Genomic DNA, 288,358 nt, shown 5'->3' with positions numbered 1-288,358 from the left:
AATCTTTTTGCTTGAATCCAGGAGCGATCACTGAAGCTCCTGAACCAACAGGGCGGTGAAACTGCAAGATCTCTGCATAACAGAGCTACAGAGCCGTTACTGGAATAATGAGTGCCTTTTCTGCTGTTTGACAGGAGAAAAGTCTGAAGTCCTTTCTGCTTCCTTGTAATATTTCTATCACTGTATGGAGCGATGGAAGCTTTGCTTCTGCTTCGTGGAAACGCCTGAAGTCAGTTGTCAGATGAGAGCTTTTCATAGATAAGGTGGTGAATTGAGCTAAATATATTTTACGCAATGATCTGAACTCCACCAGGAAATGTGAACAACATAGGTTGCGAAAGATTTTGAACACGACATTTGTCTCTGAAGCTATGGTTGTACTACAGTACACTGGATCAGTAGCTGTAATGTGAGGTATTAAAGGGAAGGATCAAGTTTCATACTTTCACACCCTGAATCAGTCCGTTCATCAAGAATGTATGTTGAGGAAAAGTTTCATGTAAAACCTGCAGGTAGAGAGAAACAACTTGGTTCAAAACTACACAAGACAGTTTCAACACAAATGTCTAGTCTAACAGGGAGGATGGCATCACAGTGTGCAACAAGGAATTCACAAATAACCAAATCGGTTCAAGTCGTCGTTTCACTTTAATGCTAACAATATAGCCACAAGCTAAGGTCAAGGTTATTCTTATTCCTACTTTTACATTTAACTACATAAGACTGAACTGTAGTAGAGAAAGAATGACAATGTGATTCATCGCAAATAATTACAGCACTCCTAAATTAATCAGATTAACTTCTTAAATCGAGTCCCACAACTATTATACATCTGGATTGTATCTTTCTTCTACAAATGTAGATTGAGTTCAGTTCACAAAACCCTTCTTCTCTGGAGTGAACGGATGAAGATCGATGGTTAAACCTTGGTTTACAGTGATGGTGTGTAAAGTCTGTCCCGTTCTCACCGTGAGCATTGGCGTGGTGAGCAAACCCCAGGCGAAGAACTCCAGGAAGATCACCACCACTGCGTGGTACACACTGGGCCTGCCAATGCCCTGCTGCTGGGGAAAACACACACACACACCACACACACACACACACACAACCACACACCACACACCACACACACAGAGTCTTACTTTACCATCACAATGTACCTTCTGTGACTGACCACATCTTAACTACAACTCAACATTAGTGATGTTTCCTTCCCTTGATCCCACAATAGGTGGCTTCAGGCTGGGTTTTGTTTGAAGTGATTTAGACGGGCTCCTCTCTTGTTTCTTGACTGTAGTTCCTGACCTTCAGACTGGTTTCAGCCGGCGATCAAGCTGATTTCACACTGGGGGGGGGGGGGCTTCTGACCATGCATTGATTTCTAATTGTTTGTAAACTGGCTGACGACTGTTGGCAGGATTAATTTGCTTTAATTCAAAGCTGATAACTCCTCACACCCAGTTTCCAACTCTTACTGCTTACTCAGCGATTCCAATCTAAGCTCTAGGATGGCTTGAAACATTTGCTGTGCTGGTTTCCAGGGATACTTTTCATTGCTAGTCTCTGACCCTCTTTCGTTCTGGTTTCCAACCCTTATTTGTGCAGATTTCTTGAACTCTGCTCCGGTTCCTGAACCCACATTCTGCTTTCTGAACCTTTGTTCTGGTTTCCAGCCCTTTTCGTTCTGCTTCTGGCCTTTTATGTAGGCTGGTTTCCGACCCTTGCACTGGATTCAGACTGTTGGAGGGAGGTGAGGAAGGGCTGATCGCCTCTGGCAGAGGAAGCAACGAGAAAGCTGAACACACACGGACCTGAAAGAGGCAGGTGTGTATGCGTGAGTTTAATTAATAAAACAATGGTGTTTGGCAGGACTGGCTGCGAGCCTCTGTGTCCGGAGGGCCCCCTGCTGCTGTGGCTCCCCGGACGGGACACAGGTTGGCGGAGCAACCAACACTGCTGCAGTGTGACGGTGGTCTGCCCCCGGGAGGAGGTGGAGCTTGGGGTGGCCGATCTCTACCCGGAGGAGTAAGACGGGGCAGGCGGGGGCTCAGAGAGACGTTGTAGCCCCCCCGACACACCAGCACCAGCTAGGAAGATGCTCTATGTGTGGGCGACAGACTTTATTGTGACTCTTCATGCTGATTTCAAACTGGGTTGTCTTGAACTGGTTTAGGGCTTTACTGGTTACTGACTGGTTGTTGAGTGACTCCAGGCTGGTTTTCCATTGGATTTTTAGATTGTTTCTGCTCTGTAACCGGTTTCCAAGTAGCTTTTTTTTTTTTAGCTTTTCAGTCCGATCACTATGTATTGTTTGGAATTGAGTTTTCTTTCTTTCTTTGGCCGTACTCATTCAGCGCTCTATCCAGTTTCCATCTGGTTTTTGGATTCCGACTGTTGCGACAATAGAAATGTTAAGAATGACATAATTCAACATCATCATTTTGACATCATCAAAAAAATGGGTGTCAGGAACCCGGGCTTGGCCATTTCTTGATTTTATTGATGTCGCACGATCAGAGGGAACTACTGCTGGATCTCACATCAGTGTGAGGGGAATATCAGACTTTGTGCGTCGATGAGTGAAATTTTTCAAGGAAGAATATTGAGTAGAAATGGAACCTGGCATGGGTATAACTTTGCTCTGTATGGGTGAGGTTTTAGCACAAGTATATAGTTAGTTATGCTCGTTATCTGTCAAATTATCCACTTGATTCATAAAGCGCCAGAAGGGATCATTAAAAGGCGGACAGGCAATATAAACGATCATGTCGCTGTTACAGGTAAGAGGACTATGAAATCAACCCTTTGTTGAACAATGTGGCACTCTGGTTGATTAACCTGCACTAGAATCAAAACTAGAGCATCCAACACGTAATGAGCACCCGCCTCCTGACACAGACGCTCAGGATTTAGGTGATGAAATGGACCACTTTCTATCTTTAGGCTGAGTAAATGCAGATTCAAAGCACTTAGAGTGCGTTAATCTTTGCAGCTGGTTCGGACTACTGATTTCATGTCAGCAGATAAGATTCACAAAATCATAGAAGTATTTTCTTTTTAAATTATATTCCAATTAAAGCAGCGGAATCACATATTTGGCATATGCTTCAGCTGGGACACCAGAATTTGGAAATGTCATTTGTATGAACTAATTTATGTAAAACTATTAAAATGAAAAATATCAAAGCTGAAGTTTGTGACGCCACGTTAAAAACAGGATTTTGGGGGACAGGGGGCGCTAGTGAGCAGCGGCATGTGAGGCGTTTGTCTGAGCGAGCTGGAGTCCAGCGTGAGCGCGGACTCGGACACGATGGCCACGACGGACAACACGGTCGCCATGCTGAAAGCGGAAATCGCTCCACTCCGCCCGAGTGGAAGAAATTGACGGGGGACGAGGTGGATTTAGTGTGCGTCTGCTGGGGATGAAAGGTTTTGAATCGTGTGAGGGACGGCGGCCGACTGTCGACGAGGGAGGCCCTCCCAGAGTCGTCGTGATCAGATTCCACTACCTACAAGAACGGGATGAGGTCTTCTGTACAGTGGCTCATTCGACCCTGCAAGAGAGCAGTGAGCATTTTCCCGGACTAAATTGTGGCGAAGAAGAAAACGACCTTCGCCGAAGCCAAGCGTCTACTTCGGAGCTGCCAGAATATCAGGTTTGGTGTCTGGTTCCACGAGGGGCTCCGCATCACCGACTGGAGGCGGTGGAATATATCAAATAATAGGGACGCGCGATAACGACGGTACAGATGATTATCGGCTCAATGTTGGGGGGGGGATGACGTTGCGCAGATACGTCTGATAGTGTTTACAGGATCCAATTACAAATAGCCACCATTGCTTTGTTTTCGCTCATTTTCAGTTTGGCTGTTTCCTCCGTGACGCTCCCTGCTGTCGTCGCCATTACGTTATATTGATGTGCCGACTCAAACACCGACCATGTGGACATCTTTCACTGTTTTCATTGCACTATGCTTGAATTTCACTGCCGGACTGTGCACATTTTCGCCTGTATCTGCGCCATTTTGAATGACTGCTTCTCCAAAACGCCACCTAAAAATAGTCTTTCTGTCTTCCTGCCCTTGTCGAACAAAACTGTGGTATTGTAGCATCATGCGCCGCTTCATGTGGACTTTAGTGACACAGACGTCTTGTTTCTGAGCGTCGTGGCACGGAGGCTGTGTTTAAATCTATAACCACATGTCAGATCTGAAACCAATCCGCCACTAAATGTGGAGTTATGGACGATTGTGAGCACGTGGGGAGGACACTTGTGCAGCAGGTGGACTCACTACTAGACACCACTCCTTTTTCTCCCCAGCTCATCATTCCTTCTCCAGGAGGAGAAGTATAATTGCATCGTCATGTCTGGATGTATATTTTCTCAGAGTGCAGCAGGTCACACGGCGGTTCCATCCTCTGTCCCTGATGTTTCCCTGTCATTGTGCTCAGCTCTGCCCCAGAAAACACTTTGGATGATCAGTGAGACACGTGAACGCACACGGGAGGATATTTAACCCGGGGCGTGCTTTATACATTAATAACAGGAGTGAATTAATACGCCGCAATCTATAATCTCACACTGGCTTCTCACTGAATAAAGTTTAATCTGACTTAGTGAGTCCCCGACCGTTAGGTGCAGTGGTTCTGTCAGGTCATGTCATGTATGGTTGTGGGCCAAAACCGGACCCCCAGAGGGTCCAGTCTGGGAGGGGAGTGCAAACTCAGTTGAGTCAGTGCTACATTTTTAGTTGCATCAGTATAAAAAGAGACATTTCTCTGTATTTTCCACCAGGATAGTGTTTAAAATTGGCATGATGTTGAAATTGTACTTATTTTAAATGATTATATTTCCATGTATTGTATTTATTTGCACTAAAACATTTGGGTTTGTGCATTACTGTGCTGTCACTCCTTGGTTTGATCCCCTCCAGCGTGTCCCTGAACTAATACAAGTTTGGCACCAGTGGCTTTAACCCTATACCATCGATTGTTTTTTTTTAAATACATTTTTAAGTCTATATGACTTAAGTTATAGACTTTGCATGATTATATTTCCCAGACGTTTACTGCCTTTTTGCACATCTTATTTCATGTTTGAATTGTTCGTATGCTGCTTCTTTCTGAAAAAGTATCTGAAAATAGTCAAATGTTTTACTTTCAATTTACATCTTCCTAACAAGCAGCTATTTCGTCTTTTGTTTTAATTGAAAAATGTCCCAAAAAATTTAATAAATTGCCCAATATATCGGTTATCAGAAATTTTTATTCCCCAATATTGGAATCTGAATCGGCCCCAAACATTCCCTATCAGCCGCGCCTTAATTACCACCAACTGGTGCAGCCACGTGTTAGTTTAGTTCTTATTTACTATGAGTACATATACAAACATGATGCATGACCAAACCCAGTCAGTACAACAAGTCGGTACATCAATGAGTTCACTTCAGCAGCAACACCTTCAATCAGCCGGTGATCAAACTGCTTCACCGTGGGCGCTGTGTTGGCACGGCAATGGCTGAGGAGTATGAGAAGTAGGTGGTTGGACTCATGAATTCATGAATAGAAAACGGGACTATTCGTGGTTGAATCATCTGTTGGCAATGACGCAGGTTTGTTTGGCCAATCAGTATCGCCTTACTATCACACAGCCATTGGGGAGCGATTAGGTAACGATTTTCCGATTCGATGACATGAGGCCACTTTTTTTCGCCTCCCTAGAATGAGTATTTTCACACATGGAAAGAAAATCTACTTGATTATTGTGTTTATCTGGAGGTATACTTCCTGGTTTACTCCACTGGACACTTCTGTAGAAAAAAAGTCAGATTTACAACACTGCCACCTAGTGGCCAAATGGCAATTTTTTATTTTTTCTTCCTGGTTTCCTCTGTACGATTCATCGCAAACAGGAAGACAAATAAGTCAAATAAAAAGGAAAGTAATCATACGGTAATGGCTTTCTCATTATAAGATTAGCTTCCAAAAACTTCTCAAATTCTGCCGAGTCGTAACTACAAGATATGTCGAATCAGCAGATTCCTGTGAATAAATGTCATTAAATTTAAAGTGCTGTGCCGGTAGAGTACGTCCCTCAGTGTCATCACTCTGCCCTTTGTGGAACATTTCACTTGAACTCACATTTATCGTCCACTTGTGGAATTTGAAGTAAAATAAGTGAGACCTGACATGAAACCTAAACACCCATTTCCAAATAAAATACAATTGGTGAGAAAAGTGTTTCTGAAACGAGAAACAAAACAAACAGAATGAGACTTTAACCGTCAGTCTTTTTACATCGCCGGGCCGTAAACAGGTATTTAATCCAGAAGTGGGGAATTAAAACTCAAACTGATACTTGTTTGATGATAATCACATGACAAATGATGGAAATGTTATGATAAACATGGAGGCTGGGACTGTTGGTGGTACGTCTGGACTCTTCATCCTTCCAGTCAGTTAACCTTGAATATACAATAAACTATGAAAAACTGACATAAATATTATATAGTACAAGTATGGTGATCAATAGCATGGAGGCAATATTTCATAGCAATCTAGTTAGAATTTTTTGTAATTCAGAGATTAAATATGAAGTATGTGTGAGTTTGGTCAGTATGATGCTCTTCAACATATTCCATCATGTTTAAATGGTACTTAAAGAGTTTTATTTTTATTTTTTTTACACTTTAAAGTACTGGCGTTCCAATTGATCGGCCGTCGATCATGATCAGCCAATTTCCATGAAAAAGTATGTGATCGGCGTATGCCAATCAATGCCCGTCACTGCCGAGCATAAAACCGATCAGCTGTCGCACATACTTTGAACCGTGTGTGTAGAGTGTGTTTCTATACGTTCTGTGAGATCGATGTAAAGTTTGTAAACTCTTGCAACACATGCAGCAGAAAAATACCATGCGGGGAAAGCGCGTTAAAAGGCTTCCACAGCAAATTTAATATGACATTTAAAGAACAAACACCTGGTGGAATATGGCGAGTTTGAGGGTCACGGCAGAGAGGCTACGACAGACGGGTCACCAGGCCTGGGGTGTGTGGAACACGGCCTGCAAGATGTGTGGAACACGGCCTGCAGCAGGCCAGCCTTCATGCAGTGCCGTCACAGCACAGTCACTTCAGAGTAACGGACAGAAAATGATGAAGATCAAGGAAATGTTGGATATTTATAAGTGGATCTAGTTATCAGCAAACAATTTAATAAGCGAACGTCTCTGTGAGACGTCAGGTTTTCTGATATCGGGCAGATGGTCATTGGTATTGATAGTTGTGGTGCATCCCTAATCAACTTTAAAGTCAGAAATTATTCTCAATAGTCTTCAGATAATTATTTTCAAATAAAAAAAAGGTTAGTAATCTGATCTTCAGTAAATTCAGTTTTATTCTTGAAGTTAGTTTCTCATTGGAAGGTCTACCACCCAGTCACCTTAAATGCCAACTTGTGAGTGAGAAACAGACTTCAATAAAACACCTAAATACCCAAGTTCCACATGAACAGCCCGCTGTGGTAACGGGGGAATAGCATCACGGGGTAGTTTGATTTCTATCTTTACTTCAGTTCTAGACGATACCAATGAATTAGTTTTGATGGAAATTCATGTTCGTCTCACATTTTCATCAGATCGCTGACGTGAGGGGCTTCGACAGTGTTCTAGTGGACGGTGGCGACATGAAAGTAAAGAGCACGTTAGATCTGCTGCCTTCTTTAAGTCTCTGCCTGCTCAGGCCTGTTTTGGCTTCTGGTCGTTCGTCACCACTGCTCTCCTCCTGATTCTCCTCCCCAAGTCTCTCCAAGTCTGTCGTCAGAGCTCAAGGTGACGCCGTTATGTTCCAGTATCAGTCCTGAAGGAGGAAAACTCAGCCATGAAGGAGAGAATGAAAAACAGGCATGATGATGATGATGGTGCTGATGATAGTGATGATGATGGTGGTGGAGGGAAGGAAAGAAGGTTTCTGTTGGCTGCTGTGTTAAAATGGACGCTGAGTGTTTGGATCAGAGAGGGAGGGGAGGTGATTTCAGTCGGAGGATGTTATGTAACAGATAATGGATCTTCATCCTCAGCAGCCACATTAAAGCTGCTCGGCTCCATTACAAACACACACTCACCTCCAGCCATTTTAAAGCCTCTTCCTCCACCTGCACCATCACAACATCACGAAGAGTTGGGAGGAAAAAAACCTCCACATATACCTGAAGAATCCGGAATAACCCTGAAGGATCCGGAATAAACCAAAAAATAATCCGGAATAAACCTGAATAATCCGGAATAAACCCAATAGTCTGGGTTATCTTGAGGGATCGTTGACTAAATATTTAAAACACATTGCTAGGTCGTTGAATAAAATATATTAAGTGCGACTGCGGTGAGTTAATGAGCAGGTTGTTGATTCTGATCTGAGGGATTGAAGCGGGATCAACAATAAGAGACGCGAGGAGATGAACAAACTCCTCGATCTGGGTTTAATCTGTGTAAAATGTGTAAAATGGCGGGTCGCCACCCACCGCGGCTCCGTCCTTCATGATGATCTTCTTGACCAGCACCACCCGGCCGGTGGTCGCCGGCGGCTCCCCCGCCATCTCCTCGCACCTGCCGCGGGTCACTAAGCATCCATGACGCGTGGATATCTGCGCGTCTCCGGGAGCTTCCAGCGTTGCTCCGTGCGGGGCTCCGGAAAGCCGAACCGAACCGAGCCGAGCCGAACGGACAGCAGATAATTCCTCAGAGTCTCCCGGTCCAGGTCCGCTGCGGTCCGATATTGATCCGTCCGACAGCCCGCTGAACGCCCTCTGGACTGTGGAGCACCGGACAGTCAAGCTGGAGCTGAGCGGGGGGCACTTCCGCTTCTCTTCACAATAAAGGCACCATTTAATAGAACAGAATAGGAAAAACAAGAGTAGAGTACAATAGAATAGAATACATCTACTTTATTAATCCAAGAAGGAAATTCTTTCAGGATTACTGTTGCAACAACACATCAGCAGCAGGGTAAAACCAAATTGTGTCACAGTGGTCTAATCCCAGCTCGCGCTCCCCATTAGTGGGTGAACAACGCAACGCGTGATGAATTCTGCTACACAATGATAGGAAGAGTCGACATCGAAGGATCAGCCTCGGCGTACCTGTCCGGGTGTATCTGCCCTCAATTCATGGTTTGCTGGGATCGCTTCCATCGACACGCGACTCTGCACAGGTTTAGATGGTTCCCAGTGATTCTCAACCAGAGAGCACATTGCAGAGGGCACAGGGAAACATATAATGATCTATTTTCAAGATGATAGGTAAATATTCTCAATCAGTAGCCCATCTATAAAATTGTACATGTGCGCTATATCTAGTTTTCCATGGGACACAATAGCCTGTGGCACAGCCGCGTCCCTGCAGGCAAATATGAGTAAATGGCTGAAACGTCTGGTCGCCGAACCTAAACCAAGGCAGTACAGTGAAAAAAATACTTTATAGATTAAGTTCTATGTCTTTGGCTCTGCCGCAGCACCGTGTTTCATTTGCAGTGAAGTTCTGGCAAATAAGTTAATGAAGCCAGCCCATTTACAGCGACACCAGAGCACCAAACACTCGGGAAATGTCCATTAAACATGAAGAATTTTACAAACAAAAGCTGAATTTAAGTCAGGTCAGACTGATGAAAGCCACACATGTGTCAGGAAAATCTCTGGAGGCGTCTTACAACGTATCTCTGCTTGTGGCTGAATCAAGAAAGCCTCACTCGGCTGTTGAAGAGCTCATTCTCCCTCCATCGTCTAATGGCTGAAATTATAAGCGATAGGGAAGCAGCCGACGCACTCGAGAGAGAGTTCCCCTGTTGAACACCTTGCCCCATTGGATCAATGGTTTGTCGGTTAATATTTTTGGACAAGTGGTGAACAAAATAAAACCAGCTGGTCAGTTTGCTTTGCAGCTGGATGAAATGACAGATGTGAGTGGAGATGCGCAGCTCCTCGCCTTTGCTCATTACAATGACATGCTGGAGAACATGGAGAACATGGAGAACATGCAAACTCCACACAGGATTCATCTTCTAGAGTAGAATAATAATTATTTAAGTAAATTGACGTTTTCCTTTTTTTCCTCCAATGATCTACCTGTGCATCGGTCTGTTTCTCAGCTGAGTTCCTGTCACATTTATTGTGAAACAAACACAGATGGACTTCCTGAACTTTCTGTCTGATGAACTGAACTTGACCTCTTCCAGGCTCAGAGGCGGTCCGGTTCAGTCAGTTCAGGACTGGATCAGGTTTAAACCCCGCGACCGTGTTTCAGGACAAACTTTATGCTCATGAGATGCGTTTGGTTTTAAAATGAAAGAAGAGACGAAAAGAAGAAGAAATTAAGTCGGTCTCGTGTTCATCCGCAGCACGTCACGACTTTGCGTCAAGTTCCATACAGGCAACAAACAGCAGACCGGAAACAACACACATTCACCTCAATAATTAAAGTTCTCATCAGGTAAACGATACTCTGGACGAGAAAACATTTTCTTCCATTCCAAATGAAAAAAAAGAATCGGTAGTACATTGTTTGCGGTCAACATGTTTGTGAAATCACCTTCAATGATGATCAAAGTGTGTGTTGTATTTTGAAAATTAAAATGGTTTCCGGTTGGTTTGACAGTGACTTAGGTAAAAAAAATATATAATGTGGAGCTCACGTGTCGGTAGCTGTGGTGTGTGTGTGTGTGTGTGTGTGTGTGTGTGTGTGTGTGTGTGTGTGTGTGTGTGTGTGTGTGTGTGTGTGTGTGTGTGTGTGTGTGTGTGTGTGTGTGTGTGTGTGTGAGTGAGGGGGAGAGAGGGATAGATGAGGGGAGCGCGCAGAAAAGCATGATATCATTTTTCTTCAGACTCGTTTCAGGTTATTATCTTCATGTTTTTATTCCATTGCTGTAGAATTTTAAACAAATCTCATTAATCACTTTTCTTTTCCCACTTTAACCTCTTTGAGACACACGAGATGCCGACATCTGGACAGAACTCACATGTCTCTGACCTGATCTCAGACCTGTAACATTTTTAAAACTCAGGGTGATATTGATCGATATAATGACAGATGGAAGAATATTCACTCAATCATCTTCTACATCTTTAAAACTTTACAATCACATTTATTGGAAATTCCCATAACTGACAACAATCACGTGTATTTCACTGTTTCTCACTTAAAAACCTCTTTGCAAAAGATAATCCCCCTGCTATTGAGTCCCATTGTAATACTTTAAAATGATATTATTGGCAATAGAAGAGTCCTTTAAACAACACTTTATAACAGCATTTGGCACACAGTATGTTTGAAAACTAGCACAGATGTTAATGACTGTTTTTGAAGTTTCAAGATAAATACGTCAATCGGGTGAACTGACATGAAGGTAAAGATGCTCGAGAGGAGAAACATATCAGCAGCAGCACCAATCTCATTATGATATATGAACACCTTTAATTCAGCACTGATCTGATTTCTTACACCATCGAGGGTTAAAATAAAGCCCTACAAAGCCTTAAGAACAATATGTGACTTGTGCCGTCACACCAAAGAACTCTGTGGTTCTGTGGGAGGTTCTTAAAAATCTCTCCCCATATATTCTTCCGGTGCATCTCACCGCAACAGTGTGTTTCTTGTGTCTGTGTCTAAACCTGCGTTCAAATGCATAAATCCAGAGGAGGGAATGGTGAAGTGCCGGTCCCGAGGACAGTATCCTCACTCTTCTGGGCTGCTTCCAGTGTTCAGACTGGGAAGGTATTTATGATGCTGAAGACAGAAATGAACTGACAGATTCAATCCCATCATATATTACAGTGTGGTCTTATATCCCAAACAAGAAGGTGGTTAAATTGCCGAATAATAAGCTGTGAGTAACAAAGGAACTTGAATCAATCATTAACAAAAAGAAACGGGCCTGCTTTATAGGGGATGCTCAGGAGAAGACAACTGCATCGAGAAGTGCAAATTGAAATATGGAAGGCTAGAGTGAAATACGGAGGTAAAATATCGATGCAGTACAGCAGTGGCAACGTCCAAGCAGCCTGGCAAGGCATTAGAACTATCAGTCAATATGCTGATGAGGGGAAGCAGCCCATCGTGAGTAAACGGGATTAATAACTTAGAATTGCCAGACGCTTTTACTCATTCTTTTCTTGCTTTGAAAAGAACTTCTCTGAAAAATATCACCTTGCTGAAATGAAAAGGAAATTTGATGCCTCAGGAATGTGTCACAAGTCTGTTAAAGAAGGTTAACATCAGGAAAGCAGCAGGTCCTGATCTCTTCAGTGACACACACTGTGCTGCTGTGCTGAATGGCTGAATGGATTTTCGTCAATCATTCCAGATGTGTGCTGATTGTGGCCAAATCCCCACAGTTTGGAAAACATCCACTATCATATCTATTCCTACATGTAAAAAACAAAAAAAAACAAACATAAAACAAGGAGCTAAGTGACTTTACATCCCTAGTCATGAACATTTTTGAAAAGGCCATAAAAGGTATGGTGGTCCCCGTTATGGATGGTAAACTCGACCTCTTACAGTTTGATTATCAGACTGGATTTTTATTTTTATGTACAGAGTTTATCAGCACCTGGAGAAACCAAGGTCCCATGTAAGGATTTTATCCACTGACTTCTCTTCTGCGTTTAATAAACGAGACATATCACATTTTAATTGACCACCTTGCATCTTATTTTAAAGTACCTGCTCAGTTTCAGGGTTGTATCCTCTCACATGTACACAGACAGCTGCAGAACAGTAAATGGACTTCACTTACTTTTCAACTGTGCGAGCAGTCTCCCAAAGCATCATTAATCACATTCACATGGGAATCGAACCTGCAACCTTCTCACTGGGAGACGACTGCTCTGCCAACTGACCCAGAACATCACAGGAAGGCAAATATATTGTAAAATGTTTTGGTGAGACTGTCCTCCGGAGTCTTCTTCAAAGCCTCAGATCATGGTCAGGCCTCCTGCTTTAGTGAAATGGTCCAAAGACAACGTTCTAAAAACCAATGAGCTCATCGGGGATTTTAGGCAGAACAATGATATGCCAGAAGAAAGCATAATTCTCAACCTAAAGGTTCAAATTGTTGACTCCTATCAATACCTTGGCGCTGTGTTTGAACGCAGCTTAAACTTGAGACTAAAAAACTGATTGTCAAACAAAGGTCAGCAAAGAGTTAATTTAATGAGGAAGCTAAATTCTTTTTGTCTCTGTGACACAGTTGTACGGACTGTTTCCCGTTCTTTTATTGAATATTTATCTTTGTCTTCGTCCTGCTGGGTGACAGAGACTCGTCCAGCCCTAACCCTAAACGTCTGTCCTCTGTGTTGGGAGGCGTTGCTAGGCGACGGCGTACCTGCGGAGAGGAGTGTAGTTTACCTGTAAGCTGAGCTGCAGACGGAGAGCCGATGGGCTGCAGGACCACAAGATCTACAGGTGGGTGTCATCCTGCTCATACTGCTTTTTAAAATATAACTTCTGCATCTCGTCTCAAACTGAGACAGCACCACCTGCAGGTCAGGTCTCCTCTCATTTCACAGATTCACTGGGTGGGCTCATTGATTATTCACACTGGCAATGTGATAGGTTGCAGTTTTTATGTGATGTTTCTGGTTTTGAGGGCATTTGGCGTGAAGTTTGCTTGTTCTTCGTGTGTGTGTGTCTGTGTGTGTGTGTGTGTGTGTGTGTGTGTGCGTGTGGACAGAGTCCATACATGCCAGGATGGCGTTGGCCAGCGGTCACTGGGTAGAGAAAGACATGAAGGGAGAAGCGCCGAGTCCCAGGTGAGCTGCACACGACATGAGCTGGGGGGAAAGTGACCCATGAAAAGGCTTCAGGCCCACAGGAGGGCAAATAGGATCGTTTCAATAAAAGTAATCGCTCTTCCTGATTTGTGATCCTGCATGTTTTAAGTTTCTTCCAGTTGCAACACACCTGAATGCAATAAGGGCCTCATCGTTTGGCTTTCTTACAAGCTTGACGATGACGTCAACACCAGATTGAGGTGCGCTGAAACTGGGAGGAGCTACAACGTGCAGGACACCGGCCCTCGAGGCCTGGAACTGGGAACCCTGGTGTAGTCCGACTTCTTTGCAATAACTGTTCTAAACAGCACAAAGTAGGCTGCACTGTTTTATCTGTTGTGTTTGAATGTGTTTCTGCCTCTTTATTTTAAGATTTATTTTATTTGTGATCAACCATGTCAAAGACAAATGTCTGTTTTTTCTAAGGAACAAAAGTTTCTATCTTTGATGATTATTTAAATGTTTTTGTGCTGTCTTTTTGCCGATCTGGCCAAATGTATACTAAACTTGCATGTATGTGGCCCCTGAACCAATACACACACCGATATGATGTGAACCTTTAAATCCACAGACATGGCCATGCATCAGCTGTCGCAGGAAACGTTGCATTTATCTTTGGAGGAGCTTTCAGCCTCAACCAGGAGGTACCTGCCTCTTTGGTTTTCCTCTTTTGAACAATTTTTGATGACTGTCTGTGTAATCGATCTCTTGTGTTTTGCTCAGGAGGACGGCTCCATTTACGTTAATGACTTCTACATGCTGACAGGTAAAGTACTCTGTGTCCTCTGGAGCTCTCTTTCAACCAGTACGTTCTTTTTTCATTTGTCATGCGAACAATATACAATTTCCTGGGGAAATTAAAATTAAAATGCCTTTACCCCTTCAAATATGGGCCCTTCCAGCTTTTTCATGTTTTTATCTTTTTTTAAACTCACCACCGTTATAATTTGATAACGTGTACAGAACACGCAATTCATTTAGGTCAGTTTTAGGCTAAAAGGTAAATGTAAAGATGTGCCCAGTGGAGGTGCGCTGCAGGGACTTTGTAGCCAGTTCCACCACAAGGCTACTGAAGGAGGTGGGAATCACATGGCAGGCCCAACAGGGGACCATCAAAGAGGTCGCCAGTGTAGCTGAAATAAGGCCCCGTTTACACGACAACGTTTCATGTGACAACACCTAAGCCGTTACAAAAAGGGAGTGCGTTTGTGCTGCAGCAGCGGACACGCTGACAATGATGTAGTTAGTATGCCGGGCCACAGGGGGGCGCTATTGCTTGATTTTGTAATGAAAACCACACAGACATGTGCAGAGAACAAAACACTATAAACCTGAAGAAAATGGAGAGAACCCGACATCTGTATGAACTGCTGAGGAATCGGATGCTATCAGGGGTGAGTCTCAACAATGAAACTACTGATCTGGACGATAAAACTAGAATACAGACTGCAAGTAATACCACTACCGGTCCGCCATGTTTGTTTACAAGTGGATGAGCAGGAAGGAGGGGAGGGAGAGAGAAAGATGCACATGCGCAGTAAGAGCATCCGTAGCCTCAAGCAGTCTCTGCATGAGAGAATAGCGACCGTGAAAGAATCTTTCCACCTTGGGAGCCGGTAGAAAAACTTTGCAAATAAAGTGGGTCCGCACACTGGTGTCCCCCAAAAGTGAAGAAAGTTTTGCGGATACACTCATATTCGTTGTCGTGTAAACAGGGCCTAAATCACTGGCTGTGGCTGAAAAAGAAGGAGACTGTCTGGACTGCCAAATGACCACATGGACCACGTGAGGTCAAATGACCACCAGGACCACCAGCCTGTGGTTGGCAAACCTTGTGTGAGGGTGTATTGTGATAAAGGTCGATGCGGTGCACAACTGATGATGTGTCGTGTTGCTGGTGCGAGGTGATCACCAGCCAACTCAACCCCACCCAAGATGACATCTCCAATTTTTTCAATTGAAGTGGGAATTTTAACAACCAGCCCTTTCAAGTATTCCTGTGTGTGTGTGTGTGTGTGTGGGTGTGTCGGTGTGTCGGTGTGTCGGTGTGTCGGTGTGTGCGTGTGTGCGTGTGTGCGTGTGTGCGTGTGTGTGTGTGTGTGTGTGTGTGTGTGTGTGTGTGTGTGTGTGTGTGTAATGATATGATGCAGAAAAACTAAAATAAAAAAAAAACAACTAATGTTCAGGTGTATGATATATGAAGTGATTTATTACATCACTTACTTGAATAAAATTTAAATTTAGAACTTTCACCAATCAGTTTTGTTTTATTTTTTATGGGTCAACTAATGATGTCTTTTAACTTGAAAGAACAGCATGTCCTGCATTCCAGCTGAAACCCAGTGTGAGGTGTATGAGTTTAGTACGGAAGAGTTTTAGGGCCACTGAAGAAAAAAAAAAATTCGGAGGCTAAAAAAAAAACCTTTGTGGCCCCAGAAAAAGTCGCAAATCAATGTCGAGATTTTTTTTTTCACGGTGGAAAAAAAAGTCCGTCCATCCAGCGCATGTGACTGCTTCCTCAAAATGCATATCAGGCGGTTTAATGAAGTGATGAAAAGATGCTTCAGAACAGACTCTAGCTCATAAACACGGTGCAGTTATCATCAGTATCAGGACTAGAAGAGACAGAGCAGCCTGCTGCGTTGTTCCGTGGAAGTTCGTCGAGTACGAAGGACGAAGACACGGATCCCGGGCTGCTTATTTAAATGTTCTTATTAATCAAGGAAATCCTGTGTAAAATCACATGTCCATAAGCAGTAAGCAACCCGATATAGTCAGAATTAAGTGATTTAATGTGATTTCACATCTACGGGCAAATGATGAGGGATGGATAGACGTGTCTCTGTGGGGAAAAAAAAAAATCTCGACTTTGATTTTCGACTTTTTCTGGGGCTGCGAAGATTTTTTTTTTTTTAGCCTCCGAATTTTTTTTTTTCTTCAGTGGCCCTAAAACTCTTCCGTAGTTTAGAGGTAATCGAGATGTGAGGTGTTTAAGTTTAGAGTTCACTGAGCCTTATTTATACTTTCCAAATTTTTTTTTGTTTTTTCCACAACATTCTACTGATAATGAGAATGGGTTTTACTGCTCACACATGCCCACATATGCCCATCTTGGGAAGAGGAGGAAGTACTTCCTCTCTTGGTGCCATGTGCCAGAACAGAGATGCCTAATTGTGGGAGGAGTGAAAGGGTTGGGTCTACCTTGATTGGGATTGGCTAAACCCCCGATGACACTATATAGGGTTTGATTTCTGATTGGCTGGTTGGAGCAACACACTTTAAAAAAAATTAAACAAGCCAGGGAGAGAGAGGACAGACTTTCTTCACTTCTGGGTCATCGTTCCAGGTATTGGGGTGATTAATACTGTTGGAAAGAAAAGGAATTTTGCATAATATGACAATTTTTTGACCATCGCATTTGACAGGGTAGCGATCTGCATGTATTTGAGGAATTGTATTATTATTGTCTTTACCATATGAAAGAGAGACTTTCTTTTTGCGCAGTCCATTTTCTTTGTTTTGCATTGATTGCACAAATCTCATGCTGCAGACGAAATGAACTAATCCCTCTGTTACTTGTACTGTTACCGTAGTTAATCCTGAAAATGTGACATGGGAGGAGATTCCTCAGAGTGGAGATGTTCCCTCCCCCAGAGAAGGACACACTCTCTGGTAAACCACAGCACCACGTCATAATAGTTATTTGATGTATATCTATATAAATAAAACAAAGGGACTCAGAGTGCTTTACATCATATTGGATAAAGACTATATTTACAACACTGTAGCCAAACACATTAAAGTACCTTCATATGAAGCATTACGACAGTTTCTTAACAAACCCACATTTCTTTCAGACTATCTATAGTGAAGTGCAACAGAATATTCACACAAAATGAGCAAAAGTGATGAAGCAAGAAGCAAAGAAGAGTTCCTTGTCATGTTTATCATTTCAATATTATCAATTCTCCTGCTGAAGGTCATCAAGGTAGTTAAAAAGCACTCAAGGTCCTCAATGTGGTGCTGTCAGGGTTGGCATGTCTTTGGACCTCTTGTCCAGTTCTGTTAAGATGGTAGATCAAGGTGGTTGACTCTGTTTTATAAGAGGAAACTGGACTCTGTCAGGGATTCGTATGTGTTTTGTGTATTGAGGTTAACTGAGAACTTTTACAGTTTTTAAGAATTTCGTTTTTAGGGACCTTTATAAGTCCCCGCTGCAGAGAAGACAATCCGTGATACTGAAGTCAGAGTTGCTGCTGAGGTCCAGCACCAACCCCTGTTTTTTTTGTTTTTGAGGAGTTGAGTGCCAGGTTGGTGAGGGAGCACCAGGCAGTGAGGTTCAGAATTCCCTCTCGTTAGGCCAATTTATTATTGTTGTGAATCAGCCCCACCACAGAAGTGTCATCCTCATATTTAACAAGGATGTTATGGATCGGTGCACAGTCGTAGGCGTCCAGGTTGTATAGCATTGGGCCGAGTACACAGCCCTGAGGGGCTCCAGTCAGGACTGAGGAATGATGAGGCCTCAGCCTAACTGACTGCAGACGTTTGGTGAAGAAGTCCCTGATCCATCTGCAGGAGAGTTCACTGAGACCCAAGCAGCACATTTTGGATATCAGTCTGCTTGGGATCTAAAGTCCACAAACAACATCCTTGCATAACTGCCAGATTGTGCAACAGGTTTACACACTGTGTGGAGGGCTGTGTTGATGGCATCACCAGTGGACCTGCTCTGGTCCGCGGCTCTGTATGCCACTTGGTGCTGATCAACGCTAGGAGGCAGTGAGGTTTTCATGTGCGTCAGCACCAGTCTTTCAAAGCACATTGTCACAGTTTTTCTTTTAACAATATTTGTATTGAACTTTTTTTAAGACTATTTTATACAAACAAGTCTTTAAACAAAAATAAAAATGCTCAACACACAGCAACACATCTTAAAACACCTTATTGCTCAAGAAAATCCAATAATTGTTTCCACGTACATTCAGATTCCTCTGCTCTACCTCTGATGATGTGAGTTTCTCCCACGCAATACAGGATGCCATCTCTTTCACCTATATTTATTGGAGGTATACAGTAAAACCTCGGATGTAGGGACGCCCTAAAATCCAAGGGCAAGTGTCCCCTATAGGCAGGTGTCCTCCTTTCGGAGGGACGGGTCTCATGGAAAAATTGATAGGACCAGTTGATATTAAATGAACCAAACACCAAATATGTTATGGTTATTTAAAAGCAAATAACTGAACCAATACAAAGATGTATACTATATATATATGTGTGTGTGTGTGTGTATGTATGTATGTATGTATGTATGTATGTATGTATGTATGTATGTATGTATACAAAATAATTATTAAATAAGATTTAATTTACTCCAGGGACCACATACAGTCCAGTTTCATCTTGAGTGGACCAGACTGGTAAAATATTGCTATAATAACCTTTAAATTTACACTTCAAAGTTTGTCTTTGTTGTGGTCACAGTGTATGTAATGAAATTATCAAACAGTTAGTACTGAAAATTATTACAATCGCAACATAAAATATCAATTTTTTTGAAACATCCATGTGCAAAATACAATGAAATGTCAAAAAAACATCTTGTATAAATCCTATATAACCACTTAGTTTAATGGGTTTGTGGGACCGGATTGGAGCCTCTTGTGGGTCGGCTTTGGTCCACGGGCCTTATGTTCTCTGCTGTAAAGGGAACGTGAAACTTCCATGCTTTCCGTGTCTGCGCAGAGTATGCGTGACGTCAAAATCGTCATCTGCCCCTGTGCGCTAGGATCCGACCCCTCTCCAGCTCAACTTTTGCGACAGCGCCACCTGTGCGCGCAGACTGTGCATCTGCCAGAGTCTACTGGGCGCTTGTATGAGGAGATCCTCTGTTTCCCCGTCTGAACAATCACGATTTAAAAGGAAATACATAGCCAGACGGCTCAGAACTCCAGACGTGAAACATAAACTACTTTAGGAAAGGTGGAGAACACCGGGCAGCAGTTGTGGAGATATTTTGTTCCGTTCCGTTACATTACGTTATGGAACATTAAGGAAGTGAGCTCAGAGTGTAGTATGGATGCCATCAAACAACATCTGAATATTCAAATAATCAGGTCCAGCCCAAGTATTTTGGCCGATTTAGTGTCGCTCAGCTAGAAATTTGCCAAGAAAACCTGTCCGTTGTTTGCGTCAGGCTGGTTGTCCTCATTAAGGTGTGTTAACAGTTAAATATGTGTCAGTGCACAGTGGCGTGTCCGCCCAGTACAGGCAGTCGCTCTTACTGGGTCTGCTCCTCAGAGGTTCTACCGCATACATTTTTCTCCTAGAGAAAGTGATCATCCTCCTGGTCTGCAGGAGTCCGAATATTAATTATAGTCCATTGTTTTGAATTGACCTTCGAGTTTTCTGGGTATAAACCTAAAACACAGTTTTGGCTTCGAGAGGCACTTTCACCTTAACAATTTCAGAAATGGTGTGAAGACTGCTTTCCAACATCCTTGTACATTTGGACACTCCCAAACACAGTAAAGCAGAGTAACTTTTTCCTGGAGGCACTTAATGCAGGTATCTGTAATATCAGGGTACCAGCGTTTCAGTCTTACCGGTGTGATATAAGTTCTCATGAACCATTTATGTTGTAATAGCTTCATTCTAGTATTAATGGTTTGTTTCTGGGCTCTTCCACATGCCGTTTCCCATTCAGAGTTTGATATTTTCTATTCAATGGGCACTAGAGAGGTGATTCAGTGTGTTTTGGTCCATAGTGGATCGCAGTTTAATTTTCAAAAGTCCAATTTTTGAGTATAAGCAATCCCCTCTGATTACAGGTTAAGTCAAGAAGTTTCAGTGTCAACATTTGGAAACACTGACTGACGTCTCCTTGCTCTTAAATTATTCAGCATTACCTTGCTGAACTGTTCTCCTTAATGGATTCTCTGAATTGTCCAATTTAATTCACAAAATCTTACTTATGGTCAGTGATTCCCAACCCACATTTTTACCATTGTAAACACAGGCGACCTCCACCAGCCTGTACAATTACAAAAATGTTGAAGGAACTTTGAAACAACCTGTGAACTGTCTGTGAAATACAGTTTCCTTGTTATTGCTTTCTGTGGATGAACTCTTTGGGTTTACACTATTTACTGGGTGTTTGAAACTTCAAGCTGAAGCAAGACCAGATCACCAAAGTCTGATTTGACAGTTTTTCGCTCCAGAAGATGAATTCAGCTCTACTTTTGGCCATTGCGTTTATCAAACTACATTCTATATAAAACTGTTTTCTTTGAATTTTTTTACAATTTACTTGGTGGTTATGTCGAATTGGAGCCTTTTTAGAGCCAGTTTGGGTCCACGGGCTTTATGTTTGAAACCCCTGCCTTAAAATATAATCAGGGCCCCTGGTTGGGAATCACTGTTCTGGTTCACCTGGATGTTTCCCTCTGGAGAAGGATGGAGAAGCATGTGATGTAAAAAAAACCCATGTGTATAAAGGGATGGAGGCTGGTTCATCATGACTGACTCCTGGTTCACTGGGAGCAACATCCCGGTGTGTGGTTCAGCTCGATCCATCAGACTTCACTTCAGAGACCAGGTGAGGCTTGGTGGTCGCCATCAGCCTCACCAGTAACATCATCGGGGCCGGAGCTAACCGGCTAGGCTGCTACACCGATATTAGCTTGCGCATAGTTTTCCTCCAGGGCAGAACGTACTTTCACGTCAGCTGACTGCTCAAACCTGTGCGCGGACTGCGGATGCGCAAAGCATTCCATTCATACTACATCTCCCGGTTCACGCCGGTGTGCGTTCCATAATGGAGTCAGCCTAGGCGTTAATCTGCACCTGTGAGTGCAGATTAACGCCCGGCCCACCAAGATGGTGCCCAATATACCAGATGGCCAGTCCACCCCTGGTGATGATCATGATGCAGCTGTCCCGCACAGTTTTCTGAGCCTCGTTGGTGGCCGACAGTTCATTCAGCTTGTTAACGTCCAGCATCCTGAAGAGGCGGTCATCCTGCAGGGCGGACGTTGCTCCTTGTACCATGATCACATCCAGGCTGGCAGCCCAGCCCAGTGAAGAGTGATGGCTGTAACAAATGCTTATTTGAACATATTGTTCTTGTAAAGAAATTCAGAAATGTGCTTTAGAGGCATTGTGCAAGTCAGTTACCTTTAATGAAAATGGTTGGAGCGTGAGCAGTCCCAATGCGCTTTACATAAGGTATGGATTTTCAATGTGATCAGCAAAATTATCAATGATGGTAAATGTTAGGGAAATCTTGTCTTGTCTCATAATGAATGATGTGTAATTTGCAGTCTGGGTTCAAGGATGACCTGTGTTAGCACTTTTGGAAAACTCTGTGCCACTTTTGGTGACCTTCAATGCAGGAAGCAAGTGGATCTTTTATCGAAACAATTCAGCCTTTAAGAAGGCACCGTCTGACTTCATAGTTCGACAAATTCCTGGACAATCATGCAAAAGTTGTACTGTGACATTGTCTCTTCTTGCAAGAATAGTGTAATGAAATTGTCTTTCATGACAGTAAACTTCACCTTGCTTTGCTATCTTCCCTTCTGAGTGTGGTGAAAGGCAAACTGTATCTGTTCGGAGGGGCTTCCAGCCCGGACGCCTCTGAATGTCTTCCAGGGGTCTACAGCTTTGATATAGGTGAGGATGGTGTGAGAACAATGTCTGTCCCCAGGTTTTTGAATGTTATATTATGCTTTCGCTGATATTGTTTTTCCTTTCCCAACAGTGTCTTTGACCTGGGAATGCTTGGCCACAGGAGGTGTGGCTCTGAGAGCCCTCAGACACAGCTCTGCTGCAGTTGGAGACAGCATCTTTGTTTATGGAGGGTCCGTGGGTGGGGAGCCAGCTGATGATCTCTTGGTCTTCAACACAGGTTCAAAAAAATGCAAATAACATTTTACCTTTAAAAATACAAATCTGTTAATGAACAAAAATGTTTGAACGTGAAAAGTCACACAGAGATTCTGCTCCGTCTCAGTGTCTCTGACCTGGACACCAGTCAAGACAAGTGGATCACTTCCTCCTGCCCTGTGAGACACACTTTCACCACCGAGTCAATACAACTGAAGAGTTCATGTTTTTTACGGTGCTACTGACAAAAAGCATCGTATCGTATTAACAATTACCTTCAATAGTGAGGAGCCAAGTATTGATGATCCTTTTCAAAATGTCACACGCGCTATTGAAAACGATCGACTTCTTGTGTATTTTCTGCATGTGTGGACAGATGGGGTCAGAGTTTTGCTCTGGTTGGAGATCAGGTGTTCATGTTCGGAGGTTATGGAACTGGAGGAACCTCCTGCAAAGATCTCTTTGTTCTCAATACAGGTAAAAGCTCATTGAGCTCATCTTGAGCGCCCGAGCAGGCAAGGCCCTATTGTTTTTTTGGTGTGCCATTTCTTTCTTTGTTTCTTATTATACTTGTGCATAAATGAACCAAAATTTAACCCCTAAACATGCTGGAAAACCTCACCAAAATCATGCACATGAATCATGACTGGCAAAAAAATTAATAACGTTTCAAAATGAACCGCTGTGTCAAAATCTGCTCTCCGCGGCCCGTAGAATCACGAGAGACATCAAACCAAAATTCAGTTGTTTGTTGTTTCAAGACCTAAAAATCACATGCTGACACCCTGATATAAATCTAACAGGTTTCATGCAACAAACGCTATTTCCTCTGTGGGTGATTGACTTATCAGCTTCCAAACACTAAGAAATGACAGAAGAGTCCTTCATGGTGAAAAGTTCTGTACGACTGTAACAACTACAATGGTTTGGATTTTATTATCCATTCGAATTTGAATCCCAACTTCCTCCGTCTGCCTGCTCTCATTGAAATACTTTGGAAAAAATTGTCTGGGGCAAGATAAAACACCCTGATGGAACACTTCGAACAAGTGGCCATTGTAGCTTTACCATGACTCCTACTGGCAAAGAGAGCAGATCACAAACGCAACAATGACCTGCCAAATGAGACGATATAACACGCGTGGGGCTAATTCCATAAAACACGGCTGTTTTGGCAAGACACAAAAAAGGTGGCATCTGCTCTCTTCCAGAGATTTTAAGCATGAGTTATAATGGGCTCTAATGGGAGAAAATAGTTGCATTTGCATGAAACTGAGCCCCCTAGTGTCTAAAGTATAAGTCTCACTGCTTTGAAACCTACATTAATGAGAAAATAACAAATTTTCCTCTCGGAATATGACATTTATATCAAATTTGGCAAACTTTTTAGGATACTTCAGGAGCTTTATTCCTCCGTAGTTCTGTGGTTTTCCCTCTGCTGCCTCGCTCCAGGTCATGTGACTCAGCTGTCAGTCAAAGCCTGGCCACTTCACCTGCATGTCCTGACTTTCTAAATAAAAGCCCGAAACTCCTTCAAAACAAAAGTCCTTGTTTATTACAAATGACAGTTAATACCTTCAAAATGGATATTTATGGATTAGCTAGGATACGAGTTAGCTGACTTTCAAAAGAAAAGTCTAAAACTCCTATAAAATAATAAATTAAAATAACAATCAAACTGGATGTCAAACAAGCTTTAACCAATTCAACCTGCATATGTTGGATTTCAAAATAAAAGCTCAAAACTTCCTAAAAGTTATTCATTCAAACTTTCAAAAAATTATTATTATTATTTTTAATCTAAATGGGCCAGAGGCCATGATTGGGCCAGAGTGCAAGGTTCTGACCAAGGCTGCTTGCACCTTTAATGAACACCTTTTATGAACACACTTGCGAAAATAGTTCTTTATAGAAAATTAATGTGTTTTGGGCCTGGTGCACTCCTTTTTAGTAACGGATTAAGCGTTGTCACGTGAAACGTTGTCGTGTAAACGGGGCCTCAGACAGGAGTTTCTTTGACCTTGTAGAAAACCTGCTGTGGCAGAAATGGGAGGTGAAAGGAGAATCACCTGCGGCCTGCAGCGGACAAACATTGACTGCTCACCATGATAAGGTACACAGGTTCATCATTTAGATTGTTCTGAATTCTGCACCGTCTGAGAATATTCTATGGTGACCATAGCATTGTTGCTAATGATAACTGAATTATCAAAACTGAAGATAAAGAGGATAAATGTAAATCAATGAATGGCATTGCATTCATCTGTATGAGCTGAAGGGTATTTGGAGCCGCCATGAAAGAGACTTTCATATGTAATATTTGCTAGTTAGCTGGTACTTAGCATACATAGCTTGAGGCTTAAGTATCAGCTGTGTGGTTTTTCAACTCAGTCTTATGGCAGTTTGTCAAATGGTCCCGAAATTTAATCTATTTTTCACGTTCTGTGACACATTTTGCCACTTTTCTTAATGTTCCACATAACAAATTTCCAAATAATACATTTTAATTGGACTTATCTTTCATGTCTGGGTCACACTTTTTTCCCTATTAGACAGCACACATGCTGTGATGTTTTTATCTTTGTTATAAATTCGTTATGTGTAACACGATTAAAAGGGGCAAATGTGTCACAGAGCACGAAAAATAGATTACATTTCGTGAACATTTCATGACCGTTTGACAAACTGCCGTGAGACTGGATTTGTTTTTTTGCATACTCTAATGCTGTATTGAAAAAGCTCTTCGCGTTTATTTGATAGTGCTTTACCGCCTCTTGTCCAGTCTGGCTCCGACTGGTCAAACGTGGCTGCATGAGTTTGTTGGTAGTGCTGCTCCTCAGTAAGGAAAAGAGCCATTGGCTGTCCTAAAAGTCTTCAGACTGCACTAATGACGTCATGTTTGAATGTGAATGTAAAGAATCTGTCATTTAGACCATAAGGGGGTTAAAAGAACATAAACATGTTCTGATATACAAATGAAGTTTCTTCAGTTGATTTTTTGTTAGTTTTTCTCTTTTTTCTTTTTATTTCTCTAATAGGCCATCATGTCTCAAAATAAATTCATGTCTTCATGCTTTGTCTTGTAAGGACATCTACTTCTTTGGCGGCAAAAGCACAAATGAAGACGGCCTGGTGACGTCTTCCAATGAAATCCATAAGCTCAGCATTGGTGGGTGAGCTTCATTGATAGACGTTTACTTAGAAGAAGAGTGAAATAATGAAATGACTCCCGTTCTTTTCTGTCCAGCTAAGATGAAGTGGAAGCTCCCGCTCTACGTTGGGCTTCCTCCAGGCCGTCGACATGGACACACAGCCTTCATCCTCCACAGCCATGTCAGCAAGCAACAACCTTTACTGTAATATCGGTCATTATTGTCATGCTTTGTTATACATAGATACCTATTTGTGTGTGTTTTGTTGGCAGCTGTATGTGTTTGGGGGGAAAAACGAAGAGCAGGATTTCAATGATCTGAAGGCGATGAAACTCATAAACCCCTCAGAGAGACAACCAGGTATGTCTTTAAATATGTAAAATCATACTTTTGGTGCTATGGTGGCTTTACTCTGGGTAACTGTTGTTTTCAATGACCATGCTCAACTGTCTGGATGATGTTGGAAGAGGGCTGGTTTGTAGGGTTGAAGAAGCTTTTGTCTGATTAAGTAAAAACTCCCTCACGCTCTGTTAAGGCCCCTCCACGCTTTCCGCGTCCGCGTGAGTGCAGAGTACGTGTGACGTCTAAACTGTCATCTGCCCCCGTGCGCTAAGGACCAGTCTGACCTCTCTGCGGCCGACCGACCGACCGACAGCCCAAATTCTGTGACCGTGCGACCTGTGCGTGCACCAAACCAACACAGCACTCCGACTGACAGGGGTGCGGGGACACAATCGTGTGCACACCTACGGCCTGCGTACGGTCTGCAGACGCGCAATGCGGAAAGCATGGAGGGGTGTTTAGCGATCCGTTCTTTGGGTCCAAACACACCGATAGGCTAACTGAAGAGTCTCAGTGGTCACAGTGTTTTATCACCTAAAGTGTGTGTGTGTGTGTGTGTGTGTGTGTGTGTGTGTGTGTGTGTGTGTGTGTGTGTGTGTGTGTGTGTGTGTGTGTGTGTGTGTGTGTGTGTGTGTGTGTGTGTGTGTGTGTGTGTGTGTGTGTGTATGTGCGTGCTGGACAGCTACAAAGGTAGCCCTTCTCCTGTGTGTCCTGCACGCAGGGCAGTGAAGTCAGGCACCAGGACGGAGCCACTCAAATGCAGAAAAGAGAGCATGTGAGGGATCCTTGACGACCTGGTTTGCCAGCCGACGTGTTAAATGTTTATACACTGGAGTTTCTGAGATAGATCAGGCAGGAACAGTCCTCTGCAGGTGGTTTCTGTTCAGGAGGCTGACAGAGTGGAACCAGCAGGTGGTGCTACGCTATAAAGGAGGAATAGAATGTCTGGAGAAGGTTCTTACTTACTCTAAAAGAGCTGAGTTTCCTTAGGAGATACTGCTTGTGGTGGCATTTTCTGATGAGCTCCTCAGTGTGAGAGGAACATTTCAGCTGACTGTCAAGGAGATGGTACAAGGATTGTATATTTCTACTAATCCACAAGCTCAACAGGCATTCCATGGCTTGTGGTGAGAGCTGTAGACTGCGCCATCTGCTGGTTGGAAATGCTCAGTCGTTACACCAGTCCACCAACTCCTAGAGAACTGAGCCGTGGGATCGAGAAGCCCCTGACTGTAGAGACAGGAGGATTGGGTCGTCGCCATATTTGACCAGGTGGGGTTGGGATCTGAAGATGAAGAGTAGCGGAGAGACGGCACAGTCCTGAGGAGAGCCAGTGGAGGTGTGTCGTAGATCAGAGAAAGTGTTGTTGACCTGCACTATCTGTGATCTGTGGGTTAGAAATCAAGTAACCGGGTGGAAGCGAGAGGAGAGTCTGAGAGTCAGTATGTTCGGCCGGAGTGTGATGAATGCTGAGAAGTCAGAAAACGAGTCGAGCTGAAGTGTTTGGATGTTTCAGATGACTGTGTAAAGTGTCAATGAATAAGTTGGCATCGTCAATGCCTCAGCTCAAATGATATAGAAGTTAGAGACGGTCAACCTGTGAGTCAGACGCTCTGATGATGTGTTGTTGGAGAATTCTCTCCATCAGCAGGGAGGTGAGAGCCACATGTCTGAAGTCTTTCAGGAAATCCAGATTCTCTCTGAGCAGTTTCTCCACCAAAGAGATCACTGACCCTGTGTGTCCCTCTTCCTCTGTCCACTTTGACTGGAGCTGCTCTTGTATTTCTAGCATTTCGGATATTGTCTCTTGAACATTCTACAGCCCCTCTTCATTCATCACAATTCTTATTTCAGCTTCGTTCAACGTCAAGTTGATCTCGAAGTCCAACTGTTTTTGTTGTCTCACCTGAACCACGTTTAAGGTGGTTTTCTTTCACTGTGGTTGAAAGACCTTTTTCTTTAGGCCAAAACTTTCAGGGTGTGCGCAGAGTCTGATTTGGTCAATGTGATGTCAAAATCATCATCCGCCCCTCTGCGGTCGACCCAATATTTGGGACCGCGTTGACTGTGCGCCACAGCGCTCGGACTGCGCATGGGCCAGAGCCTACTGGGCGGAGGAGATCCTCCATCTCCCCGTCTGTACATTCACAGTTTCAAAGAAAATAAAGAGCCGGACGGCTCAGAACTCCTCGAGTGAAATATAAACAACTTTAGCAAAGGAGGAAAGCGCTGTCAAGAGAAGTGGAGATATTTTTGTGACGCGATGTGACGTGACGTGACGCGACGCGACGTGACGTTATGGAACGCACATGGATGTGAACCCAGAAGGGTATCATGGATACAATCGTGAGCACATCCTCGGTCCGCGCACAAGTCAAAGTGGTCTGCAGACGCCCAAAGTGGAAAGTATGGAGGGGCCTTAAGCTGCCGACCCTCTGGGACCTGGAAGCTGTTGTTGATTCTTATTTCAGAGATTACTTTTATCTCCCAAAGGTTTTTTAAATTTTTTTTATTGTGTTTCTCTTTTTTTTATTTATCCAGATCTTATTTATTTTATCTTTCTTACTTATCCTTGCTCAAAATATTGGTGAATGGCGGAACACTGAGCACTTGTTTTGGTTTTCTTTTGTCATTTGATCAAGTCCCGCCTGTCTGATTCAACGTGTGCTTTATTTGTTATGACATGCCAAATACAACCTCTTCCTGCTAGACAAATCGAGTACCCTTGAACCTCGAAGCAAGCTGATGGTGCCATGCAGCTCCTTTTAGTGCTTCCTTAGCGGGACCTCCTGGTGCGACGTAAACGATGATGTATGGTGCCGCGAACGGGGCAAATAGTGTGAACGGCATCGAACAGTCATGTACTATATTGCCTCGGAGCAGTGGCTTTTTACCAGGTTAGTTTGTACGCCAACCTTTGTTAACAAACGCACAGAGTCCACCTCCACAAGAATCTGGAAGACTGAGTCCTGCATGCTGTTGAGCCAGGTGGGATGAAGCGCTGACCTAACAGGTCCATCTTGTTGTTCCGGCAGCAGACGTTCGCCAGGAAGAGTGATGTACCGGTGGTCTTGTAGTATTTTGCTGGTGAGGGTTTGCTGCACCGTTTCTTTTTGCCTCCGGGCCTCCGCACGCTGCTCCTCCATTCCTGAGTCCTCAGGAGCCTAACGTGGCTTCAAGCCCCCGGCTCCTTGAGTTTCAAGGAAACTCTAAATAAAACACTTTGCAGATAGTACAACAGAAATATGCAACCACTGAAACTAGCAGATTTAACATTTTTAACACAAAATTAATTTTTTGCCATTTTTAGCCGTTATAACCTTTAAAGCTATTTCACTTTTAAAGCCATTTAAGCAACTCCACATTCCTTAAACTGTTTTAGCAGTCATATAATTTCAATCCGTTATTGGTTTGTTTTTCTTTTCTACTTTGGGGGGGATCTGCTTCGACGGTTTTTGCACTTGATGCTGCTTTAATGCTTTCAACATAGATTATCAGGTATCAGTTTCAGCTGTCTAACTTTTCATTGCATCATTTCGGCAGTCTTACTTTATCAATTTTACATCCTCTAACAGTTTTGTAGCGATTTTCAGCCATTTTTAGTAGGTTTCTCCATTTGCACCGTTTTGGTGCTTTAAGTTGTTTTAGCCATTTTGCCATGGAGCTTACTCAGTTTCCGTGTTGAATAGGATTTTTTTATTCTTCTTCCAGTGAATCCAGAGATGTGGGTTAGAAATGCCTGTATTAGATCCTTCCATGGAGACGGAGTATCGGAGGTATTTGGAAAGTTTCCCTATCTGCATTTTGTTGAAAGCTGGTTTGTCTGCCAGCGTTAGGCTTCACTGTAATGTTTTGAGGAGGAGAGAATCTGAGAGGACGGACCTCTGGGAAAATACCAACGTAATCACTGGACTCCACAACACACACACACACACACACACACACACACACACACACACACACACACACACACACACACACACACACACACACACACACACACACACACACACACACACACACACACACACACACACACACACAGACTTTTGAATGTGGCCGTACTGTGAACTCTGCATTCTTGCACTCTGTATCTATTTCGCTGCCAATTTGTACCTGTATATTACGTGTATATTGTTCTTCGGATTTGCACTAATGTGTTTTTAAGTTTGGTTTCAATTAATCCACATTTAGTTTATTTATTTCGGGATTTATCTGCTTTTTGATTTCTATGTCATTGTTGCACTGCCTGCTCCACGTGCTTTTTTACTTGCGCTCTGGGGACAGTTTAAAAAAAAAAAAATCTGAATCAGAATTTTTTCATGAGACAAGAAAAGGTTTGAGAGAGTGAAGGAAGCAACGGCGGATTTGGCAGTTGATTGCCGATGAAATTAATCACACTACCAAAGTCAAGAAGAAATGAACCGGTCGCCCAGTTCGGGCACTAAAGGGTGTCAATGTGTAGCACCCGTATACAGAGTGTCACGTTTAGCCAAAACATTGCACAGACGCCTTTATTAGAGACTTTAACAAAACATACTTCCTAACCAGTGACAGCTGGCCAGTAGAGGACGCCATCTCCCCCCCCAAAAAAAGAAGCTGAATTTTTTTTTATAGAATATATTGATAAACAAAAGATGTTTATGCAAACAAACTAACATTTGGCCCTGAACTATTTATATCTTCTGCGTTTTCTACAGATAATCTTCAGTAAAAGAGAGGAATTCTTGATTTCTCTCTCGTAGTTTGTGTGTGTGTGTGTGTGTGTGTGTGTGTGTGTGTGTGTGTGTGTGTGTGTGTGTGTGTGTGTGTGTGTGTGTGTGTGTGTGTGTGTGTGTGCGCGCGCGCGTGCGTGCGTGCGTGCGTGCGTGCAGCCTGGGGCGTTGCAGGAAGTCGCCCCGAGGAGGCGGCGTTTAGTCGTGGTCTCACCAATTACTGATCAGCACTATGAGTGACTGACATGAAATTATACTAATCAGCGTCATTTGATGTCTGAGAATTGGGGCAACTTTTTAATCGGCCCTGGCTCTGTGATTGGCTTAAAGTCAACTCTGGTTTGTTCTGGTGTTTCTACAAGATGTTGAGATGAAGACAAGCAGTGAGTCTCTGATTATAAACTCTGTCACATCTCTTCTAATTCTCCCTTTGAAAGGAGAAATTTGGCTGAAAAACTGCAGGTCAGGTTCAACTTTCTCCATTATAGTTATTTTTAAAGTTTATTTTGCTAATCTTTTTTTGAGGTTTCTTTCAAAGCATTACTCTTATAGGATTAGTCAGAGGACGCAGGGGTTGATTGAAAACAATCCTGATATACCTTTTGTTTTCCCTAAACTCAGACTAATTGTCATTTCCAGTAAACCAGCCCCAAAACACATACATTTTCTAAAAGGGACTAATGAAGCATCTGCTTGTATTTGTTGACCAGCATGTTAATAAAAGAGTCTTCTTATTAAGTGCTCTCTAGTCACGAGTTGTTAACAATGCAAGTTCTGACCGGGCCTCAGGAACAGAATTTCATACCAGGACATGTAACAACATGTAAAACCTTGAATCCTTTTATTAGTATGCACATTGTGACCCAGCTGGTCCTGTAAAGACCTTATTTCTTTCCCCTTAGTGATGAAGGAGATTTTGTCAGAGTTTGGTCTCCAGGGCTCTCGGCACAGGTCAGCAGCTTCTGCACACACACACACCTGTGTTTCAGTTTCATGTGTGAGTCATTCCAGCTTCCTGCCATGCTCTGCTGAGTCTCATCTCTTAGTTCTGAGTTCTGACCTTTTGGTTTCATTCTGGTTTTCACTCTCAACAGTTTCACGCCCACCAAAGTGCCCAACGTCCGGTACGAGCTGAGCGAGTCGCCTCCGTCCATCCAGTCCAGGAACGCGGCGCCTAATGGGCAGGTCGCAAACCCAAACAGCTCAAAAGTTTTCCCCTTTTTGTTTCAGTGAAACTCAACGTGCCACTATGAACTACCGTTAGCTTTCACTGCTGCATCACTGATGTGTGCGATCAGTCTCAGTCTCATGTTGTGTCCTGCTACTTTTACTAAAACAGCAATTTGCTGCCATGTCATTCCATTTGCTGGTTTTGGCCCACGGACCATATGTATTTGATACCACGTGGTATCTATACTATTATATTACTAAACTAAAGTTATAAATATCAATTTCATGGATTTTGCTTGTGTTTCTTTACATGAGCTTCCATTGTATAAATCTGTGCAGTTGAAGTTACTTGCCACAGTTTTGTCCTGACAGTGCACAAAGCGCTTCACACTGTTTATACTATTAATCACATTCCCCACACCAATGGGGTTCAGTGTCCTGCTCAAGGACACGCCGACGTGTGGAGATGGGAATCGAACCAGCAACCTTGCCGCAGCCGCCAGCGATCCATGTTGCTCATCAGTGGGCCGAGTGGTTTCAATGATGCCTCGGGAAAGTTCTTTCACAAAATGAGATAATCTTGTATTTACTGCTGCAGGCATTTCCACACAGAGACTTCGGTGCAGTTCGGGATCAGGCCATGAAAATGATCCAGGCAGCTTTTTCTCTACTGGACCAGGAGTTCCAGAAACTGGATCGGTATGTTTTTGTTCCTCATGTGCACTTGGGCAAATACGAACATGTCAAGAGGAGTAACTTCAGTAAAACTGATGCAATCGCTCTGAAAAACCACAGGGCTGAGACTGAACTTACTAAATATTTCAATCTGCATATTTAAAATCCACATACTAATCAAAAAAGTGAGCTTTATGGCTGATTTCTTTCTTCCAGTGAGAAGTCTGAGTTGTGTAAAGGTGCTGCTGCTCTGCAAAGAGAAAAAGAAGCTCATGAATCGCACGTACAACAACAGCAACAGGTTGGTCTAAAGGAGAGATTACTAGAAATATTAAACCACACTGGATACTAGATTTCATCATCTTTAGATATTAAAATTAGCAGCTGTCAAGATCCATATTCAAATCAAACCAGAAGTCTTGGGTGAGTTAAAGGCTTTTAACTTAAATGACCTTTTTTATATATAACCCGCTGCTGTTGGTTTTTGAAGCATATTTTATGATTTTACTTCACCACTTCTGTTTGCTGTCTCCGTGTGAACATATTTGAACTTTTCTGAAATATGTAAAGATGCCCATAGTTTCTCTGCACACCTGCTACAAGACAGACAACAGTGAGTAAAACTCTTTAGAATCAAACAGCTCTTCTCCCACTAGTAACAGCACAACATCGTCTGCGTAGAGGGAGAATACTTCTTACATTAAGGCTGGTACACACTACAGGATTGTTCAAACCTTCACAGATTCAGAGCCACACACTTGGTTATGACAAAAGACAGATCACACAAGATCTTCCTCTTCTGATCTGATAGTGTGACTGCAGAGTTCACCACACACTAACCCATTCTTCAGCAGAGTATCAGGCTCTTCATGCTCAATATTCCAAGTCTTGCATAGTCAAACGTGACTTCAGTGTAAAACACGGCACATAGCTGTAAACAAACACGTTGCCACAAATCAACCTCGGGCCTATATTATGACTCAGGATTTAGCTTCATCTAGGTAACTTTGTTATTACCCCTGGGTTTTCCGTACTGTGAAGCAGATTCACTTCCTACTGGGATAAATCAGCCCGGTACTCTGAATGTCTAAACTGCTCCGGAGCAGAGCATAAAAGCACCGTCTCCTGACCAATCAGATCTCTTGGAAAATGACCTGCCTATTTTGAGATTATCCTGATTGGTGTGCGGATTGTACCGCCCACTTGGAATACTCAGCAGAGCGGAGCGGAGACTAAGTTTAGAGCGATCTTTTTGACGTAATAGAATAAATCCCGGTCGCTGAGGCTTTGAAGGATGTTCTTGTTCTTGACTTGTTCCAAGTCTGTTTCGCTCCATGAAGGTTGATCTGTAATAATGAAGTTAGTAATAATGGTCACGTCTGATATAACTGCAGAAACATGAATTTATAGAACGCACGTCTACTCTGCTGTCAACGTGAAGAAATAATATTCCAACATAAAAACACACTCACAAGATGGAAACCTCCTCAAAACAACTTGATGGAAAATATAATGTTTAAGAATTGCAGTGAGGAGTAATAAAGTGTAACTGAGTGACCACAGCGCTGTGCAGGTCCGCTTATATTGTCTAATGAATTAATTTCATATAATCTCATGAAGTGCCGCATTAACAAGTGGGAAACTTTCTGGCTTTGGCTGCAGCAGCAGTGTTGCTTTTAGCCTGGTTGGTTTTCATAATAGTACACATGATTCTGGCGGATTATCTTGTAGCGTGTGCCGGGCTTCAGACAGATACTGAGAGGACATGAACAATGAAAAAAAAACTGCTTAAAAGATCTCCAATGTTTACATCGTTCTGTTCTCTATCTGTTAGCATGCATGCTTAGTTGTATTAATAAAATAATGAAATTGTTTTCTGATATAATCTTTTAATGTCATAACCACAGCAAAATTCAAATAATCGAATATATATATATATATATATAAATATCGAATTCAGTTTTTTATTAGTGCCAACATGATGACAAAGTCCTAGCATGTGAGGATAACCTTTAGCTGTTCATGCAATGAATATAGAAAACGTAATAGTATTGGACATAGGGGTGCAGTGGTTCGCTCTGTTGTCTCACAGCAAGAATACCTGGAGTTCTGGTTCAGACTCATTGAGACATGCTGTTCCGATGTGTTGTGTCTCTCGTTGTTGGCGTGAGAGTGAGTGATGTTGTGTTTGTGTCAGATTAGCTGAGGAGTCAGAGTAGCTGAGGAGTCAGAGTAGCTGAGGAGTCAGAGTAGCTGAGGTGTCAGAGTAGCTGAGGTGTCAGAGTAGCTGAGGAGTCAGAGTAGCTGAGGAGTCAGAGTAGCTGAGGAGTCAGAGTAGCTGAGGTGTCAGAGTAGCTGAGGACTCAGAGTAGCTGAGGAGTCAGAGTAGCTGAGGAGTCAGAGCGACCCGGCCGGCCTGTTCGCCGCCGTCAGCCTCTTGTGTGTCTGCAGGACTTCCAGGAGATGCTCGACAGGCATCGCTCTCAGAACGAGGCCTGGCTCCGGGCGAGAGCCGAGGAGAACGACATGGAGAGGAGGGAGCTCTGCAGACTGAGGGTCAGTAACAGCACTCATGATCTTTAAGTCTCAGGAGACATTTTTGCGTCCAGCATCTCACTTTCACTCTCAAACCGAGGTTATCCTGCTCGTCGAGCCGACTGGTTTTCTTAGAAAATCATGAAATATTTGATACAAACTTTGTAACATCAGAAGAACTACTGCTTTAGAGTGCCAAAACAGAAGTAAAACTATTCCCCCTGTCCCAGCGGTCCGCAGCCTTCATGGCCAAGAGAGACCTTTGTACCACTTTTTCACTATATAAAATTTCTTTAACCTTTCAAATGACGATCATAGAGCTCAGAAAATTGCAAAAAAAAAACGTATCTTATGTTGGATATGTTGATGTTCTAAAACTACAATTTGAAAATGTAATTATTTGCCATTTTTTTCTTTTTGGGACGATTTAGGGGAATTTGAGATTTTCCCATTTCAGCTATCTGAGTTGTTTTCACTCGTTTAAATATTTCATGTAATCATTTTTGTGTGTTTTAAACAGTTGTAGGTATTTTAGAAATGTTGCACTGTTTAGCCATTATTGGCTGTTTTGACCTGTTTTGAGTACTTTTTTAGTTTATAGATAACAGTTATATAGTTTCAGCTTTTTTTAAAACCACTTTAGCTTTTTGAATTTTTAATTGTAGTTTTGAAAGTAGTAATTTTAGCTTTTTTTTTCTTATCTTAGCCCTTTCCAGCCAGGATATAAAAGCCCTTTTGAGAAAAAATATTCCTGTGAAAAAGTAAAATAAATATAGGATAGAAATGTTTATTTAAAAATAACCTTATATCTGCAAGGAGCCACTAGAGATGCGACAGTGGCTACTAAAGGCTACTAAAGGTCATTGCCATTGAATTCCAGACATGTCAATGGAAATGACTCCAGAATTAAAATGATTAAGGTAAAATGTAAGTACTATAGCCATAGTATTTTCCGACATACTTTCAACCAGAGTTGTGACCAAATCACTGCTTTCGAAGTTTCATGTTTCGTCTTTGCGTTCAAGCCAAGTCCTGAGTCAAGTCACAAGTCAAGTGTCCAGTGAAGACAGTCACATCCTGAGTCAAGCCCCCAGCAAGTCATTCAGTACTGTCTCATTAAAATGAATGCAGTCTTAATTGTCTTTAATAAAATTAATGCACATAAATCATCACATCAAGATATGATATGATAAGATGTGATATGCAAAGATAAGATGAGATAAGATATGATACAATACGATGAGTGGGGGGATGAGATGAGATGAGATGAGATGAGATGAGATGAGATGAGATTACAAGACAGCAATCAGCCGGTAGATCAAGTGCAACTGAAAATTCATAACAAAGAAGAGGTGATATTTTGAGTTTAGATTTCAGCACTATAAACCAGAACCACCATTTTCATACTTTTGGAAGCATAACACATTCACAGCATATATAAACACACACCATATCATCTCAACCCCATGAGAAACACTCAACCGACACTTTGCTAGTTACACTGGTATAATATCATGTTATCCAATTGATTGATTTTGTCCCAAATTTTGCTTTTACAAAGATAATAATGTTTAATTTGACTCAAGGTCAGCAAAGACTTTAACACCATTTCTGTTTGCTGGTTGTACTTTCAGAGTCGAAGGTGTTTCTATAGATTCACTTTCTCGTACATCTTAAAAGGAAAATCAAAAACAAAAACTTGAACCAACAAATTGTAAACGTTGCTTGAGTCTCTCTGTTGACTTCAGTGAAATTTGAAGTTTATTCTGAAATATATGATACTGGAGTAGGGTACCTAATGAAGTGGCTCATGAGCGCATGTGTGATGGTTTCTCCTCAGGAGGAGGCGCAGCAGGAGCAGGACAGGCTGAAGGAGGAGCAGAGCAACATCCAGAAACGCAGCGAACATCTTCTGTCCATCATGCAGCAGTTCAAAGGGATGTGAGAGGGAGGGAGGGAGAGAGGGAGGGGGGAGGGAGAGGGAGGGAGGGAGGGAGGGAGGGAGAGGGAGAGGGAGAGGGAGAGGGAGGAGAGAGAGAGAGAGAGAGAGAGAGAGAGAGAGAGAGAGAGAGAGAGAGAGAGAGAGAAGGAGGGCGAGAGAGAGAGAGGAGGGAGAGAGAGGAGGGCGAGAGAGAGAAAGAAGGATGAGGGGGGAGAGAGAGGTGGGAGAGAGAGAGAGAGAGAGAGAGAGAGAAGGAGGGCGAGAGAGAGAAACAAGGATGAGGGGAGAGAGAGAGAGAGAGAGGAGGGCGAGAGAGAGAAAGAAGGATGAGGGGAGAGAGAGAGGGGAAGAGAGCGAGAGAGAGAGAAGGAGGGCGAGAGAGAAAGAAGGATGAGGGGAGAGAGAGAGGAGGGAGAGGGAGAGAATGAAGGATGAGGGGAGAGAGAGAGGAGGGAGAGAGAGAATGAAGGATGAGGGGAGAGAGAGAAGGAGGGAGAGAGAGAGGGATGAGGGGAGAGACAGAAGGAGGGAGAGAGAGAGAGAGGAGGGGGAGAGGGAGGAGAAGAAAGAGAGAGAAAGAGATGGCTGTATCATCAGAGAAGTTCTGGAGGTGGCAGCTGTTCCTGTTGTGATGAAGTCAGAGGCGTAGAGGGAGAAGAGGAAGGGAGCCAGCACCGTGCCCTGAGGAACTCCTGTACTGCACACTATCACAGTCATGAAGTCCCACCGTGTTGTTTGTGCCGGGATGGAACGAGGCGGTACGGCTGACACAAGTTGTGGATGGTTCCGAAAAAAACTTTAACCACCGGTTACAATTTCCATCACTCCTCTGCTGAGGCACCGAGGAACGGGTCTCATTAGGAGGACCGACAACTCAGCCGTCTGCTGATTGGTCAATGATGCCGGTAATGTGTTAATTAGTAACACTTTTTACAGTGACAGCCAATCACAGGCCAACTCGCTCTCACGGTTCAGATGACACAAAAGAATCGGAACTAACAAACATGATCACTAAACTGTATCGGTGCAACAAGAACACAACTGCAGAGATGTTTAAAATCTTTTATAATTTTCCTGAGTAAAAAGATATATTGGCAGGAAACTATTATATTAATATTACGAGAAACAAAACACAGCATAAACATTGATATGATTATTTGCTCAGACCTTCCATTAGTAGATTACAATAAATAACAATAGATGAATAATTTAAAAAAAACAATCCATGACAATAAATGCAAATAGAAAATACTTGTTTTATTATGTTTATCTAATCTATATTAAATAGGGGGAAGCTTAAAACATGATATATTGTTCATGTTGAAGCGGTGGGATTCATTAAGTATACTTCTATATATATTAATAAACTTCTTCCTGCTCCTTTTCGGGCATCTAACCTGATTATATTGTTCCGCTGTACTTATTCACTGTTTGTTTGGTGAAATATCGTTTGATGGTGTGGTTTGATTTTGAACATGTTTGAAATATAAAAAAAGAAAAAAAAAACATCTTAAAAAGGTTTTACTTATTTATCCTTCTTTTCTTGCTTAATTTTACTTGTTTTTTTATGTGTTTCCTGGATTTCCTTGATTGTCTGAATGGTGCTCCGCCTTACCTTTCCTTAACCTGAACAGAACCGGAGCTGATTGAAATCTTGTCTATGTATTTCTGGCTCGGTGTCTGACGTTCTGGGAGCAATTATGGATTCGGACCTGAAATTCAACAACCACATTAGGACAATAACAAAATCAGCAAATTAATGTCTGAAAAATATTGTAAGAATTAAAAGATTTCTGATCGAAAAAGAGTCAGAGGAAGTTGTTCATGCTGGGTGGGGGGGGGGGGGGGGGGCATCTATCTCCATGTGTAGGTTCAATTTGCATGAATCCAGGTCCACTGCAGTACGTGGCTGGACGGGGACGGCAAGGCAAAGCACACCCAGACTAAACTCTGTCGTAAGGTCCCACCAGAGAGTGCGGTTAAAATGTTGGCGGGTTGTGAACGATGCGTGACGATGCAGATAATGTCATTACGCAACAGCAGCCACGAGACCAGTGCTGAAGTTGCGTCCACAGCTCTGCGGCCGTCGGAGTAAAGCCTCGAGCCTCCGTTCTCTGTGACACAGCTTAAACTTTTTCATTGTCCATCTCCTCTCCTCTTACTGAGAGGAGCGTCTGAACCTCGCTGGAAGATCGTGGTGCAGTGGAGCACCGACGTTTCAATAAACCAAGTTAACAAAACAAGCAGTGAGCTCAGAGTGGAGTACTTAAACAATTACTGGAGGGTTTACGGCCGATGAGATCTTTTAATATTGCTGCTTGCGGCTCCCAGTGTGTTTCTGTTCGGTGGGAAACGGGTCCAAATGGCTCTTTGAGTGTTGAAGGTTGCCGACCCCTGACCTAACGGCTCCAACGGCCCAACATATCGGCTTTATTATTCATCATACAGTCACTATGGTTTGACTTGGCAGACTACACACTTAAAAAAACTGGTAAAAAGCTTAAAATCGGGCTTCTGCAGGGTTTGGGGAGTGTCACTTATTTCTTAATATATTGAGCTTATTTTTAGTACCTTTATGTTAATACTTGTATGGCACTGTGAATCCCCACCGTTTGAATTGGTTGTCCATTTGGTTCTGTTAGAGAAACTGTTTTCCATTGAGTGGCGTACTGTTCCAGATTAACGCCACTGTTCAGAGCATTCAGCACTTTAGTGAGTCTTTTCAAAGACAACAAATATTTATTAATTAATTACCTGAGTAGGAAGGAAAAGATTAAGGGGGAAGAAGAATTGATATCGTACTACAGTTTAGGAGTCTTATGAGAGCTCATATACTCACCTCATAAAGTTAATATTCTGAAATGGAGGACCTGGACACTTTTAAGAACGTCTGGGACTATGATGGTGTACTTTATTCTTTTAGAGAGTCAAAAATTGTATTTGTTGATGTGTTGGTGTAACTCACTCACTATAGTAGATGTTTATATATATATTTGAACTTGATTCTCTCTCTCTCTCCTACTGTCGCATTCAACACAGGAGCGGATCACTATTCAGCAAGAAAAAACAGCGTAATGCGCCAATCGGTGTCCTTGTATTTCCTCTCGGTTGCACTATCTGGCAGAGGACGGCAGGGGCGGGGCTAGAGGGGGAGGGCCGTCAAGGTGGCAGCATTCATACCGGAAATACTGCGTTACACTCAAATAAAAGTTGTAATCTGACCCAGATAGTCACACTGCGTCTGATCTCTTTCAAATCTGATCTCAGGACTAAACAGCAACCCTAAAATCTTGTGGTACATAACCTCTTATTATAAATAAGGTGAACTGCTCTAGTAAAATTGATTATTAATCGGGGAAAATGTCAGTTGAGTTGAGATCGGCCCAAACAGGCAAGTTGTTGGTTTAGATGATGCCACGATTGAGGATAACTCAGTGAGCTCTATAGGGTGGGAGCTGAATAACTGAAAATCAGGTTCTACTGACAAACCTGAAGGTGTGGTTGATCAGTCTGTGACAGCTTTGGGCAGTGAGTCATTAATTGTATGCTGAACCCTAACTAATGGTTAGAATTTTGTCCTGAAAGAAGTTTATAAAGTCTTTACTGCTCAAAGTTAAAGGAATGTGAGGTTGGACAGGGTTAGCCTGGCTATAGTGCTGAAGAGAAATCTAGGGTTGTTCTTGTTTTCTTCTATTAAGTACGAATAGTAAGTAGTTCGTGTTTTGCAGCGGCTCCAGGTTGTTCGAAATACTTCTGATTGCGTTAAATGGCATCTGCGCTCCAGTTTTTGGGCTGATTTCTTTAATGTTGGCAATTGTTCATTCTACCATGGAGCTAAAGTCGTCTGAGTTGTTGCTTTAATCTTCAGAGGATTAACAGAATCAAGTGTGGAGCAAAGTGAGGCTGCTGCTCCATCAACCTGAGTGGGACTAATGCCAATGCTATGACAACTGTTTTCCACTGAATCCAGAGATGGAACTGAAGTAAATAATGGTGGGATTATGTCTTTGAATTTGGCTATAGATGTCTCCTGCAATACATTTTTTTTCACAGATGCTGTTGAGCCATTTAGTGTAAATTCAATTTATATCCGACAACAGAGGATTGTGGAGGAAAAGTGTTAATTGTTCAATGTCAATACCATAAGTGAGGACAAGATCAAGGGTGTCATTAAGATAATGAGTGGGTTCTTTCACGTTCTGCGAAAATCCAATGGTGTCCAGTAATGAGCTAAATATAATGTCGAAGCTGTCATTGTCAACATGAACGTTAAGTCACTCATTATAATGACTTTATCAGGGCTTAGTACTAAATTGGAGAGAACGTCTGAGAATTCAGATAAAACATTCGGAGTATGGGCCTGGAGGACGGTACACTACGACAAATAGAACTGGCCACTGCTTTTTCCAGTGGGAGTGCATCAAGTTCAGTGGGAGACTTTTAAAGGATTTCTGGTTTAATTTTGGTTTTGGGAATAATAAGAAGACGAGAGTTTTGGATAGATGCTACTCCTTCTCCCCGTCCAGTTTCTCGGGCGATGTGATGATTCACTTTGTGTGGTGGGAGTTGCTTCATTTAGGCTGAGATATTCTTCTCCCTTTACCAAGTTTCAGCGACAAATCAAAGCCGTTGTCAGTTATCAATTCTCTCACAAGCAAAGATTTGGACGAGAGCGATCGAATATTTAAAAATCCACACTTGATTGGTGTCGGCTTTTGTTCAGCTACAGAGAAAGTTTTGATTTTTATTAAAATTTTTAGTATTGTAGCCTGGATTTTGTTTAGTCTTAAAACAAATATTCGGGGAACAGACACACACATTGTGTGTGTGTGTGTGTGTGTGTGTGTGCGTGTGTGTATGTGTTTCACTGCTGGCCTGGCCAGGATGCAAGCCTGAATTACATAGAACAATGCAGAAGAGGTCAATTGAACTAAATCTTCAGGTATTTTCTCTACTCGTGCTTTATCTTTAACATCTGAATGATCCAGTTGTTGGAGGTTTCTCCTTTTTGATTCTTCTTTCTTTCCCCTGGCCACTCCGAATCGATGCTGTTATTGTGAAGGGCCGCACCGGAAGCGGGCTGCTCGCTGCTCCGTGTCGCCCCCCCGCGCTGAGATGGCTGTTGAGTCTCGGTGGTTCCTGTGAAGTCAGAACGGTTTCTATGGACGTACCGCAGGAGGCAACGAGCCCTTCGCAGTCCGCTTCGTTTGATAAAAACTAAAATCAACGGTAAGACAGAACAGACTCTGCTCTGTTAGCTTAACCATTCAGCTCACAGGAGGAAACAAACAAACAAGCAAAAGAAAAAAAAAAAAAACAACGATCCCACTCATTGAGCGTTCGTTTTGTTGGTTGCGTTCTCCCGCCGAGGGGGAGGGGCGGGGAGGCTGAAGCAGACAGCCGGAGACCGAACCCAGTCTGCTGCCGCTGTCGTTCTGTCTGGGCCTCTGCAGAGTTTTCCGCAGAAATGCCCGGCGCCTCCCCGGGCTGTGAGCTCCTGCACGGCTCTGTCCGCCCCTCTGCCCCCCGGTCCGGCCCGTCAGCTGCACTCAGCAAACAGGAGAGAATAAATGCGAGCAACATGGCTGACGCTGGCCCTGCAAAACCTGCTCACTCTTATTGTTGTTGTTGTTGTCAGAGCAGATGATGTCTGCATGTGTGCTTTTCTCTTGTTTCGCCTGTCGACAGGCAGGCCGCTGCTTTCTGAGACTGGCGGGGAGTGATGGAGAGACGTGGGGGAGGCGGTGGGTGGGGGTGGGGGGTCAGCTGTCACAGTGGAGGAAAAGGCAGAGAAAAGCTGTTTTCAGCTGTGGGGAGGGGGAGCTGCTTTGGCACAGTCTTTCAAGGATGCATTTGCTGCATTGTGTCATTTTAACGCAGCAAGCAAAGTGAAAGAAGCCTCTTGTTGTTTTGAGGAGCAGAGAAACTGCTCTGGATGCTCCTTTTACAACAATCCTTTGTTAACTTGTTACCAAATAATCCAGGCGAAGGTCATCGTCAGTCTGGATCCTGCAGGTCTGCTGACATCCACCTGCTGATGCTTACACTCCTTCCCGACAAAGAACGAGCAGATTAGAGAGCTGGAGTGCTGATGACGTTCCCCCCTAATTTTCAACCCCGAAAACGGAGCATTTCACAACATCTGCAGCACATCTGTCTTCCCACACTGTGACAGCGACAGCCCGCAAGCCCGCGATCTTCTTCTGAAGCCCGGCTCAGTCGCAGCGGAATCACAATCGGTGACACGAGCCCACGGGTCGTCTTGCCGGCAGCTCAATCGGTCTGCACCAAACCTTCCTCGCCGATTGAAACGGGAGCATCGTGCCAGCCGATGAAAAGACGAGTAGCAGACACTGTCGGGGAGCGACGTGCGAACATCTCAAGTCTGGTGTTGTGCACGACGCGGCCGGGAATGTAGTCGCACCCAAGAATTCAGATTTGTAACGGTCTTGCCGAGGACACAGTCTTGCATCTCTCGTAGCACCTTAAAGCAGTTTCCCAGAGGCTGCCGATCGGTTCACCGGGAAATCTGGGACGGTTCAGAGAGACTCAGGATGTCTCCTGTGAACGTCTCGGGGCTCGACTCGTGCAGACTCGTGACTGTAGCTACAAACGGAGGATCCTCTTTATTTGGAGCGGTTCTGTAGTAGATTTACCTCTTCATTCAAGATCATTCATCTTGTACACCGCCTCCTTTTTATAATGGCAAAGCAGCCCCAGATCATGATGATCCCTCCTCCATGCATCCCCGTGGGGATTATGGCTGAGTGATGATGGAGATGAACAATGATTAAAAAAAATAAGACACATTTAAAACAGTATCATAGCAGATAAAATGTGCAGTACAAGGACTAAACTGACTTATTTAAAAAAAAAAAAAAAAAAAAAAAAGATGGTACGAGAATATGATAAAAACGGTCGAGCAAAACAATGCAGATTACTCGAAATGAAATTAATCACAAAAATGCTCTAAGCTGCATTAAATAATCACAGTTAAAGGAAGTTCATGTAATACAATATAAATAAGTGAAAGATTAATTGGCGGTAGTGAACAGAGGATATGACGCATATGTGCTTTGTAATTTCTTATAAAAGTGATCTTCCTCCCAACTCGTACAAACCGTCTGTGATTGGACGGTTGTTCCACCCAATCGTGTACGTCTCCACCAGCAGCGTTTCAATAGCGGTTTGTAGATTTTCATTGACATCGATCCGCCTTCAACTCAGCGCGTCTTAGTCTGAAAATGACTGGACTGAAAAAGCAACTTCCTGTCTGGCTCCGTCCTCACTAACTATAGTTCTGTGTTCTTTGGGCCTGGAGACCCGCCTGCGGCGAGCTTAGCAGTTAGCCTCCAGTCTTTGTTGGTCCACATTTCATTTCTTCATCTTCCAGCGTTACGATACTCGCCAACCTCGCCAGCAGCGCGCGCTATCGCCATGACTTTGTGAAATGTTGTGCAGGCGTAGCCGGGATGGTTTTTTTTGTTGCAGCATTTGCACCGTCGCTATCTGCATTTAGCCGTAGTTTCAGTCATCCGTGAAACATTGCTCGACTTCTCTGGACTTGATTGGAAGAAAAGCATTGCTGGACCTCTGAACAGATGTTACCGTGGTCACGCGAGTCCTGCTCTCACCTTCAGAGTAGAGCATCTGCATTATGTGCGGCAGGAAAGAAAGACCTGACGGAGACGATGGTAAACCCCTGGAGATAACCGGCTCTCCTCCTCCCTGAACGTGACGGAGGACGACTCCTCCTTCGGGAAGGTTTGAGGATCTTCTTGTGTCAAAGTGGGAAGTGACGGGCCTGTGCGGAAAAGCCTGACCGGGATGTAGAGGAAAGTACGTTTGTTTGAATTCAATGCCAAAGTATTGCGTTACAAAGCCTCAGCTTTTATTTTACTCACTGACTCATGACATGGAGGCCAGTTTGGGCAACGCTGTGACTTGATGGAATCCAGATGTTTTGGGTCGGGACGGAGAAAAAGCTTCAATGTTTGGTACGTTTTCTTTTTCCGGCGGGGGGGGGGGGGGTCATAAATCTGCTCACAGTTACATTGTGGGGATTTTCCCCCCATGAAGGGACAGAAATGTGTCCTCGTGAGGTAAGTTATTCAGTTTGAAGGTCAAAGCTGCGTTGAAAGTGGTAATATATATAATATCATTGGTTTTAGGTGATCGGTTCATGTTCAGCACGTTTAGTACGTTCCAACAGTTTGAAGATCTGCTCCTCCACCAGTTGACCCCAGAAGTATTACCGTATTTTCCGGACTATAAGTCACACTTTATTTTTCATGGTTTGACTGGTCCTGTGACTAGTCAGGAGCGACTGATATATCAAAGTATATAATACAGCTGCTACTATGGCTGTCCTGTTCTGTCCGGGACGCACAGCTTTAATCTCTTTTCCACCGAGATGCTAAAGTATGAAATCAGGACGAAGTGTTGCAGAGAAAGAGCAGAAAGTGAATCGAGTGACGACTGGTCAGGAGAAATCAACCTTCACTGTGGAGCTGGCAGGTTGTGGAGACGAACCAAACCTGCCACCGATGGTCATTTTACACTGAAAACCATGAGACTGAATAACTTGTCTTTCCAGATTAAATGTCTGTTCTTGGTCCAGGATTTTGTGAAATAAGTTTCCAAATTAATGCGACTTATAGTCCAGTGTGACTTTTCTGTGTGTTTTTCCTCTTCGTGACGCGTTTTTTGATTGTTGAGACATAAACACCGGCGTGACTTATAGTCCAGAAAATATGGTAGTAGTTTCTTGTTTTACTCGTATGAGGTGCTGCTTAACTGTAACACAGTTGTTACTAGTCGGAGCTAAAGAGCCGTCTGAACGTAGACAGCGATTTTAAAACCCCGTTTCAGAAATTAAGAGATGTCGTTTTGCTCAATGAGCACAATTTGTGGGGGGTGGGGGTGGCACATATTCACTCGACCTGCACCACCCACATGAAGCAACTTTAACCTGCAACAACCACATGACAGAAACTTTAACCTGCACCACCCACATGAAGCAACTTTAACCTGCAACAACCACATGAAGCAAATTTAACCTGCAACACCCACATGAAGCAACTTTGAACTGCACCACCCTCATGAAGCAACTTAAACCTGCACCACACACTTGAAGCAAATTTAACCTGCAACACCCACATGAAGCAACTTTGAACTGCACCACCCTCATGAAGCAACTTAAACCTGCACCACACACTTGAAGCAACTTTAAACTGCAACAAGAACATGATGGCAACTTAAACCTGCACCACCCACTTGAAGCAACTTTAACCCGGACCACCCACCTGAAGCAACTTAAACCTGCACCACCCACTTGAAGCAAATTTAACCTGCAACACCCACATGAAGCAACTTTGAACTGCACCACCCTCATGAAGCAACTTAAACCTGCACCACACACTTGAAGCAACTTTAAACTGCAACAAGAACATGATGGCAACTTAAACCTGCACCACCCACTTGAAGCAACTTTAACCCGGACCACCCACCTGAAGCAACTTAAACCTGCACCACCCACTTGAAGCAACTTTAACCCGGACCACCCACCTGAAGCAACTTTAACCCGGACCACCCACCTGAAGCAACTTAAACCTGCACCACCCACTTGAAGCAACTTTAACCCGGACCACCCACCTGAAGCAACTTTAACCTGCACCACCCACCTGAAGCAACTTTAACCCGGACCACCCACCTGAAGCAACTTTAACCTGCACCACCCACCTGAAGCAACTCTAATCTGCACCACCCACGTGAAGCCAACACTCAGGCTAGTTTGACACGTTAAAGCTCTGAGACGATCACGCAACTCAAGACAATTAATGCACACGATCTGCTTCTACTTAACTTTTTGATGTTTTATAGACTTCAGGAAATAATTGGAATATTATTAACCTCAAGCTAAGATGCTAAATGCTAACCTAGCGAGAATTGCCCGGAGCAAAGAGCCTCGTACTTCAACAACATCCAATATCTGAGATTGTGAATTAAGGTTCCAAATAGCTCTGATTACACTCAGTACAGTCTAAGAACAATGTTTAAAATCCTTGACTATACATAGTGACTTTTTTTAAATTTTAAGTAGTTGTGTTTCTGGACTGGTTGACTCTTTTTAATACAATTTTTTGTGTAATTGACTTAGGACTGAGTTGCCAGTTGCCTGTATTGAGAGCTGTTTTCACTTTTGAAATGAGCAGTATCGAAATTAGGATTAAATTGATAACAGAAATCTGATTGGTGCATTAGGTCCCTTTTTATTGAAGTTTACACAGTGCACCCCGTTGACTGGGTGTCGTCGTTGCCCAGGGCAACAGGAACTTTGCCTCCAGCTGCAGTCAAACGCTGTAAAATGTCTCATGTTTCTGGTGGTTGGTTTCCTCTGCAGCTGAGCAGGAATGTGTTTGAAGTCGGAAACGCAGCTCAGCTGATGAAACCGTTTCACCCTGCGGAGTGCAGCGGGAGGTTCAGGAAACCATCAACTCGCTGCAAACTGGTTGCTTCAGTCTTGTTTGCTTGGCCTCTTGAGGTGATGATCAGCAACGTTAAAAATACGCAAAATACACGTGAACAACCTTTGAAACTTTCCAGTCGATGGTAAATTGTCTCGTTTAGACGAAACGGCGTGATGATGCAGGATGTCAGCTGACCTTCCTGTGGGCTGTTTATGAGGAGAACGCTGGGGAGACGTGTGTCTTGATGTGGAGGTAAAACGTTTTGAACCAAATATGACACAAACATCTCTAATAATTAATGTCCTACTTGAACAGAGACATTAAACATTCATGCTTCTGTTGGAAACAGGAAGTAAACCCAAAGGTTTACCAATAAGAAGTAATTAGTATGAAGAAGTTGAGCCTTCTTTCAGCCAACGTGACCTCAACAAGCTCTTCTAGAAGCTGCTGATCAGACCTGCAGCCTCTCCAGGAGGAACCTTCCAGATCTGACAGATTGTCAGGACTGGTGCTTTGACCGACACTGAGCTCGTTCAAGTCTGGTTCTGACTCCAGAAAGTAGATTCTCCTTCTTCACAGCCTTTCTGGTTTGTTTACTTCTTTGTCTGGCTCGTTAACTTGGCGCTCGCTTCGGCTGGCGCACACACGTCTCGACGTCGTCCTGTGGAACACTGATAACGGCAGCCCCAAATCATGATGCTACCTCCACCCTACTCTCACTGTGGGATGGTGTTCTCGTGTTACTGTGCAGTTCCCCCCTCACCTGAGCCGTCGGCCGTCGTCTCGGGTTTAGTTTTCACCTGGCCGATCGTCGCTGAATGCTCTCCGCCGTGGACACTTTGTGTCATTGTGGATTCGGCAGTACTCGGAAGTATTTGAGATTACTTTGTGACTCTTTCCAATCTGGTTCATGATGGGACATCTTCACATATCTTTTCGTGAGGTCCGGCTCACAGCAGCCGAGTTGGAGGAGTACTGTATGTTTTGAGTCATTTAGAACAGTTTTCTCCGTCAGGCTTGACTCCAGGTCAGATTTGTCACCGAGGCCTTGTGGAGTTTTTTCTCTCCATCGACTGAAGTTGACTCCAGATAAATAATACACCGCTGACCCGTCTTACAGGCTCTACTAATCAATAATTGAAGTCTCGTGTTCTGGCTCTGTGCCCTCGGTCAGCCGGTGGCAACAAGTCACTCGCAGTTTGTCAAGTTTGGGGTAGAAGGCAGGATGTTTTCAGGCGGGTGTTTGGGCCGGACTTATTGGTGAAAAAGGTTTGAGCACTTGTAAAAATGCAATTTGTAGTTGTATACGATGAACTTGGAGTTTTGTACTGTGTGTTGTGTACCTGTAGAATTGTTTTTCTCTAAAAAATACAACACCACATTCACACATTCTTAATTACAGGAGTACAAATCCTTTTTTACAAGTCACAGATTAAAGAACTGTGACTTTAGCGTTTTGAAAAGAAAATTTGAGAGTCTCTGTACGACCAGCTGATGAGGAAGAAAAGCAATCCTGTATAAGTAAAATAAAGCTGAAAAATATATTGTAACTGTACCGTCATCGCGGCGTTGAAATATTGAAATTTTGTCCAAAAAGAGAGAGAGCACTGTTATTTGGATATACAAATAATAATGATTAAAAAAAAAAAAATCATACTTAAGTATCACAATGTGTTATTATCGTGACATCAGCTGGCACAATATACATCCGTAATGTTTCCATGCACTGCACATTGACAATAACACAATTTTAAAATAACAATGAAATATTGGTGACATTCACCAAAGTTAATTTATTGCGGCTCAAATCACAATACTAGTTAGTTTGATTTCAGCTTTAATGGAAGGTCATATTGACGTCGCATTCCTCCGTAGTTTGCCTTCTTTAAACCAGTATGACTATATAATCTTGTAATATTATATTTTTTTATTGTTTTATGTAACTTTTTTAAAACATGTTTTAGGCACTCGTAATTAAATAATTTATTTTTAGATAAGTCAATAAAAACATTTATTTTTTTAAATTCCATTTTAGTTAAATTTTCTGTTTCTACATTTTCAGAATTTTCTGTGGTTTTCTGGTATTTTATTCAACGACGCCAAATATCCGTTTGTAGCGTTTATCCGGCCACTCAAACGTGGTCGAAGCCGTGTGTCCTTGTTTTAAATGTCATCTTATCAGCTGCTTTGTTTTTGAATGTGTCCATTCAGTGTTTTGAAAGGATTATTGAAAATCTTTAGTCCTGGAATTGGTTGCGATTGATTGATGCTCTATGACACGATTGCATTTTTAACCTACTCTGCAAAATTGATGTCATTAAACAGTCGTGTGTGTGCTGTGTATGTCACTGCAGGCAGTCTGTCGCCCTCTGCTGTTCAGTCCTCAGAAAGCACCCAGAGGCTTTCACACACTGCGAGGGTTCATGCTGTGATTTCTCCCGCAGGTTGGACGCCACTTTGAAGGAAGTGAAGCGGTGAACGTCCCCGGCGTGGTGGAGACTGGGTAACTGCTGCTTAAACATCTGCTATTGCTTTAGTTTGAAGGCTATTTTTCCAGGTTTTTCTGTCCAAGCCTCGTTGTTGGAGTGGACTCCAGAAAGATTTATCATCCAACCTGCATACCAAAACGGCTCACTTTATACAGCTGGATGGTCTCTGCAGCGGCTGATGGAAAGGAAGCATCAGGACTATTTAATGATTCTCAGTCATGCACTGACATGCTGAACACATCCTCACCCCATCACTGTTACTCATGACATTTTCTAAAATATCCATAGTATGAAATATTATTACAGTCTGGATTTATTCCTCTAAAACCATACAACATATATATATATATATATATATATATATATTATTCACTGTTGTTTCTCTCTGCTGTAGGTGCGTGTTGTTAGCTGCGTGGCCGGGCAGCCTGGCTGCCCCCCTGCCTCCAGATGAATGAAGAACACTCCAGGACACAGAGACGCAGCTGATACAGGTCAGAGGTCACGGCCCACGCCGCCGCCACACTTCACCAAGCTGCCGATGGTTTGTCACTTTGTGCCCCGAGATGCTCCAGCGTATGGAAGAAAGATCATTTTGTAGAAGGGCGGCGCATTGAAAGACGAGTAGTCCCCACAGGAGACGTCCCAACCTCAAACCAGCTTCTGCTGTACTGCCGTTTACACTCTGGCACTGCAAATATTTCAACTTCCTGTCATTTCGTCTTCCAGTTTGGACTTTTATCTTGCAAAAAAAAATAACGTTTCTTCTGTTAATTGACCGCAGGGCCCAGAGTGAGTCTGGTTCATACCATGTTGTGTTTTAATGTCCTTCATTGTGGTCGGAGTCGCTGTGACTCATGATAGCATACACCAGGGCCCCTGAGCAAAGACCCTCGCCCCTCCCCCGACTCTCCAGGACACACTTGTAAAAGAGATTATTAATCTCAGTGTGGTTCTACCGGCTAAATAAAGGCTAGATATATAAATCAAACATCAGTTCCACTCCATCCAGAAGGCGTTGATCCAGTTCATCCAGGTCCACCATCAGTCTCTTCTGGGTCTTGCGTCCATTCATCGCTTCAAATAAACAAAAATAACCGTGTGATCTCAAATCAAGGATTCTGTAGCAACATTGCTTGATTTGATCCTGAAAACTGTTACGCGGCAGATTTTCCAAAGAGTTTAGTCATTAGGTCTTATTTAGTGGCACAAACTTCTGCCCTGTGGCCTTCAGGTCATATATTTCTAATAATCACATAATTAATTGCTTTATTTATGTGACTTAACCTCATTTGATTGCACTTTTCTTATATAATATTTAATGTATTTAAAACAACGTTTTATCTTTTATGTTTGATTCAATCTGAATCAGCAGAGCACGTTGAATGGAGACCCGATGTACTACTCAGTTGAATTCCGTTATGTGTACATTGAATTTCTACACAAACCGGGTGATTCTAGCTTTTCTTTGGACGATGATGGTCTGAACGGTGACGGATGCAGCTTCCTGTCAGGAGTGTAAACGGCCCTGATGAGGAGGCGTCTGTGTGCACGTTGTGATGCGTTTGTCTCCTCAGGGCATGCGGGTGTTTCTGCAAATATGATGAAGAAAAAGAATCCGCACAAGTGAGTTGGCCGCGGTCCCTCGTCCCCACGGTGTTCAGGGAACCGGTGCACAAATCTGACTCTTGTTTGATGTCTTCCTAAAGAAAACATAAGAGCAATCTGGGCCCCACCACCAAAGTCCTGTCACCGCCTCGACGCAACATCGTGGGCTGCCGGATTCAACACATCTGGAAGGAGGGTGGAGGAGGACATGTGGTCTGGAAGGGGACGGTGCTGGACCAGGTAACGGGGCTCTAGATCAAACACCGTACACCGCCTCATTGTGCGCTACTGTCGTCCTGAAGAGGTAAAGATCGTCTTGTGTTGCAGGTGCCGGTGAACCCGTCTCTCTATTTGATCAAGTATGACGGATTCGACTGCGTCTACGGTCTGGAGCTCCATAAAGACGAGCGGGTTCAGGGCCTGGAGGTTCTCCCTGACAGACTGGGTAGGAATCTGCTTCCCACCGTTGGTCACTAGTTAGTAACCGGACCATGTTAGAACCGCTTCTAACAGAGAAGAAATCAGAGACAGTTAGAGGAATTGGTGTTGCGACATTTGCCAACGTGCAGCCAGGAGACATTGAAGCGTAGAGACGACCTGATAACGTTTGGTCGTCTGTCAAAAAACCACATGAATGAATATCGTTCATCTACAGCAGAGAAGTGACATGATCAACTCTGCTACGTGTTGTGTTCGTTCCCTTCAATTTTCAAAACGGAGTCTCCACCAGACCTCCACCTGACCTCCACCAGACCTCCACCAGACCTCCACCAGACCTCCACCAGCCTCCACCTGACCTCCACCAGTCCTCCACCAGTCCTCCACCAGACCTCCACCTGACCTCCACCAGACCTCCACCTGACCTCCACCAGTCTCCACCTGACCTCCACCAGTCCTCCACCAGACCTCCACCTGACCTCCACCTGACCTCCACCAGTCTCCACCTGACCTCCACCTGACCTCCACCTGACCTCCACCAGTCCTCCACCAGACCTCCACCAGTCTCCACCAGACCTCCACCATTCTCCACCAGACCTCCCAACAGACCTCCACCAGTCTCCACCAGACCTCCACTGGACCTCCACAAGACCTCTACCAGTCCTCCACCATTCTCCACCAGACCTCCACTGGACTCTGTCAGACCTCCACGAGACCTCCACCTGACCTCTACAATTCTCCACCAGTCTCCACCAGACGTCCAGCAGACTTCCACCAGTCTCCATCAGACCTCCACCAGTCTCCACCAGTCTCCACCTGACCTCCACAATTCTCCACCAGTCTTCACCAGACTTCCACCAGACCTCCACCACACCTCTACCGGACTCCACCAGACATCTAAAGGTGTGCTGTGGTATCTGGTACCAAGATGTTACCAGTAGATCCTTTCAGTCTTGGAATTTATTGTTTGGATTTATGGCCTCCTCTGGCGGCCATTACAGTCTCAGGAATGCTGCAGCCCACCTAGAAATCCAAACATCTTTCGAGGTCCACCACATCTCAAGCTCAGTCTAATCCTTAGATTTTTTTATTTTTCTGAGTCTTACACACCGTCTTCGAAAGCGAAGCGTGGATTTGCTGCATAATATGTCCGAGCCGGTCCAGTGAGGTGAATGTAGTAGTGGCCCCTGACGGGGGTCATAATGTTACGGCTGACCGATGTTTCAGCGGACTTGTTTTTTTCCTCAAACAGCTAAATCCCGCCTGACAGACGTCAACCTGGCCGATACCATGATCGGCAAAGCAGTGGAGCACATGTTTGAGACGGAGGAGGGTCCGAAGGAGGAGTGGAGGGGGATGGTTCTGGCCCGGGCCCCCATCATGACCACCTGGTTCTACATCACCTACGAGAAAGACCCGGTCCTCTACATGTACCAGCTGCTGGACGACTACAAAGAAGGGGACCTCCGTATCATGCCCGACTCCAGTGAGTCAACTTACCTCACTTCGTTTTCACTTCAATGCTTTTTTTGTGGGGTTTTGTATTTTCTTTTTACTCCATAAGGCCGGAGGGTTAAACTACTTTTCACTGAGGGCCACTTCAGCATAACGGCTGCCCTCAAAGGGCCACATGCAACTGTAAGACAGTATGAATGTAACTAAATGTAACCAGATCTAGTGTAAAATACATGTAACCACTCCTCAATTTTAAATAACTGACTTTATTACTTATTCATATTACAAATATTACATATGCATTTGCATAGATATAAGAAAATATACTTTACTAGTTGCTCTGTTAAGTCTAACTTAGGCAGACTTACCTCCGTGCTTGGTGTCAAAACTTTGGGGGGTGTTGGAGCGCCGTCGTTTGGAACACGAGTCGGCGCAGGGAACGTCGTTTTCTGGATATGCACAAGTGCAGAACTACTTCCGTATCAACGGAGGCAGGAGTAATTACCGTATTTTATGGAATGTTTGAACCTGCGTTCACATGTTCCCAATAGACGCGCACCCCAAGGCTGGCGCTCGTGCACTGCGCGTCTATTGGAAACAATACGGTAATTATTTTAAGACAATCTGGGCCCGGTTTGTTCAAAACTGGGTTATTTTAACCACTGGTTAAGCCCTAACCGCCGGTTTAATTCTTAACCCGCACTCTGCTAAGCAACCGTTAAATAGGCGTTGTTCAAAACATGGTTAGTCATCCAGTTAGTTAACGTCGGCGTCAAAGTTAACAGTGAGGTTAACAACACTGGTTAGCGTCCCTGATGCCGCTCCGCCCAAGGCTCCGCCCAAGGCTCCGCCCAAGGCTCCGCCCACTTTCAAATCTCCGTGCTTCCGCGTTTTGTGTTGAGCGTTACCGGTCACTGAAAAATACATTGTGGTGGACGACAGCGCAGTGTTTTTATCTCGTCTGTAAAACGACCATAAAACATGACAAACAACGCTGCTGCCAGGATATTAAAGTGGGACATGAAAACTGAGCTGGATGATCAGACGATTCCTCATGTTGTCGATCAGCGTGTGTTTACATAGGTTGCTATTGGAAACGGCTGTAGAGCTGCGTTCTATCATTCTACACCTCCATTCCTCCATGATGAAGCATTTGATTCAGACACGTCCAGAAATAAAGTGAAAGGAGCAGAAAGTCACGATGTAATGCCCAAATGTTAAAAAATAATCCCTAAGCTCATTTATTTATGGTAAAGAGGTGAGACGTGATCCGGAGCTGCTGAGATTTAGATCCTCTCTTTCTGGATCAAGGTGAATTTAACACGTCTGGATTTCACATGTTTTAGTTAGAAAACACTAATATCTAATGTGGTCCACAACATTTAATCTCAAAGCTCCAGAACAGCAAATATGAAGTGATGGAAGCGTCATTGATAAAAAAATATAATACGAGTGAACGAGATAGGAACTCAGTGTCTCGAGTTATTAGTTTGAGATTACTAATTATTATCTAATTTCCATGCGTTATATATATATATATATATATCAGTGGAAGCCACACTCCCACGCCAGAACAGGGCCAAAAGTTTGAACCTGAAAAAATACGATCTTAAAGTCAAAGAAAGTTTGAAACTTGAAAACAGGATTTGAATGTGAAAAAAATAAGATCCTGAAAACATTAAACCTGCAACTGAAAAAACAACACCTACATTTAAAAAATATATATTCAAGAGTAAAAAATGAAAATAAAGGATTTTATCAAAAGGATTCCAGAGCTGAACCAAAATTATATGTAAAGTGAAAAAACTTTTTAACTTTTATAGTGTTTTTATTTTTTCAAAATTGAAGATCAAACCTTGAACATTCCGTTTCCAAATATTTTTTGTCAAATGAACAAACCTTTTGATCTGGATCCAGCTGGTCAAGTCTGTTCTACACGGGCTGATAAACGAAATCCAGCCGTTCCAACGTTTATCAAACGTTTGTTTTGAGTCTCGGAGCAAAATGTTAGTTTCTCCAGAACAAAACCAGTCTTCTATGGACGGCGATTCCTGCCATAACCTTCTTTGTAAAGGTAATGCTGCAAACCAATACATTTCTAAATAGTATTTCTTGGGGACTCTTACCAAAGTACAAGGCTCTGAGTTATTGCTGTTTATTCAGAGGAAAGGGAAGAAGGTTAGTTTGACCCTACGCATGATGTGTTGTTGCTTTAGTGAACTTCCTGATAGCCTCAGGTCAACTTAACGTACCTAATCCTCATGTAAGATACATGAGGCGAGTGTTTTGTCCAATGGAGAGAGAGCTGTAGATCCTGGTTCCTGTCATGGTTCTGCTGGGAGGTTCCCACAGTGGGAAGGTGACCACGATGCGGTCAACCACGACCCTACGAGATGAACCGAGTCGTCGTTACTCGATCAGCACGACGACTCTGAACGTCGAAGTGACTCGTCACTCGTTAAGTGACTTGTTTATGGCAGCGTTTGCTGAAAGGCTGAGTCCAATTCTGGAAATGTCGTTCTGGAAAAGGTTTCGGCTGAAATAGTTTGGGGGAGAAACTCTTGTCACTTGATGAAATGTGACCTTTCGATGGTTTGCCTACTTGAAGTTGTGTTTTCTGTCCAATAACGGTGATATGTAGTTGATCCTGCGTAGAAAAGTCCCTTTTTCATGTCATAAGATCAAGAAGTTGTGAGCCGCAGGCGATGCTAACGTGTGTCTCCTGCAGACGACAGCGTCCCGGCGGAGCGCGAACCCGGCGAGGTGGTGGACAGCCTGGTGGGCAAGCAGGTGGAGTACGCCAAGGAGGACGGCGGCAAGCGGACGGGCATGGTCATCCACCAGGTGGAGGCCAAACCGTCCGTCTACTTCATCAAGTTCGACGACGACTTCCTCATCTACGTCTACGACCTGGTGAAAACGTCCTAAGACTCTGCGGAGGCCCCGAGCTCCGCCCACCGCCCCGTGAAACATCTGAAGCATTTACCCAGCACTCGTTCCTCCAAACCATCACAGACTGAACTGGCTTTTCACAGCTTCAAGAGAGAAAGAGAACCCCGTCCCCCCTTCCCCTTGAGAATCCGCTTGATTTATTTGATTTGTTCTTCGGAGGAAAATGTCTTTTAAATCCTAAAATAGCAGGAAAACTCCCGCGTTCCCTTTTTACAGGTCCCGGGAAACCCTTCCAGCTTTCTGAATCAAGGAAGAGATTTTGAAAAGCTTCTGTCGTCAGAACAAAAAAAGGCTTTAGGATCCAGTTTTCTAAACAAGTGGATACGCGAGATCCTGCTTATTGATCGATGAATTGATTCATGCGAGACGACTGTGCTGCGCTTGGGAAAACTGAGGAACCGCGTCCGCCAATAGTTCTCGTCCTCGTTGCCGTCGTCCAGAGGAGGCGAGTGCAGCGAAGTGGAACTGGAGCTCCGGCGTACCCGAGCCCTTCATCCCACACAGCGATCATGGAAAATCAGTATTACATCATAATAAGTAAAATATTACTTTAAAATTAAGATATTAGACGGTAAAAATTTGATTGACGTTGTCAGCTTACTAAATGATGTTTTAATGTTTCAGTAGAAGAAGAAATGTCACAGTATCCACTGAAACGCAGCACTTTTCAAATGTTTCAGGACAATTTTGGCCTAATAAAAGGTCGTGACTTGGGAGTTCTGGGTTGGCAGTCCGAAGACCTGCTGGATTTGTACTCCACCCGTGTCCGTTTGGACTTGAAACCTTGAAGACTCGTTCAGGAAGTCGCTCCCCGTCTATTTCACGCCCCTCTGTTGGAATGGAAGTGAGCTGAAGTGAGATTTCACTTCCCGTTTGTTGTACAGAGCAAAAGGACTTTTTCCCATCACCACCGTGCGCTATTTGCACCTCCAGCATCCCCGTGAAGGTGGAGGAATCCCCATCCACACATCCACAGTTAAAAACTGATTTTAAAAAAGAAAGAAAAAAGAGGAATGATTTTTTTTTTTTTTTCTTCTCTCTGCGCTTTTGCTTTTATCATTGCCAAAAACGTTTTCCTGTTGTGAAAGTTGTTTGACGTTAAATATGATCGGACGGCTGCTTCTTGTGATTTCACCGTCGCCTTTTGGGTTCGGCTGTTGTTCGTCTTTTCTACGTCGCCGTTGAAGGCGGAGCCCCGGGGGAGGGGGGGGGAGACTCCGTGTTGAACACAAGAGTCACGGACAAACGCCAGATCTGTGCTTTGTTGGATCCTGAGCAGAAACACTCCCCGCTCCGGTTCCACCTGTTGCTTGTTGAAATTAGAACTGGAACACACACACAAAAAAAAAAGAAAAAGAAAAGTCCGTTTGTTTTTACGCGCGAGCCAAAAGATGAACCGACTCGTCGGGAAAGAAACTTTTCTTTGTCCGGGACTTTGGAAGAAAGGTGGAGCGTTGGGTTCTGAGGCAGGTATGCAATAAAAAAAAAAGAAAAAAAAAAAAGGACACAGTCGCTTGTGTTTGGTAAATGAAGAGATTAACAACCAGTCGAGGTTAAAAAAAATAAATAAATAAAAAAGTTCCTTTTTCACTAATGTAACTTTTGTTTGGATCTACTTCAGACTGGAGGCTTTTCATAAACCTCTGTTCTGGTTTGAACTTTTTTTTGGGGGGGGGAAGTGAGTGTTTTTGTCATCCAGCTCAAAGTCTTTAAAAGACTCGGTGAAAAGGGATTGTCCAAGACGAGACCTCTGCTGAATGACAAATTCAATGGGATTATGAAGAGCCTGGTTGCAGAACAGTTTAGCGTGTGTGTGTGGAGCCTCCAGTCTGTAAGTCCTGTGATGTAGTTAGTTCTTGAGGCGGGTTAAATCTCATTGTTTACTGCTCTAAAAGACAGAAAAGAAAAAAAAACAAAAAAAAAAAAGAGTCTGCATTGTGTATCTGTTTTGTTTTTCCATTACGAAGCAGAACGATTGTGATCATCTCTCCTGGTCGAGGCTGCAGCTTCACTTTGCTGTTCTGTTGATGCCAGATTATTGTTGTTGTTGTTGGAATGACCTGGGCCTTCTATCATCCTTCTGCCTTCAACTTGTTTTTGTATGTTGGAAAATGTATGTTAATTTTTATCGTCATTGGAAAAAACCGACACGGCGTGCTGCGTCTTCTTTCTCACCCCGGTCTGCTCGTCACTTCAGGACATTGGTCAAATCCACTCGCTCGGTTAATGACGGGGACATCTGTGGCCCGTTTAAAAAAACTAAACAAAACTGAAATCTTACATCCCTCATTAAGGAACATTTGTGGTTTTAAATTTGTCTTGAAATGTGCCTGCATGTGGGATTAAACCCTGTACAGCAGCTTTACTCAGGACATGCAAATGATTCCTCCTCCTACCAGAGGTTCTAGATTGTGAGCGAGAACATCAACTGCAAGGACGGACGCCAATTTCATGAAAAGGACTCGAATCAGTGAGTTCACATTGTCCATCTTATTACAAAGTCATCAGTTTGGTGTCGATTCAATACCTGTTTGAAATAAAACACACACACACACACACACACACACACACACACACACACACACTTCAGAAAGAACCTGGAGGACAAAGAAATGCCGACTGAGCAGTAAAAGCAAGTTTCCCTGAAAAATCACAGAACTTGCGTCCGTTGATCGTACATGTGGATGTGACGCTTCATCTCTGCAGCTTTGATGTCAACCCTTTGAACTTTTGCATGTTTCCGACTCGAGGCAAGAAAGGTGATTAGGTTTGTGGATTCAGAGTCGAGAACAAACTTTCATGGACGCGACGTTTCAGTCACCGTTTGCCTTTAATGCCACCAAAGCAGGACAATAAATAGTAAGTAGACGAGCCAGCCGGTTGAAGATGCAGCGCGGGTTCCTGAAGAGGCTCAGCAGAGAACCAGGAGAACGTCCACAAACTTTTCTCAGCAGTGATTTTTGGCTTCTAGTTGCACAGCGAGACGTCAGAAATGTTCTCGTCTATTGTTCTGCTGCTGAAACGAAACAAGCAGATCCGCGCAGGAGAGGCAAAGGAAGGGTTAAAATGAGCGGCCTTACGTTGAGACTCGCTGCCGACCAAAGACTCGGCACTGATCTGGAAACCGACCAAAAAAACCCCCCCAAAGCTCGTGTGTTTTTACCGTTAAGAGAAAAGAACAAAAAATAAGAGACTTTGCACGACGGAGTCGGCGTGACGGGCTTCCATTTCAAAATTAGAAAAATGACGTGACGTAAGAAAAGTACTGGAAAACCTGAAGCTCGCAGTTCTCTCCAAGACCTGATCATTATGAAAATATCTCTCACTATATATATATATATATATATATATATTTATTAACAGGCAGAGCGGGTCCTTCTGTACAGGGTGGTGCCCACACGGGGTGGGGGGGGAGGGGGAGGGGCTGTTGGCACTGAGGTCAAAGCGCTGGGTCCGGCCGTCACTCGTCGATGAAGGTGAGCCGGCCCGGACCCTCGTTCTTCATCCAGCGGCGGTACCTCTTCATCCGAGGGTCCATCGCCATCTTCACCTTCATCTCCTCCTCCTGGTCTTTTCTATACACCTGCAACGACACATCAGCGTCTACGTCACCATGTTCTGGAGCCTCCAGCCTGGATTCGCCGGCACACAGGGAGACCATGCAAACTGCAACACAACTTTTTCTTGGTAAAAATCGCTTTTGGTAAAATAGTCAGACTGATCGGGTGAATAAACCTGGAGTCAGAAGGTGCAATCGTCACATTAATTTGTCTAATAGTGGTAGAAAGCTTTTCACAAAGAAAAAAGTTATTTTTTTGATAGAAAGTGGAGACGTCTGTCCATCCCTCATCTTTTTCCCGTGGATGTGAAATCACATTAAATCACTTAATTCAGACTATCTAGGGTCGCTGACTGTGTATGGACATGTGATTCTACACAGGATTTCCTTGTTTAATAACAACATATTTTCTAAGCACCCCGGGAGCAGCAGTATTGGGACTGTGCAGAGACGCTGCAGCGTCTCTGCACAGTCCTAATACTGCTGACACCTGCATTTTGTTTAATTTAAACCATAAACACAGTCAATGGTTTAAAGGAGAAACGGGACAATGCGGTGACTCTGGAACAAACCTCATAGTTCTCTCTCTTCCAGAGTTGTTTTTCCAGGAAGGATTGTCGGAGGTTGTCCTCCAGGCTGTCAAACTGCGACTGGGACATTTTCATGTTCCTCCTGAAAATGAGAAGAAGAAAAAAAATTAAATAAACCTGCTGCTGTGAGAGAAGGTCACACGGGAAGCCAGGGATTGATCCAGGAGGCGGAGCTTACCGGATGATGTAGAGCTTCTCCTCCTCTCCGTACTCCTCCCTGCAGAGGGTGAAGCGATACACCCAGGACGCGTACCAGGCCACGTAGTTGGTCAGGTAGTAGGGGAACAGGAGGATCTGGCAGACCAGGATGTCGGACAAGTTGGGCTTCTGGTAGCCGCCCTTGATGTCAATCTTGTTTTTGATGATGTCCCGTATCACCTCCTCCTCCTGCTCCCGGATCTCCTCCTTGGAGCGCCGGTTCTTGCCCTTCTCCTTGGTGCGGTTCAGGAGGCCCTGCTCCTTGGCGATCTGCGTGGCCTGGATTCGGTACTTGGGGACCGTCACCAGGTAGCTGATGGCTTCGTTGTAGCTGCTGTGCCAGCTGTAGTACTGGAGAGGGGGCGGACGTAGACCGGAGGACAAAAATTGACTCTAAACATTTATTGTGCTGGGATTGTTTTGTTACAGTCGCATCTGAAATCCTCCTCGTCTCGCCCGAGCTTTCAGCCCTTCGCTCGGCCGGACCCTACCTGGAAGATGGAGATGGCACAGATGGTGACCAGGATGACGACCCTGACGTCCACTTTGGGCGTGAGCTGACGGCGGTAGTAGGCGTAGTAGTGCTGGTAGTACTCCTCAGGGTTGTCCAGCATGTAGTCATAGTCCCGCCGCGTGTCTTCATCCTGCACCCACACACACCCATGTTTAACACACCCTCCGTGTTGACCGAACCTCCTGTCCTCCGGTACATAAAGACTACGTCTCTTCACTTAGTCAATTGGCTGATAATTACAATGTGTTTCGGGTATTTCAGGTTGTGAAGCAGAAGTTTTAGCACACGTGTGACTCAGAACCATCAACTGTCATGAAGCCGGTTGAAATACTGTCAAGTCATCATGTTTTTAGTCACAGACCCACTCAATTTGCTCTCCCTGACAACCTTCGGTCAGATTTCAGGTTTTTAAGAGTCGTCCATCAAAGACTTCAGTCGTCCATCATGACGAAACCACATAAACACTTCAATCACGTGTACACAACTTTACACGCATAAAAAACACCAGGGGCCTCATCTATAAACGCTGCTGACGCACAGAACGGGTCCTGAAAGATGCGTACGCCACGCAAAGTTTGTGATCGAAGAATCGAGAATGTGGTACCAGTACGACAAATCTGGACCTTGTGCACGCACATTTTGCCACAACAACTGAGCTGCAGCGTTCTCGGTGTGTTTCTCTAGTGAAGCAGCAGCAGCACGATGTTCACGTGTCAGACTTTCATCTTCAACTTTAAAATAATATCATTCTCCGGGCCTTCACCTCCTCATGACAGTTTCGCCTAATTGTCCTAACTGTAAAGTATGGTGGAGGGAGCATCATGATCTGGGAGTGCTTTCCCATCAAAGCAGAAAGATTCACTACAGAATTCATCAGAGCATTCCAGGATGAGGTCAGGGTCAGTCTGCAGATTGCCTTTAAACTAAGAAAATCCACTTTTTGGAGTGACCCAGTCAGATATACATGTTGAGAATCTGTCCAATCAGAGCAGATCAGGAAGAAATAAAAAATGGTTCCAAGTTCCTTCTACACATTACTGTTCTGGTCATCTGTCCACAGCTCAGGTTCCTGCTTTTATACACCCGGGTTGCAATTCTTTTCATGACAGGATGAATGCCTGAATAAAGACATGATAGTTTCTGTAGTTTTAAGTTGCACTCGGTGGTTTTGTGACCTGGATGAAGAATCAAGCAGGAAACTGAGACCTGACATCCTCCTTCATATAGCAGCTGCTCAGCTCAGTCACCATATGGTACCTTCTGATATAGAAACTCGAGTTTAGGAGAAAAGCAGCGATATTGTGAGAGAAAACTAGTCTGGAGCAACGCAGATAAATGAGAGGAGGATGAAGTTTGAGGATGAAGAAGAGCAGAGCTGGACTCACAGCAACATTTCACTGATTCTGTCTGATAACCTGAGAAAGTGAGTAAGAAGACTTCAGCGACCTTTAACGTCTCGTAGGCGGTCGCGATGAGCAGGAACTTCTGGTGAGCGAACTCCTGGGAGTCTCCCTCCGAGCCGGGCTCCCCGGGCCTGAAGCGGTCCGGGTGGTACCGGCGAGCCAGCTGCCGGTACGCCCGGGCGATCTCCGCCTTGGAGGCCTCCCGGGTGACACCGAGCACGTCGTAGCACACCTCGGTGCCGCAGTACAGTCCCTCCAGCAGCGCCGCGGCGCCCGGCAGGGAGGCCGCGGCGAGCAGGAGCACCGCGAGGCGCCACCGTGACGCCCCGGGAGCCCCCCTTCGGCCGCCGCCGCCTTTCGCCTCCGCGGCCAACTCCATCGCTTCAGTCCGTCTGCCAGCAACCGACTCCGGAGCAGGTCGGCCGACGCAGACTGATGACGTGTGATGCCACCACCGTGCTGCGTTCAGGGGCTGCTCGGATTCACCACAACCTGTGACCAATGAAACGCTCATTCATTCTAGTACCTTGCATGGAAGCAAAAAAGATAAAAAAAGAATAAAAAAAATAAAACAACAGTACAGCCAGAAGAAAAACATTTCTTATATTTAGCTGTCCTTCACATGAGAATAATGGAAATTTATAGATAGATAGATAGATAGATAGATAGATAGATAGATAGATAGACTACAGCTTCCACACAGTGATTGCTAAACACAAAACAAACAAAAGCCTATGCAGTATGAATTTACAGTGATAGTTTAAATTTTCAGTCTATAACAAAGTTTTCCACACATGTTCATTTTTCTTAACTGACGAATATTAGTGCAACCTTTTAAATCCTGTATTTCGGAATTCCAGATGTGTACACCAACAACGGATACACACATTTGTAAACCTCCTGCTAAGATTTTCACTTTCTGAAGTGAACACAAATAACTTTTGCAGGTTTGCTGGTAACTCAACATTTTTCAGCAATCTGTGTTTGGGTTCCCAGCAAACTTATATTTCAGTGAAAAGAAAAGCTTTATTTTGACACAACTTTGTATACAGCATTAAATGTATCACAGATTGATTAAAATTGTAGGGGTGTCCAGTCCAGGTCCGGAAGGGGGTCTCCATCCTGTGTGTTTCAGAGGTCTCCCTGCTTCAACACATTTCACTCTAATGTCATCAAGATTTTGAGAGAACTGAAGCCTGAAACATGCAAGATGGAGACGCTCCAGGAGCAGAACTGGTCCATAGTCATAAAAGACATAAAAAATAAAGCTGCACAATGGTGCAGTGGTTAGCACTCTTGTTTCAAAGCAAGACATTGTATTGTTCAAATACCGTTTCCACAGTCAAGAAACAGGTTAATTGTCCGTCTCTATGTGTTTTCCCTGTCCATAGTGTATACCTGTCCTTACCAGGGTGTACCTGTCCATAGGGTGCACCTGTCCCTTACCAGGGTGTACCTGTCCCTACCAGGGTGTACCTATCCATAGGGTGTACCTGTCCCTACCCGTGTGTACCTGTACCTGTCCATTACCAGGGTGTACTTGTCCATAGGGTGTACCTGTCCCTTACCAGGGTGTACCTGTCCATAGGGTGTACCTGTCACTTGCCAGGGTGTACCTGTCCATCGAGTGTACCTGTCCACAGGGTGTACTTGTCCCTAAGAAGGTGTACCTGTCCATAGGGTGTAACTGTCCCTTACCAGGGCGTACCTGTCCTTACTAGGGTGTACTTGTCCATAGGGTGTACCTGTCCCTACCAAGGTGTACCTGTCCATAGGGTGTACCTGTCCCTACCAAGGTGTACCTGTCCATAGGGTGGAGGGTACACCCTGGTAAGGGACAGGTACATATAGGGTGTACAGGGTGTACCTGTCACTTGCCAGGGTGTACCTGTCCATCGAGTGTACCTGTCCACAGGGTGTACTTGTCCCTAAGAAGGTGTACCTGTCCATAGGGTGTACCTGTCCCTTACCAGGGTGTACCTGTCCTTACCAGGGTGTACTTGTCCATAGGGTGTACCTGTCCCTACCAAGGTGTACCTGTCCATAGGGTGTAACTGTCCCTTACCAGGGTGTACCTGTCCATAGGGTATACCTGTCCATAGGGCGTACTTGTCCCTACCAAGGTGTACCTGTCCATAGGGCGTACCTGTCCCTACCAGGGTGTACCTGTCCATAGGGTGTACCTGTCCCTTACCAGGGTGTACCTGTCCATAGGGCGTACCTGTCCTGTCCCAAAGTTAGCTGGGATTGACTCCGGCTCCGTGACCCTGAACAGGATATAATCTATATATTCAGTAAGAAAACAAAGGAGGCCTCCTGTACTCACTCCTCCAGCTGAAATTCCTACAGAACAGGTTTGATCATCTGATCCAAATGTGTGATCAGATGTGAGATTCAGAACTCAGCAAGGCAGAAAAGACTAGTTCTCAGAAGTAGTCCCAATAATACGACCAACCTGGGGGCCAGTAGAAACATAAAAGATGCGACGAGCTCCTTCTGGAAACCAGCCGGACTCTTCTGATTGGACCCTGAATAGACACATGGGTGGAATGTTTTCAATCTTTGTTGCAAATAAAATATTATATTGGTAAATATTATGACTGAATGAGACGTTTCAGAAATGCTTTATAGCATCTTAAATAAATTTCACACAAAAAAAATCATCGTCTCTTTACCATCATTCTTAAGCTGTAAACTTTGATATATGAGTAGTTTTACTGTTTCACACTTTTTGCTAGTAATATAAATGAACATTATTGTTTTACTCCTGAATTACCTTTTAAAAGTCCTCAGAGTGGAAAAGTTCCATAACGACCTTTCTTTTAATGATTAAGTGAAGTATGGTGTACGCGTTTAGCAGATCAGTCATTCAAGTCATTTTTCTTCACGTCCTTCAAATAATCCAAAAAAACAAACGTATTATCTGCTTTGTCCGAAACTGACTGAAATAAGACGCAGTCTATAATTTCATTATATCAAATAAAAAGGATTTTAACAAGAATCTCTTAAAGATGATTTCATATGTTTCTTCAGACACCGACTGCATGGAATTTCTTTTTTCCTCCAAATTCTGTTTGTAAACATGTTTTATATTCACTGCAAAGCTCTTGAAAAAACATATAATAGCAAACAATAAAGGTAATTATTTACACCAGATTTTTCTATTTCTAATCACAAGAGTCCTCTGATATTAGGTTTGTAAATTTTGAGGAATAAGACTCAGCAGGAGAAAAGAAAATAATTTAAAGTGAGATTTAAGAGGCCAGAGGTGGAGAAGTTGTGTCTGCGTTTTATTCACTCATTAGTTGTGTAACCTGCAGTGAAACTAAAAATAAATAAATAAATAAATCAACCAGGCAAGGCACCATTTTGAACCACTCCTTTATTGCTTATTCATATTTTTTTACACTATTGTCCTGGACCTATTCTGATAAAGAGAAAGTGGAACTCCATACAGCCTGAATCCAAAGTCCACCACTCGTCTTCTCAGGGATATCAGCGGTTACAAAAGAAAACAGAGTGTAAACAGGCTGGGAAGGAAATTAGCAGGTGCAATCGGAGAACCCCAGAAAGCAGTTTTCCTGGAGCAGTGTTACTTCCCAGTGAAAACCACAATCCGTCTCAGAACCGAAATCATGGGGCAGAGCAGGAGACAGAACGTCCAGCTGATCCTCCTCCGTCTGTCCGCAGGACTTTTAATAAACACGGTGCAATTTCCAAAAAATAAAACACTCACAAAAACAAAAACTACTGGAGCTTTGATCATGTGTAGAAACCTCTTCAGATTAGTGAAGAGTCTCATGCAGCCTGTCGCCTCACGCCGGAACTCGACTTCACCGTGAGAAGAAACATGAGATCCACCAAGGTGCACTGAGAAACAGTGAACATGAGAACTATGGCGCCCCGAGGAGGAGGAGGAGGAGGAGTTCAAAACACGTGGAAGGGCTCCCATCTGGAGCTCTGCGAGGAGGAGCAGGGGAAGAGGAACAGGAGGATGAAGAAGAACAGCAGGAAGAGGAGGAGCAAGAGGAAGAGGAGGAGGAAGAGCATCCATTTCCTATTGGTCTGACGTGATTCCTAGTATTTATGTAATGAAATCCGAGCATTCGAGACGTTTTTCACTCTGAATCCCCGAATATTCGCGGGTCGTTTCCAGAAGCCAGATCACAGCAGGAGAAACAAAACAAGAAGAAAACAGCTTTTAAAAGTGCAGAACGTAAAACGAGGCAATGTCACGTCTGTACACCAGGTGGCAGAAGGGAGTCACGTGTGCATTGTTCTCTCAACGTTCCAATCCGATGTTTCTGTGATTGAACGGACAAGAAACTAAAAGCTGGACTGATCCAAGTGGAGCCGCAGCAGCAGCGATTGCTCACTCACTCACCCACTGGGTCTCACTCACTCACTGGGTCTCACTCACTCACTCACTGGGTCTCACCCACTGGGTCTCACTCACCCACTGGGTCTCACTCACTCACCCACTGGGTCTCACTCACTCACTCACTGGGTCTCACCCACTGGGTCTCACTCACTCACTCGCTCACTGGGTCTCACCCACTGGGTCTCACTCACTCGCTCACCCACCCACTCACTCACTGGGTCTCACTCACTCACTCACTCACTCACTGGGTCTCACTCACTCACTGGGTTTCACTCACTCACTCACTCACTGGGTCTCACTCACCCACTCACTGTGCCTCACTCACTCACTCACTGGGTCTCACTCACTCACTGGGTTTCACTCACTCACCCACTCACTGTGCCTCACTCACTCGCTCACTCTCGCCCTGGGTCTCATTCACTCAGTCACTGGGTCTCACTCACTCACTCTTTGGGTCTCAGTCCCCTCAGCTTTCTAAATACAAATAAAACAAACTGTACCTTTACAGACTAAAAGAAACTGATCGGAGGCTCAAGACAAATAATTCATTTTTAGGATCAACCCCAAACTCTTTTCACACTTTATACATTTTCTACCATGAAAGAGGAAATAAACTGCCGTTCAGGTCAGAAGCCACTTCTAGAAATATCTCTTGTTTTAATGGTTACACCTTCACACATTTTCAAACAAAAATACAAAAAAAGTGACTTTTAACACCATGAAGCCAAAACCTGACTGATATTTTAACAAACCTGATTGTAAAAAGTTTCATTCATTTTTTCCTTTTGTTTAAATCATCAAACTACTTGTGTAATTTGACATTTTAAGCCGTTTCAAAAAACGTAACCTTGAATAAATGAAATGGTTTTTAAAATCAACTCATCGTTGGATCATGTTTCATGTCTTTGGGTCAACAGATGATGCACATTTGATATTTAAATGATAAAAACTAAAAGGTTTTTTCAAAAAAGAGGGAAATTATGTATATTTGCATGCTTTGTGGATGAATCATAATAGTTAACTAAATACAAATGATCCTAACTGGACTTGCGCTACTTCGCTTTTTCTCCAATAAACTTAAATCCTTATGCTGAAAAAGTAATCCGACTGAACTGGGAGCGACTTGGTGAAACTGACGACTTGTTTCAGATCCAGTCGGAAACACAAAGCTCTGCTTCCACCCGACAGCTCAGAGAAATCAAACGTTCACTCGAGTGTCTGTCAGCGTGCAAGAGAAAACTCAAAAGAGGAGAAAATGACTGTTTGCTGGTGCAAGTGAGTTTGAGTACAGCTACTTTGTGCGAGGATTACTTCCACCTGGTGGTGCAGTCGCACAACCGCAACCACCCCGGAGCCTGAAATACAAATTCCCCCTTCAGAGTGAACCTGCGGCGGCCATCAAAATCCAAACAAGCCTCTTCTGGAGACCCAGCGGGTCGACGACTTTAAGACCTGAGAGAATCTGTGAATATACTCCGTTTTACACACTGCACCTTTAAATGATGTCATCAACCAGTTGACCCCCCCCCCCCCCCCCCCCAACACACACACACACCCAAACTTTGCCACTGATATTATCAGACGTCCAAACTCTGGCAGCACTTCAATCAAAGCAGTCAAATCTTGCGACGCCGTCTCCGTCTTACTGAAACGCGCCATGTTAATATTCTGAGCATATCAAAAGGCACGGAGCTCAAACTTCTAGTTTAATTATTCGTCTCATCAGGATGAATCTTTATTCTACCCGGCGGCAGCGGCGGCGTTGGGGTGAGTGAATCGCAACTTCTCCACAGATATGAAGTTTAGTTTTTGATATCTGGAGAAAAGCTGTGAAACCCCCCAAGCACACGTTGTTGTTTTGTAAGAGCTGAAGGTTGATTCTTGAAGTGAAGGTGGAAAAGCTAGAAAAACACATGCAAATGTGCAATGTACTGGAGCAAGCGGCACCGGGGGACGGGTCACTCGAAAACGGAGCTTTTTCCTCCAAAATGTGTCCTAAAAATCTCCCGTCGGTGTTCATGGAGCTTTTAGTCTAAGTGCTTGTGACGGTGACGTTCCAAAGCTCACCACTGTTTCCAGGCGTCACGATGAAAACAGAAGGGATGGAAATGAACCTCTAAAGAACAGAGGATCCACAGAAGCGAGACGACACCGGGACCCCCTGTGTGTTCTCCCGAAACAAATTTAAATAGAGTAACGTCATGAACATTATTAGAATAATTATCACACAGTAAAAAGGATGAGACACACAGAGTATTTACATATGTAACACCAGAGTCCAGCACGGCTGCCAGCTGCGGAGGTTTCCTCCCGTCAGCTGCAGCTTGTGTGCTCGTGATGGTGAATATTCACTGTACATGTTTCTGCAGCTCATGAATGCGTGAGCTGTGATGGGGGGGGGGGGGGGTTGGGGGGTTGGGGGTGGGGTCCCTTTCAGGTTCCTTCCATCCAGAACCGAGAGCCACCCCATCTGCTTCGTCCTTAAATCCTCTCAAAAGACACAAACACACACATGAAGAGAAAACACGACACCCAGACCTGCACGGCGCCCCCGACAGACCAGGTGCTGCGCTGCAGCAGAGTAAACGCATCCTCACAAACGAAAAACCCCAAAACACCGCATCCTAAACTCCGGGTTTCTTCAAGCTGCTGTGAGGAGGCTCAGAGAAACGCTTCTGCTCTATGACGTTACAAGAAGGACCAAAAAGAAGAAGAATTCACACAATCCAGCCTGGTGGAGACGACAGTAGGAGGGGCCGTGGGTTGGTCAGCTCCGTGTTCACTGGCACCGGGGGGCGTCCTGCCGTCAACCTCTCTGGCCGTAGTTCACGTCCTGTCCGTGATTGGTTTCCATGGGGTCTTCTTTGAAGTTCTCACACTGCTCGATTACTTTCCTGAAACGTGACATTTACAGAAGAACGTCAACAAAGACCTTCCATGAACAAGCAAACACTTTCTCCCGCTTCTTAATACACATTTGAGGGGAAACTTGGAGTGCAGATGTTATTGGCTCACGGCCAAAACCTTCTAATGCAGTTTTCAACTTATTTCAGGAGAAAACTATGGAGGTATTATTGGTGAAAAAGGTTTGTGTACTTGTAAAAGTGAATTTGTAGTTGTGTACTGCGAGTTGTGTACCTGTAGAATTGTTTTCTCTCCACAAATACAACACCACACTGACAAACTCACAACTTCTTAATTACAGGAGCACAAATCCTGTTTTACAAGGCACAGATTAAAAAAAACTGTCATGTTGATATTTTTCCTCCAATTATTGCAGTAAAACTGGTGAAAAACATATTTGTGCTCCTGTATCGATGTGAAGTTCTTCCACTCAAGTCACAGAATGTTTTATTCATCTACTAATCACACATCTCCGCTGAGATATCTGGTGAAAAAGACCTGTGCGTTCAGTCAGTGGAGAAAAAGGCGTTGCTTATCTGAGATTGACGGATTTCAGAGAGGGGGAGGAGAGGGATTTCTGTACCATAGCCAATCAGAGTTTGTCTGAGAAGCAAAGTTCCCGCTGCTCCGGATTGAAATCATAAGTCATAATTCATTGAATCAACAGCAGCAGAGAGGTGTTGTCTTTTGAGTCACATTAATACATTAACTTCGATGCAAAGCTGAAAAAATGTCACATTCTGTCACTTCTTGATGCATCAAAACAGAAAAGCTCCTCTCTTCTGATTGGCTGTGGGACAAAATCCTCTCTCCTGATTGGCTGTGAAATCCGTCAATCTCAGATAAGCGCCATCTTTTTCTCCATTGATTGAACACACAGGTCATTTTCACCAGATATCTCAGCTGAGAGCCGTGATGTGTGATTAGTAGATGAATAAAACATTCTGTGACTTGAATGGAAGAACTTCACATCGATACAGAAGCACAAATATGTTTCTCACCAGTTTTACTGCAACAATTGGAGGAAAAATATCAACATGACAGTTTTTTTTAATCTGTGGCTTGTAAAACAGGATTTGTGCTCCTGTAATGAAGAAGTTGTGACTTTGTCAGTGTGGTGTTGTATTTGTGGAGAGAAAACAATTCTACAGGTACACAACTCACGGTACACAACTGCAAATTCACTTTTACAAGTACACAAACCTTTTTCACCAATAATACCTCCATAGAAAACCTCTGCAGGCCGCTCCAGCAGTTGTTCCTGATGGAGCCCCTCCTCCGTCTCACCTGGCCATGTCCTTGGTCTCCGGCTGCGAGCTGTCCAGCTCCAGAACGTTCTCCAGAAGACTCAGTCCTCCCTCCTTTATCAGCAGGGGGCAGTACTTGCTCGCTGCAGACCAGAGAAAGTAGAGATAGAAAGTCAGAGAGATTATGAAGACAAAGGGAGAGAACCTCTCCTGAAAACGTTCAGGACACCATGTGCATCTAGATTGGAGGTGAGCAGCTACTTCGTGAGCATCTCAGAGGCAGGTGCTGCAGACTGCTCTGCCAGGCCTGAGGAGCTGAAACAGCCAACGAAAGCAAGGGGAGGTTTCACAGGTTTCCTGTGACTCAGTTACAAGAGACTCAACAATGAGAGCGGATAAGAAGAGGAAGAGGAAGAGTAAAGGACGAGTAGCGCTGCAGGTGGAGCTTGTGGAGCAACATTAGCTTCAAAGCTCTGTGACGCAGAAATGTTGGGAGGAACACTGCAGCACGTCTACTCGATATATTCAAGAGTTTTCACCTTCAGGATACATCTAGTATAAAGTGCAATTAATGTGAATAAATACTAATTTATTTATTCTAATTTTGACCACGAGAGGGTCCCGGGCCTCAGGTAATCCCAGTAATCCACGCTGCCTGTTAAGAGAGAATCCTCCGCTGTGGTTGGAAGCCTGCAGGTACTCACGGTAAACTGACACCAGGTTGTAGAGCGCCCACGTGGCCCAGTGCTGGCTGACAGGGGAGATGCTCTGTGGCAGCAGCCGCAGGATCGGCTCAAAGGACCTGCGAGGGAACATGCGATCAGAGACATGGCGGTGAGTGTGAGCGTTCAGTCGTGGTCTGGCTGTGTTCCAGTTCTGCCTCAGGGCAAAGTGAAAGAAGGATCATCTGAGATTACGTTTACTTCACTCAGGCCCTGATCAGAGAAATTCTTTTTGTTCTGAGGAATCCTGACGATTGGAGATATTAGCATGTGGATAAATCATTAACGCAATCTTATTGTAATTGATAAAATACTTTATAATGCAGTAATATACGTTCTTTTTGACCTAAGGCGGACCTCTGCTGATCTCAGTCCACACGCTTCTGAGGAAGAAGAGAGTTCGACCTACGTCCAGAGAATAAAGCACGTGTTCATTAAAAAAGACCTTGGTGGAGCTGGACGAGTACAGACTGCACTGTGACGCTCTGCTGCTCCGCTGACTCTCTGAAAAGCCCGCTGTTCTCCAGAGGAGCTACGTTTCTTCATCTGAGTTCAGATGTTCCTCCTGAGAACAGTAAAAACCGATCTGGTTTTGGCAGTGGCGTGCCATGCATTTCAGAACTCGTCAATCCACCGCTCATTAACGTTTTATGGCCATAAAAACCATGTTATGATGCAGAAATGCAGTACAAAAGAGCTGTTGCATCACAGATCGATACTCATGTAACCAGAATAAACGCCTTTACTTTGGAAATAAAGTCGAAGTGTACAATTCTACTACTGAAGCTCAGCTGCGTAACAAACAGCATCAATAATAACCTTATAAAATTATATTATTATTTAGGAAAATAACACCATTTTACACACCAAGCATCCTGATTATTTAAATACAAAATCCATCCTTCTTTCTCTCTTCAGCCACAGTTCAGTTACCCTGTTGTACTGATTTTCTGTGTTTCTGTTCCATCAAGAAGTCCTTTTCTACCACCATTCAAGCTGCCTCTTGCTCTCACTCAGAATCTTCTACTGAAGGTCAAAGAGCTCAGTGGGAGATGTTCAGTCAGTTCTGTTCTTAAATGGGACAGATCCAAAGTGCTCCGTGTCTGAGATGAGCTGAAAGAGGCTGCATGCAGGACATTTTCCTGGTATTCCTGAAACTTCCGGGGGTGGAGGAGGGAGACAAACATGAAACCGTGTTCTTGGTGTTGAAATCTTGTGTCCGGTAGATAATATAATCCAGAATCCTGCCGTGCTCTGCGTTGCGGTGCGTTCAGTGACCTTTTGAAAAGTTTGTCTTGAAAATGGTTTTAACAAATAAATCTACACCCAAATCCCTCTCTCACCTCCTTCAGCCATTGTAGGTTGACCAACCCGCTCAGACAGATTTTTTTTACCCTGTCAACAGATGATGGCTGAAATGTGATTGGTTAAAAGCTTTAAAATGAAACTACATGTCTGGAAGTAACGTCTGATTCCGATATTTTTCTTAGCCCTGCAGAGAAGGCCTTGCAGGCCAAACCAGCCTCATTCACTCGCCGGAGACCGGAGCGACCGGACCATGCTCCGCTCCATACTCTGAAGTATCTATTATACTACTATATACTCCTAATAACCAAATATAAACTCTAACATAATGAAGTGTGTTAAAGCCTGTGAAGCTGTTTGATACCAGCTTTCTTACAATAACTGCTTAATTAATCCAGAATTGATTAATTGATGATTCAAAAGACACATTTACAGCCTTGCCGAGCAAAGTCAATTGTCTTTTGTGAAGCAGCATAGAGTGCTGTTACTGCACCGTTTTCTTCCATTTTATGCTTGTAATTGTTCTGTTACACGCTACTGGTTGGCATTATATAACATGTTTGTTAGACGTTTACTATAGATATGGATGAAAGGACGATAAAAGGACCATCCGCTCCACTCACCTGTAGTTGATGTTGCGTCGGGAGCTCACGTCCCAGCTCTGGATGGCTTCCCACATCTTGTCCATCAAGGAGTCTCTCCGCGGCTCCTCCATTGACCAAACCTCCGGCCCATCAAACATGATGTGAGACAGCACGCCGCACGCGTTGTATGACACCTCGATCCCGTCAGCCTTACTGTCCAGCAGGTTACTGGGGGAGAGAAGATTAATAAAACTTTTACTCACACCACAGAATAATAAACTAAATGCCTTTAGCCAACAAGTAAACGCAGTAATGTGCACATAACCCATCCTGAATGGTTTCTATCTCACTGTGTATACTTCTTCATTAATGAAGTACTTCTGGTATTATCCCACAACTGTAAAGCATTTTGTGTCGCCTCTGTTCTTGTAACGCGCTTCATGAATAAACTTTCATTTAGGGAGCATTTTGCGGTTTAAGGAACTTTAAATTCATTTTATCAGGCAGTCGTCTCATTCTATATATGTTCTTTTTTGGGTCAATCAACAGCAGAAAAAAATAAACATGACTATACACTATTGAGCTATGATTAAAATCACTAAATGATTTTCCTTTTAGGATTAATAAAATATCTCTATGTTTTCTAAATGGAGTGGGGAATTCTCTTTGTAACAAGTTCTACATTCCTTTTTTTTTTCACATTTGATACACTAGTGCTCTTTAACAGTATAAAGTTGAGTAAATAAGACATATTTGGAGCATTTGGTGAATAACTGAAGACACACATTGTAAGTGCATGAGGTCTGCAGTTTGGTTTTCTTTGCTCCAGCGATTAGGAGTAAGCCGCCATTGCAATTCTGTGTGTTTTGTCATTAATCACTTCTCTGTCTAAGTTTGACAACCTGAACTTTAGTTGCCTGCAACAGTCAGTATTTTGTATTGAGCTGGGGCAGAAAACAAGGGGAACAGCACGCAATGTACATCCATCCATCATGAGGTAAATTATCAACCTGCTCCGCTGGTCTGATACCCTTGTGTTGTTGTATTTTTTAAATGTTTTTCCTTTACCTGAACACAGAGATGAACTGTGGTGTGAGCAGCTGTGGCCGCAGGGCTTTGACCTCAGCAACGTTTCCTAAAAGACCCAACATGTTCCTGTGGAGCTCCTGCTTGTCTGGAAACTCCTACAGTAAACACACAAAAGAAATTGTATTCAACTTCCATTTTGAAATGCATCAATATCAGAAAATCCAGTTTAGTTCAATATCCAGTCACTTGCTCAAATACACTTTCTAAAGTGACCCAGTATCACAGCCCTGCCATAACTTCAGCTTTTATCAAGGTATCAAAGTCCAGGATGTCTAAGATAATCAGGGAGAATGAAACTTCTGATTGGAACAAGTCGTGGAAGATGGTATGGGACTGGAATCATTCAGCACTGAAGAAGCTATCTAAATCTGTTGTAAAGAAACCAGAGAGTTGAGACAACAGGAAGAAGACTGACTCCATGGATGTGTGTTGTGCTAATTCAACAGGTGATTACAGGGTAAAACACGTGTTGTAGAGCACATTTGTTCACTGAGAAAAAATGCAAAAGATAAAAGTTGAGAGAGAAGCTTGTTTCAGGTCTTCAATGTGTAGCAGAAACGGCGAGATCCAAAGTCACTGTGGAGCTCAAAGTTATGCAACCTGTGTAAAAGACACAGTCGAGGGCAATTTATTTACTGTAGGCCACAAAAGTGGTACTTTTGGATATATCATCTTGTTGCGGATTCACCTGTAGACATTCCAGAAAGAGATTCATGCCGCGACAGTTCAGGAACATTTGGCAGTTGTCGGGCGTCTCGTCCGTGATGTTCCACAAAGCGCTCCAGGAGAACTCCATCACCTGGTCACACTGAGCACAGACAGAGTGGGGCTGTTAACTCATCAGTTCAGGAGCCACATGCAGTCTAACTTGGTCCTGAGTGGACCGGACCAGAGAAATGACAGCATGATAATCTATGAACAACCACAACTCCGAATGTTTCATCTTCAGGGCCAGTGACGGCCCGGAGGTCAGAGAAGTGGACTTGGGATCAGGAGTTCACGCCGAATGCGGCTGCACCTCTGCATCCCAGCAATAGGACTTTCAATATGGAAAAAAGAAATATTCCCAAGGGGATTAATATAATGAGGACGATAAAGTTAGGATACGAAGTATGGGCATATTATGACAATTCAAATATATTTTAACAAAAGATGAACATTTTTTGCACAGAATTCTAAACACAAATTAAAATGATGCTTCCAGGTGCAAGACGAGGTGAAATTCATCCCTCTATTTGCAGCCAATTTCTTTATTTGTTTGACACCCTCAGATCAGGCTGTGGAATTTCTTATTTGAGTAGCTTTGAGTTTGAAGTAGCTTCAAGACTTTACGTTACCCAGCAATCTTGAAGCAAAACAAAGGACTCTGAATGCATTTGCCTCAAACTGCAGCTAAACCTGTTGATTTACTGCTACTTTGCATCTTTTTTTGCTCTGCGTGTTCACACTCGCTCCCTCGTGACTGACAATCTCTTTTCAAACCAGAGGCACTGCACAACAGGTCTTTACTGCTCCTCATATCTGAAGAACAGCTCTGAATCTCTCTCCTTTTTGCCTTATTGATGTAAGACTTTGGCTGAACGTTCACCTGGAGAGAAGCTGCATTATATTGTTATAAACACTTAATATTGTTAATCTGGATTTAACAATGCTTCATATAATATATATTTAATTGCTGCTAATACGCAGCCAAACTGAATTTCATTGTTTTTCTAACAGAGACAATAAAAACCTTCAATCTGTCAATAACAACATAATTTAGTATAATAGGCATAACATACCATCTGAACACCCACAAGTCCATTTAGTGTGGGCTACTTTTGAAGGATGAGTGGATGTTCTTATGAATTATACATTGTGACATTACTGAGAGCATTATTTGCTATAATATGTCCTAACAAATCAAAACAGTTAAAGATTCATATTTATAAAGCATTGAAAACTAAAAGGAACAAATTCCAAAGACTGAGACTCACCGTTTTGTCCAGGAGTTTCTTCTGAATCAAATTCAACATTGTCTGTGAAATAGAGAACAAAAATCAATCCAAGCAGCTGGTATCAACCAGAACTACTCAAAAGACTGGTGCGTGAAATAGTGTGAAGTGAGGAAAAGTGGATAAAAAAAAATAAGAAGATGATGCTAATGATCACAACCTAAAAGAGTAAGATTTGATTGGAGAGACAATGGTAGAATTATGACAGTGCAGCTAAAAGGCAGCGTCCTATTGCACAGTGTCTGGCATTTCTTTCAAGGTCTGTGAATATATCGTATGTCAGAGCTCCAATGTTTTTCTGACTCAAAAATTCTCTGTAAGACGCGTGTCGTTTTCCAAATATCAATATCAGCAGAAATCTGGTGGTGAAATAACTATATTGTGATCACATGGTCTACCTGTGTCCACACGGGTCAAAAATAAGCTTGGTAAGCATCAGCAAGACTCCTGCCATTGGCCTCGACTCAGTAAGGCTGAAAACAGATTCTCTGAGCTCTGCACTGAGACTGTCTGCAGCCCACTATAACCATGAGCCTGAAGCAGCAGCGCCTCACTGAGGTTTAGTCAATCTGTGAGTCGAAATGAAAGTCAAAATCAAATTAACACCAGTTCAAGTGAAAGTGCCGCTGCCATTACCTTGACGAAGCCCATCTTTCCCACAGCCTCTTTGTGATGGTTGTCCACCTGGCAGACCAGAGCGTTGCACAGGTGAACAGCGATTCTCTGGATGGACTCGTCCTGCCGGGCTGGCTCCAGGATCTTCAGCAGCAGCTGGTTGACCCGACTGTACTGGAACTCCAGCTCCTCTGGTATACTGAAGTTACACAGTGTCAAGCAGCAGTTCCTCTGGACCTGGGTGGTAACATTTAGAGAGACATGTCAGTCGGATAGTGTGTGTGCAGAGGAAGTTATCCACCTCACCGCATCATCTTCTTGGCCCAGGGAATCTATATTTTTAGCTGGAATCTCTATATTTTTGTTATGTCTTCTAATTCTTTATGTAATCCAGATCTTTCAACATTTTTCACTCTTTTGTCATGTTTGCTGAGAGCAAGTGGAGGGTTTTGTATGTGGACTTTATTTGCAGTTCATTGCACTTCTCTGCGTGCAAGCCTTTCCTGCTGTGGACTCCAGTTCACTGCAGGTGGTCATTTCGTGACTGAATTACTTTCATGTTTTCCTTTCTTGGCAGCACACAACCAAGAAAGTTGTTCCATCTGACGCCCTTGCAGAGCTGTTGGCTCCTCATCTAGAACGCAGAGCCCCATGTTGGCAGCTGCAGTTTATGAGAATTTCTATCAAATCATTTTAACGTGTGTACATATGTCTCGTGTGTTCCAGTGAAGCAGATTGAGTGAAACTACAGGAAGTAACCATCAGAGAAACAGAAACTGTCATAAACCTGTTAGATGAGTTCCCTCACAGCTATTTAAAGCTGTCAAGAGACGTCATAGGGTGTAACTCACCCATTCATTATTTCCAAAGTCTCAAGTTAATTAGATTCATGTTTTAGAAGCATAGTGTGAATGTAGGAGTTTGTGCGTTGGTTGGACTTGGCGTCCCAGAGATGACTTACGGTGACCTCCTGATATTGTTCCATCCCGTTCAGAACCACTTGAATGACTTCTCGCCGCAGCCGGACGCTCTGGTCACTGCGGTACTCGGTGTTGGTCAGGTAGAAGAGAGCGGCGCTGCCCGTCACCTGGATGCTCTTATCGTATTTGTGGCACTTCAGTGCGGCTATGACGAGCTGAGAGGAGGACAGGATGGAGTTTACAGGAGGGGACTGGAAGAGACATGCAGGACTTCTACAGGACCTGGAAGCAAACGTCCTACTTGTAAAGCTCGCAGCAGCTGGCTGCAGTGTTGTATCCTGGCGATGTCAAACAGCTGGTTGATGGCTCTGTGCGCCAGCTCAGGACGAAACTCTGTGTATGCCTCAATGGCATTCAGAACCTGGTCCTCATTCTTTGATCCCGTCACCTGAAAGGTTGGAGAAACACACACACACATTTTTCCTTTTAAAAGATCCTGCTTCATTGTTGGGTTTATTTTAATCAGAAAAAATTTGATACTTGAAATATCTTAGTTTTTTTTTTACACAAACACAAGAAAATGCAGAACAAAGAGAAACATGAACAGTAGAATTGTGTCACAGTCAGTGATGAAGGCAACACGTTACTTAGTAATGTGTTACTCTCACTCTCATTTGACCACTTTTTTCGTCACGAGTAATCTAACGCGTTATAAGTTCTAAACCAATAATCAGATTAAAGTTACTTCTCCAAGTCACCGTGCGTTACTATTGTAGCGTCCAGCAGGAAGAGTTTTTTTTCTCTATAATGCCGCTTTATTATTAAACAGAACCCGGCCGCTGTTTTTTTCTCCTCCAAACGGACACGCGCACACAAACAGGCAGTTTTCACACCATTCTCCGCAGCACACCTGCAATTAAATGGTAGCTTGGAGCAGGCAGTACAAATAAATAAATAGATAAATAATGCAACAACTGGGGCTGGAGAGAGACATACCTCCTCCCTCCTTACTAATAATTAAGGTACTGTATTTTATTATTGGCTCCCCCCCCCATTCCAAATGAATCGTGAAATTTGCCTGTGCCACTCCTGAAATTGTTTAATTGGGATTCAAACTGGAAGTGACATAAACAGATCCAGGAGCCTGGGTAAAATAGAAATTTCTTTGATTTCTATTCTTGCACTGAACTTCAACAAGGGTGTTGACAATTGATTGTGGAGTTTCCATGTTCTCCCCGTGTGTGCGTGGGTTTCCTCCGGGTACTCCGGTTTCCCCCACAGTCCAAAAAACATGCACTGGGGGGTCCCCGAGCAAGACCCTCGCCTCCCCCCGCTCTCAAGGACACACTTGTAAAAGAGTTTATTAATCAAAATGTGGTTTCTCCTGGCTAAATAAAGGCTAAAAAAAATTTAAATAACAAAAAAGATTAACTTATCTTTAATAACAGGCTACGTAACACAAGCCTCAACGGTTGCTGTAATTAAACCTTTTCGTAAAAAAATTCCCACCCGATTCAGGTGTTTTAGCAAGTTACAGGCCAATATCCAACCTTCTCTTTATTTCTAAAATCCTCAAAAAAGTAGTAGCAAGTCAGCTATGTGACCATTTATGCAAAAAACAACCTATTTAAGTATTTCCAATCAGGTTTGAGAGCTCATCATAGCACAGAGACTCTCTGGTCAAAGTTACTAATGATCTTCTCATGGTCCTGTTAGATCTCAGTGCTGCATTGATACTATTGATCCTAACATCCTATTACAGAGACGAGAACATATCATCTGGCTTAAAAGTACAGCAGTAAATTGATTTTGATCATATTTATAGGACAGGTTCCACTTCGTTTATGTTCACGATAACTTTTCAGCTCAGACTGAAGTTAAACATGGAGTTCCACAGGGTTCAGTCTTAGGACCTATACTTTTCACAGTATACATGCTTCCTGTAAGAAATATTATCAGAAAACACTCCATCAACTCCATGCAGATGACACTCAAATCTTTTTATCAATGAAACCAGATGATACTGATCAACTTGTTAAACTAGAAGCTTGTCTTAAAGACATAAAGGCTTGGATGAGCTGTAACTTTCTGAATCTGAACGTGGATAAAACAGAAATTATATTTGGCCCAAAACATCTGAGAGAAATGATCTAAAGATATAGGAACAATGGATGGTAGGTGAAGAACCTGGGATTTAATTTTTACCAGGACTTATTGTTCAACTCCAACAATACGCAAGTTTCAAGACAGTCTTTTTTCACCAACGTAATATTTCTATAATCAGGAACATGTTGACTTAGAGTGACACTGAAAAACTAATCCATGCATTTGTTCCTTCCAGAGTAGACTATTGGAACTCCTTATTATGGGGGTGAAACAATAACTGCTTAAAAAGTCTTCAACTGAATCAAAATGCTGCAGCGAGAGTCCTGACAAGAACCAGCAGGAGAGATCGCATCACTCCAATGTCACTTTGACTTTACTGGCTTCCTGTTCCATCTCCAATAAAATTTTAAATCCTTCTTTTAACCTGTAAAACTCTTAACAAACAGGCTCCATTGTATCTTAAAGAATTGTTAATCCCATATCACCCAAACGCAACACTTGGTTCTCAGAGTGCTGCCCCCTGGAGGTTCCCTAGGATTTCTACAAGTAGAACGGTAGGCAGAGCTTTCCGCTATCAGGCTCCTCTCATGTGGAACCAGTTTCAGTTAAGGAGGCTAACACGGTCTTTTCTTTAAAGGCTAGGCTCAAGACTTTATTTGAAAAAAACTAAGTGAGAGCTGCTTCAGGACACCCTGGACAATCAGTCAAAACTTTCTCTCTGCAGGATCTCAGACAGTGGAAAGGGAGGTACTTGGCCAAAGGTAAAAATGGCGCATGCCCAAAAGAATTTGGATTAGTAAATCTGTGCGTACGCACATCTGCACGCACTTTCCTTTTATAGATCTCAGTTTACCTGGAAGGTTGCCCAGTTCATATCCCTCCTCAACATGCCTACTTTCTATTATAAATTGTCAATGCAAAGTCAATATTTTTGCATCTCATGCAGCCTGTTGATCGCCGGAATTTGACGCTAAATTTGAAAATTTGTTTAACGGAGAGAGAAACAGTCATGGAGGTCAGTAGAGGATATTATTTGGTGTCTAATCACAAATAAAAGAAAAAACAAGTGATCAGCAGCACGTCGTCACCGCTGTAAATAGTGTGAGAGCCACAGAGAGATCAGTGACTGTAGAGGTGGAGAAGAAGTCTTATCTGAAGTTGGAGGTCAGAGGAGAGTGACATCATGGGGCAGCACACCACTGGACACTAAAACAGCCTCCATGGTTGTGACGGTCAGCGTGTAGCAGAGCGTCAGAGAGGGAAGGAGACATTTTGGTGGAGACAGATAAAGTTCAGTTTGATCTGTTTATTAAATGTTTGAATTAAATATTTAAACAGGGACTGTAAAAAGGCTCAGTGGACTTTGTGTTTTATCCTCAGTCACTCCAGAGTTGGAGGGTGACGAGGAGGTCGACTGTCTGCAGCACCAGAGCGTCTAGAGCGCATGGCAGTGCAGCACATCCACACTGCAGCTCTACGCACGACTGTCACTGCGCTACTTATATGCTGAGTCAGCAATGGGACTGATTGTTACACACCTTGTCACAATTAATAATCAATCAGTTCTATCCACCGCTCTGTATCATTTGAAGGTGAAAGTTTGACATATGAACATCGTGCTGCTGATTCAGTAGTAATGTTCCACTAAAGAAAAACATCTATACCACTGCAGCTTGACTGTTTACGATTCCGTGGATCTAAGTCTGATATATGAACTGCATGTTGCATGTTCATTTCTCCACCATAAGGTGCCTCCAAAGGCATTGCAGAGAATTTGGCAGTACATCCTTCCGGCCTCATAACTTCAGACATGTTTGAACCACACCAGCCTAGGACCTCCCCATCCAGCATCTTCACCTTCAAGATGGTCCGAGTGCAGCCAACTGAACTAGCTGCTGCAACAAGGTGTCTGTTGTGGACAGAAAACACAGGTACACTTTTTATGATGGCATTTTGAATGCACAGAGACACCGTGACGAGATTCTGAGGCCCATTGTCGTGCAATTTATCCACGACCATCACCTCATGTAGCAGCACGATAATCCCAAGCCTCATCTGTACACAATCCCTGGAAGCTGAAAACATTCCAGTTCTTGCATGGCCAGCATACTAACCCGGAATTTCACCCATTGAGCATGTTTGGGATGCTCTGTATACGACAGCATGTTGTAGTTTCTTCCAATATCCAGTAACTTCACACAGCCATTCAAAAGGAGCGGACCAACATTCCATAGGTCACAATCAACGACCTGATCAACTCTTATGTGAAGGAGATGTGTTGCACTGTGTGAGGCAGTGACTGGCTTTCTGACCCCCCCGGACACCCACAATGCAGTCAAACTGTACATTTCAGAGTGGCCTTTTATTGTGGTCAGCATAAGACACAATAGTGCAATAATTCTGCCGTCCTACAACATCTTGATATGCCACTCCTATGAGGTAGATAGAATATCTCGGCAAAGGAGAAGTGCTCACTAGCACAGATTTAGAAAAATTTGTGAACAATTTTTGAGAGAAGGCCTTTTGTGTACATGGAAAACGTCTTGGATCTTTGAGTTGAGCTGTGAGAGTTCTTCCTGAAAGTTAAAAGGCGTACCTTATAAGCAGGGATGTGCGTCACGTTGCAGAGTGTAGTGTCGTACAAGCCCAAAAACTGCAGGGGCCTCTTCAGCTCCTGGAAGGGGTAGATGCTGCTCTTACATGGTTCAATGCTGAAAGACAGAAACACAGGGTGTTTTATATGAAGATCTAACACGAAGAGGATGTGTTCACGGCACATGTTGGAGGAGGATCAGCACCTTGGACGTCCCATAGCTTCTTCAAAGTGTGGGACTGTGCAGTTGTCCAGCATGGTGTGACCCGAGATGTCCAGAGACACCAGGTTGAGCAGGCGCTGCACAATGGCTGTCAGGGTTTTCCTGGTCATCTTAAACTTTGAAGTCCGCCTGCTCTCCCGGGAGATGTCGAGATGCCTAAAGAAGCAGGAAGCTGGGTTAGGAAATAGAAAAGTGGGCCACAAACAAGCAGAAACACTAACATGATTTTTGCATGTTTGTGTGTGTGTGTGAGTGGGTTTTCTCCGGGTATTCCATTTTCCTCTCACAGGCCAAAAACATGCATGTGAGGTTAGTGTGAGTATGTGTGTGTGTGTGTTTGTCCCTTTCCAAGTGTAACCTGTCTTTAGCTGCAGCCCCAAGGACCCTTAGTTGAATAAAGCAGCATAGACGATAGTTGACTGATCTCCCATACTGAGTGTTTTTAATAAGCATCAGCACTTTAGAGGTATTCTGCCTGCAAACTGCTATTTTTCGCCATGCTTCATTCCTTATGGAGGGTCAGTGTGACATTAAAGGCCTTTTTAACACTAATACAAGGTGAAAAATATTTGCATTGCTGCAACATATGAAACTTAAAAAAAGTTTAGCATGGGATAAACTGCAATAAATTTGTACTGGTAATAAATAAATCAAAAATAAATTAAAGCACAAACTGAAAAACTGCCTCCAGTATTTAACTGGAGGCATTTTTAATACACAATTGTTTTGACATACAAATAGATGTAGTCCAATATTATGAAAGTACATTTAAAAAAAATAAATAAATATACAAGTCGAGACAATCTACATTGATCATTTATTCTGCTTTACATCCATCATATCGGCTGGTTTTTGGAATATTATCGGACAGGTTTTCAAATGATTGAAGGTTCTTTAAAAGACTTGGACGGGGTTTAACTTGCCTTTTAACTAACTTTTTGTTTAGGCTGAATACCAAACTGCTTAAGACTATGTTTAATTTGTGGTTTGATATTTTAGGAGAGAGAGTGAAATTAGGATGATTTTACGGACCTGCAGTTGGTGTGGAGCAGGAACCGTGAGGTTAATGGTACTCCCATGTCAGTACAAAGCACAGTGATGGTTTATGTGTAAAGCTGAGAGTGTGTTGAAGCCCCTCCCTCCTCACCTGAGATTTACCAGCTCCACCACTGTACTGACCAGCTCCTCCGACAGGTCCACGTTGTACAGAACCAAAGAAGCCAGCCTGTCCTTCCACTGGGTGAGAAACGCCGTGCCCAGCAGCTGTACGTTAGACAGATCCAGCGAAGTGAGAGACTTGAGCGGTTTGAGCAGTGTCTCTGCATCCACCTCGTCAGGCAGCCCGCCCAGGTTCAGCAGCCTGAGGCGGTTGAAGCTGTGGAAGTTAAAGTCCGTCTCTAAGGCCTGTCTGGAGGCGGGGCTCTCCTCCTCCTCTTCCTCTGTGTCCTCATTGCAGGCGAGCGGAGCGCCGCCCTTCCTATAGAAGATGTGGCTGCAGCCAAAGAGGCAGAGGGAGACCAGCGTCTCCCTGAAGCAGGTGAGAGTTTTTAGGCTGCGTGATGATAAGCTGTTGCAGTAGGTGAGGTGGAGTTCAATCAGGTCCTACAACACACAAAACACAGAAAAGTCTGCTTCCCATTCATATGCAAGGTGTAGTTTAAAGTCATTGATAGGCACACCCCTCAATGGGAAACCAACTTCAATCAGAAACTAACTATGATGGGTCAGAAAAGAAACTATCAATTCTTATAACTTTTGGATAGAGATATTGTATGTATGTACACACTTTTGTAATTCATCTGAATTCAATTACAAAACTGAATAATGAAAACTTTGACTGTATTGTACCTCTCACAGCCCATTTCAGGACCTCCACAGCTAAACAAGGGCAGCGCACCATGCATTGGGAGTTACCTCTATAACAATGTGGTTTACACAAATATTGCTTAAAACAAGAAAACCAAATCAAATTTGGACTATGTGGATCCTTTTGTTGAGCAGGTACTTTCATGTGCAGGTTTTCTGGTTGAAGAGTTGTAGAAAGGCGAAATCTGAGAATGAGGATTCTCTGTTTAAGATGTCAGCAGTTTGCTATGCGTGTTTGTCTAACCTGCTTTCTGATGGCCTCCAGGTCTCTGTCACGCACAAAGTCTTCCCTCAGCTGGACCCTGGTCAGTCTGGTGCTGCGAGGGTCTGAGAAGAGTTGGAAGAAGCTCTCCTCTGGTTCAAAGTTACTGTCTGTGTGGATCAACTCCATATACCTGTCCAAAAAGCAACACAGCACCTGTTACACAGAAGAGTTCAACCCACTGGGAAGTCAGTAATCAGTGCGTCGTCACGTACGTGTTGACCAACTTGTCGCAGATTTCGCTGGGGAGGAAGATGTCGGAGCGCAGGCACAGCTTGTTCCTGAGTCCCTGGTAGCACATGGTCTTCCTCAGATTCCTCAGGCAGTAAACGGTGGCCAAGGTCATGAGGCTTTCGGGGTCATCTCCCGCCTTCGCTGCCATGTTAGCCTCTGGTTCTCAGGCAGGGATCAAACACAGGGCAGAACAGGGAACCCAAGAAGGCGTGCAGGCTGCAGGCTGGAGAGCTGCGAGCATTCCCCTTTACACAACAAGCAGCTTGTACTAGGAAAAAAAAAAAAAAAAAGGTCAATTCAATATCTGAATGATCATGTTCATTACATTGTAATACTGAAGGAAGCTGCTGATTGGAATAATTAATATGAATGAGACACATTTAACAGCAACATTTCAGCCTGATATAAGCTGGATATTTCTAATATTACCTATTTTTTGTCACAGATCAGCTGAGGGTGTTTTTTGCCTGTGCTGAAATTCAAAGTGTGAAATGTCTATTCATTTGAAAGTAGTTCTACCTTTTACCTTAACTCATAGTTTCCCAAACTCATCATCACAGTGAATCAACATACTAAATTGTCAAAAAGGTAATTAACATGAGAGATTTGTGAATAGTCTGTTCATTTCTGCACTCAGTACTTGATTACTTCTCATGCGTGGGGGAGATCTGGTTGTAGGTCTGTTCAAGGTTTTTCAAGTTACTTTGAGAGCAGTGATGGAATAAGGAGGAGTTTTGGCACTGTTGAAAAATGGAAAGTCCTGCTGGAAAAGGACATTATGGAGCTTGTCAGAAGCTGGACGTTATCTAAAACCTGCGAGTAGACGCTGCAGTCACTTTGGCCTTTATTGAAAAAAACCCCCAAACAAACAAAAAACTGGAACAGCATGAATGCTCATTGATTTTCACTCTGAACCAGCTCGTATTGGCAATCTCTTCATTTCCTTTGACTGTCAGGTGAAATAAAAAAGGCGTGCGGTCCAATTCTTCTGGTCAGGCTCAGATAGTTGTGATCCTGCCTCTGGTTCAGTGGGACAACGCAGTTAATGTGGGACCTGTGGATCATTTTCCTGATGCTCTGACTCCAGCCTCGTTTTGCTCCTTGTGAGTCTCCTGCAGCCTCTTCAATGCTCTTTGCTTGATAATCTCCTTCAGACATTTACCTCAAATTCTTCCAGTCTGCTTTCATCAGAAATCTGTGAACAGCAGCTCTTTCAAGAACCAAGAAATTTGAAATCCTTTTTTATTCAAACTACATTACAAAGTCTAACAATTTTTGATATTTGTTTTTTTAACAATCATAATCAACTTTTAAGTAAAAAAAAAAAAAAAAAAGACCTGGCACATTTGAGTTCACATGTACTGACATTAGACTCAGGTTTTAACCTTTGATTGATTTAACTCCTGTAACTGAACACAGTGAGGGTTAAAAACCTACACACTCCACTATCAAACACCAGAGTAAACAAAAAGGTGTATCTCGAGCGGTGAAGACAAGTCATTAATTAAACTAAAATCTTCTGGAGTGTTTGTCACGCCAGCTAACTGCCATCAGATGCTAAAGCTCCATTATAAAGTAAGCAAACCTTAAAGTCGAGCTGTCAGGCCACCGACGCGAGCTACTTTAGAAACGTTTTTCAGCAGGGGAAATGGGGTTATTTGTTAAAGTGTGAAGTTTAATCCCTCCTCCTGCTCGCTGAGGCAAACACAGCTGACTGTTACCAAGTTAGCAAGCCGAGCTAACGAGATGCGGTGAACAATTATTCACTCCAACGTCTCTAACGGGAGACGAAGTGGGGATAAGTGGCAGCCCGCTGAGTTGGACCAAGCGTCAGTATCGGAGGACAACACTTGTTACTGTGAGTTGAGTGTCCGACGGGGAGCCACCGCTCCGGTTCAGGCTGGGAATTTAGCTCCCGGCTAACGATGACTTTCCCTGCGTTAGCCAGCGGAGCTAGCGGGGCTCGGCTAGCTGGAGCCGGACTAACCCGGGCCAACCCGGACTAACCGGACCACCGGCAGCGGGCTCCGAGGGGGCGACTCACCGGCCACTGCTCCACCGGAGCTCTCCCCGCGGCTGGCTGCGCTGATGACGGCCACAAATGGAGCTTTTAGCAGCAGGCTGCAGTCATCTGATTGAGGTTTTCGTCCGATGTCAACAAACAGACTCCTCCTACTACTTCTACTATACTCCTCCTCCTCCTCCGCCTCCTCCTCTTCTTCTTCTTTGAATTAGGCAGACTCAAAGCATCACGGGCGTATTGCTGCCATCTATTAGGTGTTATTTAAATTCCATCGAGAGTCCTCTATATCTTATTTAGAGTTCATGGTTCTGAGAAAATCCTAAGTTTATTTACATTTGTCCACTCCTCCATGTTAACACTGTAAATCCAGCCTCTCTCATCTCGTCTCGAGCCATCGATACTTTCCCCACTTCACTTTCAAGGCCAATTATTCAAATTCAATGCCATTCATCAATACCTTTTATTAAAGCCCAGGAAAAAAGATAACATGATCCTCTGTGTCAACTTTAGCATTTATGACACAATTTATGACCCTAAAGGGGGCGTGGCTAAGAGAGGGAGGGGGGGGGGGGGGGGGTATTGTTTTATCATCATTTAGATATCATAGCTTATGACCTATTTATAATCAGTTTATGACCCTTTCAGACCTTGCTGTTTTATGAGGCTTTTATAACCTCGTCTGTTGATTTATTCACTGATGTCTAGTTTTGAGGCTGGTGAGGTCAACAGGTGGAGGCCAGGTGGTGAACAGCTGTTGGAGAGGTCCTGCAGAGGTCAGGAGGAGGTTGTGCGAGGTCAATTGGTTCAAGTCACCAAAGAGAGGCGAGCGGTGTTGCAGTTTGGATTTAGAATTTCTGCTAAAACCCAAGACTTTAAAAAAAAAAAGAAGTCATTTTTTAAGGAAAATAAGCAACAAAATAGAAAACGGCTGACTCATCATGGCCCAAATAGGTCCTACAGTAGGGTCAATGTCACTCATTGAGCTCGGGCTCCAAAGAGGAGCAAGGTTTTTTTCTGTCGCACCCAGATACCTCCGCCCGAGTCTCCGCAGCAGGAATGATCTTTCTCACCCCACTAACTTCCATGGTGACGATGACATCCGACTGGGGCTTGCTGAAGCTGCTGATGTTACAACATCATGGATGGAGTGAGGAGGATCTGAAAAAAGAGGAGGACAACCCTACACTGGTTAAACATTGAGGTTCACATTTTTCCTCACAGATAATGAACTGGCTCAGAGAAAAAAAAGAAGTTCTGTGCTGTGCACCAGTCCAAAACCGTAGCTTCTTGGTGATGATTTTTTTTTGGGCCACCCTCCGATCATCCAACGAGATAGAACCAGCAGACATCTTTGTCCTGGAGACCTTCTTACTCTGTGGGATATTCTGGACAGTTGTGGTCTTACAGTATGCTGCTTGGGTGGAGACGATGAACAGCTGTTGCGATTGGAAGGACATTTTAGTTGTGAACAAATTCTAGACCACGCACTCTGCACATGCTTCTACCCAGCAGCGGAGCTCTCGCAGCCCTCAAGTTTCATCATTTGGCTCGTCCTCTTTCCGTGATGACGACCCGGTATGTGACTGTCCACATTCTGCGTTACAGACTTCTGCTGCTCCTCCGGCTCTGCAGACTTCCCCCGCTCCTCCGAGTCAACCTGCAAACTCTGAGGATGAGGTCGATAGCTGGGTGGTGTCTTTGACAATAATCAGTACCGTCAAACTTGCCTTGCTTCACCTGCTCAATCGGACTCTCTGTGACTACCAAACTGAGACGGGTGTAAGGTGACTCATCCAAGCTGGAGGGGGCACCCATTGCCTCGAGTCCTAGGAGGACGAGTTCCATCCAGAAGCTGCTGAACATCAGGAACATTCAGTCACCTGACATCAGAATCCATGCGGTGACTGACACTCGCTGTATCAGCTGAGATCAGTGAGGAGGAGCTACAATTCCACCTGCAATATATACCAGATCAGGCAGGCTGTGGCTGCACAACAACTCTCACTCCTGGGTGCCTGCAGGAAGAGAGCTTTAGATAGATAGATAGATAGATAGATAGATAGATAGATAGATAGATAGATAGATAGATAGATAGATAGATAGATAGATAGATAGATAGATAGATAGATAGATAGATAGATAGATAGATAGATAGATAGATAGATAGATAGCCGTCTTTTGAATCAGGTTATTAAAAGCAGAGCTTTGGTTTACAGAGACTTTACCATTTTTGACAGAGGTGCAGAAATTAGACAACTAGAAATAATTCTGGATACAGTGCGTTCCCACTCTGGACATACGTACGCCATGGGAAGTGTTGGTACAAGCCACTGTTGTGAGTACTCCTGAATCGAGTGTGTCACGTAACTTTGAAATAAATGTACAAGACTAGGCGAAAGATTCTCTCTGTACATCCCCCATCATGTGTTCAGTCTGTACGTGTTGTTTGTCAATGTTGCAAGTCACTATCTGCAAAACATTGTGCCTGTGAATCTTATGGATGAGTTGAGAAGTTTACACTACGCTATACACAGAAACGGGTTCCTATTTTTTTAACCTCTTGTCTCCTCAGTGATACAACCCTGTACCATTTAGTTATTCCTTGTTTGTATTATTTGATTCTGGAGCCATTAGTTATTTATATTTAAGATATTTAAGAACTAATGTGATACTGAAAAAGAATATATATATATATATATATATATATATATATATATATATATATATATATATATATATATATATATATATATATATATATATATATATATATATATATATATATATATATATATATATATATATTCACCACTTTTACCACTCTTCTATTTTATATACCACTTTTATATTCGCCACTTTTATAAGAAAATGTGGTGCTATATATATTTTTAGAGATCACTCTCACGGCTGAATTCAACACAGAACCTTGTGAGATTACGTTTAAATATGAAGCTATGGATAAGTAAGAATACACTTTATCATACTAAACACAAACTACTTTTGTCATTAAAGCCAGAGGAGTCTGACGACTTCTACCTGACACAAGCTGACTGAGGCAAAGTATCCCGCAATACAGCATCATCATAAATAATCCATCCATCCATCTTCTCCTGCTTATCCGTTTCCGGGTCACGGGGGTGGCAGTCTGAGCACTGTCACCCAGATCACATTGCACCGATTACGAACCTTTCCTGCAGGTTGGTGAGCCCACGAGAAGATCATAAATAATCAGGAACAACCATTCAAATGTTTCAAGAATTTATTTTGTACTTCCAGATCTCCTGGAAAGAACTGAATGGTCCACTCAAAATTCGAACCGTCCTGCTGCTGCTCCCCTTCTGGTGTTGGTTTTTCCAGGGCGTGTGCACACACCAGGCCCTACCTCTCAGCTCTGGGGTTTATCCCAGGATATATTCCAGATCCAGTCTCGTCCCTCATACGGTGAGAGTGAAGTAGCTGAAGTGGACACTTTGGCCTGCTGGGGCTGGTTGGTGGCTGGTGAGAAATTCTTGAACGGTGTTCGGGTGGTAAACCGTTTTAAATCTAAGACTGAAATTGTCCAACTATTGTGCCAGTCTGTCTGATTCCCTGTGAAGTCTGTGTCTGTTTCCTGTGTGTCTTTGTGAGTGTTCGTTCTGGTTGTCTTGGTGTGTATGTGTGCTTGTGCCATGTGTTTGTGTGTCTCCACTCCTGTTTCTACTTAACCAAGTGTCTTCTCCTGCATGTGCCCATTAATCTCATGGGTTTCACTAGTGTCTTCCCCAATTTTACACCCTTCTCCCCTTTGTCCCAGTGCTTGGTTGTTGTACCTCTGTGTCAGTGGTCGCCTGCTCCCTCCTGCTCCGTCCTGCTTCACTCCTTGTGTTTTTCTGGTTTTTGGATTTTGCAGTGGGTTGGCCGGTTCCCGGGGGTGCGGCGGGCTTTGCTGCCGGGATTGGGGGGGCTCTCGGCCCGCTTGGCCCGGGGGCCCTGCTCCGGCCTTTCTCGGCTTGGCTTATCCTTCTCCTGTGGGCTCCTCTTGCCTGGGGGGGATTCCTCTCTGCATTCTCTATCTGGTGCTTTCTGGGCGGGGGCGCGGCTCTCTGGGGTGGTTCGCTGGGGCCTCCCCGGGTCTGGGGGTCTGCCGTCCGCCGGGGTGGCGATGTCCGGGCCCGATGGCCTCGGGCCCTGGGGTGTCGCTACAGGTCCCCCCACAACAGTTCCGGCCACACCCAGTGGACAAACCACACACACACACACACACACACACACACACACACACACACACACACACACACACACACACACACACACACACACACACACATTTTATTATTTATTCTCAAGAATGTTTTGCAAAAATGCAGGTGATCTTTCTTTTGCCTGGAAAAAAAGAGAACTTCTGTAAAAAATACAAAACAACAAGAACAAAACAGGCAGAACTTATGTCATTAAGATTATTACTCATCTCCATCTGGCACCTGATGTATTGATGTGTTGATAGTATTGATCACCAAGTGCTCGCAGTACTTTGAGAAATGTTTTGTTTCCTTGTAAATGTAGTTTGAAAAGGTTTTCCATTAGTACAGGTAGACTGTAGATATAAACATTGACCTTGTTTGGAAAGTAGGAGACCTAATCCTCTGTGGTGTTTAGCCTTTTCTTTTTTTCTTCTCTGGAGTTTGGGTTGGAGTACTTCTACTGAGCCAAACTGTAGTGGTTCTCCGCTCCCCTCATTCATCATTAAATACATTTGTTATTGATTCTTCTGCCTCATTATTTGTGTCTCTGATGTGATGATTTCTACATGTGGTGACTGTGGCTCTGATGAGGATTGTTCTTTGTTTGGAGGTTCTGCTTGTGAGTGAAATGGGTTTTCTGGGCTGATTGTTCAAGTGAGACAAGGTTTGTGTTGTGTGGAAATGATTACAAATACATGATTGTAATCAAGTAATATTTTTGGGTGCTTTTAATCCTCTTTTTCCCAAAGAAAGTCATTTTGATAAACAAACATTTTTGTTACAAATCATAACTCCTTATGACCACAATTAATTTTATAGCCAGAGGTTGTTTTTGTTTCCCACAGAAATCTTCAGCATTTTATCTAAATTTGTTTAAACTCCAATTACCATTGAGTCATTCTATATACTTTGAGAAATTAGATTTGAATACATCCTTTTAATATTTTTCATTGGATGCAGTTAAAAGCTTGATAATCTGGAGTAGTGAAGTAGTTGTTAAAGCTGTAACAGTTGTTTTACTTGGTTATATATATTTTTAGTTGAGACTGCGGAAATGCTAAAAATGCACTTAAAAAGAAAGTCAATTTTCCACAATACTGTCTTTAAAAATGAATTAAAACGGGCAAAGTGCAGGTTGTAATGACCTTCTGTGACGACTGCAGTTAAAAGGAGCTGCTGAAGAGAAACTACATCGGTATGCAGGTCATTTCTGAACTTTTCTGGATCTGGCTTTGCACGTCGGTGCAGCACGGTGATGTGGAAGTCACTTCACAGCAGGATAATCCACTTTCTGTGCAGAGTTTGCATGTTCTCTTTGTGCTAATGTGGGTTTCCTCCACAGTCCAGTGACATTCATTTCAGATTTATGGTGACTCCAAATGACCTGGAAGGATGAATGAGAGTGTGATGGATGTTCAGGCTGTGTCACCTTAAATCAGCTGAGATGAACTCCCAGCCTCAAGCAACCCTGAAGGAGATGACGCATTATGGAATAATCCAGTGTTTTCTCAACACCATTAATGTAAGTATCAAAACCGACATGAGACCTTTTGACCTTTTGGTCCAAAGTTTCCTGACTGATGGCCACATACAGAAAACTATAGAATGGACAGAATAACTGAATCGAGGTGAATCATTTTTTGAACTTGCTTCCTTTGATCAGCCTTGTTTTGTTGAGAACTTCACTCAGCCATCAGAGCAGCTTCTGACAAAAGTCACCAGTGTCAACAATGTGATCTGAAACTCTATTATTCATCAAGTTTGTACTCAAGTAGTTCTTCACTTTACTTTGTAACCTCTGTAACCTCGAATAACTCCCCTTTTTTAAAGATTGATGACGTCAGAGCGACCTTGCTGAAACTTGTTAAAATTCAGTGCTATAGTTGAGTCAACAGCAAGTTTTCATATATTTCATATTTTTAAAACTTCAGTCGGGCCGTTTTAAGATGAACTTGGGGCCACAGTTTAGACATTTCTTGATTTAGTTTTTAATAGAAGTCAGGATACATTCTTTAAGTTCCAAATCATGTGCAATGCTTGGCCTCTCTCTGACACTGTTGTGAGATTTTCTGTGAAGGTCTAGTTTCTTACCACTGATATGCTGAACTGAGAAAAGCCTTTTCCAGCAGGTAGATGGTGCTGCAGCTCTGTTTTAGCCTCTTCTCCATAAACCTCCACTGTCTTTCACCTTGCTCTGTTTGAACCAGGCAGATATTTTGCCTGCAACCACAGAAGTGAGGAATGCAGTAAATTGCTATTAATGGAAACAAATAAGGACATGCTCTCTTGTGTCGACTGTCAGGCTGAATGATAAATTGGTTGAGTTTGTGGTTTTGGGGTATGTCTAACAGTTACTCTTGGTGTGTTAATGCACATACATGAAGATGCTTTTGAGAGAAGCTGGCACTTTTTTTTTTCCCTTTCTGAAGGGAGATTATGCAAGACCCCCATAAGCAGCCACTGTCTCATTAACATGACGGCACTTTAACTCTCAGACTGGGGTCACCAGCTGTCGGCGCCACTGCTCATTCAAGTAAATGCATGCGGTCGACCAATCAGGTTGCTCGTTACTGCGCGTAACACAAACCGGAACTCATTCGCAAGTTGTCTATTCGAGCTGATAATTCGCTATAATTTGGCGATAGTAGTGATGGACATTATACACATGTTTCAGACGGCTTTGAGCAACCCGTCCACTATATTTTCAGTCGTCTTTTCCGGAAAACGACCGTCCAAATGACGGCTGGACGGCTCGCTGTTTAAAACTGTGAGGAGAAGTGAGCCAAAGACACACACAGAAAACTGGAAAGTAATTGTGCGATTTATTTCAGCATTCAAACAATTCTGTGTAAAATGTCTGTAAAGAGCCTGAAAAGGAGGCGACAATAATATGATGTTCTTGCTGGGTCTAGTTTCTGCAAAGGTTTTTTCCTGTTCGCGGGAGTTTTCCCTTTCCACAGTCACAAATAAATGTGCTTGCTTATGTGGATTTGTTGGGTTTTTCTCTTTTTTCTGTTAAAAGCACCTAGAAATGACTGTGTTGTATTTGGTGCTATATAAATAAAGTTGAATTGAATTGAATTGGGGGCGTGGTGTAATTTGCATATGACATCACAAAGGTGCCCAATTTTATATGACATACCAAAGGCTGAAATCCTTAGTTGAAAGGCTGATGACATCACAAAGAGAAGTTTTGTCTTTGATGGAAAATTGTATGTCCTCAGCCGTTTCTCACATTAGTCACTCCTGGTGTTTTTCTTCGTTCTTGTTTCGTGCATTGAACCCAAGTAAAACAACCATGTCTTTCTACTACCCACAGTCAGGCTTGAACTCGCAGGACTTTGTCCAGCAGCTTCACCACTGGGGGAATGAGTATTGGGGTCCTCAAGTATGTGTCCCACACTACTACTGGGCACCCCACCCTACTCCGGACTGGGGCACCCACTACTGGGCACCCCACCCTACTCCGGCCTGGGGCACCCACTACTGGGCACCCCACCCTACTCCGGACTGGGGCACCCACTACTGGGCACCACAGCATCAAGACTCTAACCAACAACCAGCTCAGCACTGGGTAAGTGGCGTTTAGAATTTGAATAATTACCTGGAAATACAACTTATGACAAGTACGTTAGGTCTAGGCAGAATTTAGACCAGTATTATTGATGCTTAAATGAACATTTCATACCACCTAGCGCTGTATCCTTCTGTGGACATTAACAGTGTCTTTCCTCTCTTTCTCTGTCTCTTTGTGCCATCGACGGCAGGCCGAGCAACACCTGGAGCAGCAGGCCGAGTCGCCTGGAGTGTCCAATCATCTGGATGTTCTGGGCAAGTCGACTCTCTCTGCGACAGCTCCAGAGTTTGTCCCCTCTGGAAAGAGTCTGAATGATGTAAGAATATATGTATAATATATATATATATATATATATATATATATATATATACGTACTGTTTTTATATATTTTCTTTTCTTTTACACGTGCTCACTGGGCCTCTTGTTTCTGCTTAATCCAGCATTTTGTCCTTGTTTATTTGTTGATGTGCATCAGGCTGAGCAGCAGCCAGAGCAACAGGCTGAGCCACAGTCCGAGCCGGCCGTGCCGCCGCCGTCCGAGCAGCCGGCCGAGGAGCAGCAGGCCGAGCAGCCGGCCGTGCAGCCGCCGTCCGATGAGCAGCCGGCAGAGCAGCAGCCGCCGTCCGAGGAGCAGCCGGCAGAGCAGCAGCCGCCGTCCGAGGAGCGGCCGCCGTCCGAGCAGCCGGTCGTGCAGCCGCCGTCCGAGGAGGAGCCGCCGTCCGAGCAGCCAGCCGAGCAGCAGCCGCCATCCGAGGAGCAGCCGCCGTCCGTGCAGCCGGCCGAGCAGCAGCCGCCGTCCGAGGGGCAGCCGCCGTCCGAGCAGCCGGTCGTGCAGCCGCCGTCCGAGGTGCAGCCGCCGTCCGAGCAGCTGGCCGAGCAGCAGCCGCCGTCCGAGGAGCAGCCGCCGTCCGAGCGGCCGTCCGAGGAACAGCCGCCGTCCGAGGAACAGCCGCCGTCCGAGGTGCAGCCGACGTCCGCGGAGCAGCCGACGTCCGAGCAGCTGGCCGTGCAGCCGCTGTCCGAGCAGTCGGCCGAGGAGCAGCTGGCCGAGCAGCCGACGTCCGCGGAGCAGCCGACGTCCGAGCAGCCGGCCGTGCAGCCGCCGTACGAGCGGCCGGCCGAGCAGCAGCCGCCGTCCGAGGAGCAGCCGACGGCCGAGGACCAGCCGGCCGAGGAGCAGCCAGAGCTTGTCCCCTCAGGAGAGAGTCTGAATAATGTAAGAATATATATTAGGGATGTTGGTGATTTGTGAGTGATCGGGATCAGCAAATCCAGCCGATCAGCCCCGCCGATCAAAAAAAACAAACAAAAAAAAAAAAACGAGCTGCAGAAGCTAGAAGCAGGCGGAGCGGGGCCATAGACCTATAAAAGTAGAGTTATATATGTGGTTTATGTGGTTCTGTCTAGAAGTCGACTTCTACATTTCTATGTGGTCTCTCTTCTTCTGGTTTTATGTTGTTTGGTGAGTCACAGCGCCCCTAAAGGCGAGGCATATGTACTACATGACCTGAAGCCTCGTGTTGAGCCGTGTTCATAGTGAGGTGTGGACGGGAGTTTTTTGGGAGAAGGCCAGGGAGAAAAAAGATCATATTCTGATTAAGTTTTTGAGAGAACTATGATCAGACAACTTTTTTCAAACAGGTTTTACCACTTTGAAGCGAAATTAAGTGTTTATAATTCACATTGAAATGTAAATGTTTTGTGACAATTCAGGTCAAACGTCTCATACTGCTTTAAGGGAAACTGAAATGTAATACACAAAGAAGTTACATTAGAGCCTAAGAGCATTTATGTTTAAGATTTATTTATTTATTTTTGTTATTGTATTTGCACTTTTTTTTTGTTTTTTTTATAGTTTCTATGTTAGTCAAACTGATTTACTGGGTTTCATTGTTAATTTTTTTTTTTTGCCACAAAATCCAGGTGAAGTTGTTTAAGTTAACACAAATAAGAGATACAAGAGTGCAGAGTGTAATTGTTTTTTTGTTTTTGTAATGACTGAATATAGTTTAAATAAGTTCTTAAGTCATTCTGAGAAGACTTTTGATTCAATAAGTGAGTTTTACAATAAGTTCTAGCTAAACGAAGCTTCTGCCATTAGTGCGTTTAGCTTCAGACATCTTAGTTGCTCCAAAAATAGACTATTGAGTATATTTGCAATAGCAATGTAAGTATCGGATCGGGAAAGTATCGGGCGATACTCATTTCTGAAAAATCAGATCGGTATCGGGGGCCAAAATGTGTGATCGGGACATCCCTAATATTTATATATATATACTGTTTTTATATATTTTTTTCTTTTACACTTGCACAGAAGGCATTTCTGTTGTTAATGCCGTATTTTTATTTTTATTTTTAATTTGTATGTTGTTGTTCTTGTGTGTTAGGAATCGTCTCATCATGTCGAAGAAGACTATGATAAGACAACACTCGCTGGGCTGGTCAAACACTCCCTGAGGGAGCTGAGCTCCTCAACAGACACCTTTGACTCAGCAGTTGAGTGCATGACATCTGTGCTCAACTGCTGGGTCACCACGGAGGAGCTGTTGCAGGAGCTGGTGGAGCAACTCTACACACAGGTTGGGAGACACTTGCTCCTCGTTTAAAACAATTTTTGACCACTATACAGAAACACGTAACTATATGAGGTGCCATAGTTGTTTATTAAAGTTGTTTTTTTTGTAATTGCAGTCAATTGCCAATTCCAAGTTCACCACCACTGGAGCCAGGGTGAGTAATCACCTGTCCCATCACCTGGACATCAGGCCATCCAGCGGCTCATTCCGCCAGCTGCTCCTGAAAAGGTACGTTCAATTTAATGATTTGATCTGTGCTTATCTTGAATTCAGAGAAAAGCTTTTGACTGATGACACCCCTCATCAGCATGATATGTTTAAACTTAGATCGCCATCTTTTTATTGTTTTGATATAGGTGCCAAAAGGAGTATGAACACAGGGATGCGGCCGTCCGAGGAGACGCAGACACCCGGAATTCGTTCCACTCTTTTGTGCAGTTCCTTGGAAAACTGTACCTGCACCTGGAGGTAATAATACACCTGTGTTGCCCCGTGTCTGTGAGGTTCTCTTTTGAAATGCTCTCAGGATTTTTGTCATCATCTTTCACCTCTACAAGAGGTGTGGCTGCATTAGAGCATTGCTTGAAATACAAAACACATGTTTCTACAAATGTTTCATGATAATATTTGAGATTGTGTAAAATCTTATGAGTGTCTAAAACGTTTTTCCACCACTGTAAATACATAGCCGTTCCTATTACATTTATTCATATTAGAGGAAAAAGTCACAAAAAGATTGGGGTTTTTTCAATATAATAAACACATGTATTGATGTTATTTTAAGGTTAAGAGCGCCAAAGGGACTGTGACCCGAGCAAATATTCTGCTCGGCGCTCTTAAGGATCTCGTGGAGAGCCTTTTATCGAACCCAGAGAGATCTAATGTCAGCTGTGCTGCAGAACTGCTCCAGGTGCGAAAACTGATTCAAATATGTCTTTAAAATGTTTGTATGACTGTTGAAGTTTGGGCTGGAATTCATGCAGTAAAACACAATGTGTTTGAAACTTATAGTTGACAGGAGCAGTTCTTGAAGATGCCTGGACGGCGGCCGGAAAACCACACATGGACCAGCTCGTCCAGCGCATTGAAAACATCCTCCTGGATGCCGATTGCAGCAGGTGTGTATGACACTATGGTCATCTGTGTGGATTGTATGCCGAAGCTCATCATTAATCTTTTATATTGTCTTCACAATAAGTCAATTTGAGACATGAACATAAAAACATCTTTAGATGATCGTTTATCATCAAAAAACACCATAACATATTTCAAAGAGTTTAAATAGAAATGAGGATTCTATTTAATATATCCACTGAAAGTGGTCATAAAAACCAGCAGGTTGGTCACAAATTGAATGTCTGTTTTTTGTTTTTCTCCTCAGTGACGTGAAACGGATCCTTCTTGAGGTGGTGAAGTTAAGAGCCAAAGACTGGGGCAGAGTCTGTGCTGCTGCCAGCAACACCACGCCAGACAAGGACTCCAACTGCTCCAGGGTCAGTGTCAACTTTGGTTCACTGCGTCTTTTTCTGCCTTCTTCTTCTGCCCAGCTCACATGCATTTCAGAAACTTTTTGTGTGCGTCCAAAGGGACTTGTTGAATGACAAATGAGAAACAGTCTAGACAAGAGAACAGTATGAACTGATGAAGCCACCTGAATAAGAGGGAAAACATCTTCCAGAACCAATGACCATGTCCAGTTAACCTGATTAAATGAGCTTGGAGACGCCTCCTGCCTGGACCAATGACAATATGTATAGACTTCATAGTCTTCTGAACTCAGTGACACGCCACAGATATGTTTTCAGTGATGTTTTCCGCTCAGCACTGAGTAAGTGGCATTTAGAATTTGAATAATTACCTGGAAATACAACTTATGACAAGTACGTTAGGTCTAGGCAGAATTTAGACCAGTATTATTAATGCTTAAATTAACATTTCATACCACCTAAAATAAATGATGGGGTATTTCTGAACTCCTGCTGGAACAGTGCCATCCACTATAGCCCTGTCTTTTACAGTAGGTTGCATATGTACATTGTACATACCTCTACTCCTTCTACAGTATCCTGAATTCATCCTCTGATTTGGCTTAACAAAATAAATAAGATTAATTTGGTGCGCTTCTGATAATAAGTATGGAAATGTGGCCTGAGACTTTAGTCCAGAAATAGTAATACTGGGATTGTGTCTATAAAGTAAAGTGCCTTGATTTTGTGAAAGAAATTGAAGCCAAAATCTGCTGCATTAATTCGAACTTTACAAAAAAAATGAAACAAAAGAAGTCTAAAGTAGAAGTTTTCTTGATTTTGAAGAAGAGCGCTGTGACTTCTTCCTCCCTGTGTCCTTCTGTGGACATTAACAGTGTCTTTCCTCTCTTTCTCTGTCTCTTTGTTCCATATTGTATTAATTTCTTGATTTATTTACTCTCCCTTTCTCTGACCTTTCACTGCATCGTCCTGAGCCTTTCCATTCCTCTTCCTTCATTTACTTTCACATTGATCCTCCATCCTCTGCTTGTTTCCTCCAGTCGTCTCCTCCATTGCTGTCCTCTCTATCTGACCACACCTCACTGGGCTCCTTGTTTCTGCTTAATCCAGCATTTTGTCCTTGTTTATTTGTTGATGTGCAGCAGGCCAATTTATTTTTATCTTTAATTTGTATGATCTTGTCCTTCTTGTGTGTTAGAAATCGCCTCATGTGGATGAGGAACACAGCAAGGCGATGCTCGCAAACATTCTGCTCCACTTCCTGGGGAAGCTGAACGCCTCCCCAAGGTCGTTTGACTCCGAGGTGAAGCGCTTAACCACCGCGCTCAACACCTGGGTCACCACGGAGGAGCTGCTAGAGGAGCTGGTGGACCAGCTCTTCACACAGGTTGGGAGACACTTTCTCCTCATTTAAAACAATTTTTGACCACTATCACCTCCGACAGAAACACGTAACTATATGAGGTGCCATAGTTATTTATTAAAGTTTTTTTTTGTAATTGCAGTCAATCGAAATCCCCAAATTCTCCACCACTGCAGCCAGGGTGTGCGATCACCTGGCCCATCACCTGGACATCAGGCCCTCCAGCGGCTCATTCCGCCAGCTGCTCCTGAAAAGGTACGTTCAGTTTAATGATTTGATCTGTGCTTATCTTGAATTCAGAGAAAAGCTTTTGACTGATGACACCCCTCATCAGCGTGACATGTTTAAATTTAGATCGCCATCTTTTTATTGTTTTGATATAGATGCCGTCTGGAGTATGATAAAAGGGATGCGGCGGTCCGAGGAGACGCAGACACCCGGAATTCGTTCCACTCTTTTGTGCAGTTCTTTGCCCAACTGTACCTGCACCTGGAGGTAATAATACACCTGTGTTGCCCCGTGTCTGTGAGGTTCTCTTTTGAAATGCTCTCAGGATTTTTGTCATCATCTTTCACCTCTACAAGAGGTGTGGCTGCATTAGAGCATTGCTTGAAACACAAAACACACGTTTCTACAAATGTTTCATGATAATATTTGAGATTGGGTAAAATCTTAAGAGTGTCTAAAAACTTTTTCCACCACTCTAAATACATAGCCGTTCCCATTACATTTATTCATATTAGAGGAAAAAGTCACAAAAAGATTGTTTTTTTTCTTCACCATAATAAACACATGTTTTGATGTTATTTCAAGGTTATGAGTGCCAAAGGACCGGTAACCAAAGCCAACATCTTTTGGAAAGGTTTTAAAAACATTGTGATCAGCCTATTGTCCCACCCGGTGCGATCCAATGTCAGCTGTGCTGCAGAACTGCTCCAGGTGCGAAAACTGATTCAAATGTGTCTTTAAAATGTTTGTATGACTGTTGAAGTTTTGGCTGGAATTCATGCAGTAAAACACAATGTGTTTGAAACTTATAGTTGACAGGAGCAGTTCTTGAAGATGCCTGGACGGCGGCCAGAAAGCCGCACATGGATGAGCTTTTCCAAAACATGGAAGATCTCCTCGTGGAGGCTGATTGCAGAAGGTGTGTATGACACTATGGTCATCTGTGTGGATTGTTTGCCGAAGCTCATCATTAATCTTTTATATTGTCTTCACAATAAGTCAATTTGAGACATGAACATAAAAACATCTTTAGATGATCGTTTATCATCAAAAAACACCATAACATATTTCAAAGAGTTTAAATAGAAATGAGGATTCTATTTAATATATCCACTGAAAGTGGTCATAAAAACCAGCAGGTTGGTCACAAATTGAATGTCTGTTTTTTGTTTTTCTCCTCAGTGACGTGAAACGGATCCTTCTGGAGCTGGTAATGTTGAGGACCAAGAACTGGGGCAGAGTGCGCGCTCCAGCACCTGCCTTCACCGAGGTCCTCTAATGCCACCATGAGCGTGATGCTTTGGAATAAAGCCTTTAAACAAAGTCTTTCTGTCAGGAGTATTTTATTTGAGGCCTCAAGACACACCAACAACACAGTCACAGCTGAGTCTGCCTTAGAGTGTGTCCTGTGCAGCGTTTGCTCTGAGCATTTTAAGGAAAACAGAAGGGAGCATAGATAATAGACTGTAGATAAGGTTTGTACAAGGACAGCACAGGTACAAGAAACATTTCAGGATCCTGAGAAAAAGCTGAATTCTTCAGTGTCAGATAATAATTTTCCATAACAATTGTTCAGAGCACCCAAAATACCACCATTCCTCTTTAACAGACCAAGTACAGATCATATAGTATGTACCGTGAGTATTTATGGAGGACTGACAAGGTAGAAGAACAGTTTGTCTTATAATTGCAAGGTTGCAGGTTCACTCCCATCTCCCCCTCTTTATATGTCAAAGTGCCCTTGAGCAAGACATTTTACCCCAAACTTCTCCAGATAGTTGGATTGAGTGTGCATGTTGACCATAGCATGAAACAAAACCCATGTCCTATTTCTTTGTACAACATGGGCCAATGGACCTCGGTGTTGCAGAAGAAAAGGTTGTGATGGAAATCACAGCTCAGGATCGATCACAGCCTCTATTGAACCATTGGACCTTAAATGAAAAGCAAAACACAATATCATCTGCTGTCAGATATTCACCCATCACTCTCTCATGTTGGTGATAAAATAACTGGATTACTGTGTGTAAATACACATCCTCTCTCTAAAAACACAACTGAACATCTGGTTTGAGGTATTTACAGGAAGGCCTTATGGGAAGGTCACTGCAGAGCATCAGTGAAACGCCATGCAACCCTCTGGGCTCCCTGAGCTGACCAGTAAGATGAATAATCTCTGGGAGGCTAAAAGGGCGAAGGTCCAACACACAATAAATTAAAATGTGTTTTATCTAGTTGTGGCACCAAATTAAGATCAGTAAGTTTCATTGAAAGTTAGAATTTAAAGAGCCGTGAAGCTCAAAGCTTAACAAAGAACTTCATAAAGGATGTAATTGATAGTTTGACATTCCAGTCACTCTACAATTTGAACTTATTCCAACCTGTGATTAGATACTAATGAGATGTGTTCATACTTGTTTAAAAACAATAAAAGTTTAACTGCAAATCAATTCAAACAAATGTTTTGTTACAATTCAATGCAGGTGAAAAATACAAAGTTTATGACCCTCTACACATTGTAGAACAGTTTTACTTTGTTTTCCTATTCACACAACAAAAACAGATCATTTTCCAACCAAGAGGCGCCTTTCTGAGCATCGCATGTTATGAATTACATCATTTCTACGGTTTCAAAAGAAAACAGCAAGAGCGCACATGCATTTCAGAAACGTTTTGTGTGCGTCTAAAGAGACTTGTTGAATGACAAATGAGAAACAGTCTAGACCAGAGAACAGTATGAGGTGATGAAGCCACCTGAATAAGAGGGAAAACATCTTCCAGAACCAATGACCATGTCCAGTTAACCTGATTAAATGAGCTTGGAGACGCCTCCTGCCTGGACCAATGACAATATGTACAGACTTCATAGTCTTCTGAACTCAGTGACACGCCACAGATATGTTTTCAGTGATGTTTGGTAACTCTCAGCATCGTCATGCTCGTGAGATTGTTGAGATTTATATTTTTCCTCTGCGCTCACTCCACATGTCTCAGCGGTACCAGCATTTGAGTGACAAATACATGCCGACTATTGAAGAGTGGCACACACTCCCATTCACATCTCCAGGCACTTGAAAGTAATCAATTATTGAATCCAAATGTTATTGGATCCAACCTGCATGTTTGCAGAATGAGAGGAAACTCTTACACACAGGGAGAACATGTTGAACACAAAGGCTCCAAGGCCGACCCGGAGCTCGTTCGGTGTCAACAAACTCAGCATACACAGTAAAATCACCTCATCAGTGACATGCTTACATGTAATCTCTTTTGAAATAGCCTGCAATTACATGGACTGATCATTTGTACTGAATAGGCTTTAACAGAAGACAAAGCATTATTGAGGTGGTCTAAAGCTTTTTAATGACTGACAGCTTCCCTTCTTGGTTGCTTGACAGCGGCCTACACCTCCACAGTGGCTCATTGATGGTGTGACCACTACCTCCACTCAAGGGAAAACAGAAGAGGTGATCGTTTGACACCTCCATGGAGACGGCCCATGTAGAGAGTAGAATAATAGTCAGCACGGCGAGGACCTCTCGCTGGCTGAGCAAACAGTCGGTGATTGTTTCTTCAAGTGGCCCATTATGAAAGCAGCATGTGGATGGGAGAGTTTTGTTATAACTCCAAGCTTGTGTCTCACTTTTAAGCAGAGCTGCAAGGACTGAATTATAAACTTGATCTGTTTCAAATTTTGGGGTACAGGAGGGTTCCATGTGACTGAATCTATATGAAGTCTGCCTCCTGTGTGAGCAAATCACTGCTAAAGGATGGGTGGGAATGTTTTCACATTCCAAAATGTAGATTTAATTTATTTTTTTAATCAAAATTACTAAATCAAATACTGATATTGCTCTCATCAGTTGTGCATATATGTGAGAGAAATGCCCCATTAGTCTGTGAAGGAGGAGCACTTGCTGTCAGAAACGTACACCGACCTACTGCTGTTGGTATTTTCATCTTTTTTGGAAGTTCACTTAGTTCCTGCTTCGCACACTCAGCTTTCTTTTCTTCTCTTGACTTGTTATATCACTCTCTCTCATCAAAATAGAAGTTTGCATGAAAACGTGGTCCCTTGTTTTCCATAATTTCTTGGAAATGCATGACATTCCACCAATGAAGAGTTGGTGTGACACTATTCTAAATCTCAATATGTAAACATGTTTGTTTCTGACAATGCAGCTGCTTTTTTAAATGTTTCTCTGTTGCATGAACTCAGTAACCTTGAAGATCCTTCACACTTCTGCTCCAGTGAGATTTTTTTGAAGATCTGCAATTGATGTAACAGTGTGTTTACTTGTCAAACTACTGCTGGTTTCAATCAGGTATAATTCAACCATATTTAAAGATGTGTGAATAATGTGCTATTTTATTCATTATACAGTCAATTTGAGATTTCTTCCCACTGTCCCAAAACGTCCCTGTGAGGTTAGTTGGTAACCCTAAACTACCGGACTGGAGACCTGGGTGTACTCTGCCCTCATTCATAGATCGCCCTGTGCGCCTCCACAGACAAAAGCAGCATAGAGGATGAATGGATGGCTGGATGTTTCTATATATGTTATTATGTTTTGTTTTTAGTGGTCTGGCACATTTCAATTCAATGTGGGGCTGAATGTGACCCCAGAATTGGAATGATGCTACACCCATGCTTTATTTCAGATTGACAATGTATTATGTTGTTGTTGTTGTTGTTTGGGGTAATAAGCAGCTCATTACTGGCTTACCTGACGTTTGTACAGTTTTATAATCGGCGCTCTGAGGCCGGACGCCACGGGTTGGTTCGAGAGATGGCAGAGGGACGTGACGAACGAGGAAGTGAGATGGAGGAAGGGGGAAGGATGTTTGAATGTGAGGGGAAGGATTGGAGGACGGTAGGTGGAAAGAGATTAAATCAGAAAAAATGTAAAAAGAAGAGGCGACCAAAGATGGAAGAAGTGAAGATAATTACTGGAATTCAAATAGTGAAATGGAAGAAGACAGAACAAAGCAAAAAGATGAATACAAAGTAATTATAAAGCGAAATCAGCAAGAAGCGTCATTCTGAGATTGGAATCCAATCAAACTGACAAAAGTAATAAAAAATACAATCGGAGAAGTTAAAGATGTAAAAGTGTTAAGAAATGGATCACTGCTGATCTTTTGTAAAGACGGAGCGCAGCAAGGCAAAGCATTACCAATAAATAAGATGGAAGGGAAAGGAGTGACTTGTTCTCCTCCTGAAGATAACAGAGCAGCTTTAGGAGTCATCACGGGTCCAGTATTCCTACAGGAGTGACAAATGATGAGATTAAACAAAACATAGGAGGTGCAAAGATTCTGGATGTAAACAGACTGAAGATGAACAGAAATGGTGAAAAACTCCACAGTTTATCAATAATGATGAGATTTAAAGAACAGGTGCTGCCAGACAGAATATACATCGGGTTCATGAGCCATGGAGTGAGACGGTATATTCCACCACCACTGAGGTGTTTTAAATGCCAGAAATAGGGACACATAGCGGCAGTATGCAAAGGTAGGCAGAGATGTGGACGGTGTGCAGGTCTACATGAATACAAGATGTGTGAAGAAGGAGCAAAACTAAAGTGTTGCAACTGTGGAGGGGCGCATCCGTGGGCCTATCGAGGCTGTGAGGCAGGAAGAGAGCTGAGGAAGTGCAGAGAATCAAAAGTAGCACAGGGAATATCATACGCAGAAGCAGTGAAGACGGTGGGGACGATCAGACCAGATCCAGCAACTAATGTAAACATTGAAAAGAATAACGGACCGTGTAAAGGACAGTATACAGTATTACATTCTGAAAAGAACCGGAGAACTATATTCTGTACAAAACAACACGTGAAGTTAATATTGAAGAGAAAAACTTTATTACCTATTTTGAATTCAATGACAAGAAACTCTGCACTATTGTTAATCTCTATATTTTATTGGGGAAATTCCCACTTTCATCCACAATAAACACTTGGAGGACAGGCTTCAAGACCTGAGTTACATTACACTGTCCTTTTAGGTGAAAAATCTACTTTGCTTAATGAATCTGAAGACATACATACATAATGCAAAATTCATCAGGATTCTGAATCTGAAGTCAAAATACTAAATCTCTAATCACTTACCAGATACATGCATTTGAATATGACAACCTCAGATGGACCACAAATCTGCTTGTGCAAATATTAAAAATGTTAGCTCAGTTGAAAACTTTCAAAGTTTCACTAAGGTACTTAGATTACGTCTCTGTGGTTTATCTTACATGATATTTTGTGCTTCAAGGAGGATAAAGCAAAGCAAAGCTCAGCCACACTGGGCCTGGACTTCTACATGGAGGTCAGAGTGATCGGCTGGAATCACTGCTTTCAATTCATTGTGCATCGTCCAATCAGCTCCCAGACAAAACCAAACTGGGGCCTCTCATGCTGGACTGGACACTGAAGTTGATTCCAATAAAATATATCAACACATCTCCACGTTTCTGTAACGGGGGAAAAATGTTTTTTTTAAATGCTGGTGTGAATCTCTCTGTAGAATTTATTATTTTTTTTAAGAACAGAAATATGGCTGAATCAAGGTGACTTTGCTGTAGCCAATAATAATAGGTATATTAAAGTAATATTTTCACTGCTTATTGGGAAAAACACTTATTTTTTTCACACTGCCAGGAATGTCCTGCCCCGCTTTACTTTTGCCTTAACTATGCTGACGGTTTTTAAATGTTGATGTTTTAAATGTTGTTAGATTTTTTCCCACAGTTGGAAATGAAATGGAACTCAGATAAGCCAATGTGTGGATCGCCCTGAGAACGCCCTGCACTCTGCCTGTGGCCTCAGCAGAGAGGAACTTCTCAAAGCTGAAGCTCATCACGACCAACCTGAGGTCAGAGGTCACCCAGGGACAGGATCGCCTCACTGGTCTAACAATAATCAGCATCAAACACAAGATGACAAGCAGCTGTTTGATGAGGACATCATTGATGACTTGGAGAGTTAAAAAAACAAGCCAGGAAGCAGACATTGTGAAGGCAATATACTGTAACCCTACATATGTGTTATTTATAATGAGACTAGAAACATTAAGTGTCAGACAGATTTTTAGTGTTGATTGGTTTTCATTGTTGCACTGTTGGGCCTGGCCTCCATGCTCACCCCCTCCGGCCAATGGGGCGTGGGGGGGGGGGTGACAAAGTTTTTTGGAGAATAAAGAAACATGTGTTCACCACTAGAAAAATTTGCCATTGGTCACGTGACCCCCACCAGGGGGTCCCCGGCAACTGCTCCCTGGAAGCTGCATTCCTTCCACCGTCACAGTACGAACTTGGGTTCCCCACCGCAGGAACCAGAGAATCAAGTGAGCTTCCAGAAGCTACTTCAATCTCTGTGTGGAGGAACCGGGGTTCAGAACCGAACCTCGCCAGAACTCTGTCCTTCTCTTCTCTCCCCCTCTCCCTCGCTCCCTCCTTCACTAACCCGACTTCCGACTCCCTCTGGTGGACGTTTAAGGTCATTACAACCATTCACCCTCATCACTCCAGACCCCCTACAAAGTGTCGACCGTAAAGTACATGTGCCACCTCTCACATGCTCAGACACTGGCCAGCTCCTCTTTTCCCCCCACAGAATACTTCTGCTCAGTTGGAGTAAGCGCCACGGGCACTCAGTCCCTTGATGGAGTTCAGACAGTACTGTGCCAACTGCAGTGTTGGAGGCATCACAGGTCACAAATGCAGGGCTCTTCAGGTCAAAGTGGGCGAGTACAGATTGGGAGGTTAGTTGAGATTTGAGCCGGCGGACTGCAGCAGAGCATACGGGAGACCAGCCCAAGGGTGCATCTTACTTCAGGAGGGCATGCAGCGGTGCAGTAGTGTCGGAGTAAAGGGGAAGGAAGCACAAGTAATACGCGGTCATTCCCAGAAACGATGGTAGCTGCGCTGGGCAGGATGGTTTGGGCAGGCGCAGGATGGCATCGATGTTTGAATGTGGCGGACACAGGCCTTCAGCGGTCAGGCAGAACCCCACAATCTCGATAACAGGAGCTGCAAACATACACTTCTCCCCATTCAGCGTGAGGTTGTGACCGGCGAGCACATCCAGCACCCTGGAGAGGCGGTCGTCATGCAAGGCAGATGTTGCTCTGTGTACCACAATGTCATCCAGGCACACAACCACCCCAGGAATCCCGTGAAGATGGTGGCCATAATTTTCTGGAAGCAGCTGGGAACGAAGCTGAGTCCAAAGGGCATGCGGCTGTAGCGAAAGACCCCCGTGTGCGTCACAAAGGCGGTGAGGGTATGGCTGTCAGTGTGTAGGGCAGGAGTCGGCAACGCGTGGCTCCGGAGCCGAATGTGGCTCTTTCATCCTTCTGCTGCGGCTCCTTGAGCTTTGAGCCCCCTGCCCCCTGAAGTGATGCTTCAGGAGCTGCTTCATGTTTTCTTCTGCCTTCTTCTAAATAAGTAAATTTGTTTAGCTGATAAAGCATTATAACTGACAGTAATCATACCAAATATTAAAAATATCCATTCTTACATTTGAAAGCCCACCTTACCGTCACATGTATTCATTACAACCATGGAGTTTGTTAACTGTGAGTCACCCTGTCTTGAAGAGTTTATTTTTGGATCAGGATGTGTGTGAAACCACAGTGGGGCAGCGGTTCGCACTCTTGTTCCACAGCGGCAGCATCTCAAGTTCAGGTCCGGACTTCACAATTCTGTCTGGAATATGACCCGGTGCACACACAGGCTTTGTCTGGATAAACTGGTGTCTGAAATGTCACATAGGTGTGAATGTGATGGACTGATGCCTTCACCCATCAGTTGGGACAGGATCCAGCCCCCGGGATTGAATAAAGTGTTTTAGAAGACGAGTAGATGTGACAAAATGTTTGCATACAAATTTTTTTCATTTTTCTATTGTGGTGGATGATTTGAAAAATGTGTATAATATTCGCTAGAGGAAGTTAGCCAACCTGGTTGAAACAGTCCAACATACCAGGTCAGTATTTAAAAAAAAAATAAAAAATAAAAAATAAATAAATAAATAAATAAATAAATAAATATATATATATATATATACAGTGGGGCAAAAAAGTATTTAGTCAGCCACCGATTGTGCAAGTTCTCCCACTTAAAATGATGACAGAGGTCTGTAATTTTCATCATAGGTACACTTCAACTGTGAGAGACAGAATGTGAAAAAAAAATCCAGGAATTCACATTGTAGGATTTTTAAGGAATTTATTTGTAAATTATGGTGGAAAATAAGTATTTGGTCAATAACAAAAATTCAACTCAATACTTTGTTATTGCCAACAAAGGTTATATTCCAGAGGTCAAACAATTCCTATAGGTCTTTACCAGGTTTGCACACACAGTAGCTGGTATTTTGGCCCATTCCTCCAGGCAGATCTTCTCGAGAGCAGTGATGTTTTGGGGCTGTCGCCGAGCAACACAGACTTTCAACTCCCTCCACAGATTTTCTATGGGGTTGAGGTCTGGAGACTGGCTAGGCCACTCCAGGACTTTCAAATGCTTCTTACGGAGCCACTCCTTCGTTGCCCGGGCGGTGTATTTGGGATCATTGTCATGCTGGAAGACCCAGCCACGTTTCATCTTCAAAGCTCTCACTGATGGAAGGAGGTTTTGGCTCAAAATCTCACGATACATGGCCCCATTCATTCTTTCCTTAACACGGATCAGTCGTCCTGTCCCCTTAGCAGAAAAACAGCCCCAAAGCATGATGTTTCCACCCCCATGCTTCACAGTAGGTATGGTGTTCTTGGGATGCAACTCAGTATTCTTCTTCCTCCAAACACGACGAGTTGTGTTTATACCAAAAAGTTCTATTTTGGTTTCATCTGACCACATGACATTCTCCCAATCCTCTGCTGGATCATCCATGTGCTCTCTGGCAAACTTCAGACGGGCCTGGACATGCACTGGCTTAAGCAGGGGGACACGTCTGGCACTGCAGGATTTGATTCCCTGTCGGCGTAGTGTGTTACTGATGGTAACCTTTGTTACTTTGGTCCCAGCTCTCTGCAGGTCATTCACCAGGTCCCCCCGTGTGGTTCTGGGATTTTTGCTCACCGTTCTCATGATCATTTTGACCCCACGGGATGAGATCTTGCGTGGAGCCCCAGATCGAGGGAGATTATCAGTGGTCTTGTATGTCTTCCATTTTCTGATAATTGCTCCCACAGTTGATTTTTTCACACCAAGCTGCTTGCCTATTGTAGATTCACTCTTCCCAGTCTGGTGCAGGTCTACAATTCTTTTCCTGGTGTCCTTCGACAGCTCTTTGGTCGTGGCCATAGTGGAGTTTGGAGTCTGACTGTTTGAGGTTGTGGACAGGTGTCTTTTATACAGATAACCAGTTCAAACAGGTACCATTAATACAGGTAACGAGTGGAGGACAGAAGAGCTTCTTAAAGAAGAAGTTACAGGTCTGTGAGAGCCAGAGATCTTTCTTGTTTGAAGTGACCAAATACTTATTTTCCACCATAATTTACAAATAAATTCCTTAAAAATCCTACAATGTGAATTCCTGGATTTTTTTTTCACATTCTGTCTCTCACAGTTGAAGTGTACCTATGATGAAAATTACAGACCTCTGTCATCATTTTAAGTGGGAGAACTTGCACAATCGGTGGCTGACTAAATACTTTTTTGCCCCACTGTATATATATATATATATATATATTTAATATACTGAGAAAAATAATGTGAAATTACCTTAATTAAGTAAAATCAACAATAAAAGTTTTTACTTACTATCTTTACACAAAGATATCTAGTATTGAAGTCCAAAATATTTATTTACAATACAAGACACTGTGGGGGTTTTCCCTCGGAACGGAGGTTGAAGGATGAAGATTAACATCACAGTACACCACAGAAGCATCATAGCATCATGTGGACAATCTGTGTTTCCAGTTTGGATGCTGTTAAAGCAGTGATTGTTTTTACGTTTTTGTGCAAAGAAAAGAAGGAGTGCTCTGAGGCCAACTTTTCCTCCCACCAAGACCAACGTTGTTGGATCCAACCTGAGTGAAATGAAGTTCTCCCAGAGGGAAACAAAACGCAGTGGCAGGCCGTACATTTCAGACCGAGGCGTTCACTAGTGCTGGTCTCAGTCAATCCACCCCTCAACAACTTTTTTATGGCTACAAAAATCAAGTTATCATGCAGAAATACAGAATAAAGAGCCGTTGCATCACAGACAGATACTCGTGTAGTCAGAATAAATACCTTTACGCTATTGACAAAACTTCTGGGGGTCGAGGAGGGTGACAAACGTCAGCTTTTCATGGTCTTCAAAATATTATAATGGCAAAAAACATAATCGTAAGTCCTGCCATGGACGTTGTAGTGAGCGTAAATTGGACCTCCTTGCACCTGGAGTGCTGCGGTGCGTTCAATGACCTCTTGAGAATGTTTTTTACAATAAATCTGCAACCAAATCTCTTTATCTCCATCAGCCATTGTCGGATGACAAAACCGCCTATTAAATCAACACAACTATATTTTTGTTTGTGCAGTTTGTTAGCGATGGAGTCAGCGAGCGCTAGAGAGTAAACTGACGATCCAATCAGAGGGCATGAAAACGCTGAGGTTACCTGCTGGCAGGCCCTGAGTCGCCAACTCAAAATCTGATTGGTTGAAGCAGCAGCGTGACCGACGCTTATTTTACGCTGCAGACGCCTCCAGGATTGAATGTGAAGGCCTCAGGCAGATTTCTTTACCCTGGCAACTTCCTCTCACAGCTTCTCCCCCGGCTGTGCTGCTTCCAGACGTGTATTTCCATTTTAAAGCTTTTAACCAATCACATTTCAGCCATCATACACATGACATTTACATTTATAAGTACCGTACTCATATCTCATATAGTACTCATTTTGGAAAAAGGGCGGAAACGTCCCTGAGATAGTTTCAAAAAGAGTCATGGCCAACAGTACATTTTAATAGTTTTTTTATTTATATGTATCTGTATAAGTATAAGTATAAGTATATGTATAAGCATATGTACATGTATATCCAGACAATCAATCCTGTCTGGATATGAAGTCTGGATTCTTGCTGATGAGTGATGAGACTCTATCACTGGTCCTGGCAGGTCGTCGGGATGTTCAGTTACATCTGGAGGATTTAAAGCAGAGGGTACAACATAAATATAAATGCATATACGTGTGTGAAGCAGCATGTGGTACCTTATTTAGGTTGAATTAGAATAATACAAGTTATTTACAAGTAGTTGAATCATCTGAAACAACTCGAACCTTAAACTGAATATCTCAGAGAAAACACTATGTTGTCACAACATTTTCCCTTCTTTAGAAATGTGATGTATTTTTAGGTGTCAAACATAAAGCCTGTGGGCCAAAACCAGCCTGCAGGAGGCTCCAATCCGGCCAAACCACCAAGCAAATTATAAACAATTCAAAGAAAACACAGCTTAGCTTTTTTTTTAAACAAATGTCTTCAGAGTAGTGGACACAAGACAAGACTGAGACCTGAGATCAGGATGAACACTCGCTGCCTTGCTGCTCGCTGCCTTGCTGTCAGGGTGAGTTTGTAAAAACATGACTGATGAAGCTCTATATACACTTCACTGTACTTTGCAGCAGAAAGTTTCATTAAAATTGGTTTTATGTTGAAATTGTAGTTATGATCCAGATTATAAATAGACTTCACTTATCTAGCGCCTTACAGCTGCGTGTAACATCGTTCATCACATTCACCCGTTCACACACAAGGAGGCTGCAGCCATGCAAGGCACTGTCCCTCTAATGGAAACAATTTGGGGTTCAGTGACTCCGGCATTCAGAGATGAGAATTGAACCAGCAACCTCCCCACTGAGAGACGACCGCTCTACCAACCAAACCCTGTCACCCAATCTAATGGAAGTGACACTCAGCAATCATACCTTACCTTAGCTGTGGCAGGAGCTCTGATCCTCTTTCTCCTCTTTCCCTGTAAATTAAAGACATATTCAATATTGACTGATTCTTTCATGAGTTTTCATAACGATATGTTGTAGAAACAGAGCTCACTTACATAGTTCTGACTGGTGGACCACTCTGGGAATCTCTCAGCATGCAGCTGAGCTTCTCTTCTTGCCAGATCAAAATATTTGTCCTTCTGGTCTCCTGACAACGACTTCCACTGTCGACCAAGGACAACACACTGTCAGCACACACACTGATGCTCAGCTGAAAGCCAGCTTGTTCATACAATGCTCATCAGATTATCATTGTCACTGACTGCTGAGTGGTGACATTGGAGATGAGACACTCACTTTCTCTCCCAGGACTTTATTGACCGCCGCACTTCGTCCGCTGTTGAGACGAGCCGTTCCGATGGACCTCTGCTCCTTCAGGAACATCATGAAAGCGTTTGGTGGCTTCCTGATGTACGGCTTCTCTTTGCCTTGCTGGTCCTCATGCTTTCTCGTTCTAGAAGAACACATGAGAAAATCAAAGTGTGAGGGCACGTGAACAGTCTCTCTATTCCTGCACAGACAAAAAGACACAGGAACTAAAGAGCTGCGTCTACATGGGTCGATTTACTCACAGTGCTTTAGCAGGCTGTGTTTTGACGGGGATACGTGTGAGTCGAATCATTGGTATTTTGCCCCACTGGAAACAAACAACAGAGAGTAAGTCCACATGTAATAGTATGATAAGTATCAACCTGGTTGTACAGTCTGAGTGGTTGACTATGATCTTACTGGGTCTACAGCAGGGGGAGTCCTCATCCCTGCAGATGAGGGGCAGTTATAGCCAGGCCACTCATACTGTGTGTTCTGCTGAGGGAGAAGTGAGTGTTACTAACTATAATAAACAAACTGTCAATGAGCAACATGGAGAGTTCAGTTTCTTACTGGGATGGCAGGAGCTGCAGGGAGGATGAGGTCTGCAGGTGAGGAGCCGTTATAAACCGGCCACTCATACTGTGTGTTCTGCTGAGGGAGACGGGAGTGTCAGTAAGCAGGAGGCACATCAGTCCATCAATACAAAGACAAACAGCACTCTAACATCAACGTTTGATATTTAAATGAAATCATCAGAAAATGACCAGGAATAAAAGACTAATGAGGAAATAAAGTCCAGTGATGTTTACATCTTAAACTCAAAGATGGAGTTCCTCATATGTGTGAACGACAACTAGAATGTTTATCACTAAATATTTAAGTGTGTTTTTGTTTTCCTGTCAGCTGACTAACAAAATCCTTCAGTAGTGGATGTTCATGCTGATATATTTGAAGTAAGCCTGTGTCATTATAGAAGTGACTGTCAGTAATTTGTTAGTTTATCATCAGATTTTTCCAGGACTCTCTAAATGTGTTGAAGTCAAAGGGTGAGGACGTCTGTCCCTGCCTCTTTGCTGGGTATCTTACCTGTCCCTGCCTCATTGTCCCTGCCTCATTGTCCCGAGCAGCCTGCCAGTTGTTTGAAGCAGCCGTCATGGGACTTAACATCTGCAGTAGCGGAGGAGCTGCTCCTGGGCTCATCCGCCCACCATCATGTTGTGCCTGACTGTGGTCGGACAGAACCACTGGCACAGCTCTGGATAGAGCTGGGGGGTCTTCTGCTTCCAACAGTCGGTTCACCAGAGCCGCCAGTGAAAATTCAAAGTGGACGTCTGGATCCATCACTGCAGCCTGCTTGGTTTGTCGTAAAATGCTGACTGTGTGGAGATGGAAGATGTGTTGACCCCTGTCACACAGAGAAACAACAAGCTGAGCTTCTTCCAGCGGGACCAGTGTCTTATCTTCTGAGTCATGTAAAACTGAAGACATATTTAATATCTGAGCCATGAAGCTTTCTTCATGCTGGCTCATACATAAGCTGGAGAAGATTCTAGATAAACGTTTCATAAGTTTTAGCTTTATGGCTAATTCCTCAGTTGTATTCATGCTATCACAGATATATCAGCTAATAATGATCATATATGTGTAAAAAGAGCCACGTGTGTCATTTGGGTGTACTGAATGTATATCCTGCTCAGTGTAAACCACTTCTATCAGTACTTACTGAATGCGTTGTGGTTGAACTCTCCCGAAAATCCTTCGTTCAGCTGGAGCAACTCTCAAAAACACGTGTTGACCGTCTGAAGTCTGTAGAAGAAGTGAGAAACTTCTAGTTGTTTCTGGCATCGTGACATCAGATCGCCAGCTGTTACCATGGCAATGCCTCATTTTAACGACGCCTATCATCTAACTGTCCTCCGTCCGAGAGTGGAGGCAAAAGTCTGGATAGCTGAAACCAGCAGATGGCTGTAATGCAGCTTCATGGATGCTAACTGCCATTAAACCCAAAAGAAGAAGAAGAACTGTCCTCCATCCAATACATCCTTCATGTAAACAACACCTCTCTCCCTGGGGGAAATAAACTGTAGCACAGGGGTGGGGAAACTACGGTCCACGGATTAGTACAGATAATAATACCTGGCGTTCCACCAGGGGGCGCATTAGCTGACAATACCTTCTGGATACCGGACGGAGGCTGCAACAAGAATGTAAACAAACAAGAGGTCCGCTGAGGTGTTTTGTTACAGCGAGGCCAACACACATCCAGCATTAGAGAAAAATCTCCTTCTGCTGCACACAGATATAGATATAGATATAGATATAGATATAGATATAGATATAGATACAGATATACATCTAGATATACATCTAGCTCTAGATATATAGATATAGACAGAGTAATGTCGATAAACTGTAGTATTAATATTCAGCACTGTTTTGTATATGATGGTGCTGAGGACTGGATCCCTGTAGTCTGGACCATTTCTTTTCTAATTCTGATGGCCATGCGTGTTTGGTGTCAATTATTGGTTTGTTGATGCGTGTTAACATATTTCAGAGGTTATTTTATGCATGTTAATGTGGATTACCGGTACGGTGGTACTTTTTAAAAAAATTTTTTTTACTGACGTTCATATGACTTCCAGACAAGATATCCATGCAATGTCCAGGAAATTCATACAAAAAACTTTAATTGTGGCTTCTTGTGTCCAGTTGTGGCCCTGAAGCCACAATTGGACACAAGTTTTGGCTCAGTGGAGTAGACAAGTATGCTTGTATAACGAAAGTTATACGTCACACTGTTGGGACACACGCACATACACTGATTACTGTGGTATGCACCACCAGCCTGTACATCTGGTCCAGGGAGACAACTAGCCGGGGTCTCCACCCATATGTCTGGAGGGTCCAAGATCAGCTGCAGTTTTCTGGACTGACACAGGAGGTGGCCTCACCCGTTGGAGGCGGCTGACATGCCAGCGTGAACCATCGGTCAAACGGAAGGTGGCTGGCCCGAGTTGTGCTGTGATCTGCGTTGGTGCAGACAAGAAAGAGAGCAGCTTGTAAGAACAAGTCGGTCGCCAGACTCGGACCCAGTCTGATTCAGTGAGTACAGGCAGTTTCACGTTGTGTTTCCTGTCAAACTGCTGCTGCTTCATGCTGTGTTGTTGCTGTGCTACTCTGTTGCCTATGGAGGATATCGTTGCTGGACTGTCTCTCACTGGAGGGTGTAGATGGTCCAGGTAAAGTTCTAGCTCACGCCCGTGCATCTGTAGGGCTGGAGAACTGCCAGTGGTAGTGTGCGGTGTTGCTCTGTAGTGCAGTAAGGTGCTCTGCAGTGATGTTGAAAACGACAGGCCATCTCTGCATTTTCCGTCGGGTGCTTTTTGGGCGGGGACGTGGCTCTCTGGGGTGGTTCGCTGGGGTCTCCCCGGGCCTGGGGGGCTTCCGTCTGCCGGGGTGGCGGTGTCCGGGCCCGATGGCCTCGGACCCCGGGGTCTCGCCACGGGTCCCCCCACAGCAGTTCCGGTCCCACCCAGTGGACAAACCACACGCACACACACACACACGCGCGCGCGCACACACACACACACACAAAAAAGAAGAAGGAAAAAAAAAGAAAGAAAAAAAGAAAAAAAAGAAGAAAAAAAGAAAAGAGAGAAGAAAAAAAAAAAAAAAAAAAAAAGAGAAAAAAAGAAAAAAGGAAAAAAAAAAGAAAAGAAAAAAAGAGAGAGAGAAAAAAAAAAAAAAAAGAAAACGACAGGCCATCTACCATGTGCGCTCTGAGCCCACTCTTTCGGGTCTGATTAAATCTCTCTAGACCTCTGTTGGCCTGCAGGTGGTATAGGGCCGTCTTAATGTGTTTTATCCCCATCCCCTCTGTAAAAGCCGAAAAGTCAGCTGAGATGAACTGGGACAGGTTATCGGCGGTAATGGCGTCAGGCACACCCCAGCGGGCCAACAAGGAGGAGAGGAAGTCGATGACCACCGCAGTTCAGACAGAACCGGTGGGAAGCACCGCTGGCCATTTGGAATGGAGATCGTAGGCCACCAGGAGGAAGCGCTGATGCTGTGGAAAGCCATGAAGTTCACCACAGATGTCCAACTGTATGTGGGTCCATGGTGTCTGAGGCCATGGCGTGGGTTGTTAGGGTGGAGGTGGGCGAGGGCCGGTTCTACCACTGTTGAGGCAGGCCACACAGATTTCTGACCAAATCCAAATGCATGGAGAGGTTGTACTCCTGTAGCCTCTGAGACCACCGATAAAGGCGCAGTGGTTTGTGGCCTGATCCAGTTGTGACCAGGAGGGCTGTGAGGGCCTGGTGATCAGTCCACAGTGTAAAGCACATGTGTCAAACTCAAGGCCCGCGGGCCAAATGTGGCCCGCCCCGTTATTTTATGTGGCCCGCGAGGGCTTCAAGGTCTGATTGTCTTTAAGAAAATACCGTAGTGTTTTCAATAGACGCGCAGAGGATGCCTTGGGGTGCGCGTCTATTGGCAAAGAGGTGGATATCTGGAGTAGTGGGGTCATTCTCTATGCCTTGTTGTGCGGGACGCTCCCTTTCGACGACGACCACGTGCCAACGCTCTTCAAGAAGATCTGCGACGGGATATTTTTCACCCCTCAGTATCTGAACCCTTCAGTAATAAGCCTCCGCGTTGAGGCACTGACACGGGGTCACGAGGGCCGAACGACGTGCGCGGTGCGGCATGTTGGAAGAGGGACGGGGCGACTGCTCCCCCCAGACGCAGCTCAAGCCCCGGGCGGAGCGGTGTTAAGAGTAAAAAAAAAAAAAACGCCTACAAAAATTTGATTTACTGTTGTTTATGCACTTTTGCACCAACTGCAAAATATAATTTCATCAAGTAGTGAGGTTTGTTTCTTTGAGCTCACGATATCTTTGTAAAACTGCATTGACCATAAACTACATTTCCCACAATGCATGCCAATTCTATTCATTTTAAAATACTAAAGATTTAATCTTGCAGTTTTGTTACAATCTGGCACATTTACAATTTGTGTACAATTTATATATGATTGTTTTATTATATTACACGTGAAGATTGCAGTGTATAAACATCAGTACAATTTTCAACAAGTAGAATTGAGAAATATAAATGATCCCAAAATGTCCAGGAAGAGAAAACCTGATGCAGATGAAAGGCTGTTTCATGAACGATGGGGAGGAGAAGACATGTTTGTGCTTCGAGGAGAAAAAACAGTTTGTCTTTAGTGTTCTGAGGCGTGTCGGTGGTCAAAGAGTAAAATATAAGTCCACATCTTGACACCAAGTACGGTGGTAAGTATGACAAAGTTAAACTTAACAGAGCAACTAGCAGATATAGATTTTTATATCGATGCAAATGCATATGTAATATTTGTAATATGAGTAAGTAATAAAGTCAGAGTTATTTAAAATTGAGGAGTAGTTACATTTATTTTACATCATATCTATTTACATTTAGTTACATTTATACTGTCTTACAGTTACATTTGGCCCTTTGAGGGCAGCCATGATGCTGACGTGGCCCTCGGTGGAAATGAGTTTAACCCTCCTGCCCTACACACACACACACACACACACACACACACACACACACACACACACACACACACACACACACACACACACACACACACACACACACACACACACACACACACACACACACACACTCCACAACTACGTGTTCTTCTAATCAAGGGTGTAGGAATGACTTTAACATTGGGGGGGACACATATTGGAAACCTGACAGATCCGTAAATAGTTTGAGCAGAAATATGTCATGAATGAACGACACTGGAATTTTTTATATATCTCTTTTTTCTGGGAGACTCAAAGACGCTTTACTTTGCTTTACTCACTCAGTCCATACTGGAGGTTGAAGCCTCAGCTGCCCAGAGAGTGATGGCCAAATGAAGCTTCATGAAACGCTGTCTTTATTTTCTGAAGCCACTAGATGGCGCTGTCTGTTCCACTTCATCGCCAGTCTTTCAGACTCTATCTTCAAACCAACAGTGCCATCTAGTGGCAATCTGCTCCATCAGCAACAACCACCAACCACTCTCTCTCACGCTGCATTCACCCAGGCAGTTTGGGGGTTCAGTGTTTTGCCCAAGGACACTTCGGCATGTTGGCAGGCAGAGGTGGGAATTGAAGTTGCTACTTTCCAATTGGGAGACGAGCGCTCTGCCAACCGAGCCGTGCCGCCCTGCCCACATTGTTTAAAGACATTTCAGTGACGATGACAAAGGAAGTAAAGGCAGAATAATCCCAGGAGGGGATTTCAACTGTGATTTGAGTAAAGAAAAAAAAAATAATCAATTCCCCTTGGATCCTGGACCCCCCAGCAGGAAATCCAAAGCAGTTAAATGTGTGTCAGAAGAATTATACTTATTATACAAGTATAAGTTTAAAAAACAAAGTTTCTGTGATACTTGATTCACTTATATATTTATGATAACATTTTAGAAAAGTCTTGAAGAATTATTACCATGAAATGGGAATTCAGACCATGAAACTTTGCACATTTGTGGAAAAACGCTTCTTCAACTAATGTCACATATGAACCATGGAGAACTTTGCCACACAAACACACACATCGCTGTAACAGCATTGTTTGTTATTTACAGTGTTTACAGCGGCACGGTTTCATTCTTCTTTCAACAATAGATGCTTTTTTCACTTTACAGTACACGTTGTTTTAATTGACCTCATAGGCTTTTATTTCTACTGTTTTTACAGGATGTTTCATGGTTCCTCTCCATCACTGTCAGAAATATCATCTCATGTCACTATATCTTCTGTTTCCTTCAGAACCTCCACAGTGCTGGCACCCTATCAATCAGTCTTGTTGACATACAGGAACGTCTGTCTGGATCACATTTGACTTGCTGGCAGGTGCAGTGGACGAACTGCAACACACCTTGAGGAGCGGGACTTGTAGTCCTCCAGGTCCCTGTTAACTCCCCATCCTCCATGTGCCATCCACTACTAATGGGTGAGGGTGAACACAGGATACTTTTCAGACAACGGTTCATGATTGCTGCGTGGTAGTTACCCAGACAAATACCCAGACCTAATCCCTGCTCATGGGTCTGAGCTCACCTGAAGAAAAGGAGCAGGAAAAGTTAGTGGAGGACTCGGAGGAGATTATAGAGTGGACAGTAACACGAGCTCTCACTCTGACGCAGTTTTCACGAACCAAGAAGCAGAACTCAGAGCTGAGCTCTCACTCCAACACCGTTTCCCAGAACCAACAGTACAGAGCTCTCACTTTAAACTTTTTCAATTGATAACTAATTTCACTTAAGAAAAACCGTCTCAGCTGTGTTTGCCTCAGTTTCTATCATCAACATGGGGGTTCTTTGCATGCCGACTCAATGAAAAGACATATTCATAACAAATTTTTTGGTTAAAGCCAATCTTTCCTAACCTCTGACCTTGAATAAAACTCAGATGCAGACATGTAATTAGTTTGAGAGCCCTGGTATAGAACACAAGAGAATATATACATTGCTGTAGTTTATTACAAAGGGCTCATTTGTACAGCAGACTTTGTAAGATTGGTAACACAGAGAACATTTGTAGTACAAAATGACAAGGTATTGAATTAAACTGTCTTCAATACAATCAGTGACAGGCTTTACTGAACTCAGAACATAACCTCAGACGCTGATTTAAAATACCTCCTAGAACAGTGTAACAGAACAGTCCAGCTTGAGAACAAGTATTTTACATGTGAACATTACAACAACAAACAGTGAGGAGTTGACAGCAGCATTTGGTTGGTTTCCTCAGTCACCAGTGATGAGTGCCTGTACAAAAAATAAATAAAATAAAATAAATATAATTAGCAAAACAACGTATGGAAAAATATAGAAATATGAAGGATTAAAGAAAGGAGAGAAAGAAACATAAAAATGAGTTTAAATGTGCAGACTTGCTGATATGATGAAGCAAAGTTAAGGAAGCAGATTTTTTTCCTTCTTCATTTTCACAGATTGAGAAAGACAGACATGACTACAATGGAGGACATAATAAAATGTGTTTGATATGTTTTTAATGTTACAAATGGCAGGAACACACTAACACACCTTGCTTCTCCACCTGGTGAGAGACTGGCCATCGGAGGTCCTCATCCTCACTCACTCCCTGTGGAAAATCCTCCAGGTCCTTCCTGTTTGTGGTTGCACAGTCAACTAACCACAAGTTAACACAGGTTAGTTAAGTCTTCACAAAATTGGTGATTAACTGTAATAACAGAACAATCCCTAAGATGTTTATTTAAAGAACTGCTTGTTATCTATGGCCTAATGGGGTAACACCATAGTGAAAGCCCAGACATTTGCAGTGATTGTTCTGTCAAACTGCCTGTGAGCTGCTTCTGCCTCTCTCTCCACCGTCAACAAGGATCAGGTGAAACAAATGAACTGGCGGCTCAACTCTCTGAAAGGCCGGGTAGAAGATGTGTGCCTGTCAGGTGTGCAGGAACTCAATGGCAGAGCTCACCTCGCAGCAGAACACTTGTTCTTCTCCTGATTGTGACGGTACTGAGGCTCGCAAACCTGGATGAACAGCTGGTTTTTACCTAAAGAACTTTCACCTGCTGTTTCAATAAAGAAAAAAGGAGTTTGAGGGTCTGGTTCTTGGAGTAAAGTCCAGTTTAAATCATCCGGTGAAGATAAACTCTTTTCAAGTCAAGAGCAGCACAACAATTAAAGGGACTTGATGGTGATACAGTGATTATTATTACAAACTGGATGTCAGCTGGGACTTTCCTGGGACTTTGTCAAAGAGCTCCCCCAGGAGACGTTGGTCCATCAAAGAGGGAAGACAAATATTATTGCTGCAGACCGACATGTGAAGGTCGCTTGGGGTGAAGCCACTTGTCGTGTCCCCTACCGTCTCATTCTGCTCTAATTCTGTTTAGCCAACTGCTGAGCCACCGTAACACCACAGCTCTCACCACAGAGAGAGAAACGGACATATTTGAGATTATCTTCTTTACTGCCTTTTGTTGCTGACTTCAAATGAGTAGAAAGGAAGCCCTACCTTATTTACTAAAGTATTTACTGAAAGGCTGGGAAACTAGTGTGCAATGAAATTAAATGAATACACGATGAGATAATGACACATACATTTTCCAATTAAAAAAACCTCATGAAGGTCAGCAACACCTGAGACTAGTTGAGCTCAAGCTGGCGACATAGCTCGATTCACTTCTCCCTGGTTAGTAACCTGAACTAGTGAAACAGTCCTCATGAAACATCTGAAATGTTCAACAGTTCAATAATCATGCAGACAAAAGAAGCCTGGACACGACCAGATTCAGGAGACGAGCATAACTTTACTTTACCTGCTCTGTTGAAGTCCACATGGTTCTTTCTGGATGGATTGATATGATGGAGCTGTGGTTTCCTAAGTCAAGTTCAGGATTAGTTCAGTTACATATTGTCACTAAAAAATAAGTAGTTTGAGGAGTTTGATCACTAAAGAAGAGCTGTCATAAAAATAGAAATATAAGCATGCAATAATCTGTAAGATGCTGATAGATCATGTCCTGAACTGGAGAAGGGATGTCTCACATGTCTCCACCGCCCACTGAGCAAGCAACGTCCATACACGTCCAGGACACGTCCGTCTGTCCAGGCCGTAATCTAGACGTCTATTTCACAGCCAGAATTAATTAAGAAATGACACATAAAAATAAAATGATGGACATTATAAAAACTGATGGACATCTAAGACACCCAGAGTCAGTAGAAAGAGACGGTCAGAAGCCGTCTGTTGAGTCTAACTGCCTGTATAATTATTGATTTGTCATTAAGATAGTGAGGGAAGAAGCTCATGACAGGCAGGAGGAGACAGCATGTGAAGTTTAATGTACAATGTCTGCGTTATGACCATTTATTGTTTTGGTCCCATGGCATTGACCTTTTTAAGCCTCCAAAGAGAAACTCACCACTTTGAGAACCTTTATTCTTGTGACTACAACTATGTACATGAGTAAATGTTTTACTGTGAACTTCCATTGGCTGTTGTCTCATTGGCGATCTGGTCAGCGCTCTTGCTGTACAGACAGAAGATCGTAGGTTCAAACTCAGTTGGTGGTGTTAGTGGAATTTAATTGTGTTACATGGGTTCTCTGGTTTCCTCCCACAGTCCAAAACAAATGGCAATGCTAAATTGCCTGTCTGTGTTTGTCCTGTGTGAGACTGATGGCCTGTCCTTTTTCTTTCGAAATGTATTTTCATTGACGTCCAGACGACGTCCAGACAAGACGTCCAGACAACGTCCAAGAAAGACGTCTAATAAACTTTCATTCAGGCCCCTCTGAGGACGTCTTCTGGATGTATCGAGACGATGTCTTCCAGATGTGCTTTGGACCTCCTTCTGCTCAGTGGGTGGTTGAGAGAAAATACTCTTTCGTGCTGTTAAATTACAGTTATTTACTGTTAGTGTGAAATGACTGATTTAACTGTTAATTTACATGTGATGGATGAATATTTATCTGTATTTTACAATTATTATAACATACTGAAGGATACTGTTGTAAATCTCCCGTAAATTTACAGCAATTTGTTCCAGTGTGGGTATGGAGCCCCCCACATGGAGTCGTGGATCATCCATGGGCCAATCAGTCAAGCTCAGTTCAATGACACACCAAAACCAGCACTAGAAACTCCGCTTGCCCTCGGGTGTTCCATCAATAATGATACTGTCAGTCAACATGTTAACCCAGTAGCAGCGTCCAGCTTTGATCAGAGGTCAGCAATGCAGTTCCTGCTGGCCCCAGCAGAGGACAGGAGCTGTGATGTGTTTACAGGATATAGGAGATTTGACCTCCGCAAAATATAACCATTCGTTTTCTGGATAAAGTTGCTTACTGAACAAGCATCCTAATTGATTCCAGACACAGATTTCAAAATCACTTTTTAACTATTAAATAAAAAAGAAAAATCCCTTTTGACAGGGCCGGCAGTGCTGGCCTTTGCTGCCCCTCACTGCACACACACTCAATCTACCGAATATTGCCTTTTGCTCTTATTGTTATAAAGATCTGCATTACTGTCAAGTGACCGCTGGGTGGCAGTGCAGTACCACTGAGCTGAAACACCAGCAGCCTCAGGCCGGACAGGATGTGATGAAATAATTACAAACTTAAAATAATCTGTGGTCGAAATGGGTGAGAAATGTCAAGTAAAATAGAAAATATGTTATGCAGGATTAATGTGCTGATTCCTGGGGGATTGGACCAAAACATCAAATAGTAAGATCACTGCAGAGACTGGTGAAAGGAGAACTTGGGGAGGTCCAGAGTTGATCTGATCATCATGTTTGTAAAGGAAGTGTTAATCAGCTCAGCCTTCAACAGACACTGCTGTTATTGTGCTAAGAGACGTTTCCCCAATTGGCCTCTAATAATTTTTATTTTTGAACTTCATTCAGAGATATTTCCTGTTTGTAGCCCTTCTCAGCTCTCGCAACCTTTTGTCAATCACTTCTGTTCTTCTCCTCTTTTCCCCACAACTCCGACTGTATTTATTTGCTGTATGTCTCCAACAGGTCGAACTCCACAACATTACATTTCATTTTGTGCTGTTAGAGCTTCAAACAAACACCGGATGGAGAACTCAAGTAAAGTCACACAGAAACCAGATTGTTCTTGTGTAAAAAGGCAAAATCTCCATTTGAAAATACACGACGTCGACGTTAGGTAGTCTGACATTTAACACGCTTTCAATTAAGGAAATACCCACTGAATGAAGGGTTCTGTGAAGATTATGTTTTATTTTACAATTGCAGAAAAGATGTGATGCATCACAATCCAGATACACTTTAATAAGAGTCATAAAAGAATAATAAGAATCATAAAAAGTTAATACAAATTGGTTCTGACAAGAAAGGCTGTAACGAGGAAGTGTCTTAAACCTCCACCTTTTGAAGAACATTCAGACGTCATATATGAAAGATAACAGAAGGATATCACTCTGAGTCCAAACGAGGAGTTTAAAAAATGTTTTTAAACAAAATGGGGGGAGGATGTTAAACCTATAAATACTGGTTTTATTCAATTTGAAAGTAAAGAGATGTTTAAATATGATCTTATTCCTTCATTGTGCTGCGTTTTTATATAATTTTCCTCCTTCTACATTGTTTTCTTGGACGTGAGCAAAAGAAAAAGAAACTACAAATCACATCTCCAATGCTTTATAACGTGTTCAAATGGACTGGAGATGATAAAAAAAAGAGGATTGCAGTATTGTGATTTCAGATGTCTTACTCCAGATAAATTATATCAAATAATAAAAATGTGTTTTAATACAGGATGTGAGTAAATCAGTACCTAAACATCTACTATCTCTAAACCATATAAACCCAGCCCCAGTAAAGACACGCTGCAGCTTCTTTATGAAGCTTTTTTTTTTTTTATTGGCTCCATCTGGCAACACACAGGAAAAAAAAAACATCTGATACAATAATTGATGTCAATCATTGCTGAGATGAGAGTGAGAACACACCAGTCTTTGGCACTTCCTATTCTAAACGAACATGCTGCTTACAGACAGAACAATCTGCCCTTTTTTTTTCTCCACATTAACTCTTAAAAATACATCTGACAGTTCAACACAGAATCACAACAAGCAAACAACACATGTTGCTATAAAGGAGGGCTGCACCTGTCTTATGGAATTTTTTTTTTTTTTACAGTAGAAAAAAGTAGAAAGGCCCCGCTGTGTGGGGGCGCGGGGTCGATCAGGGCAGTTATCTCTGTGGAAGGTGCGTGGCCTGCCAGCTCTGTGGAAGGGGCTTCTTTTGATGGACTTGTGCTTGTGCATCCATGTGAATAACTTGTGCTAATACTGGCAAATGATCCCCTCCTATGGCTGGATTTCAGTTTGTTTTTTTCACTGCCTGAATTTAAGAAAAGTAACACTGATTCTATGAAACGATGGTATAAACACGGTGATTTCTTATGTGGGTGGAATATTTTCTGTGAGTTGTTAACGGAGAGCACGGCGTAAAAGGGAACGGCAGCAAAGGAAAGCACTGTTGTTTGAGAGGGGTTGACCTTAGATCTGTTACAGCGTCCTTCCTCAGTTTATAATCTCATCTACATGCACAGAGACACATGCACCTTTTTGTTATTACAAGTCACAAAACACAAGTCGGGCCTACGTGGTTCTCACATCACCGGCTTTTTCTTTTTTCTTTTTTTTTTAACACAAATTCAGTTTTGTTCCTACAAGTCACAACTTTTACATATTTTGTTAAATTTTCAAGGTAAACTCTTTCTGCAGTTCGTACAAGCTGCGATAGTTTACACAAGTTAATGGCGGTAATAGATGAACTGTAACTCCATACAAGCGATCTTATTAGCAGAAGCTGGGTTTTTTTCAAGACGAGATCAAGTTTGTTCAAAGAAACTATTGAATTCTCAGAAGCTACAAGCTTATTTAGCACAAGCGACCATTATTCACACAATGTTCCTCTTTTCTCACAAACGCTACCGTTTGTACAAGCTGCTACCTTCTTAGCATAAGTGTGTACAAGTTATTTTCTTGTTCATACAAGCTTATATTTGTTGGTCGAGGCTGTCGTGCTCACACCGCCTCCTTGCTCCTCCACATAACTGCTTGTAGAGTCGGCGAGTACAAGCACCATTCAGCACAATCATATTCACACTTCTTTTATTATGTAAGTTCTCGTTTGATGTTCAAGATAAAGTCTTTTCAGTCGAACTGAAGTGGGTACTTTCTCATATACAACCTACCTTTTGTTTACGTGGGTTCTAGTTTTTCATACAGGCTACTATCATGTTAGCAAAGGAAAGTGTATAAGTTACTTTCATATCAGCATAAGTTCCTTCTGAGAAAAGCTACCTTCTTGTTAAAGATCAATTTTGTTAATAAAACTGCCTTGTTTGCTAAAGATACCATCTTATTTGCACAAGTAAAAGTTATCTCATTCACGCGTTACTTTTTGTTCATGCTAGTTATCGCGTATGTCCAAGCTATGACTTTTCTTCTTTTTCTTTTTTCTAAACAAAAGTTCATGAGTGTTTGTTTGTAAAAGCTACAACTTTGTTTGCACAAGTTTCTTCTTAGTAAAAGACCATTTTGCACTTATTAGCACAAGTAGCTGTAGCGGAGTACTTGTGCTATCACGTTAGCATGAGTACCGACTTGAGCACAAGCTCACACAAGGTACTTTTGTTCACTAAAGTTACATTTGATTAAAATGAGCTACCTTGTCCGCTGAAGATACTATCACGAGAGCACGAGTTTTCTTGTTTGCACAAGCTACTACCTCGCTTATACAAGTTCACGTGTGATCGCACAGAATACAGTTGTGTTGGCACAAATAGGTTGTTGGTACAAAGACGGTTTCTACCTTCTGAGCACGAGCAGCTGTTTGTATGATCTAAATCGTGTTAGCGCAAGTCTCTGTTCATAAAAGCTGCTCTCCGGTTCACTGAGGTTCATTTTTGTTGTTAGAAGCTATTTATCTTTATTTAAGTGTTTTTCTTTACACATTCATTTTTGTTCGTAAAAGCTGTAACGTCACCACAAATAAAATCTCTTTAGTTTTCACAAGCTATCGCGGTGCTGGATAATCTGTAGGAATTGAAACCGTTTTGAATCTTTTATGACTTGGCTCACGTACGTCTTACAAGTTTCTTGGTTCAAACGGTCAATCCTAATCGTGCGAGGCGAAACCTTCGCGACACAAATCCGTGTCTCCTTCACGACAGGTGTTTCCTGCCATTTAGAGGATAAGATCACACTTGCTGGTGGTAGTATGGTGTCACTGTTTTATCACCAGCGTCTTTCGGGGCTCTGCAACAATCTATAGTTGATCGACCCATCAAACGTGAAAATTCACACTATTGCACTGTGCTCTGTTTGCTGCCCACGTAAAAAGTGAAAAAAAAAAAATACCAACACGTACTCATCCAGAGCGTGATGAGAAGATGCGGATGAATTCAGAGTTTGTGTGAATGACCACGTGTGCTACATGATCGGTGGTCGTATTCGAGAAACGAAGCGCAGAAAAGGTCACCACAGCAAAGCAGAAGCTCAAAGTTACTTAGTTTTCTTATATTAAGAGAAAACAGTGAAAAGTCACTGTTATTTTCACTGGATAGTCCCTTTTTTTTATCTTTTCATGTTGAGTTCTGGGAACACACTTAAAACGATAACATGTCAAAAACACAGAAATATACGATTCTGAGAGGTCATGAAATCTCTTTCTACATGCGTTTTGGTAGTTTGCCTTCAGTTCAAGTTTTTTTGTTTTGTTTTGTTTATTTTTTTAAGCAGACTGTATAAAAGAAATGAGTGAAGCTGCTGTCCTCGGGGACAGCGTCATTTTTAGAGCACCATCAGCTGTAAAACACGAGGACTTCTGCCTCCGGACCCCCCCTCTGGACCCCACCCCCACCCCCACCCCCAAACACAACAAACAAGATCATAAGAATAATAAAACTTGATAAAGTTCAAGCCGATAAAACACAAGAAAGTGTGGAAAGAGATGAACCCACAGCTTCACGCTCATGACGGCATTGCGATCGTGGGGTGTTTAAGTGGTGGACAGGAGGAGGACAGGAAACTGATCCAGGACTTCGTCACATGGTGCAACTCCAACCACCTGCACCTTAACACCACCAAGACCAAAGAGATGGTGGTGGACCTCAGCACCTATCTATCTATCATTCTATCTATCTATCTATCTATAGAGAAGGGTTCAAAACGGTGCTCGTCCTCCCCTGCTTCTCTTCAAGTCCTTGCAAATTTGGAATGTGATGTTAGAAAAGCAGCCAGTGTACAAACTGTCCTCGTTCACGCTTTGACTTTCTCACACGTTCGTTTAGGCCGTCTACGTATAAACCAAACGTACAAAACCTCCTGCGTGTCAACAAAACACGGAAATAATCTGCTGATCAGTTCTGAACTTGTCATGTGACACCGCTGATCTCCTTTAAAACTCGATGTTTGGGACGACCAGAGCTGGTATCGTCATGCGGTGCTGGTATGAAACCACTTTGACACCAACATACCGATATGACGCTGATACAAAACTGACCTCAAGGCATACAATGCCCACAGGATACAGATAGACCAATAAGAAACCCAAAGGATGTCGATACAATACCGATATCATGGTAGGATCCTGATATGATAAAGATGTACTAAAACCATGAGTGAGGGTTCCTCTCACTGATCAGACTTTTGATCGGTATCGGTGATACCAGCTGTGGTCTCTCTTGGTATCAGAAAGAGATCAGTGGTTTCGTCACATGCCCACGTTGAGACTGAGAACATTTTTTTGCTACACTCCAATGATGCACAGCATTAACAAACCGAACCCCTGTGAGAAGGCGACTTTGCACATCTGACGTTGGAGCAAGAACATGTACTCACTGAAATGCACTGGTTCCATCCTGAGGATTTTTTGGACGTATTGTTTGAAGATTTGAGAGCAGAGATGAGAGGGGGATGAATGAAACACTCTAAGAATTAAGGCTGGAGTTGGTCATCAAAGCTCCAACATATAAATCGCAAACGTCTTCTTTTTTTTTTTAAAACCTGTTGACTTTCTTTTGATCGTTTTCAGAAAAGTTGTATTTCCACACACTGAGTAACGCTACCTGCTGTAGCTGCTAATGATAACCTTGTGGGATGAATAAAGTCTTCTTATGGATTATCTGCTGAGGAGCTAAACAGACTGGTTAAGCCCCGTCTCCACTGGTCAGTATGGCACGGCAAAGCGTACCCAGATCCAAATCTGGATCTGGGTACAGGTATGTGACATCATGACGCGACAGTAAACGCGGGACCAGCACGAATCGTAGCACAACGTAGGACGTACTTGGCATTGTGATCTTTCTTTTCGCTTGGGTTGCTGCTTCAACAGGGACGAGCTGGAGAGAGAACGCTTCAGGCGGCGAGGAGAAATGCTGCCAAGGGAGGCGCTGCTCACGTCCGAGCAAAGCTGTGAGCCTCCTTTCTCTGCGACACAGCTTGGAAATCGTTCTAATTCTGAACTCCTGCTGAGCCACCTCCTCTCCTGTTATGGAGAGGAAGGTCTTGCACCTCGTTGGAACACCAGGGGGCAGCGTAGTGCCGACATTTCAATAGACAAGTTAACAAAACAACCAGTAAGTAAGTAACCACAAAGCGACGTATGTGCACCACCAGCCGATGAGACGTTTAAATAATGCTGCTTGTGGAGTGACAATCGTAGATACTGCGCAGTGGAAACGAGGCTTTAGTGTGTCAGCGAGAACCAGAACGTTCTGCATTATCAGGATGTCTCCACCAATCACTGCAAACAGTTTCAACTGCAGAATGCTAACCGCTAACTGACAAAAATCTATATAAGGAGTATATAAAATAACATCTTACAGATGACGTGAGCGATTTATAAAAAGTGTGACTTATAGTCTGGAAAATATGGCAGGTCACATGCTCTCCAGTGCTTTCTTCTGCTCCTTCATCCCTCCTCATCTTCATCTGAGCTCCTTCTAAATTGAACTTGTGAGGATTTGAAGAGGCTGAAGTAACTGATGTCATCGTATGTGTAAAGGTTTATTTTATACAGGGAATGTCAAACTCTTTATTTGGGAGGGCAAAAACAGCACGAATTGATCCCACATGGTCTGGACCAGAGGAAAAAATAGCATAATAAATAATATAAATAAATAAAGGCATTTCCACAAGAAGGATTAGCCTACATTGCAAAACTATGTACAGTTAAAGAATAATTTTTCAATTTCTAACAAATATATTAGGATGTCGGTTTTTCAGATTGCATGCGCTCACACAGTCTAGCATCGATGCTACTGCTACTTTGCTGGCAGCAAAGTCACTGAGGTGTGAGCTCAGTGTTTCTCTTCATTAAACAGTGATCCCGGTAAAAGACAAAACAACAAAACACGATGTGTAGTAATAAACCAGAAGTTTTTGTCTTCTCCGGACTGGATCCCCTGGTGGGCCGGGTTTTGGTCCCCGTGCATTCTGTTTGACACCCCGGGTATAAAAATCTGACGTAGGACGATGGGAATGTCGTCTTCGCTGGCAGTGTCTGACAACTGCTTGTCAGGAAGCTGAAGTGGGCGTGGCTTAATGTATGAAAGTGACAAAACTTATTTTTAAGGACTTACTTTGTTCTTTCTACAATGATAAAATTGCCCGCAGGAGTTCTCACGCCAGTTTGTTGTTGTTGTTGTTTAGTATCAATAGAAATTGTGCATTATCAGTGAGAACACGTTGCATACATGTCAATCTCCCCTCTGTCTCGGCGTGTCCTCATTTACTGGGCTGCTTCATGCACATGCACCGACTCCTCTCGCTTTTTAAAATCTTCTGAGATGGTGTGATGGTGAATTAATCTATTTAAACAATGTAAAAAAAAAAAGCTTCTTTTTTTGCATGCAAACCTCGCACAGTGATGAGGAAAAAGAACGTGTACCGTAAACATATGAGGCTTAAAATGGTTGATTAAAGGCTTTCGACTCATAAAGTAAGGAGGACTTACAACACGGAGCAGAACAGAACCTCATGCATCTCAGCCTGCTACAAGTTAAAGGCAGACAAAACAAGCACATTTTGGCAAATACGGAACTACAAACCAGTGGAAACTGCTGACTTTGCGTTTTTTTCCCCTTTACATAACTGGATGCAGTGAGGTGTCCTGGTGTTGGACTTTCTCTTCCTCCATTGATTTTTCTTCAAATAAATGGATTAAGAAGGAAAATCCTACCTGGAAGATGTTGAGGATTTTTTTTTCTTTCTGCAATCAGCATCCTTTGTCTTCACACAAGTTTTACGCAAATAAACAAAGACAAATTATTGAAACTAAACAAAACACACAATCAGGACCCCCCAACATCTTTACATTTGAGATGGTGGAGAAAGTCCGAGGCTGCAGGATGAGCTGAAATGTGTGTATCACATGATGCATATAATCAATTTACACTGCATCACATAGGCCGGCTCGTCTATGCGGATGTTTGAATACTGCACTACGTTTGTTTCCACGAGTCAGTTAGGATGCGGGACGTGTGTGTGTGTGTGTGTGTGTGTGTGTGTGTGTGTGTGCGTGTGTGATTTGTTATTGGATTACCTGTTAGAAAAAAAGAAAGAACAGTGAGGGCTCTGGCAGTGGAGTCTGTATTTACACGTTTGCCATGGGCCCTGTGTGGAGACGTTAGTAAGCTTCCAGTGAATCATCCCAGAATAAACTCTGCACATCCAACATGGCCGCCAGCTCGAGGACGTGCTTCTGCAGGAGGTTACTCTCCACCGTGTCCTGTTTAGGGAGCTCAGGGTAGGACTCTGGGAAGCTCCGAGACTCCTGCAACACACACACACACACACACACACACACACACACACACACACACACACACACACACACACACACACACACACACACACACACACACACCACACACACACACACACACACACACACACACACACACACACACACACACACACACACACACACACACACACACACACACACACACACACACACACACACACACACACACACTTTTAAAAAAAAGGAGTGTGTTTACACTGCAGCAGCGGACACAGAGACAACTATGTAGTTAGTATGCCGGGCCACTGGAGGGCGCTGTTGCTTGATTTTGTAATGAAACTACACAGACGTGTGTGCAGAGAACAAAACACTATAAATGTGAAGAAAATGGAGAACCCGACATCCACATGGACTGATGATGCATCAGATGCTATCAGGGAGAGTCTCAACTATTAAACTACTGATATGAACGATAAAACTAGAATATGGACCGCGGGTCGTACCACTACGCTGCCGCCATGTTTGTTTACAACTGAATGAGCAGGAGAGAGGGGGAGATGTGCATGTGCAGTGGGAGGCTCTGTAGCCTCCATCAGACTCTGCAGGAGGGATTTGCACCGTGAAAGAATCTTTCCACCTTGGGAGCCGGATTAAAAACTTTGCGGATACAGTGGATCCACACACTGGTGTCGTGTAAACGGACCCCCCAAAAGTGAAGAAAGTTTTGCAGATACACTCGAATTCGTTGTCGTGTAAACGGGGCCTTAGTTTGTCTTTAACTACAAGAATCGGAGGTGCCCATTTACATTTGTGCCCGTGGGTGCCCAAATAATATTGTAGCTGGACACACACACACACACACACACACACACCTTTTCTTTTCCTCCAATGGAGGAACTGGGACTGAAAGTTTTATCAGAAAGATTAAACTGAGTGAGGCAGGAATCCTTGCCATTCATCACTGTAGCTCAGGGGTAGAACGAACACTTCCATGCAGAAGGCCGAGGTTCGAATCCCGGCTTATACAATAGATTTTTTAAAATATGTTAAGTTCATTCTAAAGACGTTTTTTTGGGGGGGTGCGCTATCCCCCAGTCTGTGCTCAACCTTTTCACAGGATCGGTGCCTATGACAAGGACCAATTCTTCAAGTCAAACTCAAGCTTACATCCTGAACAGCTGTCAGCCAATCACAGGGCTCGTTCAGTGAGAAGAACTGTTGTTGACATCATACAAGCACAGGCGGAACTTGCAAACTGCACACAGACAGGCCAGTTACTGTAAATGGATCAGTCCTGTTCTCTGCACATGGTTATGCCTGTGCTCCATCTGGAGACTGTGGTGTGAAGTAGGTCAGAGAGGCAGCCTGCAGATGCCTGAGCAGCTGGTGGAAGCATTCAGCTGTGTGTGTGTGTGTGTGTGTGTGTGTGTGTGTGTGTGTGTGTGTGTGTGTGTGTGTGTGTGTGTGTGTGTGTGTGTGTGTGTGTGTACTGGAGCGTGAACAAAGCTTTTAAGTGCCTGGTTACTGGGACCGACGCTGCTCTTGAGGATGCATTATTTCTGTCGTCCAAGCAAACGCATCAGCTCGCTCAGGAAGACGAGATTTACCCGAAAGAGTTTGTGCAGTCGCAGAGTAGCCGAGCAGAAGACGAAGCGGATCAGCAACAGTCGCAGAAACTCGTCGCCGAAAAACTGCAGGAAGGCTTGATCTGTGGGCGGAGCATCAGGAAATAACCACCACGTTTGTTTATGTCAACTTTATCCTCATTCTCAGAGTTTTTATGCATGAAAGAGACATCTTGCTATCTGAGAAACATTCCAGATGCAATCTGTGATGAAACCAGCACATGAAGTGTGTTTTCCCATCATGCCATGTTTCTTGTACTGTTTCAGATGAATTCACAATTATCAAAGAAACTAAAGGAAATTAAGATAAATTCCTATTCCTATAAAAACACTGCTTCTCTGCCATAAACATCATATTCTAACATGAAATACATGCTTGCAGCATTTCATAACACTAATCAGAATTAATGAGATTATAGCAACACATTACCGATGGTCCGTGATCGAGTTATCATCTGTCCAATGTCTCGGTAGACCTTGCGAAGAAACTCTTGAGCCCTTTCCCACAATCCCTTGCGCACAGTGTTTAAGCCACAAACAGAGGAGAAGGCGAGGAGCGGACTGTAGAGGAACAGAGTGAAGAGGCTCCCACGCTGGGACTGATCTACAGGCCGGAGGACAAACAGGACAGCGGGTCAAACAGCTCACACTGTTGAAATAACACGCTTAAAGGTTAAAACTGAGAAAAATGGCTGAAACAACTCAAATAGCCAACTAACATTGCTACAGAGGCTAAAACAGTGACAATTACTAAAACGGCCTGAAAGGCTGAAACAACCAAAAGTGCTCAATGTCTTAACATGGATGAAACTGCTCCAGTGGCTCAAACTAACAAAACATTATTATATCAGTGTGCATCACTATGTTCTCTACACTTTGAAAGTTGAACATGCGCTGCTGCTCCAGGTAAGATTCTGTGGTAGACAGTGGACTCCAAAGACTCTTTCAGCGATACGTTTACAGACATCCGTCCTGTGTAATCAAGACTCTCACATGTCAGAGAAACTCCTAAACTTCGGCCACTAATGGCCCATTTCTTTCCTTTTAAGGCTTTTTGTGTTTGCTAATGTTTGGCTTCTGTGTTTTAGTGAGGAGGGATCCGCCTCTTAGTAATAATGTGAATCTCTTATTGTGGATTGTTGCGTCACTTTGAATGAGTTGTGATGCTGGAGTTACACACCTTGAACGCTCTTGGGATATACAGTGGGCGATAGCAGGCACACCAGAGGCTGGCCGAACAGATTAGTGAAATTCTGTCAGGGCAAACAAAAAGCACAAAGGTCAACAAAACTCAAGAGATCTGTGACTCAACACTCCCAGGATGTGTTTGGTCAACACATCCACTGGTTTACAGTACGTTCACTGGATCTAAACAGTGTGGGCTCACGTTCAACTGATGTAACTTCAGATGAACTTAGTGAGGAATCAGTCGTGAGACTGACGGTTCAGCTAATGTCTCGCAGCCACATTACAACAATAAAGACATGTGAACATTATTAATGAAGGCTGAACATTGAAAAATGTTACGAGAGGAATGAAAGTGTTTTCCGTCCTTTGTTGATACAAGTTAAATAAACTAAAAAAGACCCCCAGAGTTGTTCGCTGTAACTCCCATTGGTTTGAATGTTTAGTGATACCTTGTGTATTTTAATTAACACAGGTTGAAGTCATATTAAGATATTTTTGTATTTAGAGGTTATTGTTCATCCTTCTTCGGGACATGTCTTTAAAAATAGTCCACTTTTCTGTATAACAGTGTGTAGAGCAGTATAGAGATTATTAGGGTCCGAGCACTCTAAAGGTTATTAATATTAGAGTCCGAGCACTGTTAATATTATTATTATTAGGGTCAGAGCACTGTAAAGGTTAATATTATTAGGGTACATTTCTGTGTACACCCAAGATTAAGGAAAATTAGGAGTTGATCAGACGTCAGTTTAGCTGGCAGTGAAAAAGAAAAATAACCTATCTCCATCCAGTATAAAATCTAATTAAATCTGAGAGATAACTTTGCAAGACTAAAACCCGATTGATACTCCATAAGAACAAGAAGAAAGTTCGGCACTCTGGGGTCTTGCCGAACAAAATTACATCATGTAACCTCGCTACTGTATGAGTCCCGCAGCTCGTTAACATGTCGGCGGGCGAGTTTAAGTGATGCACCTGAACGCATCACTCAAAGCTGTCAGCTCCTGAAGTTAAAACCAGACCAACATCGCGGCTCAGACAAAAAATCTCTCTTTTATGACTGAAACAGTTCAGAGAAATGTCTTTCTGAAAACATTGGAAGCGAGAAATAAGCTGTGCCGTTGAAAAGTTGAAAAGAAAAACGCCGCTTCGCAGATGTGTGCCTGCCGTGAGGGGGCGTGGCCTACGACTTCGAAATGCTGAAAAAGCATTTTCTTCGGCAGCTGGCTGACGTCACAACCTAACTTTTCTTCTTGTTCTTATGGGAGCATGCAGGGGCCTTTACTAGTTCAGCCTTGATAGCCCCTACTGTAGCTCTGACCGGGAAACAGTGAGGTTTAAAGTGGCCAATCAGAAAGGGGGGGGGGGGGGGGGGGTTATGAGGCCGTCTATGCAATGCCCATCCCCAAAGTGCCAAAACTCAACATCACCACGCGCAGAGATCACAGGTGTCACAGCGAGCGCACAAACAGGCACCGCATGCGCTCGTGTTTTTGGCACTAAATTGACGCCATATGAGTCCTGCAAGTGGTGAGGACCCGTTCAAGGCTACTTGCAGCTTTTATTTTGTATGTTACTTTTGCATTTCAAACCCTGAAGCCATTTTTTTTTGTTGAAATCACTGCAGAGGTTGGTTTTACTTGTTGTCGGGAAGGAGTGGAATCACTTGTGGGAACAGCACAGTAAAAAAAAATAAAAAATCTTGATAATGTCATTTCACAACATCAGTGTGTGCAGGATACTCCTGTGGTGTTCGTACCTTGTAGGCTGTGCTGTTTGAAGAATCCACAATGACAAAAAGTGGCTTCCGGGTAAAAGGGAACAAGTCCCCGGGATGAAGGCTAGGACATCAAAAACACACACACACACACACTTGTTATTAATAGTGTGTGAGCGGCAGTCAGACATCAGACTGAGTCACACACATGGAAATTGAGTTTGATTAGTCACAACAAGAAGACGTAAAACATCGATTTCCTTCTTGGATCATATCTAACAACTCGCTGCCCACTCTGCTGATGAGCATCATTTATTTCACACAGAGACAACAACTTTCTTTTCACATTTTTACACATGTATACACAATTATATCCACACTACATGTACACACGTACCCACATCCCCCACCACTGTAGTGTATATAAACCCACACATATCACACGTTGACACACACACACACAGAGATAGTGTCTCAAAATAAAAGCACAAAGCTTATTTAACCCACTGCTTCCTCTAGATCTCAACTTACTATATAATATGTTCCTGAATCCTCTACAGCAGGGGTGCTCACACTTTTTCAGCATGCGAGCTGCTTATATAATGACCAAGTCAAAAAGATCTACCTCCTTCAAAAATGCAGAACTTATATTTATTAATAAACATATTGAGAATTCTTTATACGTACAATGTATGTTGATGTCTCTTGCATAACCGCATGAGCCCATACTGCACAACACGACACAATTTTACAATGACTTGCACTGAATGGAATCAGCCAGGGACGCTTAGTCCGGACAGTAGCTGCTGACAGCCAGCCTCAAGCACCATCGTCAGTCATGGTGGAACGGTACTTTGACTTAATGATCTTCATGTGGGAAAAGGTTGACTCACATAAATAAGTGGAGCGGCATAATGCGGTCGAAGAGGAGGCACACTTCCTCATGTCGGGGTACCTTTCCTCTGTGAGTAAATTCCAGAACTGTCCAGGAGCTCTGGACTTCAGCTCAAGGTCGGCTCATAGTGTCAAAATCTCATCTTCCACTCCAGAAGGTGAAACGGTTTTGCAATTTGTGATGCGAGTGAATTAACCTCAGCATCTTCCCAAAAAGGAAAGCACATGAATGTAGCGACTGGCTCCAGCAAAGAAAAGTCTTGAAAGCGTTTGTCAAACTCTGACAGACGATTGTCAATCTGCTCTGTGTAGCGTCCACTGTCAGGTTGCACAGGCCTTCTCTTGCATCTCCAGCTCTGACGCCAGGTTCTGGAAGTCGGCCAAATCATGGTGCTCATGGTGTTCATGGAGATCATTGAGATGTTTGAAAGCGTTTGAAAGTTGTCTTTTCCTTGCAGCTCTAGGTTAAGGTCATTCAACATGTTTGTTAGATCGTTTGAAAATGCCAAGTCTAACAGCCACTGACCGTCATGTAGTTGCTTGTATTCTGCATGTCCAGCTACACGGAAAAACTCCTTAATCTCCGGACAGAACTCTCGAAATCTTTGCGGGAATTTCCCTCGACTAAGCCACCTCCCGTCAGTGTGCAGCAACAACTCGGAGTCAGTTTTCTCCAGATGCGCACGAATAATATTCTCTTCAAAGAGATCTGACGCGAATAGAACAAGCGGTCTTTGCTGCCACATCCATGATCTCCTTCATGTTGAGCATTTTAGCGCATAGCACTTGTTGATGGATTATGCAGTGGTAATTCAGGAAGTCCGGGAAAAGCATCGTCCTCCCTTCGCAATAAATCCATTCTATCGGCCAACCATTGCGGGTGCTCCAGCTGTGGTGATGGACACTGGGAGCTGGGTTTTCTCCTTAAAGTTTTTGAATGACTGAAATATGTCCTGTCCTGGCGTCTGTTCTTTCATGGGCAGCACTGGTATGAGCTCCTCTTCAGCAGTCATATCAGTAAACACCATCCGAATGAAAATGCACATCTGGGCTGTGTCACTCACGTCTGTAGACTCGTCCAACTGCAGTGACAAACACTGGCAATCTGCGATGTCCTTCCAAAGTTACTGGGTCTAATCCTCCGCCATGGCTTCAGTGCGCCCTGGAACTGTACTTCTTGACAGCTGGAGAGCTTTGTTTGAAGATAATATTCCTGCCTTGTTTTTAAAGACGAGTCAGCTTCTTCAACGAAGGCCTCTTTTACCATCTCTTCGTCTTGGAAGGACTTCTCGTCCTTAATGATGACGTGACTCACCCGGAACGATGCTTCGGTGACGGCTTTCGGATTTGAAGTTGGCTGGGAGAAAAATGACTGCTGTCCGGACAACTGGCCTTCACCTTTCACTTTCTCAGCTCGCTTTTGAGTCCTATGAGCAGTCCGATAAGGCCGCTCCACATTTCCCTTCTTCGGCATTGCGATAGTAGATTGGCAGACGAGGCAGACGCACTCCGAAAATTCACTTGGTGAAGAAAAAGTCCTCCTCCCAGTTCCGTATGAAAGTGATGGTTTTGTCTTCTTACTTGGTCCAGCTTCCCCACTTTTATTTTAGAATTTTAAGTTGAAGAGAATATACCGAGGGCTAACAATTGGAGGGAATTCACCGGTGTTTGCGCATGCGCAGTGACCTAAGTGTGAGATGTCATCTGACTGGCTGCACTGTATATCAGTGACGGGATGGATGATAGGCTGACGTCTGTTTTTTTTAATGCCATGTCATCTACCCACAATACCCTGGTGATCGATTGGTAGATTGCGATCGACGTAATGAGCACCTCTGCTCTACAGCCTGTTTACTGCCTACATTATTCATTCCATTATTTATTATAATAACACCCAACTTCGATTATTCTACACTTACAGGATACAGTATATACTAGACATACAGCATATGTATATATGACCTGTAGCATTCGTATGTAAACATTCATACACTGAAACAACACCAGTCACCCGGATCCCCCAATCACACCACAGAGTGTACGATGGCTGCAGAGTGTATCACAGACTAGTCTCATATCAACAGACCATATCGTCTCTGGATGTTCGGTGGTAGTGTCTCTAAAATACTGACTGAACGGACTGAACCAAGTCTCACCAGTGCATTTCTTTCTGGGCCTGATTCCTCTTCTGCACCGTCTCTCCGTTCATCACGTCTCGATTCGTGTTCGTGAGAACTCCTCCAAAATCGTACGGTCCTGCTGGAAAGGATGGGGAAGAGACGCCCCAGCGGTTCAGCAGACGAGGACGTAGACGGGGAACATCACTGATGCTTTATGTTTGAGTCACACATACTTTATTTTTGACATTGGGTGAGCCAGCAAAGACAGAACTTATAGCTTACTGATTGTATTATAGCAACATAACCTATCATAACCTGATGATTTATACCAGAAGAACATTGTTGGTCTGGCTACGTATTTGGTACTTTACCCTCATAATCTGTGTGTCCAGTGGGGAAGACTCCAGTTGCTGATAAGTAGACAAGCAGGACACTGTTGGCAGGTAATTCCTGAAAAGACACAAACACAATGAAAATAACCCAGATTCAAACACTCCTCAATTGCTAAATGTACTTCAAATGCACATGTTTGGTGTCAAACATATGGCCTGAGGGGCAAAATTTTAACTATTTTCCTTGTAAGTTGGAAGTTTTTCAGATTTTGTAAAAATTCTATTGAATTCTATTGTCATGCACTTGTTTTTAAACAAAGTGAAACCTGTGGAGCATCTTTATTCATAATACACTGAACAAAATATAAATGCAACACTTGTTTTTGCACCGATTTTTAATGAGATGAACTCAAAGGTTGACTACTTTTTCTATGTACACTAAAGGCTTATTTCTCTCAAATATTGTTTACAAATCTGTCTAAATCTGTGTTAGTGAGCCCTTCTCCTGATGCTGATTTGACAGCAGGATTATGGCACAGGTGTGTCTTAGTTTCTCCACAATAAAACAAAAAACAAAAACAACGGCTTTGCGTTCATATTTTTTGTTCAGTGTATATTGTGCTCTCATTTCACTGATCCAGCCCACTCCAGCTCAAATGGGAAATAGAGTAACATTTTCAAGTAAAGCTATATGTTTTCAATACTAAGCAATTTTTCACTAAAGGATTTGAGCTGCAATATTTTCAATTCAAGTCAGGACGGCTCTGACATGATGTTTCCTACAATGTCGCCAAAGGGAACGTTAACTCAGAAGCTGTGCAGAAATGTGTTGGACAGCATATAATGAACTTGCGCTGCCTTACATTGCTTTCTCCCAACTTTTGCACAATCACACATTATGCAAGAATTGATCATTAAGTGTGTGCATCCAAATCCCTGAATTAGCTTCACCTTCTTCAGAATGACAAGTAATCGACATCTGATACATTCTGACAACCTGGTATACCCGGGCATAAATAATGGAGTGACACTGGCTCACTGTGAGCGCTGACCTTAAAAGAAGCAGACAGGAAAGTAAAAAGCTGGCTGAAGGTGGGCTTGTACAGCAGGTACTTGTGGGGGTTTTCTCTCTTGGCCGGCTTTTCATTGGGCTCCTGCAGAGAAACATTGTGCACAGGTCACATTTCACTTCACCTACAGCAGCCTTCTGATTGTGTAGAACAATCAAAATCAGAGCCTGTGGGGAAAAAAAGCATCTCTCTCCAATTACAGGAAGCATCACAGGGCTGCGGCTGCAGGCCGGAGCGCTGAGGGACATTCTCAGGTCTGACAAACTGTCCGTCTTCTCGGAATATACAGGTGACTGCCACGTCCAGGAGAGTTTGGGGCTTTTATATAACCCCAACGTTACAGTTAGAAGGGGCACATGTTCCCCAAAGCTGAAACCCAGCAGGGTTGTTTTACTGGAGTCAGTTTCAGTCCACACACACAATTAACTCTAAGCCACAAGATCAAATATAAACTCACAAGATGAACTCTACTTGTGCCTCACATCAAGTCATCCTATTTGGTTGAAAGGCTGAATTACTATACTGTCACAAAAAAAAGATATTCTAATAAATGGCAGTGGGTAACCTGGGCAAGTTAGAGGCTTTTACATTGAAATGTAAACATCCCAAATCAAAACAAAACAAAAAAAAAACGTAAATAAGTACAAGTACTCAATATACAGGTCGCAACTGTGACAACAATATATTTTTGAGAAATTTTTTTGAACCTGTCAGCATTACAAATTACAATTAATTTAATTTCTATTAAATCCTTTTTAGAAAATGAACATTTTAGTGCAGTATTTGCTGCTTTTTTTGGCCATTCCCTCTCAGAAAATTTCCACCTCGTTTAGACTTCTGTCATTTAAAAATAGGCTTTAAATGCTTTGAACATTCGCATCTTTTGTTTAGTTGTCAAATTTCTTAAAGTCAACAGTACAGATTTCAAACTACAAGTCACACACTGAAACAAAGTTACTGCCCTAAGAGATCTTTGTTATGATGACCCAGTGGATTCCACGCAATTCTCTCTTTCACGGACATTAAACACAGGATTGTCAGACCTGCTGGCGTCTGAGACACTCACCAGCGTTCCCTGTTTGGACGTCTGTGTTGCCAAGTTCACTGGTTCTCTCTCCAGAGCCTGAAGCATCCGGAACATGTCTATAGTTAACTCGCTGAACTTCACCTAAAGAAACAGAAAAAAAATGAATTTAAAGCATTTCTGTTTGACACAGGACACAAAGACTGATTCATGCTGGTAAGTTACGACCTCCTGACCACTGTCAGATGACTTAAATACCACCGATTATCAATAATTGCATATTTTCTCCCCCAAAGATGATTAGAAGCAAACAATGGAGACATGTGAGGTTTTGAGACAGTTTGGATGAGAGCATCTCCAAATGTCTGCAGAAGTCATGTTGGGAGCGAAAGCTGATCAGGTCTAACAGAATAGCTGCTGGAGCTCAAACTGCTACTGAAGCTAATGCTCAGTCTTAGAAAGCAGTCAGAATAAACAGTGTAAACATTTAATGAGTAAGGGGGATAAAGCAGCGTTCACACAGTTTCAGGCAGGTGAACATATTGTTATGGCTGATCAGTGCCATACAGGAGATTGTTTAAAGGTTTGAAAGTTTTTAATTCATGGTGGAATAATGAGAATGTAATGATGGGAAATTTTATATATATTTGATGTGGATTTTTTTGTTTTCGTTTCTAACGGACAGAAGATGAAGCTTTGAAATTCAGAACTGAAGAACATGAGTTAAAAGCAGAATTAGTCACATCAAGAACAATGAGAACTGTTTCCACACTTTTTTGCATTTGGTAAATGCAGAAAACACATGTTCACGCGACAGGCATGAATGAGTTAAATACAGAAACGCTGAACCCTCAAATATTACTGAATAGATCATATCCTCAGTTCCAGCTTCAGCGTCCTACTCTAAATATGTGATGTAGTATTACAACATGAAATATCATCACAAGACAAGAAAGAAATTCTCCTTATGAACATATTCTAGATCAGTGATTGTCAATAGGAGGGTCATGGGCCTTTGTCTGGGCCAGAAAATAACCTTAATATTAGTGCTGCCTAAATTGATGCGTTAACATGGATTAATCCATCATCATGACAAATCTGATTAAAGATCTTAATGCAATTAACACATTTCCAGGGCAGAATGGCATGCAAAATGCTAAATGGCAGGTTGACCCTCTCGATGGCAAATTCCAGTCTAAAAATAAAAACTAGACATAACAGTCGACCGTCAAAGTATCATGCACATTCGGTGGGAAGGAGTTTTCTTTTCACCAAAGTTAATGCGAAGCCAACGTTAGTCGGGATTCCGCTGACCTTTCTCAGCTGCAGCAACATTGTCAATAAGAAGCGCTCAGCTCTCCTCTCGGACAATGTCAACAAGTTAGTTTGTCGCTGCTGAAAAAGGAGGAACATTACTGTGGATATATATGTTTGTTTTGAAAAAGAGAGAAGTTCTTTGTCAACATCAACTGTTGAAGGTGTTCAATAAACATTTTAAGTGCAGATATATTCCCTTCTTTCTTGAGTCTGTTTGCTCATGCAAAATGAAACGGGATTAATATAGATTAAAAATGCTATTTAATCATGATTATTGAAATTAATCCACAGCAACTCTGTGATTAATCTGATTAAAAAATCTCATTGTTTAACAGCACTAATGTCAATGTAGCGTCAACTGTTCAACTCACACTTCTAGTCAACATGAAATAACATTCATGTTAACCCTTCTAACCACCGATAACAAAATAATAAAATGTTGTTGTTGTTGTTTTTTCTACAAAGTTTTGCATAGTTTGTGTCCTCAATAAATGATTATGATGACTATCTCATTCATAATACCTACTTTTGGTCAGCAAACTGAACCAATGGCTTTTATTTTAAAGAAATTCAGTTTTACTCATGTATACGTATACATTTTGAACGTTTTTTTTTTTTTAAATGTTACTTTGATCCTTTAATAAATTTTTACATTATTAGCAGGGCATTAGAAGGGCTTGCATGGTCTAGGGACCTTAAGAGCTATGCTGTCCGGAGCACATGCTCCTGGTAGGGTCACCCAAGGCGGACAGGTCTGGAGTGAAGGCCCATATAAACACATCCATACCTCATCCAAGAAAAATGAACACAAAAGATTGTGTAACCTGCCCAGACGAGGGTCACCAGGACACCCCTCTGGAGCCAGGCCCAGGGATTCTGTTTGGCGGCGAGCCCCTGGTGACCGGCTAGCCCATGTGTCCCAGTCGGGCACAGCCTGAACAAGTGACGTGGGGAGGCTACATGGGCCCACCACAAGCGAAATCCAACATGGGGGAGTGGTGCATTGCTCACGGAGTGCAAGAGAGCGGGGAGCAACGTGGCATCGTAGGCCCCTTCAACAGAAACGGCCTCTTGGAACATGGAATGTCACCTCACTTGAGGTGAAGAAGCCAGAGCTGGTGCCGGAGGTTGAGAGGTACCGACTAGATATAGTCGGGCTCACTATCTCAATCCTCTGACCTCGAATGAGGAGATCCTCCGGAGGTGGAAGGAACACTTTGAGGATCTCCTGAACCCGGGGGACATGCCTCCGTTACAGGAGGCCGGGTCTGAGGCTTCTGGTGTGGCACCATCCATTTCCTTGGTAGAGGTCACCAGGGTGGTTAAAAAACTCCTTGGTGGTCTGATGGAAAAATTATTATATGCAATTATATGCTACTGAAGGATTATGTTCTTCTCTGTAACCTGCTGAAATGTTTAGATTTTTGTCTGTGTTTCTCCAGCCTTATAACCCTATCTATGGTCAGCAGACATGTTTTCCTTTTGCTTTAGTTCAGCAGCCACCAAGACGGTGGGAGCGAGAAAGGTTTCTCACCCACAGGTGTAGGAACAGCATGAAGGCTCTCACCCCCGTGTTTTCAACCTCTCCGCCCTGGTGTAATCCGTATACACACCCCCTCCTCTCCCCATCCCTTAAAAGGTTAACTCGAAGATTGCACGTGGCACATGGCCGAGCAGATTGACTGGAGATGTTTGCATTGTGTATGTGTTTGTTGAAGCTTCAATAAACATTCCTGACAGAAGAACTCTGTTTCACAATTTTATACTATGAGCAGCAATAGAAGAAATCCACAACAAGATTGGTGTCAGAAGTGGGATGCGAATTTGCCCACCGAACCGGGACCGGATGGAGAAAGGCCACTGATTTCTGTGTAGACGAAATCTCCTCATACCTGTGAGACTTTGACGGAAGGAGGACCCTCCGGGACCGGAGCCTCGGTTGTCAGTTCCGCATCCTGCACGAAAGGACCCATTGACGTCTTCCACTAAACAAAATTGACTGGGTAAGGCTGCCATTTTTTTCCTTGGAATAATATAACCGAGTTTTTCACTGACTTAAAATGCCATACCAGACTAAATAGAATTCAAAGGTCACAAGTGTCGAAGAGTCCAGTGCTACAGACAATTCTGTAGACTTACAGTTTTGGCCAAAAAAGACAATTCTATAAAAATATAGTTTAAGTCTTTTTAACAGGTTCCAGTGCATGGGCGTATGCACTGAAGACTGATAAAAGGCCCGGCGTGGTAATCAGTAGAGAGAAGAAGAGATTCCAATGCATTGAAGACTGATAAAAATAATCTGGCGTGGTTATTTTTTAGGAAAATCAGTAAAAGAAGAATACCAATACTCCGGCGAGTTTATTGAAGAAACAAAGAACCGGACGTGGTCAAGAAATGGGAAATGAAAATGGAAAGCCCTCTGGAGGGGACAAAGATGTAGACTGGGACTCTCAGATAGTGACAGATATGATAAAGAAATAAAGAGGCACACTGGTTGACACGCCTCTACAGGATCGCATGGACCATGGGTACAGTACTATTCGAGTAGCAGACCAGGGTGTTGGTCCCCATGTTCAAAAAGAGGGACCGGAGAGTGTGTGCCAATTATCGGAGCATCACACTCAGCTTCCCTGGGAAAGTCTATGCGGGGTTCTAGAAAGGAGACGCCGACCGATTGTTGACATCTCTGGATGTTGTCCTTCACATGAGGGCCTCCAGCGTTCACTGGAACTGTTTGCGGCTGAGTGTGAAGCGGTTTGGGATGTAAATCAGCACCTCCAAATCTGAGTCCATGGTCCTCTCACGGAAAAAGATGGCATGCCCTCTCCAGGTAGGGGGTGAACCTTCCCCAGGTGGAAGAGTTTAAGTATCTTGCAGTCTTATTCACAAGTGATGGGAGGAGGGATCGTGAGGTCGGCCACAGGTTCAGACAGGCGGCGGCAATAATGCAGTCACTGTAGTGGGCCGTTGTGGTGAAGAGGAGCTGAACTATAAAGCAAAGCTCTCTGTTTACCAGTCGGTCTACATCTCCACCCTCACCTACGGTCATGAACTTTGGGTCATGACAGAAAGAATGAGATCGCGGGTACAAGCAGCCAAAATGAGTTTTCACCACAGGGTGGTGGGCATCACTCTTCGTGATAGAGTGAAGAGCTCAACCTTTCAGAAGAGACTCAAAGTCGAGCTGCTGCTCCTCCACATTGAGAGGAGCCAGTTGAGGTGGTTCAGGCATCTGATTAGGACGCCCCCTGGTCGCCTCCCTTTAGAGGTCTACCAGGCACGTTCAACTGGGAGGAGGTCCCGAGGTCGGCCCAGGACTCACTGGGGTGATTATATCTCTGGTTTGGCCTGGGAGTGACTTGGGCTCCCCCCAGGAGAGCTGGAGGAAGTTGCTGGGGACAGAGATCGCTGGGCGTCCTTGCTCTCTATACGTCACCACGACCCCATATGGACTAAGCAGGAAACACTATGGATGCACAATCGAAGCCAACAGAATTTAGACCAAATGATGAAGGGAAGAAGAAAATGAAGAAAAAATAGAACATAGCTTTCTTTTGTTTGGAAACATCATTTCAGCTTTGATCTGTGTGCATGTGTTAAACTGATTAATTAGTGGGTTAGAACCTGGTTGTTACAGTTTCCGATGATTAGTGCGTCAGCGAGGACGAGCTGTCCAACCACCATGCCTTGTTCCAGCGGGGGGACGCCGCCCTCCTGCAGACGGTTGCTGGTGACCACCATGGAGTTGTTGTCGTTCAGAACGACCATTGGATCCGCCTGCGAAACACACGCATGCACATATGCACATATGCACACGCACACACGGAAAGGGGCAGCGGTTACACCTTTGATCTAAAAATAAAAAACGTTTTTGCCCTTCCACCCCAACCTTTTGAACAATAAAAAAGTAAACTGCAATAAACTGGTTGCAATAAAATATACTACAGCCTTTTTTTAACCACCTTTACAGTGTAACTATTCACCGTGGAGCAGTATTCTTTGCTGTCAGTGTAATTTGAAGCACCTTAATAGTGTGATTATGTTCAGTGTTAACAGGATTTTCTTTGGGCAATGCTTCATCTTCTACTTTGTGTTTACCTGGAGTCCAGTCAAACACCTGTTCATTATGCTCACAGTGTCCAAGCATTCATTATTTCATTCACTCATACTCATTCAGCGTCATTTCATGAGACTTGGGGCGCTTTTTAAATCGCCCCGGCTCGGTGATTGGCTTAAAGTCAGCATTCTAAAATGCTTTGAAAGATGGATTGATGTGTTGTTTGAAAATATACCTGATATACCTTTTGTTTTTCCTAAACTCCCAAAACACATTCATTTTCTAAAAGGGACTAATTAAGCATCTGCTTGCATTTGTTTACAAGTATGTTAGTAAAAGAGTCGTCTTAATAAGTGCTTTGTATTCAGTAGCTGTTTAAAGGAACTCAAATTTTTTTGATCTCTGGGGGCCTCTCTCAATCTAAAAAATGCAAGATTGTTGTAATGTGGTTTATAAACACACTGTATTTAAATGAAGTTAACATGGACTGAAATTAAATAATGATGAGGAGCCCCACCTAAGAAGTTTACCACCAGCTCCCACTAGTCAATATGTATGTTGATTCAACACTGTGCAGCTCTAACATCAGTTAAAATGTCACAAGTAGGTCACAAGAATTGTGAATAAAGTAATGGTGGGATAAATTAGGGGCAAGAGAAAGAGCATTGTCAAGAACAAATTGAAGCATAAAGACATGAACATCATCTGCAGTGCTTGTATTTATCATCAATCATATCAAAACTCAACAACTGTCCTGACCTGATACCGAGTAGGGACACATTCAGAGTGATGATGCTACCTCCACAAATGCTGCTACTTCCTGGAGTACCAGGTTCCACTCCAGCTGGTCCTCCGTGTTGAACCTCTGCGTGTAGTCCTCAATCTCCTCAGACAGCTCCTGCAGGTGAAGGAGGTCAGGTGACACGTCTGTACATCACGCACCTTCCTGCTCTCTTCTCCTTCATGGACAAACTGATTGATTTTTGGCTGTTCAATCACAATCAACTGTAAGAAGCATGGCTCTTTGTTAGCGTTGTTTGTTTCTTGAAGGCATCGGCAGAGTATGTCCATCCAGGAAAATGTTCTTTCAAACTGACACACTTCATTGTGACATCTCCTCCAAAGGTGTCCCAGCCACTAAACTGTAATGAGGATAAAGACTTCCTACCTTCACCAAAACTTTGACCAGGTCCATCTTGTTCAGCAGTAAACAGACGACTATGTAGCGAGCGTAATATCGAAGCTTCTTCACTACTAATTCAGGCCTGGAGAGAAAGTTACAAGAACAAGGAAACAAACAAAATCCAAAAGGTTTTTATTGTCTAGCAGAGACGTATAAAGCCAGAATGTGCAGGGCCTCGGCAGCTCACCTGTCCTCCTTGTTCACCTGAAAGTAGTAGGAGCGCTGACGAATGGCTGAGTAGAAGGAAAAGGCCTCATTCAGGTAACTTGTTTCTGAGGTACGAAGGCTGGAAACGAAGAGAAAAGAGGGCTGGTATATAAAACATGGACAGAGTTTTCTTTTTATGTTCCGCTTCTGCTGTGAAGAAAGTTAGCGGACGAGCCTCAGCCAAGCCACAATGAAGCTCGAAAACAAAAAAGCATCCAGAGTTTAAAAAGATCAAGACTTTATCATGAGAGCAAAGAGGTGGAACATGCGAACACGTGTCACTTAGCCACCATTTAGTTTTCTCTTTAAATTTACATGCAGTCACAAATACAGACGTCACCCCGCCCAACTAACTGTCAAATATGTACACTGTGCTACAAAATCAAAACATTCAGCAGATCCAGCATGCGTAAGCTTTTAGAGTTTTTACACATAAATGGTCCTTTTAACATTTTTCTAAGAATTCAAATGCATGACATTTTTAAGTATCGACACATTTCACAAATTTGGAAATAATCAAAAAGATATTAAAGAATACATTGTGCATGTTCACGTGAGTTAAAATTTATTTTAACATTATTTGTTCCATATTAATAACCATTTTCATGGTTTTGTATCAGAGAAGACGTATATTAATGTTCTTAATGGAAATGAACTTTGTGAATTATTGTCACACGGCATGAGAAGCTCTCCAGCAGCAACATTTAACTCATATTCTTCAGCCATAAGCTTTTTAAAATTGTTCAACACAATATTCAGTATTGAAATGATAAATATCTTATTTAAATTCCACTTATTTCCTTTTATATTGGCTGCTTCTCAAACAGTCATGCCTTACGTCCATTCTGGATGATAAACTCACTCATCAATAAAACCTCTAAAGAAGTCCAGGTGTCATTTGATGTAAGAAACAAAGCACTTGATCATAAATTAAACATGTGTCCTCAGGTTGTACCATCTCAAAGTCAGACCTACTAGTAGTGGTAATACAGTTGTCCAATTTTGGAGGCAACTTCTCCGATCTGCCATCTCTTCAAGCCATAGCGGCTGTCCAAGACCTGCCTGTCAAAAAGAAGGAGAATACAACGCTGAGCACAATAAATGACCACGACAGTGAAATGAAAGAGTCCAGTGAGGTTTCTGTGTAACACATCTCATGGAAATGCACCACAAACTCTTTGCCCTATAAATATCTTATTGATTGCCCAATGACAGGAACATCCGGCATCTGCTTCAAAACAAAAGCTGTTCAGTGACTCCATAACCCTCACATATTTGACATAACATTTTGTCGACCTGTCATCAAAATGAAAATTTGCCTTCTTTTAAAAATGTGAACCTTCTTATAGAAATCAGGTTTTAAAAAATGGCGGGCTGAATGAGACGTCCTCCTGACTCACCTGTATTGTGACGCGCTGGCCAAACGGCGGCCTGACGTCTGCCTACGTCACATTTTCTACTCGGCTTAGCTAAGTTTGGAACCTCGGCTGCGTAGGTAGCACGAAAGCACCTGGTAGCAGGGACTAACACGTAGTGGAAAAGCGTGACAGGAACCATGTGTCAGCGGGTATGTAAAGTAAGAAGTTTATTTTGTCAAGGCGAGTCTTCAGTCTCCAGATTATAGAGCATCTTCCTCCGTCTAACTGACGAATGTGAATTTCATGAGTGAATCAGTCATTATTCTGGCCCACACACCGCTGACAGCTCAGCTAAAGCTAATGCTAACGCTACAATAATTCAGATATGTCACGCGTCATTTAAGAGACATTTAACCATTTCCTTTGTGCTTCTTCTAAATCATTAACTGTAAAGTAAAACAAATAAGCACCATAATCATAGTGAACCTATTTCCTGGGCAAATGGTACATTTTATGTTTGGAAAGTGATACGTAATAATGTGCAAAGGCAATCTTTAACAGAGATTCAGTGACTGATTGGTCCAGTTTAGAGACGTTTGCTGGTACAGATGGTGAAATACGAGTTATTTGGGGAGTTCAATTATTTTGAACAGACACTTTATCAATTTTAAACATCCTAAACTTACACTCTGGGACTGACAGAAAGCATTTCTTTTTATATGTCCTACTCTATAAAGTAATAAGAGTGACCCACAAGTTTTTTTCAGCAACTTGTAAAGAAACATATACACTTCAGTTAAGCACATTTTTTAGTCATTTGCATGACACGGATCATGTTAATAAATTGACCAGATAGTTAACAAGACTGAGACTTTGCAAACGGTAGGAGATGGAAATAACCTGTGCTGCTGCTGGAATTTCCACAGCTTGGTGTAGACATCAAACGTGCGTCCGAAGTATGACTGCCACTGCTTGTGTCCATACTGAGGGAGATCTCTGCAGAAAGACACAGAGAGAGAGAGAGAGGAGGAGAAAAATATGAGAGCGGAAATAAAAGTAGCACCAGCTTCTTCCCTCAATCTAGTACGTGATCTGTTGAGTTAATTTTGGGCTCTAAAGTCAATCTTTGGGCTCCTTAACTGATGAGCAGGTCTTTAAGTTACTTATATCTAATGCAGATCAACAAGCAGAGAATGAAAAACATGGAGGACGACACCTGTCTCAGCCACAGAGGAGCTGAAGGCTTTTCAGGACCAACTGATAACAAGCAAGTAACGGACGAATTAAGAATATACAATCACATTGCCTTGTGGATTGTTTTTCCAACCCAACAGCATCAAACCATCAGTTTGTGTTATATCTTATATTTCATGCCCAAATTTTGACCTTTGTTGAATTTTCCTTGTAGCGATCATCCACTCGGACCAGTTTGGAGCGTAGAGTCTTGCTCAGTGACACTTCAACATATTGTCAGATGGGGGACTGAACAACAAACAAATGCTTTTGAGTTTTGAAATTCGGTCTGCCATCATGCGCTGTTGATGCTAATGCTACGTGGCTATCAATAAAGTCAGCTGCTTCCTGATCAGTTCGGGATCTCAGTGTTGTGTCATCAATGATCGCTTCAAACGGTTCATACAAAGGTTTTTTTTTTTAAATATAATATTAACTTCATGCTACAGTGATATTGTATGAAAGTTTTGACATTAAAATAGAAGCATCCAATAGTGGTTTCCTCACCTCAAACAGTTTATTGAAACAAAAGCCAGCAGTGGAAGTATACAACAACAAAAAATGTCAGTGTCTCAATGACTTGTCCTGTGCCCTTGAGCATCAATCACGTACAGCATGTTGATGTCTCCTGCTGTTTACAGGTGGACTTATTGTCTGCTGAGGCATGGTGTCCCACTCTTCTTGAAGGCGGCCCTCAGGTCACTGAGGTTGTGGGTCCAGAGTTACGAGCCTCTACATGGCAACTCCGCCGATCCCTGAGGTTTTTCTATTGGATTCAGGTCTGGAGAAAGTGCAGGCCACTTCATTTGAGGAACTTCAGTCTCCAGCAGCCGTTCCATAATCACGCCACCTTCATTAGCAGGAGCACTGTGGTCCATTAAGATGAAATTTGTCCATCTCACGTGCCACTTGGTGCCTCTCACCTCTCTTAAATGTGCCTGGAGTTAGTTGACATTCATCATCTGGTTCCACAGGGCTCTCTGTTCACAATGAAGCGTCATCGGTGTGGGATTTGGACAAAGGACGCCCACTTCTATGTCTTCCTTTGATTCTTCCAGTCTCTCTGTATCCATGTTCATCCTGCTGATGACACTCTGACTCTAAGCTCACTGGAATCTTCCGTCTCAGAACATCCTGTTTGACGCGTCAATGTTGAGGTTCTGTTGATCAATTGTTAGGTCTGCTCTTGGTCTCATGACATGAAAATGTGAACAGCATAAGAAGGTTAAAATACAAATTCTAATTCAACCAGAAAATGTATTGATCTACATGAATCTAACACGTGTTGTGAATTTTGCCATTAAGCTCTTTGTTAAAGAACAGAACTGCAAGTTGTGCAAAAAGTAGTGAAACACTGAACAGTTGGACATGTGCATTCCAAGGTCACATTAGGTTCACCTGTAAAGGTTAAAGTGTATTTTATCCATAGCTTTTTGTGAGTAGTGTGCAGTTACACCCCCTCTGGCAGGGATGATACCCTCCAAGCGTTTCTTGTAGCCATCTAGAAGCTCCTTGCACTTCTCAGCTGATATCTTCTCCCATTCTTCCTCTTCACTTTGTTCAAGCTCCTGAGTGCTTCATTGTGCTGCCAGTAAACAAACTGTTGGTGTCCATTGCCACAAAGTTCTATTTTTGTTTCATGGACGACAGTTTGTCCAGGTACTGTGTCTTCTCCTGAGCAATGGTGTCTTTCTTGGCCTTCGCCTATAACGCCGTGTTTGGTTCAATGGGTCAGTGGTTTAGTGTGGAGTGTATGGTACTTGTTGAAACCATGACCCAAGACTGTTCCGGGTTGGCCTTCAGGTCTTTGGATGTTTAAAGTGGTACTTTTTCCACCATTCACACTAACTTTCAAAGACCGCCCCCCAGATCAAGGGAGGTTCTTCACAGTTCCATGTTTGGCAGACTTTGTAATAACATTACACATGGTTGAAACCGGGATAAAAAGGTCTTTGGAGATTGTCTTATACCCTATGGAGTTCTTGTGTATACTAATAATAGCTTCTTCTATATCTCTTGATGTCCTCAGACACTTCCTTTGTCTTTACCATCGTGACAAAGGAACAAGGAATAACGCGTTGGTTTGTACAACATGAAATTCATCATTCATTGGCTAATTCATGACACATAGACACAGACAATTTATCACAGGTGATTCTGATTTGTGATTTACCACAGGTGAGTCATGATGTGTTTTCATGCTGATATAAAGCAAAGGTGCCAATGTCAGTGACACAGCACACTTTAGGTTTTTATATTTTTCCATCACACACAAGTTCTCTATGGAAAACTGTGTGTGTGTATGTGTGTGTATATATATATATATATATATATATATATATATATCTCGTGCCCATGTCATTTGTTGGAAACTCTCAGTGTGGCAGATGTGCCTGCCACCCTCAGGTCCACACACAGAGGCACAGAGACAATTCTTCCCAACGCCATACATTCATTGTTTAAGCACCAAATATACACACTCCACACACCTCATTTGGGCCTTGCATTTACATTTACACATAAGTACAGCTACGAGTCACCACAAACAATAATTCCACTGTGGAGAGCAGTGATGCCGGTAACGAGTTAATTAGTTACGCATTACTCTCATATGACAACTTTCTTTAGTAACGAGTAATCTAATGCGTTACTATATCCAAATCAGTAATCAGATTAAAGTTACTTGTCCAAGTCACTGTGCGTTACTATTATAGCGTATATTATAGAGTATTTGTCCACGGGAGGGGGCAATTAAAGTTGCATAGAGCAGGCAGTGTGAATAAATAAAGAAATAGTGCAACAACAGACTACAACTACTTCTCTGGGTAAAATAAATACCAGTAATAGTAAACATCTGAAGGTTAAATATGTATCCGCAAGTGCATGAGGCAGGGATCAGCAGAGTTTTTGGCAAAACCGGTTGTAATTTTTATGTTCAGACGATGGGGGGTGTTGTCGCCAGCTGCTGAAAGTAACTAAAAAAGTAACTTGTAATCTAACAGTTACTTTTGAAAACAAGTAATCGGTGAAGTAACTAAGTTACTTTTTAAAGGAGTAACTAGTAATCAGTGATTTGATTCATTTTTTAAAGTAACTGTGGCAACACTGGTGGACAGTTAGAAAAACTCTGTTTGCATCTAAAGGGGCTTTTAAAATCTGACAGAGTTGATCAAGATTGTGATGAAAGGCTTCAGATGGATCTGAATAGCAGGTAAAGATCTTGCAATATGAGATAATGTTGTTGATTATTGCAAGATCTTAATATTTATGACAAAATAACAGTGCTCTTCTTTTTGCCCGATTTTGAACCAGCGGGGTTTCAGAAAAGAAGCCTTTTGCTGACTTTGCTGTCATTGTCGCTCGTTTCTCTCAGATTTTTGTGCAATGTGGACAGAATAAACTTCTTACTTAACATACCAGCTGACCAATGGTTACTGGTTTCAGCTATCAGTGGTCATAATGTTGTGGCTGCATGATGTATCTAATGAAAGTCTTGTTTGGCTCAGCACCACATGACAGGTTCGGCAACTCAGCAGGAAAGCTCCTGTTGGTCCAGATGGCCGCTCGCTCTGTTTGCTTTCGGCAGCTTATTGTGAAACCCACACAGAGAAACGCTGAAAACACTGAATGATTTCACACAACACAGCCTGGGCTGCCACATACCCACAAAAAATAAAGAAATGCTGCAGGAAAAGGCCTTTCCAAATGTGTTCTACACAATCTGACAATCACTCGCTTTTCAGTTCCTTGATCACCCGAGAAACCGATCGTATTAAAGGGACAGATGGATACTTTCCTCTATTCATTGTTTCATGAGTCAGTTCTGCAGATTTCCGTGCATCTCTGAGGTACTGGAGCACCAGTCTACAACAATTAGCCTCAAATGGGTATAAATAGGTCAGAGATGCTCAGCTGATAATTGCTTCAGTTATATAACCGTAAGAAGAAAAAAAAAAAAGTCCAAAGTAGTCAAAACTGTCTGAAATAGCAGGACTGTGTAAAGCTGCGGAGCAGCTTACAGCAGGAGCAGAGCATGCAACCGGGGCGGTGTTTGTGTCTGTGCAAACGTGTGAGGGGTAGGGGGGTTGTTTTTACGGCCCGCCCTAATTAAAATACTATATTACTGAGAACTTGATACTAGTTATTGATTTATCTGCACAGACAACTGTATGAGTTGCTGGCACCAGCAGTCTGCATACAATCATCTGATTATCAATCCAGATTAATAAAATGAGCCGAGATAACATCTGAAAAAACTTAAAACACTTTCCAAGATCAGTTTATTAACTCAATTTGTAACATTTAAACCAGACTGCTCGGTTTCTGTGTTTCTCAAAACAGAGAAAACAAACGTGCAACTGATTCATTGAGATGCACATTTTTATAGACTTAACACAGTAACATTGAAAATGTTTTCAAAACTGTAAACATGGGTCACTAGTCAGTTTCATCAGCGTATTCCATTTCCGAAAGGTATATGACGTTTAAAATATTGTTGCAGATTTTGGACAAAGCAAATGTTAAGATTATCAGAAGGAATGAAAAGTGCAAAACACTTGCATTTATTTTATTGTCTATATGGAATCACAGGAGTGCCAAAATTAAAAGGAAATAAATGTGGAAATATAAAGAGAATCAATAATACAAAAAATTTGCAAAGGTAGTCATATTATTTTTCTATCTTGTCTTTGCTTATTCCATTTTTCTCCTGTTTTGTCTTTGTCTTTTCCATTTACTTTTTGTCATTGCATTTACTCGATGAGTCAAGAGCAATACAATGCAAATCAGCGAGGGCTGTGGGGGGTCTTTCTGTTCAGGGTGACTAGTCGATACCTGATCACAACATTCCTGCTTGAAGGATGTCATGTTGAGCAATTTTTGTTCATGCCAATAGATGACATTGTTGCATTAAGAATAAGTTTGAGCTATTTAATATATTTTTCCTTTAACACATTTCTTATTTCTTGTGCAATATTATAAATGTAATTTCTTTGTTTTGGAAACAAAAGTATTTTGTTTGATTAAGAATCCGCTGGTTATGTTGGTTTTTGGTGTAATGTGGGGGTGTCCACTCGTCGTCGTATTTATATTTCCCTGTATACCGATGAACGAGAGACGGCATTTGGGACTTGAGAGGAAACATATATTCGCTGTGTGACTAAGGCCGGCATACAGTGGCTATGTAGTAGCCTCTTCTCACTTCGTCCATGTCTGTCATATTTAACTTTCCCTCTTTCACTTCAAATAAACCTGCATATGCATCTACGTCCTGCTACTACATAGCCACTGCAAGCAGGTATGGTGTGATCAGGTATCAGGTAAATGCAATGACAAAAAGCAAAGGGAAACGACAAAGACAAAACAGGAGAAGCATTGACAAAATGGAATAAGCAAAGACAAGATTGAAAAAGAATATGACTACCTTTATATATTTTTTGTATTATTGATTCTCCTTATATTTCCACATTTATTTCCTTTTAATTTTGGCACTCCTGTGATTCCATAGGCGTCAGGCGACAATAAAAAAGCCTTTTGAAAACATTTGAAACTGTCAGCTACAGCTTGAGCATTTTGTTTTTTTTAATAAAACACAATTAACTTTCACAATTCTTTCAAGCTTATTTCACTGCATCTGTCTGTTTTCTATGAACACAATCAGTCGCACCAACTGAGCGTCATGTTTCCATGACCAGGTATAAAGTGTGGGGAAAGCCACTACTGGAACAGAATAAAAAGCTGAAATGGGGAAATAAACAATAAATGCACACTGGCTTCTAGTGGCAGTGGTCTCTTTATTCCGCTATGTTTGTTTTGATAAGGTTTATTGGAACCAGGAAAGGGAGATATTCAACAGTCATCAAAACTCGTCAGAAACAATATATACACCCACTAGATGCCACCTTCCGCTTCTCAGTGTACGTCAACAGCGCCGCCATCTTGGGGTGGTGCATCACGCTATGGTTAAATGATCATTTATCTCAAAATTATAATTTCGATATGTTGTGAATAATACAGAATGAAGACCTTACATAGAGTAGTCGCTATAGCCCAATGCTACGGCTACTTTGACGGAAAAATAAGTAAGCGACGACGCGCTCGCCGTGCACACCTGCGCTGTCTTGAAGAAGATGACGTCAGATTTTGTGTTTTGTACAAAACTCTTCTTTCATTTTACGCACACAATTGAGTCCAAACCAAGTGTCCTATCCAACAATCCATAATCCGATGCACATAAACTTCATACAGTTTGTCTCGTTGTTGTGGAGCTGCGGTGTTGTGATGATGCACTGTGTTGTGATCAGAAACCATAAGTGCTTGTTCCTACCAATATTTGTTCCTTCCAGTGCAAGTATTCCCTCCTGTGGACCAATCAGTGAATTACACCCATACCCGTACATATACACACCAAAATGGCCATTAAACATGGATTAAAACGTAAAAATATTTAGACATTCAAACGGTTTTATCTATATAATGACTAGATGCCACTTGCCAGGCTTGGGATGGCGCATAGATAAAACCGTTTGCCGTCAGGTCAGGGCTCACGATCTACTACTGGTACCATGTACCCCAGTACAAGCTGCTGCATGGGCGGGTGGTCGGCATCTAATCCGACTCCCCCACTTGAATAAGTTGGTGAGGAGGGTGGCATGTCACCCAGCAGCAACAGACACCATGCAAATGGTTATGGTGCTTAAGGCACAGTTGATAAGATTCAACTAATGCCTCATTTCCATCCCACATAAAGTGCAGGGACGGAATGGAGCATTACGGAGCAGTACGGCAAAGCATACCCAGAGCCAAATGTGGTGTGCGTTTCCTCCGGAGAAAGTAGGTTAAAATGTCGCCCCAGAGAAGTCACACCGAAGCGCACTCCGGCAGCACAAAGCCGGTCGGCGCCGGTCTGCAACTTCTGCGTTGGGGCCAAGAAGGCGGACGCGGTTCGAGTCCAATAGTCGCGTTGCATCACGGCGCTTCTCGACCTGCTGGCCGGCACAACGTAGCTCCGTATCTGCACACACCGGCAGGGGAACCGGACCTACGGAGCTGACCAGTGTGTGCAGACAGGCGGCAGAACAATGAAGCACCGGCCAGAGACGCGACGAGTGGACTCTGTAGTGCACTGGAGCTGTTCCAAGCTGGCTGATGGACTTCCGCGGCTGCCTCCGAGCTCCGATCACAGTTCCCAGACCATGGTTTGGGTCGGGGGTAGGGATACAGACCCTCTTTTGGGTAGAGGGTAGGGATACGTGCCCTCTTTTCTTCTCTCAGCGGATCCAAGGTGAAATCACCTCTGTGTCCATCTGCTGTCTTGGTAACAATGTGACGGACACTAATATTAACTGTTGTATCTGATGTTTTTGTATCCTTCACTGAACCTCGAAGAACTTTTTATGACCAAATGCACAGAAACTGTATGGCACAAGAATGAGCTTTTAGCATCTTACAACACATTTTACTTTCTGCTTGAGGTGAATTTTCTGTGACTACAGAAGCCTTTTGGCTCAAACTTGTAGCATACGCAAAGCATTCGGTCTACGGGCCCCCCTGCCTTGCATTTTATTTATCATTTAAAGAACATAGTAGAAGTACATCCGTTTCTCTCCTAAGCCACTGCAAACTAACAAATAACCCCACTGCCACCATGGGCCGTAGGTTTTGAGGGAGAGTCCAATTGACATGCTGGCATTTGTTATGGACAACGAACACAGGTACATTTTATTGATGGCCTTTTGAATGCACAGAGATACCGTGATGAGATCCTGAGGCCCATTGTTGTGCCATTCATCCACGACCATCACCTCATGTTGCAACATGATGACACACGACCCCATGTTGCAAGGATCTGTACACAATTCCTGGAACCTGAAAACATCCCAGTTCTTGCATGGCCAGCATACTCACCGGACATGTCACCCATTGAGCATGTTTGGGATGCTCTGGATTGGCGTATATGACAGTGTGTTCCAGTTCCTGCCAATATCCAGCAACTTCGCACAGCCATTGAAGAGGAGTGGACCAACATTCCACAGGCCACAATCAACAATCTGATCAACTATATGTGAAGGAGATGTGTTGCACTGCGTGAGGCAAATAGTGGAAACCCTTCTGAGATCGCTCTGAAAGTGATCGTAAGAATATCGTTCATATCCATTGTTTATTGGTTGCAAAATATGTTTTTTTAACTCTGTTACATTGGGCCACATGCTCGTTGTTACGTTCATTGTTTTGTAAATGAATAAAGCCCTGAAAGAAACAACACACGCAGGAAAACGGCGACCGGAGGATGTACTGTGATCACAGCAATAGATAATCGGATTATTGTAACAGCGTTAGGTCTGTGAGTTGTTGTAAATTAGTTATTGTTAATTAGTTAATAAGTTATTGACAATGGATAATCTCAACTTTTTTCTTACTTACATGTGTGTGGGTAAAGTGCTCAGGATGTCATCACGGTTACCCTCGGTTAAAGTGTTTTGGGCAATTGTAAATCATAACACAGGATGTTATTTTGCTCTACATTCATGTGTTTGTCGTATTTAGTTTTTCCAGTATAACGTTTGGTAAGGAACTATCTGCAGGTTTATAAACCGAAAAAACTACATATTTCACAGAGTAAAGAGTGGCTTCAGGGGATTGTAGTTCTTTTTTTTTTTTTAAATGGCTGTTTCTCATAAATGGGATGCAGAGTATAAAAGTTAGGGTGGCCTGAGGGGGTTGGCTGGGTAAGAAATACAGCTGGTTGGTTAGAATTTAAAATTCACATTGACAATTAGGGAAATCTCATTTTTATCATGTTTTGTGGCGCCCCCTATGGGTGAGCATGCCAAACCACAGCTCATGCTTGCATTTCATTGAGTTGCAAAGTTATAGGACTTACAATATGCATTAAATCAAAAGGTCAATATTCCAAAACAGGAGCAATACAGAACAACCAAATCTTCACGACACTAATCATCTTATCAAGACCTTTCAGATGATGTATATGGTTTAGTCTTTTGGCATGATTTTACTTTCACCCTCCCAGAACCAGACCTTGTGTGAAATACAGTAGAACCTCTGACGAGCGGACCGGTAAGAGCGGACACCCTGTATTGGGCGGACACGTCACTGTGCACGGACACATATTCAACTGTTAACACGCCTTAATGAGGGAACAACCTGCCTGTTGAGGACAATGGACAGGTTTTCCTGGCAATTTTCAAGCTGAGCGACACTAAAACGTGCAAAATACTCGGGCTGGAGCCGATTATTAGAATATTCAGACGTGGTGTCAGACGCATGTGCAGTCGGCACACACAGATCGTGCGGTCGACCGCAGAGGGTCGGAGCCAGTGTGTAGCCAGAGCTACTGGACGCTTGTGTGAGGAGATCCTCCGTCTCCCCGTCTGAACAATCACAATTTAAAAGCAAATAAAGATCCAGAGGCTCAGAACTCCTGAAGTGAAACATAAACTACTTTAGGAAAGGTAGAGAACGCCGGGCAGCAGAAGTGGAGATATTTTTGGGATCGTTATACGTTACGTTATGGAACGTGCAGGGAAGTGAACCAGGAGTGTTGTATGGGTGCAATCATGCATCACCCGCGGCCCGCATCACCCGCGCACAGTCTGCAGACACACAATGCGGAAAGCAGCACAGCACCGTGCCGCAGGGAAGCGGCGAATATTCAGATCTCAAAACTAATCTCCTGACACCACATCTGAATATTCTAATAATCGGGTCCAGCCCAAGTATTTTGGCCATTTCAGTGTCGCTCAGCTTGAAAATCGCCAGGAAAACCTGTCCATTGTCCTCAACAGGCAGGTTGTCCCCTCATTAAGGTGTGTTAACAGTTAAATATGTGTCCGTGCACAGTGACGTGTCCGCCCAGTAAAAAGGGGGTCCGCTCTTACAAGGGTCCGCTCCTCAGAGGTTCTACTGTATGTTTTTTAACACAGACATGAGGCATGGTATATCTATAAATGTACAAACAAAATAATTGTATATGCTAATAAACAGCCCCCGGCTAGCTCAGTTGGTAGAGCATGAGACTCACAATCTCACCTGCAGGAAAGGTTCTTAATCGGTGCAGCGTGATCTGGGTGACAGTGCTCAGACTGCCACCCCCGCGACCCGGAAACGGATAAGCGGGAGAAAATGGATGGATGTTATTAAATAGCCTTAAGGCCTCTCCATGCTACCAATGTCCGCGAGTGTCACTAGTATGCGAGTCTCCGCGGGGCGCACATGATTGTGGCCATGCTCCACTCTGGGCTCACTTCTGTACGCGTTCCGTAACGTAACGATCCCGAAAATATCTCTACTTCTACTGCCTGGCGTTCGCCACCTTTCCTAAAGTACTTTTCACTTCAGGAGTTCTAAACCGTCTGGCTCTTTATTTGCTTTTAAATTATGATTGTTCAGACGGGGAGACGGAGGATCTCCTCATACAAGTGACCGGTAGGCTCTGGCGGATGTGCAGTCAGCGTGTACAGTACAGATTGAGCGGTCACAAAATTTGGGCTGTGCACGGTCCACCGCTGCGGGGTCGGACACTCGCAGACATTGGATAGCATAGGGAGGCCTTAAGCTGGGGCGACGTCACCGCGGCCGGGCGGTGTTCGCTCTCTCAGAACCAACACGGAAGTTGCAGCTGCAGCTCTGTGGCTGCAAAAAAGCAAGTGAACAAAACAACTAGTGCAAAGTGGAGGATGCAAACAACAACAGAGGATTCATAAGGTCCAGATCTGCCGCCCCGGCTGAGACTACTGTTGTAACGTCACATATCCGCGGAGCTCTCAACCCCGCCTACATCTTAACTGAACTTTCTGTGGAGGAAACGCGCACCAGACTTCGCTCTGTTTACGCTTTACCGTACTGCTCGATACCGCTCCGTTCCATCCCTGCACTTTTTGTGCAGTGGAAACGGGGCTTATGTGCTCACAGGCTTTAGGATGACAAAGATTCCACGATAGCAGGACTGAAACTGCTGATGTTTGTGATAGTCACTGATTGACACATATACATACATGCATATATGAAACTGCGTGCATGTGTGTGTGTGTGTGTGTGTGTGTGTGTGTGTGTGTGTGTGTGTGTGTGTGTGTGTGTGTGTGTGTGTGTGTGTGTGTCATGTCTTCAGTCCTCCACTCTGCTCTCTCTCACTTGGAGAGTAAAGACACCTACGTCAGACTGCTTTTCCTGAACTTAGCTCTGCATTCAACACAACTGAACCGCAGACTTGAGGCAACATCGTTGGCTCCACCCACCCAGCTAACAGACTATTTAAACTCCTGCCCTCAGGAAAAAGACTTTGCAGTAACAACAAGATTCCAGTGCAGCTTCTTTCCAGATGCTGTGAGTCTCATGAACAATATGCCTCAGTTCTAATGCTGCCCCACGCCATCACCGCTGGTCCTGAGAAATACATTTTGTTTACATGTGAAACACATTGAACCTCGACGACAGGAGCGTCCTTATTTGTGCGTCCTTTTTTAATGTTTCGTAATTGATGGAGGCAGATTGGTTTGAGCAATCCAAGGCAGTGGTTCATGGCCCTTTTTTCTTTTTTTTTATTCCCCCGTCCTCTAATAAAACAAGATAAAAGCAACATTTCAAATAAGCTAAAGATGTTGGTTTCGGTTGGAGCTGGTAAAGAGCGGCATGCAGCTGCTGAGCCCGGATTTAAACGGACTTGAACTTTGACAGCACCTCACAGCCAGTCGGAGGTGGAACTGACCTCAGCCCATTGAAGAGTTGTTTGGACTTGTCCAGGAGGTAACAGAAGTCTGTGACCGTCTTCCGTTCGCCTAGAGGGATGTCATCCTCGGTCTCAGCTCCAGTCATGACACTGACCTATCACACCTGAACACAAATGCACAAGTTTAAACCGTCGGATGAAAAGTTCCACAGAAGTGACAGCAGATACACTCAGAAACATGTTGATCCTCTCACTCTCAGCACTACAGACGCTGCTGCCTGCGGATACCCAGCAGGCTCGCAGATGCCCCACTTCAGCATGAATAGGAATAAGAAACGATGGAGAAGTGTGTCACATGGTCACCTTTTTTAGGTTGACCTGGGCTGTCCCAGATTTCACTCTTGCAGCAGCTCCCATGGATGTGCAATCAGGTCAAGGCAGCACAGTCAGGTCAGCTTGTTCAGCTGAAGCTGGGCCACTCCAGACAAACTTTACTGTTTCCCACTGTAACCAGCAGCCCGTTAAGTTTGAGGCTTTTCAAGAAATACAGTTAAAGTTCCACTGTGTGAAGAACTGCATGGCAATTATTCTGGAAAAAAAATAAAATAAACTACTTCTGAGTGAAACAAAAGTCACAACTAGATGGGGACACAAAAATGTGAGAAAATAAGAAAATTATCAACAATTGTGACTTGGAATCCCGGTAAATTAGGAGCTATGTCAAGAGCCACACAAATGTCACAATTCAGCAGTAATTTCCAATCTTGTGGCTCGATAATCAATCTATAACTACACGACAATTCACAGTTGTGAAATCCATGACCAGGGGAAGTACCTGGCAACTGAATGTGTCAGGAGATTCTTCCTTTCAGGCAAAAAGACATGCGATGAGCCCACAACAGATGGCCACCCACCCCACGGAGACACAAATCAGCCTTGGATTACTACGCCGAGGGACAGAAGACATGGAGACACTCTGAGTCCACACCAAGGCAACTTCTCTAAGATGTACAAAGACGTACATTCCAAAAAGAAATGAGCACTGCTACACGGCCTTGTGTCTTCCCTCTTCATAGTCTATTGTCCCGTCTGCCGGCTCTATTCAGAGGATTCTTTGTAAAGTAATGCTGAGGTGAACGTGAAATGATAGAATCTCCTGATAAGGCTATTATTTGTAATAAAAACGGACCGTGCTTCGAGATTTGTTCTCATAACAGTGCTGTTTTTCTTGCCCCCAGTTACATCATGTCTGCAGTTTTTCAGAGCACTTTTTGTTGTTTTTATAATTGTTTTTCTATGATTTCTGAGTTTCTAATGATCCACTCATGCACAGAAGGGGTGTCCGAAAATATGCAAGTATTTCATGGATTAATTTTTTTTTAAACGTTGCAGCACGTTTCTTGCCTTTCAGCTCAAGCGACTGTTGTCACAAACATATTACAATATCATGCAGGATATAATATCACGACAAGACTGAGTGACATTGATAAATGATGCTTCCATACTCTGTATTCACACGAGTTATAAATATGACATTTAAGTGAATTTAAAAGCAAGTAATTCACAAAATTGTGTGATTGACTAAACTTTACACAAAAAATAGGTGTTGTCATCCACGTTTATGTTTGTATTTATCACAAATCTTATTGTGATGGAAATATGAGACAAGAGAGTCTCCAGAGAAAGCTGCTGTGCAAAAAGTATCACTGTGCTCAGAATGAATTATCCTGCCCTGATCACCAGGAGACAGTCAACACATCAGTATGTGCAGTACATGTCAGCTGCAGTGAGCTTTCTGTGTGAGCAGGCCATCAGATAAACATCTCAGTGAACATACCTGGACAGTCGGCCTGCCCAATATGTGCACATTTATTGTGATATCAACATGCACAATATGCACATCGCAAAGGACTGACTGAACTGAAGGTGAACATGCGGTGTGCAATCATTTTATCTAGAAAAAATACAAATAACAGAGAAGATTTTAGCAGGAATTTAGTGCAGCAGACTTCCGTCTGATTGGACAGATATATTGAAATGGAAAACATGGATGCACAAGCATGTTTATTACACATGTTGATGACTTTTGAGACATATTGTGCAGCCATAGGCTGAACAGTAATGAATCATGTTTCCACGCACTGTTCATTCATGCTCTGCTAATTCAACATCACGGATATTAAAGGAAATATCATCTATGGCGGTTAAGTCACAAAGATTGTGTGTTTAATGGACGATGGTGTAAATTAGGGGTCAGAAAAGGAGCACTGTTGCCCAAATCTCAGACATGAACATCAGGTACAATACTGAGATTACCGGGCAGTTCTTATTGGACACAAAGGGTGAAATGATGACCCAGAGGTGGTCTCCACTCTCTGAGGTCTGGCTCCATTCATCGCGATGTGGAGCTGAATGAACCCTCCATCCTCTCCGGATGAGTCAGGGCAGCGCTGCGCCGCGTCACGGAGGACCGAGCCAGGTGAGCGGAGCGGACACAGCCAGCTAACGGAGGCGTGACCGCAGCGTCTGGGCCACTGCCCGCTCTCTTACCCGGCCGGCTAACGTCGATGAAGAGCGGGAAGCAGAGCGGAGATGTCTCCTAGAGATCCGAGCAGAAGCCACGACGAGCTGCGGCGGTGAAGCGCGACTTTCTGGGCATCGCAGTGTGTCCGAGGGGCCCCGGGCCGCGGTCCGACGAGCCGCCCTGATCCGCTGAGGGGAACCTGGCCGTCCCGTGGCCGCAGGGAGACAGGAGGAGGCAGGGTGAGGAGGAGGCAGGGTGAGGAGGAGGAGGAGGAGGAGGAGGAGGAAGAGGAGGAGGAGGAGGAAGAGGAGGAGGAGGTGGACAGCCGCTGGCTCTCTGTCACCGCTGCTGGCTAGCTACTTCCGGGTCAGCCACTTCAAAATAATAGCCCTCCAAGTTCAGACATTAAACATTATTGATAAAACTGAGCTAAATTAGGCCTCACTTCACATTTACGCATAATGTCATTTTACTCATTATGACCTTCATACCTTCATACATTTCCCGCTAATCCGGCGGGTTTCAGGTGGACATGAACTGAGTCTGTAGTGAAACCCTGCAGAGATGACGATGAGCCTCTCGCACAGCACGCCTTACAACGTCACTGCAGTGACGCCATGACGTAGTTTAGGAAACCCTGGGCAGAGATGATATAAACACACCGAGATGATGAACCAAGGGCCTATACTACGACCCGTGATAAACATACCCAGGATCTCTCGTTGTTACCTGGTTAACGTACCCAGACATGCAGGTACTGACAAGCTTTAACACAAAGCAGGTAAACAACTGGGTAGTTTAACACAGAGGTTTCCCACCTAGATCAGTGCACGAGCACATGAAAGGGGCGGGGTTTGCAGCTTCTGACCAATGGCACACATGGAAATCCTGCCGAGCAGCTGACTTTACCAGGAACGGTTATTCTCTGAAAATGAGTGCTGTCTATCATTAAAAAAGAAAAAAAATGAATTAATCACACAATTTTCCGTTAATAATCACGATTAATCAGATTTTTTACTTAAGACTGAAGCTTGTCATGCATATCTATTCATGAAAATCCATGGAATTAATGTTGACAACACATAGAAACTATATTTCAATTCAAAGATTATTTTTCTAAGGTCCTTTTAGCTATGAGTGAATACTGTTTCTCTCCAAGTTTAGCAAAATAAATGAATACATAATTTAAAATATGAAGAATTAAACCACATCCACCAGGTTAGAAAAGCAACACTGTTGTCGTCTCTAAAGTCAGAAAATTGCTGACTTGTTAATGTGTGACTTGTGAAATTATATGATATTAATTCATTGGACAAAGTAAACGGGCACGGCACTGTGATCACTTAAATTCACTTTATTGCAGCAGAAACGTTTCAGGCAGTGCTTCCTCACCTCTCTTCTTCTGTTTATATTTTCCGTCGAGTTGTTTTCAAACTGAGTTTCTCCTGTGTGAGTGCGTTTTGAGTTGTAATATTAATTCAGGTAGTTTTAAAAAGAATAACAATCAGATGTGTGTTCCATAAATTTATGTTTGTGCAGCTATATCAGACGCGACCATTAACCTCGTTATTTCTGATCAACCCTTGTGGAGCCAAATAGACGTAGTGACGTTAAGAACAGAACCATCCTTCAAAGCATCAGTGATAATGCTTCATTTTATCATGTCAAAACGATTGCTCTAAATTCTCTTTCTTTGCTCTGCTCAGCTGTGAAACAGTGCACCAATCAGGATCAAATGAGAATGGGCATTTCATTTTCCAAAAGATCTAATTGGTCAGTAGGTGGAGCTTGTATACTCACTGGGATCTTATCCAGAACATAACCTGCTCCAGAGCAGGGGCCTATACAATTTTCAGGCTTTGGCTGCGACAACAGTGTTGCTTTTAGCCCCGTGGGTGAGTTTTAATTCTTCATGCTTTTGGAAAATAACTGGTCCTCTATGGTAATGTAAGCGGCTCTGCAGTTTTTTCCTTGTGTTTGACTGGTCAGACGCTGCAAACTCTGCCCCTTTCATGTGCATAAGCACTGATCCTGAAAGAAAACTCTGGGTTAAACTACAGAGTTGTAAACCTGCCTTTTATCAGGAGTTGGTCAACCCAGGAAACCGAGATATTCTGGATATGTTTATCACGGGTTATAGTATAGGCCCCTGGTCAGACATTCACCACCGGGGTGACCCAGGATTAAACCTGAAGTTATGTCAATAAGAGAAAATCCAGAGTGGGAGTATCGGCCCAGGGGTATGCAACCTTTATGATGAAGAGCCATTTTTCTGATTTTCCGCCAGCGTGATGCGATGTCGATTTGTTTGAAATATAAGTGATCCAGTTTGCAAATGCTCTATGCACTTTGCTTTCCACCCACAGTCCAGATCATCAAGACAATGTGGGTTTATCAGTTACCACACAAAGAAGCCACGACCCAAACATCTCAGTGAATGAAGGTTTATTCAAACTACAAAACAGGTAATGATGTTAAGCAGAGCAGTTTTCTGCTACAAGGACACTGACTAATGGAGAAACTGTTCCTTTGTTATTCACCGATATTGCTTAGAAAAGCCACTCCGGTGGCATCAATCTGTCACACTGCAGTTCAGAGAAAAGGCTAAATTAAAACCGTTTAAAAACAGACTCCTGCTGGCTGTTGGATGAAAAAGTGTGTGTGCAGTTATTGCAGGGTAGTTTTAAAAAGAATAAATTAGGAAGGAAATCTAAAAAAAAAAAGAATGGAGCCAGCAATTCTGCTTTCTCTTTTCAAACAAAGTGTGACTTCATCGCCTCCTTCCAAACAGAAGGAGGCGATGAAGCTGCAGTCTGCCTCCTCCCAAATTAACTTTCTGAATGCCGGATAAGACACCGAACTCAAGGTCCTGCTTGTGTGCAGGCACCTTGCAAGGCAGCTATTACCATGCGTGTGAATGAATGAATGAATGTGGCTAATGTGTGAGGAGCAGCACGGCTGGCAGACGTCTACAAACTGTACGAAGGAAAACAAGTTTTCTTTTTTGCCTTGAAGCAGCGAAGGCAAAGAACTGGAAGATGGGCAGATTAGCAATTTGAGGCCTTCAAACATTTCAAAACTTTGAATTCCTAATTCCAGAAATAATCATGCTAAGAAGAGAAAACTAATCTTTTCAAAAGGCAACCATGAGCTCAAACTGCTACACAATATAATTCACTTTAATTCTACATGAACTTTGGCATGTACCACTCAATTTAACATTTTCATTCGCTTCAGTGAAGCACTGAAATCAAACATGTTTTCATCTCATGAATTATGAAGAAGGGTAAAAGGAGGACTTGTTCAATGGGAGAGGAAGACTTCTCTTCCCTTTGTGACGGAAATCTTGTGCCACTACAAAACACTATACAACCTGAAAGAGACGCCACTCAAGTGAATTTCTGAAAACAGGTTTGCATATAAATAAGTTCTGGGAGGCGGGCGACCAGCAGCGCTCCTCAGAGGAAGTAGGGCGTGGTTGTTCGGGGGGGTATGACGCGTTCTGAGTCGGGGACGGCGCGGAACAGTTTGGGCTCTCGTCTGTTGACGTCCTTGAAGACCATGATGGAGGCGATGTTCCCGCAGCGGTAGCAGTAGTTGGGCGCTGACCACACGGTCACCAGCTTGTCCTCGAACATGAACTTGTAGCCTTCGTGAACCAGCTGGTGAGCCCGGCAGATGAGCTTCAGGTTGTTGATGTGGACGAACTGAAAACGAAAACACCAGCGTCATTTTCATGCGTTCGATCATGTTTTGTCTTTTCCGTGGCTCCGCCCACTGCTTTCACCCGGTGAGGTTTGACCACAGCTGCAGACGTTAAACTCAGCTGAGAGGCGAAATGGCTTTGATAAACGACAGTCTGTTAGTTGAACTACATGAAACGTCACCTATTTAAACTGCAGGAGTGGTTAGCAGTGTGAGACCGTAGAGCCTCAATGACTCCACCTACCTCGTTTGTCACTTTGGAGCCGAACAACCAGCCGGCGCCTCGCGGACTGATCGCCCACGTATCCACGTCCTCCGGGTCCGACCACACCAGATCACAGAAAGCCCCCTTGTGAGGAATCTCCTGGTTGCGTTCGATGGTCCGGATTTGGTCCAATGTCTTGATGTCGGGTGAAAGGCCACCGTGGACACACAGGACCTGCTCGTCTATCAACTGAGTCCAAAATCACCACACCAGAATCAGAACGGAGCTGAACCGGTTCACACAAACAAACTGACGCAAGCATACATACGAGTGTTTTCTGGTGTGTTGTTGTGAAATAAATGAGCTGGAATGATTCTAGTGATTCCCAGGAAGACACAGTGTTTCTGACCTGGGATGTTGCGATCAACTGGAACACTACAACTTATTTCTTCCTGGAGGAAGTGAAATTCAAACGGGTGATCTGAGCTTTGAGGAAAGTGGAACACGCCGTGTGGAAAGTTCTACGAGGGCTGCAATAAATCTGTTGCTCTCACGAGCTGTCGTGTTCCAGGTAAATGTGTTGAGCAGTGTGAAAAGATCATGAAGGAACTTACAGCTGCCACAGTCAGCATATCAAAGACTTTTGTGCAGTACCGCCATGCGTTGGCGTTTCCATACTTTGTTTGACACTCATCTGTAAATGAGCAGAACTGAACTGTTAATGTGAGCAAACACAAAGGAAGCTTGCACGTTGACCGAGTACATACCATAAAAGCCATACACTTGTGTTATCTGTCTGCTTTCGTGGTTTCCTCGCAGCAGCGTGATGCGGTCAGGCCACTTAGCTTTTAAAGCAAGCAGGTGGGTAAACGTCTCCAAGCTATAATATCCCCGGTCTACGAAGTCTCCCTGCAGGAAGGAGAGGAGGCCTCAGTCGTGTTGCAGACGTGTTCAAACAGTGCATCCTAATGCGAGATCAACAGCACTGAAGCTTCTTTCAGCCTGGTTTTCTTGTCAAACGTGCTCATCTCATCAACATGTCACATATTTAAAAACATCAACATCTCACCCCGAAATAAAGCAGGAAGTAACTGTGTACCCAAATGTTTGATTTATTTTCAAGCACATCCCGGACAGAACTGATTGATCAGACCAACAGGAAGTTAGACTGACTTTCTCTGTGGGTATAATCTACTGCAACATAAAAACAGACGGACGATAGAAAAGCTCCACTCACCATGAAAATGTAGTTTGTGTCTGGAACTTGGCCTCCGGTTCTGAAGAGCTCACATAGGTCATAAAACTAGACAGAAACCATTAACAGAAGTTATTAAATCTCACCACATTTGAACAATGTACTCTATACACTTACATGTAGCTGTAGACATTCATATAGATACAAGTTCATATCCCATTTTATTCAGATAATTTGATTCCTGTCTATGTATTTAATCATTGCTTGAAGCATGTTGGTTCATTACAAGATGCATTTCATTGCCTGTGTCCAACAGTTTAATCACTTATGTGTGTGAACAGAAGTGTAGAACCCTTCACAGGTTTCATTGTTTTTCCAAGTTATCAGCCAATCATATCGATATTAACACTCCAATAATGTGTACAATTTTGTTTGGGCTCCGCTGCCAACATGAGTTCACTCTTCAATATGAACCAGCGGTTCTCAAAGTGTGGTGCGGGACTCTGCGTGGCCATTAAAGTTTAATTTGAGGTCAGGGAGATGCATTTTACCAAGGTGAGTAAGGAAGGAAATCGTGATTAAAGAAGATTAGCTATTCTAAGTAAATGTTTTAGGCCTGAATTTACTGTAATGTAAAAGAGATTCAATAAAGTTAGATTAAATAATGTCTGTTTCAGAGGCTTTTCTCCAAAGTTAAAAGGAGTAGTGCAGTTTGTTCATTGAATAAAAATAAAATGATAGAAAGAACAAACATACCTGACCATGAATATCTCCACACACAGTCACTGGAGTCGCCACTGGCTGGACGTTTGATTCTTCCAGCAACAAATCACAAACGTAGTCACACAATCTCTATAAGAGGAGAAGACGTCAAGGGTCACAGGAGACCTGATCCAACACGACATCGCTGCATCAGACCAACACATTCAGTCATCAAGTTTTAAGAGAGAAAAATCCAAAGAGATAAACCATCAAGACACAATCTTATATTCACACGCAAACTGCTGCTTGTTTAACTGGACAGAAAGTTTTCAAGGTAACAATTAGTGGGGCAGCGGTACAGGAAGCCCTCAGCTCGGTCTGAAACTCGGTTTTTGGGCCACGGTATTGGTTCGGTTTGTGCGTAAAGAGTTTTGAAGCTGCACTATAGATCTGTTGAAAAGCTTTCTCAATACGGTTGTTTTTTTCACTGGCGCTACCTTTTTGAGTCCTCGACTGTCAGAAAGCGTTACATCAGGCTGTTTACGGGGGTGATGCATGCTCATGTTGCTCCTGCTTTTACGTACTGGATCATTTGCAGACGGTGAAATTTCTGTCAACTGTTTTCTCTCCCTTGTCAGTGTTTTCAACAGCAAAGCTGAAACGATCCCAAACTAGAGAGTTGTACGAAGCCGGGACAGGAAGCGGAGGTCCGACATCGCAAAACATTTGTTTACTCAGTGCATAAAGTGTAAAATGTCTTAATGAGCCTCACCCTTTCCCCGACTTACTTCTGCAGTAGTTTGCAACAATGGTACGTGACCATACTATTGAAACTGACTACAGAAAAGACCAAGCACCCACTGAGAGACAGCAGTTTAAAAAAATAAAACAATAAATGAAACTGCGCATCTGCCGGGAATTGAATTCCGAGAGTCTCCCACGCGTCAGGTAAGAATACTACCGCTGCACTATGCGTGCATCATGTGTGACTTTCCCGAGGAACACCATGACACGGAATCGTCTCAATGCTCCTGCCATGCTCTCCATGGAGAAAAAGCTTGTTAAAAACATTTCTAACTTCAATAAGAGGGTCACTGAGAGCTTTGCTACTCAGACAGAAAGGCAGAAAGGCAATATTTCTGGACAAATAAGATCCCAGGTAGAGACAGACAGACAGCTTTGTATAAAGTCAACCTGAGCACAACACTCCAGTTGCACTTCAGAAATTTCTGAGTACTCTTTACTGGTATGACTTACTTTGTAATCTGCTCATCATTTTCTTGATTGTTCACTCAAATATTGTTAATTGTTGTAGATAGTATTTTTCATGATCTGCTATTTTAAAAATGTGTTATTATTGCAGCTCTAATCACATGAGTAACATTCAGCTTGATCATCATGTACTGTACAGTATTCATCAATTCTCATTTCTTCACATACGTAAAACTGGGTAAATTAAAATGTTATGCACACTTAACTAAAATCCATATAATTTCATGTTGTTGTATATAGTCTATATATAATATCCTGGTGGTGTGCCTCTTGAGTTGACTATTTACAACTAATGTGTCATTTCATGTGCTCAGCTGTGATGTTTGTGCAACATGAGGGCGCTTATGACTTATGACTCCAATGATATAGGACAGGAAGTAGTGGAGCTATGCATAACAGCTCATAACACACAGCCACTGTTCAGCAGATTAAAAAGGGGAAACAAACTGACTAAATCTTGAAGTATAAACATTTCCTATAATTAATCAATAGAGTTAATCATTTAAGGAGTTCATGAGGTTCCTATAAAAGGTGAAGAGTCTGACTTCAGTAATTGTGTTGTTACTTCCGCCAAGGATGTAACAAAATCATCAGCATATATTTATGTTTGTCTGTATGTCTGCGAGCAAGATTACATCAAAACTACAGTGCAGACCTTGACGAAATGTTCACCACAGATAGATATTAGGCCAGGGAAGATTCCATTACATTTTTGGGAGGTGATCCAGTTTCTGGACCAGGATTTCTTTTTATAAGCTTTTCAGGATTACAATAAAACTATGTCATAAAACACAACAGATTCTCACCACTGATCGATGTTAGGTCAGTGAAAACCCGTTTACAATTCTGAGGTGATCCAGGATTCTGGTTGAGGATTTCACTTTCTATGCTTTTAATGGTTGCTTTGAATTTCAGATAACATTGCAAATTATATATGGCTGCTGCTTCTTGATTTCTTAATTCGTGTAAATGTGAGGAAACTTTTTCAGAAATCTCTGATTGCTCTTGTTTTTTTATTTCCTTATGAGAATGATAGATGATTATAAAGATGCAAACTGGACCAAAGGAGCTTAGAATGGAGAAGTCGCTTCTGCTCTTCTCCGTGGTATCAATGGAAAGGTAAACTATCACTGTTGGTTGAGGAATAAAAATCGGGATAGACAGCAGGCTTTCCTGATATCACTGAATAACATCGTGAAATCAGAGTTGTGTTAATCCAAAGTGTAACCTCTGTTAAGAGCTGCTGGCGGCGGTGAGAAGCCACAGACGCTGCCAACACGCCGCTGCTTCCATGTTTCACACCAACATTACAAACGTTTCGGTGACAGCCAGCAGCAGCTCCATCTCTGCCTCCACTGACCTTTACAGCATTTTAAGCACCGATAACTCTTCACATGTGTCACAACCAGAGGAAAACACCAATGACACCGCAATTCTCCGCCTTTGACCAGCTAAAGTCATGTTAGCTGCGTTAGCTGAGCAAACTTGGAGCAGTCAGACCGTGAGCTTCCGCCAGCACCATTAAATCCCCATTCCCGCGCTCGAGACTCACCTTTAGGTCATTTTCAGGAAGATACTTGCAGTGTCGTGCTATTTCTACGTACTTATCAAGGTCTAAAGGCGCCATTGTGAAAGCGCTAAAAAGCAGAACGCAGCTAACTCCGTTAGCCTGCTAGCAAGTTTCTCTTCTTCTTCTTCTTCTTCTTCTTCTTCTTCTTCTTCCTCAGCACAGACCCGCCACTTCCGGTGTGCGCTTCTGGTGTGGTCCTTCAAAATAAACCTGCCCAGCAGCGATAATATTCAAACCCCCCAAAACCCACTCTAGATAGATAGATAGATAGATAGATAGATAGATAGATAGATAGATAGATAGATAGATAGATAGATAGATAGATAGATAGATAGATAGATAGATAGATAGATAGATAGATAGATCTGGACAGTAAGTCTGAATGTCTTGTTGATGAGTGAGGAGACTGGTCCTGGCAGGTCGTCTTAATGTTGAATTTCATCTGGAGGATTTAAAGCAGATGGTAAAACATAAAGAAAAATGCATATGTGTGTGTGAAGCAACATGTTGCACTTTATTTATACTTTATTTAGTTATATGAAACAACTCTAACCTTTGACCTGATGCCCATTCATCCTTTTCCGGGTTGCGGGGGTGTCAGTCTGAGCACTGTCACCCAGATCACATTTGCACCAATCAAGAACCTTTCCTGCAGGTGGTGAGCCCATGGGAAGGTGGCGCCCGGCGTGGGACATGAACCCACTACCTATGTGGGTTATGTTGAAATTGTAGTTATCTTTGGCAGTTACAATACAGATTATAATCTAATATAAGTGACACTCAGCAATCATACCTTAACTTAGCTTTGGCGGGAGCTCTGATCCTCTTTCTCCTTTTCCCCTGTAAATTAAAGACATATTCAATGTTCCATGGGTTGATCTCATATATAGACTGAGTCTTTCATGAGTTTTCATAATGATATGTTGTAGAAACAGAGCTCACTCACATAGTTCTGACTGGTGGACCACTCTGGGAATCTCTCAGCATGCAGCTGAGCTTCTCTTCTTGCCTTATCAAAATATTTGTCCTTCTGGTCTTCTGACAACGACTTCCACTGTTGACCAAGGACAACACACTGTCAGCACACACACTGATGCTCAACTAAAAGAAAGCTTGTTCATATAATACTCATCAGATTATCATTGTCACTGACTGCTGATTGGTGACATTAGACATAAGACACTCACTCTCTCTCCCAGGACTTTATTAACAGCCGCACTTCCTCCCCCGATGAGATGAGCCATGAGGATGGACCTCTGCTCCTTCAGAAACATCATGAAGACTCCCTGGTGTACGGCTTCTCTTCGTCTTGCTGGTCCTCATGCTTTCTCGTTCTATAGGAACACAAGAGAAAATCAAAGTGTGAGGGCACGTGAACAACGTCTCAAAACTGTGGAGACGGGAGATGAACACTTTAAACATGAAGGAATATATGAGAGGATGAAAATATCAATAACAAAGCTGAGTAGGTAAATGAACGTCTCATGAAAGATGCTGATCACGACGGCATTCAAGTGCATCAGCAGAAACCTGATCCATTTAATTTGAAATCCAGAGCCTATTATCAAGGAGAAACACATTCAGGACAAACCCAGCAGAAGGAAACTTACTTTGAATGTTTGACTTTAGTCATTCAAGCAGCCGCGGGAACAACATGCACAGTCTCTCCATTCCTACACAGGTGAAAAGACACAAGCTTTTCAATGGTGAGAAAGTGAAGACACGGGAACTAAAGAGCTGAATTTACATGGTTTGATTTACTCCCAGTGATTCAGCAGGCCGCAGGTTGTTGGTGACGTGTTGTGGGATTCTAATCACTGATATATTGTCCCACTGGAAACAAACAACATCAGTATCAACCTGGTTGTACAGTCTGAGTGGTTCACTATGAGCTCACTGGGTCTACAGCAGGGGGAGTCCTCATCCCTGCAGAAGAGGGGCAGTTATAGAGAGGCCACTCATACTGTGTGTTCTGCTGAGGGAGAAGTGAGTGTTACTAACTATAATAAACAAACTGTCAATGAGCAACATGGAGAGTTCAGTTTCTTACTGGGATGGCAGGAGCCTCGGGGAAGATGACGTCTGCAGGTGAGGAGCCGTTATAAACAGGCCGCTGATACTGTGTGTTCTGCTGAGGGAGACGTTAGTGTCAGTAAGCAGAATACACATCAGTCCATCAATACAAAGACAAACAGCACTCTAACATCAACGCTTGATATTTAAATAAAATCATCAGATAATGACGAGGAATGAGAAGACTAATGTGGAAATAAATTCCAGTGATGTTTTCATGTTAAACTCAAAACTGGAGAGTTGCTCATATGTATGAACTACAAGTAGAATGTTTATCACTAAATATTTAAGTGTGATGTCTCAGCTAATGTCAGCTGACTAACAAAATCCTTCAGTAGTGGATGTTCATGCTGATATATTTGAAGTAAACCTGGGACATTATATAAGTGACTCTCAGTAATTTGTTAGTTTATCATCAGGACGACTCTCTAAATGTGTTGAAGTGTGAGGACGTCTGTCCCTGCCTCTTGCTTGGGTGTCTTACTTGTCCCTGCCTCATTGTGCTGAGCTGCCTGCCAGCTGTTTGGAGCATCCACCCCGGGGCTTAACAGCTCCAGCACTGGAGGAGCTGCTCCTGGGCTCGTCCGCCCACCGTGATGTGCTGCAGGACTGTGGTTGGACAGAAGAACTGGCACAGCTCTGGATAGAGCTGGAGGGATTCTCCAGCGGACAATCAAAATCGAGGTCTTGATTCATCACGGCAGCTGACTTGGTTTGGTCGTACAATGCTGATTGAAACTCAGATGGGAGATATGTTGACCCCTGTCACACCGAGAAACAACAAGCTGAGCTTATCATAGTGGGACCAGTGTCTCGTCTTCTAAGTCATGCAAAACTCGAGACATATTTAATATATGAGCCAACGTGAAGCTCACTTCATGTCGGCTCATACGTAAGTTGCATTGCTGGAGAAGATTTTAAAAACCAACTGTTTTCTAGATAAATGTTTCATATTTTTTTTCCATATATTCTTCAGTTGTATTTATGATACCACAGAAATATCAATCAATGATGATCAAATGTGGGTTAAAAGAGCCACTTGTGACATTTTGGTGTAGTTAAGTTATATCCTGCTCAGTGTAAACCACTTCTATCAGTACTTACTGAATGTCTTCAGTGACAGCTCAGTTCTGGTTTAACTCTCCCCAGAATGCTTCGTTTTGCTGGATTAGCTCTCAAAAACACGTGTTGACTGTCTGAAGTCTGGAAAAGAAGCGAGAAACTTCCAAATAATGTCTGGCTTTGTGAGGTCAGATGGACAGTTGTTACTATTCCATCCGAGAGCGGTGGGAATAGTTTAGTATAGATAGCGATGCCAACTACTGTTAAACCCAAAAGAAGAAGAAGAAGAAGAAGAAGAAGAAGAAGAACCGTCCTCATCCAATAAATTCCTGCATGTAAACAACATCTCCCTCCCAGAGGGAAATATACTGTAGCACAGGGGCTGGTAAACGATTAGTCCAGAACTGCCCAAATCGATTCATCATAATAATGACTGCATTTGTTTGACTTTGTACTGTAATGCCTCGCGTTCCACCAGGGGGCGACAACAGCTTGTAGATCGGCCGCACCAGGCCGGGCGGAAGCCTCGCGGGCGGCGTCATGAACGTAAACAAGACGAGGGAGGGCGGCTCCGCTAAACGGAGCGAAGCTGATGCCGCACGGCCTCGCCTCCTCGTGCACGATCCTCGCTCATGTTCGGTCTGTGGTAAATAACGTGGACGAGGTTCGACTCCACATCACTCAGCTGAAGACTTTAGTCTCAGGAGCTCTTATTTGATCAATTGTATAGATAAATAGACATTTACACTGCACAATGAAACGCTTTCTTTGCTGGTCCCTCAACCTATAATAATTACAATTTTATTTTTTAAGGAACAGAATACGTACAGATAAATTGCTGCTAAATAAAATTTACAAAAATAAAATATTATATGCAGTCTCTATATTAAATTGATGCTTGTTATCGTGAAGTCTAATGTGACAGAATACATGATCTGTATTTCAATTTGTCATATTTTGAATACTATCATGCCATTATTATGATTATACTTTATTATATTTATTATATATTATACTTACTTACTTATACAGATAGTCTTAGTATAATAGCGCTAACATGTTTAAACGAATTAATGAGTGGAAGCTAAAAATATTTACATAATGTATACATAATTTGTTGTTATAACAGGGTTTACTTACTCTGTGTAATAAAGTACATCATGGAAACTTAAGTTGTGATTTCACGCTATTCTGAAACATCTGAAAAAGATTTCTAAATGTCTTCACTTTGGCAGTGCTGCTCCTCACTACCAGATGTTCTTCTCTATCTGCACCATCAGGCAAAGCCTTGTTCTTTGTGAGCACGTACAAGCATTTTGAACCTGTTGTTACTCCATAATAGTGTACCCCTAATAAAAGTTCTATTCACTGTCTATTCATTGTATTTTGTTGTCCATATTCACATTTATTTATGTGGTTAAAATGTATTAACATTTCATTTTCATTTCATTATGGAGCACCAGTTTGGAAGTATGCCAAGACAGGAGTTATTAAAACCGCAGTGCTCCCAGCATTGGTTGAGCGTGGAGCAAAGAAGGCAAAAGTCTGGAACATCTGTTTGAGGATGCTGTGACTGGTGACGTGAGTGAATCCATGTCTACTGGTTATATTGTGAAGGATGGGCTGTTAATGTGTAAATAAACGCAGCTGAATATTTTACTGGTTGAAGATTGGAACGTGGTTACACAGATAGTTATTCCAACACCATATCATAGTGGAAAATTGAATTGGCTCACGCTAATCCACTTACTGGTCACATTGGCATAAGAACGAAACAAAAAAACCTATGATTGCATTCTGTGCCATTTTTTTCTGGCCAGGCTTGAAGGGCGATGCTACACATTATTGTAGAGCGGTCACTGGTGCCAAGTCTGCAGAAAACCTAATCAGACCGTTCCTCCCACTCCTCTGTGTCCGATCTCAGCTGTTGGCGAACCTTTTGTGCGAGAGCTGGTGTAGGTCCACTGCTTTGGACAAAGTCGGGAAATAAATTTCAGAGGTGTTTTCAGTGTTTAAATTTACAACTCCAGTCATGGTGAAGGTGCTGACTAAGTCTTTCTCTTAGTTTGGGCGACCTCACGGGGTCCAGGTCCTGAAGCAGCTTAGAATAAAGCACTGTCATTCTCATGCTTACCACCACAAGGGTCAAGGCACCTTGGAACGTTTTCATCAGACGCTTAACACAATGCTTCGTACTTACTGTCTGGAGTTTGACAAAGACTGGGATGATGGGGTTCACTTACAGCTGCTCACTATACAGGAGGTGGTTCAGGAGTATCTTGGCTTTAGTCCTTCAGGGCTGATTGTTGCGCACACGGTTTGTGGCCCTTTGAAATTGTTAAAAATAAGCTATTGTGCTTGCAACTGAACAAAATCTGTTGGACTGTGTGAGTCGTTTTTGACAAAAACGTTGCAGTGCATGCAAAATCACAAAGAATAATCTTGCACAGGCCAGGATGAACTCTTGGTTTAATATAAATGTTCGGGTCAGGGACTTCAAACCTGGTCAAAGTGTTGGTGCTATTGCCCATTCCTGGCTCAAGTTCGCAGGCATGGTATTTGATCTCTACCCCTGACTGTCGCGGGGATGTGTATCGCCATCTGAGAAGCTGGAGAGGAGAGGAAGAAAAGGGGAGGAGGTGCAGGGTGTGTACCCAGAGAGGAGGAAGGTCAGACCTGGTGGGGAATGACAGACCCCAGACTGGCCAGAGGTGACCAGATGGAGCCACCTGAGGACCCGGAGGACCTTGACGGAGCCACCCTCCAGTCCAAGTGCGAGAGCCCACCTCGGGTGAGTGAGATGGCGGCCCTGCGGCAACTCCTGGAGTAGACGCTGAGAACCCAGGAGGAAGAGGCCTACAGGCAGGACCAGGGCTGGAGGAATGTCCAAACACAGCTCCAGCAGCGGCGGCTCCAGCGGCAACTCTAGCGGCAACTCCAGCGGCGGAAGTAGCATCCATGGCAGGGCACCGAGGTAACATGCCCAGGCTGGAGGAAGGGAATGATGTCGAACAGTACCTCACCACATTCAAGCGGCTGTCAACGGCCTACTGCTGGACCAGGGACGAGTGGGCTGTTCTCCTGGTGCCCTATCTCACTGGGAAGGCCCGCAGCGCAGACGTGGCAATGGACACGGTTGCGGTCCTGGACTACAACCGTGTGAAGGAAGCGATCCTTCGCAAATATTAAATAAATGAGGAGGGATATATTAATTTTGGAAACATCGACTACCACCTGATCCTTTGTTCATCCTCTCAACCACCACCAGGCCGAACACATCCCGAGTCGAGGTGAGCGCCTCTGTCCCTCACAAGCACATCTGTCGTCTTCAGCCCCCATACCACAGACAATCCCATGGTACTTTGCGCGCAGGAGGATGTGACGTAATCGTGAATGAGGTCCATTAGTTTCGCTATAGATATTAGTTTTACCTCGGCAGAACTGACATCTATCATTAGGTGGGAGATATTAGATAATCAGAATCAGAAGTAATTTAATAGTCTCTGGGGGAAAATCTTTAAATTATAGGCAAAGTTTGAGAAAAGTGTGAATGTAGAACCTTTAAAAGTTGAAAGTGACAAGGGTTGAACGTATGGAACAGCTCTTTGGCAAATATAATATGGTCAGCAACATCTAAGAATATCATCAAGAAAAATATTCCTAAAAGGAAATAATAATAATTGCTTGGATTTAAATAGCGCTTTTTTCAAGCTGACTCAAAGCGCATACAGAGACCATTATTCATTCACACCAGTCACACCGTTGGCCGTCTCTATAGAGCACACACTTTTAAAAAATTGAAACATGACAGGGAGAGAGATGACAGACTTTCTTCACTTCTGGGACATCATTCCCAGGTATAGAGACGCATATTACTGTTAGAAAACCATTAGAAAGTGAACTTTCCACTATGTGACCTCTGAAAGTTTGTAGGTGGCTCTGTGGAGCTAGGTTGGCACGCACATGTCTCAAACTAATTAGATACGTACATCTTCACCACGCTTGATTGTTGTGCCAATTTTGGTGAGTCCTTAATCATGTTGAGGCCCTGAAAGGCCCAGAAAGGCCCTGAATGGCCCAGAACAAGGCAATCGAGCATATGGAAATTTGCTGCACCGCCATAGACACGCCCTTGAGCATATGCCAACTATATTCACAGTATGGCCTCAAGGCTGTCCTTACCTAATCTGAGGCTGCTTGGGTCAACCATCTTATGGCTGAAAGTAGGAAAGAAGACATTTTCTTTTGCCAATAATGATTCCTTATGTTACAGGTCCGATCTGCATTCAGTCCCTCGGAAATCCTTGTGTGCTCGCGAGAAGTTTAAGAGACTGAGCTTCCAGGGTTTGACTATATGGACTCACGCGAGCCACCGGGAGGTCACAGTTGACTTTGTTGTTACAATATTCTTGACCTGCGTATGCGCAAGGATGATCATCCAGTGATTAAAGCACCGCCTCTGGTGTTCATCCTGGATTCATAGAACCCCAGTTACACACGTAACTTTCGTTCTACTGACGATTCTGAAGATGTAGTCTATGACAGCCTAATAGTTTGAATTTTGTCATTAAAGAAGTTTGCAAAGTCACAACTGCTTATTGTTAAAGGGATATGAGGTTTGCCAGAGCTGTGATTTTTTTTTTTGTCAGTCTGGCCATATTGCTGAAGAGAAACCTGGGGTTGTTCTTGCTTTCTTCTATTAACAAGGAATAGTAGGCAGTTCGAGTTTTGTGGAGGGCTTTTTTTTTTTTTTTTTTTCTAGATTAACAAACTATCTTTTCAGGACGTTTGAAATACTTCTAACTGAGTTCGATGCAATTTCATCTCCAGTTTTTGCATCAGTTTCTTTAATGTTCGCAATTGTTCATTATAGCAAGGCGCTCTTCTCCTCTGAGTTGTTGCTTTTATCTTCAGGGGGCAATAGAATCAAGTGTGGAGCTGAGTGAGGCTGCTGCTCCATTTACAACAAAACCAACCTGAGTGGGGCAATTGCTACCGCTATGGCAACTGTTTTCCACTGGATCTATAGATCGAACTGAAGTAAATATTGATGTGATTTTGTCCTTGATTTGGTCACAGCATTACCCAGGGCAGTAAATTCCCTTGGACCACCCCTGGGAACCGTTATAGATATGCTCAAGAGCTATGGATCGCAAACCTCAAGGTTGAAGTGTTAGACAGATCAATGTGTTGTTATATTGAGTTTTCATTCAATTATGTACAAGAAGGTGTTCCACATGAGGATCCAATGTGGAAATTAGTAAAAACCCACATGCAGGTAGTGCAAACAACCTGAACCTATTATCAAGTGCCAACAGCAGCCCATAATTAGACCGAGTGTGTCTGAGGAGTTTCCACACACAGCCAGCCAGTAGGTTGTCAGCACATTAAGTCAGTTGATGATGCATGGCTGCTCTGATCCTGCATGAATCTACATCCTGCAGCCAGACATTCCTGCTCCCATTAGTCAGAAGCCCCCTGACATCAGAAACCTGCACACTTCCTAAAGCTGCGCCTCAGTTTTTTTTTTAACTAACCCTAAAGACACCAGACAGGTGAGCAACACGTTGTGAGGTGACGTGTGCTTGATGAAGGAAACCTTTTGTTTTACATGCAGCTGGCTCTCTGAGTGTAGACGTGCAGAAGAAGTTGATGCAACTGTCAGTTTGTAAGCATGAATGAAATCATGGGCCGTATCCAGTGTGTGTGTGTGTGTGTGTGTGTGTGTGTGTGTGTGTGTGTGTGTGTGTGTGTGTGTGTGTGTGTGTGTGTGTGTGTGTGTGTGTGTGTGTGTGTGTGTGTGAGACAGACAGACAGACAGACAGACAGGAAAAGTAGACGGCACCATTCAAAGAGTTTTACATTGAAATAAACCATTGAAGGTAAGTGTAGTAACTCTATAATTTACAAACAACACTTAAAGTGTCTGACAATAAAAAGTAGTAAATGAAAGAAATTAACCACTAAAGCAGTCGGACATCATCTGAAAAGGTCAGTGACTATCTGAGCACTGGTCAGACTGCACTCAGTTTGTATCCAGGTACGTAGTGACAGGAATCCCGGGTCTTCGGATTACTTAACACCACTGAACCATGCTATCAAGTCTTTTGAATATTTTTTAATGACTGAACTGACCAGCCTCAGCCTTTTTGCCCATTGCGACAATGCATTTCGAGGGCAAACACATTTTCTTGAAACAAAATGTAGCTCTTACACTGGTTGTAAAGCATCAGAAAATGACGGCTTACTATTTAGACTCAAATATTTTTCAAGCCCTCAGGTGAAATGGACAGGGTAACGACAGCATCAGTCTCATCTTTTCCTGAGAATATCCAGAATGTCTTCTGCCGGAGAATTCCTCAGCTTGCAGCAGTTGGTGAGTGGGCTCAGAAACATGCTGCTCAAAATTAAAAGCTTCAGTCAATGTTAAAAGTTCCATTGCGGGACAAGATCAGCTGTTATCAACATGAAGGTTAAAATCCCCAAGGATTAAAACAGATTCCAACTTTATTATAGAGGACAAGACGTCACTAAAATCCTTTAAAAAGCCAGCAGCGGGGCCAGGAGGACGGTAGATCAACACACAGTAGGGGATAAGAACCCCACCTTGACCATCTGCGATTCAAAAGAAGAGAATTCTGGGACTGGATCACTTTGCATCTGTAATCATTCCTGAGCACAATTACCAGACCACCACCACGGCGACAGGGGCGGGGCTTCCCAACAGCAGAGCAACCAGCTGGGCAGAGTTCATTTAAATGAATAAACTTGTCCTCTCTCTGCCAAGTCTCCGAAAGACACATGATGTCCAGCTTTTCTCTTGAGAAAAGGTCGTTCAATGAATGAGATTTATTCGCAATTGAACAAGCATTCAACAGGCCAACGTGGATTGTAGATGACGTCACGAAGGCAGTGTGAGTGTTGCGCAGCGGGATCGGTCAAAGGCATGTCCAGCGGTCACATGAACGCCAGCTGGTCCATGAGGTAAAAGCCGGCACAAACACAGAAGTACGGGATTTGAGCAATTTTCACATAGTAATGTGACAAGATAATTTTTTTGTGCAATACATCCACCCCCATATTCTGTACTTGTCCACACTTATAGGCACCGTGTGCATATTTTTTATTATATTGTATTTTTATCTGCTTTTTTTAGTTTCTGCTATGTGTGCTTTTTTCTCTTTACTATCCTGTTGTACCACTGCAAATTTCTCCACATGTGAGATAAATAAAGGGATATCTTATCTTATCTTATCTTATCTTAAGTAAGTAAGTAAGTAAGGTTTATTTATAAAGCGCTTTTCACAGATAAAAAAATCACAAAGTGCTGTACATAAAATGGGTGCAATAAAACAGAACATACAAATTTCATAAAATACAGTAAAAGTGAAAGAAAGATTTAGCTAAAAGCTTTCTTAAATAAAAACGTTTTCAAGTGCATTTTAAAAAGAACTCGTGGAATCGAGCGTGCGGAGGGACAAGGGCAAGTCGTTCCATAGCCTCGGGGCTCCAGCCAGAAAGGACCGGTCCCCCCGGGTTTTAAAGGGTCTTTGGGACATTCAGGAGACTCTGGTCTGAGGATCGGAGGTTGACCCTGAGGTGTAGGGCCACAGCAAGTCCACAATGTACTGAAGGGCCTGACCATGCAGTGCCCGGAACATGAGAATTAAGTTAATTCTAAATTTGACTGGGAGCCAATGAAGCCGCAACCCAATGCTCAGACAGAGCGGGTGAATCAGGCTCGCTTCTTCTCCTGCAGCTGCTCCCTTTTTAAAATAAGTTTGAGCACCATCATTGGCTTTGTTTCTATCCAGCTCTCTGTGCAGCTGTGAGCCACTATCATCACGGCTCCTGACTCCTCCCACTGCAGCTCACCGTCTGTAAGCGTGGACTCTGGCCCCGTTTACACGACAACGAATACGAGTCTATCCGCAAAACGTTCTTCATTTTTGGGGGGGTCCGTTCACCAGTGTGCGGATCCACTGTATCCGCAAAGTTTTTATACCGCCTCCCAAGGTGGAAGGATTTTTCACGGTCGCTATTTCCTCCTGCAGAGACTTCCAGAAGCTATGGGGCCTGATACTGCGCATGCGCATCTCTTCCCCTTCTTTCTGCTCATCCACTTGTAAACAAACATGGCGGCCCGTAGTGGTATTACTCGCGGTCCTTATTCTAGTTTTATCGTCCATATCAGTAGTTTTATAGTTGAGACTCACCAGGGGTATAAATTTAGTATTCCTATATATTTTATTTGATTCTTTCTTTTTATTCTTTGGTTTTTATTTTCCTATTGCTGGGTGTATTTACTGTTTTTGTTTTGTGCCTGACAGGAGCTGTGGGCCCTTGGTGCGTGGCAGCCAGACCCCCTGGTGGCAGTGTTTCCCTTTTCTGTGCAGTGCCACTCGCATTTGGTGTCCTTGGTTTGGTGTCCTTGGTTGGGTGTCCTTGGTTGGGTGTCCTTGGTTTGGTGTCCTTGGTTGGGTGTCCTTGGTTTGGTGTGTCACATGGTGTTTTAGGTTTAGCACCTTTTCTGCTGGCTGCCTCGGTAAGACCAACCCTCTGCTTCCTGTACAGTTATTCCTTTTTGTTCCTCCCCAGCAATAGCAAACCCACCTGATCTCTGTATCAGTCATTAATGGTTGCCCTGGTTTTAATGGTTACAGTACCCCTTTTTAATGATTTAAAATGAAGATCATAGTGTGGGAAATCACGTCTCCAGCCCTGATTTGTGAGTGAATCTGCGAGTCCTACAATTATGTTAACTATCTCCTGGGGCGGAATTCCCCAGGTGGCGTTGTCTGCAATCCTTTTAATAAAAACACCCTACCACACTGCCACATTTGCATCGTCACCACTTCATCAGACGGGAAATAAACGGGCTAAAAACCATGATTGCTAACAGCATAGCCACAGTTAGCTCGGGTGAAGTGAGTGAGTGAAGCAAAGGTCAACAAAATGATCTTGTCACGCTCAAATTCAAAAGCTAAAGATTCGTGGGGACTTGATCCGCTCTTACTAAAGACATATAAAGAGGCCCTTACAGGACCAATTACGCATATAATCAATCAGTCGTTTAGAGAATGTGTATTCCCAACCTCCTTTAAAACAGCAATTGTAACTCCCATCTTCAAATCAGGAAAACAAAAAGGACATGAAGAATTATAGACCCATTTGTATACGTCCTGCAGTTTCTAATGTTATTGAAAAAATTGTTGCTGAACAGTCGATTGAGCACCTTGACAATAGAAATATGTTACGTCCCATGCAATTTGGTTTCCGATCCAAACATTCCACCGACACAGCATGTTGTTATTTCCTCGAGGTGATCAAATCCAGTCTGGACAAGGGAGGGGTGGTTGGGGCCATTTTCCTGGACCTGCTTAGGGCATTCAACACCGTTAACCACTCAGTGCTTCTCACAAACCTGCTGGATTTCAATCTCTCCGCAAACACTATCAGTTGGATTTAATCTTACCTCGCGGACCGTTCTCAGTGCGTAAGAATAAACGATAAACCTCACAGTTCAGATGCTGTACGACAGGGGTTCCTCAAGGGTCTATTCTGGGGCCGCTGCTCTTCAGCATGTACATCAATGACCTTCCTTCCATCTGCCATGACATTGAGGTCTTGATGTATGCCGACGACACGGTCTTCTTCACTCATGGTTCCGATGCAAATCTTGTAGCAGCTAAACTATCCAGGGCGATGAACAAAGTAATAATTTTCAGCCACAAAGTGGCTGAAAATGTCCTATCTCTCGCTAAACACAGAGAAAACTGTTATACTGTATTTTTCAAACAAACAAAATCAAGGTGTTCTCCCAAATATGTATATGAATAGTTATTTGATTAAAAACGTTTATGAAGTCAAATACCTAGGTGTGATTCTGGATCCTACATTTAATTCTAAGAATCATGTAAAAAAGATATGTCGTATTCTAAAAGTTAACATCGCCAATTTCAAACGCATCAGGAACTCTCTGTCATTGGAAGCAGCAAAAATCCTTTTTAAATGCAATGATCATATCACATAGTCTGTACTGTATGTCATCATGGTCTCAAGCCAAACAGATCGTGTTAAACCCTCTCAGATCACGACATAATCAGGCCTTGAAAATACTCGATAAAAAACCCCGGAGGTACCCCCATTGCAACATACTCGAAAAATACAGAATACTAAGCTTGGACAACTTAATCAGGTACTCTGATATCTGCCTGGTACATAAAATCCTCAATGATGCTGCCCCACCCCCTCTAAAAACATATGTACAGTGACGCTCTCAACTACCAAGCAGAGCATTAAGGTCTGTATCCAGGGGCGACTGCAATATTCCCAAAAGAAAGTCTGCCTTCTCTCAATCGGCCTTGTCATATAAAGCCATCAAAGAATGGAATGGGCTCCCAGACACTCTAAAGAATAACGCAGAATATCACAGCTTCTCACGGGCAGTCAAAGACTGGCTTTTAGACCACCAGTCCTGTTCACATTGATAGTACCAGACGGGTATTCGGCCATCAGATGGTACCCTCGTGGGTATCATCTGATTACCAGATTGACAGTGTTATAATGCCACCTCGTCTACATACACTGTACTAATAGGGTACAAATTAAATTATGGGTTATGTGGACTGGAAAAATAAACCAAAACTGTTGCACTTCATCTACTTTTGCTCTTTAAATAATGCTGCTATAGACTGTAACTTGACGATATTGCACTTGTATGTAACCTGCACTTTGTACTTGTATATTGCACTGATATTTATGAATTGCCTTTTATCGTGTAGTTTTAATCTGTTGATGTAATTCTAATCATGTCCGTGTAATGTCCCTTTTATCATGTAGTTCTAATCTTTTGAAGTAATCTTAATCAAGTATGTTTAATGTGCCTTTTCGCATGTAGTTTTAATCCTTTGATGTCATTTTAAATCTGGTGCAGACATCTTTTTTAATGTAGCTGCACGTTGTCCTTTAAATAAACTTATAAATTAAATTAATTATGGCAGCTGATGCTGGCACCACTATAGTGGGACTCATCAGTGACAACGAGGAGGCTCACTACAGAGAGGAGGTACAACACCTGACTGGGTGGTGTTCAGAGAACAACCTGCTCCTGAACACCACCAAAACAAAGGTGGTCAATGTGGACTTCAGGAGGACCAGGAAGACCGCCCCCTGTCCACTGCACATAAACGGTGAGAGGGTGGAGGTGGTGGACAACATGAAATCCCTGGGACTCCACATCACCAAGGACCTCTCTTGGACCGTCAACACCTCCCACCTGCTGAAGAAGGCACAGCAAAGGCTCTTCTTCCTCAGGAAGCTGAAACGGGCTGGTCTCTCCTTTCAGCCCCTGGTGAACTTCTACAGGAGCACTGTGGAGAGCGTCCTCTGTCAAAGGGCACAACAGAGGAACAAAGGAGATCCGTCCTTCCTGTAGCAATAAGATTGTATAACTCCTTGTTTTTCTGTTAATTTCATTCTTCTATCCATCACCGCTTCGCCCTGTATATGTTACTATTTAATGCTACTTAATGTAACTTTAGTCTGTCACATTGATATTTTAACATATGCTATTTATTTGAAACGATGTCACAAGAATTACCCTCTGGCATTAGTAAAGTTATTCTCTTCTATTCTCACTACAGTTCACCATATGACCCCTTCAGATCAAACAACAGAAGCTATAGAAGCGTTAAACAGTTAAAATAGCTTAAAAATGTAAAACGGTTAAACAGCCAAAGGGGCAAAATGTTAAAATTGCTTAACGATCTAAAGTGGCTAAAACAGCTGAAACTGCAAAAACAATCTGTACAGATAAAATAGGCTAATAATTAATGAAATGGGTAAAAACATTTGAAAGGTAAAATTGAAAAATAATTAAAAAGGCTAATGTATAATGGCTAAAACGACAAACTTTTCTAAAACTGCTGAATCCACAATAAATGGCAATACATTTTAGATTGCTAAAACAGCTAAACCAATTAAAATGGCCAAAACAGATGAAATTGTTAGAACTGAAACCAGAAGAAACTGTAAGAAGGACAAACTATAAAAACTGGTTAAATAGCTAAAATGTCTAAAAACGGCTAAATGCACATTGATACAAAGGTCGTCCCTTCCAGGATTTTGCCATTTTTTGTGATTGTTGCGGCCAAAATCCAATTAAATTCAAAATTCAGTTCAACTTTAATTGTAAAGTGTCAAATACTACAAAGTCATTTCAAGGCAGTTTAACAGAGAAAACCCAACAATTCCACATGAGCAACTGTTAAAAATAAAAACATCTTTCTAATAGGAAGAAACCTGCAGAACCAGGCTCAGAGGTGGCCAAATAGATTTCTTCCTTTTTTTTTTCACAGTAATTCAATTATGTTTTAAATAAATGACAAATGAACATTCTGAATTAATGAAATACTTTCACTAAAGTCCTTTTTTATGACCTTAACACGACACACAAGTGATTACCAGGACTACAAACATGTAAGAGTATGGGCTTTACTGAGGCTGAAACAGCTTCTAAAGTTTCATATTTAAAGTAGTTTTGAAATGTGTGTCATATTTCTGAAGTTTCAATTAGGATGGTAATGATTACAATACATTTTCAGCTGTTTATGTACCTGATTTTAGTGGTATAAAACTTTTTTTGATAGACTCGAATAAAATAGAATAGAAACACTTTATTAATCATAGAGGGAAACTCCTTAAAGCATTGCTCCCCACAGAATTAATAGAAAGAAAGTTGAATGATAAATTAGACAGGATAAAAATTAAATAAGTAAATTTAAATAGTAAAGCTTAACGTCTCTAATATAAAGACACAGAGGATGTAATTAACCAAAACACAGTAAAAACTATTCACCAGGAGGAGTTATAGTCTTATGACCACTCTTGTATCTCCTTTCTAAGCAGTTTAGCTTTATTTCCCGCTATTTTTTTAAAGCTTTTTTCATTCACAACACAACACACCACTAAGTTGGACTGCACCTTGCAGCGTTGTGATGCGACGCTCACAGAGACTGCACCTGCTGTCTGGGAGCAGCAGCCACTGCGTGGAGCACAGCGCAAGACCCGTTCCTGCACAAAGCATAATCGAGCGTTCAATAGTGCATTAAACACAACAGACTCCCCCCCACTCTTGTGTAAGACATTTAGAAACTCTTTTTCTGTGTCTCAAGCTGCAATCTTGGCCAATAAATGCGCCGATATGCCGACGCGAATGCAGAATTGGAAAGAAAAAAACGTCATGACGTGAGTCGCTGGTCATGATTGCGGAAAAGTTGCGGGGATTGGTTAAAGTTGCAGGATCTGTCGAATTTGCGTTAATAATTGCGGTCACAACATTGTGAATCCTAAAGGGTCTGATAGGTAAAATGAAATAGCTCAGTCATCCGAAACAGCGAAAACGGTGGAAACAACTTAAATTGTGAAAAAGCAACATTAGCGAAAAGACTAATATTGCTACAAATAACAACAAAAAAGGCCCAAAAAGACTAAAACTGTGAAAACTGTTATGCCTTTACCAGAATAATTGGTTAAAGGTAAAACAGCTAAACAACCCAGTCAGTTAAAATGGCTGAAACAATTAGTGAAAGAACTCACAACAGATGCAACAGCTGAAACACCTCAAATGGACTAAACTGCTAAAAGTGTTTATTTTCTAAACTTCATTTATGACATTTCAAAATGTCATCAATGCAACACAACATACAATTTTGAATGTTCAGAAAAACTATAACAAACAACTTTCATGAGATTTGCTATCAATGTTTTGATGCTCCAGATAAAGGCGAGCTTGTGAATGTGTGTGGGTGTTGTGGAGCAGTGTGCTGCTCTGATCAGCACTGTGGGAGTCAAAGGGGTTAAATCACGTGTTTCTGGAGCTGAGCTTGTAAAAATATGTCATCTGCAGAGGACAAAGGGAGCTGCGGCTGGGCTATAAGATCCAGCAGCTCTGTGAGCGTGCAGCACAGCGTCCCGCTCCGCAGCGCCGCGCACCGAGCCCCTCATCTTCACGGTTCGAACCCCGTCTGAGAGCGGCACCATGAGGGCTGCCCTGCTTTGTGCCACCGTTCTGTCCTTGCACCTTTTTCTCTGCGTTCAGTCCCTGCCTGTGCACAGCCGGCGAAAACAGCTGCAGGTGAGACACACACACACACACACACACACACACACACACACACACACACGCACACACGCACGCACGCACGCACGCACGCACACACACATACACACCCAGTCTTTAGAAGTTCAGCAGACTGACCCGTGTGTGCAGCTGCAGGAACAATAGAGGATGCTGAAACAGAAACTTGTATGATTCCGGAGAAACTCATGTGGGAACCTGTCTTGAAACAATTTGAAGCCTTAAACTAAATCAGGAAAGTTTGACAGAATGAGAGAGAGCAGGTCTTAATGGGGCTTTCAACATTAAAAAACAATCTTTACTTTTTCTGTTCTGTGGCTCTTTGTTGTCTGTGCTTAGGGAGCCACTCCTGGCTCTACAGCTCCTCTGCAGCGGCTCCTCTGCAGCTTTCATTCAATCCCTTGTTAACGACGATGAACAATGTTATCTCATTTTTGTTCAAGGACAGCCAATGTTTAAAGGAGGCTTTTATTGAGGTGACAGATGTGAATATATCAATTCTGGGTCACCACTCTAGCATGTTAACGATGTCGTTTTCAGTGTTTCAGCCGTTGCCGTGTAAACGCAGATATTTTCTGAAATGAACAAGGCATTGTCACTTGGAACACTGCCATGTAAACGCTATCTCATTTGCTTTTACTACCCACTACTGGAAGCAGATTTAAATAAAGATATAACAAGTAAAATGACTATAAAGGTAAAACTGCTTAACGGCTAAAACAGTTAAAATGGACAAAATACTTTAAATTGATAAGCTCAACCGGCTCAAAATAGAAAAAAAGGCTGAAAAACCGAAAACTGCTGAAAAATTTAAAACTGTTAAAATGGCAAAAAAAAATCTGAAAATGTTTAAAAAGGCTTGCAAGGATAAAACAGCGAAATGCCTTCAACAGCTAAAATGCTAAAAAATGCTAAAGATTAACAAGTCAAAATGGTTAATAAAACAGCTTAAAAAAGCTCAAATGGCTGAAACACAAAATAATAGCATCATTATAAAAGTAGCTAGAATGTGTGAAACAGCTAAAATGGCTAAAAGGGTTGAAAAGGCAGAACAGTTGAAATTGCTAAAACATCTTAAATGGCTAAAAGTGGCTTAAGCTGATAAGACAGCTTTGACAGCCAAAACATCTAACTGTAGTAAAATGTCTGAAACAGCTCCAATGTCTAAACAAACAGCTAAACTATTAAAAAATAGTTAAATACAGTAAAACAGCTAAAACGTGTAAACGACAAAGTCGATGAATAGGCAAAACCAGATGTAAATGTCAACAGTTCCTAATTATAGTTGTTCCATTTAATGAATTCAACATAAGTTATATTTTGCTAGGAAACACTCTTAAAAACTATTAATAAAAGTTTAGAAATTGTTATTGTCTCTGTGAAGGTTCAACGTGTTTTGCGGCTCCAGATTGTGTTTATTTGGTGAAAAATGGGCAAAAGGTTACAGATGCCCTGCATAAATCACTGTCCACATGCAGAGCACATTAAGCATTACCCAACAGGGTCATCACTCAGTGGAAGCCTGTTATTACTGCCGTGCAATGGAAACCTGATCAGAAGAGATCTCCTGCTTCAGAAATGCTTTCTAGTTGAGTGTTGTCACTGAGCTCCGTTCATGAAGACGACTGGAGCCTGAAAGTGTGTGCAGCCCGATGAAAGCCAGACCTGCTTTGTAGTGAGAGACACTCAGATTATACAGGCAGGGGCAAGTCACTGGTGGAGGGCAAAAAACCCAGAGTGCTGACTGCGGGAAAAATGGAAAAACAGGACACACACACACACACACACACACACACACACACACACACACACACACACACACACACACACACACACACACACACACACACACACACACACACACACAGAGTGACTGAGCTTCCTCTGTGTGCACACGGAGCAACGCTGCAGCGTCAGTCAGGCATCCCCATTCTCCATATGAATCCTTAATATTTTTAATCCCAACAGCTAAATGAGAAAAAATTCATGTGACTAAGATTGCTGAGTTTAGTTTTATAGCTAATGGTGTGTGTGTTTGAGCCTGGTGGATGCACTTCACTGGTTTACTTATCATTAATCTATTTGTCAAAAAGTTAAACACACACTTTGTACTTGTCTATGTATTTGTTTTTGTCTGCTACATTTCTAATTTACGGATTGGTAATGCCATACGTGATCTGACCTGTTATAGCTACTGAACCACACCTTTTTTGTGAGCAAATTTAACTCAAATTAGAAGAAATTTCTATTCAAAAATTTGAGATCCGAAGGGAAAACCAATCTGCCATAAGATTATGACCTCCAGTCATTAAACGGGACGTGTTAGTAGTAGGAAAATAATGGGTAAAGTCATATTATGGGTCAAAGCAGCTTCATGATTGCAGATTTTGTGGGGAAAATATGTGAATCAGAAAACAGTTTGTTTTGGAGAGAAAAGGGAACCTACATAATATCAGCAGGAGGACATTATGTTATGAGGCTGTAAGCAGCCTGAAAAATTAGGTTTGCTGTAATTGAGCTAAACTTGTAGTAAGATTTTTGCAGTAAAATAAACATTTCTTCTTTTCTACTCTGTTTTTTCCTTCCTAATTATCTACATAAAAATCAACATTTATTTTCTCTTTCTGTGAGAAATGTTAAGTAATGTGAAATGTTCTAACTAAGCCTGAACTCAACAGAACTTCACATTATTTAAGAGGACGGATGAAGGAGAAATGTTGCGGAAGTCTCTCATCATGGTTAGTCACAGTGAAAAGACAATTACTCCAAACATTTTAGGTCAGAATCAAACAATGTCACCACATTACAGTAGGTTCAGTGGCAGACCTGGCTGGTTTTCCGCCCTGGGCGAGGAGCTGACAGCTGACAAGGGGCGGAGTCACAAGACCGTATCTGAGTCGGTGCACGGTGTGCCCCTGTTGAGTTTGCGTCCTGGGCGGCTGCCCACTTCGCCCAGAGCAAAATCCGCCACTGAGGTTCAATATCTAAAAGTACCTGATTTCTACTCCACCTGCCCCTCAGGGTAGCAGAATTTATCCTGCTGGCTTCACTGACAACTAAAGATATTTACACACACACACACACACACACACACACACACACACACACACACACACACACACACACACACACACACACACACACACACACACACACACACTGGGGTCAAAAAAGATTTGGCGACCACTGATTCTGCAAGTTGTCCCACTTTTAAAGATGAGAGAAGTCTATAATTGTCACCATGGGTACACTTCAACTGTGAGATTTGTAAATCTTTTCGAAAAAAAAGTATTTGGCACATAATAATTCTGGCTCTCACAGACCTGTTACTACGTCTTTAAGAAACCCTTCTATCCTCCACTCGTTACCTGTATTAATGGCACCTGTTTGAACTCATTATCTGTATAAAAGACATCTGTCCACACCATCAAACAGTCAGAGTCCAACCTCCACCATGGCCAAGACAAGAGAGCTGTCTAAGAACACCAGGGACACAATTGTACACCTGCACAAGGCTGGGATGAGCCAATCTACAAGAGGCAAGCAGCTCGGTGAGAAGAGATCAACTGTTGGAGCTATTATTAGAAAATGGAAGAAATATAAGATTACTGACAATCTCCCTCGACCTGGTGCTCCATGCAAGAGCTCACCTCGTGGGGTATGAATGATCCTGAGAACAGTAAAGAATCAGCCCAGAGCTACATGGAGGGAACTGATCAATGACCCGAAGAGAGCTGAGACCACAGTCAAAAAAGATTACTATTAGTAACACACTACCTCATCATGGATTAAAATCCTGCTGTTACGTTCTGGGGGATGGAGGACCCAAAAGCTGACTCGAAGACGGAGTTAGTAACGTCTTTATTTGGGAGTCGAAGCAGCATTGGAACGGATGGAGGGGGAGCAGGAACCAGGCAGCTGAAACCGAGGGCAGCGCGCACAGATTCTGAGCACACAGATAAAAACATTAATTAGAGGAGCAGGTCACGGCAAAACACCAAAAATCCTTCCAGAGGTTTAAGCTGGATGAGCATAATGCCACAGAGGGTAAACGGGCGATCTGCCGATGAGCGTAGAGTGATCCAGAGTCTTTATGGGGGAGGTGATGATGATGGCCCTCAGGTGTGCAGCTCAACTCCAGTGCAGAGCTCTGAGACTCTGCCCACCACAGACACACAAGGGGAGGGGAAAACACAGGGAAGCAGAAAAACACAGCATGGACCCAGTAGACCGTGACACCTGCAGTGCCCGAAAGGTCCCCTGCTTAAGCCAGCAAATGTTCAGGCCTGTCTAAAGTTTGCCAGTGACCATACAGATGATCCAGAGGAGGATTGGGAGAATGGCATGTCGTCAGATGAGACCATAATTGAACTTTTTGGTATAAATGCCCCTCGCTGTGTTTGGAAACATCATGCTTTGGGGCTGCTTTTCTGCAAAGTGGACCGGACGACTGATCCGTATTAAGGAACGGGTGAATGGGGCCATGTATCGTGAGATTTTGGTCAAAAACCTCCTTCCATCAGTAAGAACATTGAAGATGAAACATGGCTGGATCTTCCAGCATGACACACCGCCCGGGCAACGAAGGAGTGGCTCTGTGAAAAGCATTTCAAGGTCCTGAGTGGCCTAGCCAGTCTCCAGACCTCAACCCAACAGAAAATCTGTGGAGCGAGTTGAAAGTCTGTCTTGCCCAGCGACAAAACCAAAACATTATTATTTTATTATTTTTTATCGACCTTTATTTAACCAGCTTGGTCCCATTGAGATTAAAAACCTCTTTTCACAAGGGAGACCTGGCCAAGACATGACAGCTCTAGAGAACATTTGCTTTGAAGAATTGGCCAAAATACCTAGTGATGGCAAAATGAAGCTTCATGAAGCTTCATGAACCACTTTCTTTATTTTCCAACTCCACCAGATGGTGCTCTTGATTTGAAGATGGAGGCCGAAGAACTTGGCAATGCAATGTGTTTTCAAACATTTGTTCAACAGACAGTGCCATCTGCTGGCTTCAGAAAATAAAGAAAGTGGTTCATGAAGCTTCATTTGGCCATCACTAAAAATACCAGCTACAGTGTGTGCTAACCTGGTGAAGACCTACATGAAACTTTTGACCTCTGTCATTGCCAACCAAGATTACATTACAAAGTATTGAGTTGAACTTTTGTTATTGACCAAATATATATTTTCTGCACTATCATACAAATAAATTCTTTAAAAATCATACAATGTGATTTCCTGGATTTGTTTTCACATTCTGTCTTTCACAGTTGAAGTGTACCTATGATGAAAACTACAGACCTCTCATCTTTTTAAGTGGGACAACTTGCACAATCGGTGGATTCCAAAGACCCCCCCCCCACTAGTTCTAGTGTTGTCAGGACTTGTGTGGATGGACCCAAGCGCAGACTCACTGAGTTCCATTAAAAACCAGGTTTATTGTACAAAAGTCCATGTAACACAAGGAAACGGAAGCGACAAGACAAGCCGTCACAGACAACAGGGGGAAAGGGGTTTAAATACACAGTGACAGAGTCACAAAGACCTGACAAGTGTCAATTACAATACAGTCACGTTCAGACCGTCAGGTTAGCTTTACTCTACTGACGATAAGTGGTTCCAATAGTAATCCAGTTCAGCAAATCTGGACCGTGTCCCCTCTCTGAATTACCAAATATAATACAATGAGGTTGTCCTGTTGCTTCCAGCAGTTTGTTGTAATATTTCCCAGACGTTTTAAAATACCTGCCGAAGGATCTCAGCGTGTAAACGTCTGGGAAATATTACAACAAACTGCTGGAAGCAACAGGACAATCTCATCTGCGGTTTATGGTTTGTCAGGTACTTTCCATTTGCTTGGGGATAGGAATGTACCACCAGCGCACCTGAACACACCGTATTTTAAGACCAACAAAGCCACCTGTGGGCAGTGTTGCCACAGGTACTTCGAAAAAGTAATCCAAGTTCTGATGACTAGTTACCCCTTCAAAATGTCACTTAGTTAGTTTACTGATTACTTGTTTTTAAAAGTAACTAAGTTAGATTGCAAGTTACTTTTTAGTTACTTTCTGCAGCTGCCACAACACAACACAACACAACACTCCCCCCTTGATGTCAACGTTGAAATGACAACCGGTTTTGTAAAAAACTCAGTTCTGATCTCTGCCTGGTGTCCTGCACCATGTTTATACATATTTAACCTTTGACCTTCGTTCTTTGTTGTATTTATATCTGACTCATGATTTTATTATCAGATTTTTTCTATTACTGGTATTTATTTACCCCGTGATGTAGTTGTTGCACTATTTATTTATTTATTTGCATAGCCTGCTCTGTGCAACCCTTAATTGCCCCCCTGGCGACAAATAAAGTCTTTCATTGATTGATTGATTGAAAAAAAAAGAAGGCGGGGCTTCCTGCCAATGTTTCTTTTTACTCAGGAAAATAACAAAAATAGTGTAATATCTCTGCTGTTGTGTTATTGATGCAATGGTAAGGTTTAGTAATGATGTTTGTTGGTTCTGATTCTTTTGTTTCACCCGAACTCACTATTAGAGCCAGTTGGCCTGTGATTGGCTGAGAGTGGAGAAGAAGGGCGGGTCAGACTTCATGCACTGTGTGTGTGGGTACATCCGAAAAGTCCCTTCTAACTCCTGAACTATCGACTTTTCCTGAACCCCGGAAGTGTTTTGTGTGGCGGCCATGATAAGGACTGTCCGAATTCTCAATAAGCAAAGGAAAGGAGGCTCAATGCTTCCTTTATAACCTCCTTTAGCTTAGAACCACTGATGCATCCTTTCACAAAGGAGGCGAGCTCAGAGCCCCACAATTCCTTGCGGCGACAACATTTAAAAAGACCCGCTCATCGGAGCGTTCAGGGAAACTCATGATGACGGAAAAAGGGAGCAGGTCATGTAAGTTACCAAAGCAATAATCTGCCTTGAAACTTTAAATCATCAAAAACCCAAATGCGCTTTTTGTAGTCCATTTTCAGAAACTCATTGTTCTTTCCCCACCATGGAGGACGTCACTAACTTGCGCCGCCGTCGCATTATTATGACGTCACTAAGTAAAAGTGCTGTCCGACTGCCACACTAACGTGATCGCCTTTCACTAACTCCTTTAGGAAGCCTCCTAACACCTTTCCTTAACTCCTTTAGGAAGCCTCCTAACACCTTTCCTTAACCCCGTGACATCATCCAGGGGGTTAAGGTAAAGTCGATAGTGAAGGAGTTAGGAGGGACAATTCGGACGTACCCTGTGTGTCCTGTTGGAGGAGAATGGAGGAGCCAGTTCTGTTTAATAATAAAGCTGCTTTACAGACATGAAACTAGTCCAGCAGGACACTATAGAAGTAACGCACAGTGACTTGAGTAAGTAACTTTAATCTGATTACTAGTTTGGAAATAGTAACGCGTTAACATCTTACTAATTAACGCGTTATCGGCATCACTGCCTGTGGGTGCTTTGCTTTGTAGCATTCATAGGATATTGCCCCGACTCCCAGCTTCTCCTTCCCAATTCAGACATCACCTCATGAAGAACGGTGGCGACAGACACTTAGTCATACCTCCTTCACCTTCTCCTTCTTACCACAGTTTTCCTTCTGAGCTTAAGTCAGTGGGGTAGTTAGCAGTGACACTGTTATTGCTTAGTTATCATAATGATGGTGATAGTAAAGATGGTGATGTATGGTTGCAACAGTTTTCCAGTTACTGTTGTTGGTGTTGTTGACTTGAGGTTGTTGGTGGAAACACCCAGTTACTTCACTGACAGATTCAGAGAAGACGCATTAAATGAATGTTGATGGAAATCAAAGCAGAGCTGTTGTCACTCACACACTTCTTGACTTGATTGTGTGTTTGCTGCTGTGCTCCCTCTTTAAACTGCGTGGCAGAGTCTAGATTATTGGCTGTTTAATATAGAAGAAGGTAACGTCCTCATGTAGTGGGGGAGGGAGGCCAACCGAGGCTCCATGACTCCAAATAAAGTATACATAAGCAAAAATAAAGCCCAGAATGGAGGGCACCAGGGGCCTCATTTATAAAACATTGTGTAGGATTCCTACTAGAAATGTATGCGCGCCCAAAAGCTGAAAATACCGTGCGCCCCAAAAAATTTGGGCCGGTAAAACCGTGCGTACGCACATCTACACACACTTTCCTTTAATAGATCTCAGTCCACCTGGAAGGTTGACGGTTCACATCCCTCCTCAACCCGCCCACTTTCTACCATAAATGGTCAATCAAAGCGCCTCGTCAATATTTCTGCATCTCAATCAGCCTGTTGATCGCCGGCATTTGACGCTAAATCCTGACAGAAAAGACAAAGGAAATTAATTTTACGGAGAGAAAAGTAGTCATGGAGGAGGTGGAGGTGTTGAGATGATATTATTTGGTGTCACAGTAGTGGAATCACTAATAAAAGAAAAACAAGTGATAAGTAATGATGTTTGTTCCACTGCTGGAAATAGTGTGCGAGCCATGAGAGCTGATCTGAAGGTGGAGGTCAGAGGAGAGTGACACCGCTGGACACAAAAACAACCTCCATGGTTGTGATGGCCGGCATGTGTGGCAGAGTGTTACAGAGGGAGGGAGACATTTTGGTGGCGACCACAGCGGAGACCAATAAATTACAGTTTTAACTGATTGTTAAATGTATAAATTAAGTTTGAGCTGCCCCCACGGCAGCTCAAACTATCCTCATAACAGAAACTATGTTTGTTTCTCTCCGTGCTGATACATGTACACGTTTCACGTAGGCGTTTTCATGGTGGCCTTGGTATTTTCCTTGGGTAACTGATGTGAGTACTTCAAACTGCAAATAGATTCATTAAAGGAGGTTTGATACTGCTTGTGAACTGAAGGAATAAAGAGCGATGTTTACAGCGGTGGATCAGCCTTCATTCAAGCTAATCCTCCTGATCCAGCAAACAATCCCTTCACTTGGCTCACGCAGCTGGTTTGTCTGCAAAACACTTGATGGCTGCTGATATCGGGTCATTTTTATGGCTCGTTATTTATTCTTGAGAAACCTCTTCCATTTTGTGCATTATCTTCTGAACTTTTGACCTCGTTCTTTCTACCAAAACGATTAGTAGATTTGTTAGACGTTTGTGGAGCCTGAAAAATATTTAGTTCATTTATTGTTGTTCCAAGGTATGAAGTTAGTCATTCCCAGTAATTTCAGATAAGCATCCTTGAAAGCCCCTTGAAAACACTCCCTGGGTTATGGTGACCCACTGTCAGGTCTGAACAGGGGATTTCCAGACATCTGTTTCTGCTGTGTGATGCAGCTTTGGGGGATTGACGTGTGTGTGCATTGTGTGTATGGTGCACATTTTTTTCAGGCATGTGCATGCTCATACCTGCATCCACTTCTTGTGTTTACCTCTTTTAGAGTCATCAACAAAGAGGCTCCTCAATGAAACAGATGCCACCTATTAGATAAAAGTACAATGCACCCCTCTGTGATTGGGCTCAGAAGTTAATTTAGGGCCGATGCTTTGGCATGCCAATTTGGGCGAGACACAGCATCGCCAGGGTCCTGTGGCGACATGTCGGCCCCACCGGTAGGATTCCCCCCCCCCCCCCCCCCCCGCACGCCCAGGGCTTTTTCTCCCTGGTATGTGACTTGATGCTTGTGCTTTTTCATTGAAAATGTGCTCCTTGTCAACTTGTTCTGTCACTCACCTTAAATTGAACCTCCTCCACTCGGCCAAGCTTGTGGTTTCAGTCGAGCTGTCGTGGTTAAAAGTGCTACTCTTGCAGACTCAGCACTGATTCTTTATCAGATGATATTGTGCAGCCAAGCTTTTTTTTTTTTTTTTTTTTTTAATGCATAGCAGAAACAGGTACTAATTTGTCACACAGCAACAAATGTTGCTTGTGTGATTTGGAAATAGTCCTTGAGGGCAGAAACTCTGATTACTTATTAAACACAGAGAATTGAGTGGAATTATAAACATGTCATTTTTATTCCATTGTTTGGTTTGTGTGGGTTACGTCCCTCTGTTTCTGATTCTAAGCTTGTAAATTCAATTAGTCTGAAGCTGTGTCGAATTTAGTGGCCTGATGCAGTGACATTTTGTTTTGCCGATCACAATCAAGTCAAATGAGCTCCCTTTTGTTATAAAAAGAAAACTCTGCAAGTAGCCACTGAACTCATCTAAAATGTGCGTCTTTTGTAAAGCCATTGTTTGCAGTTTGATGTAATGTAAAAAGACTAGAATCAGAAGGCTTTGTTGTCATAGTGCATTAAACAGCTGGATGATGAAAAAAAAACCATCTGCAAGAAAAGATCATGTTTGAAATGCAGTGAATCGGGGTTGAAGGAAGAAACCCTATTTACAAACATGCATCACTCATTATGAACCACCAAAGAACAAAAGAGAATCAAATTCTTTAAAGGTACTATTATGGCAGTACTCAGTCACTATTCTAACAGGTTGCTGACAGTTGTTGGAAGCGCCAGTGCCTACTGGATTTTCTGTTAATATTTGTTGCTTCTTCTGCTGTTGGACCAAATGCAGGCAGACATGTAGTGACTCTTTGCACTTTCTGGTTTTACATTCAGTCTTATCTGGCAAAATGGCTTCATAGTGCCCCCTATAACTTTTATAGATTTAAAACGTCTACTACGGGTAGCAGATTTCACCTACATCCATGACACTCTTAACTCTAAACCCACCAGGAAGTCTGCCATGTGCATTTGCAAGGAGTTATCAACTCACAGGCTGCAACTCCTACAGACCTCGGGGGGTCTTGCTCAGGGACCCCCTGTGCATGTTTTTGGGAATATGCTGATGTGCATTCACAGTTATAGCGCCACCTTGTGATAGCAGGAATTCCAACTGTTTTGACACTTTGATGTTAGCCCATTGCCCATACTAACTTCAAATGTGGTGACATAGACTTTGACACATTCATGCTGAGTCATGGGGATAATGGTGACTTGCAGAATGTCAATATTTTGCCATGAAAATCGAAGCGTTTACTTTCAGCTTCATGATCGAATCGACCCCAAACTCCATGTGCCGGACAACAGGCCCATTCTGAAGACATCCACACATTTTGAAATAGTAAAACCGCCACCGTTTTGTAAGAGGATGTTCAGGAATTCTATTTTTACATGCCATGGGCCCAAACTTTGTGATAGAATCCTTGTAGGGAAATGAAGGACATCAAAACACACAAGAATGTCATTTTTGTGATGAACTCCTCCTAAGGGGTAAATCCAAGAGATTTGAAATTTGATTGTTGTATACAACAAGGCATGCTGAAATACTTTTCAGAATCTTCTGGAATTGCCCAAAGGCGTGGCCATGGCAGCCTGATGAAAACAGGAAGTGATATGTAACTCTGCGCTACATGCTGCAATCTGCCTGAAACTTTACGTGTGATCTCAGTCCCGCCCTGATGAATTCAATAGATCACTGTGTGGTCAGAGTGAGTGCCACCTGGTGGATGGACAAGACGTGCTGTATAACCAGCCCGCACATGCTTCAATATGCCTTAAACTTTACATGTGTGAGAAGAGTCTCACAAATTGATCACACGTTTTTATACATTTAAAATGACCTAATTTTGAATTTACACGACATGAATGCACAGTGGATGGAAACATGAATTATCACTGTTCAGTAACACATACCATGTGTTAATTCGTCTTACCTTGTTTTTAGTTTTTCGGATAGACTCGTTGCAAATAAATCCATAATCTTTTTACTTCGGACAGCTTTTGAGGCTTTAGGTATGAAATTCTTCTCACTGCTTTCTATTTACTTTCCCGTCCCGGAGGATGATTAATAATTACAGCTGGTAATTCCAACGTATACTGGCCGCAGAGGGTTTGGTTACGTGATTAACCCAACTCTTTGTGTGTTAAGTCAGAGCAGCCCAGTTTGTTGCACCGTTAAGTTCACCGAACAAAGAGCACAGGTGTTTGTCTCAGCTGACAGATTAGTGGAGGTTTCCAGGACCTTTCTACTGTGGATTCATATATCATAAGTTCATTCTGACAAGCGCTTTATCTCAGAAGCTCAAAGCACTGAAACTATAGGCGTTGCAAGATCAGATAAAGGTTGTACAAACATGTTTTTCAGAACAGTTTCAGTGTTTTGTTGGAAAATAAAGCATTTCAGCTGATGATGAATCTGAAAAGTATTCTCCACAGGTATTTATCTCCCCTCAACAACAGAGCTTTTATTAACCAATCACGTTCATCCTTGTGATAGGAAGAGAAATTCAAAAGAATTATGCATCATCACCACACGTTCTATCTGAATAATTTCCACGCTTGTTGTCTTCTGGGAGTTAAACCACCCACCCATCAACTGTAAACCGCAACTTTGCAGCAATCACAGGGTAACTTGGGACGGCTGGCATCAGAAAGTCACATCAGCAAAACAAAAACCACGTCAGCAAGCAGATGAGTTCAATGCAGAAGCAGAGAAAGGGACGGTCACCCTGCTGCACCCTGCTGCACTTTTCATTTTATTTATTCCCCCAAAAAATAAAAGCTGTTTCTCATCAGCCAAAGCAGCTCAACATCTGATAGGAATCTGCTTTATTTGATTCGACTCTATTGTCCTTTTTTGGACTTGTATACAGAAATCTCCAAGCTGTCGGCATGACATGGTCATAAAATGTGATCTGATCTGCAACGACAAACAGAATGCGCCTAATCAAATATCATACAAATCATTTTATAGCAATATTAAATATTCACAGAGCTGCAGCCAGAAGTAAGTGAACCCTGCATTTAAAATTTCATCAACTTTCAACATCAAGTTTACTTGACTATTGTGAAACTTTAAAGTTGGCAAAAATGCCGTTGCTGTATTATAAAAGCAGATTTAATATGTCAAAATAACAAAAAGCTGATGCGTGCACCTTTAGGCATGATCTGACATTAGAATGGAGTAAGAGGGCAGTCTTGTGTGATGCATAGGGGTGGTGTTAGGTGACGTGAGCACCGGGTGTTGAACTGTTTGACATGCCAGCTGTCAATCTGTTGGAAACAATAAAGAAAGTCGACGTGTCTCCTCCATCCGTCTCACTGTCTCAACTTCCACAAAAGTAAAAAGTCACACAATGCATTTCCTCCTGCATTCAATGGTAGGATCCAACAATTCCATGCTTCATTTGGAAAAGACTCTGTTAACGCAGTCCGGACGACTATTCACCATGGATTAAAGACGGTTATTCACCGACTATTGTCAGTTCAGAAGTTATGAAATAATCACTTTACCAACAAAACTTTAAATCAGTTTTATTCTACATTTTGTTGTAGACAGAATTCATTGTGTTGACTGCTGTGAGATTCAACATTACTATTGTTGTAGTAGTTGCTACATGAATCATAGTGAATTGAGGATCGCTTCCAGCAGACTTTAATTAGGTATATGAAGAAAATTTCCTCTATAGGATTCAGAAAGGGAAAATATGGCGGAAGAAAATCAGATCCCAGTCTGTATCTGCTCAGGTTGAGTGTCACTCTTTGTCCTGCTTCTTTCATTGTCATTCCATGAATCAGCACATTATCAATGGAATTGGATTTCTTTGCGTGGGTCTTTGTCTTCGTCCAGGTCTTTGTCTGGGTCGTGGTTCAGGACCAGGTGCACGGGCCGGGTCAGGTTCTGGACTAGGCGCATGGGAAGATCCATGTTCTGGTTCTGGCCATGGTCTAGGTTGTCCATGTCCTCTTCTTCCACCATGACCTCTTACTCCTCTGACATCCATTCTGAAGAGCTGATGGTTTTACAGTGTGCGGTTCATTGTAAGAAGTGTTTTCAGCTTTGACCTCTTGTGTGGAACAAAGTCCAAATTCTGCCTCCCGGTGTTCACTTTTTGAGAAATGTGTGCTATAATTGAAAAGTGTGTTCAAATGAGCAAAAATTGTGTTCAGTGTTTTGCAAAAAGAGTTCAAGTGTTTTGGAAACTGTGTGCAAACCATGAGTAGTGTTCAAGGTTTTGACACCAGAGTCGTGTTATTGAGAAATGTGTGCAGTGAATGGAATTTAGTGTCTTATCAATCGAGAAAAACTGTAACAAATAAGGAATTTATAGGCAAAAGAAGTTTACGAATTAGTGCAATTTTTTTCCTAAAGTGTACAAATCTGTGACCAAAAACTTTTTACATAAAAACACTAGTTTCTTTAATAATCAAGATATCTCAATGAAACTTTGTGGGAAGGTATATCTCTTTATACTCTTCAATCTGGAGGAATAATATTATATATTTTAAGTTTGTTCTTCGTCTGGAATAAATTTGATAGTATTAAGATTGGAGCTGCCACACTCTACGACAACATACTACCTACTACCACACCATATTTGTTGTATTCGTCACTTTTGATCCGTATACATGTTTTTTTTAATAACCTGGTAAATGTGTGTCATGAATTTTTATTATATTGGTCAATAACAGATCAAATCCTGTCCCTGTCCCTCCTCCTCTTCCTCCTCTTCCTCCTCCTCTTCCTCTTCCTGCTCAGTCAACTTTTGTTCTGAACCATAAAAAGTTATGAATCTTCGGGATTAGAAAGTCAAAATAATCAAAAATATGTCGCTTTACCTTTCAAAAGCGTCACTTCATCCCTTGAAGCTGTTTTATGTGTTGAAGTCGAGTGAGTTTTTAATACGTTAAGGTGACGATCTGAACGTTGATGGAAGTGAAAATTCAAAATGGCGGAGGACGAGGAGTTTCCCAACTACGGAATTCGAGGGAATCCCGAGGAATTACGTGACGCTTTCCAATCAAAATGCATGTTTTCTGGGTCACTGGGTTTGCGCGTCACTGTCCAAAATGCGGCTCACGAATCGGGAATAAAATAGTGGCTGCGATCGGCTGCGGTCTTCACATTCCTACTTTAATTGTTTTTAATTGATCTGCAATTTTCTTTTTGAAGTCAGCCTGTAAACCGAGTTCCTCTAAGTGACGACTCCACTGTAGCAGCATCAGAACCACTGCAACTCAAATGTCAGCAGTGTGGAACCATTTTAAAGTAGAAAACAGTCCAACAGCCACTTGAAATACTTGAAAAAGCAGCATAGGTGAAAGCATCAGAGCCTCATTCAATACAACCAGTTTGAAAAGGCGTCTAAACACGTTGGAGTACAGAGGGTTCAATCAAGCAGTTCTCACAGCAGCAGCTGTATTTATAAAGTATCTGTAATGTCCTTGTACCTCATAGATCATAAGTAGTTCCACAAGTAAGATTTTATAAGAGCGCAGTTATCTCTAAGACAAAAGAACAGTGTTGCACCTCATGGCGCTTTAATTGCTTCATTTAACAATCCACATAAAGACAAATATGTCCGGTCAGCAGCCACTTTTAAATCTTTTTGATCATTGGTACGTTCTGATGTCTCCACAGATACGGTCAGATATAGTTATACTGCAGCTGTGCTGGTTTGTCCCATGTTACCAGACACTTTTACAGTTTCACTCAGACAGTCTGAAACTCAGTCTTCAGTCTCATACAGCAGGGTGATGAACCGGAACAGTCAGGAGGAAAAATATTAAAAATAAAGTTATACTACAACCAATACCAGGAAAATATAGGTATCTGATCAGAAATACTTGGATCAGGACATCATCTCCACCGGCGGTCGTTTTCCCCAGAGGAGATAAACCCCCTAGAAGCAGAGATACCTGCCTTGGGTTTGATGGACCAACGTCTCCTGGGGGAGCTCTTTGACAAAGTCCCAGGAAAGTCCCAGCTGACATCCAGTTTGTAATAATAATCACTGTATCACCATCAAGTCCCTTTAATTGTTGTGCTGCTCTTGACTTGAAAAGAGTTTATCTTCACCGGATGTTTTAAACTGGACTTTACTCCAAGAACCAGACCCTCAAACTCCTTTTTTCTTTATTGAAACAGCAGGTGAAAGTTCTTTAGGTAAAAACCAGCTGTTCATCCAGGTTTGCGAGCCTCAGTACCGTCACAATCAGGAGAAGAACAAGTGTTCTGCTGCGAGGTGAGCTCTGCCATTGAGTTCCTGCACACCTGACAGGCACACATCTTCTACCCGGCCTTTCAGAGAGTTGAGCCGCCAGTTCATTTGTTTCACCTGATACTTGTTGACGGTGGAGAGAGAGGCAGAAGCAGCTCACAGGCAGTTTGACAGAACAATCACTGCAAATGTCTGGGCTTTCACTATGGTGTTACCCCATTAGGCCATAGATAACAAGCAGTTCTTTAAATAAACATCTTAGGGATTGTTCTGTTATTACAGTTAATCACCAATTTTGTGAAGACTTAACTAACCTGTGTTAACTTGTGGTTAGTTGACTGTGCAACCACAAACAGGAAGGACCTGGAGGATTTTCCACAGGGAGTGAGTGAGGATGAGGACCTCCGATGGCCAGTCTCTCACCAGGTGGAGAAGCAAGGTGTGTTAGTGTGTTCCTGCCATTTGTAACATTAAAAACATATCAAACACATTTTATTATGTCCTCCATTGTAGTCATGTCTGTCTTTCTCAATCTGTGAAAATGAAGAAGGAAAAAAATCTGCTTCCTTAACTTTGCTTCATCATATCAGCAAGTCTGCACATTTAAACTCATTTTTATGTTTCTTTCTCTCCTTTCTTTAATCCTTCATATTTCTATATTTTTCCAGACGTTGTTTTGCTAATTATATTTATTTTATTTTATTTATTTTTTGTACAGGCACTCATCACTGGTGACTGAGGAAACCAACCAAATGCTGCTGTCAACTCCTCACTGTTTGTTGTTGTAATGTTCACATGTAAAATACTTGTTCTCAAGCTGGACTGTTCTGTTACACTGTTCTAGGAGGTATTTTAAATCAGCGTCTGAGGTTATGTTCTGAGTTCAGTAAAGCCTGTCACTGATGATTGTATTGAAGACAGTTTAATTCAATACCTTGTCATTTTGTACTACAAATGTTCTCTGTGTTACCAATCTTACAAAGTCTGCTGTACAAATGAGCCCTTTGTAATAAACTACAGCAATGTATATATTCTCTTGTGTTCTATACCAGGGCTCTAAAACTAATTACAGGTCTGCATCTGAGTTTTATTCAAGGTCAGAGGTTAGGAAAGATTGGCTTTAACCAAAATATTTGTAATGAATATGTCTTTTCATTGAGTCGGCATGCAAAGAACCCCCATGTTGATGATAGAAACTGAGGCAAACACAGCTGAGACAGTTTGTTATTAAGTGAAATTAGTTATCAATTGAAAAAGTTTAAAGTGAGAGCTCTGTACTGTTGGTTCTGGGAAACGGTGTTCGAGTGAGAGCTCAGCTCTGAGTTCTGGTTCTTGGTTCCTGATAACAGCTTCAGAGTGAGCGCTCATTGTTCTGTCCACTCTGTCATCCACTAACTTTTCCTGCTACTTTTCCTCAGTACAGCCCTGCACACTTTGTTTAAAAACTTTGGAGGATTTATACAAATGCAAATATAGCAGAACCCGCAGTTCTGCTGTCACGTACTGGAATCCAAATACAGTAATATACTGTTAAATAATTTACAGTAGATGCGCTGTAAAATGACCATAACCAAGTTATCCTACCGTCATGTTCTGTCATCCAAAAAATAGTATTATATTGTTAAATAAATTACGGGAGATGTGCTGTGAAAAAACCACACCTGCCATCGTTATTTTACGGTCATATACCGTAATTCAAAATAAGATTAGTTGTATTGTAAAATAACATTAAAATACAGGCGTCCCTGCTGTATTTTCCTGTTATTTTACAGTGAAATTTGTGACAGTGTCCCCTTGGGGACATTTCTTCACCGAATTACAAATAGAGCAGTGCTCAAGGGGGAGCTGGTGGGGTCTGAGGCTCTTGCAACCCTGGTGTATGTTTTTCAGACTGTGGGGGGGGAACTGGAATACCTTGAGGAAAAGCCACGCACACAATGATGCTCGATATTTGTTGTGTTTTTAAGATGTTTTCTTATCTGTTTTTACTGTGAAGCACTTTGTGACTCTGTGTCTGTGAAAATCACAATACAAATAAAATTTACATACACACAGGGAGAACATGCAAACTCCACACAGACAGGCCCTGGGCTGTATTTGAACCCACAACCTTGTCACGGGGATGTGAGAGCGCTAACCATTGCACCACCATGCAGCCCACTTAGAATGGAACAGGAAATATTTAGAATAGAAATGGTATTCTAACAGCCAGGGCCTGATTTACAAAAGGTTTGTGTACATGAAACCAGGCACAGACTTGACATTACACACACACACACACACACACACACACACAGCATATATCAGGTCGCTTTAAAGATCGGGTCTCAAAGTAACATTATTGATTCAGCACGTTTGGCTTTATGACTATGGAATGTTGGGTTCATAGTTTTTGTATTTTATAAGCAGATGTAATTCAGCTTCGCCACAAGTAGGGACGCTGCTGTTATTGTGGTGTGAGACTCAACTGGCCCACCTCGACTTTTATTTGTGGACTTTATCATCAGATATTTTCTGTTGTTAGGTCTTGTAATATTTTCTGAATCTGTTTTATAGGCGGCGAAGACAGCGTCTCACAGCCACAGCCGTGCTGGTCTGAAGAAGAGAGGAAGACATGAACAGGACACACTAAATAAAGACCTCCACCTAAAGTCCCAGAACAAGACTGAGAACTGGAAGCGTCCTCGCTGCGGTGTTCCCGACTATCCAGCTTTAACACAGGCTGACATGCCGTACTACAACCTGAAGAAGAAAGGAGGAGGTCTGAGCAAACAGCAGCGCAGGAAGCGATTCGCACTCTTTGGAGGACGCTGGGACAAGACTGACCTCACCTACAAGTAAGAGAGGGCTGGTGTGGGTAAGTCCTTCATTATGTAAATATCAATTAGGCAGATAAAAGATTAATCCTTATCAGGATCTCACAATTCTGGGTAAGTTAACCAGGTAACAGAGATATATCCTGTTTATCACGAGCCGTAGTATAGGCCCCTGATCTCAACTCAATTGAGCATTTCACTTGTTCAACACTAAACTTCAGTCCGAAAGGCACACAAACAAACAGCACCTGAAAGCCGCTGCAGTGAAGGCCTGACCGAGCAATAGATAGGAGGAAACCCAGCGACGGGTGATGCCCATGAGTTCAATGCTTCAGGCAGTCATTGCCAGCAAAGTGTTTTCATCCAAGTATCAGAAATTAACATTTTATTTTCAGTTATTTAATTTGTCCAATTATGTTTCAGATGCTGAAATGAAGGGATTGTGCTTTTAAAAAAGCTTTAGTTCCTCACAATTTTATACTATCTGTTTGTTGGTTTGTATCGGTAACACACACAAATATACAAACACACAGTTGGTTACACAACAATAGGGAGCGGATTTGATTTAAAAACCTTATAACCACACTTAAAACTCTGCTTAACACATGAATGACAAACTCGTCTCTAAAACAATTATTAAGATGTGTAACTTTTCATGACTAAACGACGACTGCATATTTTATAAAGCCACTTGACTAATTTCTTCATAAACAGTCAAATTACAACAATTGATGTGAACCAGAGCAGCAATGAACACAGTTTTCTGTCTGTAAACATGAGCACACCATCCATCCAAGATTCAGAAGCAGGAAGTCATGAGCTCTGCCTGCCACAGAAACACAGTGTGGACATCAGGAGACCAGCAGACGTCCCGTCGTCCAAAACAATGTTCACACTGATTATTGTGTCGAGAGCTTCTTGTAGCACCTCAGTGACTGAATTAAACTCTCGCAGAAAACAGCAGTAGGCCATTTTCTATCATATAGTGTTGTAATTAAATCACTACTCTTTCCCTTAGCATGCTATTAAGTGATCATGATGATGATGATGATGATTAATATTATCATTGTTGTTGTTGTTAAAAATAATAGAATAGTTGAGATTTTCGTTGAACGTGTTGCCATTACTTGCGTTGTCCAGGAACTGTTGCACAGCGGTGTCAAACCCGTTTGGCAATCCCAATAATCCCACAAAGAAACGTTTGGATGAACCTCAAGCAAGCTGCAGAGAATAGCATTTTCAAAAAGCTTCTCACCTTAGTGAAAACAGTCATGTTAGGTGTAAAGTAATTCTGTCTGAAGACAACATTAAAAAAAACTAACTACATTGGCTGTGGGGCAGAAGTCCCTCTCCTCCGATTGGCTGTGAAATCTGTCAATCTCAGATAAGCACCGCCTTTTTCTCCATTGACCAAACGCACAGGTCTTTTTCACCAGATATCTCAGCTGAGAGCCGCGATGTGTGATTAGTAGATGAAGAAAACAATCTGTGACTTGTGTGGAAGAACTTCACATCGATACAGGAGCACAAATATGTTTCTCACCAGATTTACTGCAACAATTGGAGTAAAAATATCAGCATGACAGTTTTTTTAATCTGTGACTTGTAAAACAGGATTTGTGCTCCTGTAATTAAGAATTTGTGACTTGAAAGTGTGGTGTTGTATTTGTGGAGAGAAAACAATTCTACAGGTACACAACTCACGGTACACAAACCTTTTTCACCAATAATACCCCCATATTCAAGTACTCAAACTGCAATTTGTCTGTATGTTTGATGTTTTAAAGACAAATTCTTTCCAAAATAAAAATACATGTGTTTACAGTTTGATTTATGTAGCCATCAGAAGTATTTTCAGGTGATCTGTGGTGAATAACTGGATGTTTATCTGCTGCAGAAACAGACTAAAGAGGAATGCAGTATTTGCTCAACAAAGACACAGATGTTATAAGTGCAAACATACCCAGCATGAGACTTCTCAGAGCTTCACAAAAAGTAGACAATAAGAGCAAAATATTGACGAAAGAATAAAGACATTTTAGAGGGCCATTGCTGAACAGTTTAGAATGAGACGAAATCATATATTCTTATTGGGGCATATACAGTATAAAGAAGTCAAGATATAAAAGTCCAAGTAAGTAAACACCATTAAATTCCATTTTTGTATGACAAAATATTTGGGTACCAAACTGAAACAGTGCTGATTTCAGCATTTCTAGGATATAAATACGGTAAATAAAGTTTGTCACTGTATTCCTGATGAAAGTCTAATTGTCCATGGCAGGCGGACTTTTGATTTCCCCTCTTAAGGAACAAATGAGTGAACATGAAGCAATACAACCGCTTTGCTTTTATTGTGAAAACGTTCTGCAGTTTCCTGCAAATTGTTCTGTTCATTAAAAAAAAAAAGTGTCATTATTTACAGAATTTACTGGTTAATGTATGGGTATGTCATTTAACACAAAGTTATACTATGATGTAGCTGTAACTATGACAACAGGCCATCTTAAATGTACAGGGATAATATTTAGTATAATTTGACTGCTTTTTCTCTTTGTGTTGCTGGACATTGACATGGGGTTTGCTAATTCCTACAAAGGTTTTTAATTTGAATGAAGCGTAAATCCATCTCTCAGCTGTTGTCTGTAAAAGCATCGGGTGTGTCTGCGTCCTCAGGATCATGCGTTTCCCGTGGCAGATGAGTGAGGACAAAGTCCGCCGTGTCTTCCTGGAGGCGTTTGGCGTGTGGGGGGAAGTGACTCCTCTGAGGTTCAGAGAGGTCACCGACGAGAAAGCAGACATCATCATCGACTTCAACAGGTAAGGACAAGTCAACACCAGGCAGCACAACACACAGGAAGCTTTGGCAGAAGTGGTTTTGATCCTTGTGTGAGGTGCGCATGTTGTCCCTGAGGCTGGACTGCTTTTATTCGAGTACTCGTTGGGGAAATTGATGCACTTACACAGAGATGTGTGCAGCCACTTGTGGCTTCTCAGCCACTCTGTAGCGGCTCCCTGCAGCCTTCATTGAATTATGTGTAAATGAACACTGTTATCTTGTTTTTATCTTGATGCTCAGCAAACAGAGAAACTCTCATCTCACCGCCTTATGAGACAGTTGTAATACTTGAATTTGGAAATTCTATATTTTGTCAACTAAAATCTACATTGTCAGGTCTCCTTCTGTGTCTTTGTAAAGTCTGTTAACTGTATCGTCTCTTCCTGTTTTATTTTGATAATCACCTGTTTCGTCTCCATCTTTGCACACTTGTATTTTTTCATTTAATAAAAGTATGGACTTTGGACAATCAGGCTCTGCCTCTCTGTGGGTTAGCCCGACGGTGGCATGCTCTATTGCCACACTCAGCTACATCTTCACCACAACAGTCCGGTACAGTGACCGCATTACTCTAGCCGCCTGTCCGAACCTGTAGCCGATCTCATGATCCCTCCTCTCATCACTCGTGAATAAGACCCAGAGAGGTCCACCCCGCTACCTGGAGAGGGCATGCCATCCTTTTTCATGAGAGGACCACAGTCTCAGATTTGGAAACGCTGATCTGCATCTCATTTCACATCCGCGAACTGTTCCAGTGAATGCTGGAGGCCCTCATGTGATGCCACCAATAGGACAACCTCATCCACAAAGAGCAGAGATGTCACCCTCTGGCCTTCCCACATGATGCCCTCCTGCACCCCGCTGCGCCTCAACAACCTGTCCATGAAGATAATGAAAAAAAGGGGTGACAAGGCACAGCCCTGGGGGAGTCCAGCGCCCATGAAGACAAGTCCGTCTTAGTGCCAAGTGTATGGACGCAGCTCTCACACCGGGAGTACAAAGAACAGATTTCCTGCAGCAGCGGTTCCAGTGCTCTGTACTCCCTTAACACCTCCCACAAGACATCTCAGGGGGCACGGTCATATGCCTTCTCCAAGTCCACAAAACACATGTAGACTGGATTGGAAAACTTCCATGCCCCCTCAATAATCCGTGAGAGGGTGAAGAGCTGGTCCGTTGTTCCACCGGCCAGGACGGAATCTGCAGTGTTCCTCCTGTATCTAAGGTTCAACTATCGGTCGGAGTCTCCTTTCTAGAACCCCTAATAGACTTTCCCAGGGAGACTGAGTGTGATGCACCGATAATTGGCACACACTCTCCGGTCCCTCTGTTTGAAGATAGGGACCACTTCCCCGGTCTGCCAGTCAGATGGTACTGTACACGAGGTCCATGCGATACTGTAGAGGCTTGTCAACCAGGACAGCCCCACAATATTCTAGGGACTTCAGCAGCTCCAGGCGTATCTCGTTTACTCTTGGGGCCTTGCCACCAAGGAGTTTTTTAACCACCTTGGTGACCTCCACCAGGGAAATGGACGAGGCCACACCAGAAGCCTCAGGTAAGGAAGACATTTCCTCCGGGTTCAGGAGATCCTCAAAGTGTTCCTTCCACCTCCAGACGATCTCCTCATTTGAGGTCAGAGGATGTCCATTCTTGCTGAGCACAGCTTGAGATGGACCCCTCGACCCCTCCTGAGCCTCCGGATGATGCATGAACGGACGGTGCATGAACGTGAGAGATGCCACATTTGTCCCTTCAGGGTAAGGCCTGTTCAGTAGGGCAACTGGAAGCTGAGGCAGAGTGGCTGCATTATTTGATGTCAGCCCTGGTACCATGTCCACACTTAGGACCAAGTTCCTTCAGACTGGTGAAGTCAAGGACAGTTGAAGCAGTGGGCGCCCCAGGAAGACAACACCCCAAGGAGACCGGTTCCTCTCCCTTGCTTCACTGAGTAACCGTAGGCTTTCTTCCAAAGATTTACAAACAAGATTTGCACAATGGACAACAGACAGATCTCTGATCAGACAGTGAGGAACAGACTGCACATGGCCAGTCTTCTTTTCAAAACGCTGCTTGGAAGCCTGCAGTGACTGGCCTTCACTGTCTCGTTTGATTTGGTGTCGACAGCATTGATAGTGGAACCTAAGAATGTGGGAAACGTCATGTTTGTTGATGAATCAAGGTTTTGTCTGTGAAAGCTGGATGGCAGGATCAAAGTGTGGAGATGGCGTGGAGAACACTATACAAACTACTGCACAGAGCGGGACATCTTTCAATGGGGCAGTGTGATCGTGTGGGGCAGTATCTCTCTCACAGGCAAAACAGAACTTGTCATCATTCAAGAACTTGTCAGCAATATCAATGCAGTGAGATATCGGAATGAGATTCTGGAGCCAGAGGCAGTCCCATATCTCCAGGCTCTGGGACCAACTCCATCCTCCAGGATGACATCACTCATCTCCACAGAGACAGGATCATCACAGACTAGCTCCTTTGGGCTTGGAGAGGATGGAATGGCCTGCCGTGATTCCAGACCTCAACCCAATTGAACACTTGTGGGATCAGCTGCGGTGTGCTGTACACGCCAGAGTGACCAAGTTAGGTTGGTGACCAGCATGAGAAGGAGGTGCCAAGCTGTTGTGGCTGTATATGGATCTTCCACACGCTACTGAGGTCTCCGTAAAATTAATAAATTAAAAAATTTGTTGGGTTTTTTTCTTATTTGCTGTGGGAGAATATAATCATTCAATCCACCAAGCAAGTCTTAACAAGAGTGAATAAAGACAGGAGAATTTTGCAGAGGATTTTGGCATATTTTTGGAGGGCACTACCCACACGTTTAGCTTTGTTGCTCATTCCACAAAAGCACAATCCTTACAAGTGATATCTTGTTGTGAAGGTGACTAATCAAGCTTTCCAATGAAATATAATACAAAACTAATTAGTATTGCTAAAGGGGAGAAATAATTGACCAGATTAATGTTTCCAAACTTTTTTTGGAGGAGTTTATAATATATTACACCTTGAAAGTAACTCGCTAACATTGTTCCTTTCAACTGAACTCGTTTGGAGGCTCAGAAGCAAGTTTTTCCTCGTTAGGCAATGATTACATCCTGTAGTTCCTGGAGATGTTGTGCATAACTGTTAATCAGTCCCTGATATCTGCTTTGTGAGAGTTCGGACCACTCTTTTATGGAGAAAATGACTTTCTTTTCAAGATGTTTGAGGGGTTTCTACTGTGGAGTTCTCTTTGTAATTCCCCCACATGTCACGGGCCAATCGGAGGCGTCTCTCATTCAGATCTACTTTTAATTCAGTTTACACTTTCAGATTGATGCCGTCTTCTTCTCAGAGAAAAATGTAAAGGTGGATGAATGAATAAATGAGTTAATTAGTCAGTTAATTACACAATTAATGAATTAAGCCACACAGTCTGTTTAATCGTCTGTGTTTCATATGGAATCAACTTTTCCTGAGAAGAATATGTTCTTCCATCTGTCCATCCTCTTCTCTCAGGGAGGATGTTGAGGCTTTATAAATAAACCTCTAAGCCACAACACACTGCATCCTATTTAATGATTTGGTCCTCAAATGGAATTCTATTGGGTCTTTATTGATATGTTTATAATAAGTAAGTTCTTGTTTAAAATTGTTTTTTATTTCTTTTTACCACAATTTCTTGGTAAAAAGAAATACAACATGCTGAGAGGAGACACCAACTTCCTGCACATTCCTGTGGCTTCTTCCAAATAAATCGCACTCCGACAATTTGTTTTTGCTGCCTGGGTGAGAAGAGGGACTTTGCACTACTCTACTGTTTTCCACCGATTCTCCAGGCTCACCATCATTTGTTTGAAGGTGCTGAACTGGGTGTGTCTGCTAATGAGAACTACACGTTGGTGTAAACACATCTACTGACTGATCAACCTTGGGTGCGAACAGCCTTATTAGCTCCTGACCCATCTAAATCTGCTATCAGACAGTTTGGATATTTCATTTGATCTATGACTCACACTCCAAGGCTTCCACAACTTTCGTTTCAGGCCTTTGCATAGCAACGGTACACTCTTCAATCACAGAAAGAGCATCAGACCCTGGAGGAGTAGAGGTTTAAATCAGGGCCATCTGTTATCCCCTCAGAAGGCTCTGATCAGCAGCACCCCATCTGGAATGTCTGATTCTCATTACATTGATTGATTCAGGGTAAATACATGCATATGCTTTCTGTTTAGAGGACAGATCTGTTTTGTAATTTAACTTGTAAAAATGCAGACGAAAAACCTGTCAGGAGGAAACACAATCCCTCCTGCAGTTTATTCCTGATCTTATTACAGGGGGAAAACAAATTGCTACGGACACTTGCCTCTTCACACAGGCTGTAAGTCTTGATTATGAGTGGTTAGCTTTCACAAGAATCAGCGGGTAAGGGTCTATTACATTTTGTAGGTGTAGACGTAACAGAGTGGAGCAACTTGAAGAGTTTTGTTTTATTCTGTCCTGCCCTACAGCCAACATGTCTTATGCAGCCAATCCTCACAGTATGCAAAGGACAGATCACCAGGCCTCACATATGGAAACGCCTAATTATCCACAAATATTCAAAACAAGGATCAATTAAGAAACGTGTAGTAGCAGGAGGAGAAAATACATGCAGGATCATGGACTGCATTGAGAAGGCTCCTAGCCAGACTTCAGGCCTCATTTATCATCAGTGAGTACACACAGATGTGTGCATAGTATGGAATTTACCATCTTTACTTATACTTAGGAATGTGCGTAACTATAAGTACAACTCTGACCATGCTGACGCACATAATCTAGTGGTAGTACAGTGAAACTAGAAAGCATTTAGTGTGTCACAGCAGGTGCTCAACAATCTCAAAGGCCACATATTTCCCCTGCTTTCTTTAATCGAAGGAGCTTAATTAGTCATTTCATCTATTTAGAAACAGACATTTTGTATAAGTTATCTCTGGAGTTATCGCGACCCAGAAGGCGGAAGCGAGGTTGAACCAGCGAACACGGAGCCCCAGAGTGGTTATAGAGAAAAAAAAGAAAAATAACGCGTGGGAACGCTATAATAAGTCGCTCTATGAAGTTGATAATACGAGGGAACGAGATTATTTAATCAGCGTTCGCGGAGCCGCGGCTCTTGAAATGCTGCAGAGCTCCACCTGTCAGTCCGCTACGTCGGATAGAATTTAGAAGCAGTTTTCCATTGTCGTTTTTCTTTCACACTTTTCATGGTGACATTATTAGAACTAACTTCACGTCCAGGTCTTGTTTCGCGTTCTGACCGCAGGCTGAACCGCTGCAACCGCTACGTAATGCAACCCCGCTCCGAGATGCTCCAATATTATTTTCTAACCCACAGAACTTCTTTATAATTAATATTTTTGGTTCATTAGCAACTACAAAACAAACTACATACTACTGTAAATGAAAGCTTGGATTTTATAGCCATAAAATGAGCCTTTTTACGGCTTCATGTGAAAGAGGACTTAAATCAGTGTGTTTACGTAGGTTGCCATTGGAAACAGCTTTTGGAGCTGCGTTCTATCCTTCTACACCTCCATTCCTCCATGTTGAAGCTTTTGATTCAGACACGTCCAGAAATAAAGTGAAAGGAGCAGAAATTCACTATGAAATGCCCAAATGTTGAAAAATAAGCCCCAAACTCATACATGTGTTATTATTCTTTTCCGCAAGACGGACGTGAAAAAACACCAATAGAGATACGAAGAGATGTAAAGTTTTCTGGCTCTTCGGTCTGCATCTGAGGTTCAGGACAGACTAGATTAAGCGACCCGGACTAAACCGATGAATACAGTCCGTCTCCTGGTTCCTGTACGAGCGCTGTCAGCGCTAAATTGGTGAAATCAGTGACGTGTCACGTTTTGGAGTGACGCAATGACGTGGCTCTCACTTGGCTCCGTTAACGGTGGAAAAAGAACCGGTTCTTTGGCGGTGCTCATTTAAGAACTGGCCCTGGCACCGGCCCCGAACTAGAACCTGGTTCTTTTTGGTGGAAAAGCCCTAAGAGTGGCTTCTCAGTAGGCAGGCGCTGAGTTAGTTTTTGGCCTGTGTGTTCTGCCAGCTTCTGTGACACGGTCACAAAAACCTTGTAAGAATCCATGTTATGTGGAGAGTGGTAGTCCTGAGGTACAATTCTTGACTTCCATGCAGGAGGTTGGGGTTTGAGTTCTAACCAAGATACAGATTCATTCATTCATTCATTCATTCATTCATTCATTCATTCATTCATTCATCAATGGATTTATGGCATGCTTTATGCCCTTATTGGAGCGAGAGACAATGAGAACTTTAGCCACCCTCGTGCACATCCATCTGCTGTCCACTCTGGAAATTCTGCCAGTTTAATGTAAATAATTTCTTCGGCAAGCTCCTTCTGGCCGAAGAAATTTAATTCGGCTGTGCCAACCGTCCTGGCCGAACTGTGTAGGTGCCGCACTGCTGAAACTTCTGCAGTGTCACGTGCTGCGCATTCATTTTCCAGCTTGCTAACGACGATCAGTCATATCTTAATCCTGTTTAGCATGTAACCTCGCTATTGAATGAGACCCGCAGCTCCTTAACATGTCGGCGGGCCGACTTACGTGATGCACCTGAACGCATCACTCAGGGCTGACAGCTCCTGCAGTTAAAACCAGACCAACATATCTGCTCGGACACAAACTTTCTCTTTTATTAGTGAAACAGTTCAGAGAAATGTATTTCTGAAAACATTGGAAGCGAGAATTAAGCTGTGCAATCGAAAAGTTGAAACACTGCTTCACAGAAGTGTGCCTGCTGTGAGGGGGCGTGGCCTACGACTTCAACAGCTTCTTCTCCGAGTATGAACTCTCCTGCTCTTTCAGCGGCTGGCTGACTTCACAGCCAAACTTTTCTCATGGCTTCATATGAGAGTTTGCCGGAGCCTTAATGCTCGGTTCACACCAAAGGTCTTGATGCTCAATTCCGATTTTTTGCTGGGATCTGATTTTTTTGATCATTTCAAACGGCGACCTGCCACGTGAACGAGACGAGACAGGATGTTTTCGGGCCCCAGAGCGCATGCACAGAAAACCACCTGAAGTCACCCCGAGCACGCTATTTACGCATGGCACACCGGCCAGCACCAGGGTTGCCAGTCCCTCTTTCCAGCCCAAACAACGTAAAACCTACACACCTCAATAAAAACCAGCCCAAATCTCAGCCTGTGTAGGAATCATGTTAAAATCTTAAAACTATTATATGTGTTATGATGAACACACCATAAACACACAAATGCACGAAATAAACAAAGTTAAAAGGTAAGAGAGTCATACCTGGCAACGCTGACAAATTCAACATGACGAGGGAAAGAAGAAGAAGAACGAGGGAAAAAAAGAGCACAGCTTTTAACATTTTGGCGGAGCCACTTCCTCCGGCGCTTATTTGTGACATCAGTCACACGTCAATGACGAAACAGTAGCATGTAGAAAAATATCTGAATTGGTAGCACATATGAACGAGGCCTGGGTCTGGTGTGAAAACATCGGAATTGGCGCTTTGACACGGCCACAGAACAGGTCGGATATGGGTCACTTGTGAGTAAAAAATTAGAATTGTGTTGCATTTCCCTGCAGCGTGAACGAGGCCTAAGTACAGTTCTCCAAAGAGTAACCCCACACTCACTACTGCTGCGCTCTCGCTCTTGTGATGTCAGTACTGAGAAATGCCTGTGTAAATCTGTAAGTGCACACTGAGACATGAATCTTTGGGTTCCTTTTGTCAGAGTGACCCTGGAAAGCAAAACCAGATGTACTCCATAGTTAAAACTATGAGCACAATACAGAGAAGATGAATGAAAGCATCACAGGACTTGTTTGACAGGATTTTTAATAGCGAGCCTGCAGCCATATTTTTATCAACTCACATTAGTCACTTGGCATCTGGTTTACGATACTTCCATGTCATAACACCTCTCGGGTTTTTTTTAATATCCTCCCACACGTTCAGTTCTTCTGCCAAGTGTTTTTATTCCAGTCTTGACTTGTACACGTCACTTTCATAACGGACTTTTATAATGCTTGTTATACAGTAATCCCTCCAAAATGATACTGTGTTCTCTTTAAAAAATGAAGAAAAACCCTTCCCTCCAACCCCGAGCCTTTTATAACACCATCTGTATCTGTTAAAGCAGACACACATGCACACGCGCACATGTACGTACGCACACAAATGAGTGTTCATTTTTCTTTTAAAATAGATATTTAAGTTTTACACATCTGCTGTAGATTGGAAAAAAGGGTTATATTCCCATTTTATTTAACCACCCAGCCATCCATCCATCTTCTTTCCCGCTCAGTTTGTTTGGCATTGCGGTGGCAGTATAGAGAGCAGAGAAATCCAGGCATCCATGTCCCCCGCAACTTCCTACAGCTCTTCTGGGGGGACCCCGAGCCGCTCTCAGGCCAAGCCAGAGATATAGTCTCTCCAACGAGCCCTGGGCCGACCTCGCGGCCTCCTCCCAGTTGGACGTGTCTGGTAGACCTCTAAACAGAGGCGAGCATTGGGCGTCCTAATCAGATGTCCGAACCACCTCAACTGGCTCAGCTGCCCAGTTTTCTGTGATTTTGTTTTTTTGCAGTCCATTTTTTTTTTTGCACGTCAGGGGTGATATTGGTAATATGTTTGCTTGTGTTTAATAAAAGAATATATGTTGTTCAGGTACTGGCATGGGGACAGCTTACCGTTTGATGGTCCAGGAGGAATCCTCGCCCATGCTTTTTTCCCTCGCACTCACAGAGAGGGAGAAGTCCACTTTGACTACGATGAGCACTGGACAGTGGGCAACAACGTAGGTGAGTGCTATTTACGCTCTTTAAAGCAGAGGTTCCCCACTTTAAGCCCTTGAGATTACGTGACAGCTGCAGACCCACACTTCACCTCCAATTTGCCAAACACTCCTGCCATGTTGGTAACCATTGGTTTTATCTGATTAATTGACTGGGTTTTGTGTTTTTCTTATTTTTACAATGTGTATTTTGCCATTTTCTTTTTACCCCTCCCCCAACGAACAATAATGACCAGCGATAACATAATAGCTTTACAAACTTGCAGAAATACATACATTCACCTGCACCACCTTCGACCCTTCAATAAAAAGTAATCAGCTCACATTAGAGCAGTCGATCGTGATCGACAGGTTGATCTTTGGCCAATTAAAAGTTGATCTTTACACCAATCACAGTTTCCACTCTGTCTCCAATCACTGGTTGGAACGTCAGCTACGGCTTCTCCAATGAAGAAGTGGGTCGGAAGTGCATTGGCGTGCTGGAAAATAAACAAGCAAAGTTGGCGCTTGCTGAATGTGCTTTGTTGATGTACTAATTGTTATTGTTGAAAGTTTTATTTTAATCGTGTAAATGTTTTTCCTTTTTTCTCTTTCTTTTCTTTTTGTGAATGGACCCCAGGAAGATTAATCCCTGCATTGGCAGAGACTAATGGGGATCCTTAAAATAAAATAAAATAAATAAAAATAAACACATCAATTCATCTTTCAAAGCGTTTTAGAATGCTTTGAAAGAAGCCTCAAAAAAATTACTATACTGGAGAAAGTTGAACCTTTTCAGACAAATTTCTTCTTTCAAATCGGTAAATTAGAAGAGATGTGACAGAGTTAATAATCAGAGACTCACCGCTTGTTGTCTTCATCTCAACATCTCATAGAAACACGCCAGAACCAACCAGAACGGAATTTAAGCCAATCACTGAACAGGTCTGGTCAGCGGCCATTTAAAAAGCGCCCCAAGTCTCGGACATGAAATGAGCTGATTGGTTTCATTTTCTGTCAGTCGCTCTGGTGTTAAACAGTAACTGGTGAGATCGCTACTAAGCCCCGCCTCCACAGGGCGGCTTTCCTCAACCCCCCCCGGCTGCTCGCACACACACACACACACACACACACACACACACACACACACACACACACACACAGACTGCTAGAGAGAGAGAAATCAAGAAATCCTCTTTGATTTTTTTTTATTTATTCAGGGCTCATTGTTAGTTTGTTCGCATAAACAAATTTTGATAGTATTACAGTTTATTCATATAGTTTATATTTCTAAAAAAACATTCCTCTTGCTTCCTCTTGCTTCCGTCCTCTATTGACCAGCCACCACGGATTATATTTATAGTATATATATATATATAATTTTGCAAATGTGTTCAGGTTTGGTAACGTTTATAAATGTTTAGATATGCTTATATTTATCAATGACTGAAATTCTAAGAGTTTAAAAAAGCACACAGTTTATTTTGCAATTCTTTTTGGCACTGCAACCCTTCTACATTTTAACTGTACACTCTGTGGTAGGACCGCGCAACAGAGTTGGGTCTGGGTGTGCTTTGCTTTACCATACCGTCCCATCCCATTCCCTACCATCGTGTTACCATACGCCTTTGAGAAGGCCCTGGTGTCACCAACTCAAAATCTGATTGGTTGAAGCAACAGCGCGAGAGGCACTTATTTTATGCTGCAGACGTCTGCAGAATGGTTTGTGAAGGCTTCAGGCCGATGGCAACAGGTGATGGGTTAAAAGCTTTAGCATGAAAATACACGTCTGGAAGCTGCGCAACCTGGGGAGAGGCCATGGAAGGAAGCGGACAGACCATTTGAAATTATTCAATAAGTGTTCATGGAAAAAATATCAATAACATCCGTCTGTGACTCAAATATGTTTCTTAGGCCTGCAGAGAAGGCCTTGCAGGCCCTGACGGCCCGCCACTGGAAGATCCAATGATAAAATAAGAGTTTCAGGTCTCTGTGTTTGTCTGCCGCTGTGTCTCACCTCACGTTTTCAATTATGCTATCATGTTCTTCCCCTGCTCAGCACTAATGTGCAGCACCTGTGGTCTCCCTGCCTTCCCTGTGTATTTAAAGCCCTCTCCCCCACTTGTCTTGTCGCTGCCGTTTCCTTGTGTTCCCTGTGCCCATACTCACAAAGCATCCTAAGGCTAAAAGTAGCTCTTAGTGATGTCACTCTTAAGAAAATCTTACAATTTCTTGAAATATAAGCTTTTTCTTAGACTTTTCCCTTACTAAGATAAAAGTAATTCACAAAGTATTTTAAGCCCTGAGAGAGCTCCTAAGGTGGAAAACTGCAAAAAGTAATGAGGACTTGAGGAAGCCTAAGAGTTTCTTAAGCAGACAAGATGACGAAAAGACAAGGGGAAGGAAAGATGTTCTCTGTATGTTTAATCAGTGGTGCTGCACATTTTTTCTGAAGATGTGAAAACAGTAAATATTTTAAAGGGGTGTTTGTTTTTGCTGATTCTGTACGCCACCCCACTGCGACCACCCGCTTTGGGCTTGTGAAGAACGATCGTCACCCACATGACGGCCCAATGGGTTAATTGTACTCTCCATTCATTACGAGGAGCACGGAGGCTTTATTCTGTCTGTCTTCCAAACACAGCTTTCAGCAGACTGCATCATACATTGCAACGGGGTCAACCACACCTCCTCACTAAGATAAAAGTTGCTGTCAACTCCTTGCTAAGAGTTGCTCTTAGAAACCTCCTGAATCACTTTTAAACTAGAAATTCCCTGCTAGGAACTCCCTGAGAGACTCTTAGACACTTCGTGAATATGGGCACTGGACTTTTGTACAATAAATTCTGCTTTTATGGAACATTGGGCGTCTGCGTTTGGGTCCATTCTCACAAATCCTGACAAAGAGGAGTTACAAGACTGGATCTGCATGAGCATTCAGAGTGGTCAGCAGATGTTGACCTGTTACTAAACTTCAAGCACCCATATAATTATACAGATATACAAATTGGCTGCAGCCTCCATTGGTGTGTGAATGTGATGAATAATGTAAGGCGCTTCGGGGCTGCTAACGCAGCTGTAAGGCAATATATAAGTGAAATCCATTTGCCATTTACAAATTGTTCAGCAACTTGCAGCAGGCAGAGGTTCTTTTAACAGATGGATTGGTGCAGGACATGGAGATGTTTAAAGTGGATTGAAAAAAACCATTGTCTCTCAATGCTACTACTGCTACAGTATGTATGTATGCTGTATGCCATTGTTAAAAGCCGTTTATACATTTATACAATGTTGTATGTAGGAAAATTCTTCACTGCTGCTATCATGCCATTAGGCGCCTCTTTGTGACCTCCAAGACGAGGCCAGTGCTTTTTTTCTTCCACTCTGGAACACGATAGAAGCCCATTCTTTTGTAGACGGCATTTCATTCTGGACTGGATTCAATCTAATCTGTCGCCTTGCCTCTGCCCTGTGGTATTTGCCTTGAGTTCCCAAAATGCTTTGCATTAAGTGCGGGGAGACGTCAATGGTGATGACACCGGGGCAAGTTCTAAAGCGCAATTGTGAAAGGTCACAATGGGTGCACAATAGGGCAAGACAGGCTTCACCATCTTTCTGTCTAATCAGTTGAGACAGAAGAACTTTCAAAGCTGCGTCACAATCAAGCGGTTGAACGATTTGCCGAAGCGTAAACTAGGCGGTACGCTTTAATGTTCAAATAATAAACAGAGTTCTGACTTGCCATTATCTATGTTCTATAGGCTTCTGCTGCCATGTTCAAAATGTTCTTAGTTTTTAAAATACATTCATTCACTCATTAACATCTCAAGTACGGTAGTAGTGGCAGTGGGGTGGGGCAGTGTCCATGCGTGTGTGTGGGAAGTCCCAGTAAAGCTTTATTACCATACATTAGTGTATCTGAACTGAATGTTTATCACTAACTCATTAGTTTCTTCAATGTCCTGGCGGTATGTCAGCGGAATTCTGAGGTCCATAGTGTGGTTACCAAGGCAACGAATGTCAGCCTCCCATTGGAGACTGCACATTGTACATTACTGTGATTGTGTGATAGTTCTATAGAAATGGTAAATGGACTTCACTTATATAATGCTTTTCAACTGCATGAGCAACCTCAAAGCCCTTTATAGTGAGTCACATTAACCCATTCACAGACACATGGAGGCTGTCGCCATGCAAGGCGCCGTCACTTCAATGGGAACAATTGGGGGTTCAGTTGTCTTGCTCAAGAACACTTCAGCAGGTGGACAGGTGGAGATAGTAATTCCGATTGGGAGGCGTCCGCTCTACCAATGAAGCCGCCCCACCAAAGAACTTCCTCTGCCTCCTCTGGAGTTAAAAACAAGATGAATTCTGCCGTGTGCATATTTTCTTTTATTATATTGTATTTTTATCTGCTTTTTGTGCAATACATCCACCCCCATACTCTGTACATGTCCACACTTATAGGCACCGTGTGCATATTGTTTCTATTATATTGTATTTTTATCTGCTTTTTTTTAGTTCCTGCTATGTGTGCTTCTTTCTCTGTACTATCCTGCTGTACCACTGCAAATTTCTCCACATGCAAGATAAATAAAGGGATATCTTATCCTATCTTTATGGAGCACTCCAAGTTTGCAGGGGTTGTATTGAAACCAGCAGAAGGCATTGATTTTGATAAACAGCTTCGTAGCAGCTCTGAACCCCAGACGGGTCCAGACCGTCTCCGCCAAAAGGTCCTGCGCAAAAGTTATCTTCGCTCAGTCATAGGCATCTTGTTTCCCGATAAGCAAACTCCTTCTCTTGGAACTTTAAAAAGCAGATCTGAAGCGGAGTATCACTCTGCTCCTGTTGGGTCTGGTGGAGCTGAGTGTCCGATGCACCGCTTCCAAGGTGAATGATCTCTCAGGATTTAGACCGTGCCTTTGTGGCAACATGTTGTTTATAAAATGGAAAAGTGACCATTGGCCCTCTGAGGTTCTTTCCGCAATCCAGGTCCTCTCTTCTATGTGGGCTGTGTTAGAAGAGACTTTTCGGTTTATTTCCATCATCCAGTGTTGCCATTAAGCTTGACGTTTCAGTGAGGCTCGTTGATTTTATTCAACTAGGTTCTAAAGTCCGCTCACAGTGATTTCAGCTCGCCGAGGATCTCCAATGAATCAGCCATGTTGCTTGCTTGCAGCTTCTTCGCTCCATGGCTGAACTTGAGGTGAAGCTTTAGTTGTATTTTTGTGTCCTCAAGAAAACATGTCACACTGCTCGGACGCAGAGGGATTTGACATGTCAGCGCCGAGAGTCTGTTTGAAGGGTTAGCAAAGTTAATGATAGATATTAACTTAATTACACATCTATTCAAAGGTCCCCCACTAACCCGTCATTCTGGAATTGGTTATGTGTTGTTCTTGCAATCGCCATTGTTTAATTATAAACAATCCAGTAGCAAGAGGGAACTGATGTGAGGTTGCTAACCTTCTGTCTTCTCGTTCAGGCACAGATCTCCTTCAGGTGGCAGCCCATGAGTTTGGCCATGCTTTGGGCCTGCAGCACTCATTGGAGCCCGATGCTGTGATGTGTCCTTTCTACAGCGACTCCTACCCTTTGCAACTCGGCGAGGATGACAAGAAAGGCATCCAGTACCTGTATGGCCCCCGTCAGCATACACCACCTGAGAAACCAGAGAGCAATGAAATCGACACTGGTCTGGTGAGATAGAAAGTCTTCAAAGTGGCATTGATGATTTACATTTATTAGTCTACAAATGAAACAATCCTTGGTGTGTGTTGTGATCCAGCCGGACGCCTGTAGGACAAACTTTGATGCCGTGTCCATGATCAGAGGGGAGCTGTTCTTCTTCAAGTCGCAGTATGTTTGGCGTATCCGTGATGGGCAGCTGCAGGCAGGATATCCAGCTTTGTCCTCGCGCCATTGGAGAGGAATTCCAGACCACATTGATGCTGCTTATGAAGACAAGTCTGGCAACATTTGGTTTTTCCAAGGTACAAAAAAAAGAAACAACTGAACACGTGCACAAAGGTTAAACTCTCAGCCGGAGCTGCAGAAAAAGTTCAAGTTACAGACCTAAAATGTTGAAATATGATAGATATGTAGATAAATCAATGTGTTTGTCTCTTTGTTTCTCTTTCTTCCTCTCTGATGCTTTGTCTGCGGTGGCATCGATGCTGCTTTATCTCACCCCGTAATCCTTTGAATCTTCTAACTCCGGTAACTCATCTTCCTTCTGCTTTTCATCCTGATTTCACCATCATTTTACACCTTGTCCCATAGAATCACTATGAGTTTAAAGAAGCCCTGCTTTCTATGTCTGCTGCATTCATTTCCACCTGCCTGCCTGTTTCTATGGCTCATTCAAACACGTTTCTACATTATTAAGTATTCGCTCCATTTGTGTACCATGTCTCTAAATATTGAATGGTGAAAACCTACAGACTCTGAGATGACCTTCCAACCTCTCCCAGCTTGATGTAAACATACAATTATAGTTTCAAGGTCCTCTGGGATCTGTTTTGTGAGGCATGTTCATGTCGAGGCTGGTGGTGGTGAGAGAGTGAAGTTGAGTGACAATAGCTGAAGACTCAGTGACTCCTTGCCTATACGGCCTGTTGATGTGGTGTTGAGTACAAGGTAGCTTTTGGATCAGATGTCCTAGAGGGTGGAATGAAAAGCTATGTTGAAATTTAGAGGGAAAGGAGGCGTGGATTATCTGGAGGGGGAGTTTTTCCAATAATATCTCCTGGACTAAATGAGTTTGGCTACTGTGGCCCAGACATTAGGGAAGCAAATGTATAAGTGGATGTTTGCTGGTTCAAATCACACTGCCGATGGCTCCTGAACTGCCAAATGCTCCAGTTGTATCATGATTGGCCTCAGATTAAGTTATTCCAACTCAAACATGGATCACATGACCCACTGGAAGGGAGCAGCCACTCTTTCATTCTGCGGACTAGATCGAACACCTGGTAGGCCACTTGTTGTCTGTGGGTTGTATGTTGGACACTAGATTACATTGTTCTTGAGTTTCAACATAGAACCAAGTTTTATTTCAGCTTTAGCCTTTTTCACACATACTCCCATTTTTTCAGTAAAATTGGAATTTTCCATTTCCATGTTTTTTTCTGCAACAGGTGAAAGTTACTGGGTGTTTGATGCTGAGAGGAAGATCACAGGACCAGACTCGGTGCGGCGGCTGGGTCTTCCTGTAGCAGACATCCAAGCAGCTCTGAAGTGGGAGGAGAACCACGTTGAGAAAGTGTTCTTCTTCAAGTCGGCCTCCTACTGGCCCTTTAATGTTCATGAGAACCGGATAGATGACGTTCATCCTCGCAGCATGCATGCGTGGAGTGGAGTGCCAGACAATATCGACGGAGCCTTTTGGGACAAATATGGTAAGACTTTGAATCTGTGATGTTTAGGTCTGCAGATGTTTTAGTCAGGATGTTTACAGTTAACTCTCGCCTCCTTCTGCACTCTGACAGGTTATGTTAATTTCCTGAGTGGCCTTCAGTACTGGAAGTTTGACCCTGTGGGGTTGAGGGTGGTGGAAGGATTCCCCCGCAACATCGGCCAGGATTTCTTCGGCTGCACCGCCTCTCAGTTTAAATAAGTCATCATGTGTGCATCTAGTCAGGTTGTCTTTCTCACTGCCTGCATTAACACGAAGGCTGGAAATATACCAAAGGTACTTCCTAATGAAAAACACCAAAGGTACATCTTAAAGGAATAAACCAAAGTCTGATGTATTCCATTAGATGTTCCATATGGTCCTAACAACTCGGTGTTACAAACTCGGAATCTGTCAGAAAGCATTGGAGAACATATATATGGTTTCCACATTTCAATCCCACCAATAAGTCAATTTGCACACCAATCAGGCATAACATTATGACCATCAGCCTGGTATTCCATCTGCTCCATATGCAGCAATGCTCTGTGTATTCTGACTCATTTTCAATCAGAAAAAGCAGTAACTTCTGCAGCAGTTTGAGTAAATGGGACCCCACAGGTCACCTTTCAATCCCCACGTGCATCAGTTAGTTTGACACGTCCTCAACCCAGCCTTCGCTTCACCCCTCTTTTCTTATGCTACTTCTGAGCTGCAGCTTTTGGAGATGCTCTGACACATTGTCCATTTTTCATCTTCTAATAGATTAACTCTGAGGACAAAATGTTTTCTGTGCACTACAAAAGGGCCATAATCAACAACTTCAGCTATTAGTGGCCAAGGATGTTATAGCTGATGGTTTATTTTTCAGACTGGAGATCTTTATTTGTATGAGAGCGAGTTTACACATTATTTTGCTTTTAGATTAATTTGGTCTCTCAACCTCCCCGAATGGAAACAAGATTGCTGCAGTGAAATGCAGAACTAAACTGCAGGTATTTGGGATTCAGCATTGCTTTAAGAAATGGTTGTGACCACGATTCATCCATCAGACCAATGAGCAGGGTCGACAGATGACGCTGCAAAACAAAAGACAGACTGGCAGTCATGTTATCACTCAGACATAAAACACACACACACACACACATATATATATATACATATATAAAATAATCAATCTACAGTTCATGTTCAAGCTAAACAAATAAAATCTGGAAAATAATTGGTTTGGAAAAATATGTGCGTGTTATTCACCATTTCCTCTTATTTGTCATTTTCCTCTTCATCGTGTAATTTTTTTCTGTTTAGTAAACAAAGTAGTATTCAAAATGTTAACCCGTAAAGAAAAGGTGTTAAGTGAATTAAAGAATATGAAAATCTATCTTAATCAGATTTACATTCCACTTTTCAGTTTTTAGCAGATCTAAAACAAAAAGCTGGTGTTGATTAGGACGTTATTGCCTGAAAAACGTCCTGCTTTAAATTATTTTCAAAAGAAAAGATGAGAACGAAGATAAATGTTAATGCAGCGGGATGGAGAGTTAAAGCTGCAGCTTCCACTGCAGTGATTGCGATACGCCAGCTCGTGTTAATTACTGGTTGCTGGACATACTTATTATGGTGGCAGCCGCCACACCACTACCAACAGTTTGGACAATTATTAAAAGTTGCTGTGTGTGCAAATGTTATAATTATAGGTACTAACCCAGCATTATGAACCATCCATTTTCACTTTCAGTTGCAAATTCTGTCTTTAACGTGTTTGACCCCTGACCCTGTCTGTGTTATTTGTGATAATTACACACACTTGCGATGTCCATATCTATCCAGGGCTTTTTTTCTTCTAATCTATTTTACACCCACTGTGATGGTGTAATTGCATTTTTTGGGGGTAATCAATAGTAGATAAACCTTACTTCATAATTCTGTTGTTTCGAATTTGCAGAGCATGAATGTGTATTGTGTAGAAGTTGTATTTAATTGCCATTCAGTCAGTCTTTTGCAATCTGTCTACTGTGCATATTATTATTGAAATACATTTCCAGCCCTCGTTGAAACAAATAATTTCATTCTAAATGTCATGAACTGAGTTCAACTGGAAAAAAAATACACTCACCTTAGCTCTGCTGATATCGTGCCTCCTCCTCTGTGCTTTGTGTTTAACTTCTGAACACAAGCATGCTCATATTATAGCTTCAATTGGTAAATATATTACATTTTGCCCACAAAAAAAGAAAAAACAATGTGTTGGCGTGTTATGTTGATACATGTATTAACCTAGCCGGGAGCAAAGGTTCAACATGATGATTCGGGTGCAATTATTCTTTTCATGCTACACATTAGTGTCATGTGATGTCTTATGATACAGTCTGAACCTGAAAGGAGTGTCAAATTAGTATAACCGCAATGTAAAGAAATGAGAAAAAGGATCCGTTATACTGCTGTAACGGCATTAAAAGCTTTGAAGTGGAATTTAGTTTCCTTTGATCTGATAAAAAAAAAAAGTCTTTCAGCTGTAATTTGAAACAGAACCGTCTTTCCTGAAGCATGTTGAATCCCTTCATTAGCTTGTATGATAATCTCAAACATTTATTCCAGCTGTACTGCCTGTGGGCTGCAAGTTCAACTTTCAGCATCCTCCAAATGCTCCAATAATGTGGTCGACTGGTGAAATTCTTTCTAAAAGCTTTTTCCCAGGTGTACATACAAACATGTAAAACTATATTTCTACCCCAATTAATCCTCATTTGTTCGGTTTTCTTTGCAAACCCTTCGTAAACCTGAACTGCAGGAAGTGACTCATTTTGCTGATGAGGGGCTGCACTGTGATAATGCAGCGATTCACCAAAGTGTTTCCAGTCTTGCATGAAGACCGACACATCACTTTCCCTCGCATGGGTTGTGTTACTTTGCGTTGTGAGTCTCCAGTTTGTTTAATTGTGTGATCTCAGAGAAATATTCACAGTCAATCAGTATTGAAATTCAACTCGGGGTCCATTGATTTGTACAAGTTCGCTGCAGCGTGTCCAGAAGGAATGAAGCCATGTGCTCCGTCTTTCCAAAGGTGCTATTTGAGATTCAGTAGGCAAGTTAACCACCTCGTATCGTACCTCATATGTTGCACAGACTGTTGTTTTCTTTGTCACTGTGCTCCTCTGGTGCCTTTCATAGAGCATCAGACTAAACCCCCCCCCCCAACGATCTGTTTCACCCCTCTGATTGAAAAATAAAACTCATCCTGATCAGAGGAGTGGGACGGAGCTTGGACGTAGCGCCTCTTTCTTTCATTTTGGATGTGGTGCTGTCTCCGATCAGTGCAGGACACTGATTATTGATCACTGTTGTGTGTTTGCATTAACAGCAGTCCAGTGTAGCTGGGACAGTGTTAGCTGTGATTTGAACTGTTGTGTTGGTTTGTGTGTCTTTATATCCAATGATTTTTCATGTGAAAACTTTTTTCATTACAATAAAAGAAAAGAAGTGACTGTTGTCATGTGTCCTAAACTAATGAGTTTTCCGAGACAGAAAAATTGACGACAGGCAGATGATTTGAGTTTCTGCATGATTCTTCTTAATCCCAGACAACCTTTATCTCACCTCTGTCAGTGATCTAATCACTCACTCAGCACACACAAAGATTTCAAATCTGAAATACAATGAAATATTTGTGGGCCACATTCGGTCGAGTTTGATCTGGAGTTCCTCAGGGACTCGGTGGACGTCTCAAGTAAGCACAGTCAGTTTCTTCTTTTAAACCTCATCATAAAACTCTTGTGAAACATTTCGCAACATTAAAGAATAAAGTGATTTTGGGTTGACGCTGACGTTGAGTGAAGTGAGGGAGAAGTCAGTTTATCTTGTATGTAAAACGGGGGGAGGATAGGAAGGGGAGGGGGGTAAGGGGAGGAGTATTCGAAAGAAAATCAAATAAAGTGCTTACACCAGTCAAGTACCACCTCTGGTGGGCCGACATCTCCCCTGCTCCAATATTAATGGAAGAAGCAAAATATGTGTTTAAAAAAATTCAACCATGTCATTTTAATTACATAAACATACGATGAAAGCACACTAAAAAAGGAATTAATGTAAGGCACTGCAAATTTCAAGTTAGGGAGGAGAGAGGTCGAGCCCATAAGAAATAATAAACTAAAGTTCATAAAAAATAAGACTAGATAAGGTCCAATTAAAATTTGAGTTCGGTATCGTTGGAGAGGAATTTTAGTTTTTGGGTTTCCTTTATTGAAAACTGACTAGAGTTTTTCTTAAAATATTGAGAACCTGATTTTTTCTTTTTTTCAAATTAGTACAGGTTTGTGGATATAAATTTGTCAGTTCTTTATTTTAAGATTTTGAAATCATCTGTGTCGGGGATGGATTGTAAGCTCCCTGTGTGAGGAGGCCAGGACCCTCGGCGGTGCTCTGATATCCGGAGGCAGTGGGATCACCCGACCCCCACTGGAGTTGGGCCGTGGGGGGCTGTCGAGGTGGGAATTCAGTAGGTTGACGATCATCTCATGGGAATCCAAAGGAATAGTTTTATTGGAGCTGAGCTGAGTTCTCCTGTCGTTCCTTCTCCCCTTGGTTGGGTTCGAAGTGGACCTTGGATGGTTGATGGTGGTCAGACCCGCTGGATCTCTGCTGGGGAGCATGTAGACAACATGTAGACATTAGACTGGATATCTCTCAAATAAAATTAATTAATCAAATAAAATTCTTTAGTAGCAGTAAGTCGGACCTGTTCCCAGTGCACGTTGGCCTCCGGCAGGGCTGTCCTTTGTCACCGGTTCTGTTCATAACTTTTATGGACAGAATTTCTAGGCACAGCCAGGGACCGGAGGGGGTCCGGTTTGGGGACGACAGGATCTCGTCTCTGCTTTTTGCAGACGATGTGGTCCTGGTGGCTTCATCAAACCTGGACCTTCAGCGTGCACTGGCGCGCAGCCGAGTGTGACGCAACTGGGATGAGGATCAGCACCTCTAAATCCGAGGCCATGGTTCTCGACCGGAAAAAGGTGGCTTGCCCCCTTAAGGTCGGTGGAGAGCCCTTGTCCCAAGTGGAGGAGTTCAAGTATCTCGGGGTCTTGTTCACGAGTGGGGTGAAGATGGAACGTGAGATCGACAGGCGGATCGGTGCAGCGTCTGCAGTTATGCGGTCGCTGTATCGGTCCGTCGTGGTGAAGAAGGAGCTAAGCCAAAAGGCGAGGCTCTCGATTTACCAGTCGATCTTCGTTTCTACCCTCACCTATGGTCATGAGCTTTGGGTCATGACCGAAAGAACGGGATCCCGGATACAAGCAGCTGAAATGAGTTTCCTCCGTAGAGTGGCTGGGCGCACCCTTAGAGATAGGGTGAGGAGCTCAGTCACCAGGGAGGAGCTCGGAGTAGAGCCGCTGCTCCTCCGCATCGAGAGGAGCCAGCTGAGGTGGCTCGGGCATCTGTTTCGGATGCCCCACGGACGCCTCCCTCGGGAGGTGTTCCGGGCATGTCCCTCCGGTAGGAGGCCTCGGGGCAGACCTAGGACACGCTGGAGAGACTATGTCTTTCGGCTGGCCTGGGAACGCCTTGGGGTCCCACCGGAAGAGCTGGAGGAAGTGTCTGGGGCGAGGGAAGTCTGGGCTTCCTTGCTTAGACTGCTGCCCCCGCGACCCGGCCCCGGATAAGCAGAAGAAAATGGATGGATGGATGGATGGAAAATTCTTTAAAAGAAGATAAAAGGTATAAGAGAACAAGGAAATGTAAAGGCTTTGTAAACTAACAAATCAATATCTAAGACCAGTTTGATCCACCCCCATTTTTATAGCCTTGGAGTGGTGAGACTTTAGTAAAAGACCCATTTGTTTAACAAAACCTGAAAAGCAGAAACAGTAAAATTAAGCAATATAGGTTTAAAAGGATTGTATGATAAAACTCTAAAAGCTCTGTGGGGAACAAATTAAATGAGAATTGGTTTAAAACCTTAAAATGGAGGATGATTAAATTCCAGGGTTCAATCAGGGCCACACATTCTGCACAAGCTTGCACCAATCTGTCGATAAAGGCTTCAGGTAAGGTGATCAGTCGAGCCGCTCCTCAGTCGTGTTCTGCAGTTTCGGGAGTCCCTTAGGCTTCGGGCTAGGGTTAGGGTTAGGTCTGGAACATAGAACAAGAAAGGCATTGGCAACAGACTCTTTATATATACTGCAATTTCCCAGAGTGAAACAAATTCTCCCCAGAGAAAAAAAAAACAAACTAAAAAGTCCATGTGATATGAATAAATATATTTTTTTAAATATATAAAGAAAAACCAGAAAGAATTTGTTCCAGGGTCCAAACATTAGATTCTAGGCTCCTCCAAGGATCACAATTTGTTTCAAGAGGAGTCTGATTTTTCATTGAGGCCCAGAGGAGAAACAGTCCCTAGTCTCTGGATCCATAGTTTTTCCTGGTCCTTCCTCTGTCTTGTGGACCAGTTAATGTTTTGGTCCACAATTCTATAAGTGAGGCAGTGGGCTCCTACCTCCTGGAAGTGTTTGTGGAGAGAATTTACCCCTCTATTGGTTCGAATGAGGTGCATATGTTGGGAAATCCTGGTCCTAATGGAGTGCCTGGATTCTCCCACATAAATTTTATTGCAATGTTTTCATTCTATTGCGTAGATTCTATTATTGGAGTATACTGACCAATTAGTTAGTGTGGGCAGTCCTTTACCTGAAAGTGTATTGAAAATATAGGGAGGGGAGTTATGATTTATAGGGGGAGAAGTGATTCTATCCGCCGGTTTGAACTGGGAATGGACCAGGATGTCCGTCAATTTTTTGTTTCTTTTGTACGCAGTTATCATTTTGTGGTTTGCAAATTGAGGCCTGGATTCTTGTAATTGTTGAAAGCTAGCACGGAGGCCCTGGTTAAACCGATGTAATTGTTGGTGAAATGTGGTCACAAAAGGGACCAGCAGGGGGTCTCCTCAATTCGGTTAATCAGAGTTTGTCCCTGAAAGCTTCTGTTCACTTCCGCCTTGATCCTCCGGAGGAAGCGTCTGGAGTATCCCCTGGGTCCTAATGCTTTGAACAAAACGTCCGTGGCTTCATCTGCGTCTCGCTGGTAGGTGCATATTCTATGAAATCTGATTAATTGTGATTTAATAATACCCCGAAATGTATGTTTGGGATGATAACTGTTTTTGTGAAGTAATGTATGTCTGTCTGTTTCTTTAAAGAACACTTTAGTACCTAACTCTTTGGTAGACTTATTCATATTATGAAAGAAAACTGTGATGTCTGAAAATTCAATGTGTGACAATTGTTTGTTGTGTTTGATTTTGATATTGGGGTGATGTGTGTTAAGAGTATGGAGGAATTGGTGGAATTGATCCTCCGAGTTACTTCACAACCCAAATATATCCCTATTTGGGTTAGGGTTAGGTTTGTGACAAAAAAAGAAAAGGCACAGGCAACAGTAAACCATATCTTATAAGTGCTTTCTTTTGATATTTAAAATAATAGGTGTGGAGGAGGGTAGTTTCACCTCAGGTTTGTTGTGAAAAACGGCATAGGTTTAAAGGAAGGTAGTTTCACTTATATTCCCCAAAGGCAGTGTCTTTTTAAGGAGGTGTGTTCACTTATTCCTGTAAAAGGAGGAGAATAAAAGAAGTCCTTTTTGCACGTTTTTCAGTGTAATAGAAGAAAATAAAAGAGGAGAGATATCACCCAAATAATACTAAATATCCTCAGGATCCTAGAAACAGTCGACTTAAAATGTAAGTTACGAGTCGTCGAACTGAATGTATTTGTGAGTTTATTTATTAAAATTGTTTATATTGAGGTTGGATTGATGACCCCTGCATGAAGCTGGTGGGAGTAGCCATTGTTGGTCCAGGAGACGGTGTTTGTCCACCCTGGGTTGAAGAGTCTCGGAGTAGGAGTCTGGTTGTTGGGTGGTCCTTGCCTCTCGCAGGTCTGGAAGGCCGGTCCCGACGGGGGTGGTTGATGGTCTCCTGTCATCTCCTCTCTTGTTGGTGCCCTTTGAGGTTGGCTTGGGAGGCTGGGGGGTCTCGGTAGCCAGGGAGGGAGGGGCGTCAGCGGTTGGCTCAGCTGGAACTGTGCTGGGGAGTAATACCCATGAGCTTGGGCCGGTCCGTGAGGTCGAGGAGGGAGGATGCCAGCGAGTTCTCCTCCGGCGTTGTTGTTCACCTCCCGCGATGCTCTGAGGGGGGTCCGGGATCACACCTGGGTGGGCACCCCTCGGGCTCTGTTGCCGTTGTTTCTCCTTCCTCTGATGCTGTTTGAGGAGGCTGCTGGTTTAAATCTCGTTGAGGACTGGAAACCGGAGAGGTGGAGGGGGCTCCCTCTGAAATGGTCAGATCAGGGTCAGGCAGTAAGATCTTGAATTCTCTCAAGGCTCTCCTGAATAGAGATAGTCGTGAGGCGGGGGCCATATCTTTTCTTTGTCATGTTTAGTGCTGTCTGCCAAGCTAATGGTTGTGTTAAGTGAGGACATTGAAAGCCTCCAACCATTTCAGACATGGTGTTTTCATAGTGTTGGGCTAAGATTTTTAAGTTATTCTCCAGCCAATGGAATGTATTCATTTTTATCAAGTTCCTCACTTCCTCATTGGGACAGGCTGGCTTAATGAACTCTGTTCATTTGTTCATTTTTCTATGCATTCCTGGTGGAATAATTGTATCATCAATAGCTGTCTGAATGATGTCACATTTGAAAAAGTTTAAAATATAACCTGGTACTTTTACAGTGTTTTAAAATGTCCTGTGGCCCCCCTGTTGGGTGGGTTGAGCCGTGAAACGGTTGGTGGGATAAAACGCCATTAGGGTGAGTATCTCTCAAAAAAAAGTAGAAAGAATAATCAGTTAAAACGTTTTCCTTAAAAAAGGTAAAAGATGAGAAAGGGAAAGTGATGATGAAATATCCTTCAGTTTGGGATAATCCATCTCGTCTAAAAACTAGGACTAGCAAAGCTTAAAAGTGGAATTAAAACCTCAAAACAGTTTAAAAGAGAGAGAAGAGAGGAAATAAAGGAGGTAAACTTAGGATTGAAGGGCAATATAATAAACTTTTCTGCTTTCAGGAACTAAACTGGAAGGATTAGATGAATTTTGTTAAACTTTAGAAAAAAGGATGATTATATCCCAGAGGGGTTCAATCAAGGTACCATTTTAACCACCAACCTAGTATTTTTCCTGCTGGTTGAGTAGGCCCAAAGTCTGCTGTCTGTCCTCCAGGAAATCCTCGGGTTGCTGAGAGGCTGCGGCTGAAAAGCCCTTTTTGTTTGCAGCAGGTTTCTCAGTTGACAGGTGGAAATGGTCTTAAAAAGCCTTTACATCCATCCTAAAAGTCCCTTTCTGAGCTCAGATAAAAAGTTTAATATCGCAGATCATTTATTCCATAAAATACTCGCTGAGCGACGTTGTCCAACCGGCGGACCCCTTTGAAGTGGCGTCTCAGCAGTTCTTTATTTTGGTAGTTGTTCCGGTGCTCTATCATGCTGCGCATTAAGAAAATATGTGCAGAAGGCCCCATGTTGTTCAGAAAATAGTTGTTGTTTCTGAAAAACGCAAAAAGCTGCTCTGCAGCCTGGCTGTTTAGCGTCGGATCAAGCTCCGGAACAAGTTCGATCCTTCGCAGAACATCTCGAGGGTCCTTTGTATTTCCCTGATGAAACTTGTCATAAAGTGCATAATGTTTGCTGGATCCGGTCATGGGGTGGCCATTTGGCTCAGCATGTTCAAGTTTTTTAACCAGCCAAGGGAGAGAAACTTTGAAGGAGCCTTTAGCTGCAGCCTCGATATTGTCCTTTGTCGGCTCGGCCAGCCTTCCCTCAAAAGGCTGGAATGGAGGGTTGTCGGGAACTCTTAGGTTAGCATGAGCCACCAAGCCTCGTGCAAAGTCGTACACGCAGACATTTCGAAAATGCTTCCATGACAGCAGGAGGTCCGTAAAATCCCTGGGGCTCTCTGCTCGGAGGTTGAATTTCAAGCTGTACACGATTCCGTGTGGGCATATAATGACACACCATCCTCCTATGGAAATATACATATATGCAAAAGGAAGGATGTGTAACACGGTCTCACTTTGATGTATTCATCTAGAAAACAAAACAGAAATTTCTATATTTACCAGAAGCACCCCAAATGGATTGAAAGACCTTGTCATAGGCCTGCCTGCTCATCATCTCCCCTCGCAGCCGGTTAACGAGGTCCAAACGGGATCCGTTTGAGTCCAAGTTGCATGCGATACACAGCTTTCGGACAACTGATACCTGGATGAAAATATGTGTTTCACAAATGAAGTTTATACATAACAACAAAGTGCAACTCTATTGGATCACATTGATGATAATAAAAAACAATATCTCAATGAGTAAATAGTACCCTTTGTTTCATCAGCTGATCTGTAAGGTGGTCCTCAGCCAAGTATGCAAGATGGGCTTTACCCGGGAAGGACTTCAACCGCATTTTTTCAACCTCGGTGTTAAGAACAGTCCCGCTTTTGCGAGTGTCCCTTCCAATCCAAGGTGCCCAGTGCTCAAATGTTGGTTTAACAACAAATGGGTTCTGTGAGGGAGCTTCATGAAAAGAACACATACATTAAAATAACGTTTAATCAAAATAAGAGTACTGAGCACAACCGATTAGCTACTATATTATAAAAATTAATACTCACACTCAAAAAATCCTCGGCTGATCATGTGCAGATGAACAGATTCCCAGAACGCCTCAATGTTGTGCTCTCCAATGAAATCGTCCCTTGGTTGTTGCAGTTCACTCGCTGAAATTGTAATAAACACAAAATTAAAAACACTACATCTGGACTAATGATGCTATTGCAAATCGCTTTTATTTGACAAATACCTAATTTGTATTTTACAAATTACTTGTATTGATGGAACTGTAAGAGAGACATACCCTCAAAACTAAATACTCCTTTTCTGTGGAGGTCCATCACCACAACAGGAGGATAGAAGCCGCAGCGTATGCATGAGTATTTATACTGTGTGTCGCAAAGTGCTTCGAAGTGGCAGTATCCATGGAGAATTCTGCCCGTGCTGGGAAACTTGGTTTCATCCAAATTTTCCAGACAACGAATGACCCTTGAAACAGTCATGTGATTCTATGGTAAAAAGAGGGAAGGAAAAATATTTGGAATATAAATAAACCAAAAAGAATCAAGTTGTTCAAAATGCAGTCAAAAATAGAAACACTACAGAGCACATGCCAAAGAAACTGCAGTATGGACAAACAAAACAGACATATTATTTTTAAGGCCAAGCGACAATTGTGTGTACAATGACAAAAAAAGAATGAATATTTTTTGAAAATGAGCACAGCACTTTGTATCATTTCACAGAAGCATTGTTTACACACACCTGGAGATTCTGTCTCAAGTACAGACAGAAACGCAGGGTTAGGATTAGATGGTCATTAAAATTGTGCAGACCATCTCTCCACTCCTGGTAGCGGTACATCATGTTGCACTGGGAACACTTCCGATTGTAAGTTGAGACATCTGAAATGGAGATGAATACAAAATATTAAGACATAAAATAAGATTTATGTCGTGAAAAAAAATTCAAATATGTATAATTTACCTTGGATTACACCACCCATGCCAATTATTCTGGCTTTGTTTGTGATTCGGACGGCCTCCTCCAAGTCAGGATTTCCAGGACACATCTTGCACGTCCTTTCAGCAGGGAACAACTGATGTGGGTAGTCTGTGTTCGCTCTGGAATATTTGACCTCCTCAGGAAGCGTGGTTGGGATTTTCTTGTTCTCATGAACATATCTCACACATCTTTCAATCTCTGCACTACGGGGATGAGCAGCAGAATGAGTCGTTCCAGGTGCCGCTGTTGAGGTTATCACAGGAGTCCTAAAAAGTTCTCTGCGGGTCTGAAAAAGATGCCACTTCGCAATGTTCTTGTGTGGACATGATAGACGTGCCTTTACACAAGGGCAATGCCATGTGTTATTTTTAATGCTATAAGTCACCATGACTCTGCCCAAAGTACTATGACAAGATAGTCTTGGTTCATTAACTGAGAAACATAATTTAGTTTTTGAACTAAAACAATCAACCATCACACACAATGGGACATGTGCTTCCTCTGCTTCCCTTTGCCTCTTCTTGCACAATGCTGCCTTGGGCTCACTAAAAAAACCTGTTTTCCAGCATTTCATCAAGGACCTCGGGTTGAAGGGGTTCTTCAGTTGCAGTTTTGGAGCAGTAATTAATGGAACGTATGTGGTCACACGTACTGTCAGAAGGACCACTCCGTAAGGCAAGCAAGTGATACTGGCGACAGTCCTCCACTTCACATTTAGTTACTTGTTGCAGGCCCCATGTTTTCCTTTGCACATGGACAGGGAGACTGAAGGCATTAAAGTTCTTTTTAACAGCATACAACCCACTGTCTTTATCAATCTGTATGCTTTTGTGGTGGTGTGCTGCTGTGATGTCTTTTGGTCCCCCATGTTTTCTTTGAATATGCAACTTCATATTCTTTTTGTAAATCTTAATGGGGCAGTAAGGACATTTTTTGCGTACCTTTTTTGGTTGTTTCACAGTTTTTGCTTTCTGTGTGAAATTACTGACTTTTTCCTTAGTTGTGGAAGAAAAGGATTTGAGATGGTCTGTGGTTGTAGCTGAGGGTGACAGAGAATATTCTATAGAAGATGCTTGTTTGGGCAAGTCAGTGGTCAGCACAGACGCTGTGTGCAGAGTTGCTGGACACGCATACGAGTGTTCTGCGTGCATACATGCAAGACCTGATTTCTTTGGCGTCTCAGGATCCGTGGTCAGCACAGACGCTGTGTGCAGAGTTGCTGGACACGCATACGAGTGTTCTGCATACATACATGCGGTACCTGATTCCTTTGGCGTCTCAGGATCTGTGGTCAGCACAGACCCTGTGCTTGTTGGGCGCGCATATGAGTGATCTCTGCTATTGCATTCGGCACTCACTGCCCCCGGATGAGGTGAAGGAATTGACATTCTGATTGAAGACCGTGTCTGAAAAAGATGTAAATCACAATCATTAGTATTTGTTTAAACTTACTGATTTCTTATTGATGAATGCAAACTGACAAACATCTAAGTGATTCATTGCAGTATATTATATATTAGATATTCAACCTCTCTCAAAACCATTAATCTTTTTCTAATTTGGATGCACCAATAAAAACACAGCGATCACAAGCAGGTTGTATACATCCAGTAATGCAGTATGATAAAAATACCAGTACAGGTCTAAACAAACCAACACATGAAACAAAGATAAAAAGAGCAACATAAACTTTGAGCTGTGGACAAAACACCAGTATGCGCGGTGTTATCATAGTATGTAATACGGTATTAATACAGTTTGAAAAACAAATACCAGGCAGGGCCAATGTTGGCCTATAAGTCTCTTAGCACAGCAAAATTTACTTTAGCAAGATTTCCTGTGGCAATAAATTACACGTTTTTAATAAACCAACACATGGAACAAAGATAGAAAGAGCAACAAAAACTTCGAGCTGATCTTACGTGCATTGCTCCTAACATAACTATAAAACTATACCTACTCTCATTAATACTGATATAACTACAGCTACAATTTCATTCATATTAGTGCAGGCTGATATTTTCGACATCGACAAGAAAGCAATTGTTTACCTTAACAGAAGACAATCTTTTATTCTGTTGAACTTCGAGTACACGTGTGAAAAACACTAAGACAAAACAACAAATGTGCGTTTGAACAGCGCGGCGCACGTCACTTCCTGCATGTGCGTGTCGTGTACGTCACTTCCTGTGGGTCGGCTCCCGTGTACGTAACTTCCTTCATGTTCAGTCCGTTTCGTCACTTCCTGTAGGGCGGCGCTATATACGTCACTTCCGGTGCATCATTTTGCGTCATTTCCGTCCATGCTTCCGCATAGCACCATTTTAAGATGGCGGCGACCTAGAAACAAATATGGCGGCGCCCGCAACACCGCCATCTCGGTTTTCCCCACTGGCATCTCTTGTATTTTGTTGCCACTTCAAAGGCCGTTTTCCACTCAGGAAAAAGGTCCCCTGTCAGGTCCTGTACCAGTTTCTCCAGGCCCTTCTTGTAGTGGTCTTCTAAATTGATCCAGGTATTGTGTCCCCAATTTCTAGCATTTCCCACTATCAGGTCTGTAGTGTCAGGAGTAGTGGCAGCTGGTTTGATCATGGTGGATAGAATGTCCACCATACGGGTAATCATCTGCGGGTCTGTCTTCCCCGGTTTGGGGGTAACGTTTTGTAGATGATGTACCATTTTGATCATTAAATGCAGCTTCCGCACCAATGCTGCAAACTTTGGGTTGTTTGGTTGGGCCTGTTGTCTATTTGGGGCTTGTTCTCTCAGTGGATTTTGTGGCCCCGCCTGAGCCACTGAGGCATATGATCTTTGACACGGTTGGAATATCGTGGCTGGAAACGGGGCCGGAAGGAGGGACCATAACCTCTGCTAGACGCTGGCTGGTTAGGGTTAGGGAACTGACCCCGACCCCCGAATCCACGGGAGTCAGGGGGTGCACGGTCCATCCCTCGGGCATTGTCCCTACCCCGAAAACCCACGCCTATTATCCCGATTGTCTCGACCTGGTCACGGCGTCTACCGTAGCGTACCGTGGTCCAATTGTCGTGAGACATCCCCTCTTTTAAGATATGTGTGTATTTACACAATTTTTTTTGTTTGGGGAGAATAAATAAATAAATAAATAAATAAAAGTAACTTTTGAAAAAATTAAATGTACCTTTTTCCAGGTTCTAAAACAACAAAACAGGAATTGTATGTATTTATACAATATAAGGACATAAAATAAAATAAAAAACATACCAATTTTCGGCTTCCAAAAAAAAACAAAAACGTAAGAACTAGAATGAAATAAAATATACACCTGACTTCAGGTTCAAAACAAGAAATAAAAAATAATATACCGCTTTTCGGTTTAAAATAATAGTCAAACGTGCCTCTGCGCTACGTTTCAACCTTTTGAGGTCTTCCTCAGGCTAAAACGGCACGTAGAAATGTCCAAAAATGAAAGAAAAGAAAGCTGGCCGTGATTCTCTGTGGTGTTTCTTCCCCTCTAGTTAAAGGTGAAATGAAAAGGCAGCCTCCGAGCAGCTGGTACTTAACAGAGAGAGTGCGCGTGGGTTTTAAACGTATCGTTTCTTTTGTCTGTTTATTTAAAAAATTCTTCCTAAAATCCTGATTCTAAGTATTTCTATTAAGTTTTGGTTTGATCTCCCTACGACATTCCTACGGGCAGTGGTGGCCATTTTAGTGTTTCTCGGTGGCGCTAGAGAGCACATTTTACAACTCTGGTGTTTATTGTTTACATTTCCTTAAATTTTTATAGTTGCCAGTCTTGATAAGCCATCAAAATTTAGTGACTCCTTGAGCATGTTAAGTGGGTCAAAATTGGGCTCAAAGAGGCGTCAGGAGCAAAAAAAGAAACACATACAATAGTGTCCCGGCCTCTAGGCCTTTTGGGCTCTGTCCCTAATTATATGTAAAAGTACATTATACAGGATTTATTTACTCAAAAAAATTCTGAAATCTCATCCATGGACGAGTTGTCCAGGGTTGCAGTTTTTCAGATGAGTCCTCAACAATCACTCAACACACACACACACACAACAAGAACACAAGCACAAGCACTAACAAGACAGGTACAAATAATACACACCAAACTAACAGGTGACAGACTTCACAGGGGGGAAGACCTGACTAGAGGAGTGAAAGTAAGGAATCACAAATCCTCTCATCACTGCTTTACTACTTTGGAATAAATATTGTGCTTCAGAATGAACCAACAATTTAAATTTGTTGTTCTCGATCTAAATTTTTGTGGCAGAGGTAATTCCTGCTTTTAAATCTACGTTAGTTTACTGTGGAATCCTTTTTTTTATTTGTACATATTGTTTGTTTGAGAAATGTACTTTGGACGTAGATATTTTATACCCGTATAAAATACCTCCCCCTTGAACTGCTACCTTATTGTGGTGGGGGAGTGTGAGGACCCGAATGATCCTAGGAGCTACGATGTCGGGGGGCTTGCCCCCCAGTAGGGCCTCCCAAGGCAAACTGGTCCTAGGTGACGAGTCAGACCAAAAGCAGTTCAACAAGCCCCTATGACAAAACAACAAAAGAGGAAAGCGACGTCGCCCGGTGAGGTGCAGCCGGAGCCTCACCCTGGAGCCAGGCCTGGGGTTGGGGCCCGCATGCGAGCGCCTGGTGGCCTGAACTCCTCCGTAGAGAGGCATCCGGGGGGGCATCCGAAACAGATGCCCGAGCCACCTCAGCTGGCTCCTCTCGATGTGGAGGAGCAGCGGCTCTACTCCGAGCTCCTCCCTGGTGACTGAGCTCCTCACCCTATTTCTAAAGCTCCGTTTCCACAGTCCCCCTTGGTACCGGTGCAGGGCCGGTGGTAGCCGTTTGTTGTGCGTTTCCACTGACACAGAACCGTTACCAACAGGTCCCATTGGTTCTCGCTACCCCTCCGTTTGGGATACCAGGCGCAACCTGCCGGATATGAGGGGGAGGAGCTTCAACACTGTCGTCTGCTGATTGGTCTGTGACAACCCAACCGTTACTCTACTGGCAAGCCCGCCATTTCAAATCAGTAAAGAAAGTGAAGAATGGATCCTTGGACGACGGAAGAAGTGCAATTGCTCCTCTCCATAATCGGAGAAGAGCAAATTCAAAAAGAGCTAGACGGGGCAGTGAGGAATGAGAAAACCTTCAGGGCGGTGTCGGAGAGGATGAGCTGTCACGGCTTCAGTAGAAGTCCTGCACAATGCCGGGCAAAATTAAAAAAAAACTGCGGAGTGACTACCGCAAGGTGAGGGACCATAATAGCCGCAGCGGGGTCCATAGGAGGCACTGGCGGTGGATGGACGCCATGGACCAAATTTATGGCCACAGACCGGCCAGTCAGGGCAGAGAAGCCGGTTTGGACAGCGCCACGGCCCTGCTGGAGTCTCTGGTGGAGGGAGATGGTAAGTTTTTAAACTCTGAAATCCATGCTTTTTGTATCCACGCGAGGCGCGAGCTCGTTAGCTTTAGCACGCGGCTTAGCTAGTGAGCTTCAGCCCCAGTTATCGGCGCAGTCTGAACGTGTGGTTTGTTTACATTTCTGCAGGAGGAAGTGAGTCGATGGGTGAGGATTTCACCTCCCCTGGACCCAGTAGTGTGGAGGGGCGGTGCAGCACACCGTCACTCCCAACCCCATCACCTGCATCGCCACCAGCGTCACCACCTCGTCCAGGGGTTGGGAATGTGTCGTTCCAGCAGCGCCCGGGTAAGGAGTAGCTTTTACATGTTGTTATTGGAGTACTGGTATTCTGTTAAGTAGAAGTATATACATGCACCATTACATTGAATACTGTGATAAATACCTAACAATGCACAGCACAAATGATGCAGAGTACTGATATATTTTCTGCTGTTTTTGCAGCTGGATGTTTCTATTATTATATTCATGCTTAACGTCACTCAACAACAGATTATGATCAAACAATTGAAGTGCAGAGCAGTGAGGTGATAGGCTCCACCCTGGCAGTGTCTTCCCACACATCCTTGTAACGTTTCAAGCTGCATATTCACCTAATTTCCTTGTTTACTTTTAACTCTGTTTTGTATTTGTTTTTTGTGCATTTATACTTCTGTGAAGTGTCCTTGAGTACTGTGAAAGGCGCTGCCAAATTAAATGTATTATTATATTGTTACTGTCCAATGCTTAACTTAAGTTCTTTCGCCGTTTGCTGTCTAGGCAGGAGGAGGCGGGAGCAGCAACACCACCACCTGACGGAGCTCCTGAGAGAGATGCAGGCCTCAGATGAGCGGGAGGCACACCTCAATAGGGAGCTTCAGCGCCAGCAAATGGCGCAGCGGGAGCGTGCACGTCTGGAGGAGCTCCGGGCCCGCCAGGAGGAGGTCCGGGCCCGCCAGGAGGAGAGGCAGGAGGAACGGCGCCAGCTGGCTCAGCAGAGCCAGCTATTTAATGAGACTTTCCTGCAGGGGGTGGCTTTGCTTGCCCAGGCCCTGAGAGCCCAGCGTGGCACAGGGCCAAATGAATAGCCGGTTCAAATATGTAAATAATATGTTCAAATAAATAGTTTTTTCACACCCCAATATGCGCATCTACTTTTTGGTCAACACTTGTGATGTGCTGGAGGTCTCCACTCTAACTGTGGTGTGAATTGAGCCGTATTTTGTGAGGAAAAAGTTTGGAATGAAAACTTATTACAATTCAGATTATTTTTTCTGTCAGATGCTTTCAGAAAAACTTGGATGGGGTTGTTAGCAGTGAGCTTTCTGATTTGTTTGGTTTGTAGATGGACAACAAGGGCGCAAAGATCAGTGTTGCAGATTTAATGCAGCCTGAAACAAGTAGAACAAGAAAAACAAAACAGTAACTCAGGTAACAGTAACAGGTTTTTGAAATAACACAACACCAAACAGGTTCTTCAAATATATACAGCTCTATTTACAAATACTTCATGCATTTAGGAATTGCAGGAGTCCCTCTCTCACATCCCTGCCTTCCTCATCTGCACCCTGTCCCAGTGCCACCACAGGTTCAGCTGCATCGCCTGCCTCCACAGTGTGGCTCCATCCATTGTTGTACTCCTCTCCATGAGTCTCACAAAGATTGTGCAGAGCACAACACGCCAGCACCATTGATTTTACCAGGCTGACATCACTGTCATTCCGCTTCAACAGGCAGTGCCACCTGCCTTTCAGCCTTCCAAAGGCGTTCTCCACCACCACCCGAGCTCTGGAGATCTTCCTATTGTACACCTGCTGCCCTGCTGTCAGCCGCCCAGTGTCCGGGAAGGGTTTCATGAGCCAGCTCTGCAATGGGTAGGCGGAGTCACCCAGGATGTAGAAGCCTGCATCCACCCCGCCGATGTTGCTGGTGCATGCAGGGAAAAGGCAGCCACGGTCAACCAATTCCCAGAAGGTGGACAGTTCGAGAACACGCGCGTCGTGCAGACTGCCAGGCATGCCAGTGAAAACACTCCAGAACAGACCCCTTCCATCCACAACTCCCTGAAGGATAATGGAGTGCCTGCCTTTCCGATTGAAGTAATCGCAGTGGCAGTCCTGTGGTGCCAAAATGGGAATATGCGACCCATCTATTGCACCAACACACTGCGGAAGCCCCCACCTGTTATGGAAGTAGGCTGCCATTTCCTGCAGCTTCTCCTGGTCTGGATATTTGATTTGCTCTGGAACCAGGAACTGACCAGCAGCGTCACAAAAGTCCTGCACACAGCGACACACGGTGGTCTTGCTGACACCAAACAGGTGGCCAATGCTGCGATAGTCGGCATTCGTTGCAAGTTTCCACACAGCTATGGCAACTCTTTTGGTAAGAGGGACACACACACGGAAGCTTGTGTCACGCCTCTCCATCGCCGGACACACTCTCCCACACACGTAGCGAAAGGTCTCTTCAGACATCCGGAAGTTCTGCACCCACTGTGTGCTTGTGAAGCCAGGCACTATTCTCTCCCACCAGTCGTTGCTTCGAGTGACAGCCCAACTTGTAGGCCTGCGGCGGTGTTGTTGCAGCGCTGCCAGGATGACCTGGGAGACATAACAGCACATTTATACACATTTAAACATCAATCTATTTCTATTTTATTATTTTGTATTTCTAACTGTTTTTCTAGTTTCTGCTATGTGTGGTTCTTTCTTTTTTACGATCCTGTTGTACCACTGCAAATTTCTCCACATGTGAGATAAATAAAGGATATCCTATCTAATCTTTATTAAAAGCCAGTGATATAAGAAAATTGGAAACACTTTTAAATTAATAAAAAAGCCCAGTATGAGGCTTCCCGTTTTCGGTAACACATAATCTGAAGAATTATGAATTACAGGTGAAATTTATCTCTTCCCAATAACTGTACAATAAACTAAAGTAATTACAAATGGCTTCTGCAGCGGTAAAACAACTACTAGTAGTAACTATTGAAAAAACAACATTTTTATGAAGGGGACATTTTAATGGCTGATTAATCATGAGGTGCATTTTAGACATGTAATGGAGTAAAAACTACAGATAATCGCGGCCAAACGTCATGGGGTGAAAGTAAAAGTATGCTCTATATTTTCACTGAAGTAAAGTACAGTTACCCGGTTGCGTCGCCTCTTTCCTCTCTCCCGCAGTCATCTCTCCCCTTCCCATCTCTCCTCCTCCTCCCGCCTCCCCTCCTCCTCGCTTTTCTCCTGCTCACGGCTCTCCTGGTCACGGCTGTCCTCCTCGGCACTCTCCTCGTCTAAAGCCTGGAGCCTTCTCTGCAAAACAGCCTGTCTCTGTTTTGCAAGGAAGCAAAAGGCCAGAAGAAAACACACGACGATCTCATAGTCCTCCATGTTTGTTCCTCGAGTTCTCCCGCGTTGACCGCTGCGTAATGGCGTCACATCCTGAGTGATTACGCTGCCGTTCATAACCCCGCCTACTTTTCAAACCGTTCCCCGTGTAATGGAAAGGCGGCACTGATACAGGTCTGGTTACGGATAGTCAACCCCCACCTGACCGGCACCGGTACCAAGGGGCACTGTGGAAACGGGGCTTAAGGGTGCGCCCAGCCACCCTACGGAGGAAACTCATTTCAGCCGCTTGTATCCGGGATCTCGTTCTTTCGGTCATGACCCAAAGCTCATGACCATAGGTGAGGGTAGGAACGAAGATCGACCGGTAAATCGAGAGCCTCGCCTTTTGGCTTAGCTCCTTCTTCACCACGACGGACTGATACAGCGACCGCATAACTGCAGACGCTGCACCGATCCACCTGTAGATCTCACGCTCCATCTTCCCCCCCCACTCGTGAACAAGACCCTGAGATACTTGAACTCCTCCACTTGGGGCAAGGGCTCTCCACCAACTTGAATGGGGCAAGCCACCTTTTTCCGGTCGAGAACCATGGCCTCAGATTTAGAGGTGCTGATCCTCATCCCAGTTGCATCACACTCGGCTGCGAACCACGCCAGTGCACGCTGAAGGTCCAGGTTTGATGAAGCCAACAGGACCACATCATCTGCAAAAAGCAGAGACGAGATCCTGTGGTCCCCAAACCGGACCCCCTCCGGTCCCTGGCTGTGCCTAGAAATTCTGTCCATAAAAGTTATGAACAGAACCGGTGACAAAGGACAGCCCTGCCGGAGGCCAACGTGTACTGGGAACAGGTCCGACTTACTGCCGGCAATGCATCGAATGGAACACACCCTCCAATCACCCTTCTTAAAAAGAGGGACCACCACCCCGGGTCTACCACTCCAGAGGCACTGTCCCCGACTGCTACGCAATGTTGCAGAGACGTATCAGCCACGACAGTCCCTGCACATGCAGAGACTTAAGGAACTCAGGGAACCCACCCTCTGCTTCCTCAACGTGATGGTGGAGGTCCTCGAAGTATTCCTTCCACCGTCCGACGACATCTCCAGTTGAGGTCAACAGCTCCCCACCTCCACTGTAAACAGTGTTGGTGAAAAACTCCTTCCCCCTCCTGAGACGCCGGACGGTTTGCCAGAATTTCCTCATTTCTGACCAAGAGTCCTCCTCCATGGCTTCCCCGAACTCCTCCCAGACCCGAGCTTTTGGCTCCACCACGGCTCGGGCTGGGGCCCGCCTGGCCTGCCAGTACCTGTCAGCTGCCTCGGGAGTCCTATGAGCTAACAGTGCCCGGTAGGACTCCTTCTTCAGCTTGACGGAATTCCTTACTTCTGGTTTCCACCACAGGGTTCGGGGGTTGCCGCCACGACAGGCACCAGAGACCCTGCGACCACAGCTCAGAGCAGCAGCTTCAACAATGGAGGCTCAGAACATGGTCCACTCCCACTTAATGTCTGCAACCTCCCCCGAATCTGTGAGAAGCTCTCCCGGAGGTGGGAGTTGAAGACAGCGTGGTCAGAGGGCTCAGCCAGGCGTTCCCAACAGAACCTCATGACACGTTTGGGCCTGCCGAGTCTGTCCGGCTTCCTCCTAGTCAAGCTCATCCAACTCACCTCTAGGTGGTGATCAGTTGACAGCTCTGCCCCTCTCTTCATCCGAGTGTCCAAGACACATGGCCGGAGATCAGATGACACGACCACAAAGTCTATCATCGACCTCCAGCCTAGGGTGTCCTGGTGCCAAGTGCACTTATAGACATCCCTGTGCTCGAACATGGTGTTTGTTATGGCCAAACTGTGACTAGCACAGAAATCCAATAACAGAACCCCGCTCGGGTTCAGATCAGGAAGGCCGTTCCTCCCAATCACCCCCTTCCAAGTCTTACTGTCGTTGCCCACGTGGGCATTGAAGTCCCCCAGTAGAACAACGGAGTCCCCAGTTGGAGCACTATCCAGCACCCCTCCCAGGGACTCCAAGAAGGTCGGGTACTCCGTACTGCTGTTCGGTCCGTAGGCCGAGACAACAGTTGGAGACCTGTCCCTACCCGAAGGCGTAGGGATGCGACCCTCTAGTTCACCAGGGTGAACTCCAACACACAGCGGCTGAGCTGTGGGGCAATAAGCAAGCCCACGCCAGCCTGCCGCCTCTCACCACGGGCAACTCCAGAAAAGTGGAGTGTCCAGCCCCTGTCGAGGACCTGGATTCCAGAGTCCAAGCTGTGCGTGGAGGTGAGCCCAGCCCGACTATATCTAGAAGGTATCTCTCTACCTCCCGCACAAGTTCAGGCTCCTTCCCCCCCAGCGAGGTCACATTCCATGTCCCAAAAGCCAGATTCTGTGTCCGGGGATCGGGTCGTCGAGGCCCCTGCCGTCGACTGCCACCCAATCCACATTGCACCCGACCCCCCCGGTTGCCTCAGTGGATGGTGGGCTCACAGGAGGAAGAGAAAGAGGGGCCTGTGTCGTCCCTTCGGGCTGGGCCCGGCTCCGGGTGCAAAGGCCCAGCCACCAGGCGCTGGCATATGAGCCCCAACCCCAGGCCTGGCTCCATGTTGAGGTCCTAGCTGCGCCTTACCGGGCGACGTCGCTTTCCTCTTTTGTTGTTTTGTCATAGGGGCTTGTTGAACTGCTTTTGGTCTGACTCGTCACCTAGGACCAGTTTGCCTTGGGAGACCCTACTGGGGGGCAAACCCCCCGACATCGTAGCTCCTAGGATCATTCGGGTACTTAAACTCCCCCACCACGATAAGGTAGCAGATCAAGGGGGGCAAGCCTCCAATTTCACCAATTGAATAACTTTTGATCACTTTTTTTTTTTTTTACTTTTCAACAGCTTTTTGAAAATCTGTAGAGAATATAAATTCAGCTGCATTGAAAAGGACGGTTAAGATGTTTGGAGCTGTTTCTTTGTTCAGTAAATGAAACCACATGTTCCATGCGGTGCTTGTGTCTGGAAAACTTCACTCCAGATGTTGGTTATCTCTCTGCTGTGTCTCTCCTTTTCTGTGAGTCACGTTTGAGTGGTTAAAGTGGCGCGCAGCAGCTGGGGGCCTGAGCCAGACATCCACCGATTAACACACTAAATTACAACAGTGCAGGAACCATGACCATGTTAACTACATGGACCCGTCAGACAAACAGTATAAAACTCTCCTGTCATCAACAAAATAGTGGTTATAAACTGGCTCTATGTGTCCAGACAAACAAGACTGTGAACTTCAGAATTAATTCTTTTTCACATTTGAAGCATTTTTATTTCATCAAAACAAATGGTAACAAACAAAAGGAGAATCAATTAACCCTTCACAGGATACTTTTAAAATGCTTGTTAAAAGCTTTTTGTGTTTAGTTTTGTAACATTTCAAAGTGTGTATGATCAGAAAACAACAAATGCTTTTCATTTATATTTAAAATTATTTTGAAAACTGCAAAAAACTTTTTTGTAAATTTGACAACTTATAGTTAAAATTAGGAATGTCCTGATCACACTTTTTGGCCCCCGATACCGATCCAATTTTTCAGAATTGAGTATCGGCCGATACCGATACTTTCCTGATCCGATACTTACATTTCTATTTTAAAGATACTCAGTAGTCTATTTTTGGTGCAACTAAGATGTCTAAAGCTAAAAGCACTATTGGCAGAAACTTTGTTGAGCTATTGAGCTAAAATTGTGGGTGGTGCAAAGTCGGGGGAGGAGCCAGACCGCAGTAAAGTAGCCTGGACCCTCCACCCTGGGCACCACCCCACTGATCCGATATCTACCGATCTGATCGGGACATCCCATGTCATGGGCAATTTGGATTCTTCCATTTCTGATATTATCAATATCATTTTACTTCTGGGAAAATATCATATTCACTGTTCACTTTCCGGATTTATAAATGATTTCAAACTCTTCTTTCGGCCCTAAGGAAACTTAGGAATTGTAAATCTGCACAGAAGTTATGTTGGGACTTTGCCAATAATTTGTTGTTTTGATTTGTGTGTGTGTTTTTTATTTTGTTGCTGTATTTGACCCTGATCTCCTCTGTGCCTATGCTCCGTTTAATATTTTTTATATTTATTGTTTCCAAGTTTTGTATGAATAGCTCGTTTATGAGCCCTGGATGCACCTTATTTGTAATTTTGCAATAATTCTGTCCTTGTTTTCCTTATTTTACTCCTTTTTCTTTAATAAAATTTTTGTTCTTTGCTTCTGAAGAGAAGATGTTTGAAAGTTAAATCTATTGTCCTCCTCGAGAGTTTGTATTTCTGAAATTGTTCAATAAAAAAAAAAAAAAAAAGACTTCTGTGTTGCGTCATTTCAGGCGAGTCACTTCCTGTAGGCGTGCTTCCTTGTGTACATTCCGGTGCACCACCTTCCGTGTACATCACTTCCGGCGCGTCGGCTTGATTTGCGTCATTTCAAGATGGTGGCGACCGTGAACGAGTATGGCGGCGCGGTAACACCGCCATCTTGGATCTCCGCACTGGTATCTCTTGTTTTCATCTGCGCGAGCAGGCCAAGAGCGCTTTACATCATTGATCACATTCACCCATTCAAACACCAATAGAGGCTGCGGCCATGAAAGGCGCCGGCACTCAAATGAGAGCAATTTGGGGTTCGGTGCCTTGGCTCAAGGACACATCGGCATGCAGACAGGCGGAGATGAGAATCAAACCTGCAACCTTCCGATTGGGAGACAACCTCTCTACGACCGAGCTACCCCAGCATAGAAGTTCCTCTGCCCGGGCCCCGCTACCCCCCAATTTTAAACCGCACCATAGACACACACATCGCATCCACCTTTTCAAAACACAAAAACACACCCTTACATACATCCAACACACATATAGGGCAGGGGAAGGGCGGGAGACGTGGCTCCCCCCAGCACCTCCCGCTGGGGTCCCGCCCCGGCCCGGGGTGAGTGCGGCTGGAGTGCGGGGGGCGCGCTCCCTCGGGCGTGGCGCTTGTGGGGGGGCTGGGGTGCGGTGCTCCTTCTCCACTTGCTGTTGGATTGGTGGAGGTTGGGATACCGCGGTGGCCGGGAGGGGGCCCGGCCGGCGGCCTGAGGGTGCGAGAGTCATCACTCCCCCCCCCGTTCCGTGTGTGTGTGTGTGTGTGTGTGTGTGTGTGTGTGTGTGTGTGTGTGTGTATGTGCGGGGTGGGTCATGGGTTGGGTTTCCCAATCAAGACCCGGGGGGAGGGGTTATGGGGCGGGTGGAATATGAGGCTCCTGGGGGTGTAGAGTTGACTGTTCTCCGACCGGGGCCTGCGCCGGACTTCGCTTTCCTGGGTCTGGGGGCGGGGCTGGTCCGGGGCGCGGCGGCTGGGGCCGTCTCTGCCTTGCCGGGTTGGGGGGGGCGGTGGGTGGGCCTGTTCCCGGGGGTGCGGTGGGACTCGCCGCCGGGGTTGGGGGGGCTCTCGGCCCGCTCGGCCCGGGGGCCCTGCTCCGGCCTTTTCTCGGCTTGGCGGCTTGGGTCGGGGCCTGGGGCCCCGTGCCCTTTGTCCTTCTCTTGTGGGCCCCTCTTGCCTGGGGGGGATTCCTCTCTGCATTCTCCGTCGGGTGCTTTTTGGGCGGGGGCGGGGCTCTCTGGGGTGGTTCGCTGGGGTCTCCCCGGGCCTGGGGGGCTTCTGTCTGCCGGGGTGGCGGTGTCCGGGCGCGGTGGCCTCGGACCCCGGGGTGTCACCACGGGTCCCCCCACAACAGTTCCGGCCACACCCAGTGGACAAGCCACACACACTCACACACACATACACGCACACACACACACACACACTTTCACTCCTCACGAAATGTGCTTCTGAAGTTGCTTGTTGTCTGTCATCATTTGCTCAAACTTTAAAAATCATGTTCCTCTTTTGTTGTTGCCTCTTTGTTATTTCATGTTCCTGCTTCACGTTACTGTCTAGATAGAGCTGCTCAGGCTGGTTAATCTAGAAAGTCATCTTGCTGTCTAGATAGAGCTGCTCAGGCTGGTTCAATCTAATAACAGTTGGAAAGTATTTGGATGAGTGTGATTATTGCAAATAATATATGTAGCACAACAAGGACATTGTATGTTATCCCCTTCCCCCCTCCCCCCTCACCCCTCCCCCCTCGACTTTCTTCTCTCTCTTCTCTTCTCTCCGTCTTTGTGCGTTCCCCCCCGGTCGTGTACGGCAGCCATGCCAACTTCTGACGGAGAAGGCAACAGGAGGAGACTCCAGGTCTCTCCCTGTTGCAAGACCAAAAACTGTTCTGACTCCGAAGGCTCTCAATCACATCATATTGTTGGCCCAAGCTGCCGAACAGGACAAGGGCAAAGAAAAAAGAAAAAAAAAAAAAAAAAGAAGTTCCTCTGCCTCCTCTGGAGATGAAGAGATATGGATCCTGTCTTTGTGGAGCACCCTAAGTTTGCAGGGGTTGGGTTGGAGTCTGCAGAAGGCGTTGATGTCGTCGAGTCCTTCAAGCAAGGAGACCCTTGATCTTTGAGCAGCAGCAGTAACAATGAATAGTGAGGACTGAAATAAGAGAGGATGAGAAGTTGAAGAGATGGAGGAACCTCACACAGCTGGGATGGGTTCAGGAGCCGGTGTGGTCTGGAGTCCTGCACCGCCTCGGGGAGCGGGCCGCCTCCAGTCCACGGTTCAAACGTACCTTCTGCAGCATATCAGAATAAACTAGAGGATAATGAGAGGACATTTTAGCAGCGTTGTGGATGAAAAGTTAATTTATTTGTACTGTCATACAAAAGTGTGACTGCTCAATGACAATAAAGAAGATTTATCAACGCGACTCTGAAAGCAGAGGTTGAGCCAGAAGTGAACAGGATGATGATCTCAGCTCTCAAACAAAAGCCGACTAAGGTCGGAGGTTGTGAAACGGCCTCGTTAAAACTCGGATTTGCATCTCAACGACTGGAGACGGTGCTCACAAGCAAAACCTGTAGTGTTGTAAAGCTAAATGAGTTTTGTAATGACAGACGAGAGAAGAGTGCAACAGATCAATGAGATCAGAAAACATCTTGGGAGCTGTTCTTCTTCTGTTGGAGCTTTGCAGCGTCATTGAGGCTCAATCTGCCACAACACAAACATGAATGAATGAAAAGACACTTTTGGCAACTTATAGTGAAAAAGTTAGTAAGTAAACAAGTTAGTAAGGACATGAGTCAGTTAGTGAGTGAGTGAGCTAGTGAGTAAACAAGTTATTAAGGGTGTGTTTAACGGCCATAAATGTCATTTATTGTGATTTGGTATGTGTTGTGGATAGGACTGTTTTATACGTTTCACATGCATGAAGACTGGCAATGTGCAGAAAAGTTTCAATACTTTAGCTTTTGCAGTTTTGTGGTAGAGACATTTTTTTTTTCTAATTGTGATAAATGAAGAGCTTTTCTTCAAGAATACTCAGTCCTCCATGTAGGTGATGTTCTACATTTTATTCGAGAAATGAAGGTTGTTGCATTTTGCTTTGTCAATGTGTTCTTTTGTATGTTGATGGTCTGACAGTGGATCAATGAAGATGTGAAAGAAAGAAATCCATCAGTTACAAAAAGAACATTGTTGTTGATGCTTCAAAAGAGTGACAGTGCCAGTGAGTTATTTAGCAGGTGAGCAAGAGAATCAGTCAACCAGGAGGTGAGTCAGTGAGTTTCTTTCAGTGACTTGGAAAGCTCATGAGTTAGTGACTGAGGGGCCAAATGAGGTACTCAGAATATGTGATTGCATAAATGAGTGAGGATGTTGGTGGGTACGGAAGAGTTTTAGGGCCACTGAAGAAAAAAATAAATTCAGAGGCTACAAAATAAAAACCTTTGTGGCCTCAGAAAAAGTCGAAAATCAAAGTCGAGATTTTTTTTATTTTCCACAGAGAGACGTCTGTCCGTCCCTCATCATTTGCCCGTAGATGTGAATTCACATTAAATCACTATATATATCGGGTTGCTTACTGCTTATGGACATGTGATTTTACACAGGATTTCCTTGATTAATAAGAACATTTAAATAAGCAGCCCGGGATCCGTGTCTTTGTCCTTCGTACTCGACGAACTTCCACGACGGAACAACGCAGCAGTCTGCTCTGTCTCTTCTAGTCCTGATACTGATGATAACTGCACCGTGTTTATGAGCTACATTCTGTCCTGAAGCATCTTTTCATCACTTCATTAAACCGCCTGATATAATTTTGAGGAAACAGTCACACAGCTGGCATGTGGATGGACGGACCTTTTGTTCCGTGAAAAAAAAAAAAAAATCTCGACTTTGATTTTCGACTTTTTCTGAAGCGCATGAAGGTTGTTTTTTTTTGGAGCCTCCGAATTTTTTTCTTTTCTTCAGTGGCCCTAAAACTCTTCTGTAAGTGGGTCTGTGAGTAACAAGTAAATCATTTTTTGGACTAACTTAGTGAGCAAGTCAGAGAATGACGGAGTGAGTGAGGACGAAAGTTAAGTGAGTGAATTCCCATGTGAGTTGATGAGTGAGCAGGTTAGTAAGGATAGAGTTGTTTATGCCCACTCCCAGCAGTCACCACAGCCCTTTTTGCAGCTCGTTCCATCAAACACAAGCATCGACCCATTATTCTTCTAATAACCATCAAACAGTTCATGCGGTCGACGCTGAAGCACTCATTTAAAACGTGCTTTGTAAGTTTGGGAGATTAAAATGATTTTCTTTAAGGCTTTGATCATTTTTAGAACCTTTTATTGGGCAAGACCATATCTGGTTTCCAGCGCTGAGCTGAACACGATCCTGTCAGGAACCACGGCTCAGGCTCAGAAATCACCGTCACTGCACACACTCCACAAATACAAGTTGAAACGGCAGAGAAAAGCCACATGAACATGACAGACGCACTGCCGGCCAAAAGCTAATCTAAAAAGCTCTGCGCTCAGAAGACACGACGTTTTAGACGCTCTCAGACTCGGATGGTTTGGAGTTGCATTAGTGCTTGTGATGTGGCAGCCAAAGTATCTGGAACGCTCCATCAGCGCTGAAGTTCACTCGATGTTTCAGAAGAGCGGCGTCCATCCAGACAAGACGTTCATGTGTTGGTGACATGGTGTCAGAGCCTTCAGATTTGAAGCCGTCATGTTATGGTGATGGATGCTTCCGCCAAAGAAAAGGCCATTTAAAACCACGTTTGATTTAGTAGAATAAATCCCCGCTGGATGTAACTTCTTCTCCAATCACATTTAACATGAACTGAAAATTCAAACACTTCCCCAGATCTCCTTTACTTTGGAAACAGATCCAAGTCACATCTACAAACAGGCATTTCACCATCTTTGAGTTTATTGTGTGTTCTGTAACCAGCTACAGTGTGACATCCTTTTAAACACAAAGCCTGGTGATGCACAGATCTCCATGGAAACAGGTATATATATATATAACAGGAAGCAGAAGGTCAGAAACAACTGTTTTCACATTTACTCAGACATTAACGGGTTGAACAGTGTTTGCAGCGACGTGCTGCTGTCACCCTGGTACCTACTGGACTGAAGCTGAAGGTAAACTGATGAGTTAAGGACTGACTGAGCCACACACTTTAAAGCTCGCTGATTAAAACCAACACTTCTCTCATTATTATGTCAGAGAACGTCCCATGTTTAAAATGTCCCCAGCAGACTTCATGAATCTGGTGCGTCATCGTCTTTCTAAGCCCTTCAAAGCACTAAATATTTTAAAATATACATTATTAGAACCTACAACAGATTGAAACGTTGGGTGAACGCCTCCAACAGCGGTTTCCAACATTAAAAGCGGCCGTGCGAACGAGGAGTACTCCCAACAGCAGAGCAGCTACAGTCTGAACCTCAGCCTGCACCTCCGGCTCCACATGGCCAGGTCGCTGGGCGAGCCCACCAGCCTGCTGGCGGGGGTGGGCCGGGCCACGCTGGAGAAGGCCCGGGAGTTGATGCTGATGTGAGGCATCTCCTTCTTCAGGGCGGGCAGGTGGGCGTCCTGGCCCAGGCCGAACACGTCCAGCAGCGACAGCACCGGGAACGTCTGTCCCATGTCTCTGCAGAGATCACGGAGACACGTCAAGACAAGGACAGGAAAGTCTGAGGACTCAAAGATCCATGGAGCATAAAATAAACCGCAAGGACTGAAAGGCCGCCGACTAGAAAACCTTTTCAGCCTGCAGTTTTGTGAATATATGCACTTTTCCCCTCATATTTAAAATTCTGTAATTTTCAATGTAAAGTACACACACACACACACACACACACACACACACACACACACACACACACACACACACACACACACACACACACACACACACACACACGTAAAATAATTTTAAATTCAACTCTTCATATAGCAGCACATACAACGGAGTCATTTCCAGACATGAAAGAACCTTATCACATGTTAAACTTGACAAATTAACACACAACACAGCAGAAACTTAATAAAAACTAAATTACTCTTAAATCCTGATTTCCCTGAATCACTTCATCACATCTGATCCTGCCACATTTTCTATAACAGAGAAGTCAAATAAAGGTTTATTTCCCTCTGTTGAAGCAAGTTTGTTTTGGTGCACGGGATCCGTGAACAGACATGGATGTATTGTTTACAACCACTGACATAAAAGGCTCGATAGTAATGATAATATTGTTTTAAATCCAGACACACAACACTCAGAACTGTGTCAGAAGACAGGATGCAGGATGACTGGGCCATCTGAACCATTAGGAATATTTCAATCTCATTTTGAAATTTAGACTGGATTTTAAGTTAAACAATAAATATAAGACCATTTAAACTTTGTAAAATAGACTATGATGCAAATTATGAGTCTCACGCCTGTTAAACTAATTCCTCCATAGTCAAAGAGTCCTTTTTTTTTTGTCCTCTTCCATGTGTGTGTGTGTGTGTGTCTTACGTGAGAGCAGCAGTGTGGATGTGGTAGCAGCGGCTGAGGGACAGATGCAGCAGTGACGGCAGCTGCTTGAGGACGGGGAAGCTGTCGGCGGTCAGCAGGGTGCAGTCACTGAAACAGACCGAGGAGGAAGAGAATTAGATGAATGGATGATTTGATGTTTGATGATCTGCGTGTGGAAACAGTTCAGCCTTCTAGAATGTCAAGCATCCAGAGAGTCCAATTCAAAAATGTTTGCACATTGCAGCAGAGCAGTGCCCAGACATTAGATGTGTACAGGCATGGTTTTCCTGGCCTCACTAAAGCTATTTAAAAAAAATACAAATCCAATCTTAAAATATCTGCGGGAGCGTTGTAGTGTCCTCAGCATGTTCTCTATACTTGCATCCATTTATTGGTGTTTAACAGACGGTATTTTACAGTGTATTCAGTCTTGTATGGACGGATGAGGAGCTTCTACACTTCTTTCCTCAGGTCGTGCTTATTGAAGGAGTGCTCATTATAATAATAATAATAATAAGTCCAAGTTCACTGTGAACCTCATTCTACACTAGAAACCATCACAGTTTCCCATCCTCACCTCAGATCCAGAGTTTGAATGTGTGGACATCTGTCCACCAGCACCTTCACATCTGGAAGAGGAGAGACTCATTTGAGAAACTGAATGAAGACATGAAAGACCGGCTGCCAGGTGAAGACGTTTAATACACAGTGGTGTGAAAATATGTTTGCCCCCCCCCTCCTGACTTATTGACAAACAAAAGGGGGATTATAGAGTTGTGACCTGAATCCCATCAGATGGTGTGGCGTGACCTGAAAAAGGTGGCTCATGCTTGAAAACCCACCAATGTGACTGAATTACAACAATTCTGCAAAGATGAATGGACCAAAATTCATAAAGATTCCTTGCAAGTTACTGAAAAAACTAGTTGCTGCTGAAGGTTATCTGCTTTAGGGGACGATCACTTTTTCCACCCGGGGTCACGTAGGTTTTTTTTTCTCCTTTAATAAAGAAAACCTTAATATAAAAACTACATGTTGTGTTTACTTGTCTTGGACTAATATTCAAATTTGTTTGATCTGAAACATTTAAGTGTGACAAACATGCAACTACAAAAAAACCCAGGGAGGGGGCAAAACACTTTTTCACACCACTGTACTGACTAGTTCCAAACCACAGAGAGGATTCTCAAAAAACACAGAATTTAGTTTAATCCTTGATAAGTCATGTTTCATGGCTTAATGTAAACAAGACATTTTGACACAAAAGGATTGCACTTGTAAATAAAAGAAAAAAATCGTAAAAAGGTTTTTCTGTGGACATAGTGACATCTAGTGGTCACAGGTGGTATTTTCTAAGTGGCCTCTTAAAGTTGCTCTATTAGAAAAAAAATCTTTAAAACACATTTCCCATAAAACGGTCTCACTTCTGGACAGAGAATAAACCAACACATGAAGTAAAGACCATTTCCACACCACAGTTTTCTAATTCGTTCACGCCAAAGTCAATATGTTTACAAACAAACCAGACATTTGTAACCATCAAACTGTGTTTGTGTTTCTCTAACTGACTTCATCTTGGGAAAACCTGGCGCAAGGGTTTCTGGGAAGCTCCAGGGAAAACCTCAACATTCAGCCTGAAAACAGCCAGAGTCTCTCAAAGAAAAAGTCTTTAAGCCACGAGTCTGAAGTGTTGTTAAACTGATCGTCGATCGTTTTACAATTGCAAATCTGGATCTTGGGAGATCGTCTACAAATCTGGATCTTGTGACACAATGCCTCGGGGAAGCTTCGGGAGTTTCCGTGATGCTCCGATTGTCAACAAACCCGGAGATGTTTTGCAAATTTTAAATGCCGAAAATACACGTTTGAGTGCAATGACAAACTTCCTTCAGAAAGGTATTGACAACGTATTAGCAATGTACATCAACAACTAAAACTGGGATGTAAATATGTAAATTTTTTATTTTCACTTGGATTCTGGTAGAGGAACTTAAGGCCTCGTTCCCACTGTGCAGTATGTGTGCCGGGACGGGCTGTCATGCGTTTTCACTGACAAAAGTTGTGGACAGTATTTAAAGTCCCGTACCCGTTTCCATTTTTCATAACCCCTCCATTGGGGTACCGAGCACATCAGTACAGGAGGAGGAGCGACAACGCAGCCGTCTGCTGATTGGCCGTGACGATGGTCACTCTCGATAAGCCGCAATATTTAAATAGCTTATCGGCCGTTTGAACCCTCCCATTGTCTATTCCATACACCGCTGGGCTCACTGGTTGTTCTGCTACTTGGTTTATTGAAATGTCAGCGCTACACTGCCCCCTGGTGTTCTGACGGGGTGCCGACGCTCCTCTGTGTAACAGGAAAGGAGATTCAGCAGGAGCGGCACAAAACTGCTGGAGGCTCATGGCTTTGCTCTGACGCCTGAGCGACACGCATGTTCCGCGTTGGTCCTGTGTTTACCGTCACGTGATGACATCACATACTGCGCCGTAACGCAGCCGTTTACAACCCTGCCGACATTTTAACCGTACGCTCTGCGGTGGAACCACACAATAGCGTCGGGTCTAGGTTCGCTTTACTGCACCGTACTGCGCAGCGGAAACGAGGCTTAAAGGCGCTTTCACACCAGCACCGTTTGGTCCAGAGTTCATTGGGCCAGCGGTTAAAACTCAGCTGGACTCTGATCAGGGTAAAATAAGTGAACTGTGGTCCACTTGAAAATGTGGGTCTCAGTTTACTTACAAGTGAACCGAGTTCTGGTTCACAGCCAATTTTTAAACCTTGACAGGCCTGTTTTAATGTCGACAAACCACATTGTTGACAAATAATCTAAGTTACATGCAGTGTATTAAAAACTTTGACGTAGCAGAAGGTTAAAACAAGAATCCATCCTCCCGTTTCATTACACGACGGGTTTATAGAGTCTTTCAGCTCTGGTCAGACTTGTTGTAGTTTGTTCCAAACGTGAAGACCACCACCGATCGTTGTTATTTACATGCATTTCCCCTCACGTACCTTCCAGAGTGAGGCTCTCTCTGTAGCCACTGAGGTTGAGGTGTGTAACAGCAGGATTCACATTATGAACTACACTCTTTACATGATCGCCTCTGAAGTGACACCACGACACATTGAGCTGCGTCAGGCTGCAAAACAAGGAGGAAACACAGCGGGCGTCAGAGAGGGAATCAAAACTGACACATGGAGGAGGAATGAGAAGAGGGGGAGCGAACCTGCAGCAGGACCTCAGCAGGACGCCCAGAGGAAGAGCGGAGAACCCGGAGCAGCCGCTCAGGTTGAGCTGCACCAGGTCCGGGTTCAACGCCAGAGAGCTGGAGAGAGAAGTTGGTTTACAAGAGAGGACGACACTTTCACTGTCGTTTAACCAGCTGTTAAATACATTTAACCGACCGTTAACTTTAACAGCTCATCTTGTTGTTCAAAACTCGGTTAACTTTAACCAGGTGTTATCTTGACGTTAAAGTTAAAGCACCTCCGCTAACCTTTAAACGGGGATTGTCATTCACTGGCAGCGCTGCGTTCATGATAAGGTGGACCGTGGACTTTACTTTGATATAAGTCAATACTGTAATGAAGACCTGCGCCTTTATGGAGCCCTGGAGTGGCCATATAAAAAAACAAATAAAAAAAAGATATATATTGCGTAGAATTTAGATAATAATTAGTAAACTCAAACTAATAACTCGAGACACTGAGTTCCTATCTCGTTCCCTCGTATTATATTTTTTTACCAATGACGCTTTCATCCCGTCATATTTGCTGTTCTGGAGCTTTGAGATTAAATGATGTGGACCACATTAGATATTAGTGTTTTCTAACTAAAACATGTGAAATCCAGACGTGTTGAACTCACCTTGATCCAAAAAGAGAGGATCTAAATCTCAGCAGCTCCGAATCACGTCTCACCTCTTTACCATAAATAAATGAGCTTGGGACTTATTTGTCAACATTTGGGCATTACATCGTGACTTTCCGCTCCTTTCACTTTATTTCTGGACGTGTCTGAATCAAATGCTTCATCATGGAGGAATGGAGGTGTAGAATGATAGAACGCTGCTCTACAGCTGTTTCCAATAGCAACCTATGTAAACACACACTGATTAACAATAAAAGTTCTCTTTCACATGAAGCCATTAAAAAGGCTCAATTAATGGCAAAAAACTCCAAGCTTTCATTTACAGTAGTTTGTTTAGTAGTTACTGATGAACCAAACAGTTTGCTTTATTATAAAGAAGTGCTGTGGAGCGTCTCATAGCGGAGCAATACAGCCTCATACAGACCTCTCCCTTCGTGAATCTCACAGCCAGAGATTAAATGATCTCGTTCCCTCGCTTTATTAATTTGAGGTAACGACTTATTATCTTGTTCCCACGCGTTATTATTATTTGTCTCTATGGCCACTCAGTCCACTTTCTAGATCGTTCTCTCGGGTCAAAATTAAAAATAGATGAGGCAACATGATGCGTCATCCGATCATCCAGATCAGTTTTCATGTTCCACTTTAATATCCTGGCAGCAGCTTAGTTTGTCACGTTTTATGGTCGTTTAACAGACGAGATAAAAACACTGCGCTGCCGCCCACCACAATGTTTAAGACAAAACGCGGAAGCATGGAGACATGGAAGTGGGAGGAGCCTTGGGCGGAGCGGCGTCAGGGACGCCAACCACTGTTAACCTCAGATAACTGACGGCGAAGTTAACTAACAGGATGACCAACCATGTTTTGAACAACGCATATTTAACGGTCGGTTAGCTGATGGCGGTTGAAGGATTTAACTGGTTAACCACTGGTTAGGGCTTAACCAGTGGTTAAAGTAACCCAGTTTTGAACAACCTGGTCCTGGTCTGAAATAATTATGACCGTCAATGCGTCAGTTATTTCCATTGAACTGGTTCAAATTGAACACTTTTCTTTAATATTTGAAATGCTGCGGACGTACTTGATGATGGTGTCTGAGAGCTGCAGACCCTCCAGGCTCACGCACTGCAGCTGTGTGCAGTGACGGAGGATGCTCTCCAGGACAGAGGTGGGGATGATGGAGCTGGACAGGTCCAAGTGAGTGATCTGCAGAGGGCTGGACGTCACAAAGCAAACGGCTGCATTAACCAGCGTTTTCTTCTGCAGCTCCCGGAATTCTGACGCGGAAAAAACGAACTTCCAGCCACGGGAAGAAGCACAGTGCTGGACTCACCTGGCGTCGGTGAGGCGCAGCTCCTCCACGCAGGAGCGAGGGCAGCGAAGCCGACACACTCCAACCTTCAGCACCTGCTGCAGAGCGGGGCCCGCGTGGATCAACCCGTCCAGGTCCACACTGCTCCACAAACACTTGTCGAACCTGGAGCACATACATTGACGGTGGTGTCACACACGGCAGGAGCTCAAAGCAAATGGATCAAACAATCAAGGTTGGATAAAGCTGGATAGGAAATGTATGTTTCTGGTTTATCTTCTCACTATCGTGGCCTTTTGGAAGCGTTACTGTATTGCTCAAAAGGTCCCATCAGAATAATATGTCTTGGTTTTTTGTGCCTTGAGGTGATGTGTATTTGGTGCAACATAAATAAAAATTTAACTGAAATTTGGATCTTCGCTGAATAAAGGACAGATTCTAAATCGTTACTGCATTTAGAGACACACGTGAGCCACAAATGGAGGATATTACGTTTACACTTTTTGAATCAACAAGCATCATTTAAAAGCAGCATGAAATTACACTAATTCAACAAATGAAGTAAACAACGTTCTATTTTAAACGTTGCACGAACATAAAGGGAAACGTTTAAGAGTTTATGAGCTCGGCTCAGCCAAGATCAAAATGAGCTGCATGTGGAATCTTCTTGATGATTGTTGTTGTACAAGGAGCCCTTTCTGTGATCTGAATAACTTTTATGGCTTTAACATAAAATATTGATCCAATCTAGTGGAAACGGTGTCTGTGGAGATCAGCATTTAGGTCAAGTCGCATGTATGTGACTTCCACTTCATTGACATGAGACGGAGTCACAGATCTGCACCGGAGGAAGCGTCACCGACACAATATGAAAAGCTTTTTCTCAATCTTCTTTGTTCCCTCGTCATTTTGTCTTGATTTTGTCGGCTCGTATTGCAAAGCCACTGGAAAATAGATCTGGACGTGCTTCTTCTGCGCGTGTGGAGCACTTGGGCGTCGGATAACGTTCACGCTGTAGTCTGATGGAGGCTGCATTCTAAATGTGCCGTGAACGATCACGCAAAGAAATTGGATCTCAGCAAGAAATCGTGATCGAGCATCAAGAATCGCAGCGTTTACGTCGCCTTAGACTTACGCCAGACGATGCCACCGTACGCATACTGCAGACACTCTGACCAGGTCTTGCAGGCGGAGGTACATCAGGACCCTGAGAAGCAGCTCGTCCGGTAGGTGATCCCATGAAAGACCTGCAGAGACACACCGTATGAACGAGGACCACATTTGACCAAGTAGATACGTTCAGGTCAGACAGGTTCCCCACCTGTGCTGGGTTCTTTCCTCCTCCTGGACCTCCTGCCCAGAACAAACTGGCCATTTTCATTCTCCTTTCCCTTGCTGGCGGGCCACTGTTGTTTGTGTGGGGGGGACCACTGCTGGATACAGCTGGATGTGGGGGTGCATTCAGAGTCGAGGCCCTCACCGAGGCCTCCCCTCGGCTTGCTGCGCTTCATCCTGCAGGAGCCCTGCACATTCAGGCAGGGCAGCTCCTTCAGAGGCCTGCAAGCATGGAGGGAAGAAGCTCATCACTACCGCTCAATTACAACATGGAAATAAACACCTCGTCGTGGCCTGATCGGTCCCAGGAACCGGAGAGACATTCATCGAACACATGGAGTCCTTTCAAAAAGATCTGCTCTCTGCCCGCCATAATGCTGCAGCGAGCAACACTGAACCGCGCAAAATCTCTTCGAAAAGCCAAATGCTGGCACTTTGTCACTCCATTGCCGGGAGATCTGTGCTGCAGAGTTAATCTGCGTTACTTTCAGGAAGAATTACAGAGTTTAAACCGGAAAGTAGTGAGTGGAGGGCGGTCTGCCTGGGAGGAAAAGCGCGGTATCGACTGTTTTAACCTTCACTTCAGACTGAAACTCCTCGAAATAGCAGTTTCAAAATAATCCACAGGGATGAAGTATGAACGGAATAAGTAATAACATAAAGTAGTGACTTTATTTGCTGAATTAGGACAGCACAGCAAGCTAACTGAGAAGATTCGTGCTGCGCTCACGTGAGCCCATTGACGCACGTTACGCAAAATCCGATTCGGTGTGGAACTATACTAAGACGGGATCAAACTGTAAGACACACTTACCTTTTGTTCGGCATCTTCCCGGGAACAGACTTGAAATGTGACCCTGTGAAAATCGGCGGAGTTTTTCTGTTGCTGCCCTCCTGCAGAGACTCTTTAAACTCAGCGCCAGCCTGCAGCCTACGCGACTCACGCAATTTTACGTCCTACGTGTGACGTCATACGTTTTTTCGGCGAGCGGGCCAGGAGGCGTTCACGTGACAGAAAAGCGGCTACGGGCTTCACGTGGGGCCGCTGTCCATCATCCGACAGGAGCTCAGGTGTCAAACAGCTAAAACCTGCCGCTCGAGGCTTCATTTCTGCCCCTTAGAATTAACTTGGACACATTTGGTTCAACCTTAAAGTCTTTAATGCAGTGGAAGTTTGCTCAAATATGCCCTATAATTGTTCAAAGTTCAACTTTAAACAGATTTTTTTAAAAATCTGTTATGCGATATACTCTTTTATAACCAGATACCAACAAAAATACATTTGTCAGAGGTTACTCAATCTGCTTTGTTATGAGTAAAATAATCTTTCTTCATCAATAAATGGAACAAAAATAAATCTGTGGAATGAAATTGTGCTTCTTTTGTATTTATAATCAAAATACAACAAGCATTATGATACCACAATCCAAGTGATACCTTTCTTTTTAAGTTAGTTAGATAAAGAAAAACTAGGTAAAGATTTTAATCATTCAACAAACTAGGTCGTACTAAGACCACAAAAAGAACAGCCTCACAAAGACACCAGTTTAACAACAACAACAAAAAAGATCTACAATTTAGTCCGTAAAAGTGGATTTATTTCAAAATAAATCCACTTTTAGGTGTTGCTTTTAAGAGCACTCAGACAAAATGTTATATACATTATCTAATTTATGTGATGATACATTATCTCTAAATAATTTGTGGAGATATCAAGCCAAAACAAGATATAGACTGAAGAATACATTCGTCCCAACAAATTGCTGCTCTGTAATATTCTCTACAATATTCTACACGTCCTTTGTAAAACAATAACAACCAATTACATGAATTACATAATCCTAACAATGGATGCATGAGGAACTTATGCATGAGTTCAAATCAGGATTGGTCACAAGGTGCAGCGACAATGTTTCGCATTTTAAACTGTCCACTGTGTTCATCAACCTGCGTCCTCCTCATAACACCACAATCAGAATAACACTGTGGTGTTCAAACATGTAGTGCGTCGCAACTTCACTTCAATTACCCCCAAAGCAATCTCAAATACACTGGAACAAAATCTACTGCGTATCAAACAAGTACAATCTGTTCTGTTTGTCTTTCAGTAACTCCCTAAAGTAAGACACTAAGTCACAAAGGTTCATACCTTTGTTGTTTTTAATGATTAAAAGCACACATTTATATAACCTCTGGCTGAAAGCGCATTGTGTTGAGGGGGTAACACTTTTTTAAAAAAAAGGTCTGTCAAAAACTTTAAATGTATGAAAATGTTCACCGTTAGCTTAATGTTGGAAATGAGCAGGTTTTAATTTGCAGATGTAAAGATGGTGTACAGAATCAACATTGGGTTTTTTGTGGGTCTGGTGTGTTTTATATGTGTTAATGTGAATGGAAATTATTTCTGTTGGTGGGTGTTGGTGTTTAAACCTGGGTGGTAATTTATACAAATTGCAAGTAGAGGTTGTAGCAGCAAGGAGACTCAATGAATAAATGACCATTTCAACATGTGTATGAATAATGGCTTTTGCTAAATTATCTAAAAAAGGGTTGAAGGTAGCTTAGGTAAATGTGTTTTGAAAAATAAATCAAGTGATATTTGAAATGATCATGACATGTCTAAATATCAGAAACACATTTTAACCCAGTGTTTAGTTTTTGAGTTGCAATGTTGTTCTTATTCCAGTCAAAAGAATTTCATTTTAAAAACTTCTTTGGGGGGATTTTTTTTTTTAAAGATGATTCAAGTCAAGTCAAGTCAAGTCAGCTTTATTTATACAGCACTTTAAAACAGTTGTGGCTGAGGCCAAAGTGCTTTCCAATAAAAGACTAAATAAAAAAGTACAGTAAAGAGTAAAGAGTAAAAACAGTGAAATACAATAAACAAACAATAGATTGGCAACAATAAAACCAGGGACAGAGTCTCAAACATGGTTAAAAGCCAAGGAATAGAAGTGGGTTTTAAGATTAGTTTTAAAAGTGGACAGTGAGGGGGATTGTCTGACGGGCAGTGGAGCTCATTCCACAACAGAGGGGCTGTAACAGAAAAGGCCCTATCCCCTCTGAGCTTTGGTTTGGACCTCGGTACCTCCAGAAGAAGCTGATCATCTGACCGGAGGCACCGAGCAGCGGTGTAGAGGTGGAGCAGCTCAGAGAGGTAGGGCGGGGCAAGACCATTCAGAGATTTTAAAACAAATAAAAGAATCTTAAAACGAATCCTAAAATGCACAGGCAGCCAGTGGAGAGACGCCAGAACGGGTGTTATGTGCTCCCTCTTACCTGCTCCAGGTAGAAGGCGGGCTGCAGCGTTCTGGACTAACTGGAGACGAGCGAGGGAGGACTGGCTGACTCCAACAGAAAGTACTGCGTTACAGTAATCCAGCCGGGATGTAATAAAAGCTGGATTACTGTTTCAAAGTGCTGCTGTGCCAGAATGGTCTTTACCTTTGCGAGCCTTCTGAGGTGGAAGAAGCTGGACTTTACCACTGCCCTAATCTGAGAGTCAAATTTAAAGTCACTGTCCATTCTAAAACCTAGGTTCAAAACCACTGGCTTCACATGTGGAGCCAGGGGACCCAGGTCAAAAGGAGGGGGTTTACAGGAGCCACTGGGCCAGAACACCATCACCTCAGTCTTGTTTTTGTTAAAACTTAAAAAGTTAAAAGCCATCCAGGTTTGAATGTCCTCAAGGCCTGACAGGAGAGGAGACAGTGAGGGGGCATCTTTCTTATTCAGTGGGACATAAATCTGGCTGTCGTCCGCATAACAGTGAAAAGAGATGCCGTGTCTCCTGAGCACAGAGCCCAGTGGGAGGAGGTACAGGGAAAAAAGCAGGGTCCCTAAAATTGAGCCTTGTGGAACCCCATATGTGAGAAGAGCAGAGGAGGATTCAGAGCCAGCAAGGCTAACACACGGTTCTGTCTGCCAGATAGGACTTCAACCAGGCCAGAGCAGTACCACGGATGCCCACCAGGTGCTGCAGCCGGGACATCAAGACGTTGTGGTCCACGGTGTCGAATGCAGCAGTCAGGTCTAGCAGAACCAGAACCATATGATCACCACGATCATTTGCCTGGAGGATGTCATTAAAAACCCTGAGCAATGCTGACTCTGTGCTGTGAAGGGGATTAAAACCAGATTGAACAACTTCTCAAATGTTGTGCTCCTCTAAGTAGTCCTTGAGCTGTGCGTAGACAACCTTCTCCAAAATCTTTGAGATAAAAGGCAGCTTGGAGATGGGCCTAAAATTAGCCAAGACAGCCTGGTCAAGGCCTGGTTTCTTAAGAAGGGGCTGCACCACTGCATGTTTAAAAAGCACAGGAACAACACCAGATGAAAGGCTGCAGTTAACAAAAGTGAGGATGAGCTGCCCTATGCTGTGGAAGGTTTCTTTAAAAAGATGAGGAGGGATAGCATCCCGGGGAGAACCTGAGGGCTTCAAATGTGCAACCACATCCCCTAAAAGTTGCAAAGTCACTGGCTCAAACCCGTCAAGTGAAACCGGACAAGGAGCAGAGTTAGAGGGATCAGAACCAGGAGCTGGAACCAGGGCCCTGGTGACAAGAACCTTGTCAATGAAGAATTGCAGGAAGTTTTCACACATTTCAGGGGAGGATTCTGGGAACACAGACTGTGGGGCATCTAAAACAGAATCAATGGTTCTAAAAAGCAGGCGTGAGTCGTGGCAGTCTTCCAGGATTAGTTTTGACAAGTGCTCCCTTTTAGCCTCTTTTACAGTGTTCTGATATTTGTGCCAGCTCTCCTTTAAGATTTGCAGGGCAACATGCAGTTTGTCCTTCTTCCACCTGCGCTCAGCTCTGCGACACTCCCGTCTGACTGCCCGGGTTCTTTCATTGAACCAGGGCTCAGGTTTGGCTTTAGGCTGCCTAGTTTTTAATGGAGCCACAGAGTGCAGAATAGATGTGCAGGAGGAGTGAAACCAAGAACTGAGCTCCTCTGCATCAGTAAACTCAGGAGGGACACAGAGCTGGTTGAACGCAGCAGAGAAGAGCCCAGCAGTGGAGGAGTTAAAGGTACGACAGAGTCGAGCAGGAGCACGGTTTTTAACTGCAGCGCGGGAAAAGCTAATATCAAATAAGACAGGCAGATGATCAGAAAGCACATTGTCACATATCACCAAGTTACCCACAGACAGACCACGACAAAGTACCAGATCTAAAGTATGCCCACGTTCGTGTGTCGAGCCAGACACACACTGAACAAGGTTAAAAGTGTCAATAAGATTTAAGAAGTCCTTCACAAGAGGTTTATCAGGACAACAAACATGTATGTTGAAATCTCCAACGATAAGAACACGATCGTATCTTGGCATGTGTCCAGCCAGAAAGTCAGAGGGGATTGATTGACTTTAAAAACACAGAAACATGAAAAAAAAAAGTCTTGAGTCTTAACATTTTGCTTTTTGACTGCTCCACATATGTAGTCCCCTACAAAGAGGGGTCATGACCTGATTTTTTTCTTACAAAGGCATTTTTAATTAAAGCTGCAAGCAGTGTTGGCTGGGACCTCACCCCCTGGCCCAATCACGGCCTCTGGCCCAATCACAGGCCCAATCACGGCCTCTGGCCCCTTTAAATGTTACCTACCTGAAAATAGAATAAAGGACATAATTTTTACATGTTCTTAATTCTATTGCCAGTCTTGATGAGGTGCCAAATTTGGTGAGTTTTGAGCCTGTTTCATGGGTCAAATTTAGGCAAATAGCTGAATTTTCAGGAGTGAAGGAAAAAATAAGAAGAAACGCATGAAATACAATAGGGTCCTGGCCTCTCGGGCTCGAAGTTTTTTCCATTGAACAAACATTGTTAGCGCCCTCAACCTAGGTTGGGGGCAAAAGTGGGCGGGACCCCCCTACCTTACTTCACTCTACAATAGGGAACAGTGCGGCGGTGCCTAGGGTGGGGGGTCCAGGCTACTTAACTGCGGTCTGGGTCCTCCCCCGACTTTGCACCGCCCACAATTTTAACCACACCTAGTCACGCAGGGTCTTGAGGGGATAAGCCGCTTTCAGTGTTCTGTCACTTGTCACTACCCTTCAATTTCAAACAGCACCTGAGACACACACATTGCATCCACCTCTTCAAAACACAAAGACACACCCCTACATGCATCCCCCCAGCACCTCCCGCGGAGGTCTCACCCCGGTCTGGGGTGAGCACAGCTGGAATTCGGGAGGCGTGCTCGTGGGGGGGCTGGGGTGCGGTTCTCCCTCCCCATTTGCGGTTGGATTATTGGATCTCGCAGTGGCCTGGTGAGAGCCCAGTTGGCGGCCTGAGGGGCAGGAGGCTTCACCCCCCCCCCCCCCCCCCCCCCCAAGTGTGTGTGTGTGTGTGGGTGGGGGGGTTCTATAAAAATCAGGGGGGAAGGGTCATGGGGCGGGAGGGTGGGTGGTGGAATACGATTCTCCTGGGGGTGGAGAGTTGACTGTCCTCCGACCGGGCCCGGCAGAGCCTTCGATCTTCCTGGTCTGGAGGTGGGTCTGGTCCGGGCGCGGCGGCTGGGGCCTTCCCTGCCCTGCCGGGTTTGGGGTGGTGGTGGGGGGGTCAGCTCCTGGGGGTGCAGCGGGCTTCGCCGCCGGGATTGGCGGGGGCTCCTGGCTCGCTCGGCCCGGGGACCCTGCTCCGGCCGGTCTTGGGGCCCTGCACCCTTTATCCTTTTCTTGTGGGCTCCTCTTGCCTGGGGGGGGATTCCTCTCTGTATTCTCTGTATGCAGCTTTCTGGGCTGGGGCGCGGCTCTCTGGGGTGGTTTGCTGGGGCCTCCCCAGGCCTGGAGGGCTGCCGGCCGCTGGGGTGGCGGCATCCGGGCCCGATGACCTCGGGCCCCGGGGTGTCGCTACAGGACGCCCCACAACTATATGTAGCACTAACAAGGGTATTGTATGTTGTCCCCCACCCCTCCCCTCCCCCTCAATCTCTCTTCTCTCTAATTAAAGGAAGATAGAAAACACGGCGCCAGATGTGTCTTTGTCTCAGTTTGTGAAGCTGATGGTCATGATTTAGCCAAAGGAGTAAAGACGAACACGTAAACTGGAGAAGAAAAAGAAGCGGTGGCAGGTTGTTTTATATCATTTAATCTGGTTCCAAAACAAGACATCCTAACAAAGTGACAGTGGATGCATGAGGAACTTCGTCTTTGGCAGAGTTCAAATCAGGATTGGTCACAAGGTGCAGCGACAATGTTTCGCATTTTAAACTGTCCATTGTGTTTATCAACCTGCGTCCTCCTCATAACACCACAATCAGAATAACACTGTGGTGTTCAAACATGTAGTGCGTCGCAACTTCACTTCACTGTTTCTATCACATCTAAAGAAAAGATTAATACGCCATCCAGAAGCTTCCAAAGCTCATTTCCTGACCTGTGAGGTAAAAACATACATTGGACCTAAACACATTGAGCAAAATGCACCGCGGCGCTCAGCGTTCAGTTCATTCCTTTCAGACAAAATCACTTTTCATTTGCTCAGACATTGTGAAAAAATATACACACTATTTTCCAAAAATATTCATTCACAGTGAACGAGCTGTAACAGCTGCTGTGCTTTCGGGTTGTCTCAAACATCTGGGCCACGTTCAGCTGGAGGGAGCAAGCTATGAAAAGATGAGATACCTCCACATTAAAGGCCACAACACCCCCTTTCTGATTGCCTGGAGCATTACAGAAAAACAAACACTGGCAGATCTGCCAAGTAGGTCCACTTCCTGACAAGAATCTCATGGACATGGTACAATCTTGTGCTGGATTTCTTTGACAAGAGAGTCTAACGTTAACAGCACTACCAGCACTCACACAACATTACTTCTTGTCTTCACTGTTGTGAAACCACATTCCCGTTCAGACTGTGACCACGTCAGTCATCCTGAGGCGACAAGGAGCTGAAATGAGAGAAATTCTCGTCGGGCTTCACTTCAGTGCCTGAAGCAGCTGTGGACTTCTCGCTGTGGTGGGAGCTTCGTTAATCAGCTTACCAACTGAGATCAACACTCCCCAAACAAGAGGTGACACTTGAGCTCTACAACATGAAAACATTGAATTGTCTGAGGATTTATCCAAATGGAAACACTCTAGAAATCTAACTAAATAAAAAGCCATCAAACAGTAACTCATTGGTCAGCCTGCCTCATCCTGACTAAATAATTACAAGCAAAAACTCAGTGGAAATCTCCTCAGAGGAACTTTTAGAGACATTCAAGAGACTGTGCATGTAATGCGAGCATAAATGAGCTTGTAGCCATCGCATGGATCTTAATCCGGTGTGGCCTGGGACTGAAATCCCAGACAAAAGAGAAAAGGAGATTGACTCTGGGAAATGCTCATAAACAGCAACAAAGAGAATTTTCTAAAGGTTTAAAATAATTTGACACGTGTCGAGCCTGTTGGCTCGTCTGAGCACATGTTTTTGAAACCACATCCTATGGCCTGGCGCTCCCGACCAGTCTCAGTTTTCTAGAAGGACAGTCCGCAGCTGGTCCTCTTCACTCATGCTTATGGTCGCAATGGCACCGTCATTGAACTCGAAGGACGTCCCGCCATCCACCACCATGCAGGCGTCCCAACACCGAGAGCGGACACAGACCCTGGGCAGAGCGGAGGCACAACGTTAGCCCGGCCGGAGGGAGTCGCACCGATTCTCACACCCGTCACTCACTTGTTGGCGAAGCCTCTCTGTCGACTGTTGGAGAAGACTCGGTTGACGATGGGCTCTCTGACGCTGTACAACAGGCGTCTGTCGTCCGGACTGAACACCAGAGACTCGTTGTATTTCTCAGTAACTGAGGCACACAGACACGCACATTATAAAGGCAAAATAAAACAAGTGAATATCAGTAACAAGGAGTACAAACTATAAACTCACTCTTTTGAAGAAACTCTTGATTTAATGGAATTTCAAGACCGGTCTGGGCCTTTCCTGGAGAAAACCAAACAGTCACTGAAGTCAGGTATTGAAACGGGGGGCCAACATACTTTATCCCAGCACTGACATGTCCACGTACCGATGTTTAGGATCTCCTCCACCGCCTGTTCATCAAGTTTGTTGATATTATAAGACCTGTGGACAGACACACGTGGCGCATGAACTCTATATATTAATCTAAAAAAATATGTTAATCAAAAAATAAAAGTTTGTGTAAGGCAAAACGCTCTCTTTGGTATTGCTTGAGTGAATTCTCAGAAGAAATGGTCACAATATATATATTAGGATTTTAAGAACATCTTAACACATGCCAGCAACCACTGGCCGAAGTCAGAAGATCTACAGATAACATCCTTGTATTAGGGCAGATGGGAAGAATTCTCCTACTCTGGAAGTTTTTAAGAAGCTCTTTGTTAAACTCCCCTCAGGCTGATGTGAGCGCGGCTGGGTTTCAGCCTGCTCACCGCTCAGGTTGTTTTGGTTGAACTAGTTGTGTCAACAGAAGGGTGTGTCACCGTGTGAGTAACAGATAAACTCACAGTTTGGCTCTGCAGAAGGTCTGATATACTGGAGATGGTTTCAAATCCTCTCAAAGTGTGTGGTTTAGCATTTCCAACACAGCTCAGCCAAATAGTAAGCTTGGACTGAGGATCCTACGTTTTCAACCATCTCTAATAGTATCTGTTTGAATAGCAGAGGCACATGAATTTGTCCAGCTGCAACCTGCCTTCACACATCAACTGGGATTTGCTCCATCAGTAAAGGAAATGGTCTGCTACTTGCATGCAAAGCTTTTCACAAGCCAATGTGTGACAGCAGCTTTGCAAAACTCCAGCTTTCGCTTTCATCAGAGCTTGAAAAGTCTGGTTGTTAATTCCCATTTTATTTCCATGACTCCAGTTACAAAGTACAATCTCCCCTTTAACTGATAAAACCATGAAAGTGGACTCAGACATGCTGGTTTCCCAAAAAAAGAAAAAGGCCTTCACTGTCAACAGTTTGAACAGGTTCTGAGATTGGTTTTTTTCCTTCTCAAGAGTTGATATTTGTCAATGAGACACTAATGAATCATCAGAGTTTGGGATGCACGCTGATTGTATCTACCAGGCTTTGGATCCCGTTCCTGTGCAAATGCTGAGTCCTGAACTCTTCTGCTTCTCCCATGGGCCATCATCCACCGAGATCTCATAGTAAGAAGCCCTGTGGAGCCAGAGGTTACGATGGGCTGTGAAGGGTTTTGAGTTAGCCCTGTGGTGGACACACGAGCAGGCTGATGCTGAGGTAGCTGGGGGTTAATGAGGGTTACAACACACAGACATGCACACGTGTGTGGAACCGAGTCGGATCGTCAGTTTGGAAGTCTGAAGTACCTGGAGGACAGAGATTCTCCGATGAAAATTTCATTCAGGCCTCTAATAGGAAGGAGGTTAGGCTTGAAGAAGCTCTCGTGTATTGTTCCTGATCCTGAAAAGTGGTACAGCATTAGATACGAGCAGCTAAGGAAACACAGAAAACATGATCACATTTATAACAAGAGCCCAGTGGTGTCCATTCCTGCTTAAGGAGTGACACTGTATGGCATGGTTTATGGCTCATTTCCACGGCACAAAAAGTGCAGGGACGGAACGAAGCGGTATGGAGCAGTATGGTAAAGCGTACCCAGAGCCAAATCTATCGCGCGTTTCCACCGCAGAAAGGTCGATTAAAATGTAGGCGGGGTTCAGAGCGCCGCAGATATGTGACGTTGCAACAGTAGTCTTAGCCGGGGCGACAGATCTGGACCTTATGAATCCTCTGTTGTTGTTGTTTACATCCTCCGCTTTGCACTCGCAGAAACTTCCCTGTTGGTTCAGAGAGAGCGAACGCCGGCCGGCCCCGAAGACGACGCCCCAGCTTTGTGCACCGTGTGTGGACGTGGTCAGAGTCTGATCGTCGCGTCTTGAGCTGCTGGCCGGTGCACCGTGGCTGCTCACACCGGAAGGTTTCAAGAGCTCCGTCGTTGGGGAACCGGAGCTCCGGAGCAACGTGACGACTGGACTCGGTAGTACACTGGCGCTGCTCCGAGATGGCCGACGAGGCTGACTCCGAGCTCCGATCCCAGTTTTTTTACGGTAGCGCCTGGTCTCCGTCCGGGCCTGGCGTCTGCTCTTTCGGGACCAACGTGAATGTTGCGCCGAGAAAAAAAAAAAAACTGTGCAAAGCTGAATATGTTAACAACAGAGGATTCATACAGCCAACATATTAAAATATTGAGGGCGTGTAGTAAATCTCTGACCAATCACCCGTTCAGTTGTCCTAAGTACTCCAACGAGTGGCGACGGAAAAGCGCCAACCTTTGGAGCGGTTATTTCGGTACCATCCATAATTCTTGTTGTGGAAACCCGAACCATAGCGGACCATACCACTCCATTCCTGCATATTTTGTGCGGTGGAACCCGGGGCTTCAGAGGTCTTCCAGCTCCAACAAACCAATGAGACACTCATTACAGTAGGGTGCGTCGGAGCAAAGATGTCAAACACATGCAGGACTGACGAGACCAGAATCAGGACCGGGTGGGTGAGGACAGACGGACACACAGACGGGAGGAGGAACAGGGACGTGCAGACATGCTGAGGAGTCGTACTCTTCTGGTTGTCCATGGTAGTGAGCCGGTGAGCCTGGCTGTGCTGCTCCAGGCTCAGCTGCAGCTCGTGCAGGTCAACAGGGGTGGGATTTATTCCAGTGCCCTCCAAGTGCAGACGGATCCTCTGACGCCACAGCCACCTGAACACAACATACAGGAAGTGTGTGTTAAAAATCAACCCCCCCCCCCCCCCCCCCCCCCCCCCCCCCCCTTGTCCAGACAGGTTTCATAAAAAGTCGACAGATCCAAGAGAATATTAGACAAACTGACAACACCTTCCCAAGATGGACAGAGAGAGGTATTACAGCCATATGCACACTGACAGAAGGGAACATTTCTTTTGAAAGGGTTAAAAACTAATTTAAACTAGAAAATAAGGACTTTTTTCGTTATTTACAACTAAGACACTTTTTCTGATACACAGGTATAAACAGGTATATTATCAGAATGCAATGTGCTGGTTAAAATGATGATGGATGCCCATGAGAAAGTGCTTTCCAAAGCCGCCTCTAAACTGCATGCATGTCTACAGAAATGGAATGCTAACACCTTTTTGTTTATAAAATCTAGATGGGAAGACAAACTACAGACAGAAATCTCAGAGTGTGATTGGCGTTTATTATGTAAGACACGACACGACTCTGCGAGCTCTAAACGCTGGAGGGAGTTGGGATGGAATAACCTGACACGCTTCCGCAAATTAAAAGCAAACAGACTGGACTACAACAAACAAATGTTGGAGACAATGTGGAAACTATCAATCCAATCACAGCCATATTTTCTGGTCATGCGCCAAACCACAACCTTTCTGGGATGACTGTATTGGACATTTGGAGGATGTCTTCAAATATAAGGTTCCCAGGGACCAACGGGTTCTGTACCTGGGATTGATCCCAGAAGGAGTTATTAAGAAAGAAGACCTCTTCAAAATAATGATTGTTGCCTATAAGGAAGCCATCACTAGGAACTGGTTAGAAAGTGACGCTCTAAAAACAGCACTGGATGGTCACTATGGAGGAGATCTACACACAATGGAAAAAATGACTTTTCATCTGCGAATCAAAGCAGGTGACTTTGCAGAAAAATGGAGGAAATGCTCATTATTCAAAAACAAAAGGCAATGCTTACTCAACTGACTGAGTTTGTATGCCCACTTTTGTATTACTTTGTTTTTTATTATCTCTGTTCCTGCCGTCTATATATAAACAAAACTAAATAAAGAGTTGAAAAAACATGAAAAATAAAACCCCTCAATGGGGTGAAATACTTTTCCTCCTTCAGCGCGCCATGATGTGATGTACCAGTTGTTTACACTTAATAATTCAAGCACCAAACATAACTGTACTTCGTTAGTTCTTGTTTTTATATTCTCCAAAAAAAAAAAAAGACAGTGACTATAGCAATAAGGCTATGATGCTAATCTAACTATCCACATACTGTCATGTGACCCTGACCGCAATTACCGCCAGTAACAGGAGGCAGAAGGAGCTGCAGGTTGTATTACCTCCCATGTACCCTTCAGCACCGAGTGTTTAACACTGAACCTATCATAACTCTCATCTCATCCAAGCATTACATTTGAAACCCAGAAATAGATCTTCCTTCCCTGAAACCACATGTATACAGTACCATTAAAAAGTACTTCCCTCTTCTAAAACATTATCGTATTTATTATTGTTGTTTGTTTTTTTTCCAGGGGTGGTGAGATCGGCCACAGACTGACGGGCGGCTGCAGTGGTACACTCACTGTACCGGGCCGTTGTGGTGAAGAGGAGCTGAGCGATGAAGCAAAGCTCTCCATTAACCGGTTGGGAGGTGGAAAGAGCGCTAAAATATTCCACTCAAGTAAAAGTTTTACTCAAGTACAAGTAAAAGTACCAGTCTAAAAATGTACTCAAGTAAAAGTAACTAAAATAAATCACTCGGAGGAAAAGTTACTTAGTTAATATTTTGACAGCAGAACGGTCTCTCCTGAGCAGCGCGAGGACGACAATGGGTTATAAATCTGGAAGTAGTTGTTCCTCATGAAAGGAACAACTTTACTAATTAAACCGCAAAGGCAGTGAAACTGTAAATCTAGAACTCAGAATGTTTGACGGTCACAAGCTGTGACCTTTCCTGAAAGAGCCAAAGAAGAACCTCTCGTGTCAGGTACCATCACCATGTCCTTCAGACTCAACTAAGGCGTTCTTTAATATGAAACTGTGTCGACATGTCAAATAATAGTGGAGCGAAGGCAGAGCTGACTGCAAGGACTGAACTGTTGTGCTGCAATGCACCATGGGAGTTTGGGTTGTCAGTGGTTCTATTGTATAATGTTGCAACATTATTGTGCTGTGTGTTTAGTCTAATCCTGCCAAGGCGTTCCAATTTGGATATGTCAAAATAAAAGCCTCTTCCATTAAGTGCTCATTCTTCCATTTGCTTGGCACAGAAGTATATCCAGAGCGCAATTCTCCTGATGCATTAATTTATTATTGATTCAATTTGTACTCAGTAACAGACACGTTTGAAACTGTAGCGTAGTACACTACTTTTATAAAAACATACTCAAGTAAAAGTGTAAAAGTAAGAGTTTCAAAATGACTTAAAGAACAAGTAGTAAGCTGCAGGGACGTCTGGGCTTCCTTCCTGCACACTGCCACCATGACCCCACACGGAGAAGTGGGAAAAAGATGAATGGATAGATATTCTCACAAACATATTGCTCCTTATATTGCGACTTCTTCACTCATTTATGGATTGTTGAAATTATCTTCAGTGTCTATTCTTCCTCTCTGATGACAGGATTTAGATAACAGAGGACAGACAAGGGGCCCTGGTCCTCGGGTCACCACGTGGGAGGCATAACAACACTACACACTGTGCATTAGTACATACGCACCTGAACTCACCGCGGCGGAGTTTCTCAAGTGCCTCTGGGAAGGCTCGAGTGTACCGCACAGGAAGGCACAGATGACCTTCTGACCTTTAAGTGAAAGAGAAAACTGGATTAAACTCAGTTAATAATACACTTTAATAGCAACAGCGTAGATCCATGACAGATTAAATTGCTTTTGGAAGAACCGTCGGACATGAGTCATTACTTGTCAACAGAATAACAATATCCATCACTTTGAATTGCACTTTTTGGGTTCTGTGTTTTACCTCTCGGGGTCCGTGTTTACTCCAACAACAGGCTTGTTCTTGCTTAAAACCTTACTGGCAACAAGAAGCATTGTTCCATCACCTAACAAAACAAACTGCAGTTAGAGAACTTGTATTGTGCACATGCAGCCGTTGTTTAAAGCCTTTGTTCACGTGACTTTTTGCCCCCTCTGGGTTCCTGGCTATTGTGCCCACCGTGCCCTCACACAAAAATTGACAATCCAGCAGGGGCGACTGGTCATGGGACTGCAAAAGTACTGCATGCAAAGTATGCTATTAATTCTTTAAGATTATCTACAATATTTTCTTGTCTGTGAATAAAACGTCCTCTTATATAGCACATAATTACTGTGTGAGGACTGTCCTCCCTGGTTCTTGGTCTCCTCTTGCTGTTTCAGGGTGTTTCCTCCTGATCCACACTGGTGGTGCATTAGTGTAGCTCGCCCCTCTCTCACCATGCAGTGTGTATTGCATTAGTGTAGCTCGCCCCTCTCTCACCATGCAGTGTGTATTACATTAGTGTAGCTCGCCCCTCTCTCACCATGCAGTGTGTATTACATTAGTGTAGCTCGCCCCTCTCTCACCATGCAGTGTGTATTGCATTAGTGTAGCTCGCCCCTCTCTCACCATGCAGTGTGTATTACATTAGTGTAGCTCGCCCCTCTCTCACCATGCAGTGTGTATTGCATTAGTGTAGCTCGCCCCTGTCTCACCATGCAGTGTGTATTACATTAGTGTAGCTCGCCCCTCTCTCACCATGCAGTGTGTATTGCATTAGTGTAGCTCGCCCCTCTCTCACCATGCAGTGTGTATTACATTAGTGTGGCTCGCCCCTCTCTCACCATGCAGTGTGTATTACATTAGTGTAGCTCGCCCCTCTCTCACCATGCAGTGTGTATTGCATTAGTGTAGCTCGCCTCTCTCTCACCATGCAGTGTGTATTGCATGCAGTAAAGTGTAAGTGCTCATGCTCAGGCTGTGGCTCCGTTCATTCAGTTCACGTGATTTTGATGCCGAGTGGAGCTTGAAGCCTGAAGCCCCACTAACAACGTCATGTAGAAGCTCAGAGCTGATTGGCTGGTGCTGATTGAGGCGGAGCTTCACAGAACCAGAGCGAGTTGAACAAATACCAGCTTGTTAGCGGCTAAAGCTAACAAACAGTTAAGAATCTAAATTAATTAGGTCGATTATTTACGAGAACGAGTTTGAAACTCTTACTGGAGGAACTGAAGGTAACAGGTGGTAAAATGAGTTAAGTGGCCAACAGTTTCCAAGAACTATGAAGTTTTGCAGTTTTTCTCATGGTTGAGCTACCGTCTTTGAAACAGTGTGACCCGGTTCAATTCCCATATTGGACTTCTCCAAGACTCAACATTTTTACGGGACCAAACATTGTTGTAATGTGGCTAAATAGTTGTGCACACACTTTACTTTGGAATTCAGCGGAGTCACGAGACCTGGAATAAAATCTTGCCCCACCAAGTATTTAAATCTAGAAACGCCACTGCAATCATGATAGTTTCTTTTATTCTGTGCATGTGCTCATTCAGTGAGTAACATTACACACAAGCATACACTGACAGGATTTGTCTTTCCCGCGAAAGAAAAGTTTGCAAATAAACACGGCAACATGGAATAATTCCCACCTCCGGCAGAGATAATGGTATCAGCCCATCGCACCACCTCCTCATCGTATTCTCCTCTCTTCACGACTCGGACATCAATGCCTTCTTTCCTACAAACGCATATCACATGTTGTGTTTCAGCTGCTGATAAAACTTCTCCACCTCTCTGAATAAAGACGGCGTGCCACATCTTACCGTAAGCTCTTCACCACATGCTCCACATTGTTGGTGTGGATGTTGTGTCTCTCCAAAAGCCCGCTGTAACTGGAGCCCTTCATCGCAAGCTGCAAAACACAAAAACCCTCTCAGACAGTGTCAAACATACGGCCCGTGGACCAAACTCGGCACTAGTTTCCCCATAGTGAGAACATTCCACGTTTGCCTTTTCTGTGAGGAGTCTGCATGTTCTCCCTGTGTTTTTTTTTTTTTTTTCAGGATCCTTCCACAAACCAAAATTGTGCATGCTTGTTAAATTGTTGAGCCTTAACTGGTCATAGGTGTGTGTTTGACCTTCGGTCACAGTGAGCAAGGATCAGCTGCAGTGCCAAGAGGGACGGATGTTTCTTTTCTGGGTGGTGCCGTTTTGGTAGGTGAACCTCAACTTATGAAAACGTGTGGAAAGCTGCAGAAATGGTCTGCCCTGAGCAGAAACAATGCAGCCCACAAGATTTCTTATCTTTCAAGCATATTGACGCACACAATCCACACATTTGTACCACTTTTAGACATTTTGTTAAAATGTCATTTATCGTTCACTTGTTTTGATATTAAACTTTTCCTGAAACAAGCCATTCCCCCCTCATCTGAGCCGTGATGTGTGTTGTTGGGTTCAGTCAGGGTTCAGCAGGCTGAGGGTCTCACCAGCTGCTTCAGGTCCTCCTCGGAGAGTCCTGCATATCGATACCGCTGCTGCTCGAACTCGTAGCGGGTGGTCTTGGTGACCACCGCCACCCGGTCCGGCTTGAACCCGGCTCTGGGCTGCGAGGAGACGCTGCACACGGACGAGTGGAGCTTTCGAGGTCCGCACAGCCTGCCCACGGTTCGAGTTCCGAGGAGCAGGACGTTGATCAACGGACGGCGAGCCATTTTCACAAGGGAAACACGGGAGAGGCGTCCGGGGAGGGTCGGAGGTCTTGCAGGGCTGCTACAGATCACACATGGTGGCTCTTCTCAGGACTCCGTCCAGATGGAAACCATGTCCAGTCACAAGCAGCTGACGAGGAAGGTCACCAACTTAAACGTGTGACTTTCCAGGTCACACGCACGCGTCCTCGTGCGCGACGCAGCGGCACAGCCGTGCACCTGGAAGTTTAAGATCCGTATTGGGTGAAATTAAAAGTCACAATCGTCTTACCAGCGGTGCTAAAAGAAGCTAAAAGTAGCTAGCAGCCTGTTCGCGAGTCGCAATGTGACATGTTTTGACCCGGTTCACTCTCGCTACGGGGCCGTGGTGAAGCCGCGCCGCGTTCCACACGTACAGAAGCTTTTCAAACACGCGGTGACCCACCTGGGACAGGTGAGAACTGGACGACAACAGAAGGACAGGGCTCCTGCGCCATGCAGGTTGGCACGTATGCACGCTGTACGTACGCACGCTGCGCAGCGCTTCGCCTGATTGGCTGCGCAGGAGGGGGGCGTGGTGACGCGTGTTTTGACCAGAGACGCTTCATCGACTGGCGATGCCGACTGGAGCTGACGTCGCAGTGCGACGCCACCTTGGATGAGGCAGCCTGCGCCTTCAGTGCATAGATTTCTACTGAGGAAGGTGTAGTCCGCCTGTAGTAATCATCACTCCTCGAATTTTCACACATAAAAATATGATAATTAATGCTGAAATACTTTGTATTATGCTATAAGAAAAGATTGACATGATATACCATATTAATAAATGTTTCCATGTAGAAAAAGAGAGAGAAAGAGAGACAGCCCTTGTGTACACACCAATAATACCAACATGTCTTTATATTTATGATTTTGGAGTGTGTGAGTATATATGTTTTTGGGCCAATTCAGTGTCGGCCCACAGTCCACTGCTACGTGGTTGTACGTGTCTATGTGTGTGTGTAATATAAATACACTTTCAGGGAAAGTTCCACTGGTCGCCTCTCTTCAGCTTTCCTGTAAGTTTTTGTGAGCAAAACATGGACAAAGTTGCTCGTTCAGCGTTAACTCCCGTTGACTCTGGCGCGACCTCGAGTGAGATGCCCCATCCAACATGGCGGCGACGCTGGATCACTTCCCAGCACGGAATGAGGCGTCTATCCATGTCTATAGTTTTGACTGCCGCTGTTGGTGATGCTGATGCTTTCAAACGCACCATAAAAGATAGGACATATCTAAATATAAACTACCCTGTTTATTGCCCCTGATCTTCTGTTTCATTAGGGTTAGTAAGATGATTACCACAAAAAGGCATCTAAATTTGACTCAACATGGTTTAACTTTACAATTGAAACCTCTTTTAAAACAGAGGTGTTTATAAGCACTGTAAAATTTAAGTTTTTCAGGACTGGAGTACTTTGAGCAATAAGTATTCATCCATTTATCCAATACAGGAAGGCATGACACTGAATCCAATGCCAGTTTACAATGCCAAAGTTACATCCAAGACAGGACACCAGTCCATCACAAGGCAAACACATAGTCAATGTGCAGCAAACTGACGATAGCAGTGTCTTCAGACAACTTTAGAATTAAGTCCACTGAGTGTGTTGTTATACAATCATTTGTGTACGATGAGGAAGTCCGGGGAACTGACAGAGCCCTGTGGGGGGCCTGTAATAAATTGTATTTTACTTTACCTTTATTTTACCTGGTAAGTTAGTTGAGAAATGGTTCTCATTCACAATAACAACTTATCTGTCTGGGCT

The 288,358-nt window shown here is 43.4% G+C and overlaps 10 protein-coding genes across 17 annotated transcripts in view; 3 read left to right on the top strand and 7 right to left on the bottom strand.

Annotated features, from left to right (window-relative positions):
- The window catches only part of mfsd14ba (major facilitator superfamily domain containing 14Ba), a 19,688-nt gene extending 10,884 nt beyond the window's left edge, over positions 1 to 8,804 (bottom strand). The window contains exons 1-3 of the mRNA XM_080477245.1: positions 8,519 to 8,804; positions 969 to 1,061; positions 444 to 506 (exon numbers count right to left, since the gene is read on the bottom strand). Of these exons, the coding sequence (XP_080333371.1) occupies positions 444 to 506; positions 969 to 1,061; positions 8,519 to 8,593 (231 nt within the window). The 5' untranslated portion in view covers positions 8,594 to 8,804. The remainder of the gene's footprint in view (positions 1 to 443; positions 507 to 968; positions 1,062 to 8,518) is intronic.
- Positions 8,805 to 13,739: 4,935 nt separating this feature from the next.
- LOC308118148 (uncharacterized protein) lies at positions 13,740 to 37,242 on the top strand (the record flags this gene model as incomplete). The annotated part of the gene is made up of 18 exons (XM_080477422.1): positions 13,740 to 13,801; positions 14,394 to 14,466; positions 14,546 to 14,588; positions 17,416 to 17,494; positions 22,407 to 22,495; positions 22,584 to 22,730; positions 22,836 to 22,887; positions 23,085 to 23,185; positions 24,736 to 24,821; positions 25,796 to 25,877; positions 25,956 to 26,041; positions 26,133 to 26,220; positions 31,820 to 31,868; positions 32,012 to 32,102; positions 32,686 to 32,786; positions 32,979 to 33,063; positions 35,214 to 35,318; positions 37,138 to 37,242. 18 exons carry the CDS (start codon positions 13,740 to 13,742, stop codon positions 37,240 to 37,242), a joined length of 1,524 nt encoding a protein of 507 aa, XP_080333548.1.
- Positions 37,243 to 42,346: 5,104 nt separating this feature from the next.
- LOC308117680 (spindlin-Z-like) lies at positions 42,347 to 58,537 on the top strand. 4 transcript variants are annotated; one of them, XM_080476727.1, is made up of 9 exons: positions 42,364 to 42,468; positions 50,153 to 50,211; positions 50,592 to 50,688; positions 51,772 to 51,820; positions 51,904 to 52,042; positions 52,130 to 52,247; positions 52,987 to 53,143; positions 53,493 to 53,726; positions 56,424 to 58,537. In XM_080476727.1, exons 6-9 carry the CDS (start codon positions 52,164 to 52,166, stop codon positions 56,621 to 56,623), a joined length of 675 nt encoding a protein of 224 aa, XP_080332853.1. In that variant the 5' UTR covers positions 42,364 to 42,468; positions 50,153 to 50,211; positions 50,592 to 50,688; positions 51,772 to 51,820; positions 51,904 to 52,042; positions 52,130 to 52,163; the 3' UTR covers positions 56,624 to 58,537. The 4 variants fall into 4 exon arrangements, with proteins under 4 accessions (XP_080332850.1, XP_080332853.1, XP_080332852.1 ...); XM_080476724.1 differs by lacking the exon at positions 52,987 to 53,143 and having other exon boundaries at positions 42,347 to 42,468; XM_080476726.1 differs by lacking the exons at positions 42,364 to 42,468; positions 52,987 to 53,143 and adding an exon at positions 45,008 to 45,078.
- A 939-nt stretch (positions 58,538 to 59,476) lies between these two features.
- dnajc25 (DnaJ (Hsp40) homolog, subfamily C, member 25) lies at positions 59,477 to 63,340 on the bottom strand. The gene is made up of 5 exons (XM_080477073.1): positions 62,955 to 63,340; positions 61,486 to 61,638; positions 60,975 to 61,345; positions 60,779 to 60,878; positions 59,477 to 60,230 (listed from the first exon to the last, which is right to left on the bottom strand). The coding sequence occupies exons 1-5, from the start codon at positions 63,288 to 63,290 to the stop codon at positions 60,108 to 60,110; spliced, it is 1,083 nt and encodes a 360-aa protein (XP_080333199.1). The 5' UTR covers positions 63,291 to 63,340; the 3' UTR covers positions 59,477 to 60,107.
- A 4,584-nt stretch (positions 63,341 to 67,924) lies between these two features.
- On the bottom strand, positions 67,925 to 88,128 carry zer1 (zyg-11 related, cell cycle regulator). Its single transcript, XM_080477062.1, has 16 exons — positions 88,001 to 88,128; positions 85,938 to 86,224; positions 85,705 to 85,855; positions 84,742 to 85,196; positions 83,577 to 83,750; positions 83,375 to 83,489; positions 78,974 to 79,120; positions 78,714 to 78,887; positions 77,774 to 77,989; positions 77,120 to 77,161; positions 75,832 to 75,951; positions 75,123 to 75,238; positions 74,094 to 74,282; positions 72,148 to 72,245; positions 71,484 to 71,586; positions 67,925 to 70,186 (listed from the first exon to the last, which is right to left on the bottom strand). Exons 2-16 carry the CDS (start codon positions 86,102 to 86,104, stop codon positions 70,099 to 70,101), a joined length of 2,355 nt encoding a protein of 784 aa, XP_080333188.1. The 5' UTR covers positions 86,105 to 86,224; positions 88,001 to 88,128; the 3' UTR covers positions 67,925 to 70,098.
- A 45,410-nt stretch (positions 88,129 to 133,538) lies between these two features.
- Positions 133,539 to 167,980, bottom strand: scai (suppressor of cancer cell invasion). Of its 2 annotated transcripts, XM_080477383.1 has the most exons (18): positions 167,634 to 167,980; positions 165,123 to 165,247; positions 153,068 to 153,163; positions 151,785 to 151,871; positions 150,790 to 150,888; positions 150,588 to 150,684; positions 150,219 to 150,317; positions 148,987 to 149,139; positions 147,255 to 147,347; positions 144,088 to 144,189; positions 143,004 to 143,105; positions 141,991 to 142,069; positions 141,656 to 141,755; positions 138,648 to 138,729; positions 136,881 to 136,953; positions 136,131 to 136,304; positions 135,683 to 135,783; positions 133,539 to 134,102 (listed from the first exon to the last, which is right to left on the bottom strand). In XM_080477383.1, exons 2-18 carry the CDS (start codon positions 165,227 to 165,229, stop codon positions 133,956 to 133,958), a joined length of 1,791 nt encoding a protein of 596 aa, XP_080333509.1. In that variant the 5' UTR covers positions 165,230 to 165,247; positions 167,634 to 167,980; the 3' UTR covers positions 133,539 to 133,955. The 2 variants fall into 2 exon arrangements, with proteins under 2 accessions (XP_080333509.1, XP_080333510.1); XM_080477384.1 differs by lacking the exon at positions 147,255 to 147,347 and having other exon boundaries at positions 167,634 to 167,976.
- Positions 167,981 to 170,036: 2,056 nt separating this feature from the next.
- LOC308118310 (serine/threonine-protein phosphatase 6 catalytic subunit-like) lies at positions 170,037 to 176,436 on the bottom strand. 2 transcript variants are annotated; one of them, XR_013935879.1, is made up of 8 exons: positions 176,239 to 176,422; positions 173,469 to 173,564; positions 172,755 to 172,820; positions 172,285 to 172,426; positions 172,132 to 172,211; positions 171,557 to 171,766; positions 170,581 to 171,314; positions 170,037 to 170,387 (listed from the first exon to the last, which is right to left on the bottom strand). XR_013935879.1 is itself a non-coding variant. In XM_080477662.1 (7 exons), exons 1-7 carry the CDS (start codon positions 176,311 to 176,313, stop codon positions 171,066 to 171,068), a joined length of 918 nt encoding a protein of 305 aa, XP_080333788.1. In that variant the 5' UTR covers positions 176,314 to 176,436; the 3' UTR covers positions 170,037 to 171,065. The 2 variants fall into 2 exon arrangements, 1 of the variants encoding a protein (XP_080333788.1); XM_080477662.1 differs by having other exon boundaries at positions 170,037 to 171,314; positions 176,239 to 176,436.
- A 16,996-nt stretch (positions 176,437 to 193,432) lies between these two features.
- LOC308117911 (stromelysin-3-like) lies at positions 193,433 to 234,845 on the top strand (the record flags this gene model as incomplete). Its single annotated transcript, XM_080477031.1, has 8 exons — positions 193,433 to 193,528; positions 212,047 to 212,327; positions 214,983 to 215,126; positions 223,858 to 223,991; positions 229,452 to 229,666; positions 229,755 to 229,959; positions 231,106 to 231,366; positions 231,457 to 234,845. 8 exons carry the CDS (start codon positions 193,433 to 193,435, stop codon positions 231,582 to 231,584), a joined length of 1,464 nt encoding a protein of 487 aa, XP_080333157.1. The 3' UTR covers positions 231,585 to 234,845.
- A 25,586-nt stretch (positions 234,846 to 260,431) lies between these two features.
- On the bottom strand, positions 260,432 to 270,096 carry skp2 (S-phase kinase-associated protein 2, E3 ubiquitin protein ligase). The gene is made up of 10 exons (XM_080477352.1): positions 269,971 to 270,096; positions 269,143 to 269,378; positions 268,957 to 269,068; positions 267,843 to 267,986; positions 267,591 to 267,725; positions 265,863 to 265,961; positions 265,648 to 265,775; positions 263,209 to 263,260; positions 262,632 to 262,739; positions 260,432 to 261,758 (listed from the first exon to the last, which is right to left on the bottom strand). Exons 1-10 carry the CDS (start codon positions 269,982 to 269,984, stop codon positions 261,539 to 261,541), a joined length of 1,248 nt encoding a protein of 415 aa, XP_080333478.1. The 5' UTR covers positions 269,985 to 270,096; the 3' UTR covers positions 260,432 to 261,538.
- Positions 270,097 to 276,229: 6,133 nt separating this feature from the next.
- Positions 276,230 to 287,087, bottom strand: nadk2 (NAD kinase 2, mitochondrial). 3 transcript variants are annotated; one of them, XM_080477135.1, is made up of 13 exons: positions 286,996 to 287,087; positions 286,350 to 286,790; positions 285,684 to 285,772; positions 285,510 to 285,598; positions 283,864 to 283,945; positions 283,601 to 283,684; positions 280,717 to 280,856; positions 279,463 to 279,556; positions 279,197 to 279,292; positions 278,172 to 278,227; positions 278,033 to 278,086; positions 277,826 to 277,949; positions 276,230 to 277,754 (listed from the first exon to the last, which is right to left on the bottom strand). In XM_080477135.1, the coding sequence occupies exons 2-13, from the start codon at positions 286,572 to 286,574 to the stop codon at positions 277,616 to 277,618; spliced, it is 1,272 nt and encodes a 423-aa protein (XP_080333261.1). In that variant the 5' UTR covers positions 286,575 to 286,790; positions 286,996 to 287,087; the 3' UTR covers positions 276,230 to 277,615. The 3 variants fall into 3 exon arrangements, with proteins under 3 accessions (XP_080333261.1, XP_080333259.1, XP_080333260.1); XM_080477133.1 differs by having other exon boundaries at positions 279,197 to 279,340; positions 286,996 to 287,085; XM_080477134.1 differs by having other exon boundaries at positions 286,350 to 287,087.
- Positions 287,088 to 288,358: the final 1,271 nt, after the last annotated feature.

This window comes from Lipophrys pholis, assembly GCF_963383615.2.
Source record: "Lipophrys pholis genome assembly, chromosome: 12".
Classification (NCBI taxonomy): Eukaryota; Metazoa; Chordata; class Actinopteri; order Blenniiformes; family Blenniidae; genus Lipophrys; species Lipophrys pholis.
The sequence above is the reverse complement of the archived record's forward strand: the minus strand, read 5'-3'. Positions and strand labels throughout refer to the sequence as shown.

Excerpts from the sequence above, each read along its gene's own strand:
- LOC308117680 (XM_080476724.1), top strand. The coding sequence starts at position 50,649 with ATGAAGAACACTCCAGGACACAGAGACGCAGCTGATACAG. Across the intron at positions 52,248-53,492 it reads GGTTCTCCCTGACAGACTGG|CTAAATCCCGCCTGACAGAC; the intron begins GTAGGAATCTGC and ends TTCCTCAAACAG. Across the intron at positions 53,727-56,423 it reads CCGTATCATGCCCGACTCCA|ACGACAGCGTCCCGGCGGAG; the intron begins GTGAGTCAACTT and ends TGTCTCCTGCAG.
- dnajc25 (XM_080477073.1), bottom strand. The coding sequence starts at position 63,290 with ATGGAGTTGGCCGCGGAGGCGAAAGGCGGCGGCGGCCGAAGGGGGGCT. Across the intron at positions 61,639-62,954 it reads CCGCCTACGAGACGTTAAAG|GATGAAGACACGCGGCGGGA; the intron begins GTCGCTGAAGTC and ends GTGTGGGTGCAG. Across the intron at positions 60,879-60,974 it reads GAGAAGCTCTACATCATCCG|GAGGAACATGAAAATGTCCC; the intron begins GTAAGCTCCGCC and ends TCTCATTTTCAG.
- zer1 (XM_080477062.1), bottom strand. The coding sequence starts at position 86,104 with ATGGCAGCGAAGGCGGGAGATGACCCCGAAAGCCTCATGACCTTGGCC. Across the intron at positions 75,239-75,831 it reads TCTTTCTGGAATGTCTACAG|GAGTTTCCAGACAAGCAGGA; the intron begins GTGAATCCGCAA and ends TGTTTACTGTAG. Across the intron at positions 74,283-75,122 it reads CAGTTCATCTCTGTGTTCAG|TAACCTGCTGGACAGTAAGG; the intron begins GTAAAGGAAAAA and ends TCTCTCCCCCAG.
- scai (XM_080477383.1), bottom strand. The coding sequence starts at position 165,229 with ATGACTGGAGCTGAGACCGAGGATGACATCCCTCTAGGCGAACGGAAG. Across the intron at positions 150,318-150,587 it reads TGGTCAAAGTTTTGGTGAAG|GAGCTGTCTGAGGAGATTGA; the intron begins GTAGGAAGTCTT and ends CTTCACCTGCAG. Across the intron at positions 136,954-138,647 it reads CAAACAGCACAGCCTACAAG|AATTTCACTAATCTGTTCGG; the intron begins GTACGAACACCA and ends TTGCCCTGACAG.
- LOC308118310 (XM_080477662.1), bottom strand. The coding sequence starts at position 176,313 with ATGGCGCCTTTAGACCTTGATAAGTACGTAGAAATAGCACGACACTGC. Across the intron at positions 172,821-173,468 it reads GTGGAGATATTCATGGTCAG|TTTTATGACCTATGTGAGCT; the intron begins GTATGTTTGTTC and ends GTTTCTGTCTAG. Across the intron at positions 172,212-172,284 it reads ACAAGTGTATGGCTTTTATG|ATGAGTGTCAAACAAAGTAT; the intron begins GTATGTACTCGG and ends GCTCATTTACAG.
- skp2 (XM_080477352.1), bottom strand. Across the intron at positions 265,776-265,862 it reads CTGCTGAGGTCCTGCTGCAG|CCTGACGCAGCTCAATGTGT; the intron begins GTTCGCTCCCCC and ends CTTGTTTTGCAG. Across the intron at positions 263,261-265,647 it reads AGAGAGCCTCACTCTGGAAG|ATGTGAAGGTGCTGGTGGAC; the intron begins GTACGTGAGGGG and ends CTCCTCTTCCAG.
- nadk2 (XM_080477133.1), bottom strand. The coding sequence starts at position 286,574 with ATGGCTCGCCGTCCGTTGATCAACGTCCTGCTCCTCGGAACTCGAACC. Across the intron at positions 278,228-279,196 it reads GGAACGGGATCCAAAGCCTG|GTCTTATAATATCAACAAAC; the intron begins GTAGATACAATC and ends GTCTGTCCACAG. Across the intron at positions 278,087-278,171 it reads GGAGGAGATCCTAAACATCG|GAAAGGCCCAGACCGGTCTT; the intron begins GTACGTGGACAT and ends GGTTTTCTCCAG.